We start from the raw sequence: 288358 nt of genomic DNA, 5'->3' as shown, positions 1-288358 counted from the left end.
TTGAATACCTAAAACCAATGCATCATTTTTATCTTTCCATAATTTTCTCTCTAATTTTCGACTCTTACGCTGTGTCCCAAAAGTGCTAAATTGTATCCTTTCCTTGATTCCTACATCCTTGCATGCCCTGTGACCCGGAAATCAATAACAGGTGGTGTTCCCGAAGGACGATTCCAATTCTGTAGGCGGCACATAAAGAGGGCAAGACATGTCCCCGTTTGCCTCCCTTGGCATAAGATGCATTGGTGTATCCTCATGCTAGACAGTTTTTCAGGGATCTGTGATGTAAACCGCCACACATGGCATATCATATGCACTTTTATATTGCTGAAATATCAGAAACAGTCACTACAGAAATATAAAGAATAATGCATAAAACATAAGCAGCCAAAGCACCATGACAAATCACAACGCAAACAAATTATATGTTGACAGCAACTGCATGCATCTTATGGATTTGTCACTCTGAATAGTTGAGAAAGAGGTGATTTTAAATCTACCTGCACTGAAGAGGGAAGGGATTCCTACTAAACATCAATGTTCAACTAAATGTTCCAAAGGACATTCCATTACCCTCAGTGCGATAGGTACCTGCTTACATCTCTTTCTCATCTCTTTGATGGGCATTACCAAAGAACTGAGGAAGAGAGGCAAGGATTCATCTCTGAAGTATTGAGATGCACCTCTACACTTGTCTACTTATAACACTAAAGGACTGTGGACCGGTCACCAACTGCACTGTATCTGAGTTTTGAGTCTTAGGAAGAGGCAGGGAATATAAACCAACCCATAAGATGGGTCCTAATGCTTATATGATGTCCCATACAATACTTCCAGGTATTATTATTCTTACATAGCCAGATCCAGAGACTATTACATATCTAAAAAAATTGGCATCTTTGTTGTATATCCCCAAACATACTTGCAGATCCAAGAGACTTGAATCATGGTACTAGGCTGTAGGTTGCAGGTCTTGTTTTGTGCGATTAGCTGTGATTATGACACATGTTATCTCAGTCCGACAAGCATCATGATTGGCTGCTGAACATCACATTTTGAGTACACGAGGGAGGCGAGCGAAATACGACAGCGAGCTGGTTTGGCTTGTTTTAATCTCCAGGGTTACGGTGTAAAACAAAGCAAGCAAGCCAGCTCGTTTCTCCACTGTCCGTGGCAACTGGAATGAATTTGTTAGCACTGATACAAAACAGAGAGCACATAAATCATGACCCTAATGGCACATCCTTCTTGGCACATCATCTTCTTAATGATCCACACTGTATCACTGCACGCCCTGTGGTAGCTGCCGAGCTAGTCGGCACTATACGGTAAATTGATTTTTTCTAACACGGTAACACATGGAGGGTTTTAATAATGGTGACTGTGATAGTCATTTGAATTATTAATTTTAATATACAGCGTTATCATATTCGCCCAGTTGAATCCATGTAATATTTTCTCAAAGCCTTTTAGAGGTAATAGTTATTGACTTAGAAAACTGTGATAAGAGTCCTTGCATCAAATTCAGAACAAAAAATCCCAAACATATAAGAGGCTTTCAAAAGAAAAAGAATAAATGATATGAATGATGAAAACGAAATGAAATGAAAAGATTCAAATGATAAAGGATCCATTCTGCACTCTTTTGTCATTATTTATCTTCTTAACGCACACAGTAATTCAGTGGGGTTTTCACAGCAAGAAACTATGGCCCTAGATTAGATCCTGCCAAAAGTCATAACAACATGCACTGATCGCTCCAGGTACCTCTTTTTCTATGTTCCAAGAAGATCAGGTGAACTGTCTGGGACTGACTTCCCATTCTTTTCAAAGGGCAGCATGTTGTATGAGTGAATGGCTTTTATTTCACTTTGCAGCTGTCTTTGGTATAATTTCTCCTGCATCTTTCCTCATTTCATTGTTGTTGAAGATCTAACTCCCTATCTCCCTATGCTATACATTCAGGCAATGGGATGCGGTATCTTCCTCTGGTTTTAAAATTTGTAAACATTTAAAATGCTCACTTGCTTGTCAGTGCTTAGCTTTAATGGATGAGATGAGGGGTGTTATTCAAATGTTGTTTTGTGCTTTGTACTTAAGCTGGAGCAATAATTTTAAGCAAGAGTTACGCTTGATATTTGTTTTGTCCTCAAACATTACAAGTTTGGTTGGTACTGAAATTGGAGAATAGCTTTTAAGTACTGTCAAAGCTAACATTCCAATAATCCTGTGGCTTTCCATACAAAGTGAATGGTGATTGGATTTAACCTTGGCCAGACTGAACAGAACTTTGCAAGCCTACAGGACCGGAACTTCACTTCATCACAAGACAGTGCTCAGAGAGAGCTGTTTATCTCATAAAGCTCATCTCTTAGAAGGCCACCAACGCACGGACTAAAAAAAAAAAAAAAAAATGTCTTCGATGGAGACAAATGCAGTACCGGATGGGCAGGTGGTGAGCAGGAATTAGTCATGGCACAGAGAGAAAGTCACCTTGTGTCCCCGTGTTGTGACACCGTACCCCTCCCTCCCCAGCGCTCTCTCACCAGCAGCTGCCTGGCTGCAGGAGGTGTGAACCGGATTAGGCCGGGGAGTTATTTTGGATGATGCACACTGCCCTTTCGGACCGTGCTCTGGCTTCGACACAGCGGAGTCGGACTCGAGGCGGGGCGAGGGGGAGAGGTGTAACTCCACATGCTTAATGAATACCGGGACCGCATTTGAGGGAAAAAAAAGGACATGCTGAAAGAAAAAAGCAAGTTTTTTCTGTCCGTTTTAGAGATGAATGAAATAACTTAACCGGATGATTGAACAGAATAACGATTTCTATCACACATAGTTTGAAAAGGACAATATCTGTAGGGGTTACTTTTAATATGCAGCAGCGTTTTAAACATTCAGTGTTGTAAATTGCGTCATTAAAAATTGACAAAAGTTTTAGGGAAGTGCTAATGCCTATCTTTACACTTCAGTAGGCTTCTCTGTTGTATAGACTGCATTTGGTAGCAAACATTTAATATTTGTTTGAGTACCACTTGGCCTCCTGTAGTCTTTAGCATGACTGGACATTCATTATTGCCAGCAGCCTTGCTACTCCTAGCCCTTCCCTGCCAGACAGCCAATTCTAAGCAGTGCTACAAGTAGTTGAAGGGCCTCCTGGGAAACTAGGATGCTGCTACAAATGATGTTTGTGGACCAGTAGGGGACAGTGTGCCATCTGGACCAAATAAATAAAATCAAAGCCCAAGAACAGTGATGGGGACACTGAGTGATCGGAGGTGCTGTTTTTCATGTGAGACATTAAACCAACATCCAGTAGCCATAAAACATCCCATGCTGTTTATTCCAAGAGTAGGGGAAAGAATTTGCTGTCCCGCTGTAAAATCACCCCCAGTTGAATTGGCTTAATCAATCTCTCCCGAACACTTCCTGATTCGGACAGTATTCTTTTTTGTTAGATTTGTTGTGTTTGATTTGTTTAGAGTTTTGTGTGAGCTGTTTTTTTGTCTTTACATGTATATTTATAAGCACGTTGTGCCCACACTGACTAGAAACAGTACTGCATGGTGAATAACAGGGTGGATAGAAGGAACACAGAATTATAGATAGTTTATAGCACATTTATAACAATAGCAGTTTTTCTTTAATGCAAGGTAGAGGTTTTAAAGTCAGCTCTGTAATTTGACTGTTGATTTGTCCTGGAAAGCTATGGACTGACCCTGCGACAGCTGTGTATGTGTGGAAGGTTCTGAGTCAACAGAAACTGCAGTGTAGGCCGGCTCTCTTGCCCGCAGTGGGTCAATAGTGGTAGTACACAATTTGAGATGGATAAATGTAAATTCAAATGAGCATTTAACGGAGAGAATTAAGCTGTTTTAATGCTTCTTATGCACCCATTTGGCCTGGAGTGCTGTGTTTTAATTGCACAGCTATTTCATTAATTTCTCCTTAATTGATATTTAATTGGAAATAAAAGTCTTCTCTCCTCTCTTTACAGCTACTGGAGCTCAAATTATATGCATAATTAGTGCCTCGAATATGGAATGTCTATTGAGATTGCCATCAAGCAACTTTTAATTGTCTGACCTCTTCTTTCCTGTGTTTTTGTTTGCCTGATTCCGGCAGCCGCTGCCAGGAGCAGTGTAAATTCCGCCACAATTAACAGTTAGCAAGCTGTGAGAAAAACAAGCTAATGAAAGGCCACTGACCTTCAGCGACCCACGAGGACAGCAACCTTGCCCAGTCTGTGACACAACCAGGATGTTCATACAGTGCACACAGTTATTTGCAATCATTAAAATTGTTGCTTAGCAAATATTTGATGGTAGCAATGATACTGATGATTATTAGTTTTGCACTACTACTAATACTATTACTAATAATAATATAGAGGCAGTAGGAGTAGTAGTGGTAGTTCTGTGATGTGCTTGCTTAGCAGACACATTAACCATGGCAACCTCCACAGTTAGCATCATACCATTTGTACAGCTGGATATTTATTGATGCAGTTCAGGCTATCTTGCTTAATGGCAGCAGCCCACCTGAGACTTGCCCCTGTGACCTTTCAGCTATAAGCCCTGTTTCTTAATCACTATTACCAAGGGCCATGCTACTACCCATACAACCATAAGCCCGGTTTCTTAAACATTATTACTAAAGCCCATGCCACTACCCATACGGCTATAAGCCCTGTTAATCACTGTTACTAAGGACCATACTACTATCCATACAGCTGTAAGCTGTTTCTTAATCACTATTACTAAAGGCCATGCTACTATCCATACAACCCTTATAAAAGAGTAAACAATACCACAAAAACCTCATAATTCATCAGAGAACAGTTGTAGGTGTCTTTCATGTAAGAATTACACATTAAGATTTAATGTGGATTAATCAAATATGCAAATAACAAATATTCAGCCCTCCAGAATTTACCGGTGTCATTGTCAAAGGGTCATAGCAAAAATGTTTTTAATAATATCATTGTAAATAATCGTAAGCCTCAAATGCAAACTGAAGTGCCACTGGGCATAACCGCTTGCTGTGAAAGAAAAGTATGTTGGCTTCAGCATGGTTTCAGCTGCGCTTAGACTCAGCGATTCTTTGACAAGCCAGTCAAAAGCAGTCAGAAGTGTCAAAGCAGATCGGTGCTGGGATTTCACCGTGTGTCAAAGTAAAAAAAAAAAAAGTTTCACAAAGATGGGGCGAGGCAGGCATTGAGAATAATTTCAGGGCTGCTGATTCAATGTTTTGATATCTGTCTTTTGGTACACAGGTCCAGGAAGTAAGTGTTCCCTCTTTGAGTACAAATTTAATGCTGAAATGCAGTCATTTCTGTCTTAGCTGTTGCATCATGGGGTGTCAGTCAGTCAGTGATGAAAGGATCATTGGAAAAAGTGATGTGTGGATTGTTCAGGCCTTGGCTCTGTCCTCTTTGTGTTCTGTTGTGTTGAGTTGAGTGTTTGACCTGGAGCTGTTGGGTAAAATGGTGTGCGCCCTCTCCTTTGCAACAGTATGTGAAACAAAAGTTTTTTTTTGCAAATGCAGACACAGTCTGCACTGGATCTGCCAGCAGTTTTGCTTTCCCCTGCATTTCCAGTCCAGTGTTCAGTTTGTCGAAACTTTAAAGTATGTCAAGTAGAAATGCTAAACCTGGAATCCACTGAGGGTCTGAAAGCTCTGTGAGGACTCATACATGAGTTATCTGACAAGGCTCAAAAACTTGAAGAAATTTTAGTTCTCGAGAGTCGCCGAACAGTGTAGCGGGGTGTTTGGCCTGCCGGGGGGGGGGGGGGTTGCCATCAGGTTCTTCAATTAGGTTTCAGGATTGCCCAGGATTCAGTGTGTTTGTGTGAATAAAGTTCGCAGTCTCCAGCAGAGGCTTCATGCCACAGGTTTCTGACTCAAGCTCTTTTTGACCAGCTGCTTTCCATGAATAATGCAATGAAATGTCTGAAATGTCTCATTCTGTGTCCCTCTTAGGCCTCGTACACCCCAGAAACCCAATCAGCAGTCCTAGGTTCCATGGAGCAACGTGACTGCTGCGAACATCTGTGAAGGTACTGTCACGGGTTTTTTGGTCTTAAAGTGACCTGATACATTGAAGAGACTTTGTCTCAGATGCACATGTGCATGTTATTTGTCTGTTCAATGGTGGCAGTGTCCTAGTTTCACTGTTTTATATACAGCAAACAAAACAGAGCAGAGATACTAATACTAAATGCAGTAGTGTGGGTCCTGTATGCAGCAGAAACCAAGCCGTAGATGTTATAGTGTTAAGTACATACGGAGGTTCGCTATCAATCCGCAAACTATATATGTGCACATATACACGTGCATAGACACTGTTATGAGACAGTCTGCATGAGAATCCAAGTCAAATCAAGAAAACGGCACTTATCTAGATTTTGTTTTTGAGGATAGAACAAACCTCGCTTGCTTGACGAGATGGTACTTGCCCATACCTAAAAACTCTGGCCTTTTGGAAGCAAGTTATGCAAAGTGATTTCTCCCTCTATTTCATGCCCATTTCAGGAGCCATGCGTTAAGCTATGAAAGACCACCAACAGCAGTTAGCTGGTACCCAAAGGAACAGTAAAGTTCCTCAATATCTTTGTCGCAATAAACATGAGCAGTCAGGCAAAGTCAAAATGATCTGCCATCTCGCAAATTGTCATATCCTTCAGTTCGCTAATTTGTGTAGGTTTTATCTGCGCTCTCCCGCTGCTCATTTCTCTCCCAGGAAGGACTGTGATTTATTGTGCCAGTCAAAGTGATTACCTGTCACGGCCTCGTGGTAATGTAAGCCTATGTTTGTGACAGCACCGGTGAAGGAAAGCGGCAACTGAAACGCTTTGATTTGGTAATGGATAGATTACATGTATAAATTTTGCTGTTGTTTATTGAGACCCCGAAATGGGTGTGGGCCATTTTGTACATGCATATGCCTGTAGCTGCTGGAGACAGGGAGGTAATTTTTTTTACATTCTCTTTTTTGCATCAGTCCTCACGATAGCCCCAGGGGTTAGACAGTCAGAATCTATCACTCTCAGTTCCATTAAAGTGGAAAAACATGGTGCTGTATGCATACTTCAATTAATAATGCGCACACTGGAATGCAAAGGTAGGCGACTGGTTACACCAATCTGTATCCTTTGTGTTAACTTTGAGTCACAAATTCAAGTATTTTTTTGACTTGTTTCAATTCTTTTGCAGGAGCATGAGTTTGCTATTCCCTGCCAGTAAAGAAACTCATATATCTCTGCAGTTGTCAAAGCCTTTGTGGCAAAATCCAGAGACAAAAATGTATATGATTATTGGGCTTTATTCATATGGTTTACTTTACTTTCATTTGTTTAATGATGAACCACATGAAGAGGAGGAAAACAATAACTGTGTGAATAATCAATGATTTCTCTCTGTTGCTGATGAAATGATGTGAAGCATAACAAAAAATGCTTGACTTCTACAGATGAAAAAATGAACTAATAAATCTTGAATCAACTACTCACACAGACAGTACTGCGTTTTGATCAGTATACGCTGTCTGAAGAAGACCTAAGTCAAAGTGTGTCATTAAAATTTGTAGGACTGGAGAAAGTTAATGTGGCCATAATAGGCAGTGATCTGCTACGTACCCTTGGTTCATTGCCTCCACAAGGACTTAACAGTCTCGGTCTGCGTCTTTTTTTGGCTGAATATGGTTGCATATGCTTGGTATCTCCCAGCAGATGAAACTGTTAGGAGTGATCAATCATGGATCTGAAAATGTGCCAATGTAATTGATTGCATTGTTGAATTCTCATGAGTTAACTGCTTGTTCATTGTTACTAATTAATGTTTAATTACCGTTTAAGAGTCACACAGGCTAATGTGAATTTTGTACTTACAATGGCTGTTGTGCTGAAACACACTGGCATGTAATAACTTAGCAAACTGAATGAAATGAAAAGTCAAATGATCTCAAAAGAGTGAGCTTTTTTTGAGCATCAATTTTTAAGCTTCTTCAGGGAGTTTCTTTTTGCGAAGCGATCTCTGCTAACTGCAGAGATAAATAGCAAACTTTCTTTGAGTCTCTCTATTTGAGTAGACTGTGGTCTGAGAAGACCACCCAATTTTACTTGATAAAAGAGAAAATTCTAAGGAAATAACATAAAAAATCAATAAACCCATTTATATTTATCTCTAAAAATCCATATAAATATATATATATATATGGTACTATGAAATCCCGGCTCCTGTCAAAACATGTAGAAGGTTTTGGACATGTGGTCATTTCACCTCTAAGACAGGAGCTATAAATGTACGTTACAGTGTTGAAGGGACGTTTACACTGAAAGAAAAAGGAAGGTCTAGGATTTTGGCCGGATTTTTGTGCGATGAAAAGAGGCTCCGGGCCAAGCAGCCCACAGCTTTTGTGATGCTGCCACATTCGATCTCACGCTCCTGCATCATACAGGGGCCGCCCCATAAAAACACACACACACATCCGCCATGCAATCTCCTTGTACTAATGCTTTTTCCTGGTCAAATCTCCTCATGGACATAGTCCTCTCATCCGAAGAGTTGGTCTCGATCAGGAAGGACTGAATAATTCATTTAAGCTTTTTCTCCCTCCCCAGAGCTGGAGTCAAAATCACAGGATGCGTTCTGGCAGTGGGTTTAGGTCTTTAAAATAAATGACAAACTCGTCTCCCATTTTTTTTATAATCGGGCGACTTTTTCATGTTTCAGTTTCAGCACACAAGTGATGTTCTGTAAACATAAAAAACTAAGCACGTACTTAAATTTGTTCCTTAAAGTTAAGCAATCTGAGCCTTACCCTCACATTCATAGATTATTCTGCTTATGGGCAGCCATTTGGAATATGTACAGCTAGATTAAATACTTCTAATATAGCACTGGAAGTAGGGCTGCACGATAGAGCCGTCGCAATTAATCGCATAGCTATTTTCAGCGCAATAACAGCTATCCCCGGTATGTGGAGTTAGGTTTCTCCCGTACGTTTTTTCCCTTTAGTCGTACCTGATGCGGGAGCACACCTCCAGTTTTCCGAGGCCACGTGAAATGCTTCCGGGGGAAAAAATGCCACTCGTATCTATTCAATGTTGATATCACAGCAACAGCGCTATGCTGCTTCCATGTGGTAGACAGAAACACATGGCCACAAAGATAAAGAGTGAAAACATATGCTATGTGTTTTTCAAAGTTAATACGTAAATTAACCAACATACAGATACAAGTGATATTCTTCTGCCCTGGAAGCATTTCACTGAACTTTGGAGGTGTGGTCCCGCACCAGGTATGAATAAAGGGAAAAAACATACGGGAGAAACCTAATGCCACATACCGGGGATAGCTGTTATTGCACTAAAAATAGCAATCCGATTAATCACAATGGCTATATCCTGCAGCCCAAACTGGAAGGCATCACCAGTAGCCGGCCTTTTGTAGACTGAAGTATTGGCAGCCAGATGACAGGGATTTTGCTGGAGCTCAATAGGTTTCTCCTCCGAAGAACTCACCGGGTCAAAGAACCACACCAGGGGGAATCTGACCCATGCATTTGCCTGCGATTCAGAAATCCTCCAGTTACAAATTAGCCAACTGTTTGGCTTAATGGGCTTAGGAAGGCGAGGAGATCTCATACACTCTGCATCCTGCAGAATTTTGCCAGATTTAGCCAAAGCAACACACAGTTTCAGTCTTTTTTAGCATACTTAATTAAATCATGGCTTAGCCCGGGCAGACGCAGAACAGTCTAAATGGTTAGCCGTTCATGTCCACTATTTAAAAGGCTCTGAGAGTTGTTCTGTGAGAAAATAAAACTCAAGGGAAGTGTTTGGTTGGGCATACTTAGCAATAATAAAAAAGACTCGTAAGGGCAATTGACTTAGTGTGTGCTTTGTTGGAGTACGTCCAACTAAACACTTTCCCTGGGACTCATTTTTAAAAGCTTATTGCTTTTAAAAAGAGGCAAAAAAATCACAAGCTCAGTTTAGATATACATGCTAACTGATTACTGTAAGATGGATGGAAGAATGGTTTTTTAGAGGACGGGACCTACGTGCCTTTTTAAAATGCTAGTTGCATGTCAGTGGCTTGTATGTCAGAGGATCTGAGGGATGTTTGAAGCCTTTCTTCAAAAAACCAAGAACAAAGCAGGATCCAGAGCTTCTCAGTCACATGTACATCAGGCTCTTTATCCAAGTACAGTGAGAGGAATTCCCAGAAGCAACACACCCCAAAATGTAAAAGGGGGGGGGGGGCTAATTCATTAACAGCCCCCCCCCCACCCGCCAGCAGCCCGGTCCCCTGGCTGCGTTGTGTGACGGGAGAGCAGATGCTTTGACGGTCTCAGGACGAGCGCGTGACCGGCCTCACCGCGGAAGAGACGGATCCGTAGCAGAATCCGCTCTGCTTCTGATTGCATCTCTCTGTCTCTCTCAGCGAGGGCGCGTTTCAGAGGGCTCATCCTCTCTCAGGCTCTCGCTGCCTTTATTTCCCGCGCCCAGCAGGCGTGCGGGAGTGTGAAATAAAGCACACGCGCGCCGCGTCTCCGGGCTGGAATGAGAGGGCCTTTTGACAGGTGCGGCGAGGCACGCTCCACAGCAGGCGCCCACATTTCTTAAAAGCAAAGACGCGGCTCGCAAACTCACTGAAGCAGATATTCCCGTGCAGCATTTCGGTGAGAGAAAGGAATCAGGCGCACCTGTACGGACACCAGTGCTCCCGTGCTGAATCCACACGCACGCTTTCTGTAACATTCTGTCCTTTCTGTTGGACCGCATTCCCTCGGCTGCGGTTTGACTTCCCGTGAGCCCGCGCGCTGGTACGCGAAACACTAATTATTGACCTGCACCAGACCATTAGTTAATCCTTTGCTTGTATAATTGGGGAGAGTTTTATGTAACCACATGTCGACTGCGGTCGATTTGACTGACTGCTTAAAAAAAGCTGTATTTATCACCACTCTCAATGTCTCTGGGTGCCACCAATGCACGGTGATGGCAAGCAGGCTCTTCTGACTTTTTTCTGACTATTTTTCTGCATTAATTTTCTATAAATTATACAATTCCAGTGTTAGCATGCACTGGAATTTCTATCATGCAAATGCCGTTGTCTACAGGATGAAGACACTTTTAAAATGCATTGGAAATCAATTCATTGACAACCCACTGAATACAAAATGGCAAGAGCGACAAAATGAATAAAACACCCTTATTGTGGGGAGAAAGCAATAACCCCTCTCCAAACAGCAACATCGAACTGGGTGTTTGAATACCAGTTTGCTGCTGCTGCTATTTAATTAGTGTGAGGCTGTAATTTCTGAAGAATCCACAAAAAGAATGATGAGCAGCACGGAGCGATTTTGGTGTCTGGCGGATCCGCAGTATTCTGCCTAAGCTGCAAAGTCACACAACATCCCCCTGTAATTGTACCTTTCTACTATAAAGTGCAAGCTGTGCTTTGGATAAATGAATGAACGCTTTGTAGTAAATCCCAGAAATGCTTTAAAGTTTCTGAAGATTTTCCGCACAGCTCCAAAAATGTGCAGGGACATAATGTTCTGAGAGAAGGTTCATTGGAAGAGACGTCACATGTTAAGTTTTTGCTCGCTTAGTTATGACAGTAACATGAATAATAGCAGTGATATAGACGAGTCAGCCGCAGGATCAAATATACAGTATGACAATCAATAAAAAAAGCACAAACACAAAGAACATGAGAAAGCAACCTGCAAATGTGTTGCTCATGGTTACTTTGGCCGGGGATTTCGGACCGGCTCCGCAGGATTGCGGACTAACACAGTGTGAAAGTGGAGTGATAGAGCGTATCTTTCTCTCTGACAATCCTCAGAAAATCCCCTCTTTTTTAACTCCACTGGCCAGGATTCGCAAAATGCAAAATTCACATTCTGTGGCTCCCAAATTGAAGCCATGAATTATTGAGGCTTGTTTGGCCGGCGCGGCTCTAAACTATAATTAGTGGCTCTGAACACCTCTTGTCACAGTATGTTTCCTGAGCCTTGTCTTGGGGGGGTGGGGGGTTGCTTTTTTAACTTTAAGATAGAAATCCGGAGAGCAAAGGAGGAAGAGGGGGAAGATAAAGAGAGGCAGAGCGCACAGAAAGAGTTACTGACACCTTGGCGCCGCACAGCCAGGCGAGAGAGAAGGAGGGAGAGAAAGAAAGCGAGGGAGCGAGGGAGGCGGGGGGGGGGGGGGGGGGGGAGGGAGAGAGAGAGGGAGAGCTGCTCGATTCAGTGGGGCGAGTGCCAGCGTGATGAATGTGCGCGGCACTTTTTCTGAGAGCCAGTTATCTGCTTCCGTGCGAATCATGGAGATTATTTAGGCTGGGAGCGTGCACGAAGCAGTGGCAGGGCTCTCTCTCTCTTGCTCACTCTGAGCAGCGGCGGCGGGGAAAGGGGAGCGCGGCTCGGCGCTTTATCGCGCACCATGCCTGCAGCCCCGTAGCTCCAGCCCGCATTCCCGGTCTGAGACACAGGGGCGAGCGGGGACCACCCGGCTCCCCCCCCCCAGCGTTACAGCCTGAGCTGTTCCGAGCCGTCCGAAGTTTCGACAGCGACAGCGTCAGCGACAGGACAGAAGGTGTCCCCCTCTCCTCCGCTGTTGAAGAAAGCCGGCGCGGGTGGGAGCGGGGAGCCGCGGAGATTGACGCTGACAGGTAAGCCGGGAGGACGTGCGGTGTGTGTGTGGAGCGCTGGCGCGGACCGGCCGCCGCTGGCACCGCTCGACGCCGCTCGCACTTTTTATTCTGATGACGCGTTTGTTTACCCGTTTGGCCCGGAGTGCTTTGGCTCGCAGGGGTTTTTCGACGCCGCTCCCGGAAACGGAGGCGAGGGCGAGAGCCCCCCGATGGGGATGAATCAAGTTTCGGCTGATCTCCCGTTCTGCCGTGCGAGATTTATGAGCAAAGTCTCGTTCTCTGCAGGGCTGCGAGCCATAAATCGGAGAGAATTAGGTCAGGCTGGGTCAGGCTCTTTTTAGTGATTGGCTAGTGTGCACGGAATACCGTTAATGGGGGGAAAAAAGATGATGATGTGGTTAAGTTAACTTTCTTTTCTGTTGTACAGACAGACCTCTTCAACTAAATACAGAACCAGGCGCTTGTTTGCTGTAGATATCAGCCAATACTGCTCTTTGTCTTAAGCTTACACAGCTAAACTTAACCATAAAACTTAAGTAGCATAGCAATGTGGTGATGACATTTCGAAACTGTCTGTGGGGCTTACCTGCAGTAAGCTGCATGGCATTATTTACAGTAAAAAGGGCAATATGACAGAACTTGACAACGAAGTAATACCTCTGAATGAATTAGGATATGATATATTAAACCCGAATTGCCACAGAAATGCTAATTAAAGCAGTTCCAGTGAAAAACATTCTGCAAAGCGCTGAAGGCCAGGGGAAAACTGCGCGTTATCGGGAGAAACAACGGCGAACTAAACTGAAGGCAACAAATGAGGCGTGAGAATTTGATGCATTAAGCGGCGGGGGGAAAGGAGACGTATGGCTGGCGTAGGTGCGCCTTCAGGAGACACCGAAAGGAGGTTACGCAAAGGACAAGTTCAAACCGTGTTGGTAAACGGTTCATCCCGTCTCCTGTGAACTATCAGTCTGGTGCTCAAAGGGTCTGATCTCCATCGTAAGTTTCATCCGTTTCTGACCAGAGCTGATACTGGGGGGATCCTGCCTTATTTTCAGCTATGATAACTATGCACACCAGAAACAGCCGTGTAGTAATTGTATGTAATCATGTATTACTTTAGGAATCCTACGGTGTGTGATGAGGTTGCATTCTAGGATAAATAAGCATTTTCCTGAATAAAATGGTAACACTGTTTCCTCCCACGAGATGACATTATGCAGCGTGGTTGCAGCTTTGTATTATTAAAGTGAGAATATCCTGCAACCTGAACATTCTGTTTGAGGTCTTTGCGTGAAAGCTGTTAAATACAGCTGCTCCATTAGCGTGTTTGATTATACAGTCACGTTACACGTGCTCATTCGCTCATTGAAGCCCTTACCGGGATGTGCTACGCTGAGGGCGATAAGGAGTGACCTTTTTAAAAACCGCAATTCGCAGCGGTGGGGAAGTCGCCTCTTATCGTCCCGAGATCAGACTCGCCTCGCCTTATCTCCTGGCCTTGTTGAGGAGGGAAGAGGCTTCCCGCAGCGCGGTGGTTGTGCATCGGCGATATTACTGTTGACTATTGTCTCCGGCTTGGGATAATATGATATTACCCGGGGGTCCCCTGGCCTCGTTCACACCGAGAACGCATGTGATAGCTATATCTCATAACGATAATGATCTGCTGTTTGCTAGCAGTGGTGCCGGAGAGAGTGCCTCCATTCAGCGCACCTGTCAGTCATCTCCTGTTGGGAGCTCTCTGTCTGTCACCGCCCCGGAGCCGAGCGTATAGCCCTGACTGTTTAATACATTTTGCTTTATTAGAAAAAACTCCGAAAGTCATCCCCAGGATACTTACCGTTGTCATTCGAGATCATTTTTATAGCTATTGTTGCATTGTGACCAGCTCCATTCATCTGAACCCATATATGAAATGAACCTGTTTTGTGGTATATATTTATTGTTATATCTAAAGCCATAGACGTAGTTACAGTAATAGTTATAGTTATGTTTTCGGTCATGGTTATAGATATAGTTGTAGTTATAGTCATAACTGTGGTTATAGCTATAGATATAATAACACTTATAGTTACAGTTGTAATTGTAGTTACAGTCTTAGCTGTAGTTACAGTTATAGTTTATCTCTATCAGTAGTTATAGTCATAGTTGTAGTTACAGTCATAGGTGTGGTTATATTTATAGTCATAGTTGTAATTATAGTTAGAGTTATAGTCATAGCTGTAGTTACAGTCGTAGTTATAGTTAATATGTGAGCAGGGCTTAGTGGAGTGTGATGACGCTCATGCTGGGAGGGGGGTGTCTGGGGGATGAGGGTTCTTAACTGTCTTTTCACTTCAGTACCCACAATCCCCTTCTGCTGCAATAAACTAAAAATTAGTGTCAAAAACAAGTCAAACAAAACACACACCCATACACAAACTGCAGGCAGCGCTTCAGTTCTTAATGAGCGATCACACCCGCAGTTAGAATGAATCTGGTCCTGAAACTGAAAAGAGCAATGACCTTTCTGAATTAAATGCCAATATATTTAATATACAAGGAGGGCCTCTGTGACTCCCGCAATAGTTATTTCTTGTTTGCTCGCTGATTACACAGGGTCCGGTGGACATTCAGAGTGGATATTCCTGTGCCAGATGAACATTCAGTGTTTATTTGTGGAACAAAGAATAAAAAGATGTTCTCGGGGGTCAGTTCTTATGACAAGTTAATATTTCTCTACCAGACACCATAGGGAGCTTATTTCTCCCCATTATTCAAAGTACATCCAGCTCCAGCAAGCTTTTTTTTTCTGTGCCATGAAAAGCACCAGAATAACAAGATTCTTTAGGCCAACGTGAATGGATCTCATTGCAATTTAACATGCTGAATACCAAATAAAGAATATCATAATAAACGTCTGAAGTGATAAAGTCTAAAATGATATAACCATAATACATTATAAAGCACTGGCTATATAACTGTTATCTCCAAATTCGTCTATGGGTTTGTCAGTTTCCGCTGGACTCAACCTTAATAATGTAGCACTTCCAAAAATCACTACACTGCAAAAGAAAACAGAAGAACTGCACCAGCTACCAGGCTGTGATCTTGCATCTTTTGAATGGACAGGATATCTGTGCCAAAAATAAAACAATGACGGTAATACAAAAATGCCCAAAATAAGAAATCATATTTTAAGAGCTAATTTGCCTGCAGCCAAGTAGAAGCCACAAGATATTACATTTTCATTTACACTGGTCCCAAGTGCTATTGAGATGCAATTTGACAAGCCCATACCATTTCTTAGTGTTGTGGCTTGTGAAGTGGCCTCTTCTTAGCAGCTGCGCAATGAACAGCGGGCTAATAGTACCCACATGGAATGGTTTGATTTTGAGACGCTGCGTCCCCAAGATGCCATGTTTTTCAGTAATTGCTCTTGGGGCTGTGCTGTACACGCGGTATGTTGAATGGTCTTGTAGGAAAAAGCCACACCCCTTCCAGTGGCCTTAGTCTTCTTATTAACGGGTACCGCAGAGGAAACTGGCAGGTTCCGTTTCATGCGAGCATTTTTATAGCCGCTGACTGACTTGAGGAGGTCGGCAACCCTGAAATTTGTCAAAATGGGCCTGAAATATTCAGACAGCTCTCTAATTTTAACCGTGGTGATGAATGCCGCTGGCGTACAGTTTCCGTGCATAACCCCCGTGTATTAACACAACAGCAGGAAGCGTCTGTTAAATTCCGAAACCCGCATGTGAATACGGAGACAACAGAATGTCGAGGCAGGTTTATTTTGTAGGATCCTGTTTGTAGACGTGACACTGCGTGCCGCGCGCGTCCGTTGTGTCCATTGTAAACAGTTGCTAACGTTGTGTTAAAAACAAGCCAAGTTATTTGAGCAGAAAAACACACTCCGTGCTGAAGAACGTTTTTTGTTGAAATTCAACAAGGGTGTGAATGAATATTTATATTGTTGGTGGACTGGTACAGAGAGAAGAATTGATATGCCGTGGCGAAATTGCACAGCATTTCTGCTGTCATAAGACTAACCCCATTCTGATAACTGAGGCGCCGGGCACCACTTTCCTCTGTGGAGCTCCTGTGTCAAGCCTTCCATCATAGCTGTTTTCTGATAAACGGCACTCTGCAGTTTACCACACAAATCCCCCCTGTCTCACACATCCTGACAATGGCCATAAAGGACCAGTATCCTGTGGGAGATTACTGTCTCTATCCTGCTCTGTTCTCTGGAGGCATTCAAGAGCTGCTGCCTTTGGCCATGGCTGAATGTCTGAAAATGGGGGAAAAGGAAGAGTCTTTTTCCATTTTGCATAACTGAAATTCCATGTCTGTGTGTGTCCCTCACCAAAAAGGGTGGATTTTTTCCGTTGCGCAAAAAGTGCAAACTGTCACCCCTGATGTCGTTTATCTTTCTATCCTGGATAACCACTGTGCTCCGGTGTCCCAGAAGGACGAGTGTTCTTTGAGGTTGAGAATGTCACTGAGAGATATTGATTTTTATGTGCCAGATTCCTCAACATGTGCAGAAGAACAGTGCTACCATTTAGGAGCTGTGTTGCACAGTAGGCCAGTATTCCAGTCCACCATGCAGTGAAATTTCAGCCAACCGGTGCTCCCCCGAACGCCATCGTTGCAGCTCAGCCAATGAGATAAGTGCGGTGTGACGTCAGAGCTCTAAGTGGATGATAGCACTTCTGGCGGATTGTTGCACCTGAGATCAGCCTCGGCCCTGACGCATTCCAGCACGCTTCTCCACGTTGGCGCTCTGAATGCTAAAACGGGAACCCTCCCCCCCCGCCCACCCCACTCAACCCTCCCACTCGACTGTATTAGTCCTGTCCATTGTATGCGTGGGGGTCAGGCAATCGGGACGCTTGCTTTAATTATTTCGTCAAATCGTTGCCCTTTTCCCCGAGCCGTGTGGCAGGAGAGGCCGCGCAGAATGAATGGGTGTGAGATAGGGGAGCTGATGTGGGCAAGAGAGATTAGCTGGAACATTGACACTGACAAATCTGATACATTAAGGCTTTGTTGGAGGCATCTAGAGGAGGATGAGGGAGGCAGCTCTCTGGATAAATGGCACTCTGCTTTCCCCTGGTGCTGCATTGCGCTGCCTTGGGGTATGGATTTGGCCTTTAAACCAGGGGGTTATAGGTTCAGTTCCCAGGCGGACGCTGCCATTCAACCCTACAGCAAGGTGCTTAACCCAAATCACTGCTGGAAATTTCCCGTTATGAATACATACAAAAGCTGTAACAATATAAAGGTTGCCCTTGGTAAGGGTGTCTGCTAAGCAAATTAATAAATAATAATCCTGTTTAATTACAGAAGCCAAAAATGTCTATGGAATGTTGAAGCATGCATTTTCCATTAGAAAAATATGTTTAAGGTAACAAAAGAATGTAATTAATTTGGGCCTTGCATGCTAAATAACAAAGATGAAATATTATCTGGCAAAACAGTTTCATTTCCCATTTGAATTTTTCCGCATCCGTTTTAATTAGGTAAACAACAAGCTAAACTTATGAAAAGACCAAGATATTTTATTTTAATTACAATTTAGGCCTTTGAAGGTTCTTTCAGCTGTGTGAAAAAATTTGAACTCACAAGTTATTTTCGGTTATAGTTGAAAATAATCATAAAATGAAATAAAGCAGAAAGAAACGCTCGTTGTTTCCAGTATGTGGCTTAGGCGTAAATCTACCGTGTTGCACCGGTGTTCCAAGAGTCAGTCGAACTGAACTGGAACCTTCATTGTGTACACCAAAGTTTTTTGGAAGATGTCCTATCTGAACGCTCTCCCGCAAGGTGGTGATGCCAGCTAAGGGAAGCGAGGTGCATCGGTTTTGAACAGAATCAGCCTGCTGTTGCTCACAGAATAGAGCTTTTCCGAGCCACGCCTAACTGCTGCTCCTTCACGGTTCCCAGTGCGGCTTTCTGATTAAGTTTGGAGTCCCGCAAAGCAGAAACACGATAATTAGCCACCCTACAGATAATGTTCCTCTGAGCTTCCGACTAAGTCAGACAGGAACTTAATAGCAGAAGGCGAAATTGCAATTACTGTTGAGCTGAAAGAAACATTTTTAGTGTATTGCCTTTAGAAGCAGCAGTGAAATCACAGCATAGTGAGGGGTTCCAAAAAATGATATTCACTGATGCCTTGAATATGTGAAACTGTGAACTTAACTAAATCGCAGTTTCGGTTTATTAAGTCCAACATCCTGTGCGCAGGCAGTTACAAAAATGCGTTCGTTCTGTTCTCAGTCTGCCAAAAATTGTCTGATGGTTTCAGTGCGTGATCTGACATGCATATCTATCCATACAGAGTTCTCAGAATGCCTATTAATGATGAAGGGCTTATGATTTAAGGTGCACCACACTTTAATCCATCTTGAAAAATATGCATCACTTTTTTTTTTTTCTTAGTATAGATTCCTGAAAAATCTCCGACGGTGTTCTTGCTGTTGCCTAGCAACCTAGTGAGAGGGAGTTGTAAATCTAACTGTAATTGAAGGTACCATTTTGATGTGGATCAAGTAAACACCAAGCATCTGATTCAGTTAAAATTAGTTTAAGACCTAAAATTGCATCTGTTAGTTAGATTGCACTATATTACGGCCTTTCGTGAGCAAAATATTGCGTTTCTCCCACTCAGGGCTGAAAGGTTTGGGGGGTAGAAGAAAACAAATTCCAATCAATAAACATACCGAGTGCATTATGGTACATTCATCCATCACTGCAATGACAGTTTGTCACTTGGAACATTTCATAACGTGTTGCGTTTGAGTCTCCCAGCCAAAGCTCATATATTTCAACCTGGGGTCTCATTCATCAGCCACACATATGCACAGATTTGCTGCTGAACTGTGAGGAGGATCACGAAACAGGGCTCCGTCAGATTGCTTTGTCTTTCAGTGTACAGTATTTTTCAGACCATGTGCAGGGACATTCCCTTGTGGCTGAATGTGGTGCTACAAGGAGAAGTGAGAGCTCTTATCCTGTTGGAAACTGATGCATGTGACTGTCAGAACATCTGGAGAGAATATAAGAGAATATCGGTAAAGTTATAATATATATATTTAAGTAATTTGTATAATGTATTTAACATAATAATTCTGATGCAAAAACTTCTACAAAATACATTTACATGTCAGGGGTTCAATGCTTTATGTAGTTATGTATGCCCTGTAGCAGAATGATTTTTTAGCAAATTGAGAAGTTGGACTGAAATAATTGCAAATAACATGAAAATATCCGATTTTTTGCGTTTGAAAAACTAGGGTAATGTGCCACTCAGGGGAAAGAGTCTTCAAAGACTCTTTACCGAGAGTTTGAAATGGTTGATAAATTACCGCTGATCACCAAGAGAAATGACTTTAAGTCTGAGCAGTGACTTAGCTCAGCTGCTAGGGAGACCGACTTGCCACAGGCATGCTGTCCCTGCGTATGTACAGGAGCTACGCTATCAGCTCTCATTTGCATAGGGCTGCTTGTGGCACGCCCACTCTGGGGGGAAAAAAACCCTGCCTACTCTCCGCCCACCACATCTACCCATGAGGGCAAAATTCGCACATACTTGATAAGTAGGAGTGAAACAAACATGGATGAAAAGAACACAGCGTTCAGGTTTTGTGTACTGGGCTGCTGTGAAAATCCTTGGCGCAAAAAAAAAAAAAAAAACGCTGTTGTTTTTGCAAACCGGTTGCACATAACAACGGGATTGTTGAATATGAATTTGAATAAATACATTTAGCATGAAAGGAGGCACCAGAAACCACTGTGTCACCAAGGCCAATTAACGCGGTGTGGACCGCCGTCAGGAATGTCACTGAGGAGGCAGCAAGTTGAAAATGTGACAGCTTTCGCAGCTTTGTGGAAGTGCATTTCAGGTCAGAGCTGGCGGGGTGAGGAAGTGAAATTAGCGGAAGGCTTTATTTTGTATTTACTGATGATCCTGAGACAAGCCCCTGAGTGCAGATGAATGTCTGCCTGTGATAGGGTGGAAATCTCAGAGCGACATGACAGAAACAAAACGCAAGCTGAGGTGTCGGGTGTTGGGGGAAAGTGGCGTGGTGGCAGCGGTGGGATGGAAGCCTCGGCTGTGATGAAATAAGGCTTAAACCTCCCACCTCCCCCCGCTGCCTCCCGCCCCCAGTGCAAATCGCCCGCTGCTGCAGGATCCCTGTAAGGTATCCAGCCACTCAGCCTCACTCTGACGTCGCCGAGGATACCAGGGCCGAGTTCACGCCAGGTCTGTCCCCCTCTGGCCATTACAGAATCCCTGAAAGCACCCAGGATCCCCCTGCCTGTCGGTAATGTACCGTGCCATCACCTGTCTGTCCTCCTGCACTGGCCGTCTGGGACAAGCCTACCAATAGGGGAGGACACACGGCCTATTATCTTCGAATAGGTGCAGGATAAATATTTCAGCACGCTTTCCAGAGTCCATCCGCATTACCCTCAGAAACTGAGCTTGTACTGTAACCCCACTGGACCGATGATACACTGCCATCAGTCTGAAAAGCTTGCCCGAAATACAGTACGCATCACGCTTTTTTTTTCCTTTTTTTTTTTCTTTACCCCCTGCTGGTGAATTAATCAAGTTTTATTTTAGGTGGTTCATCAGCAACTAGCAAGTAGCGCTGTTAAATATTCATGCGCGCCTCGTGCTCTTAAAATAAGGCTCATTATCACATGCTGCCTCGGCGAGGTTCTTCAAAGCTGTTTTCCGAAAGCGTCACATTTGTTCCTCGGCATTAACTAGCGTACAGTGCAGCTGTTTTTCACCGGGCTGATCTGATGCCAGGGTTATTTGCGTTAAATATTGAAGCATGCGAGCTGGTGAAGGAGGTGGAGGTGCTCGGAGGATACGCTCAGCCTGTGTGTTAGCCAATGGTGGAAAGACTGCATTTTATCTGCATTTTTAAAAAGATTTTTTTATCTTTCAGATTGAAACAAAGCATGATTTGTAAATTAGCAGAGATAATAATCTTTGATTCAAATTGTCACTAGCTGACCTCACAGGTATGGTGTAATGTGTAAAGTATTCTGGGATGAGGTTAACTAGTATTTGAAAGAGAATCCCAGAGAAAGTGTTTAGCGTTTATATTACAAAGATGGTGGCCCAAACAAGACTGATATGTATGTTCTTCCCACATTTCATCAAACACTTTCCTGGGTTTTGGTTTCATGTAGAACCACCACTATAAAAGGTTTCATCACTTCGCATTTTAATTGAATAATCCGCTGTAAGTACAGCATTCTGGCCTTAAAGGCTTGTTTCATGACCAGGCCCTCCCTGCTGTCTTCCACACTGTAAGCTCTCTAACACGTTACTGCATGACTGGCGCTGTACTGTAAGGGCCCGTGTTGTTAATGTGTAAAGTGCACTGACAGGCTGTGGCGGTGGCCCCGGCGTGGGACGTCCCCCGCAGGGCACGGACGAGAATAACGCCTTCCGTGACGAGACGGGGGTGTGACGTGCGTGTGGCGGGGACGGTGGCGGGTAGCCTGGGTGGAAGGGCTGCTCGCTGAGGCTGAACAGGCCAAGGGCGGCAGAATGTTGCCACGGTGTTGCATATACGTTTTGCGTGGCAGGCGGGGTACGTGACATGACTGACGGGATGATCACATCGTCAGGGCTGAGAAAAAGATGAGAACAAGGTCAACTGAGAGGGGGAGTCCGTGAGCACAAAGTGGGAACAAGACGGTATTTGAATCTGTCCAGATGGCACAGCATAGATGCGCTTCTCTGTCACACAAAGTGAGCAATTTTCCAAGGTGATTACACTAGTGTTGCACAAGGGGCTATATACAGTATATGTAAAAGAACATTATGAGCATGTGTGTTACAAATGGCTTGCAAATGGTCCACCACTGTTTCATTATTATATGAGTTGCACAAACATGTAAGAAGCCATTAATAATCCATCATTCTGTTCTGAAAACATTCATTGACAAGGATCTCAAGGATCTGTAGGATAGCAGTAGATATGAGGACATCATAGGAGTTCTGTCAAGAGATTGAAAGCTGTGTGAAAATACCCAGCCTCTGCCATGATCAGGTTTGAGATGAACTCAACAGCTGTAATTACAAACATGTAAAATATTTACATTCACATTTACATTTATTCATTTGGCAGACGCTTTTATCCAAAGCGACTTACATAAGTTACAGTTCTTTACAATGTTATCCATTTATACAGTTGGATATTTACTAAATATACATGTAAAATAACACAGTTGATTTATAACTGAACTATGCACTCCTCTAAGCTTGTGCAGTTAGACTAACTCAAAAGGGCTGATCAGAGAAGACAGAATGTATGCCCTTAAGTGGTTAAGGTCCTGTATATGATGTTTCATATTTTATGGTTCACATCATTAATATTTAAGGCAGACTTTACTCTACACTCACAGACTGAGAGCAGATCCCTGTCCAAATAAAAACTTGCCCATACTTTTCATGAAGTATAAAACTGGTTTATACTAGTCCTTCTAGTGGAAAGGAGACAATCACTTCTAGCTCACTGGATCTGTGGATCTTATTGTGTTGCTTCCCCCTCGTATGTAAATTGAAAGGTACTGTAGTTACAAAAGCATCCATATTGACCGTGGACGCTTACTGTGAGGAGTCCCCGTAGCTTGCGATGTGACATTCTCATATAATTTTCATGTTATTAACGCTATGGATGCTGCAGCAAACTCAGATTGCGTGGCATATCTTCCTGGTGTGAATTTCAGAGAATCGTATAATCTCTCAGGATACACCGACTGCGCATACACACATCAAATGTAATCTTTTTACATCACGCCATTTCCTCTTTCCAGATGCATTAAGTGTGAGAACTGTAAAAAAAGAAAGAAAAAAACCTGCTGGAATATTACTTGTCAGCTCCGCTTATTGCATATTTCACTCTGTATAAAGAGGATTAGCGGTCTGTGAAATGGCATCAGCATCAAAGGCCGTGTGTATGATGGGACGAACACAGGGGCCAGAGTGTCCGGCGGTAACGGGACGCCGGCGGACAGCGCCAGCGCCGTCTCTCCGCTGGCACGGTCCGAGGGCCTCTGACTGCCATGCTAAGTCCAGCATAATGCGGGCCCCCGGATCGCTGGCGTCGCACCAGGGGTCTGGGACGGTAGATTAGTCTGTGCCCGGGCTTGCTTCTGCTCCCGGGGTGACCCATCAAGGCCTCTGGCCAATGAGAGGGGGAGAGGGAGGGAGGGAGGGAGAGAAGGAGGGAGGGGGAAAGTCACAGGGACCGATGGAGAAAGAAGAGACGAGCGACATAAAGCTGAGCCGCGCACCCGCCTGGTTCTCCGTCACGCTGGGGAGTGAATTAAAACAGGCCGACAAATTGAGACGGGTGTTTGCGCGCCCGAGCGTAGCTTCGGGGGTTCTATTTAGATGCAGCACCCTGTGTGCAGGCCTGCCACAACGCACGTGTGCCCGTCAACTTTTTACCTACATCGGAACACCGCTCGGCATGATTTATGGGTTAGCTCGCCGCAAGCGTGGAGGGGAGCGGGGGGGACGTGTTTCGAGAGCTGAGAGCGGTGCGATCTCTGTCAGCTTTCGGCCCCTCCCCATCAGGGAGGGAGTGCAGCCGCACCCATCCTCCTTTGACTGACAGGCGCTCCTGACAGCCCTCACACGGACATCCCTGTGACATCATAAACAGAGAGGGGCCAGTTCCTCTCGGGCGACTTTCACTCTTGTCCACAGCAACGCTTGACCGTCCCGTTTCCTCAGAGCGGGAGGTGAATTTACTGTTTTCCCGGTGTCCCGGAGCGTCGCCTCCTAAAGAAATTAGGCCGGTTATGGAAGAGGACAGTCTTGAGGGAGCGTCCCGGGACGCCTGTCAAACGATTCGGCCCTCCCCAGGACAAAGGCCGGCCCCGTCTTCCAGCGCAGCGCGGCGCTGCCCCGGGGGGGACGCGGAGTCCGCATTATGACTTTGAAAAGGAGCGCCGCAATACTCAGCCTCCTTCATTCATATCCTCAGCTGCACTCATTAATTATCTATATATAGCCGGACCATGCTTAATTACTGCTATTCAAATGAAAGGGGATCTTAATTATCTCTGCACTCGCCTCGCTCCTCCTTTTGGATTCAGAAATCAGGAAGTCAAGGGAAGGAGTCTCAATAATTATGATGATACGCACGTGAGATATTATTTAAACACGCTGCTCCGTTTTTTCAGCTGCGGAGAGGTACTGTTAATGTTAAGCGAAGCCATTTGGAAAGCAACAATTAGCAAAAGTTACCTGTGTTAAACATGACACCTGAAATCTAAGCAAACTCTCATTCAGTTGAACGTCTTTTGTGAAGCACACTCCAGAACCATCACCCATGAGTGAGTGGCTGTGCATGGGGACCGTGTTTTTGGGGAGGGGTAACATCGGACACAAGCTGTCTGCGGTAGAGCGCAGTACGCTGTATGCAGTGAGGAACTGCAAGCCCAAATCATCTACAGGGGCAAACGGCTGATTGCACAGTTCCATAAATCTCTTTGGTTTTCATGTTGTTTTATTTAGGCCTGCGGTTGTTGCAATCAGGCCCACGAGAGCACTGCGCAGACAGCTGTGTTAATTCTCTGTGCTTTTCAGTCATTACTCAGGACGCCAGGGGCTCGGCAGGGTGGCGTACCTTGCTGTTTTTATCTCTCCGCCCTTTTTTCTTCCATACGAGCGCCTCACAGAGCACACATTTTAATCATAGGGCTGGGGTGTCGCGTTCTGTCACCCGGAGCAACTTCCACAACGCTGGCTTATGAGCGGTGCGGAAGTCATTTTTCTTAGGTTCGGTATCTGTTTGTTTGTACTGTGCCAGTGCACCCGCTTAAATGAGCTAGTTATGAAACAGCTGGGGAGTCGGAAGTGTAGATGGCAGAAATATTTTCGTCTGAGGCTGATCTTAAGCTCTTCTCCAGAATAATCTTTCCCTCATTCTGTTCGCTGCCCTCTCTTTGATGGCTGTGTTTATGTGAAGACCATAATAGGCTAGCTATCAAGGGATAAACATTTTCCCTGCACTTATGATGGTAAAAATATATTCCTGGTACATGGGTGTTAGCAGATGTTATCATAAATATACTCTAGATGGTATGTTTTTATGGTATGTTTTTAGCCCTGGAATCCAGCAGTTTGAGGTTGGTATGGTTAGTATGCTTTGGGAGAAGCAGTATGTCCACCTCCCCCAATCTCTGATGCCTCATTTGGAGCTGAGCAGGTTGTCATCCAGCCGAACCCCCATCTGTGTTTCTGGTTATCGTGTGTGCTAATGCTAATATGCGCTCTTTATGGCGTGTGGAGGGGTTTCAGAGCAAGGCCTGAGCGGGTGTGAGCATCAACACAGCAGGGAAGCATCAGAGCCCCCCAACGCAGGGGCTCCATCACCCTGAAAAGCACACAGTCAGAACTGCTACAGGCAGACACTTTAAACATGGAGTTACCGACACTACCCTGTCACAGACAGATTACCCAACACTGCTCAAATTACAAAAGATATTCAGTATTTTGCAATTCATGAAAAAAGAATCTTTATCACTTAAATATCTATATATTTTCAAGAAGCACATCTTATAATATATAGTATTAGATAATGGTATGATTACATTATATCAGAAATTTGGTACGACAATACAAGTGAGTTGACATAATAGCGAGTGCCATCAATCATTTTGATTTGTTTCATTTTGAATCAGTAATTTTAGCCCACACTCTTTTTAAAGCACAGCCAGGATAATTATGATTTGTAATGAAGCCAGTTTTATTTTGGGTAGATTTCCAACCCAAAAATGGCGCCATTCTTCTAACCCAGGAGGATAAGCACCCTCACATTTTCGACTGCCATCCCCCCTGCCCCGGAGGTCCGCGCCCTACCAGCAACATCAGTCTCTTCAGAGTCACTGCTGGTGTTCAGCAAATCAGTGTCACAGCGGCTCCCCGTGTCCCCAGGACAACAGAGACAAATCTGCTAATTGTGCTCCTCTCTCTGAACCTCCTCAGAGCCCCAAAGTGAGCGCAATTTAGCTCCATTCGGCGGGGCCCGAGCGTGGCGCGAGGGCCAGATTGAGGAAATCAAGGTGACAGCGTGACTCCTGCACTTTCGGCCGACTCCAGCAGACTCATCTGTCTCTGTGAACGGCTCATTGGTCTTTCGCGGCGCGGGCGAGGCAAGTTCAGTATTTGCCTTTTCTTTTTTTTTTTTTTTTTTTCCTCTCTTCCTTTTGCCTGTTAATATCTAGCTGTGGGGGCTGACGGAAACAAAAGTGAGTCCTTGTCAGGGCCCCAGCCAGCGTGTAATTGAATTCTTCCGTGTTTCAAGGAGAGCGCGGGAGCGTGGCGCCGGGGAGAGGATAAACACGCGCCCGCTTCGTTTCGGGAGACAATCCCCCGCGCCGCAAAAAAAAGAAAACAACCCGGCAGCTCAGGTGCGTCTGAAATGTACAACACTAATCCCTCCCATAAAGCGCCCGTTTGCCCTGCCAGGCCGAGGAGGAAAACTTCGAGACAGAAATCCCCTGCTATTGATCCGTGAATATGCTAGGGGTCGGTAAAGTGAGAGGACTTTGTTTTCGTCCCTGGGTCATTCTCATTGATCTTAGTTTGTGCGGGTCCAGATGTTGGATATTCTAGCAGGCGGTGCTAAAAAAGCGAAACGTTCGGGCTCCAATCCCTCCGCTGCCCTTGGTGATGGAGATGTGAGGCCAGATAGCTCCATTAAACGAGAGATTAGCATCAACTTATAAACGCTGTTTAAAATGCTGAATAATTGCCAGCGTGTCAGGGTCACTTTTTATAAACGTCTCGCCCGAATCAATACAAGCCTCGTTAAAAAAACCACGCACGCCTCGGCTCGGCCGTCAAATTTGCGCAGTGGATATTTTCGTATAATAATTATTTGCATAGAGATAGAATAACATGGAGGGGGAAAAAAACTGTCCTTCTGTGTTTACCTCAGAGACTGTTTGCTATTCAGAGGAATATTTTGATAGCATCAACATAATAAAGAGGGTTCTCTGTAGGCAAGAGAACGCTAGGCTAGTATCACTGGGGAGCAGCCTCATGTCCTTGTTACGTCAATGGCCTTTTTAATTGCGAAAAAATACCATTTGTTGCGATGCTAGTGACTGCGTGACAGATGTAGGAAGACGCCGCGCGCTGCTCAGATCTTTGGGAAGAGTCTTTGAGTGTATTGTTTTTCATGTTTTTTCGTCTCCGGCTACTTCATTTTCTCTGTATAATCCATCTAGTCTTATCGCAGTGGGGGCTTGTGATCCTGTCATTCCTATGGAACAAGTTTTCGCGTCCCCGGGGGGAGCCGGATACACAGTCAAAGGGAAAATGAGATTGTGCTTTCCAGGCTGGGTCTGGGCGTGACAAGCATCAGTCTACCCGAGGTGGCGATAACAGCCCGGCACACTGAAGGCGGTCCCGGGAGAGAGGTCATTTCTGTGCCCAACACGCAAGGGACACACCCTATTTTAATGAACCGTGGAATGACGCAAAGATGGTTTTTTTCCCACAATGCACAACTTACTGTGTTTGTCATAGGGGTGGCAGCATAGCAGAGTGGTAAGGAGCAGGGCTGTTGTCCGTTCGATTTCGCTGGGGCACTGCTGTTCCTAACCCTGGACTAGATACTTAAACCAGAATTGGCCAGCTGTATAAATGGACAACGTGTAAAAATTGTAACCTGTGTAAGTCACTCTGGATAAGAGCGTCTCCTAAATGACAATAATGTAACGTAATGTCATATGCATTAGCAAAGATATTGTGCAGGCGCTGAAAGAACCCAACCTTGGTTTCATTTTTTAGAGTTAAGGACAAACACTCTCTCCCTCTGCAGTTGGGCTCAGCGGAGGTTGGAGCGGCTGGTGTCTTTAAACAGGGGCGGGGGGGAGGGAGGGTGGAAATTATCTTAATAACAAATGAAAGGATTTGGCTTACCTTCAGCACACCTGCTGCTGAGTGAATTACACATAATGAAAGGCACGTATCCCGTGTAATCTCATTAAGCAGATCACCTTCCGATGGGCGAGGAGTCGGGCCGAGGCGTTCAGCCTAACCATCACGGCACTTACCTCCGAGGGATGAATTCAGGCAACACATTCAATCGTTTTCCCTTGCTTTCTCTTTTTCTCTGCATTTTTTTTTAAATTAATTTTAATTTTAGAGAAAACTGAACTTGATGATGTGATCTGATGATTAAATATCATCTCTGCTGCTAGCCTAACCTTTTCATACTCAGTTTTATATGTCCCTCTGGATAGGAGCATCTGCTAAATGACTCAATGTAAATGTAAGTGTCCAAAAAATGTCTCGGTTTCAAACTCTAAGTTATGGATAAAAAGGCACAGCTGTTATATTGGATTCTTCATGTGTTTTTAATGCAGTGCTTGTTGTACTATACAGTGCAATGTGTGTACCATCATTGCAACATTGGCTCATTTGATGTTGCCTTATGACTCAAGTCACTCTGGGTAAGAGCATCAGCTAAATGACTAGATGTAAATGTCTAGGATTTGTCCTTGCCTAATGAACAGGGATCAGGTTTTTTGGAACCCCCCCCCCCCCGTCCCGTGGAGCGGCACGCAGGGGGTCCCGGAACGCCGCCGCAGGATCACGCTTCAGTCCACTCCCGCCCGCCCGCTCCCGCCGCGTTAATTTCGGCAACTGTTGCTTGGCAACAGCATGCCACGGCACCCTGCCATGAGCTTTAACGTCTATACTGAGGTGAGGCCAGCCTCCCTGGCTGCAGATAGAAAGAAAGAAAAAAAAACAACAAAAACAAAAGCAGAAAAAGGCTCGGGGAAGAGGGCCCTGCTCAGAAAGTAGCCGCCTGTAATTTATCTAAGGTTTTGGTGATCCATATATTCTGTTCCAGGAGCAGCGAAGCATTAAATTGCTTTCCTCTGGGAGCGGGTCGCATTCGGGGGTCGGCAAAGCAGGACGATTTCAGCGGGGCCACTCTGGCTCCTCTCCGAGGACGTTTCTATGGGGATCTGTTTCTACGGGTACCGCCGCTAATTAGGGATGCTGGTTCACAGGCGGAGGATGCCTCGCCGAAACGTATTTCCGAGCTGTCGGGGGGTTAGGGGTCGTCAGGCAGAGTGGGGGGGGGGGAACGCTGTCTCTCAGCAGAACCAGCCTGTGTGTGTGTGTGTGTGTGTATGTGTGTTACTGAATGAAAACAGTTGTCTAAGTAATCTGGGATGCACTGCCCTCTCCGTGAAGAGCATCCACACAGTGACACAGAGGCAGGGGAACAGCTGGGCTGCGGCTAGAGGGGACAGCCAGATAAAGAGCAGCGACCCTCTCTCAGTCAGTGACTGACTGACTCATGCACACACTAAGGGACTCCTAGTACTAATGGCGCCAAAGGGTGAAAATGCCAGCAAAGTAATCACAGGCAATGAGAAAAGTGCCAGTTAAATTTTCCTTATTTATGTTTCTTGCTTTTTACTTTCCATTCTGTCAGATAAAATTACTGTATCAATTCATTTATTTATTTATCAGATTATAGTACAATATAGCACTTTCAAAATATATTAGTATAATAAATAAACTCATTGAAATAGATTTGATTAAACAGACACAATTTAAAAACAGACGAGTGGAATGCTGTATTACTGCACATCTTTTTATATAGCCAGTTATATATAATATATATATAGTTCTTCCAGTTAATAATAATACTATCAATGTACTGAATATACCCGGTGGCTTTTAACAATGCAAAGCCTATCCCGGCAAAGTAACTGCAGCTCCACCCAGCTCCAGCGCCCATCCGGGTGAACAGGGCTGCTTCCTTTCTCAGGTATGACACGCCCCTGTACACAAAGCACCAATCAGCTTCCATTCCTCATGCTAAGTGGGAGGACAGAAGGAGCCAACTGAGATGCAGTTTAATAGCATGTAGGTCATTGCACCCCATAATTAGCTGGACTGCCACAAATTCGCACAAGAGAACAAAGCAGTCATTAATAGATAAAATCTGGCTCCCATACAATGCCTCCTGTAATGGATTCAATCTGTAAACCCAATGTTCAATCTTCTGTTCACTGAGAGCCAGAGAGTGCGGTTCTCATTAATAACGCCATTACTATCTCTGTAATAACGCTGTTATATCTCATTAATTAGGCTGCAATATTCTCGATTACGCTATTATGGTAGGAGAAGCTATTTGGCTTCTTTTTTTTTCGGTTGTAATGAACAGGATCCGTATCTCGCACAAAGTCATTTCAAACCGACTGCCGTCAGCAGCAGCAGCAGCAGCGCCACAATCGCACAGATCTCATTTCCACTCGGGGCCGGAGAGCCCCCGGTCCTCTTTAAGCTAATTTAATTACACTTAAGAAGGATGGCAATCAAATAAGGAAACGCGGCGCTCAGCATACACAAAGTATCTTTGCATCGGAGTCAATTTGCGGGAATTAGCCGAGGTGAAAGGGGCCGCGATTAGCGGATAGAGGAGGGCCGAGGTTGCGCTTACAGGGCTCCCCCGAAGCCGTATTCTCCCTTGTGAGGCCTGCAGGCTCGCATCAAACGGTGGGCGGCTGGCCCTGAGTGAGCCCCAGGACAGCCCAGCCAGGCAGCTCCAAGCCCAGGGTGTCTCTCACTCACTGAGTGCACAGTACGAATTTATCGAAACTTACCTTGGACCCTACATCAAAAATGTTGTCATTAACAGCTCTAGAGATATTCACTTCCTCTTAATAGAGGCGATCTGCAAGAGAATGAGTTTATAAAGATGTCTTAAGGTAAAATTAAGATCCATGGATAAAATAGTATAAAATACATGGTTTAAAATAGACCCGGTGCTGTATCTTCGCTTTGTATCTTCTTGATTCCCCAGGGGCGGCACAGAAAATAATTGACGGGGGTCAGACTTGCTTGAACAAGAACTGCTCTGTTCCAGGCTAGATTTGTGGAAGACACTTGCTGTAATGCGTGTGTACAAGTATGGCTGCTGGCCACTTTTCTTTAGACTATACCGCAAGTAAAAGAACCTCAATTTGCTTACATGAAAAGTACTTATCCTTTGGCATTTTCCTTTGGTAATCTATTGCAGTTTTGTTGTTCTGTGTAAATTGTTCCTTTTCTATTAAGATTATGGACAGTGGGGTGTTGGTGCTGTTGTCTTCAAGGCTGTAATTTCACAGAAAATTCTAGTAGCTCTGAGCAGTGACACTCTCACAGTAGTTTTACTTCCTGTTTGAATTTCTTCCAATCAATGTGAGGGACGCAGGTGAAGGAGAGGTGAGACACTGTTGATGTTCCTTCTCTTGTTTCTGTGTCCCTTTGGGGATGAAGTCAAAGGTTACACGAAGGTAAATGTGATATGACATGGGTATGTGTCACGCACAATAGCATGATGTCTTTCCATGGAGGAAGGAATGACCTTGGCCTGTTGAGGGTAGCCAGCTAGATCCTCAAGGAATTTTTTTTTTTTTTTTGCAGAATGCCAAGCCACTATGATGCGCATGCAGTGATTTGTGTAAATATTATGTGAATAAAGTGTATTTAAGAGTTATATAAATAGTTCTGTCTCTGAATAGAGAATAATTTACCCGTACGAGGATGTGTGCACACATTTCATATCTGTAATTACCACAGTGTTTCAGTTGTAACCGTCTATGATTTAGATTTATAGCAGTGCCCTGTATGTATTTACTGCGCTTCTCCACAGAGAATTGGCCTATTTTTAAATCGAGTGTTTAGATTCCTTACATTAAATGTAAATGTGGTATGGTAATTTCCGCCCATATAACAATGAAGCAAATTTATTATTCCCCACTTATACTTGATATTCCTTTTGTGTGCAAAGCAACTGGTTCCCCAGCTTATAAATGGAGCCCACAACGGTTTTGTAAGGATTGCGGTTCCAGGACAAGGGTAGGCAATAGAATCTCATCCATTGTTTAACACAATATTATCAGCACGGCATTCCAGTGTTAACTCATATTATCTGACTATTGGGATTCTGGGGGATTGTGGCTGCCATTAACATTCTTTCTGTTTGTAGTGGCGATGAGTTTATCAGCGTGTTTGGGTCTGCTTTCCAAAGCCTCTGTTCAAACTCTTTTATCGCTAATCTTTTTAGGGGTTTTCTGCCAGCCTCTAACAAACGCCCACTCTTGCCAAAATATGTTGCTTTTGTAATCTTGTTTTTCCACCGGTTCTGACACCACAAGCACTGTTTTTTGGGTTGTTTTTTTTTTAAAAAAAATGTTATGAAATCATCATGTATTTCTCCTACAGTGGGGGGTTCTGAAATGAGTTCTATAAAGAGTGTATTTGGATTGAGATAATAATAATAAGAAGAAGAATATCCATAAATGTTTTATCAGTTTTACTCTGTCGGGGAAAAAACAGATAGCTAATTGGTGTTTTTTTTCCATGAATTATGGTTCATAAAACCATCTGTCTGTGGAAAACCACAGCAGCTGAAATAAAGGTGAGGGTAAAGGCAGGACAGAGAGAGAGAGAGAGATGTCTGAACCTTAAATGAATGTCGCCGCTGAAGACGGCGAGGTGACAGTCCCCCATGACTAACGATTCCGCTCAGCCGCTGTGGGCGTGTGGCAACCCGGAGCCCGGCTACACGGTGACACTCGGCGTTTCCGTGGGCCGCCGGGCGCTCGGAACTCGGCGAGAGCGTGGGGGGAACGGGGGAGGCAGTCGGGAGAATGTGCGCTTCTGTGAAATCTGTGCATTAGGTGTTGTCAGACATGTCTGGCACTTCAAGAGGCCTCGGCACTTAGGACTCAAAGCTAAGCCTCTGCCTCTCTCTCGTAGCCTGTAGTGCTTTCATTCTGCAGAAGAGACGTGTCTATTACTTTTCGAGGAGCTCTCCACAGACCAAATATACTGCAGCCGGAGAGGTGTAAACAGGAGCTCCAGAGGCTCATGCATACCAGTCTTCGGAAAGGAGCTCTCTTGGGTTTGCCTTTATGCAGTGACTATACATCTGACAGTGAACCCCAGTCCAGGCTTTCTGGCTGGATGATTTACACAACCCTTAAAAACAGAGTTATTTTTCTCTGGGTGCACCTGGTTTTGGCTCAATGCTTTGAGCTCAGATAGCTAGCTAACTACTGGACATCTTTGCAGGTAGCGTTCATGTGACATCCACGGTGCATTGCAAGCTGCTGAGACAGTGGCGAATCGCATTAATCATCCAGCTGTCAATCATGTAAATCATCCAATCAGCACAGGCACTAGGCGGGGGCCTATGGAGCTTGCCATCCATTGTCCCTGCTGCTGCTGAGGCGTTGCATGTAACATGACGGCTCTAATGGCAGGGCCAAAGTTTGACCACTGCCTGTGCTTTTAGAGAAAAATGCCAGGTTTTCTGAGAGCTATTTTCTAAGTGCTATTACATGTGTTTCAGCTGTTTTGCTTAAAACAGACACGGTGACTCGGTGTACCTCTGGTGTATCATTTGTGATCTGATTGCACTTCAAGTGCTTTGTTACAGCTCTGGAAATTGGTATCGCAGGACGTGCATTGTTTGCCCAATAGGTTAAGGCACTTTAAGCAGGAAAATGGTTTAGTTCGCTGTCACAGACGCCGCAGGGCTCAGAGAAGGTGCATTTTTTGAAGACGTTTTGAGGAGGGGGACGAAGCAGCGCCGTCTCAGCCGGGAGCACACCCACCATTGCCGAGCACCCTTTGGTCCTGCCAGTGATACGCATTCATTGGCTCGTTGTGAGCAGATTTTCATCGCCTTTCGCTCCCCTGGGAAATCCCCCAGCGTGCAATTTACCCTGTGGTGAACGTATAATTCATGAGTTGTTTCCTTTACTCCTCTTCAGTCCATAGATTCAGTTTCTGACTGTTTTCATCTCATCTTCTCTCATCTTTACACAATAAGGGAGAGATGGGTAGATCATATTTATATATATATATATATATATATATATATATATATATATATATATATATATATATATATATTTGTGTGTGTGCAAAAAGAGATAGACTATCATGGTCCTGGATGGAAGACAGACAGGTAATATTAGTGTTTTAATGGCTCACCTCTAAAGGTGGCAAACATATTTATCAGTGCTGAAGCAGCCAGCCGGCCTCTGTTACAGATGACCTTCACAGAGGGCTCCAAAGAGGATAGTGTTACAAAGCATCGACCCATCCTAGCTATGAGGTTTTCAGTGTGCGGGGACGGTCAACCCCCCTTCCCATTCTCTCTTTCTCACACATCAGGAGGCCGCCCGAGTTTTGCCACTGCGTGCTCCCTGTTCGGTTTTACTTTACTGGCAAAATAGCACAAGGATCAAATATATTACTGCTGTTATGATTGTTGTTGGTATTTTGATGATCATTTGTCTGACATCTCTGAGATAGCACATTAACTACCCAGAGTGCACACTTTGAGCAATTCTTGTCTGTGACATCTCTGAGATAGCACATTAACTACCCAGAGTGAACCATTTGAGTGATTCTCGTGTCTGACATTTTGAGATAATACATAACTACCTTGAGTGAACGTTTTGATTGATTTCTATCTGTGACATTTTTGAAATAAAACATTAACTATGTAGAGTGAACACTTTTCTTAGGCAGTCTCTACATAAAGCTATGCAAGCGTTTTACAAATGCTGGTCTGAAATGCCACGGCTGTGGCATTTCCTCCTTAACTTATAGTCACATACAGTATTTTAGCAAGTGTGACTTTTGCCTATACTTATACATCATCAGGAGGATCAACACAAAATGTCAGAATAAAGCAATAATTTGTAACCCTGTTTTAATTTTACAGTGAACACCTTTGCTAACTGCTGTTTTGAGGTATTACAGATATTTTCTGAAATATCCTTGCTTGTAATATCCCAGCTTGTATCCCTTTCTTCCTAAAATCAGACCAGAGTCATACCGGCCAAACATTTATTCTCCCTTATAGTTTCATGGACACTCCCCTTGTGAAGCTAGTGGTGCATCAGACACAAGCTGTTTCACAGTGATATTGGTCGTTTTGACAAAGGGTTGCTTTTAAGCCCACCTTAGACCCTGTATATTAGAATTTTCTACTACTTCTCAGTTCATGCTCCCAGACAAACTGGGTATGTGCCTTTAAGTTTAGCCCTCACAACTGCAGACTCTGTGTTTATATTTTGCGATGTACAGTATAAAGTCCACGACATTCAATAGCTGACTTCATGAATACTGTATTATGTTAAACTAGGTTGTACCGCCATGGTAGGAGAATTGCAGGATGCAGCAAAAAAATGACACCGCCGTGGTATCTTCTTTACAACGCTGCTCTGGCTTTTAACTGAGGTACAGTGATTTCCCCCACAGGTCCTTAAGCCAAACTACAAAGGCTGGTTCATTTGCAAAAATGTGATTATATCTCACATAAGTCAAACAGATCCCCTTTTAACAGCTTGACAGTTTCTTTGCCCTACAGAAGCTTAGAGTATTGATGCAGAGAACAAAAATTATTGTAAGCACTGACCCTTTTGTTCATGGCGCCAGCAAGAAAGTTGCTGAGTGAGTGCTTTACCCTGAACTCGTTTGGTTTGGAAATTTCAGCACATCAGTGACTGGCCAGCACAAAGGCGCTGTTTCTCTCTTTGCTCTTTCGCTGTTGACTGCTAAAACTACACGCTCTTCAAACCCACACTCAGCCTACTGTATGTCTGTCATACAAGCAAAATGACTTCATTATTAAACACACAGGACACATTATTTAGTCACTGTTGTAACATCAGCTATTGGTGCTCAGACAGAACAAATGTTAAAAGATGAACATTTGAGATGTACATTTTAGAACTGTATTTTAAAATATCATCACCTGTTTTCTTAACAGTTAACCCTGTAAGCCTTTAGATGGAATATTAGCCAGTGTGGCCTCGTTTGTAGTTGTCTTGTGTGTGTAGTGATTCTGTTTAAGTATTCGTCTTGTTTAAGGATTCCTGTTTGTGAAGAATATTCCCTAGCCACTGGCAACATACTACCTCTCAGCGATCAGTACACTGTTTATGAACGCACCTGCATCTATATTGTGAATGCTCTGTTTCAAAAGGCATATCCATTATTCTGTCAGTGTTGAATACTGGGTATAAATTGCTCTTCCAATGCAGTTCACGGTAGTCTGCAGAAACGGATTACGTTTCCCGTCGATACCCTCTCAGGTGTCAGGCACGGGAGACACGTTAAATCTGAAACGAAGCCCGGACCGTCGCAAATTTCAGAGTGCATCATCTGCTCTCCTCCGTCCCCCCGGTTGTTACGGTTTCACCGTAGGTTGTAAGGGTCCCCTCGAACGGAACCTGCAGTCGCGTGTCGCGCACGGGGAAACCGTTAAAAAGAAACACGCTCACCTTCTTCCGCCCGTCGGAAAACGAAAGGCGACAGCTGCTGAGCAGCACGGGGGACGAAAATACCCCCGCGTTTACGCGCGATGATGATCATTACGGCGATAAGCAGTGACACGGGGCGCTGCTGTCTGCTGCGCGCTGATTAAAGGTGCGCCCGCACCTCGCTTCGCCTCTCCACTCCGCACATTTGCATGCGGTGAGAGCCGCGCGGAACAGTGCGGAATGCGGGGACTCGACTTTTTAATCAGCGCTAGATTCAAAATGTGACTAATGAGATTTGGCTGTTAGCCTCTTAATTGTCAGCCGGGCTTTTTTTTTTGGCAATATTTGATGTTTTTTCTGCCAAAGCTGATATACATATTCCATCTTTTCCTCTGCATAATTAACACTTGGACTGTATGACTATGGCGTGATCATAGCTTTACCTCTGTATCTCTTCGTTCTGTTATTCACACATTTAGACTGTATGATCATGGTATTTTATGGAACCTTGTAGGTTTGCAGGTTCAAATCCTAAATAGTGTACTGCCCTGTTCAAAGTATTCAACCCAGATCGTTTCAGTGATTATTCAGCTGTATACATTACTAATATGCAAAAACGATCATGAAATTATCGATGGAAATGAATTTTATGCAGAAAAGGCTAAATTTGGGACTGCCTGCTGTGTGGATCATGTCTCTATTGCTGACTAATGGCATAATCTAAACTGTTGAGGAGGAGTCTGAAGTATGAGGTGCCATTTTTCAAGAGCTGGAAATGTAACAGTTCATCGCTGTTGTTCTTCCTGCTCTGGGTAACTGAACAAAACAACAGTGGCGGCCGCCAGAGCCCAGGTCACAATGGCTGTGTCTGCTGTTGCTCTTGTTGTTTTCTTGTAGTAAGAATGAATAAGTAAAATAAATCACATTTGACGGATGCTCCTTTTTCATTTTCGGTATCGAGACGGTATCGATCTTTAAAGAGATCGTGCGTCCCCGGGGGCAGCAATGAACTCAAAAGCAGAACGAGCGAAAGCAACGGAGTGCCCGAACAACGAATGTACGCTTTCTGAACCAGCAGCGTTAATGGTGTCTGCGGACAGACCGGGAGCAGGGAAACTGCGCCTCAGCTTCTGAGGTCACTTATTCTAAAACGCTGCTGCACAAAAACCAGAGCCGTCTTCCAGGTCCACGGTAATATTCCCGAAAACAAAGAACTCAGCACTTTCCCATCTTTGCAGCCATCAAGGGACGTGATGCAAGTACGATATTAATGGAACGAAAGCCATCTCCAGACACCGTCCAGAATGTCAGAGAAGAAAAGAGATTTGAAGATAATGTGACACGGCATACGTATATATTGTGTAGTTTAGCCGCTGCAAGCATACTTGCGTGACAAAGGCGATGACGGTCGCACATTTGCTTGAAGGAAACAACCTATTATATCTGTTTATGTCGCATGCTAACAGTGCCTTTCAGAATTATGTCGGCATCTGGTTTTCTGAGGCAATTTTCACATCCAGTGCCAAAAATCCTTCCATAATTTTGCCCGCACGTGTGAACCACACAGAGACGTGTCCCCAAAGATGGGAATCGTATTATTTGGTCAGATGAGAGCACCGTAATGGCTTCACAGAAACGGACGCACGAGCGGCTTCCCTGTGAAGTGTAATAATTGAACTGAGTGGTTTAAATGTCACAGTGCTGGGAGTAAGCACTCGTAGATAATAAAGGCTTTTGACAGAGGTTCTAGATTAATTGCTTTAATAAGTACCTCCTTGCTGGAACGGCGGCTCTTTTTGGGGGCCAAATGGCCAAATGGGAGCCCGGGCGCGCACGTGTGGGTGCAGGTGAAGCCGTTGCCCCTCCCCAGCCGTACACCACCCGGGCTCTGAGCAATGGCGGCACGAACTTATCAGCCCCCCCCCACCAGACAACACTTTGCAGTAACAGATTGGGGAGTGAGCGGTGAGAGCTCAGGATTAAAGATGCTATCGGCGAGCCTGGATAGGTGTTGCCTGTCTGCAAGGAACGATGGGGGAGATTAGGAGCGGAGCCCAGGTGCCGGGGACGCCGAGATGCGGTGCAGGCCGCTTGGTGATGCATCACAGAGTAAGGTGTGGGGGGGGGGGGGGGGGGGGATTGTATGATTGAGATGGCGATGAGGGCCCTGGCGGTGCACGGAGCCCCGCTCCGGCTGTTCGGAGACGCGGCGAAGGCCGGGGGAAAGTCCTAAACGCTCCGACGCCTTCGGCTTTTCGCGAGAGAGAAGTGGGGAGCGGCTCAGGCGAGCGTGTCAGCGGGACCGCGGAGGAGAATGCTAAGCAGCGCGGTGCTCCGTTCGTGGGCGCGCCGAGCACCTGCCGAAGACCTTTCTTTATTACACCTCTGCTTTATAACTCTCCCGTGCAGTGGAGCAGGAGGCAGTGTGCTCAGACTTAATAGCATGTTACATAACATGTGTTTTTGCACCTTGCTCCATGTGTTTGCCGCCACCCTATGCTAGCGATTGGGGAAATGCTCAGATTAATCTGTACTCATTGCTCTGTCAATGATTGGGCCATACATTTTAATGGCAGGAGCTGCACTGGAAGTCTCTGAATGTTCTCAACACATTCTATCATTTTACAGATTATAAAAATACATCCCCCTTAATCAGATGCGCTCAAAGATCATTTAGAGATGTTAAGATTAAGAGGACACATTTATCCCGAAGCGAGAGCAGTGTGGTAATACACACAACACTTTCATTACTTGCTCCTTGATGCAAAGTCTGCATATGGTTTGTAGGAGGTAATCTTCACTCTTAACCTTTTCCATATTCATATCTATTAGTGGTTGCTGATCACAGCATTACGCTCAACATCTAATAACTATTCAGCACATTAAATAAATCTGGTGAGGACACGGCATTAACTAATGGAGATGAGATGTTTGCATGTAATGGGCGATGGCAGCTTTTGCATCCCGGAGAGTCCCAGTCCTGCAGGGTTGCTGGGTCTCCCTGAATGGTGAGTACATCCTCACCCGCATTCACTGTGCCAGATAATTGATCCAATTAGGTAGTAGTAGTTTCAGGTGGAATAAACACCAGAAGCAGCTCCATGACTTCAGGAGCAGGCGAGTACTGCTGAATGGCTGCGTTTCCTCTCGGGGGTTGTGTTGCTGAAGATAAAGTATCCCTGAGGCTGCCAGCTCACTCAAAAATCATGCTGCTCATTTTGATCCATTGAGTTAAAAAACAGCATGAGGAGTTACATACATGTAACAACACTCTTTTGTGATAAGACAGATATATCAGAAACGTAAATATTCTTTTCTTTTGCCAGCCTGATAACCACTGGTAACCACTGGTGTACCACACAAACCTAACCCTAACCCTAGCCCGGACCTCAGAAACATGTAGCCTTTACTGTTTAGTAAGATGGTTTTTCACCATAAATATTCACTACCATCCTTTTCTGAATGCACTTCTATTTTACTTCATTTTAAATGATTTCATTTTTTATGACAATTGGGCCTACGTGGTGTCAGCCTTTGATAATGCATTTAAACACTTAAGATATTCACTGGATCTCTGGCAATGACTCCTAAAGCCTCCTCCGCGTAATGTTAAGTTGATCTTGTATTACACATGTAACGTACACACCCGACAGCAGGCATGAATAATGGATGAGCGCTATTCTATTCGAGTAGCACCGTCTGCGCAGTCTGTGAGGGAGAACGCTCCTTTTTTTAATATGGTTATAAAGCGATACTCAGAATAAACAGCTCTGCCATCGCCCGGGCCGCCGCCGCACTGCCTATGTGGTCCCTTGAGCGCGGGGGCCAGTGGCAACATGATGAATGCCGTTTCAAGCGGGGTTTCTCTCGACGCTGATAAAACGGCGTCATCAAAACTCCGGACAGCCCCGTGTAAACAGATAAAGATAGTAACAGATAATGAGAAGATTTGCGTCGCATTATTTCGGTGCCAGGAAAGCTTGGCTGATGAATCACTCAAACTGGCGCCGGAGAAATAAAGCTGGATTACAAATGCGGCTCGTAATGATGTTTTTATTTTCGGGCCTCGCTAATGAGGGAAGCCATTAGACCCAAAATGGTGTGTGAAAATAAGCTGGGGAATGGAAAGAGGATGCTAAAGCAAGAACGTACAAAATCATAACCTTCATCTCATAACAACTTTGTATAATAAAAGGTGAAAGGTATCATGCATATTTAGGAAAAAAGGGGTTTTAAAAAGAGATTCTGGGACATAGGGATAAAGAGAAGAGACCTGTGAGAAAACACACTGAGATTTTCTAATACTATTTGGTAGGAGCAACTGAGTTGAGTGCTCGAGCAACATAATCACCCTGATGTTCATTTTCAAATACGCGCTGATTTTTTTTCCGAGAAAATGGCAAATGAATTTGAAGTCCCCAATTAGACCGACGCATTGAATGATAATTGTGAGGTGAACCGCTGCTGATTTTTCGAGAGCGGGCTTGAACAGGTGGCACTTTTAGCAGCACTTGGGTGACGAAGCCGGGAGAGCAGAACCTCGCGGACCCGCGTTAGATGGAAAATCGACTCACCCTCTCGCTTAAAGCAAAACAAACAGGCGGGCAATTTAACAGATTTACGTGGGAAGGTTCGTCCCGCCTTGCCTGCCGCTCGCTATGAAAAGTCATTCCGGTACCGACGGAGAGTGATGAATGTGATCATTAAGTAAACGCTCATTTGATTGAAAATGACTTGCATTCACGCGGCGGCTAAACAGAGATGAGCCGCGGCCCGGGATGTAAATTCCCGTCTTTCTTCCCGCTCACTCGCGCGGTGGGTGTCACTTGAAACACCGTTGGGCTTTTTCTTTTTTAAACGCATAACGGGTCGCTTTAGAGATGCTACCAGTGTCTGGAGAGGCAGGATCAAGGCTATGGATGTAATGCTGTCTCGCTGAAAAAGGGACTCATGGGAAGATACCCTCCGGGCATCGAGAACTTCATTGTCTTTTTAACTGTGCACGCAAGGTCTGCTGGGAAGGAACTGCACAAGGATAGACAGGTGAAGCTGAAAATTATGAAGAGACAGCATTACCACAAATAAGAATATAAGTGCTGCAATTTGCTGATCTCCTGCGTGGTGTGGCGTGGTGTGATTATTTATGCGATCAATAAGGGTCATTTCCCACAGGGACATTTTCGGATATGTCAGCGGCTCTTTCTAAGCAAAAGCGTCAAGTGTAAAATTGCTAAATTAATTATCAGCTCAGTTTGACGAATATCCATCTGGAGACATTTAAAGCGTTTGGATGATCATTGTGGATGCTGTTGGCGTTAACTCAGGTGTTCTAATTTGTTTGAATGAAGGTAAAAGGCCCCCCCACTGTGCCGCTTCTTGTTGGTGAATACATTCGCACGGTTCCCTGTTTGCCAGCATCAGGCGGGTGTTCAGTGAGATCTGTCTCTGCGGCCAATTCCTAGGTAACAAAATTACAAATAAACTTAAAGGAGCGAGCGAGAGAGAAGAAAAATCAATAGAAAGCATCTCCGAGAATGATGGACTGGCACTTCAATGGAAAATCAATGGCTCCCCTGCACCAGGTCCCACACTGTATCTATGACTGATCCCCCCCCCCCCCCTCCCGCATTCACTGACCTTATCATTCTCGCGTTGGCTGCGCCGTAAAGAGCAGCATTGGATTTACTTCTCTCTGCTTGTAATGTAACGGCCGGTTGACCAAAGGTGCCCCTCCGCGGTCTTTCATTACGTCTATTTACGGTTGTGTTTCTTTCTTCTCTTCTCCTCCCTAAGACGGGAAGATGAGCGCGGGCCCGGCCTCTCCGGAGAACGCCCGCCGATAATGGCCCTTCGGATGACTGACGCGTGTAAGTGCTTCCGGACGCTTTTACATTCGCTGTGGTTTCCACCCTCCACAATGCATGTTTGTTTCCGTTAGTCACCGCAGAGCAGCTTACGTGTTGGGTTTACATTTACATTTGGCAGACGCTTTCATCCAAAGCGACTTACATAGGTTACAGTTCTTTACAATGTTATCCATTTATACAGCTGGACATTTACTGAGGCAACTGTGGGTTAAGTACCTTGCCCAAGGGTACAGCAGCAGTGTCCCAGCGGGGATTGAACCGGCAACCTTTCGGTTACGAGTCCTGCTCCTTAACCACTATACTACACTGGGTTTCTTTATGATGGACCGTGACTTGCACATTGGTAGGTGAGACATCTGTCAAGATTCCGGATGGCGAGGCATATCCCATACCTAAACAGTACAGGGAGTACAGCCCTTTCGGGGTGTCCCACAGAAATAACCACAGTGACCATTACATTACATCGTTGGCATTTTAGGTTACAGTTTTTTTTTATATGTTACCCATTTAGCATTCAGCTGGACTGAGACAATTCTGGGTTAAGTACCTTCCCCAAGGGTACAACAGCAGTGCCCCAGCGAGGAATCAAACCAGCAACATTTCGTTTTCACTGCCTGCTCCTTACCATTATGCTACTCTGCCACCCCGGTAATAAGATCTAAGTCCTGATAAACCTTTACTTCCCTGTCATCTAACTTCATTTCAGTGGCAACACATCACAAACCCAACAGTAATTTAGTCGCATTCAGTCTGTAGGTGCATCTTTTCACTTTAGCCACTTGCAAGTTTGCTGCCTCCTTAATCTTGCAAACTGTTATTGGCAGTATTACAGGTAATATTATCGCTGTGATAGAAAGGCCACAAATTGCTCTGCTGTGTGATTGGTAAAAACTGACGTAATAAAACATAAACTGTGCTCCATTAAAATTGTTTATATGGTTTTATAGGCTTGTCACTGTCAGGTGAAAATCAGGTGTTAATGCAGCACCTTTATCTGCAAACACAGATGTATTTTCTGTTGTTTGGAAACCTCAAAACAGTCTCTGCACAATTTCACTGCATGTCTCGTTCTACACATTTACCCATCATTCATTTCATTCAATGTGCGTATGCAGTCTGTGTATATATGCTTGGCTGGTGTTTCCCCCATTCATCTGCATATCATTTTAACACATAGTGTACACCGCAAAAATACAATATATCTGCAAGAAAAATGCTTTCAGCATACAAAATAGGCAGTTAATTAAGGTTTTATTTTGGACTGAATCAATGTTATGATTGCAGGGGTTACATTGTTTGTTGACTGCTTTCATTATTATGTATATTCATTTCATATTCATCATTATTCAGGATGGGAAATTGCAAGTTGCAAATTGCAAAAAACTGAGATGTATTGATATGTGCATTGTTGATTTGGCTATACACAGACTCATTATGACTCATGAACAATTCATATGCATGTGCAACAGCTTCAACAGAGATGCTATTTGGGAGTATACAGTCTGCCAGAGCTTCTTATTTTCCCATTCTTAACATTCACTTTAGACACCTAAGATGGGAACTGATAACTTGTCAGTCTGAATTTTTAAAGTTTATTTCATCTACATAAATGCGTTTTTATTTTTTTATTATTACATGTAGCCCTGCTTTTCTTTCTCTAAGAGCTGTATTTAGAACATTAACAGAGTGCATCAGCTGCACTAAAGTGATGTACTCAGTTGTGGTTTTCAGGAAGGCAGTGGCCAGCTGCTAATTGAATAGATGTTTCCACCTTTAAAATTTATTTTACGCCTTTCTGAAGTGCCACTCTGGATGCTGATGGTTTAAAACAAACCTGCCAGCTAGTCGGGCCCCGTCTAGTTCAACATTTCACTCTGCAGATAATTTTGCTGAAGGGTTGCTTTTTTAAAAGGATTGGATTCCGTTCATCAATAGCCACAGAAAACACTCATATTCAATTATTTTATCTAGGTATGCGCTAAACTTTGTCGAGGGCGCTCATAAAGATGTGCATTACGTTTCACAATCAGAAAATGTGTGTCACTCAAAGTGATCCCGCGGAGTGTTCTAGGGATGACGTTAGCGGGTTTCGCTGTGGCGCAGACTGTCAGATTTACGGCTCGTCTCGTCACGACCGCTCTGCCTCAGCCCATGACGGGGTAAATCTCTCACAGCTTCCTCCGCCGAGGCTCTGAGACGGCTGTCAGCTGCGGTCTGAAATAAAGTGCGCGCGATGACATCAGATGCTGGTACCCCCTGGGGGCTCTCCGAACTGGGATGCTGGTGACGGAAGAGGACTATTCACAAGCCCAAGTGCAGCTCTGACAGTCATAGTCCCATTCTCCTATTATCCTCCCCCAAGTGCTTGCCACTTTGCTTGCACTTAAAGCTAAAGGCCTGTTTAAAAATGTTAGAAGGGATTTAACGCATACATTACACGTAACACATAACACATACCACAGACTACTACTTAGTAGTGTAGGCTTGGGGTATAAAACAGTTAAAAGTGCAAATAAAGTGCGAACAGGCAATAAGATTATTAGTCGCGCACCACTTTTGTCAGGGGATGACTACACTTAATTTAACTGTAAATACAAATCTTATAGCTTGACATTCATTCAAAAAGAGAAATCTGAGGATAATAGGATCATTTCTAGATGATTTCACACTCTTGCATGAGAAGCTTGTGGTGATGGGATCACTGAAGGGCCAGTATTCTTTGATTCATGCAGTGTGGGAATGGGATAGTTTTAACGTTTTTAAAACTACTCCGCTCTGTAGAATCCCTTTATGCCCTTTATGGATCCCCGGTTTCGAATGTATGATTGTAGACTCCGTAACTAGACTCGACTCACTGCAACAACACACTGAGGTGAGACAAATGTAGTCCCCTGCATACATCCAACAGCTGTTTTTCACACGGCGGACAACAGCGGGGCGGGCGCTCATTGGAGGATAGGTGCTGTTCCACTGGCATCATCCGGGCCACTTGTAGGGGCCTGACAAATCACGGGGTGCCTGACGGGGGTGCGACAGGGGGACCCCGACCCACCTTCCAGCCTCATCCCCGGCAGAACGAAGTCACTTTGTTGTCACTGTCGGCAAACGACACAGCCGGTTTCAAATCCTAGCGGCAGGGCTCACATCAAACGCCAGCTGAGACACTCAATACCTGAGACGGAGCTTTATACTCATACTGGCACTAATGGTTCTGAATCAGGGAGGAATCTATGAGGCCATTGTGACAGGAGTGTGGAAACACCATGGAGTGTAACAGAAGGCAGTTTCTCTCCCATTGGGGTGGCAGCTCTATAACTGTGAAGCTGAGCTTTAATTTGAAATTTTCTCTCTAGTTCACGTCAGTCTGTTTCACTACCTTCAAGTAGCCATCCACATATCCCGTATAATATCAAAAAACTCGCACAGATAGTTCATCTCCATCAAACTGTTTTCAGTGGCGGTGCACCCAATAGCTAAATCGGCCAAATCGCACAAGAGCTATACAAATAACAAATAACGAAAAATAAGGATGCTTATATCACAGCATTTACTGTCGTAAATCGTTTGGAGCAGCACTTGACTGTGAGATGACAAAGGAATTTGCTGGTCACTTTGAGCCTGCTGTCCAATCTGTTACCTAAGACTGCATCCATCAATAGCTTACTGAACCCGGTTTAAAAGTTGACGAGAGTGCGTTTCAAAAAACACAGAGTTAGCAACTCATAGGTTTCCAACCTTTCACGCACCCTGAATGAGGCAACAATATAACATGCTCATTTCTCCCTTTTTTGAGTTCTTGGCCTCATATAGAACAAGGTTTGCCTGGGGAAAGAACAAACAGGGATGGCATGAAAAATGCATGGTGTCGATTCTTCACCCGTTCCCGCCGTTTCCGCCACGGCTCGTCACCGCGGCGGCACCACGTCTCCGCTCTCTCTGCAGAAATATCAATATGGATTTAGGAGCCTCCCAGAGGCAAGGTCTTCAGCTAATTAAATCTTTAATCACTTTATACTGTTAAAAAAAGAGCAGATGATGTATGTGCGAAAGGAGGGAGGGCAGAGTAATGTTATTTAATTATTCATCTTTTTTTTTTTTTCTTCAAACAGGCTAATTGGGTTGAAGCTGCGTTATCTGCGAGAAACAACGAGGTTTATACTCGGCGTAACATTTCGCTCCATTCAGACGGCGCTCGTATTTTACAGCTGTGACATTATTTCCCTTCAGAGGAAAGGTTAGCAGAAGGAACATGGCCGCATTAACGTGTAACGAGACGAGCCATAATTATCTACCATCAGGCCGCTTTGAATTAGGCTTCGGCTCTGTGTTGATGGCAGCGGGTTTCCGCAGTCGTTTAGTACGGGGTAAGGGGAGCAGAGAGTCTGTAAGGCATGAACTCCCATGATCCTGTGTGGGTGGGGTATATTTCACTCTGTCTGACCTCTGAGCATTATAACTGCTGGGAGCTCTGGTGTAGTGGATCTCCAGTTTAGAAAGGGCTTCATGCTTGTGTGTTCTACCACAGTTAGCACTGAGGATGCTTCACAGTGGCGAGGAGATCCTGGGAAAATCTTTGCTTATGATAAGTCAGCTTTGTTCCTCTGTCCTTTCAACTAGCTCTACAAAAACACTTACGCTACAGATATTATACAACTACAGAATATTTTCAATATTTTCTAAAACAAAAAGTTTGGTCAAATTGGATGCTGGTATGGCTGAGTATGATTGGATACTGGTATGGCTGAATATGGTTTGTTGTCCTTGAGTGGAATCTTGTACATGAAATCTGTGATATATCTATTATAATACTTGTAATGTAATATAATAACACATGGTAATGCAAGGTAATGCTTGTAATGCAAGAGAACTGTAATACATTGACCAAAATGGTGCAAAGCTTGTGGCTTTACTGAAAGCTAAAAAATGGCAGCAGCTGTCTATACCTGTAGCAATGTGAGTGGGACTAATCCTTAGAGGTCTAATGCTTGGGATACCACAGATTTTCTGTGGCCTTTCTGGAGCCTTTTTCTGCCTTTAACAGACAATGAAGAGTATACATCAAAGTGACATTCAGCACTGCCCACCCCCATGCTCCCGTGTGCCCACGGCTAATGACAGGCCTTGAAACGAGTCTGTAAAGTGGTGGAGCAAAGAGCCGTGTCTCCCTCTCTCTCTCTCTCTCTGGCGATACTGTAAATCAGCCCAAAGGGCGTCTCCATCAAGACATCACAGCCATAAAGTTCCTGCCGTTAACGTGTCTGAGCCGCCGCAGCTCGGAGAAGTTCCGTCCTGTGCAACGGGGCGAGGGAAAGTGTGATGGGCAAAGATCGGACCAACTGAGCTGTTAGATCTTATAGGCGGCCTTATTATACCAAAATGCCTGATAACTCCTGTTCATTCTGTGATTGTGGATTCAGAGTGTGGATTCCAGACAGTGGGGCCAAAGATTCATCGCAAGATTTCACACTCTAAGCCCTCATTCGGTTTAAGTGCATTGTGTTTGTTCTTTGAGTATTTTCATGTGGTTCTTTTTCAGTTCCTACAAATGCCGCATTAATTCCGTAGACCCTGTGAGCAGAATTAATGAAAGCATTACACGAGCCCGTAAACACTTGTTTCTGTTAAAAGAAGTTGTTGCTCAAAGTTAAGTACAAAGTGCGCGGTGGTTGGGCCGAACAGAGGGGCCTGTTTATCCCGGTGCCAGGTTCCTCTGTGCTGTTCGCGGCCCCGCCTCACATCCCCCGGTTTGAAATCCCAGGTCGATCTGCCAATTTGCATGTGCTGCTTTGAACGCGGAGCCGCGCAGGGCCCTTATCGGGCGGCTTTACCGCCGGGGTTATCGGCCCCCCTGAGGGGCAGTGCTTCTGACCTGATTTCCGAATGCGGTGGCCCACATTTCTCTGTCCGTGCTTTCAGGAAAGCCGCAGCGATACCCCTGCTTCAGGATCCTGTCAGGTGGGAGGGGTGAGCCAAGACAACAGTACTGTCTTATACTGCAGATATGAAGGCAGATTTTTATGTTGCTTTTTTTGCAGGATTCATATACTTCTGCTGTTAATCGTTTATGAAATTTGGATGTAATCTCAAGCCTCATACCCTGCTTTTTCTGTAATTTTCCATTTTTTCCCCCACAAACATTAATAACAAATAAACCTTAAAACTGTACAAAATACAGTCACTCCTTTATGGAACAAATGTATCTGAATGTAGATTCAAAAGCAGCATAAATAAAATGAAATATCAGAGCAAATCAGAGCACCTTCAAATATAAACGTTCAAGAAGATCAGCAAAGATATGCAGTGCACCTATAGAATGCCCATCATTTCATGCATAAAGACACAGCAACGTCATCGATCCGGTCAGTATCGGAATGTAGATCACTTTTAACAAGTATTAGCCTGCACTGACTTGATCTGTTTTCATTAAGGTCATCATTACTTCGCTAATGAACAACATAAATGATTGGTTGGGCTGTATAACGAATCTGCCATCCACAATTTCAGGGAAATGAGTTAGCTGAAAGTTGAGGACTCTGGAGTATTCCTAGTTAATAACTGCCACCGAGCCCCTGCGTGATGATGTGTCTCTCCCTCTCTCTGATGTGAGCTCTCCTCTCGGCACCGTTCATGAATCATTTAAAGAAAACGCTCGAGAAATGCAAAAAGCTGGAGCTCATCCAATTAGAGCAGCGCAGGAATAAGGTCAATGAACTGGTCTGTCAGGGGGGAAAAAAAAGAGAAAAAAACCAAAACAACTACTCAAGATGATCACCTGCAATGAAAAATAATTAGTCACGTTATTGACAGGTAGCTCATGCAGCAGTTTTTAATTGCCCATCAGCACCATATGCACCCCAGCCCGTGTCTGTAGATGTGCGCCTGTTTTAAATTCAGCTCACGGTGCGACTTTATAATGACGCTGAGGACGAGGAACGGTGGAGTGGAACATTAAATCACACCTGTACCCCTTCTAGTGCTCACACTTAGAGATAACGCTCTCCGCTTTGCCACCCATGCTCTTTCCTGAGTTACACAGCTCACGGTCTACACGCAGTGCAGAATTGCGCGCTTAAAGAGAGCTGGGAAAGCGTCGGTGCGTTTAGCTGGGAGGTCTCGCGGGGAATGCGCGATGTGGTGACCTTTGACCCCGGATGATGGGGAAGAGTGATGGTAAAAGGGGTGTTGGCCTTTCACTGTGTTTATGGAACGCACAGAATGGGGTTTAACCTGCCGCTGGTGAGCGCGCTCGGTCACGCTCCGTCCCCACGCACGGCTCTAAGCCAAGCGGCTCGCCGACACGTCAGAAACGAGTCAACTCCCCTGCGGGCCCCACTTTACTGTCGTCACGCGCGGCAGCCCGGCTCATGTGATCCTGGCCCTTTTTCAAACGTCCATAATTATTACCGCGGAACACGGTTTGTGTAAAAATGTAATAGATGTCAAGTTGAAATTACCTGTACCTATTAAGATAAGGGAAGTTTGATGAAAAGGGGTAGTGAGGTGTATAAAAGCTGCACTCAGTAATGTGGAGCTTGGCTCAGAGATTACTTCTAATTATATGTTGGAACTTTTCAAATTTTAGTTTTAAGTTCAAAAACACACTCTTGAGAAGTAAGGGCCTTCATTTGCATTGCTTCTCTCGAGCCAATCCAGCTCGGCTGCTGACGTCTAGTGTGAGACTTTCTGTGTGAATAAGTATGCTTGCCAATAGCCATTTTAATGGTAATTGTTAATGTGCATACAGTACAGTTACATGTCATGGATCAGAATTAATTGGAATTTGACCCCAAGCTCAAGCTCTCTGTCAAGTCAATGTTCAGTCATGTCTTGAAAATGCGCATACTTTACTATTTCACTCTTTAAAACACTTTTTTGTGTTCTTGGATTTTGTGGTCTCTGAATAAATCTCTGAATAAGCTTGTGAAAATCCACATATTATACACACAGAGGCATTCCACTGTTTTCATATAAGCAAGCACAGGGTGCAGTAGCCTAGCGTTAGTGGCTCTCCCAGCCAGCTTGTCCTCTGATAGCATATGCTTTGCACTTAGCTTCTGCCCCCCCACAGTGCAGACGCCCACTTCTGGGCATTTTAAGAGTGCTTGGGCATCCTACCCAGTATCATCCACTGTGGAGGATCACTCCATACACATCATTTTCCATTAGCTGACTCTCCCCATATCTTTTATTCTAACAGCTGTGCGTAATTGGTATGTGGCTGTAAAAAGCCCAGCTGTTCTGCTATTAACGCTATAAATTCCCCCCAATTATGAGGCAAACAAAGCTGGGTTTGACAAAACACAGCTACATTTGACTGGGATGGAGTGGTGGTGGGGGGGGGGGTTCAAAATACAGGCTATGCTACAGTACGTCTGCGTTTGAAATGGAAGTGAGCTGGAAGCTGATGCCTTACTGCCAACTCACAGAAGACTACGATTTATATCCTGGTGACAAAAAGGAAGAGGAAATGATGTCTGGTCAATGCGGCTGCATTTTCTTGTTGTCTGGTCACAATGGGAGGCCAGGGAGACCACACTGGTGAGGGCCAATGAGGTGCAAGAAAACCAAAACATCCTAAAACTGCACTCAGGTCTTAGTAGGGGGAACCTTTTTCCCTTTTCTTTTCACCACATCCCAAACCCCCCCCCCCCCTTCAGAGGATGACTTTATTCTGAATACAATAAATGCGGTTCTATTTATGGTTATAAGTATTACAATTATGAAAATATACTGTAATTTTCTCCTGTGGTGTCCACTATGTACTTGCTAATCTAATGTCCAGTCTTCAAGCTCCAGACATTTCTATCAGTGCCTCCTACTTCAATCCATTTTTCAAGCACACACACTCGAACCTGTATCCACCTTCATCACCTCAATAAAACCTAACTACTGTGTTTAATTGTTTCTCCCTTAACTGCTCTTTCACTCCATATCTATCTACTTCATCCATACCTCTGGTTTCCAGCCTTAACTGCCATTTTGCTATTAAGCTATCAAAAACTGTTTGCCAGACAACGTTCTTGAATTTGCATTGATCTGTATTGTCAATACACAAATTGTATTGCCAATATAAAGGTGTACCTTTTGAGTGCGGAACGCGTTTGTTTTGCTGCCTGTTTTACCTGTTGTATCATGCATTGCTTGCTTTCATGCTATAAACTCTCTTGGCTAGAACATTTTCTATGCATTGCTGTGCCACTGAAATCCTAATCCTAGGTGACAAATGGGAACGCAGTGATATTAAAACAGACATAAAGAACACAAATAAACCAAAGACTTGTATAAATCCCCCAAAGGCAAAAGGCGAGTAGCGCTGTGGTCAGGCTGACTGGCGGCCTCTGTGAAAGTGTCGTTAGCTGTGGAGTGTTTTGAGAGGGAAATAAGGGGGAGGTGCTTCTGGAGCCCTGGAGAGCCTCTCCGAATAACGAGCCGAACCCCCCCCCCCCCGCCCCGCCTCTGGGAGCGGGCCGGCTCCTGAATCCACCGCCTCCGGGACCGAGCCACGCGAGCCTGTCGGCTGGAATCTCCACCGGAGGAGGACTCCGAAGAGTAAATTGAATAAACGATGCTGGTTTTACTGAAACGCCGCTGCGCGGCCTGTGAATTCATGCTCTGCTCAGCACAATCAGTGGCAGTCTTGCAGGAATGCACAAATATCAGGCATTTTTAACCTTTCCTCTGGAGGGCTGGCGAGGCGTTGCACAGTCAGGGAAAGTAATGCATGGTGACAGCGCTGTTCTATTGGTGTCATTAAATACAGTACATGCACTACACCAATATCACAAAACCAAAGTGCATGTAAAATTATATGGACTGGACTGTCTTATCATATATACTGAACTGGTGAGGTATGACTTATGATTTGGATTGTTTATTTGTGCATTTACATGCAATGATGGAGGTAACCGGCTTTTATTGCATCTTTTGCCATTCACGTAGTTTTGAATTGAATCAATTATTTTGACAAGGGCAAAGAAGGTAAAAAGTGTTCAAAAATGAGATATCCTCCAGTACATTTTGGAAGGTCCAAGGGAGATTTTGAGCTTTTAATGACTGTTTGTGAATGTAGAGGCTTGGAAATCAATACACAGAGCATTAACAATCTGCATCTAGAAAGTGTCAGTTTAACAAAGGGGAACTATCAAATTGTGTGGTGTACAGAAATTAACTCAATGAATAAAACTTTGATTCGCCTCTGGGTTACAGTTCAGCCTCAAGGAGCTGAGAAGAATGGAAAGGTTAGCTGAAGCGTAACTAAAAAAGGCATCATCTCCAGCTCTGGAACATGGCTGTGGTGTCTGTGCAAGGTGCGTATGCCTCTCCCTGGCTCAGACTCTGTGCCAGGCCGGCCGGAGGAGCCCGCCCTTTCCTGAGGCAGGTTCATTGCGTGAGGGGGGCTGTCCAGTGTGCAGATGGCGTGAATTTCCAGGGAAACAGCAGCGGCGGGGGGGCGTCCCGCGCAACAGAGAGGTGGGCGCGGCTGAGCCGCTCCTCTCGCTCGCCCCTCTCGCTCGCCCCTCTCGCTCGCCCCTCTCGCTCGCTCCTCTCGCTCGCCCCTCTCGCTCGCTCCTCTCGCTCGCCCCTCTCGCTCGCCCCTCTCGCTCGCCCCTCTCGCTCGCTCCTCTCGCTCGCCCCTCTCGCTCGCCCCTCTCGCTCGCCCCTCTCGCTCGCCCCTCTCGCTCGCTCCTCTCGCTCGCCCTCTCGCTCGCTCCTCTCGCTCGCCCCTCTCGCTCGCCGCGCTCCGCTGCCTCCCTGATGCGTGTTTATGGGCTCTTATTGATGGCCCGTTACGCCAGCTTTCAGTGGGGTCCGCGGACCCCCTCCGCCCCTCCATCAGCATCTGCCCGGACAAATCACTGATGTGACTGATGCACGCAGGCACTCACACCTACCGGCTGCCAAGGAATTTTCGGAGCCGCGTTCCCAACTGTCAGGGACCGGTGACGCGTCTGAGGAAGTGAACGCGCACACACACATGCTCCTGCTGGGTCCACGCAGCGCGTAATAACCGCGCCGCTTCCCTTTGTGTGTTACAGGTGCAGCGAAAGGTCATGTGTTTCTGGAGTCCCTCTACGAGCGACGGGCGCCCTTCTTCAGAGACGTCCGAATCCTGAAGACAGGTACGAGCCGCCACACGTTTTACGCGTTGGGCTCACACTGCCGCACACTTCACTTTGGGTTCTTTCCTCTCGTTGCTGATTCAAATGCAGGTGCAGTCATCTGATAGGTAACCGCAGTGTCCAAATCCATTTGGACTCAGGTTCCTCGTTGGCTTTCGCATGCAAGGGAGCCAGCTGGAGGAACTTCTCTGGCTGTTAGCATGCCAGCACGTGTGGGACTCGCAGGTCCCTCTAAATCCAATCCGCTCGGGTTGGACTGATTGCGCGTCGCCACCGGGCCGGCGCAGAGCAGTCTGTTCCTCTCCCCTCGGCTTATTGCTTTAATAAATTGCAAACCGAGTAATGAATGTCCCGCGCACGCCTTCATGGAGCCATAAAACGGCTTCACAGACTGAACTGCCATCTTTATCGCCTCCGGAATATGTAAACGCAAAGCCTGAGCTGTGAATCCGCACGTGTGAGCGCAGGCGAGGCTGGAGGTCAAACGGTCTGCGCGTAATCTCAATAAAACATTACAAGTGCGTGGGCTATTCACCTTTCACTCTATAGACAAGCACATTACAATATTATTCTTAGAGATCATTCATTTCAGCTGAGGTGTTTCCAAATGACTACAACAAAAATGACACTAAAAGATGTAAATAATCATTAATTAATAATAATCTTCAGCGGAGTCACTGGGATGTTTCAACAAAGTTCAACTTTTATCCAACCAGTGGCTTCAATCATTTGTGGAAGTGTGGTTTTATGTATACTGATTTTTTGTTCTTAACTTCCAAAGTTATCAGCTCATTATGCAAAGATGAGATCTCCCTGTCAGGACTTTGAATTAAGAGAGAAATAAATATAAACTGACCTTGTGGATTTAAATCATTTAAATTTCTTTTTGACCCAGATTTAAGGAGCGGTAGGAGCGAGGGTTTGCATACAGTTTTAAATATAGCTTCCTACTACTGACAAGAGATGTAGCAAATTTATGCAAAAGTCACAGGGCCAGACTAGACCACACTTCTCTGATGAGCTGAATTAAATGCAGGAGAGCGCCGTGGAGCCGCTCACCGGTGGCTGTGTTTTAGGGTTGGTGCATGTTTGCTCATCCTAATGGCACGCGGATGGGATGATTTAGTGGGTAGAATGAATGGGATGAGTCAGGGTAGCGGGTCTCAGTTCTGAGCTGCGCATCTGAGCAGAGTGAGAGCCTAATACACAATGGGAGACTTAAAGGCCAAGGAGATCCACCCACGTCTTTCTCACCAGCCTGCAGTGCCCTTAGGGCTCTCACTTTAGGCCCCTTCAGCCTGAACTTCATGCGCTTCAGCCTTAACCTCTGCTGTTTAAATCGAAGACAGCATTATGTGTTCAGAGGTAACTAATTCATGAATGAATGTATATGAAATGTGACAGAGTTTGCTTAAATCTGCTAACTGCTGGCAAGATTGATAGAAGTAAGAGGCTCCTCTGTGGTTCAGTTGCCCTGCAGCTGAGAGGCGTTAGATGTTGTCATGAGTTCACAAAGTGCAACTGGCGGAACACATATGTGTGTGGCGTGTTGTATACTGTCACAGTGAACTTCATTACCCATGATGCATCGGGCCAGAATATTTTCAGATATTACACTGCGTCTTGACAGATGTGTCAGCGCATTTGTTGCCAAAACCCACACAGGTCTTCGCCTGCGTGATCCCTCAAGCCTTAGAGTCATGAAATGTAGCGTCTACAGCCCAATCCTGTTCAGTTTCCATGCCTGCTGTACCAAAGAATCAGTCCTGAACATCCTGAAAAGACAGGTACCTTAATATCCTAAACGATCGCAACTGTAAGAGCCAAAAGTGGAGCATGGGAGTTTCTCACAGCAGCTCCAGCTGGTAGAATGGGACTCTGACATTGACGTATATTAAAAATTCATGCAAGCAGCTGTTCATTTTACCGGGCAGCACGAACCGCTGTTTGAGCTCTGGATTCAAAAACCCCAACACATTAAAAGCAGGTTTCAGAAGCACGGGCACACCCAGTGTGTGTCGGACATTTTCTCCTTCTTCTTTCAGCTCCAGGACTGCAGAAGCAGCGGCCTTCTGGGCATTACTTCAAAGCTTTGTGTCATATACATCTACCTGTATCTCAGCTGTACACCCTGTGTCTGTTACTGTGTACAGAAACACCATATGGCCCGGCTGCCCAGACTCAGTGCTCGGCAGCCCCTTACTGTGCTGGTTTTCCTTCTAACCCAAAACGCAATTCCCTAAGTGTCACGAGCTGTCAGCGGATCTCTCATCTGAGTTATACTTGTATGCCCTCCGAGGCTGATTTTTTTATATATGTCTAAGTGTGTGTGCGTTGATTCACAGACTTGCTGAATAACTGGATCAGTTCATGTCATGCACTCTGTGGCAAGAGCTTACATCAGGCAAACAAATGGATTTATTAAGTAAATGATAGATTGGTCAGCAGAGGAAGTCACACAAAGTACAGTAAGTACGGTAGTGTAATCTCTCCTCATCCTACAGTAGATTACCGTAGTATACCTACAATATAACACAATAATTTGCACACAAAATCTAACAATGACAGATAATATTACACCAAGTGTAAGAAACGACTGTTCTAATCACTGTCTGTGAAATGTATTTACTCCCTCAGTTTATGCTTTGCTGAAGCCTTCTGTCATGGACGCAATGAGTAATTCAGTCCAAGCTGTGAGGCCATCAGAAACAATCAAAGTAACAGAGGATGTAACTTCTGGAAATCAGAGTAATAAGCAGATGACCCCCCCCCCCCCCCTTTCCAAGTAACAGCTGCTTATGTTTTTATAATGGCGCAGCCGCTTTCTCCAGTAGCTGCTCGGCAAGCTTCGCAGCAGTTTGTCCTTAACTTTGAATAACAGATGTAAAGCGTGTTTAACAGCATTTTGTGGCCGCTTCCCTTTTATGCGGTCCTCTTTTTGAATGGCATCTGTACTCGCAGAGGAGAACTGAGGTGAGATGAATGGTATCTTCAGGTAGCCCCACTTGCAGCCAACAGCCATTGGTTGCCGTGCAGTGCACTCCAGTGGGCTGGACACTCATTGTAAGATAGGTGCTACACTATAGGACAGGTGCTCCAATGACATCATCAAGCAACATGCACATGCCTGACGAATTGAGGGGTCCCTAAAAAGTGGTGGGATGAGGAAGTCCTGGCTGACCTGACCACCCCTGTCCCCAGCAGAACCAAGGCAATGTGATCCTCCACTGCGGGGTCTCTCTTATTGTTGGCTTATGACGTGACGGGGTTTGAACCCCGGCCGTAGTACTCAGCCTGCACTCAAAGCGAACGCCTCTCCAAGTCAGCAACCCAGGAGCCTCCACGCAGTATTTGTGAATGACTGGTAGTAACCAATGAACTGGTGCAGCTGTGCCAGTCATAACCACCCATCTAAGCACTCTGTGGTTAGATGGAGTGTGCCTGTTCAACAGTGCAATTTGTCCTTCTCTCTGTAAAGTAAAACAACAAGCCTGCTCACTTTTCGTCGAGTGTGTTTGAGAATTCATCAGTCATTCCTTTGATCTCAAGAAGAAAATAAATAAATTACCTCCTTTTGCACAGCGCTTAATAAAAGGTAATGCTGTTGATTTTTTTCCCCCCTTTGGGTTGGAAAGGTCAGAGGTGCATTGAGGTAATTTTATAACTCCACAAAAGGTGTGATTCAAATCTCTGCTCAAATACAAACTGCTCAGGAGGTTAAAAGAAGTCTCGTGTGTACTTTGCAGTGACTCAAAAAGCTTAATAAATGGGGATTTTCTGCTTTGTTGCACAGACGTTGCTATAATATTTCATATTCTATTTTATATTTAGGTTTAATTTCTGAAAGCCTTGAAAATATGGCAGAAAAAGTGCCTGTCACCTGGGTGTCACAGTAGCATGTACGACCTGAGGATGATTTATTTTCGACTGAAAACCAGCAGACAAGTATTCAAAAGAGCAAAGCTTAAAGCATTAACAGAACATCTGTTTTAATTTCAGATTCACAGATATGTCTGTGTGCCAGTTATCAGAGACATGGGTTGCTTTCCTCATTGAAAACAAGAGGTTATCAGATATGAAGGTAAATGGCTCCAAAAAACTGTTGGATCACGCATCAAATATTCATCTGGGTTTCACAGAAAAAGACAAAATAACAAAAATGACAAATATGACTGTTGCACAATAATGAGCAAAGGAAACTAGTTTTAAAGCTGGCCTTAGTAACATGGCAACACTGAGCCACCGCTGACAGGAGATTTCAAGGATTTGATTCATCTCTTTATTTCATGCTTAGAATCACAGCCTCAAACAATTTCACATTTACAAAAGAGTATGTCAGAGATCAGTAATCAGTAATAGATATGCTGCACTGCTAGCGATTTCACTGAAAAAGACAGTTTACTTCTGAGGGGGAAAAGACAGGCACAAGCAAGGAATTACCTTTTCATTTTTGTTTTTGCGGTAAGCCCATAAGCGACTAATAAAACTGTGGTGATAACTGCATCTTTCATACTGACAGCGCAAGGCTCACGGACATTGTGTGACACTTTTATAACCAATGGAGAAGAAAGGAAACTTTCTGACAATTATTGGACTAATGGAGGACAATGTCACTTTTTCCTTTGATTTATCTGCCATGATGTTTTCAAACTCAGTAAGAATGTTTCCCCGTTGCTCTCAGTTGGGTTCAGCAAAGACGTAGGTTCAGATTTTATGCAGCTACAATGCGTTTTGTTCTTAAGTGACAAATTTAAGAAAGTCAAATTACTTCATGGCACATTTTTGATTAATTCCTGCAAAGACTGAGCTCAGAATGTTCTGTAGAAAACCAAACTAACATCCTCATTGCATTAGGTTACAATCATTTAGCTCCTATCAAGAGTGACTTCCACCACAATAGATTAAATTGATTTTTAAATTAAGAACAAAGCCCTTCGGGTTAGATTCTGTCTGTAGTCCTATGTCTGTTCCAAACATAAACAAATTCAAGTCAAATCGTCCACAAACACAATCTACACAATCACATCAAAATGGCTGCAGTGTCTGACTAAGGTCCATCAGACACAGAGCCAGGATCGTGCATCTGATTAAAATAAACAGCTTTTGACTCCAGTCTGAACTTAACCTGGCCTTTTTGCTGAAATCTGAGCAACAGCTTTAAGCAAGAGCTCCATTTGTCCTTGTCTTTCCCATTTCTTTTTCAGATGTTGTGCAATAAACAAGCAGAAACACTCAAAGCAAGCTTCCCTCAGCATGTCCTCAGTGTTCAAGCCCAACCTTTAACCATTATGGTCTGATTATGTAAACAGAGGCAGCAGATTTTGTGGTTTATGCTTCAGGCTTTGCCCCTCTGGCCTCTAAAATGCTGAAAAACCATTGAAGCTTTTAGCTTTGTCAATAGGTGGGTGGTCCAACGTTCAGTTGGAAAACGGAGATACGAGTGTGCCATTATGACTGGCGGATTTTAATCCTGCCAAATCTCAGAGAGAACACTACCTACTTACTCACTGTAGCAACCACCAGTGTCTTTTGTCAAAACACAGAGTAATGTATCAGTTTAGCCCTGGTGACCAATCCTTCTATGCAGGAGAAAGCTCACTATTCTCAGTAAATCTCAGGCAGAATTTTTATTTTTTACACTCGTTTCTAATGAGAAAGGCAAACATGGGGAATAATCTATCAGTCTACCGATGCATGGTGCAGTTTGTATTTTGCCAGAAGAAAAACTTTCTGCTATTAGACCTTTTGTTCTTCTTGAATGTAATCTGAGCTGTGCTAGTCCTGGGAACCCCGTGGGTACGCTTCGATTCTTTCCTGCCAATATCAGTCGATCAGCGAGGCTGATTCACGGGACAGGTTAAGCATTTCCATGTTAAGTTTAGTGCATTAGTGCAACCCAGTGACTTCTCAGCTGGGTAAAATATGGGGCTAATACAGGCTGCCTCGCCCTAGGCTTCTCTGCAGCTTCACAATATTCATCAGAAATGTTTATTTATTCCATTGCAAAATGATGTGTTTATCATTGATAGTTGCTTAATTAAAACATTTTGTTCAAACAGTATGTTCTTATTTGTCAAACGAATCAGTGATGCATGGTGTTATTCACATGGTAATTATATCATACTGTTAGGATCCCAATGTGTCCCAATAAAAAATATTTTATGAGAAAGAAAAAACCAAGAAATTTGAACTGGGATGGAGTCCATAGAACATGACCTGAGATCCCCCTGTCACCTGAATAATGCTTGAAAATATTGCATCTGACATGAAAATGATATTTTTGGGAGGCCCACCTGGTCTAGCATGTGCTTTTTTTTACCAGAGCTAAAAATGAATACATGGTAGAAATTGCAAGATATCTCAGCTGAAACTTAGAATGATTTACTCTAAATGTGGTCTTGGAATAGCAGAAATACGGGACAGCACAACGGGTGTATTTCCTGTCCTCTAGTTTATGACAGGAGTCGAGCTCATCTTTTGACTGTGGCAGGTGAAAGCACTGTGATGTTTTTTTTTGTGATATCCAGGATAAACCAGTCTATTCCACTGCTGCTCCAATTATTTCATCTCTGTCACGCATCTGCCTCGATGCCGCAAAAGCCGCGCTGCAGCCAAAGACAAGAACACCAAGCTCCCTGCCCGCCCCGGGGAATCAATCAGTCACAGCCGGGCCTGGTCTGAGTGCTCCGCAGCCCTGGAAGGCCTGAGATAGAGAGGGCGAGAGAGAGAGAGAGAGCGCAGTGCCACAGACTCAGACAGCCCCTCTGGCCCCTCTCTCTCTCTCTCTCTCCTCTCCTCTCCTCTCCCCGCCTTTGCTTCCCTCCGAGGCTGCTCAGCCTCATGGGAAATCCCAAATAGATTCTGCAGCGGTGCGTTCAAGGGGGAAACAAAGTTGCTCATGACTCTCCCAGGAAGGTTCCAGAATAGATAAACAGGACCCCAAGAAGCTGTTTGGGAAAACATTGGTGAATGTCCACAGACAAATTCAGGCGGTGGAAGAATGGAATGTTTTTGATGGTGCGCAGTAGGTAATTAGCAGGTGCTGTTTCATGATTGTTTTGGAAGCTCTCATTATGCGAGACCAGCAAATAAGGTTGCGCTTATTAGCACAGTGCCGGCACATAAATGCAGTCGGGCGTGAAGCCTGGCAATTCAAGGGTGGATCGCAGGCAAGCGATCAAACCAGGGGCGTGCTCATCCATTTACATTACATTTACTCATTTGGCAGACGATTTTATCCAAAGCGACTTACAAGCCAGGCAGAGTATAACACAAGCAAAAAAAAAAAAAACATGAGGAGTCAAGCAAAAAACCATAAGGAGCCCCCGCCCAGTGACTGCCAAAACTAATGATTAAGATCGCTCTCCGGATTCAGGACTCGCCGAGCGGGGCGGATTCGCCGGCTCGAGGGCCCTCCGACCTTGTCCCCATCCCTCCGGCTCTCCTAATTCGAGTCCTGTGAGCCGGAGCGAGTTAGAGTTCCTCGATCATCCTTGCGGGGGGGGGTTGGGGGGGGGGGGGGGGGGGTTGGGGGGGGGGGGGGGGGAGCGATCCCACGCGGCACGATTTCACTTTCCGAGCCGATGAGCCTAGCGGCGCTGCCCTCCGAGCGGGCGAGGGAAGAAAAGCGAGAGATTAATGTAGATCATCTGTCATCACCTGGCGGGCGATCAAAGCGCCGCATTGGCAGGCACCGGGATTGGCCGGGGCCGCGCACCGGCTCGGGACGGGGGGGTGTGAGGGGGCTGCGTGCACATTGTCTGTCACGCGGCACAAACGGACACATTGAAATGTCACCGGGCGCACCTCCACGTCGAAACGCTTGCTCCTGCATCAGAGAGGTGGCGGCGCGGGACCCCGGAATTCAAGTCCTTTTTTTTTTCTCTCGGGCGAGGGCCTGACTGAGGGATGTGGGGCTCCGTTTTACTCCAGCTTCTCGCTGGCTGCCTGCAAGCTTGTCATGTTCGCTCGGTCCCTTTGTTTCGGCTTTACGCTCGGAGACTTGGTGCACGTCTTCTCCTGGAAATGTTGTCCCAGAGCGAATTAGATTTGTAGGCTGGTGTTCGGGAGTTCCTGGAAAGTGAACATAACAATCTCAAAGGAGATTTTTTTTTTGTTTTCCCTCTATGATTTTCTGCAGGCGGAATTAAAAGCTTTTCTGTTAACTCAGATCACGGCCTTTTAAGGCTGTAATTAAAATTCCAGTCGTTTCAGAGTGCACTCGTACAATGGCAAAATGAGATGATGTCATGATAACAGCCTTCGGACTGAATTAGACTCTGGTGATTGGCATGCGGGTCTGTCTCACTGGCAGACGAGAACAAGATCAACTCTGAAGATCAAGATGTCATTCCGGTTCACAGTACCAGTCTGCAAGCAAATGCATTTTGACCCAGGTGCCAAGCAGTACTGACTCACAGCTTGGCATTTGTGAGCAGCTTATAAACACACACCCCCTTAAACATGTAGCTGAAATGGTATTAATAACTATGTATGAAACACACCCTCGCTGATGCCTATTGGGATTCAGACCGTGCTTCACAAAGATTGCGTTTTATAAGGGCGTGTTAAAAATATAAAGATATAACACGTGAAATACATACAGGATATCAATACTCAGAGATTACTGTGACATTAGCCCTGCGCGCAGTGTCCGCAGGGGCCGGAATAGCAGGCTCCTAGTTTCATAATCTAATGCAAATGTACCTTCTCACCTCTATCTAGAAAAAGTAATTATGAGGAAATGGCTGTGTGATTTCTCAGGTTGTTTGAGAGACGCCTGTACCTAATAAAGGTCAGAGGAATAAATATGCACTGCACCCTGGGATGAGTAAGGAGGAGCCAGTTTCCTTTTTTCATTCGGGTGGGCTCTGGGAGGAAAAGGACCAGCAATTTCACAATTTCCCTGCCTGCCTTACCCCTGCTTTCAGCATGCTTCTTATGTGACAGGCAAAGGGGCATCCAATCTCACAGCTGTAGTGCCTGGTGCTTTGTCCTTGACTTTAAGCTTTCAGTTACATGCATCTATATGGAGACAGATAGATAGACAGAAAGATATATAGAGAGATAGACAGACAGAAAAAGACAAACAGATAGATAGACAGATAGACAGAAGTGTATCTACGCATGTGTGTGTGTGTGTTTTATATGGCCTTGTCATCATCATTCTTGTTCTTATTTGTCTATGAAAAATAACAGTGCCTATAAGACCTTTGTATCTTTCCCATTAAAACACCTTTTATGAAGCAGTTGTCCCAATCTCTTTTACCTACCAACAGAGCCACGTTATATGCTTCAGTTTCACCGCGTCTTAAGTCTTCACAATCCACAAAATGAGCTGAACGCATTTCCTTGGAGATGTTAAAATAATTTTCAAAGGAGAGTTTAAAAAAAAACCCTCACCGCTGTGCCCCACAGCAAGCTGGTTCCTGCAGCCTTCATGGAAAATTGGGCTTTGCATCCATAACGGTGTGCAGCACGGTGCAGTAATTGGTCCGCGCGTGCTCGCAGCCGCCCCCTTCCAGCCTGTGACCCCGGCTGTCAGCGCAGTCAGGTCCTGTACCTGGTCAAGCACCTGCTGTTTTTCCTCAGAGGAGGGGGGGGGGGGGGCGCTTTCACCCGGCTCCCGTTTCACCTGATGTGGCCTTTAATCCGTCTGGCCCAGTCCCAAGCCAGGGCGTCCGCCTCACCGCGTTCACCTTAGAGCTCCAAGGCGTCAAACCAGCCGTATGAAGCGTTACGCAAAGAGTCAGAACCGAGCTTCTGCTGTCTTTCCTGCCGCAAAAAGCCATTCTTGTGAAGTTTAGAGTGCCTTATCTAGAGTGCTTATTTTCACTTCATGGCCATCTTGTTTTGAAGGCTTTTGACTAGCTGGACACAAAATCTTTTTGGAAGTACAGAGTAATGTAATTGCCTGATCACCAGTATGGACTGACGGAATTGTCTGATCACCAATACAGAGTTATGGAATTACCTGATCATCAATACAGAGTAATGCGAATTGCCTGATCAAAACCTGTATTAATATTCAAGTTTTTTCTGTGTTTTTGGTTTTACGGTTCGTTACTTGTTGCCAGCCGCAGTTCTCTCAAACTTATTTTAAAAGGCGGAGTTTAAAATATCCTGTTTGAAATACAAGGTCGCTCCCTGCATGTACAAATAGAAACCTGGAACAGGTAAACAGGAAGCGCATGCTGATCCCCGAGATGAAGCATAGAATCTCATGAAAGAATGCCATTCCATTTAGATAGGTTTGAATAAGTTCAGGGTTATTCTGAATGCACCGTGCGGTATACTTCTCCGCATTGTGTACTCTGGTTTATTTTGGTTTCGGGTTTTGATGTAGATAACCCGCTGTTTAATATATTCATACTTTCAGCAGTGTCAGGAGAGAGCTGCACAGGTGTGCATTTAATGTGTGTGTGTGTGTGTGTGTGTGTGTGTGAGGGAGAGAAAGAGAGAGAGCAAGAGAGGGAGGGAGAGAGAGAAAGCGAGAGGGAGAGAGATGGCAGTTCTTTTATAGTCCTTAAATGCACAAAAATCAGTCAGGGGAGCAGGAAGCTGGATGGTTTTGAAGAATTAATAAGGCTGTCTCATTAGTATGCAGCCGGTGCGGCGGGCGGCCTCTGAAAAGGAAAGTTTTTACATTGTGTTGACAGGGCCTCTGATGATCAGTGATAACGCACAGCGGCTCCCAAGCACCCGACATCTGACAACAAGGAGCCTGTCTGTCACGGCGGGCCGCTGTGATCCAGGCTAGCGGTCCCGCGCTAGCAGCTCCACCGCGGAGCAAGCCGCATCATTACCTGCCTGGAAAAGGCCGCTTCTCTGAGAAAACAAAGCCCAAGGTGTTAAGTGTTAACCCTTTTGCGTGTACGGTCACACCGGTGTGATTAGCCCTTTTGCGCATGCGGTCACACCAGTGTGATTAGAACACTAGATTGGAAAAATGCTAGATAACGTTAGTTGTAAGGAAACAGTGATTTAACGTTACAAATTTAACAGCAAATGCAGCGGTGAAAACTATGAGAAGCTTAATTACTCTAGTGAAAACATAAGGAACCACGTAACGTAACATGTGCGCTACACAGCATAAAATAAGTTGCGCGTGTGCTTGGGACGGTCCAATCAAAATCTTCCCTGGGCTTAGTCATCAAATGACAAAATTTGTTGTTGCTGTTGTTGTTGTTGTTGCTGTTGCTTTTGTTGTCAGAATACATGATGTATTGCCAGTTCTGATTTCATATTAATGTTAATGGATGATTACAGTGTAAACAAAAAAAAAATTCTTTCACAGAACTCTGCTAGCTTCCATTTTTGCACTTCCAAGATTGCAGGCGATGTTGTAATTTTACGCCGCTCTTTCTCAAAGACTAAAGCACTTGAGACTCTTCTCGGAACGAGCTCGGTGCATCAATAATGCAGCGGTACTTCGCGCGCGGGGGGGGGCGCTAACCTGCGACCCGCTTGTAATGTGTTGCCTGGAGCCATCACCGCTCCCGCGCATACATAACACCCGCCGCTCGCTCCCGCTGTCCCTGCGTCGCCTGGGATACTGAGTCCGCGGACTCCCTCCCGCAGCCGACGCAATGTCTTCACGGTGAGGAAGGAGGAGGGGATTCATCTATTCCGCAGTCAGAGAAATGTCCGCTAAGGTAGCGCTGTGTGTCCATTGTGCTGTACATAAAGCTGCTCTGAGACTCTGATATGTAATGCCACCAAGCCTACAGTGGACCATGTTATTTTGTCCACCCAGGTGTTTCTAAGGTGAATTATCTGAGCCAGCAGGAAGATGGTGATGGGCTAATTAGTCTGTGCGCTTACATGAGGGAATATCTTTGTTTTCCTTAAATCTATGGTCTCTCTAATAACTAGCTTGTACCTGTGTCTGGAAAACATGGTCATGCAGCGCCTCTAATATTGTTGACTCCTTATGTGGCTTTTTGATTGTGTTGTACTCTGCCTCACTTGTAAGTCATTTTGGATAAATGCATCTGCCAAATGAGTAAATGTAGATGTAAGTGAATAGGGCCAGTGCGAGCTAATTCCATAATATAAATATCTTAGGTTTGTCTGTATCATGGACTGTTAAGTGTACAATATGGTTTGAGGTCAGAATCAAAGGGAGTACACCACTAGCACATAATAAAGTTTCATACCTTAGGCTGCCTATGCAACAGTTAACTTTAGCACAAATATTCAGGTGCAGATAAGACAGAAGACTGATTTAGGGATTGGAAGGTATCATATTTCCACAGAAGGTGCCTGTACACGGAGTTCAGGTGTCTTAGAAGAATTACCCCTGGAAATGTTAGTCCCTCATTACTTTCTCAGACAGGGCCTGCTGCTGCCGAGATTGCGGAGCAAACAGGCTCTGGCGAGATTAGAATTCATTCCTCCTGAGGAGCCCCGAACAGCTGTCAGGCTTAAATAAGTGGGCACTGCCTGTGGGCCGCGCCAGACCCAGCTCCACCAAGCAAACATCCGCAATGGGCTCTGACAGCACGAACGTACAGGGGCCGGATATGTAAGTTAGTGACTGGTTTGCTTCAGACACAAAAATGAGACCGCGGCTGTACAGCAACCGTATTTTGATTTGGAGCGTCAGAGAGTAAGGTACTGTGGTCATGGTGTCCCCATTCAATGAAAAAATTCTAATGTGCTAATAATGCTAATATTAATGTTAATGTGAATGCTAACAATAATAATAGTAAAAAGGAGAAAAGGAAAATGGCTACAGAAAAGCAAAGCATGGACTCTTGTCTTTATGTGGCTGTGTGAACATATGCTAGCAGAGGTGAAGGTTTTCGCTGGAGGCCAGTTTAAAAAGCTGACCCAGTTCATTATTATTTGTTTGCTCGGTAGATACCCTTGTCCAGGTGACTTCCAGAGTGTACTGTCTTTTTACATGTTATCCCTGTCCCCTGCTGGACACTCACAGAGGGCACTCTCATTAAGCACTCCGCTCAAAGGCAGAGCGGCTCACTTGGGATTCAAACCCGTGAGCCTCAGATTACAAGCCCAGCTCCTCAAGCAGCCGTCCCCCCCCTCTTCCCCTTTCCCAGGCCCTGTCAGCCGGGTGGAAGTTAATGAAATGGCAGGGCTCTGACACCAGTCCGAGAGGCTCGTCAGGAGACCCCGCGCAGGTTACGAGCCGTGGTGAAAACTAAAGCAAAGTGACACTTATAAAGTGGAGCAGGGGGAGAGAAAATGAGCTTTTCCAGGGGAAGGCAGCCCCTCTGAACGGGCTGATTGACAGGCCGAGCAGTCGGAGGAGATGAAAACAGCGCGTGTCTCTTTCGAGCTGGGGCGTGGGGTCAGGATTAGAGAGTGACAGCTGTGAAGGACTAGTGGGTTCAACACCGCTTAAGACTTAATGTTATATTGACTTTCCCTCATTTTTCTATAGGGCCATTATATCTTTCGGGGGAGACTTGTTATAAGCCTTTGTGCTTTTTATTCTCTCTGTGCGTGTGGGTTTTTTTTTAGTCTGCAGGATTACTTATTTTTATACTTGCCAACACAATGTGATTTAGCACTGAAGCGACATGATCTATTTTTTGCAAAGTCTTAGGCCTATTCAGCTTAGTGCATTTAGTATGTGATTGTTAAAAAAACATTGTCATTTTTGCTTTATGGGGCCTTAAAAATACAATTTCTTGTTGCAAAGAAGATGTCACGTGATTTGGCAAGGCACTAAATTGAGTCCTGCGGAACACGGGGAACATGCAAATACAGCCAAGCCGCCATCTTGACTGCCTTCACGGGCGTATCCCATAAATCTTTGCCACCAGCAGGGCAAAGAATCTTGTCTCAATGGTTGAGTCTAACAGAAAAATTTCCTTTTATTTTAATAGAATGTCAGACACTGTATGAGGTCACGAAATGTTCAGTAATTAGCACAAGCTAAACCACTGCTGAGACAGCAAGACATGTCAAAACTTTCTCCTACATGTTTAAAATAATACAAAAAAAAACATTTTTGTTCAGAATGTTCTGTTCTTGAAAAGTATATATGTTACACATACCACCTGTTCAGGTGCAGAGTTATTCCCTCTCAGAGTGCATATGCTTAAGCACAGTGGAGGGAAGGGGGGTGTGACACACTCCAAGCGCCTCAGACTTCAGGCACCAGTGGGTTTCTTCCCATTAGCTGCCATTGGCTTTGTGGTCCTAGTGGCACAGAATGTCAGAGGCGTGACTTTTTCAGCGGGGGCTGAGAGCTAATTACGACCCCTTCCAACTTGTGACTGATATGCCCGCAATTCTGGTGACCAGCACTTCAGCCACACACGGCTAACTGAAGTTGCGGGGGGAAACTGCTTCACAGAACAGTCCGCTCAGAATAGAATTACATTCATCACTCTGTGGCTGATCATACGCCACATGAAATTCTCCTACATGCAGGCTAAAATTTTTTGGCAGATCTTTCCACTCTATTTTTTAAAATGTAATCTGTATACATTACAATATTCTCATTTAGCAGTCGCTCTCACCCAGAGCGACTTACATATGTTACAATTTTTGCATGTTGTCCATTTACGCAGCTGTATATTTACTGAGGCAACTGTGGGTTAAGTACCTTGCCAAAGGGTGCAACAGCAGTGTCCTAGCAGGGAATCAAACTGGCAACTTTTTGGTTACAAGCCCTGTGCCTTACCACTATGCTACACTGCCCACAGTATGCCCCTTGCTTGCGTTTCTCCTCCACTGTGCAATGAAGGAATAAACCAAATGAAACAGAACTAGAGAGGATGTGCCCTGCGTCAACCTCGGAGGCCAGCAGTGAGTGTGGTCTCGCTCCGAGTGGCAGTAAGCCGATACATTTCGCAGAGTTCTTCAGGGCCGCGAGAGCACCCGTCTCCCTAACACCCTCAGCGGGGTGCCAACGTATGGGGAGCTAATTCCGGAAATCCACTCAAATTATTTTCGAGTGTTAATTGTGTTGGGATTGCATGTGTGACTCATCGCCAAATGGATATGGCAGATCAAAAAAAAAAAAAGAACTGACCGTTTTTAGACTTTGGATTTTTCAAATAAACAACTCCTACGCTGCTGTCACAAAGCAAGCTGTTGTCACACAGATCTTTGTCAGAGCGACTTGGCCCTTTAAAAATATTACTATGTGTCTATGTGACTACATGTTATGCATATCTAAAACAAATACATCTGCTGCTGGTCTACATGTAATTCTAGTGTTACAAAACCATTCCTACTACTGCAACTATAGCTGCCATTGGTAGTATTTTTTTTAATAAATGAATGGGGTTATGGGGATTTAGCAATTCATAGAGAGTTATTCATTTGGCCAGTCATGCATACAGTGTGTGTGCCTTCGGCGTGAAATGCACAAAGCCTGGGGATCCTAGATGCAGGAATTACAGCAAAGCACATTTGCTGGCTTCGATGATATCCTTCATATCTATTATTCATGACCTCATGGCTGTATGTCCAGTGTGTGTCATTTGCTAACAGATTGGACTCTCTTTAATGCAGTACATCTGAATGGCTCTTTGACCGCAGTGCAGTTTGCCTTTAACTCTGACAAAGGGATGTTATTTACTTATTTAAGCATTATAAGTCCCACTAACTAAAATGTCTGAAATCCTGTGTTAGTAACAAGCTAAGTAAAACCTGCTTAAATATGTTGTTCAAAGTGAGGCGCGAACTACATTGCAGTGAAATTGAGGGTAGCATCATCTTTATGGCATACAGTAACTAGTACGGACAGTCAGCAGTTTGCAAAGCAGTTTGCAGCCCTACTGGTAGCCAACAGTTGGACCCATATCTTAAACTCCTGCATGAATTATTAAGCCAGATATTATTGCATCTACCTTTGTAAGGGCATGAATAACCTTAACTTAATATGGTATAAACAACACTGTTAGCTGCCACAGTATAACATGCAGTCTGGGAAAAAAAAAACCGTAATGCAATTGGAAGTGTTATTGTGCATTAATCTCAAACGAGCCAAGCCTGAAAGCACTGCCGCTCCCTTTTAGAACAGTCACGCATTCCCAAAGTTGTTTATTTCGGCCATAAATCACTGTGCGCTCGCCGCTCCCCGATAGCATCTGACTCTCCCCTGGCAACATTACACCGTTCCTGATAGTGTCAAACAAACAGGTCAGGGACCAAGTGCAGGTATTAATGGGAGGTGTGGATCATTCACGCTCTGCGCTTTCTGCTCCAGCTCGGCTTCTGTGCCAGGGGCTCGGTGGCCCGGCTTACCAGTGACGTGTCTGGCTCACCCTGTTCGGCCAGCCTGCTGTTCCTCTGGTGACGACGTGTGCTTGGCGGAGATAAGCGCGCTCGGCGCGGCTTTACTCGCAGGAAGACGGGCTGTTAGGTACCTGCTTATCCGTTATGAAATGTGAAATGCATACCCCGGGGCCGGCTGAGAGGGTGCTCCGCCCCCCGTGTTTTTGATTGCTCTGCCTTTGCGCATACATTATCTCAGCTCAGAGCGCGAGCGGTCAGGCCTGACACATCACCGGTAAGCAGGTACATAAATCTGCCAGAGCCCCCACAATGAACGCTCTTGTTTGCTGAGGATGTGGGGCTGGTGTGTGTTCTCTGGGATTTTTTTTTGTTTTGCTAAGACATAGAGGAGATCTTGAGTAGCTCAGGTATGTAGCCGCACACCTTGAGTATAGGGTGAGCTCTATGGCCTGGGCTCGATCCCAGTCCTGTCATTAGCCCACAATGGCCCAACCCAGTTGCCCATTTGGTTAGCCCAACCAAATGGCCAATTTGTTAAGTCAGGGATGGGGTGGGTAGGTTGGCCAGGGCTTCATCACCTCACTGCCTTCAGGCATCCTGTGATTCATCAGACATCTGGGAGATGCTTGGATTACATAAGCAGAGTAGCACCTGCCCTCCAATGAGCACCCACTCCATTGTAATGTGCTGACTGACTTGCAGTCTGAAAAACAGCGGCCGGATGCGTACAGGTATGTTGGAGGATTGCATTTGTCTGGAGGGTGATTCCAAAAAAAGGGTAGCATGAAGGAGGAAGAGTGAGTAAAAACGGGGAGAGCTACAGAGCTGATTGCTTAACGCTGAGGTATTTCTTTGTCGCAGTGCATTTCGACTGAAGAGATACTCAGACTGCATTTGTATTCACACCGTAAAGATGCAGAGCCCGAGTCTGTTTAAAAACGATACCAGGAATTCTATGCTGTTTTGGCCTTGAGTCATAAATTTGAACAAGTGATGTTTTTCTGTTCTCGCACAGCCTCATGCTTTGACAGTCACTGCACATAATGAAAAATACTGTACGAGAATATAAAAAATGTAATGCTCAGATGTGTTACTCTAGGCAGAGGTCAATGCGCCGCAGTGGTTACATTGAATATCCTCTAACTCTCCCACGGGGCACTTTTGTCTGTAGTGCAAATTCCCCCTTGTGTAAACAGCAGTATTTTTGTGTCATTTTATGACAGGAGAAAGAGCTCTTCCAAACATGAAACAAAGAGCATTAGAAGCCTATGATGTGTGCTGTCTCCTCAAGCAGCTGAACAGCCTTGCTCTCCGGAGCTGGCCTGCCGCTTCCATGCTGTGTTGCTGTACTTACAGCCAGACAGGAATGAATGAGTTTTCATCCTCAGATTTGTCCAATGAGAGGCGGAGCCGAGTGAGTTTGTGCACATATCCAGTATGAGAGGAAGCAGAGACTGCTTTTATTTAATGGGACATACTGTATATGCAGAATCAAAGGATTTTACCAACTATTCCATTGGTTAAACTGCTCTGTCTACCTGTTCACATGAGCCTCTGTTCTCAAATACTCTCATACAGTCAATACCTTTTATTATTGTCACGACCATCATAACAGCTACTGTTACTACAAATTTTACCCCTACTACTAACAGTAATAACAATGAGCAGTAATTTATTTACTCATTTAGTAGTATACTTATTAGTAGCACAACTACTGAAAAGGCAACCCAGAGCTGTACTTCATTCCCTGGAACCATGAAAATAATGTGCAAAACGGCATTATCCATCATGCAAAGTCTGGTCTGGGCTTAAACGCAGCCATTTAAAAGAGCAATTAAATTCAAACAGCCTCACGCCTGCGAAGCAATTAACCTTCGGTAAAAAAAAAAAAAAAACCACGGCTCTTTAGAGGCTGATGACATAGGCAGACCCAGAGGAGACATATTCTTTTTAACGGCCCACACTTACAGGCAGCTAAAGGTGAAATTGCACAGTCACGGCAATGGCCCCATTTTCACACAACATAGTGAGGCATAAACGTTAACAAGCTTGCTGATATTATCAGTGCGTTTCTCCTTCCCTTGCATATTAATCTACTGAACCGAACTGTGCCGAGGGTCAGACCACCTTTGCAGGGAAGCACCAGTGATGCCCTTCTAGATTAAAAAAAAGAAAAATCCTAAAAAAGGATAGATGGGGACAGACCGACTTTTAGCACGACATAGTCGGGCATAAATGTTAACAGGATCACTGATATTATCACCGCTTTTCTCGTTCCCTTGCAAATTAATTTATTGAACTGAACTGCGCAGAGGGTCAGACCACCTTTGTAGGGAAGCACTCATGATGCCCTTCTAGAATAAAAAAGAGAAAACCTAGTAAAGGACAGAGGGACAGAAAGATGGGGACAGACAGGCAGAAAGTGGCAGCCTTATTAGGGCAGTATAAAAACAGCAGGAAGAGGACAGGGCTGCAGGTGTCACACGCAATGACTCAGTGAACAGAGTCCCCCCGGGTGCCTTTGATGTAGCCTAAAAGCACCGTCGTCTGCAAAAACATTATAGGTGCCATCACCTCGGTTGCCATGGCACCTGACATCATCCCCCCCCCCCGCCCCCAACCTTGTACACTGCATCTTGTCCTCCTGTCACTTGAAGTTACCCACCCGACACATTTCCCTGGCGGGGTGTGTGACGTCACCTCTACCGTGCCACTTAGCCACTTAATTCCCTGTCTTAGTGTATAGTACAGTCCGATGTGAGATAAGGCAGTCAAACAGGAATCTATCCACTTATTACACAGTGGCTCTGACTGTGCAGCATTACAGAGCAGTGTTAGCATCTCTCTCTTTAAAACGTGCTGTTATTCGAAACTAAGTCCCCACTCATGGGCCATGTTCATCCTGTTGAATAACACGTCCATAAATTCAGCGCGGCAGCACTCATTGTCATGCATGTGGCATAATGAATTACCGATATTGTGCTTCGGGTCATTTTTGACTTGTCACAAGAGGGTTGTTTGTCACTCACAATGTGACCCAGACTCGCTGGACGACTCCCAATTTCTCCCCTCCCCGAACGCCACCGACATAAATTTTATAAATTTTCCTTCAAGCCAGTCCCCCGCAATATCATTTTCCCCAGCCTGGCAGCGGCGAACGCAATAATGCAAAATTGATTATGTTTGCTGTGGAAGCGGGGGAGAGGTCTGAATGTGTTTTTCTCTTCCCCTGCTTTGTTGGAGAAATGAGTCCTGTGTGCCGGTGTTGACAGACGTGTCTGGCGACTGTAGAGAGCGGAGATGAAAGCCGCTCGGCTCCTCCAATGGGGCTCCCGATTGGATGACAGCTTACGGCGAGCGCCCCCTAAACGGAATTCCCAGAGCGCTGCTTTGTTTGTCCTCCTTTTCCTTTAAAAGTCCCCCCCTCCCCCCTCACACACATTCTCACTCTCACTGTCTGTCTCTCTCTCACACACACATTCTCACTCTCACTGTCTGTCTCTCTCTCACACACATTCTCACTCTCACTGTCTGTCTCTCTCTCACACACATTCTCACTCTCACTGTCTGTCTCTCTCTCTCACACACATTCTCACTCTCACTGTCTGTCTCTCTCTCTCACACACATTCTCACTCACTGTCTGTCTCTCTCTCTCACACACATTCTCACTCACTGTCTGTCTCTCTCTCTCACACACATTCTCACTCACTGTCTGTCTCTCTCTCTCACACACATTCTCACTCTCACTGTCTGTCTCTCTCTCACTCTCTTTCTCTCTCTCATACTCTCACACACTCTCTCTCACACACTCTCACTCTCTGTCTCTGTCTCATGCTCTTTCTCTCTTACTCTCACTCACTGTCTCTCTGTCTCATACTCTCTCTCACACACGCTCTCTCTGTCTCTGTCTCTCTCTCACTCTCTTTCTCTCTCTCACACTCTCACTCTCTGTCTCTCTCTTACGCTCTTTCTCTCTCTCCCTCACTCTCACTCTGTCTCTCTTTCTCTCACTCTCTCTCCACTCCTGCCAGTGGGAGTGCTTCAGAGCCTGGAGTGTCGTACGCAGCACCGGGGCCTTGAAAGTAGCCACTGAGATCTCCAGAAGACCAACCTGGTGATCAATAATGCATGCTGGGAGACATTCAGCAAACTCAATCCGCAGCTTAGCTGTAAACCGGGCGGGAAGCTTATTACGAGTATTGATATGATATTGAGTTTTTTAACGTCCTGTCTGCCGTTCACACGAATATGGTGCTGAAAAAAAATCAGTCCCTCCCTTGCATATCCATCCTTGCAAAGAAATATTGAGTTGAAAAACTCGCAAGCCCCATTTGTTTCAGCTGATCTCAACAGGAAAATCAGATCGGAGGAGTGTGAATAAATAGCCTTTCCTTACAGGTGGCGCTTGTTCCACATCATAATTTAAATGTAAATTTTGATGGAGCAGAGACACGGGACTGCTGCTCGCCTTAGGTCCTTTGACAGCTCTATTAGATAAAACATCTATGTTTTCTTTTCATCTGGGAACGTCTCCACAAAAGCGCCCATCACGGGTTAGGAAAATCACACTGTCAAAATCACCTGTCAGATGACACATTCTAGTGTAACCCTACATTTTCGGTACCACACGTCATATGAAATATAATGGATCACATAATTTGTCACTGTAATTTTAAACTTTTTATAGAATGTCTTAATCATATAAATGCCCTTTTGACACCAGAAGAGAAAATTTACTGATTTCTTATTAAAAAATTAGGACCTATAAATTAGAACCTATTAATTATCCTTTGCAAAATACTTAATTCACACAGATATTTTTCATGTGTGGACCATGAAAACAAGTTTTTCAGGACTAGTCCCAGTCCTAGCTCTAGGACTGCCTCAGTCAGGGCAATGATCAGTTAAATCAGGCTGTAAAGTTATGGTATGGAATGAATGAGTCAGGACCAGGGCTGTTTCCCAGACACACCACATTGTTTAAGTAGCTATATGAAGATATTACAGATGATTCTAGTTCAGAGAAAAGATGCATTCTCAGGAAAATCAACCTTTGGCAAGGTGCAGTACCATCACCTAATACACAAATATTTGCGTGTGCCTACTGGAGGATTTACACTGAAAGAAACCTGTCAATATGTAGTGTCTTGTCTTGTATATGAACAGGAATTTACTTATTATTATTCATTTCAAATTACAATAATTTATTATTCACTGTAGTTCATTACGTAGTTTATTATGTAACTATATAATAATGCTGTAAAACACACTTTTATGTTCCATTTTCATGTTAGTAGAGTTGTGTTCAGCCCTGTACCAGTGCCAAAAGACTACGGTACACTGGTAAATTGTATATTTTTAAAACACTTTCACAAATTTGGTAGCCACTGACATAAATGCAAAATAAAATGACTGTAAAGATCTGAAAGCAACGTAACGCTTGAAAAGGTATTATTTGCTTGAACGGCTCACTCAAAAGTTAAGGTCAAAGCGCTCTCGCAGTTAGATTGAATTCCCCCCCTCAAAGAGATGCCGAGCCAAAAACGTGCTTGCTGAGTTTGCACTGAGCCTACCATGGAGGAGATAACAAAGAGGGGCGCTCGAAACTCTGTGCTGTGTGGAAGTGTCGTCTGCGGCTGCCGCTCCCTCAAGGGAACGCAGCCCGGCCAGGAGGTAGCACAATCCAGCCCCTCTCTCTCCAATTATTGAGCTCAGTGCTGGGGATTCTTCCATCTCCTCTGCTGAACCCGCAATCGCAGGCATGACTCCTTCGACCTCCAGCCCCGGCTCTCAGACTGCAGCCCCCCCCCCCCCCCCCCGTTAACTAGCGCCAGACCGGGCTGCTGTTACCGCCCGCTCGTTTGTCCTTGTTAATATGTATTCATTTCAACATTTGCAGCGCCACTAATTAAGCCAAGGTCAAGGCAGCACGGAGAATGGGAAACGTATCACGCTGGAGCCCCTGCGAGGAGGGTTTTTAAAATTCCTCTAATTTCCCCAACATCGCTCTTAAACTTCTGTGTGGGATAAGCGCACAAAGGGATGTTTTGTTGCTAAGTAATAGCCTAATTTACTCTGAGACAGGAGTAATCCATATTTAGCAGGGTAAGTAGAGGTAATAAGAAAGAACTGATGCCATGCAATAATTGTCAGTGGTGTATCCTTTGTGACTGTGCAGTGGGATTCGCTGTCAGACTGACCTCAGAACACCTTTAATAGCTTGCTGGTTGGAAATGGGTTTATGGTTTAACCTCGTAAGGATGGGGCTTCATCTTGTCGGTTAAGAGGTTCTCCTTACGGCTAGGGAGCTGAGTGCTGGAGACTCCTTTTGCGTCCTGCTTTGTTTTTCTGGGAAGACGTGCAGACAAACACATTGCTCCCACTAACATATCGCATGGTCCCCTGCTTCACGGCTGGGACTGGTGCCGCCGCCTGCGTGGCGGGGGAGGGCTCCTGGCTGATCTCAGAACAGCGTGGGGCCGCCTCGGCCCTGACGCTCGCAGGCTTTCATTAGCGTTCGCCATCTGCGAGGAGGAGGTGGCTTCATCTGACTCCTCTTCTCTCGTCTCCTCGGCAGGCCCGGAACGAGCGCCATACCCCCTCCTCCCAACTCCTCTGCTGCCTACCGGCTCTGCGGGCGCCATTCTGCAAACCCCCGGGTTTTAGGCGCGCCCGGGTTCCGTGTTCCTGCGTCCACAGGCAGTCCGCGGGCCTGCGGCCCGCTCACGCAACTCTCTCACTAATAAACCTGACATGATGCTGGAAGACGTTTGCATGTTTCAACATCATCTCTATTGATTTGCTTGGCAGACGCCTTTATTCAAAGTGACGTACGGTACACACTCCCCATTTATACAGCTGGATATTTCCAAGTGCAATGAGCAAACCTCTAATGTGACTGCAGCTGAATAACCCTAATCCTGCATCTGTTTAACTTACTCACTTAAAGCCCAGCTGTTCACCATGCCAGCTTCAACTTTAAACCTAATCCAAGTAGTCACTGCACTCACAACCCCAACTGTATGGCTCGTATTATAATGATTGTTTAGTTAATAAATGTCAAAGGTCAAGAGCCTCCTTTAATAGGGGACAAACTTATGATTATAGTGGTTGGTTTTATCATGATTAATATCAGTTATTCTTTTGGTCAGACAGACAACACATTGGATGTGACTGCAGGGTAACTTGCACCTAGAAAGGCAACAAGTACTTGAGGCAGCAATGAGGGAAACAACTCGGATCTGTAAGGTTTTTTGGAAAGCATAATGAAGCTCAGCGACTCCACTTATTGAATCCTGTGCTGGGGCAGTCAACCAAGATAGTCCCTGCTACGTTCACTCCACAAGGGGTCATTTTAATTAGGAAAAGGTGGGGAGCAAAAACGTATTAAACCAACCCAAACATTCAACGTGAAGTGTGTCCAAAAATCTGTCCTAGCATTACACCAAACTTAAAACCATTTGTATAACTATGAAATGGTCTACTCAGAGCAGTTATGAAATTCTTCCTTGCCATGTTAAAATAGTTAGCATAATTAGTGTATTTGCACTTAATGTAGTCTAATGCAATTCAGATGTTTCCAGGTGACTAAAGGGGGACTGTGTGGAGGAATATCTCTACCCCAATCTAACTTTCACAGTTCAAAACTGTGTGTCTGATCGATAGCAGCCGAGTTCTCTGAAATCATTTACTGCTCGGTTTAAAAAATGAAAAAAGAGAAGACGGGCACTGACCTTCACAACCAGACTGCAGGGTTGAAGTCGAAGGTTTTAAAGAAATCGAAACATCTGCTCGGTCAGTCGAACGGCGGTTGGTAGAGCCCGGCATTAAGCCGGCCCAGCCCCGCCGCACAAGTTTCGAAGGTTGCCAGCTTGCCTGGGAAACAAAGGGCGACCGCTTTCGCTCCGCTCCCTGTTTCTGCCTCGGCCGCCTGCACGCGTAGATCACCTAAAGGGGGATTCCCTCTTAGCTGATAAGCAGGACTTACTGTGTGTCTGGGAAGCTGGGGATTTGGAGAACGGGCGCCGAGCGAATTCCGCTCGGAACCGGAGCCCCTGCGGTTTGGATCTCACGGCTCAGCTTTGACGCGCTGCGATGTCCTCGTGTCTCGAAACAGGATTCCAGGGCTGATGTCTCTTTTTGGCCAGTGGTCATTTTTTTGACCATTAGTTCCTACCGGAACAGGTTACTGAAACACAGGCAAGCACTGGAGTTTTCCCTGATCAGCTCCAGGTGAGACGCCCCCCCCCCCCCCCTCCCCCCAGCTTCAAACCTCTCCTTCTTTACGAGCCTCACCGCCAATGTTTGGATTGGCTTCTACTTGAAACTGGCTCGCAGTCTGGGGTCACTGGCTCAGACAACAATCACTGCTTCCCAGAAATCTGAGGAGCCAAGCGGCGCATCCCAATTTATAGCCACAAGCACCGGAATAAAACACATGGAACACGAGCTGCTGCAAGAGCTTCTGGGCCTGCGGCTCTGCGGTGACATATCTGTAGAAGCAGCCGTGATTAGAATAAATCCCTTTATTGTTACGACACAGAGGGAAGAGTCATTCACCTGAATACAATATGTATCGATTGGAGTGAGTCACTCTGCAGGCCGCCTCTGTGGAGCTGAATTAGTAAGAAAATCCTCTTTGTATGTATGGTGTGTACGCTGCTGTCACATACACTGTGTAACAAAGCAGAAGTAAACATCTTTCAGACTTGTCATTACAAACCAGGCACAGGGACTACTTTACATTTTATGAGCAGGAAGTAGTATAATATATACTGTATTGTGTATAATAACTTGCATAAAATAAATTACAAATGCCGTATACATGAGTATTAATCCAGCCTACCCAGAATCTGAAACAGTGTTTCTTTCTTTCTATTCAACATTTGGTTATTTTTCATTATTAATTATTTTCTTATTTGGTTTTATACGAACGGTTCACATGAGTGTGTTCAAAATTCACACCCGAGTACCCTCACGCCGAAATCGATTAAAATCTATTTCGGCTGCACTGAGATGGATCGGTCTTAATTAGATGGGCAGAGCTCGTTTCAGCCTCGGTGTGCGAGAGCGGTCTCGGAGCTTTTACTGTGCAGTCTGAAGGAGAACATCCATATGACATCACTGGGGAGGCAATGCACAGAGTGAAGGTTTGAGGAGTCTGTGAAGGAGCTGCAGAGCCCTCCTGCACAGAGCAAAGGGGGGGGGCGGGTGGGTGCACTCGGCCGTACCTTTCTCCCAGTCCTGCCCGGACCCTCGATCCGAATTGAATTCTAAAGCCGTAGGATTTGCACGGAGGCGAGAAATGAATCAGGCCCAGATGTCAAGGCGAGCGCGCTTGAATAATTAAATTGCCTTTGTGTGAAACGGCATCCATCTGATGTGGACTATCGGTGGCAAAGAGGGCAGTCTGGAAGTGAGAGAGAGTGAGAGGGAGAGAGAGCGCAGGCCCCCTGTAAATAATACAGGGGCACGGACAGCGTAAACAGAAGCGAGGAAAACAGCATGTGGGAAATGTGTGGGATAGCAGCTTATATAAGCCTCTCGCTTAACTGCATCACCAACAAGACTGCTTCTCTTGCCTGCTTCTCCATTTAATAGATTTCATATGAGGGTGATCATTTTTTTTTTCCTGTACGGTTTAAACATGAGCTGTGAGTGACAGGATGTGAAACTCGTGACTCCATTAAAACGAATAACAACATTTCCAATATGTTTTATCTGGGGGAAAAAAAGCACTTTAATGTCCCCAATCAGATTAGGCTTCAACCACTTCATTATTTCTATTGTATTATTATTCTATACAAACCCTATCAGGTTCTGTAGGAAAATGAGTTTCATTTAATTTTGATTTTGGTCAGGCTTTTTATTGGTTTTTACAGCAGGGCCCTCTCTTCAGCGACGTGTGCATGTTTGCGGCCCATTGGTGCTCTCCCGTCTCCTCTGATCCAAGCGGCTAAACGGACGACGGGTCTTCCGAGGCCTGCGTGTTCATCATTTGAATTTTCCAACCAAACTGAAAAGGTCTCCCACCCAAGCATGTGAACACTCTCTCTCTCTCCCTCTCTCTCTCTCTCTCTTTCCCTCTCTCTCTTTCTCCCTCTCTTTCCCTCTCTCTCTCTCTCTCTCTCCCTATCTCTCTCTCTCTCTCCCTCTCTCTCTCTCTCCCTCTCTCGCTCTCTCTCCCTCTCTCTCTCTCTCTCTCCCTCTCTCCCTCTCCCTCTCTCTCTCTCTCCCTCTCTTTTCCTCTCTCTCTCTCTCTCTCTCTCCCTATCTCTCTCTCTCTCTCCCTCTCTCTCTCTCTCCCTCTCTCGCTCTCTCTCCCTCTCTCTCTCTCTCTCTCCCTCTCTCCCTCTCCCTCTCTCTCTCTCTCCCTCTCTCTCTCAACACGCCCGGTGAATTGCAGATTGATTAGCGTGTATTTGCATTGTAATGGCATATGCACGCGTCCCACTTGATCTAACGCAGGGCCCCCCCGTTCCCTTTCTCCCCCCCACACACCGGCGGTGGAGTGCTTCATCATCGCTCCGTGGAAAGTGCCGGAAAAATTACATTACAAATGACATTTGCACATCAGAATAAAGGATTAAGGTCATCCTTTTTTTTTTCTCATCTTCTACCGTTCCTGTTCCATGGCAGTTTGCTTTTCTCTCCTGATTACAGCAGCGCACACATTACTACTGACACTTTTACGACCACCTTTTCCAATCCCCCTCATGTCATTATAGTCATAATAATACTCATAGTTTAATAATACCATTTATAATAATATGACAGCAATATAATAGTATTGTAATATAAAACAACATATTATTATTACACTGCATGTTTAATTATTTAATATCTAATGGAGTAATACAGATTAAATATATTGTTCAAGGGTAGCACAGTGGCATTCATCTAGGATTAGAATCTATAACCTCCCGGTAAGCACCCGGTCCGTCTAGTTTGGGATTTTGCCACACAGCATTGGATTCTATGTGCTGCAGTGCATCTGTCCTCTGTAAATTAGCCTTCCTTTCTACGATTTAAATGCAAAAAGACGCCAGGCCTACACAAACAGGCTACTGTTTGTGAGACTATCTGAGATGAAAAATAACATTGGAACAGCGGCGTGGCCATGCGTCTTCTCCCGTGGGGTCCCACGCTGTCTTCTGGTAAAGGCTGCGATGCTCGTTATTGTTTTTGCCTGTTCCGGACGACTCCCCGCGGTGCGGCGTTGAGACTGAAACGAAGGCGGCTTGCCCGCGTCGGGGTTCCAGCAGGGGCCAGGCTTATGACTGAAAAGGATATATTGGATTAACTGGGTAAAACCTTCGCTGTTCACAAGCCCCGTCCCCCGGGCTACGACGTTTAGGTTCTCCATGCCAAATCTGTCACATCAATCCAAAGTTATTGCACCTGCTATGCCCAGCGAGTGTGAAATGAGACGAGATGTTTTATTTTATTTATTTATTTTTTGTTCTTTTGCAATGAATTTCAAATTAGTTTTGATTCCAAATGAAAATATCACATTATGGCTGGAACGTCTCTGAGGAATGTAATGGTCTGAACCATCAGACCTTTACTACCTATTATTATTATTACACACGGATATGCACACTCATGAATGCATACGTGCACACGCAGGGGCACACATACACACAGATGCACATGCCCATTCATGAACACACGCACCCGCCCACACACACACACACACACACACACACATGCATACAAACACATAATCTTCATTTAGTACTTGCCTAACTACAACCATTTCTTTCTTTAAAACTGAGTCATTGCCATGAGACAACCACATTTTATCAGTGTGAGATTCAGAATACCTCAACACTCCTACAGTTTAAACAGCTTTTTAACAAAGCCTAGTCAGTAGTTTTGATTTTGTTTATTGTACATCCATCACTGCGTCTTATTACAGCCAGTGAACAGCAAACTCATTAAACTGTGAAAGAAAACAAAACAGAAACTACTGCTTAAGCCTGTCATAGTTAGGAGCCACATCTGTCGAAGGTAGAGACAAGCTTAACTGTGGTGTACTGTGGTTAGAGTCTGCCTTTGTAGTTATACAATACAGTAGAAAGGTAGTAATTCAAACACATGACACTCAAGTCACAGCCTACTGAATTTCATGATTCCAGTCACAGAAGTTCAAATACTGACACAACCAGAAGAAAACCTGTAGGTCCTGAAGATGTCTGACAATTGGTTATCCACTCAGTGGCTACAATTAAGTTGTTACGTAATCAAGACCTGATTTAGAGTGAAGTCAGAAACCCTGTGAATCTTGAAAGTATGACAGTAACACAGCTCATTAAAGGTACGCTCCAGTCAAAATCCCCTCATCTGACATGGCGTAATGTGCATGGGACCTAAATGACTGAGAACGCTGCTTCCAAAACACATTCAGCCCAGAGCCAAAGCTGAGCAGCTACTGTAAGTCAGCGGGAGGCGCAGTAAATGCCACATTAAATGCCATCAGCTTGAACCCATTCCTCCCATTTGCATAATAACCGCTGTTGACCGATGGCCCAGTATGCGCGGAGTTCGTTTTCTGCCTCCCTCTCTCCCCGTCTGGCGGAGAGGAAAGCAGACACGCGCCCCCGTTCCCCTCTGCCCCGCTCCGCTCATCCTGCAGAGGCGCGATAATCGCCAAATCCGCGAAGTCCACTGTTTCCCCCCGCTAAAAAACAACAGTGCATGCCGTGAGCGGTATCTGCAGCGGCCTCTGCAGGGGACGTCCAGTGCAGGAACCTTGGTACCATGGTAAGGGAATGGCAACTACATTTAGGCTTCTTGTTCTCCTTCCCCAAGATCGCTCTCCAGGGAGCTGTTTCCGAGCGAGTCCCCGCCTGCGTCGCATCTGGACCCCTCGCGGTGAATGGCTACGTTATCGTTCGTGAAGGCCGTGGTGGCTAAGTCGTTTATGTTTCAAAGGGCCTCTCGGATCAAGGAGCGGGGAGAGCCGATTCGCGGCTGTCATTATGTCAGGTGCTCTGCGCTATCGTTTTTGATAGGCATTTCGGAAATTCTGCCAGAATGACAAATTCGGTCCGGTGCTGCAACCCATCCGCAGTGAAGGAGCTTACGATGCTATTTTTAGGCTCCCTTTGAAGGATTAGCATCAGAACTCTAATTCCCAAACTCTCATAAACATATTCATTGCATAGATGAAGGACCAGGAATAAATTAATAGTCTTTATTATGTCAAGGCAACAAAGAGATTATTTTGGTAGCAATCTACAGCTCCACTCAAATATAGTGGGGAGGAATGTTTGATTCCATGTCAAGGCAGTGCTATATACAGCATTTGTTTTTCAACTATGCCTCTTTGAATTCATTGATCTGAATGTACTTCAGAGCTTTGAGGCCTTGGCCTATTTGCTTCATGATTTGCACAACAAATCATATTATTTTGGGGTCCATTTCCTGCAAATATATATATATATTTTGAGTATATTTTGACATCACCTGAATGTATCCCTCATTATGTAATATATAACCACCACCAGAGGGCTTCCAAGTGGCTCAGTTGACAAAATGGTCATCTCAAGCTCTGTGGCCCAGTTTAAATCCCAGCCATGTCAACGGCTGACAGTGACTGGGACCCCAGAGCAGCAGAATACATCAGCTTTGTTCTGCCAGGGTAGGATTGGGCACGTCGATGGGGTCTCCTTGTCTCAATGTTCTCAGACAGCCTGTTCATCAGGCACCTGCGAGTTGGTAGGATGATGTCAGTGAAAATGCCCTCCAATCAGCACCTACTTCACTGCAGTGCACTATGGGACTTGTAGTTTGAAGAACAGCCGTTGGCTGTGTGGGAGTGTGTATCAGAGGTTCGCATTCATCGTGCACGGCCGCTCCCACACAAGTGCAGAGCAGCTGCAAATGCCAGTTCCAAAAACTGTTGCGCAGAGAGGGAAAACCCATAAACATTAAATCAATAATGCCCCCTCCACTTTCATTTCTGTTGAGAACTTAGGTATTCAACCCTGGCAGCATTGGTTAAAAAAAGATACGTTACCTTGACGCGCTAAAGCCGCACGTACTTTGTAAATATTTTAAAGAGCCGGAACCATACAGTAACTCCGAATCCTGCTAACTGCCTTCATCTATCATTCATAGCATTTTTTCTCTCTTTTTCCACCACTCTGAACATGGTAACTGCTGGGCTCTCAGTTAGAGGACCACCAGGCCGACTCATTCAATATGTACGTCAAGGTCTTCGACAGCAAAAGTAGATGGAAAACAACTTTCAGTCAGTGAGCTCTAATGATGAGACGCTGAGTGCTCTCCTGAACGCATCAGAATTACAGCATTTCGGTCATCATTGCCTCTCTTGCTTCACATTTCCTATGAATTTGACCTTTACCGGTACTGTAGGAGCTCCATGTTATATTAATCAGGGTACATACTTCTATAGTGCAGCTGTGTGATTATAATGTATTCTCATATGTGGGCATACTGTAATCAGCTTTATTAGTAATTAATGCAGAACACATTACGGAGTTTATATAATTCCATAAGCAATATGAAACCCCTAGCGCTGCTCTGATGCTAACCCCTATCCCAGCTCCAGTTTATAACTTGACCCCAGCCCTATACTTAATGCTAAAAGCAACTGTAGCCTTTTATGGAATTACACAAGGTATGCTCAGGAGTCGTCTTGAAAATAATGTCCCGCTTTGAAAAAATAATGTCTGCAAGAAAATGAGCAAGTATTTGGAGACATGCAACCAACGAACCTGCAACTTCTAGGGGTAAACCTCACTTCTCTTTGGTTGATTTTGGCCTAGCAGTTACACAGTATGGGAAATTGCCTATTTAATACATTACGTTACCAATGTTTTTTCCGAGGAGCCGTCTTCAGCGAAAATGCACATCAGTATGCAAATAAGCTCATTTTCAACGTCCTGCTTGAAAAACCCTATACTGCAGCATAGAGTATGCATTACAAGCACCATATGCATCCCCCCTGTCATAAACAGGTGGATGTTATGTTTTCCAAAAAAAGGAGCACCTCTAGGTACATATAAGAATAGTGCTGTTCCTCCAGATTCATTTCTCAGTTAAATCCTTGATTAGGTTTATGGAGGAAAAAAAAACAAAGGGAAAGCAGATTACTTGCCTCCATGTCATCAAACAAATGAACAATAGTGTTTACCAAACAGCTTTGTTGTACAACATACCCAGTCATTAAAACGGCATATAATTAGAAGTGTAGATCAGCCCTTTTGCGTTAGATTAATTGCATTTATGAGCACGCTTCGTCTTCATTATCATTCTGTCTCGTAAATGGATCGGGTGGAGAAGCAATGCATATTCATTTTCCAGAAGCTTGGAGGTGGTAAAGAAGCCTGGCCGTGCTGGATCTGAAGCTGGTGCGCAGCCATCGGAGGGCGGTGTTTGGAGATGCCCTCCGCCTCAGCTGCCTGCTGAATCTGATTCATTGTCTGGATGTGGTGAACTGCGCGTATTCTACCCGGTTTTGACTGTCGACATTTTGCTGCATGGTTTCCGACACCGGCTTTATGTGTGACATTTGATTCTTGCCAGGTTTTTTTTTTTTCCAGAGAATGTCTGTGTGTGTGTGTGTGTGTGTGTGTGTGTGTGCGCGTGTGTGTGTGTTTGCATGAGCCACACACAGAACCGTCACGCAACACACAACGCGTCCACTCCTCCATCTCCTCCACCATACTCCTGGGTATTCAAATAACATTACCGGGCTGTTAATAAATTCGCCTTTTACAACATATTTCTGCCTGCTGTATTACTTTCCTCTGGCTTTGCTCTTGAATTTGAGAAAGACTACTGTAGGGTTATGCATTCTGTCTCCGGGAGCATTAATAATACAAGCCGAGGGGCTTTTATAGGTCCCTAATTCTGTATTCTCTCAGTTTAGGGAAGTGCACAATTCCCAGCCTGTTACATGGAGTGTATTGCCCAGAAAGTTTCTTCCAGTGTTTTTTTTTTTCTTTTTTTCTTTCAATAAATCATATCAGCTTGTATTCTTCGGAGAGCAACCGCAACTACAGCTCTTGCAGTGTCTGTCTGTATATTGCTGACTACACATCTTGGGCTGAAACGGCCAAATTAAATCTGAAGGAAATGAATGAATGCAGAGACTTGTCAAGTTTCGGCCTGTCTGTAGTTCAAAACCCCGTGTTTTGTGTTTTGTTTCACCCCAGGCATGTTGAAGCACTTCAAAGATGAAACTGGGGCCTCTTGGATGCAGCAGCCGGCAGCAATGTTGCTAGCTGCCACTGAATGGTTTTCTTGTGCGCAAATTCAGGACTGGAAAAAAAAACGGACAAGGCAACCCTTTTCCATCCATAGATGTAATTAGTTATGGCTGTGGCGTTTTTGAGAATTGTGCTTTAATTGTCTGAAAGGTGGAGAGGTGGGAATCATTAATGGCAAATTAGACAACGTTACTGATGCAGAAAAGTTGTAAGGCTGAGCTATTAGCATAAATGTCAGCAAGCAGAAAAGCGTTGGTTAATTAACAGTAATTGCATTACAGACGGGCGAGTCTTCCGTTCAATCACATAAACATAGTTTCATCAAACACTCAACTGTGAGAAAAAAACAAAGGAAGAACTTCAGTCTCTGTTATTGATTATTTCTACAGACAGTTACGACTGTGATAGAGAAATGAAATACATACAATCGAAATTGTTCCTATTAGGTACGCTCATGGTAGTCCCGTGATAGTCCTAGGGAGGTTCTGTGACATTTCTGTTAGGGATGTTTAATCCAGTTAAAAGTAGGATAATGAAAACTTGTAATTGTTAGGTTTGTAATTGCTGCAGCTGCACTGCAGATAAATAAACCTGAAGTCACTGAGCATTGCACTGTTTCAGCAGCACTTCACCTACACTGTGAAAATTCTAACACAACTTTTTTCCACTCAAAGACCCATTTGGCCTGACCACTCCTTGGAATCACGCCATTCTGTGTAGCCTATTTGCATGCTGGGAACTGTAGTTTCATACGCAATCTACTTCAAGACAGAATTCAGGTGCCATCTGTGAAGAGCCTCAAAACGACAGGGCCTGCCTCAGTTAGCCCGAAAGCAGCACGGGTGACAACCATGCTGTAAACTGAGATAATATACGCACAAAAGCCAGGCAATCGAATGCAGCGGGTGATTCACTCTGCCAGTCAGCACGCAGTAGGTGCTTCTCATTACAGAGGGGGCAAGAGGGTAACAGGCAATGTTCCTCCCTGCAAACAGGGAGTCCGTGCACACCATGCTTAAAAGCACAGCAGCCCCCGTACCTGTCTGAGACTGCACTCAGCTGGGAATACACTCTCACACGTAGCAATTAATACCTGGATCAAAGCCTGGCCTGAAGGCGGTCTCATAACCTTGCACTGCGTATGAATCTATATGCATGTAGGAAGCGTGTATAAAAAGACTGGGGTTACATTATAGCTTTGTCTCAAATAGAAAATGGCTGCCGCTGGCAGCATCCAGTTGCTCATTGTCTTATGTCTGACGGAAATCTGTAATTGTTTCCGATGACCGAAAGAGTGAAATCTGCCTGTTTTCTAGCAGCTGGCGCTGTAAGGAGGAGGTTTTCAAAGCCATACCCGAAACTGCAAAAGAAAGAGCAACACATCCCTCAGACAGAGAGAAAACAGCAGCTCATCATGTTCACTGCTGTCATAATTAGAGTCGAAGCAGTTCTTTGATGGCACTATTATACAGTCCCCCAAGATCTGTCCTCGTTTGTCTCAGACTCGTGCCTGGGCTGATAGTTACATTACACTTACATTTATTGCATGCCTCTACCCAATGCGACTTACAGGGCCATTATAGCGAGCAGCAAGTGCGAGTGGCAAGGGGTAACCATAGGCAACAGCACAGAGTTCAAAATTACACAGCTGAGGTACAGTGCTAGGCTAATACTCAATGCACATACATACATGTGAACACGGCTAAGCACAGGGTGTTAGTTACATACAGTTGATTAGTTATTGGGAAATTAATTAGTGGTAGACAGCGCAAGGCATTGATAAGCGTGCAAAATTGCTGAGCCAATAACTGTTTCCCCTATCGTGCAAATATGCTTGAGATTAAAGGGCATTTAATCAGTTAAAGTGTTGTCATGCAACCAGTCGGTCGCTTTTATTTCATCTCATTAGTGTACCCTAACCAGACGGTCTTTTTCCAAACAGCTGCACTGTGGCATAATTGCATTTCACAGTATCCGACCAACCTGGCTAAAGCAGCGGTCGCTCAGTGAAATGTAAAATAAATTGCTCTTTCAGATAGGTCAGCCAGCACCACCTTCATCAAATATTAACGACGACACACTGTAGAGACTTAGTGGATGCACAGCTATAGGATATTTGCAACAAATAAGGGCTTCGGAGGGGAGCTTCCTGCGAGGAGTCCTTGGCGGGCTCGGCTTTATTAAGAGATTTTTCAACTCTAAACTACGCATGTGTTTCCTTCCAAAGGTAATGATCATGCATCACGTCTTTCTTATATGTTATTTAATGCAGTTGCTGTGCCGTGGTGCTGGAGTTAGTTCAGTGTCAGCGGGGAGACTGTGCATTCTGAATTGCTTCCTGCCTTGGATGAGGAGCTGCTGTTTAACCTCAGGAGTCCTGGGCATGGAGCTTTCGGTTCAGCAGTGCAAGGACAGAACATTGGCTGTAGAGTATAGGGGAGCTGGCATCTTGGTGACTGCTTTTTGAATAAATTTGGTGAAATATGCTGGGCTCAAAATTCCATACAGGGGAGCTGAATTACTGGTAGTAAGAGTTACTGGAATTCGGACAGAGATAAATTTCTAATTTGCTACTATTTAGAAAGAGTAAATGTAAGGGAAAATAGTTATATTCTACCTCTAGACTACAATATGTGTTTATCTGTTCTTAAAAGCGTTATTTACATGAATTGCTAAAACTCTGTGGAGACATGGTTTTGCAGCCATGTTTTTAAATTCCTTCCATGCATTCTACTTTATGCTGTATCCAGTGTTGTGCTGTATAACATATTGGGACCACATAATGTTCTTCTCCAGATTTTGATTTGAAATAACTGATAGGGTGATAATACATGATGTGGTGGGTATTTGGGTCAAAGTTAATATTCCATGTATTATTCATTTTACATTCAGCTTGGATTTTTATTCAGTTTAGCCTTAACTCCATAAATTTAAAACCAAGAATTACGGTTAAAATTGACATAAAAATCAATAACAAATGGCATGTTAGTGACATGCAACATAGACATTTTGTCAGTCAGTGAATTGAGGCTATATATACTGTATGCATAGCCAAATAAATGATTCTGAATATTACCTATTTAATGAATCATCCTAGTTAATCACTCTGTCTGTTGATTAACGGTCACAAGGAATAAAAATCTGTAAATAAGCGTTGACAATAAGGATGAAGACAAAAAAACTGTAAGGGAAAGACAAAGGATGTGCATGAAGAACCCTGGACTGCCTTGTCTCTTTCCAAAGTGTTTGAGAAATTATGAGAGCTCAATTTTGAGAGTGGTCTCGGTGTATCTTTTGGGAATCAGCTCTTCAAGTGCGGTGATAATAGGCACGTTATCAGTACCGCTGGTCTACATTCGGAGTTCGAGCCCTGGGCCTGGATCCGCTTGAACCCGCCCCAGCCTGCCCAACTCCCAGCGCTAAATGTGCTCAGAGGAGATAGTGCTCTCTCCTGTTATCTGCAGCCACCCTCTGGCCCGAGGGCCATTTCCTCATTTTTGAGACGTGACCAAGGAGTGACCTTGGATTTTTTTTTCAGAGCTTTTAAGGAAGAGCTCTTTCTCTTGTTCCTCTTCCCTCAATCCTATCGCCTGCTTCTTTCATTTTTTTCCTCCCCTTTCTTTTCAGAACGGTTCTGGCTCGACTTACACAGAGAGGTTCATCACTATGCGGGTGCCGGAATATTCTTTTTTCCCCATCCCATCTGACAGACCGGCACCATCAGCCATTAATTCTCAATACAGTACATACAATCAAGCGTTGGCTGTCAATATCTTACTCCATATCTGATTCTCAACTTCTGTGTGTGGGTTTTTTTTTCCCCTCTGTGGAGTAACAACTGCATGCATTAATTATTTTGATGTAGTGGTTTTAATTTTGATTTCGCTATGGAAATGTGCAGGCAGTATTACGGCCCTAAATCTCCCCGCGCTCCCCTGTGAACTGGGTCAGAGGAGCTAACTGCTGAAAGAGGTCTGGGAGGGATTCTCACTCCGTGAGTAATTTCTCACCCTTTGCAGTCCTCATTACGCTCGGCGCCGTAAAACTGCCCCCCCCGCTGCACTCAGTTTTGGAGTGAATCCTTGGCTAAAACAGAGGGACCCATCAATGGGACTTTTCCATTGCTAGACGTTAGCATTGTTATAGAGCTGCCAGTTACAGAATCACCATCAGTGCGGTATTCATTATAGCTGTGCGGTGTCTTTTGTGGGTACTGAGCTGGTGCTGGCAGACATAGCTGTCTATTATGCAGGTGGCACACAGGCGTGATCGTTGTGGAATGGTTGATATTCAGCGGTCTCGTGATTCAGACTCCCACGCTGAAGCGCAAACCTGCTTTAATGCCCGCAGACTGGTTTCTTTAACACGGCGCGCCCCGCTGTGAAGGATGCAATGTGAAATTTCATCACTCCGTAGCGTGGCGGTTCTGCCTTCTGTGTTTTCTGCCTATTTTTTACCTTTTTCCTGGGGAGCAGATTCAGAAAAATTCATCTGTGCTGTCAGAACATTCATCATCCAAGAACTTCCTATCACTCCAACGGTGAAAATGTATCAGATGAAGCACTATGTTTTAACAGCCGAAATAAACAACTGGTTTCCTCGATTTTATCACCTACCCTTAAAACACGCGTGACCTTTGCTCTGTAGCCAATTACAGCTGTTTTTTTTCCGATTTGAAATTTGATTGCTTTGCATCTGACATCAAAGAGTAAATGTAGTGTCTAATCCACTATAGCCATACCACCTGCAAGCGAAAGTCTGTCTTGAGCTCAGTTTGGGGCTTGTGAGCACTAGCATCAAAGTAAGATCAAACAGCTTCAGTCCTATAGAACCTGTGGCATTACTGGTCAGCGCATACTGTAAAATGTGATCATCTTTGCAAGCATTTCATTTTCTGCATTCTTACACATTATAAAGAGTTTGATGGTGACTGAAATGAGCCAAAAAAACAGTGAATGAGAATCTACTGTAATGCTTTCTCATATTCCCTAATCCCAGCAAATGTAGACAGACAGAAAGCAAGCGAGAAGCAAGGCAGAAAACCCGCTCTGTCAGTGAGTAGGACTGCATTGGCGGTTGTGTTTGCACATCATGACTTGAATGAAATGTGTGGACAGTGACTGCTTCTCACTCTTAACAGGGAGGTATCAGCTCAACCAGAATTACCATTTCATCCAGGGCCCCATTTGTACTCCTTGCCTCTCTCAGTGATGGATATCCGCATGGAAAATAATGGACCTACTGATTTTTTTTTTGTGTATTTTTATGTCATAATTTAATCACAATACCACTGAGCAAATTCAGATTTTACTGCTCTTGCTTTCTCATTTTTTAAAGGACGTAAGACCAGTCACACCTTTATTACTTAGTCATTTTAGGTTTGAAAGACACTGGCTTAATTGCACTGGGTGTGAAGAGTAAAAACCCCATCAGAGGCTTATCTACAGCTGACCAAAGGGCAAACTGTTATAGCTGGAGACAGGTGAAAGAGCTATTCCCTTAATAATTCCCTCCGCCCCCACAGCCACACACACACACGCACACAGATACACATACACAGACATTCACACAGTTATACGCACGCATTCACACATGTGTACACACACACACACACACACACACACACACACACGGAAATTGATGGGCCCCAGAGTGACATGCTCATGTGCAGCCTCCAAGACGGCCACACCTATGGTACCCTCCGACTCTTAAAGCGCTGATGAAGGTTCAAGGAGCTGCCCACCTTTAAGTGGTTTCCACAGCGGCATGTTTCTCAAGCCACAATTCCAGACCACAATTCCAGAGGTCTTAAACCAGACCAACACATACAAGTGTAGATAGAAGAGATTGCGTTCATGCTTTGCAGTGGAGTTGCAGTACAAGCAAGATAATTATTCGGATAAGTATCATCCTACGATCCCACGTTAGCCACATCACATTAACACATTGAAGGCATGTGAAGTTTCACTGCAGAAACAGAGTGATTCCAACTGTTTGTGAAAACAGTTTGATAAAACTCCTTCCTGATTTGTTTTATCAAGGGTAATATATTGCAGGCACCTTAAGTCAGATTCACAGAAATGACGAGTAACTGCCATTCAAGTCCCTTGTTTTGCTTTTTTCAGTAAGCCAACAGTATCATCACAAACCATACAAAACATTAAATTAGTATGAAAAGCACATGACCATTTGCTGAGGAGTGCTGAGGAGTACCTCTTAAAACTGTTTGGAATAATCATAAGAATACACCAAAGACAACACAGGGACGATAGGTCAGGGGCCTTATTCATAAATATTCTCTTCAGGATGGGCTTAAGCCTTGAAATTCAGTCTTACCTCACAGCTGCAGTGGGTTTTTAAAGAGGTGCCGTGAATAACTTACAGCAAAGACCTGGGATGAACCGCTTGATGGAAGGAAAACTGTGACTTGCGTCATTGCCTGGAAAGCCGTGTGACACTATTAAATGTGCACACTGGCACCGCATTGCGGCTTCTCTCCAAATCCTCCAGAAGCCCAAGCAGAATCCCCGGTAATTCACAAAAATGTGGCATCCCGGATATGTGATGTCACAAAGGATACCACAGGGGACGCCCAATAATGTGGGTTCTCTCTCGTGTGGTGGGCGGGACAAGTGCACACTGGGATGTTTTTTTGCCTGAAATTGCACCTATATTTAGATGTTGGTCTACTGACTTCAGTTAGGTCTCTCTTTTGGACCTTGAATGCCAAGATTTTCAGACTTCTCCCCAGGTTTAAAAAAGCTCTGAAAATGGATACTGTGGATGCGTTGCATAATCCTGTGAAAGGAATAAAGATCTGATGGAGAAAAGATTTCTACGGCAATATGTAATGTACAATAGTTGTGGCTACCTGTCAGAATCAATTTTGCGAATGATTTGTTACTCTGTAATGATCTTTGTGGTTCATGCTGTCCTAATGGCCTTTTTGGCTCATTGTTAAAGAGAGCAGGGTTTTTCCCTGGGTCTTGCAAGGAGCTGTGCGCTGTGCATGTGGGTGTTGGTGGAGGCCTCAAAAGCAGGTAGTGTGCATTTGACTTCCACAGATATTTTGTTTATCAAAGAGGTACATAGTTAAACATTCTGTGAGTGAATTCTTGCACAACAGAATTAAATTGATTGCTCTTGTTGCTTAGCGCTGAGCAAGGACGTTTCTAGCTATTGAAAAGATCTGGGGCTCAGTCAAGTTGTAAGTTGTAAATGTAAGTTGGCTGGGGCTTTTTTTTTTTTTTTTTTGAAGGGAGGTTTGCATCGGTAGTTTGGGGAGGTTATATCTACCTTTATAATAAATAACTATTAGCACACCTTCGGACGCTGCAAGTCAAGTTCCGCTCTGTTACACAGGCTGTCTGTTGTTTTGCTATAAGCACCTCCTTTTTCAGGGCGAAAATATCCGGGACTAGTCCTAAAATAAGCGGGGCTAAAGCCCCGAATGATTGGACCTAACGACGCCACTGGCGCTGAGGAGTTACCAGTTTACATACTGTCCACATAAGAGCATAGAAGATGCAGTTCTTTTTATGTAACATGTATGTGTTGGGGGGGCGGCTTTTGCAAAGGTTACAATTATTCTTATATTTGAGAACCTAACATTTGGGCCTCTAAACTCTATGTATACACTTAGTTAGGCTGCAAGGTACTGAGTGGCATAAGTCTTAAAACTTCTGTTAACCAGCTTGTAAGCTGTCAGTAAGCTGCTACAGTGATTTTCCCTTTGGCCAACTCAGCATTCCTTTTCTGAATTGCACGGTTGCTGTGAAGTGAAAAGTGACTTCTCATTTGACTCGGTGGCAGCTTTTCTGTTGTGACTAAGCGAAACAATCGCGTAGTGCACCAGAAAACGCCCTGCTGATGTGGTCTACTCGCTCATGAGGTAAATCCAAATTAATGACGATTTGTAGGCACTGTGTCAGCAGGGCAGTGTGGGCTAAACCCCAGCGGACCGAGGACTCCCATTTCCAGCTAAACGCCTCGGTTTATGCCGGCTGGCGGTTCCCAGGCGATGCCCAAGAGGGCCGGTCTGACCGGGTCTCCCAGAGTGAAGACCCCTCTCCGTTACGCCGAGCGGGCGCTTTTCTGGAGGCCTGACAGGTCATGAATGCTGATGGCTGTTTTCGTCCACCTTGCCAAGACGCCAGGGCCTGCAGGTGTCATCCCCCTCCCACAGTGGTAAAGTGGATCCAGTGAAGCGAGAAGGAGCCTCTTAACGCTTCCTTTCCCCTTCCTTTCACAAACAATACACAAAACTTCTGCAAAAGGATGAGTGCATGGGTCTTATCTAAGATTAAGTTGGGCTGTCAAGAATACGCTCTTTCTATCGCTTTTTGTTTCGGTGATTTGGATTAGATCTACCTGCAAGCGTTAGCTTTATGCTGTAAATATTTGAAGAGCAACTTAAAGGCCATGGAGTTTAGGGAAACCCGCAATTTCTGTGTGTGGTTTCAGATTCACATCTTTGTAAATCATGGGACCTGCACTGAAATTACTAATTTCATTGCTGACATGCCAGAACTACAATCAGACTTTATCAGTGTGGGGTTGCACTGACAGTAGCATTTCCTCTCCATGTATGATGAATTTCTAAGAGCGGAAGATGCCTGTCTCCCTCATAGCAGCTAACTAAGTCCACTCTATGCTACGAGCTGTCAATAGAAGTCACATTTTAACCACTCTCATTTTCCCTTTCTTGTTGTGGAAAAAAAAATCTACTTAAGTAGCTGAGGCTCTGACACAAAGCAACTGCTGAATTCATCAGACTCTTCGGGCTTAATTGATTATTTGTGCGGAGCTATGCATCTGTTAGCTTCGGGGTACCGGGGGAAATAATGTAAAATAGGTAAGAAGATTAAACGTGGGAAAATGGCTTTTACTGGCTGCACTGGCTTGTGTTATTAATCTTTTTCTCTCCTCTCATTCAAAATGGGTTTTTCATTAAGGCTTCCCCATTAAAGGTGGCTCCCTATAGCTTCCTGATCATTAGAGAAAGCTTTACTAATAGAGATTTTATGAAGTGATACAGACGAGAGAGGCGAGCGATCATTAAGGTTCATATTGGCAGAGTTCGGAACGAGACGTTCAAAAAAACTCGGGGCCGTCTCTCGCCCCAGGCCCTGTTTTTGCCATCCCCGGAAGGCAGCAGCCTCTATTATCCTGTAGATTCTGGTCCACTTTCTCCCTTGTCCTCGCCCGCTTCGCGTTATTAAAGATAACGAATTGACAATGCGCGCGCCTGAGCCAGCGCGCATAATTTTCCACCTCTCTGTTGACGCCTGTTTAAAAGTCGGTTTCAAATGCCGCGCGCCCCATTCTGCAGAGCACATCTGCTCCCTTTGATGCCCTTAAGTCACAGAAATGCAGGCTTCAGTGAGAAAGCAGGAGCATAGGAATAGTTTCCCTTTTCAAGTAAAGACGCCCTGTACAATTTAAGTATGGAGGTTCCTCACAGTAAGGAAACTGTTCAATATCAAGTCAAAGTCATTTAGTGTAGTTGCCATATTGAAAATGTACATCTCTTTCCATTCTGTGTGTCTGTATGAATAAAGACTTTTAAAAAAAGGAAACTTAAGATGCAAGCATTATGGTGTACCATATGCCTGTATATCTTTTGATCAGAAGTCATGCACTTTTTTCCACCACAAAAAGATCTCATGAACAGATTCTACTTATAGTTATGGAAGTGAATTTAGCTTTTAGCTTCGTAATGAGGAATTCTGTGGGCAATTAAAAAAAAAGAGTAAGAAAAACAGGTTTAAATAAAAATTCATTTTACCTACACAACAGAATTCCATATGAAAATGCTTCATTGTCTTAATGGAACGTGTCAGTTTTACCACTTCAACAACCCTGCTTGAATACACCACTTGAATACAACTGATTGGGCAGACAGAAAATGAGCTTGTGTGCATTTTCTGTAACTGTTGTGCGTCATACTACTATTGTTAGTGTTGTAGTATTGATATTTCCAAGCTGTATTGTGTGGAAAGAAGCTCTCGCAACCTCAGATAAAATAAACGTTGTTATTTTTTTTTTCAGACGCTAATTCTCACATAAATGCACAAAGCCTGATGTTGCATTAATCAAAGCACACATTGTAAGGGTAGCGTACTTATTTGACTAAAGGACATAAAGGAATAGGATGCGTTTACCTATGGCTCCCATGTAATGTTTTTTTCTTTCCCCAGCTGTTATCCAACAGCACACCGTGTGAAGTGAGGGAAAACCGCAACAGTTTTCTTCCGGTGCCCGGAACGCAGGTATTAATTTAGCATTCGGGAAATGACCCCCCTTTCGGAAAAGGTCGCACGCCCCGGCCGTCATCAGCATTCCGTCCTATTCTTGTCAGTGAAGCACTTTTCTTCTTTTTTATCGATCCCGGTGTCTGGGTTTTTATTCACCTTTCGTGCTCTGCTGGCACGGCACTTTTCCCCGATCTGACACATCTTTTGTTTGAGATTGCAAACTACGTGTCGGAGGAGGGTGATTTGCTGGCACGGCCGCTTTTTACCTTATCACCCGGGGCGCCCCCCCCCCCCAGACTGAAGAGTTCCACTTGCCGCTCTCTCATCTCGCACCCCTCGGGCCACGCCTCCTGTAATCAGAAAGGTGTGATATTCATGAGACGGAGGACAGCATTTTTCCCATGCAACTCCCTCAATTATTTCCAACGTGCCGCAAACTTGATTTGCTCCTCTTCTTCTGCGGGTTCTCGGCACATCAGACATGACTGTAATTGCTTTTTTTCTCCCCCCCCCCAGCCTCTCTAGGGAAGCCCCTCATCCTCCGTTTTGAAGTGTGCCTGCTGTTTGTGTCACCTTGCGGTGCTAGACGGCACTTGGGGAGAAGTGACAGTTCCTGGATTATTATCACTGTTATTTATTTTCTCGGCAGGTGCCGTCATCCGGAATGACTTGCATAGCTTACATTTTTACCTATTAACCATTTTCGTACAGCTGGATGTTTACGGCATTGGAGCAGGATGTCTTCAGGGGTGAGAAACAGTCCCCCTGAAACTCTGTCTCTCTGCCCCCTGAATCACTACATCCCTCTCCCCTGAATCTTTATGTCACTCTCCACCCTGAATCACTACACCCCTCTGCTCCCCTTGAATCTCTAAGTACCACCACCTCTTCACATGAACATTTATCAGACAAATGGGTAAAGCATTTCATCCATAGGAAAAATCTGTACAGCTGCATAATGTATCACAGATACATTTATTTTGATGTTCAGTATATTCAAACATGTTAAATATGTTAAATATGCCACAATGAACAGCAAAAGTCAAGTACAAAGTGACCAAATAATAAACAAAATAGCCACTTTGCAAATACTTGCTAAATGTGTACTAATTTGTCATGCAGACAGGAGGAGGTTTATGCAAATTATGTGAGGTTTTAATAATGCCACTCTTGCCATGTTGGAAAATTTACGTTTGCTTTTGTGATTATATTTCAGACGAACTTTATCTGATGTGAAAATATGTGAGGTTACTCGGGACACAATATGAATGTGATAAAACTCCATCTACAGTTAATCCATTTCGCCCTTTGTGTACTAATTCTCTCTTAGAACAAGTGAAAGTAGTATTCACCCATTCTTTGAATGGATTTTTTTGTGTTCACAGTTTGAAATTGACTTCAAAACAATTTGTATTAGGAATAATTGGATACACAGGCAAACCTTTACTCTCTTTCGGCATTTTAAAACCGCCAAGATGCAATTTGGACTCTTGATTAGTGTGACCAAAACAGAGAGCTGAACGCATAACTTTCGTTTTTGTTTTTCAACCTTCATTTCTCCGCCGTTTTGGGAGAGTCAATGAAGCAGCCCTTTTCACTTCGGTACATTGATAATGGGCTTTTTAACAGCCTCTTATGAGAACGGATTTAATGCGTTCTGATATAAAAGGGGAAGATTTGATGAACCGCGGGCCCGGCCTGAGCACCGCTCCTGTTATAATGCACCACATATCAAGTTAAAAAGCATCAAAGGTGACTCTTACCTTTTTAAAAGGCCACCCGAGGCCATTCTCTCTCAAAAAAAAAAAACTCTCAGCAGTTTACCTTACAATTATTAAATAAAAAAACACATCCAAGCTGGAGGTTGAAATTCTTTTTGAGAGTTCTGGGGGAAAAAAAAGTCAGGGTGCACTTCAAAATTTAATGAATGCCAGGAAAGTGTCTAGCTGGTCATTAAAACGTCAGTCCCAGTCAGTGAAGCTGGTCGATTCATAAACCCTTGGTGCGTCCAACTGAACGCTTTCCCTGGGTTTTACTTTGGAAGAAGAAGAAGAACGCTGGTGTCAGTTGCGGTGTCTGCATGCTGCTGTGTGGATTACGCCATGCGGGAGGGTGCATGTTTGGGGGGCTTTCGGTGCATTCTCTGCAGTGACGTCTCCCCTGCGTGGGAGTGGCGGAGGCTTTAACAGGAGGGTCCGCTCTCCCCGCAGGCCGCAGTGAATTACTGAAATGTGCCAAGGACCCATAGCGGTGAAATAAACCCGGCGTTCTCGTGCGCAAAGTGTGGACCCAATCAAATCACTTTGGCGGCTTCCCATGGTGCACTTGCAATAGGCCTGGGGAATCATTTTGATTCATGAGTTTGAGTTTTTTTTTTTTTTGGGGGGGGGGGGTTTCCATTACCCAGTAGATTTTTTTCCAAATGGCAAAACAGAATATTGGGCATAAGGGTTTTGTGGGGGTTTTTTTTAAACAGGGTTTATTTAATTCCCTTCATCTTTTTTGAAATATGATACAACAGCTTTGAGGTCACCCTTGTGGAGTTCACTCGGTTATCTGAGATGTTAGAAAAACCAACACCGCATTAAATGAAAAACATTTTCTGCTCCTTTGTGTCAGTGCGCACTATGGCTGTCATTGTGTTTGCATTTGCACAAATTATGACCCTGAATCATAATTGGCCATCTTCACTGTCATTGTCACATTCATAATACCAAAAGAAAGACTTTTTTTCATTATGCAAACACATGAAAGGCCTTTTCTGAGGCCTTGCTGTTGGTGTAAGAATAAACATATGGATTGCTCAATACAGTTTTTGTGCCCTCTTACAAGCACATCAGTGGAAAAATAACAGATGTCAATATAGAACCGAAATCCAAAGAATAGGACCTCAATGACTATGCACTGGGAATATCATTTCTAATTACAGATGAATTTCAGATTTTCCTCCTGAAACAAACACCACAGTAAAGATGTTATAGATTAATCACAGTTAAAGTGTAATTTAACTCAGGTTGGCATGAATAAATATGAAGGAGGATTTGTCAGAACTTGATATTCCAGGCGGACCTGTCATATAGATTTTTGTATTCGGTGTATAAAGAGGCAAATGAGATATCCCCAGATAAAGCTGGGTCACGGTGAGGATGATCAATACGTGTCTGGTCAATTGAACCAAGTTATAGGCCATTTTGTATTCCATTAGCTGTCTTGGGGGACATCCACGGTATCAGCTGAAAAAGCAAAACTAATTCCATCTTCAGGGTAATAAAAATTCATTATCTCTTCCAAGCTGAGAGAAAATGAAACTTCTGGACATATTTAAATGATTCCACCATAAGACCAGAATAACTTCTGCGCCTGCTACTTAAAAAAAAGTAGATCCCACTGTATCCCATTGTTTTACACTATCAACTACACTGAACGGACAGAAAGAGAACTGGGGTAATTTGTGCTGTTTTTTTTTTGCCTCTTATTGTTTTAAGAATTTACCAAGACATCCTCTCGCATGAATGCACGCTCTATCCTCAGCTCACTGTATTCTCAAATATAACAGCCTAATCCTGCTTAGAGTTATATGTCAGACAGAATCGTGTAAGATCATCAGCAGAACTTGCTCTGTCCTGAGTAGACAGCAATAAACTACTGCCTCTCCATTGGCCACACTGTGTGCGCCTGCTTAACGCTGGACGGCTTGAGATGTGTCCTACTTTCCGCAAGCGAAAATATCCATAAACAAACAGAAATACCGGGTCAACACTACAGCTTACAGGCATCCAAAGCTACGGCTTACACTTCTGCCTCTAGTATTCTGGTGAATTGCTAATGCTGTCATTACAACATGCATATCTACTTGAATTTAAGTCGCACAAAATATCAGTAAGCATATCTGAATGACCCCCCCAGGTGAATGTGACTAGCTGATGATCCTGGCACACCTGAGTCGACGGACCTCACAGGGTTGAATTTATAAATGACTGGTGTGTCCAACTAAGTGCTTTCTCTGGGTTTTATTGTCTTATAGAACCACCAAAGTGCCTTTTGAATGTATGATGGTTTGATAAGGATATGAGGTGACCGGCTAAGCAGCCATATACCTCTCGAGTTGGAAAGGGTTGCTCTATTTTGGTTTGGCTCACTGTGTCATAAATTAGCTATTCATAGCTCAGCCCTGGGCCACTGCTTCACAATGATGGGATAACCTTTCTGAGCCATAGTTCAACCACAGTGGCTACATGTCAAGCACAATCCCGCCGAAGAAAAAAAAAGAGCACAGACCATAGACCTGTACACCTTTCCTCACCCTGCTGAGAGTGATGTGTGACTGACAGACCTATAAACAGTCAAACTGCGTAAAGGGAAAGGGCAGAGTGGGTAAGGCCAGTCATTAACAGCGTGAGACTGTCTAGATGGACACGTCTTTGGTACATGACATCAGCGGGGCAGGTTAGACAGAAGTGGCCTGGGTGGAAATAGAAGAATAATGATAAGAACGAGACAGTCAATGCAGGCATGACCTGAAACCGAAGTCTGGAGCCCCGTCAGTGGCAGACAGCTGCCAGCAGACAGAATGGTGGGTGTTGACTGTGTTACTGTGTCTGTATGATGGGCGTTCACTGTGTTCACTGTGTGTGCGCGGGCGTTCCCCCTCAGATCTCAGTGGATGCTTTGCCGCCATGAGGCTGGTCTGGAAGTACGTGGACAAGATGAGGTGTTTCCGGAAGCGCTCCGCCATCCCGCTCCTTGGCGTCCTGATCACCTGCCTCCTCTTCCTCAACCTGTTCATCGAGGACGGCTATGTACTGGTAAGCCATTCTGCTAATAGCACAACATTACGGACACACATAGCAGTGTGTAGTGGCAAGAATTGCACATAGCAGCAGGGGGCTACAGGTTTGAGTCCCAAGTCTGTGACATTTCCAGTCAAATGTTAAATGATATTTAAGTGCAAGATAGCAATAAGGAGAATTGATTGTGGTTAGCTTGTTAACAAGAGAAAAATGCATAATATGTGTCATCAAATTCAGCTCATTTGTAAGTAAGTAATCTGGTTCAGTCCTGGTTAATCTGTTGTTATTTGTTGCCCTATAATGCGCCGCCGTTAAAATTTGATGTGGACTTGGAACGTCTGTGGATTTCTTATTTATGAGGCCATCAGAACTTTGTGATCACAACATGTTTTCTGTATTTGTTGTTTAAATTATTAAAGAGTCCTGCACGTTTTAGACAAACTGACATTCACACCAAAGCAAATTGCATTTAAATGCAAATAGCTTCTGAGGCCAGAGATTCGGCATGCGCTGCAAGTGCTTGTGGGCTGATTCAGATACATTAAAACACATTCTTTTTAGAAAACCTCAGCCTGCTCTTGGGCTATGTAAGTAAACAAACATTTATTTCAGCACTGAAATAATTTAATATTAACATGATATTTCTTTCCAAAGTTTTACCTTTTCTTATTTTGAAACAGCATCAAAGACTGTGCCAACTCCCTGACTCCTAATATGTCCAAGTCCAATCCTAATTCTGAGCTATAATCACAATACTTCATTGCATATGGGTATTGTGAACATTTGTACAATGGAAGTTTTTAAAATAGTGATTTGTTTTCACTTATATGAGCTATTAATTTGTCATGTTTCCTCGTCAGTTTAACAATCAGTCTAATATCAGACCTAGAACTTCTTGGAACTCTTGGAATGACTTCTTGTCCTCTGTGTAGTTTTGTAACTTTTTTCTTGCAGAAAAAACCTTGCCAGTTAACCTTGAGAACTGTGTACACTGGGATTAGATTGAACAGAGGTCTAAATAAGGCAGATGCCCATGTATTTCATGTTTGTGTTTTCTTTGTCTGTTGAAAACTGATTTTAGGAGGAGGACAAAAGGCAGAGAGAGACGTCAATACATCAGCTGAACTCTGAGCGATACGTTCACACCTTCAAGGACATCTCAAATTTTTCAGGAACTATAAATGTGACTTATCGCTACCTGGCAGGATCTCCATTGCCAAGAAAGAGTGAGTACTGCTCTATTTATACCTGTCATTTCAATGACCTGCAATATTCCTGTGAAATTTGAGAACTGGCTCAAACTCTAATGAATTAAAAGCATGTCATCTTGACTAATTTACTTGTGTTGAACAGCCTAGTATTCACAAAGGTCAGTTCATATCAATGTGTTTAAAATGGAGGGAAAAAGCAATGCATCAGCTATAAAAACTTCACAGCTTTGGTTGGTGAAACTAGATCCCGGTAAATAAAAAGATCAAACACCAGCCACAAGAGGAAATGTGCTATTTGAGTAATGCCGCTTGTTCCTGTTTGTGCTTGCAGAATACCTGACCATCGGACTGTCTTCTGTCAAAAGGAAAAGGGGAAATTATCTCATGGAGACGATAAAGTCCATTTTTGACCAGTCCAGCTATGAGGAACTTAAAGAGATAGTGGTCGTGGTTCACCTGGCAGACTTTGACTTAGCTTGGTGTGAGAGCCTCGTGCAGGAAATCTCCAGAAAGTTCGCCCACCACATCATAGCCGGAAGGCTGCTGGTCATACACGCTCCCGAGGAGTACTACCCGTCTCTGGATGGGCTCAAAAGGAACTACAACGACCCCGAGGACCGGGTCAGGTTCCGGTCCAAACAGAACGTGGACTACGCCTTCCTCCTCAACTTCTGCACCAACCTCTCCGACTTCTACATGATGCTGGAGGACGACGTCCGCTGCTCCAGAAACTTCCTGACAGCTATGAAGAAAGTGGTCACCTCTCGGGAGGGATCCTACTGGGTGATGCTGGAATTTTCCAAGCTGGGCTACATCGGGAAGCTATATCACTCCAAGGACCTGCCTCGCCTGGCCCACTTCCTCCTCATGTTCTACCAGGAGATGCCCTGTGATTGGCTGCTGATCCACTTCAGAGGCCTGCTGGCGCAGAAAGACGTGATCCGATTTAAGCCCTCGCTGTTCCAGCACATAGGGTATTATTCGTCCTACAAGGGGTCGGAAAACAAACTGAAAGACGACGACTTCGAGGAGGACTCGTTCGACATCCCCGACAACCCGCCCGCGAGCCTGCACACGAACATCAACGTGTTCGAGAAGTACGACGCCACCAAAGCCTACAGCAACGTGGACGAGTACTTCTGGGGAAAGGCCCCCTCCACCGGAGACTTCTTCGTGATCGTCTTCGAAAAGTCGGCCAAGATCAGCAAAATCAAGATCGTCACGGGGACCGACGACCGGCAAAATGACGTGCTGCATCACGGAGCCTTGGAAGTGGGGGAGAAGCTAGTCGGGACCAAAAAGGGGAAACAGTGCACGTCGTACATAACCTTAGGAGAATTTAAAAATGGTAACATTGAAGTCCGTGATGTCAACCGGCAGATCGCATTTGACATTGATTGTGTTCGCATCGTGGTCACAGCCAGTCAAAAAGAGTGGCTGATAATAAGAAGCATAAGCATTTGGACTACACAGCCATCAGGTCAATAATTAACTCTATTATAATCATGCCGTTAGGACAGCATATTTATTTACTTATTTATTTATAATGTGTGATATTGATTGATGTTTTCATTTGGTTTTGTTGCAAATAACACTGTTAAGTTAACTGAATATATATATATAGACGAAAGTGAAACACAATGGAAATAATGACCTCAAAACCATCATAAATCTGAATTCAAAGTAATTCAGTTTTTTTATGATTTATCATATTACTTCACTTTCTGTCTTATACAAAACAAAAAAAGAGACCACTTCAGAAATTGAAGAACTACATAAAAAATAACTATAAAAAAGATTTATGTCATTAATTTTAGCCACGCAATTCCACCTTGTCTTGTGAGTGACACTAAAATTTGGGTCTTCTCCATCCTTGCGTGCCATGTGGCCCGACTGTAATACTTCACTCAGCACAATGGCTTCAGGAAAAGGTGTCACTCCTCATATTCTTAGACACAATCAGAGCAGTACATCACCAACCCAGACCTGGGCAGTATTTCAGCACTCCCTTGCACAAACTCTTCATGGCAGTACATACTGTAACGACATCTCTCTGGCGGGCAGACTGAACAAAATGTCTACTGCTGCATAACTATAAAGCAAGCCTGTTCAGACAAAAGCTTAATTTCTTTGTGTTGGCTACTGTTGGTTTCTGGAGGGATAAGCTATCACTAATCAGAGCCCAAGAACACAAATACTACAACACAGAGAGACTTGTAACGGCCACTGGAATGCACTGACTCAGCTGTAACTTTTTAATTTTTAACTTCAGTTTTCATTCCACCAACCAAACTTGAACATGGATTTTAATGTCTGCCATGCGCTGAACTGTGTGGGCAATAGCAGAAATTAGTGAGCCAAACAAAAAGGACTTACCCTAGGTGCAAGTGTTTGAGCAATGTTTATACACCCATCCTGATCACATGATTTCTAAAACATCAGAGTATGCTACTTGTTTAGAAAAAAGTGCAAAGGTAACAGCCAAATAGCTGTGTAGTTTACTGGATAGCTTTGTTATGTTACCTAAGTCAGCAAATTGTTGTGTACACCATGCCTTTTGTAACAAGCAGGTCATCAGTGATATTTTGAGAAAGCTTGCATAATATTTTTAGAGTTGGAGCAAGTGTTAGATGGCTAGCTAGCTACAATAAATCTAGAGTCCACATCATCATGGCAAGCAAACTTGTCACACCCCCATGGCTAATTAGCTAGCTGCATAGCTACAGTGCGTTATAAAAGCAAAAGTAAAGTTTGTATGGATCAAAAGAACATGGTCTACTGTATATATAAGACTGTAAAACTATAGTTTTCATAAAAACTGAGAACACTTGCAAAAAAAAAAACCCTTTTACCATATATCCCCATGTATTTACTGTATATATCTTGTCTGACAAAGTTTGTCCAACATAGAAATAGTAACCATGTAAGGTGTGGATAGTGTCCTTCTCTAGAAAACTGAGTTGGCTGCTTGATTTCAGAGGCATATATTAAGAACGTAGGTTAGGTTTATATCTGAAAATGATTTAAAGTTAATAAAGTTTAAAAAAATGCAAAAAGCTCACCTGGTTCGGTTACCACAGGTCTTGTCGTTATGAAAAGTATTTTTTCATGCAACGATAACTGACAGCCGCTCTTGCTAATCTTGCTAAACGGACTTTCACACTGCAATTGGCGGTGAGTTACCGAGCTACAGGCGTTAGGAGTTAGGGGTGAACACCGACACCTGTGGTGAACCTCCGTCTTGCCTCGCAGCTTCTATCTAAACTTGAGTAAAACTGAAACTCAAGTAAATATTATGTCACTTTTCCTCGGAAAATACTCAACGGACGCCGGCCAGCGGGCATTTTACTGGGCGGTCACCTTTCTGCGAGGTTATTTTGCTGCGTCCGTGATGAACGTAGCTACCTCATTCCCTGCCTTTCTGGGTTGTCACGAGAAGAAAACGTTGACGCGCATAAGGGAAATTTCGCAAGCCGCTGTCGTGATTGATTATAAATTCAATTTGTGAAAACGGGAATTAAAAAATATTATATATTTTAATGAGTGTTATATACTTTAATGAGTACTATAATTTATTAAATGGTATAAGTTACACTGTCATTAATGGTTAACCGAATACCTGGTTAATTGCATATTAAAGCAAAACCTATATCAAAGCAGCATCCATTAAAACACAGAAATGAAATGAGACATAGTATAACTACCTACGTTTTTAGTGCTTCAATTAATTTTCTTGAGAAAAATCAGCATCATTGTGGGCTATATAGTTTGGCAATTAGTTAGTCAATACCCAAAGTTCTTCGTCAGCAGCTATACAAGACATTCCCAATGAAGATAATTAAGATAAGAAAAACAAAAGAATTATCATTTCATAGTCATCACTTAAGCAACTGGTGAATTCTGTACTGCTTGTTACATATTACATACACTGTAGCGTGGGTTCACCGCTTCACCTGATAGTGCATGTCATGACCTTTGCGCTTACGCTACTTGCAGCTAGGGAAGGGTCGACATGTCGGCTCACATAAATGCATTAGACTGTAACGGACCAAGATAAACACAACTGCGTGCCACAGAGAATGCACGCAGAAACATTGTGTCAGATACTGAGAAGAGGCTTACATGTCAGACAAAGCAGACTGACCAAAACAGCCAAACATTGAGGAAAAACAGGACCTTAAAACCTATTCTTATTGTGGATATTTTTTATGTCGGTGTGACACTCGCACTGAAAACAGTGCCCACTAACACATTCTGTGATTCACCAGTTCATTGTGAGATCAGGAAAAGAGCATGTGTTGTTTCTTCTACACTCAACCATCTGCAATTAGCCTTTTCATGTTCATTACGACATCAACATGTTGCTTATTATTGTACAAACAACTTAAGCTCCACCAAGCAATAGAGAAAGCACTGTTTACAGTGCAATAGTGTGCTGTGCAAAGCTGTAGGCGGTAGCCCTGATATGTCTGTATTTGTAAGACGCGTTGGATTACAATTTTATTTATGTAGGAAGTTTGCCTGTATCATTACACTTTCACTACCATGTAAATGAGGCTTATTTAGTATATTTCAAATTATTAAATACAGAATCACTTGTGGCTTTTTGTAACTTCAGAAGAGATCCACAGTCCTACCCTCAACTCAGCTGTTTAATTAGTCTTATGCCAAACTGTATACTGGACTGACTCCAACCGCAAGTGAATCCTTTATATAATTGTTCAAGTTGTGTAATAGTGGGTCACTGAATCCCATGTACACATTAATAGCTTATTGAACAAGAGTGTGACTGCATATCAGATTTGTGTACTTATTAGTGTAACTGCACCTTTTTTAGATCTACTGTACAGTGTTCATTTTTATTCAAGGCCCAACTGATGTTATGAACCTCATCCACATACATTGGTTGTGTAGGCAGAACAACAGTGTTTAGTGTCCAGTGCAGATTGCTGGGAAGACTCCCAACATGGCAACCCACACAATCAGTTAAAATCATAGTGTGGGCCAAATGACCATTTGATGATGCGTTTCTCAAACATGTCAACCCAGACCCAGCAAACCCTTATGTAATTGTACATAGGACCATTCTGAGTTGTCATTATGAGCTCTGGTGAGGAATACAGTCCCTGAAAAGTTAATATTTACAGTGCAATTAAAAATGACCAAACTCATAATATAGGCATTGTCAAAGAAGCAATGTAATAGTTTAACAGGTATAATATGACATGGAGTTAAAAAGTAAGAGCTAAAATCACCTATAATGATATAGTTAGAGTCAAAGAGATATGTGCAGTGTCTGAGCTACAGTATGCTGCTTTGTAGAGATGCCCTTACACATATATCATATTAGGCAATACATACATACATATAGGCCGACAAAAATGCTGTCTCTCATGGTGATTGATCTTAGTTGCCAGCAAGTCATTAACAAATTATCAGTTACATTCCATGATGTTAAATCTTTTATGTTGGTGGGTGGAGGCAAAAACTGCTTATGTACAGTACATATAGACTAATTAGAACAGGGTGGCCAGTCTGCACCCGAGGGCTTCATGAAACCCTTCAGAGCTTCTCATGTGGCCCCCTGAAGTGAGTGTGAAGGAAAAAGATCACCCATTATGAAATGGATTATGACTGAAAATGTTACTGTTCGATCCTATGAAATACGTAAGGTGGTACTACAGTATAGACACGCATGGGGCCACTCCTGAGGAAGGTTATCCCTGTCATTTTACCAGATGCCTAAAACTTGGCAAACTGTACGTATGTTTGCCAAAACAGATTCGATCACCTCCTCTTCACGTGAAGTGTAATGGATGTCACATACAAATGGATGGATATTAAAAACAGTTGATAGTTGCCAAGTATTTTTAAGGTGGCTTGGAGAATAACACTAGCCAATTCTGTTGTCTACTGCGTGTAAGGTTTGTCACCCCTACATTAGAATTTGTTGAAGTCAAACTTCTAAAAGCAGATAAATAATCCATGATAAAGTCATTGGGGAGGGGAAAGTCTTTTTTTACTGTCTTCCAAAAGACCCACTGACTGATAAGTCCTAATCTGCATGTATTTTGAATATAAGATTGTGTATGGGTCATAGTCTGTGGTATTTTAGGAGTTGAAGCTTTGTCATTCGGTTCCTGTGTTTTAAACTATGGCCCACATTCAATTTCACCGCAGTGCACCAAAGCGTCTTTAACTCTGAATGACAATTGTATCATTTTTTAGATATGATTTTTAAAATGAATTCACAGCTGTTTCATAGCATCTTTTGTTAGGTTCAGAGAGAGGCAATTTCATGATGTCATGCACAAGCATGGAAAAGCCAAATGTTTGCTAAAATTGGACACTCAAAGATGAGGACAAAGTACATTGTGGGTAGATTGAATCTGGGCCTTTTTTGGCAAAGTGTTTTTTTTTACCTCTGTATATTTATTATGTATTGTACACTTCACTCAATATGGTGCATTGTGATTAAAGTGGAGAGTATGTGGAAAGCTGTCAACTTTTTCAGTGCATTTTTTTCTCACATTGTATGCTACACTGTACTGTATGTATATTGTAAAATGATAATGACTTATATTTTTTTAAATATGTATTAATATAGTTGTCGAACTGAATATATATAAATATATTCAACGAGAGTTTAGATTGTGTTTGAATTAAATGAATGCCATGACTCTTGTAAAAAGTACTTTAACTTCATGCAAGCCAGACTACCTGTACAATTACTTCGGTTTCTTGACAGATGTAGAACAATCTATTGATATCTCCAGATGTTTACAGACTCTTAACTTTCCAAGTGACATTTTGCATGACGTGTTCTTCATTGGGAAACAGTGAATCACATCATTAGGAATGTTAGGGAACAAGGTAATGAATGAGTTGGTGTGTCAATGTGTTAGCGAATATGTGACTGCTTCGTTGGTGGATGACTCAGTGTGTTTTTGAGTGAATGGCTGTGTCACTGGTTGGATGAGTGAGATTATTAATGAGTAAGTTTGTGTGTTAGTGAATGGGTGAATGTGTGTTTTGAGTAAGCAGGTGAGGGAGTAAGACTGAATGTCTGAACAGTCACGTCATTAAATAAGGACACATTGTAATAACAGATGTGAGGTAATGTTCTGCTTGTTAATCTACTTTATGTATTGATCTTCGATCTGTGTAAGACTTGCCATGTTTTCATATAAAAGAGTTTGAAAATGAGTAACAAAAAAAAGTATTAAAAACTGGAAAAACTCATTTACTTGGTGAAAATAAAAAAGAAACGAAGTTTGCAGTGGTATTCGCAACAGTTCATTGAGTCTGGTGCATTGATTACAAAGCACTACATTTAGTTGGCACTGAATCCGCTATAGCCAAAAGCAAAAACGCACCCCTATGCATTATTCATTTTATTCATACATCGGCTTTCTGCTATTTGAATAGATGAATAATAAATATACAGCATACATGCCTGTTTGCTGAGGGAATATTCTGCATTACTGGTCTTTATCTCGGTGTCCCTATTTGCTATCAGGAAAGGACAAACACCTTATTTCCTGACATTTTCCCAAGCATGACTACCTGCAGAAGTCTGTGAGTTGTTGCACCGAGACTTGATTATAAACTAATTTATTTAGAGATATAAATACGGAAGCTAGGAGATCTCAGACGTGCCTGTTAACGCAAGGAATACAATCAACTGGACTGACTACCTGTCAAAATTGTATTTACCCACTTGTATTTGTCTTACCTCGGTTCTTCCAGGAAGTTCATTTAAGAACAAGTTCTCCATAACAGTGATGGACTGACCAAGGGGGTTACAGCACCATAGCAACAGAATACATCATTACAGCATGTTCACAAACTCACTCATGTTCACATTAGCATCCATGTATAAATGTAACCACTTCAGTCACGGCTTTGGGTATCGTGATGTAAAATAAATTCAGATGAAGTTATCCTTAGTCTCATTTTACCAGCAATAATGAGCATTACTGAGTTGGCACCAAATCGCTGAATTATCAACAGAAGTGGTATGCAGTGAAAGCCAGTTTCCCAAGCACATCTCTGTCAAACCTTTCACTTTCACTCACTCTGGAATATGCCGTCTTTCCATCTCAAAGACTCCCAAATCACCGTGATGCTCCCAAACTTTCCAAAGCAAAGCAGAATGCACTGATTACTCTGCAGTAGCCCATTCCAGTGGCTGGTATTTACATGGAGTGATGGATCGTCTGTTTTACTGCAGTTTTGGTACAGCTGAATTGGATCAAAATGATTACGCTGAAAATGTGTACTGTGAAAGCAGAGGGTGTGGTCCTTCACAGCAGGTATTCACGCAATACTGTGACAATAGAAGAAAGGGCAAAATGTTGGTTAGAGGAATGTATTTTCAGATTTTTGGTAACAAAATATGCTGACCTATTTTCTGCTCAATTCCGTTCTGTTCTGTCCTGTTCATATGCTTGTCTCACCTTTCTTCTTTCAGGAAGTTCACTGAAGAGCAGTTCTGTTCAGACCTCTTTTCTGTTCTGTTCATATATTTGTCTTACCTCTGTTCTTCCAGGAACTTCATTTAAGAACAAACAGCAATAGCCTGACCAAGGGGATTACAGCTCCATAGAGACAGAACACATCAGTACACAATGTTCACAAAATCTGGTTCCTTTCTTATTAGAGTCAATGGATAAATGTGACCACTTTGGTCATGACTTTGGATATCATGGAGTGCAATAAGGTTAGACAGAGTTACTCCTTACTCTCATTTTAACAGCTATAATGAGCATTACTGAGTTGCCTTGGCACCAAATTGTTATATTATCAACAAAGTGGCATTTGAAAGACAGTTTCTCAAGCAAGGCTCTGTGAAGCCTTTCGCTTTCACTCACTATGAATATGCAGTCTTTCCAATATGAAGACTCAAAAGGGAGTCGCCCCCAAACTCTCCAGATCAAAGCAGAACGCATTGTGCATGGTATGTAATTTTCAGGGTTTTTTTGCAAACATGTTTTCTGTTCAGTTTAGCCGTCACTTTGGTTTAGTGCCTCTTGCGACCTTGCAGTGTGCAGTGCAGTGCAGATGGGACTATGTGCTCTGACACTCATCGAGTCTCATGCAAATCCAAGATTCTCCTCAGACAGACAAAGCATTTGTCATACAGCACTGTTTCCATGAAATTGCCAACATTGACATGGTAGTAGTTTTCATGTCCTAACTGGACAATGGGGATTGCAGCTTGACTGAATTTGTGCATGAATAGTTGTTCTTGTTCAGCAGAAACCCTTAGAGGCTGCCCTTTAACCATGTGAGAGGCCATGGCGTCACACAGACAGAAAGCAGTAACAGTGTTTGCTGGTAAAGGAGCTGGTCATTAGGGCAACATACTGGTAAGCAGCAGGGACCATAACTGAAAGGTTGCTGGTTCAGTTCCCCACCGGGGCACTGCTGCTGTACCCTTGCGCCAGGTACTTAACCTAGAATTGCCTCAGTAAATGTCCAGGTGTATAAATGGATAACATGTAAAAACTCTAAATGTAAGGGCCTCTGGATAAGACCATCTACTAAATGGCAACAATGTAATGTAATGTCATCACACAAAGGTACAGGTAGGCCTTCCGGTATTGCACTGCTGCAGTTCTCAAGGGTTAGGTTGTGAGAACGCAGGTCCCTGGCACTTTCTGTTTTGGCCCCATAGGGTTAACATTTCGCACGTGTCCGTCTCACGGCCACAGCGCACTTCAAAGAGAGCCGGACCCCGTGCGAGGTGTGTCCGCACCGCCGCAGACACGTTATCGGCGGAACCATTCCTCATGCGCATTTTTAAGGTGTCAAAGCGGTCAGAAAACCAATACTTCATAATAATTACGGCGGGGGGGGGGTCGTATGCCACGTCAATCGATTCCCGGTTGCTGGGGCAACGGCGGGGACCACAAACAGGAGAGTAACAGGGGCGATAAGAAACACGTCCACCTGGCAGGGCACGAGACACAAGGTAGTCTTTCGCTTTTCTGACGCCGTGTTCGATCGGGCCGCACCGTCGATATGTCGAGAGCCCTCTCTCCACGGAGATGGCAACTGCCGCTATTGTCATGAGAATAATTGGAAAATCCCGAATGTGATGAGAGAAAACAAATCAATAGTTCTCACTTTCAAGGTAATGCCGGTTTGGGTAACAAATCAATCCATATATTAATGCAGCCAGTAGCCTTGGAAATTTTTATAAATCAACTTATTTGAATGCCTTTTTACCGTGGAAATATTGAGCCCTTTACTGCCACGGTAAAGCAATGTTCTGCCAGGATGATATGCTGTGAGGGTAATTTTATGGGGTTTTTTAACACCTCAGTGTAATAAGGCGACGGGAGGAGAAGAGAGACAGAGGGAGAGGGAAAAGAGGTGAAAGGGAGGGGTGGGGAAAGAGGCGCATGGCGACGAGAGACGCTCGGAAACACACTGTAAAATTCTGTTAGCAAGCCTTGGCTACCCACAATGCACTCTGTTCCTCAAGGTAACACATTCACACAAGTTTTACAGGTTTGGTTTTTTGTTTTGTTTTGCTTTTTTACATTTCTCACAGAACTTTTTTTTTGTTGTTAATTTCAGGGACTACTGGTCTGTACCGTTATGGAAAAAAAGAAACAATTGCCATCTGTTCTTTTAATGTAGGGGCAAAACACATCGTTCCTGGACTGAATAAATGTATTCAAAGAAAAGCCAAGCACATGTACTGCACAAGTGAAAGGAAGCTATGTAACATTTGCACAATATAAATTAGAGAGAGAGCCTAGCTCTCCCGGTGGTTTATGTTATTTATTTTAGTGGCATCAGCAAGATTCACCCAATCTAACCTGACTAAAAATGCAAGGATCGAAAAAGGATGTTTCTTTGTAAACCTGTCCTTATCGACACTCTAGGTAGCCTAGGTAGCCTAAATTATTAGCCTGAATTGGAACAGTTTTTTGAGCATCAAGCCCATTTCAACAGGGGGTGAAATCTTAAGTATGACGGTTTGCAAAAAAAATTAAAATCCACATCTGCTGAGCAATTTCAACGTTTTTAAATAGCGCCGTTGGGACACTGAGATACCTTTATTAATCCTACCGCTACTGCTAGCCCCTTAGTATTCTGCACGGGGGTCTCCCATGAGGGAACACAGATTAATGAGTCTAAACAATAGTAAAAGATGGAATGCTTCCTTGGAGTGTTAAATATTTCAGCAGAATGTGTGCCCCCATTACAACTGAATCAAGCGCAGGTTGGAAATCTTTGAGGACCAGATTGTTTCACTGAGGAATATCGAATGGGAACCACAGCCAAGCACTAAGTAATATCACTGCAGATTCTGTAGCATGTTTTTTGCAGGTCTAATCAGCAGAGTATTCCTTTAAGGACTTTCTTGATTGGGCGTTTTATAATTGCTGCAAAGGGATCCACCTGTTACTTTACAACCCTTTTTGTGATTAGACATTTATGCAGTCTAAACATGCACTTTCATCATCACCTTCAGTGCCATTTTATAGTGGTTAGCGGATGCTGTTGTATTTACCAGTTAACATCATTAGCAAATAAAATAACATAAATGTATTTATTGGATAGCTAATTTCCAGGTACCTGTTAATAAAACTGAATGTTATCAGGTAAAAATATCAGAATCCATGAATATTCTCAGCAATTGAGAAAAAGAATTAACTTGTAACCCTGCGCTTGTGTTTGATACTGACACGTTTGAATATGGCTGGCTGTGTCCTTGTTTGTACAGCATGTACACCTGTTTTGTCAGATGCACTTTGTACGAGCGCTTTGTAAGTCACTCTGTATAAGAACGTCACCTAAATGATAAAACGTAATACGATGCAAAGTCAACACCATTTTGTCTCTGTTGAAGCTGGGGCCATTTTTCACAGGCTAACCCCATGCGTTGCTGCATGCTATTAGGGAGGAGATGATGATTTATTATATCTGTTAGGAAATTCCTGTGTGTCATACATCCTTCAGACCCCATAACATACAGCACATGATGCATGCATACAGACAAGAGCAGACAATAATAGCCATCACCAATATTTCCATTAATACATCACACTGATATCATTATAAGGCACATTAAACCCCTACAGGGGGCCTCTGCAGGTATGTCACAGTTTGTTTAGTAGGATGCTGGGTGGTACAAATGATCTGCAAGCCCAGCTGGTCTTGAATAGTGGAACTCTGTACCTTCTGCCTGATGGCGTTAGTTCATATTGACGGACAGGGAATGGGCTATACCATTAATATTGGAGAAGCAGTGTAGCACAGTGGTAAGGAGCGGGGCTCATAAGCAAAAGGTTGCTGGTTCAATTCCCCAGTAGGGCACTGTTGCTGTACCATTTGGCAAGGTAGTTAACCCAGAGTTGCCTTAGTAAATATCCAGCCATATAAATGGATAACATGCAAAAATTGTAATCTGTATAAACCGGTCTGGATAAAAGTGTCTGCTAAATGACATTAATGTAATAATATTATTTTTCTTGACCACCAGGGACTTGTCATGTTTTGCAAGTTCAGTGGGTTCTCAGTGGTGAAAACTCCACCCTGAGGTTCCAACCCCCCCCCAAGCTCCCATTATCCTAAATGATCGCATTATCTTAAGTTCTCTGATTACAGAGTCATTTTTTTTCTGCAGAGTCAAGTCATTCATTAAAGATTAATGCCAGATTCCCCGTGTAAGGAATTAAGATAATTAATTTCCCCTGGATGAGACATTAGCCAGCCCCCTTAAGAGGCCGGAAGAGCGCCGCTTTCACAACAAAGCCGTCCCGGCCATTTCACTTAAGGACATGCATTAACCACACAGTAGGGGGCGCAATCATGTCAATTACCGCACGCCAAAAAGGCACAATCGGCAATTAACACTTTTTTTAGGGCTGTGAGTGGCTCCTGCCCCCCCCTCATCGACGTCCTCATTACCCACAGAATTCTTTTTTGCAGTCAGCACGTATTGCGACACTGACTCTTATCTTCTTGCGTTAGGAGCTGACGGACCTGTAGGAACAACACCATGTCATCATGTCATTTGTGTACGTCTCCTCCTTTCAAATGCCTGTTCAGTGTAATTGCAATGCTCTCTAACCAGAACCTTGAGCAACAAATTTCAAACAGTGTTTTAAAATGGATACACAAAATGTTTCTGCCTAAAGGTAAGGCCTGCTTCACCCTAACAAGTTTTCACTCCCTCATGTTTTCTATTACAGAATACAGAACAGAATACAGAACTATTGCAAAATTTCCTGTTACAGTAATATAGTACTGTTACAAAAGTGACTTGCACAGTGCATCTAATAAAGTGATATGAAAAATTGCTCAAACAGGACACGACAAACCACATATGAACATATGAGCGCTGGTGCTAAACATAGTTCTGAGATCAAAAAATACATGCCTAGATTGATGTGTGAGTGTAAATAAATATGTACAACTTCATGGACTATACATTCCAAATATAATGCTAGCACATACCACATATAGGCAAGTAAATCTCTGCATCCTGGATTTCATAACTCTCTGAGTTTCACTGGAGTATATTGAAAAATACAATATTCAACAAAAAAAAATCAGAATGACAAGAATGTGGGTGCACAATATTGTGGTGGTAAGAGAATATTTCCGTTTTATATTACCCTGCAAAAAAAAAAAAAAAAAACATTTTAAAATAGAATGATGGAGCCTGCACAGCATCTGTGTTGGAAGCAAAGAGAAAGCTGTCATTAAAGCCTATAACACAACACTGTATGCCCAAGGGGGAGACACAACCCTGAACACCCTGCAGGAGGTGACAGCTACACAGAGGACTCCGACGTATGTAGAACTCAAAGAGGTCACACTTGTTTGGTAAAAGCCACACGGGTGCAGGGCAGAGCCACTGAAGTTTAAAGGAATCGACAGCCCGTCCCGCTCGGCAAGTCTATAAGAAGGTGTGAGTGCAAGCGCAGCACTGCCCAAAAAATAACTAACAACTGGAAAAAAATTAGCCCACTCACTCGAAGAGTCATGCAGACTGTGACACAGAAAGACACCAGCTCATACCCGCCAGGGTGAAGAACACAGGATACAGACAGCAGTAAAAGACCGTCACCCAGAGCAGACCTTTCTAGGCTGTTGTGCAATACATATTTGCATGATTGGTTACAAACATTTATGAAACATTGGGGGCTAATTTATAATGATTTTAGCAGGGTTCACAATGATCTTATGAGGATTTAACCATTGTTCATTCCTTTGCAGCTAGCTATATGTTTCAGTCCTTACAACAGTAAAATATGCACCTGAATGGACAACACTGACTATAAGGGTTTCTTTTTTTTTCAACAAATGTAACGAGTTACAGGACAAGACAATAATAAACCTCAATTTCATGTCAATATGATGGTCAATATGGTGATAAGAATGTCTATAAAACATCCTTAAAAATATTTTTCATGCTATTGCCATTTTGTGTGGATGTCGACCATTGTTTGGATTGGTGTTGGTGAAAAAACGATCCCCCAGTGACATCACAGAAAGGTAGTTTATATCCTATATCAGCACCCAAGTCTCCAACTCTGACTCCATTCCTTACTTCACAGATCAGATGCACAATTAATGCTCCACAAAACAGCTGTTGGCAAGGTGAACATGCTATAGTGTACACGTCAATACTATACATAGTAGGCGTGATCTCCCATATGAACTCCAGAGCAGATATGTGTTTTCTTTAATACCTTATCTCCAGGTGATTTGCCCCCAGTCACTCCTACCTATTTTCTCTTCCGCGTTATGCCTTTATGCGTAATGCACTCTCTGAAGCGCTCTGTGTTCATCATTGCTATTCCCATTGATTCGCTCGACTGGTGCTCTCTAGGATGACTTACAGGCCTTGAATCTGACATCCATTTATACAGGTGGATATTCACAAAAGCGCTTGGCGGCTGACCTGGAAATCTTAACAGCAGCTCTTTCACTACGCTATTGTGTTGTTACATCATGACATAATAAAATTTGATTAATTGAGTCATGGATTGGATCGTTGGTTGGTGGGTTGGTTGCCTGCTTGGTTGATTCATTGTTTGATTACTTAATTCGTTGATTGCTTGATTATTGGTTAATTGGTTGATTTAGTGTCTAATTACTTGCTTGCGTCATTGGTTGATTAGTTGGTTCGTTAATTAGTTGATTGCTTGTTTGGTTCATTAGTCGATGGGTTGACTGTTTAATTGATTGATTAGTTTATTGGTTAATTTGATTTGCTGGTTGATTACTCGCTCGGGTCATTGGTTGATTACTTGATTTCTTAATTACTTGATTGCTTGGAAGGGTGATCAGTTGATTGGTTAATAGACTGATTCCTGGATGGGTAGACGGGTGGACTGATTTGATTGAGCGTCGTTCTGAAGACGTCCGGGCGCGCACACATCTGGTCGTGTTCGGAGCTTGCTTGCCCCATCGCCCACAGTGTGAGGGGCCCAGCTGCGCGCGTCTGTACCGAGCAGCCCTGGAGTGAAATCTCCCTCTCTCAGCAAACTCGGAGACCTGGCACAGCAGGTTTTTCCGTGCCGCGCGCAAGATTTAATGATCTGCCATAAAGCACCTTTTGTTCCGTCTCCAGCAACCCACCTTACCCCAGCGAGGAAGACATGCTGACACCCGGCCTATCTGCGGTTGTTAAAAGTTGTTCCAGGGCGAAATCCAAACAAGCTGCACTTTCGCTTCCTCATCCAAGAAAAAAAAAGTGCTTTGTTGTGGTTATTGCCTCAACCAGTGTCGCTGCATTTATCGTGTTTGTTTTGCCGCTCATCGTTTTATTATAACTCATGCTGTTGCCGTTTATGATACTGCAGCTGTTGTTGCTGCTGCTCTTATTTTTGTTGCTTTCGTTGCTTCTGTTGTTTTTGTTGCCGTTCTTGTTGTTATTTTTGTTGCTGTGGCTATCGCGTCATTGCCAAGGACTGAAGTAGGTGAACGGGCTATTCTCGGGGATGCTAACTCTGGTCCATTAAGACCGCGCATGGAACCCGGTGTTTCATTTCGCTGTGAACGGTGATTATCCAATTAATGTCCACATCTGAGCTGCTGGTTAAGTCAGATGTGATTGGATGTGTTAACACGTTGCTATTAAATCCAGAACCACTTTGGGGCCCCCGAGGACAGAGCGAGTCTATCGACTTGCACCTCGCTGGGGGAGCGGAGCGAATTTCATCGCGAAAAAACCACAAATCTCAGCGTGCCGCTCATTTCTGAACAATGAAAAGCCATTCCGTTTGAAGTCCTCTTTAATTAGCCGAGGCCTTATTTGGTGCACACAGCCACTGCGCTCCCAGTGACAGAAGGAAATAGCTGAAAAACTCCCAGAGCATTTTTCGCAAGATAATCTGCATACCCCCGATTCTATACCATTTACGGAGCGTATTTGCACTGCTTCAGAGAAATTGCGATCATATTTAATTCCATCGTTACCCGACACGGGGAATCCTTATGAATATTTTTGAGGAGGGTTTTCGCTTCACCGTAGGAAAGCAGATATTGTATTGTTTAGAATGGAAACGGACCTCCATACCTGCGAAGAGAAGGATTAGGCAAATATTCCGGGAGGTTCTATTGTCTCTGCCAGATAATTGCAGCCATATGCAGCCTAATTGTTTGTTTCTCAGACGCCGAACAAGGCTGGTCTTGTTATATCGTCGTCTAATTCGCGGGAATCAGGTTTCTCACAAAGGGCCTAATCTCATTCCTTCGCATGCAATTACCGTGATCTGAGTGGCGCGTACACAATTTGCGGCGCGGCTCAGACCCGCACGTCACTTTCATTTAGCGTGACCGGAGACGCTCCGGGATCCCGCTGAGGAAAGCAAACTTATCAATCTGTTCTCCGAGGTGAAATTTCACCTGAAATAAGACACCGGGGCCCGAGCTCAAAGTAACTGCGGTGCAGCTTCTGAAATGAGAGAATCATACTCCGTGTCACCAATTCGGGACTTGGCAGCGGTTTAAGAGCCGCGCGATGATGCTGGTCGGTGCCCTACAAAGTTTACAAGTTCAAGGAAGTGCGTTGTGCCGTTACATTGTTCAACAGAGTCTGGCAATATTTTGAATAAAAGAATGATTTCAAACGTGAAGGACTTAGTAATTTAACTTTTCATTCATTTAGTTAGAGACATGAACAAAATGTACCCGGGGCTCAGGAATTGCAAAGGAAGACAACACAGTTGCATCAGGGTTACTACTGGTGCAAAATACAAGGAGAGATTTTATACAGACTGAGAGCAGTGACTTATGTACTGTATATGTCATCTGAGTTGAACAATGAGCATTAATGAATTCCATTAAAAAATAAAGTAGGCATTTGTTTCAGGTATTGTTTAATTGCCTTTGAGGTCCATGTTAATTAGACAAATTATGCTATCTGCATAATTTGGCACAGAGGGCAGTACAGAGATAGTAAATTTATGTAAAATTATGATAATGGCCATTTGTACAGTGAAATTAAAACGTAACAAGAAGAAAGATTTCTGACCTTATGGCCCGCAAAGCGGATCCATTACTTATGGTCACATCTCCCTCTAGTGGCCGATTGTATAAAACTAAAATGGTAGCTCAGTCTGTCTGTCCGTAACACAATTTACCATAAAATATTTGCATTTCATTTTACAACTGGTTGGAAGAATTTGGCTACACTCTAAATAAGAAGCAGGCAATTGTTTACGTCACATTTGGTTAAAGTACCGGCAGATGAGCAAATCCGTCTTTCCCATTATGTAATTTAGAGGATAATTACCTGCAAGATGTCTACTCTACCCTTCTGCAAAGAACTTTAATTGGGTTATTGATTCATTTAATGAATGTATAAAGAACAGAATAGGCCTCTGTTTGTCCTGGCAGTTTGTCTGGTTTGACTCCTCAATGAAACATTACTGACTGCATTTAAATTCTTGAAGCAAACTTAAATCTCCAGCTTATTTGCCTGGAGAAAAACTATGCGTTTGAAGTGTGGAGGAAATGTCCCAGGCTGCATGCATTGACACGAGTCTGACCACGAGATGGCGCTAAAACAAAAAACTTTTTATTTTGACGGGGCCCTTGAACGTCTTCAAAGGTCCTCAAAAATGAAGACGGATTATTTCATTTTACTTCAGTTTCAGATGAATTCAGTCACCCTGTTTTGTGTAAAGCATGGATCCTAACACACACCCACACCCACACAATACGCACACACAAAACATTTTGACAACCTGAGAAAAAAATTATCTAAAAGAACTGTGTGATTCTTAATAATCTCTACATCTCTACTAAAATCTAAATTGAAGAAGTGAGTGAATTCAAACATTACTTTATCATTCAGGAAGGTTACAGTTACTATAAGCATGGAAAATGAACCTACCTCAAGTGGCATAGTGGACATTTGGGCACTGAATACTGTTCATGCACTGTTCATGAGTTTTACGAATGTCGTGATGATTAGGAAGAGCTGACCCCTTGTTAATTGTCAAAGGTGCTGCTTCTGGAGCAATTAAGATGCACCTATGTGTGGCAGGTCTGCCTCATATTGCAAGGTTGTGGTTGCTTTGTACCAGCGAATCCTGCCATTTCTTCAGCTGCATTTAGGATCTTGCATGGAGTAAGAAAACTCATCTGCAGGTTTTAAGGAAACATTCAGATATTGTGTAGGCCCTGCCAACTTCATTCTGTTTTGATAGCCTTGGGGAGAGTGTGATGGGTGACAATACTTTTACCCTGTCACTAGGGGGGGAATATGTAATGGCTTTAGAGTGCCATCTAGTGGTTGTTATTGGTGGTTAACATAAGAAGAGATATGTTTCATTTGGAATCAAAGGCTTGAGGTGGAGATCCTCCACACTTAAAACGGGGACCCCATGATCCTTTAACGTAGAAAATAACGTAGCAATATTCATCACATATGTCATCACCACAGATGCAGTCAAATGTTCCGATCTGATTTAATAATGAGATTAAGAGGGAGAAAATAATATAGAAATTCAGTATAGGAGCGTACTGTACTGTACTGCATATTGTACTTCATCTTTCACAATTACTTAACAAAATGAGTGTGGAATTTGATTAATATCAGAAAACAGACAAATACAGAATTCAAGGAACAGAGAGGCTTGTGTCTGATTACCCTCTCTTCTCTGTTGAAATCTGCCATTTTTCCGGTGACAAAATAATCGCGCTGTCCGCAATTGCAGATGCCCTGTTTGCACTCGAAATCAGCACATTTGTTTGGTTCCGACAGACCCCAAACATTCCACGGGGAGAGAGCCGAGAGCAGATGATGGGAACTCGTGAAACGTGTTTGGCCTCGGCTGATGAATGGTGCGAAATGGCTCTCAGCGAGCCAGCCTTCGGCGAATCAGCAAATCAGAGCTGATTAGGCCTTTTTCGAGGGGGATCTCGCTCAGAGAGGAGTATGCTGATCGACTGCTCCTATTAGCCAGAAAATTAAGGGAAGCGCTGATTGAATCCTGGGGTCACGCCGCCGTCTGTAAGAAGATGCAGTGCAGCACTTTAAATCTGCATGAACTAAATGAGAGGTTCCTAAAAGCTATGTATTTCTCCTGTGGAAAAATGAAGCTTGTTCCTCCTTAGTACATTCAATGTAAGGACCATCATTGCTAGTTAAAAACTGTTACCTGCTAGGACCCATTGTACTCCATCACTGACAATCAGATCCATTTGTGCACATATGCCACTTTTCTTCAGTTATGGTTGTTTAGACCCCCGATTTAGTGCCTTGCTTTGGTGGTGCTGATTGCTGGGTTCAATTATTTATTTGTGTGGGCAGACTTCCTCATTCAGAACACTCTACATTCGTTTCCATTTTATACCATCCGTTTGTACATTTAGTGAGGCAATTCAGGTTAGGAACCCTTCATCTGCAACGCCCCCAACTTTAGATTCAAACTTGCAAGTCTCTTAAGATCAGTGCCACTGCCATCACACTCTGATGGATCAACATTGATATATCACCCTGCTATTGTGAATCCCTATTATATCATATTGATAAATTTACATGCTAGTAGACTGTGGTGCATAACATATGGATAACTTAGTAGCTGCATGTCTTTTAAAGGGTTTTGGTTCCTAACCCTCAGGGATGGTACATTTGTGAAAAGAACATTTGAATTATGATGTCTGCAGGCTGTAGACTTCACAAGATTTATGAATTCAGGGAATTCTGAAAATACGAATTCAGAGACTCATCTTGTTCATTTGAAATCTCAACCGTTTAATTTCGCTGGAATAGAAACAACATGTTTACCGATGTCAAGCGGGAACCGGCATGACGCAAAACCCCTCCACCATGGGCTTCCCAGTCCGGTCTTCCCTGCGCCGTCACCGTTGGCCAGGGCCGGGCAAGGGAAGAGGATGCTCGAGGGACGACTGAGACACCCACATGCGCAAACACGAGAAGAATGGTAACATTTGACAGAGTTAGCACGTCTGCGTACATTCACAGCGCGGAAAATGTCTCTCCTGGGAGCCGCCTTGGGGGGGAGGGGGGGGCTGGGTCATTGAACGGTTCCTCTCTTAAGAAGATACGGCCTCCTCGCCTTGTCCAAGTGAAGCTGCCTCTTCAGTATGTAGGGCGATTTCCGCTTGGCCTTGATGTCCTTGCTCTCCGCTTGATTCAGGCCCTCGTACCCGCGTGCCTTCTGGAGAGGCTGGAACGACATCGCAGGCACTGCTAAATCCTGTCAATCTTCATCTAAAATGGATGCAGTTGGTATTCGCCTGCTCATTGAGGTGAGAGAGAGGATGTAGCCCCATGTCATTATGGGACAGCTAAATGAGACGTGTGGGTGTGTTACCAAAGTAGTCCTTTGTCTCCCTTGCCTAAGTGGCTACCGATCTGCTTATTATCCTCCCTGAGCTCGATATATTCACATGACATCTAAATCAGTGCAGAAACACAACTTTCAGAGGTGCTTTGCAAAGTAATCAAAAAATGGGCTGGGGCTGGAACGTAAAATACGGTCATTTATGTCAATGTTTTAATCTAATTGTAGGTTGTGATAATGAAGGCCGGAGCCTGTATGGATGATTATAATAGCCTTGGTAATGTCTGAACAAGTGCATGCGTATGTGCTCGTGCAGGTGTGTATGTATGTCAGTGTGTGTGTGTATGTGTTTGTGTGTGTCTGTCTGCGTGTGTGTATGTGTGTGTGTGTGTGTGTGTGTGTCTGTCTGCGTGTGTGTGTATGTGTCTGTGTGTGTGTCTGTCTGCGTGTGTGTGTGTGTGTCTGTCTGCGTGTGTGTGTCTGTGTGTGTATGTGTGTGTGTGTTTCTCACCTCCTCAGCCTGCAGTATTCGGCACAGGCTCTGCAGGTGGTGCAGCCCCTCCAGCGTCTGGAGCAAGGAGGGGGGGCTCCCCCCGGCCAGCTGGCGCTCCCAGCCCCCCAGCCACGCCTCCCACCCCTGGCGGTCCAGGCTGTGTATCTCCCCGCACCCCCTCCAGAGGGCGTGGCTCTCACCGCCCACCTGCTCGGGAGGTGCAACCTTCCATAAACACCTCACTCAATCAGAATGTGCTTTACAGCAGCCCAGGGGACCACACAGAGGAGCGCTGCACTACTCAGCATTCTCAAAGACTGAATAAGATCCATTTTTCCCATCATGCATTGAGTTCAGTGCCTTAGAGAGAATCACCTTGACAGCTGAGCTCAGTCAGTAAAACACCTTAATAATAAGTAAAACATAAAAATGATCTTTTTGTAATGTCAGAATTAGATGAGAGCTTTGCAAATGGATATTCCAGTAAAGCCTTTGACCCTTGAGTATGAAACTATTCTTGGTAGTTATTTGTGTCAGGTAGTGCTGTTGTACCCTTGATTGAGGCACTTACCCTGACTTTCCTCTATATACAATGTGCTGTGTGAATAGATACAGTAATATGTTCAAAAATGATTTGAGGGCACCTTGGAAACAGACATCTGCCAAGCTAATAAGAAATGCTTATTCTCCCATAGGATCTCATACAGCAAACACCTGACACAACTACAGGGGCTAAACCTCACTGGAGGAGGAGTAGGAGAAGGTGTTTACTTGACAGACTCTGTATCTGTGAGCAACATTTCTGTATGAAGTATTTCTACACATATGTGGCCAAGCCATATCCAGATATGAAGAGGACGGCTCAGACAGCCATCCACAGCATTCTTATCCATGGATGTGACATCCCTCGCCCTTATACTAACCCAGACTGAAATTGTTCAGACGATAATGTTTAATCAAACGGAGATATGTTGCTCCGGGCTGCGTTTCAGTCTTGCGCCTGGCGTAATTGATTACGACAACTGCCGCAAACGATACTTGACTCCTTTCACCTTGCCGACGTTGTGACAGCTACCCGCATATGTTAGCGCAGAGACTACAGTAGCCGGAGGGGTGTCTGCAGACATCTGTAGAAGGGGCCGCTTGTCAAAGGTTGCCTTTTTGGACAGATCTGCTTCTAGCCTGCTGCTGAAGAGCAGAGGGCCCCCTGTGGTCTATGACTGCTGTGATAAAAATATTTTGGTGGATAGGAATCGCGTTTGATGTGGGTTTAGCGGTACTTTTACTTGGCTTTGAGTCCGACGAAGGGATTGCACCTGGTTGTTGACCCTCCGTTTGGACATCATAAACAGGGAAAAGAAAGGGGGTGATGGGGTGGAGGAGGGATACTGTGAACAGAAAACTCGTAGTAGGATTTTTATGGTCATGGATGGGACTGGTTTCAGCTTTCAATCTTTCAATATTCACCGAGAAAATAAAGCGTTTTCAAAATGCTAAAGCAGCTGCAGATCCACTTTTAAGATACGCATGCAAGATATCCACCGTTGTGAAGTCCATGCAAACTGAAATCCTCATTTTATTTGCTGTTAGTATAAAATGAACTACTAAGAATCATGTGTGGAAATAAATAAAAATATAAATAAAAAAACAATGATATGAGGGATAATCACTAATCAGTCAAAAATATTACAGCAGTTTTTAAAACTATGTTGACATTTTCATGGCATGCGTGCAAAAATTGAGAATTGTTTGTTATTTCAACAAGCAAATGCCTGTCTCGCTCTTTTACAGTACTACAATAGGCAGTATTTGTTAAGCAGAAAATGTTGTGCACTAATATGTAACATGCACTGATGGAAGGCAATATACAGTAGTTTGAGCCTCCAAGAGAGTCAGAGCTGACAAGCAAGAGAGTGTGACATGCTTAGGACATTGGTTCCAGCAGTGGAACCAAGAACCATATAACCACAAAAGAACATACAGCATGGTTCTGTACCTTGGAACTGAGGAGTCCACTCTCTAAGTCTTCCTCTCTTTCCTGTTTCTGGTTTTCATCTATCCAAGAAGACCAAAACAAACAAAGATGCACTATTTATGTTCCGAGTCCTCCACTCATGCAACATCAGAATCAACCCATTTCCGATCAAACTTTAAACTCCAATAAAGATTAGGCTGGCAGGAGGGGTGCTTATGGAAGAAAGCTTCTTACCTGGTGTTTGCAAGTTTGAATCCTGGGGGTACACCACTGTGCCCCTCAGAAAGGGACTTATCCTGAATTGCTCCAGTGAATTTCCATCTGTAAAAATGGATCAAAAAGTCCATACATGGCTATATAAGATACAGGTTTCCAGGATATAAGCATCTGCCAAGCAAATAATATATTAAAAACAGATTTAAGTCAGAGGATCAAAACAAACCAAACTGCCAAAGACAGGACAATTGTGGTCTAACGAGGCAGAACAATGCCTGTTTCATTTTCTGAATCCCCAGTACACAAATTTTTCACATCAATGCACAAATACATTCCTTTGCCAACCCCCCCCCCCCCCCCCCCTTTCTCACTTTCTCTCAGGTAACATAATTCTCAGTGGCCTTTGGGGACATGCCTTCTAATCAATGAACCAAATGCCATACAGAAGGAAGGGCAAACCTATAACAGATTTATCCTGAATTGTCAAAAAATAGAGAAATTACATGATTACATGCTTTAATACTAAATGATAGCATTAAAATGACCGTATATAATCTATATTTGAGCTATGTTGGTTTGTACAGAATGATGACAAGCCTCACAACCTTATAAATGTACTCTATTTTTTCTCCAAGGGAGAAAATTCTGAACAACCATAAATTTAACTATTTAACTATTTAAATTTTTAAATGAAATAATTGAGCTATTTAGCTTCTTGCTAACAAGTCATATCTACATCGAGAGTTGCTGGGACAGCATTGATTAGGTATAGAGGTGACAAGTGAACTCTAACCCACCAATAACTGCATTTACACAGTGTCCAAGGATACAACTACTTTATGCACTTCAAATCCTCCTCAAAACCCACCTGCTTGCAACCTTTAATTTAATCTAATTAAGTTACAGTCACTATCCCAATACTGATCCAGATACCACGTTCTAATCAGGTCACACAGTCAAATCCGTCCAAAAGGTGACGTGTCAATCCTAAAACTGTCAATCCTAAAACTCATAGGTTACGCATCCCTGGAGGCTTCTTACGGCACAATACGGCAGACATTCCTGGGAAGAGCTGCACGTTACTCTAGTTTCAGGCCTCATTGTCTCCAAAGGCTGAGGCATTGACAACAATAAGGGTCCAGCTTGTGTGGGAAAAGATGGAATTAAGTGCATCAGGGAGCTGGGATTTCAAAACACTCCACGCGTCGTCATGGGAAATGATGAATTCCTATTTCTGCATCAATTTTTTTTTTAATTGTAAATTTCTTCCAATTTCTTGAAAACTGAATCAGAAGTGCCCATGTATATCTTGGTTAAACCAATACAGATGCATTATTTTCGTATTTTAAATTTTCATTTGGATGGTCTTTTTTTAATAAATTCTGGTCTTCCCTGTGAAGACTGAGTGCAGGAGAGCACTGACAGTTCAACTGCAGGCTCCACAGGGGAAAGGAAGCAGCTACTGCCTCCTGGCAATCAGGGCAATCGATTAGAAAGACCTGTGTCTTGTGTACTGTGACTGCTCCCTGCTGTTTGAAAATTATTATTATTGACTTTCCGAGTACAGTGTTCCAACATAAATAGTCGGTTTCATGCTCCAAACAAATATACACACACATGTTTAACGACGACTTAGAGGCAAACTAACTACTTTTTAGACAACGGTGTGAGGTGAACATTAAGCACAAGACTCAATGCAGCTGTGAGTGGTGGCACTCAACAGAACAGCACTAGTATGCTGTGACCATCTGAGTCAGCTATGCCTTTCTGTTCTGTAAAGTGCCCCGCATGAGGTGAATGTTTCACTAAGCATAATGCCATGACCTTACAACCAAATGTTTCCCGTTAGCAAGTGAAAGGTAAACAGATGTCTGGTGTCTGATATAGCTGTTTGAAAGAAGTGATTGACCTGAATTTTGGTGAGACGCGCCGACTGAAAAATGTTTTCAACAGCATTAAGAATAAAAATGGTTTGCATAAATCTCGCAGAATTGCCTCAGATGTATTTGAGTTCCTGCTCGCTATTTCACAACAACATTGAACACATTCTGTTTTACTCTAGTTCTAGCCTGGGGTTCAACAGTTTTGTACCGCTATGAATTATTAACAAACATACTAAAAAACACCCGCCTGGTCTACACTGTATGCCCAGTCCGGCAACGCCTCGCCTGCGTACGACAACACCCCCAAATCAATAAGTCTGAGAGCTGTGGTCAGGCATTAGAGCCACATGCGGCACGTACCTGAGCATATTCCATCTGAAGCCAGGAAGAGGAAGACGGCACAGGCCAACTGCAGCTTCATGTTGGGAGCGGATGTGTGTCTAGGCAGCGTGTCTAGGGTCCATAGGGCGCAGGTGAGAGGACGGGGCTGGGATCTTGCTCCTTTTCCCCGCCCGGCCGTGCTGGTGGCTTGGGACAGAGTGAGGGCTGAGAGTCCCCATTCGCTCTGTATATAGGCAGCAGCCTGGTGACAGGAGGACTCTACCTCCCTCCTCCAGCCCACAATTCCCACCTTCCAGCCATGTCACGGTGACATCACTGCTCTCGCATCTTGAGATGAGCATCCAGAGACCTGTGTGACTGTGTGTGTGTGTGTGTGTGTGTGTGTGTGTGTGTGTGTCTGTCTGTCTATCTGTCTGTCTGTGCGCATGTGCATGCATGCATGTATGTGTGCAAATATTTCTGTGCATGTGTGCATATGAGTGCTTGTGTGTGTGTATGTGTGCATGCATACACATGTGTGTGTTTCTGTATTTGTGTGTGCATGCATCTGGGTATGTGTATGCATGCGTGCACATGTGCACGTGTGTGTGTTTGTGTGTGTGTGTGTGTGTGCATGCACGTATTTTTATGCACTTGCCTACAAGTGGGTTTGTGCTACTAACCTTTAGTAGTAGGTGAAATTGTACAATGCATACAAAGATTTCATAAAAAAGGGAGGCTTGTTTATTGTAAAGCTGATTAGCTGCCAGCATCTATAGAATTTCCTGTGAATTATTCTATGAATTATTATTATCTTTTAGGTGTTGTGCATACATGTTAAGAAACATTAATACAGCACAACAACTATATAGGAGTTATTTTACCCATCAAATAATAATAGTAATAATAACGGTAGTTTGAAAGTCGTATTCAGTGCACCCACTGATACCAATAAAGCAAAAACAAAGAACAAATAAGACCAAAACCTCCACTCGGGATAGTTTATTCTCCATGTGCTGACGAGGTGCGATCATCCCAGGGCCCACATTTTACACACCTGCACTGTACTGCTGAGTATTTACAGCTTTCATTACCGCTTCAGATGTTTTATTGAAAATGTATTTAATTATTCATTCGTCGAGTCGAGTGCTCTAAGAGCAAAACAATCAGATTAATCTAAAAAAAAATACACTTGTTTTACGACAGCCTATTACAGAAAGCTGTACTCAAAGGTACTCGCATGTCCTGTTCTAGCTTCATTTAAAAGCAGTCTTTTTTTGATATATGATACCAAAAGATCAGGTTGAACGAGGACGTTCGGGGGCAGTGCTGTAACAATTAGATTTGTGGAGCTCAGTGATTTGTTAACGCCACCTCCTGAGTATGGGACGGGCTCCAAAGCCAAGGAGGCAAGACTGCCGGGAGACTTCATAGTTAAAGAGTTGCTCAACTTTTTTTATCTGTTCACAATGGTCCGGGACGATGCAGGCTGCGCTGTCGCCATGCCGCAGGTTTGACTTACAGTATCTACAGTACGCGCTTTCTCGTTGAGGTTCATGAGTTGCCATGGCTCCGTTCGGAAGAAACTTTCTCAAAGCTCGCTTGAAAAACAGGTACAATCCACATTCGCAGCTATTCTCTTACACAGCGAACGACTATACAATATGACAATATAATATAGTTTCCAGTGGCTCTGAAAGTAATTGTGTTTGTCAGATTCAGTGGGGGTTGTCTTGTAACTTGAGCACTGTCCCATCACAGGTAATACTTAACCCATTGGAAAACATGAGATGGCTATGGTATTTATATATTTTCTTTTTGTTTGATACTTATAAATGAATGCTTCTTGTTTTGTCCTGTAGACGTTTACATTGGGTAGTCAGGCATTTTCTAAGTAAAACCATCCTAGCGCGACAACTAAAATGTGACAGTTTATCACAATATTATTAAGCAACTGCTTAACACAAACACCAACTCATACACTACTGATTTTACAGCAGATTTAGTTAACTTTGTCATGTATAACTAATGTTGTTTTTGGTACTGTGTGTTCTGCGCCAGACAATCGCCACCACTCTTTAGAAATTAACATGCATGTGAATTACGGTATCCTTGTTGGTAAGATGTATTCGATGTACACGGTACATGTGCTTGATTTACCAGCAACGTTTCGAAGTTCAAATATACCGTGTTAGGAAAACATACCGCCTGCCAGCGTTGTCGCTAGCTTCTCAAGTTGCTGCGACGCTGAAAGTAACAATGCCGCAAAGTTTGGTGCACAGGAACTTAAAATCGGATAAACTGGTCTGTAAAACATTTATTGTGATACTTAAATGTTGTTTACACTGGAAGATCCATAAAATTGTACTTGATTAACGGTGTACAAGAATATAATGTTATTGCCTATTGTACAATTGTACAGCCAGACAAGTCTGAACTCATGGAGGTGAGAGATGGGTGATAAAGAGCTGGTGATTAATTTTTGCTGACCTGTGTATTTATTGCAAGATATCTACAAGGGATTTATAATTTGCAAATGAGTTTCAAGCTTGCGTCTTCGGGTCAGTTTCAGCGGTTCGATATGGCTCTACGCAGCCGACACAAAGTCTCGTTTCATCTTTGGTCCGCAAGGTGTGTAATCGGAGATCAAAAGTTCTGTACAACTGCATTGTTTCAGTGCGTTCGAGTTTCGAAACTCCTATCCAACTGTCCCTGTTAACTTCTAATTGCTAATAGCTTGCCTGTAATATTGCCTAAACGTTGACAATACACTGCTTACTTGAGCGATTCGGTTTTGCGGTTGCCGTGAGACGTTACGTAAAACAGACTATTAGGTACTTGTGTTGGCTTAGCCGGTGAACAAAATGTCCTTGGATTGTGATAGCTCTGAAGTGTTTCACTAGCTGATCAAAGATGACATCTCTTCTCTCCTTAATGGAGGGTTCTTCTCGTAATGGTTCTGAGCCCTTCCGTTGATTTTTTTTTATTATTATTGTTTACCATGTTGAACTCACCTTGTCGTGGTTAAAAGAAATATGAATACTGTGCAAATGACTGTTGTGTTACAATGGCATCTGATGGAGGGTGATGCGGTTGAATACGCTCACCCTATTAGCTGCTGAAATCTATTTGGATAAACGCAAGTTCGCCAAGATCAGTAAAATTGCTGGTTAAGTGCAGGTCCCTAGACGAGCCCACACAGGGGCAGAAAGTATTTTTGTTTCATGTTGCATGAAAATTACGTCAACATTATGTACAGCGACACGGTGGCTTTGATGGTGTGATCTGCACAACTGTCAAAAGTAACAACCACACTGCCTCAACAAATTCAGACTTGTTCCGAAGAGGCCATATTGTATGCATTTGTGTCAAACTGTTCATAAACATGATTGATTTATCGTGACTGTGGAGTTACGATGGGAATTGGATATTTATTTGGGTGTTGGCTGCACTTAAGAAATTATAAGGACTCACCGTTTCTCCGTCTTTCAAATTCATCTTTTACAGAATGAAGTGAAAAGATACAAATATACTGTTTACATTACAAGTACTTGAAAGAGGATAACACCAGTGCCTTGCTATATCTGTAAAAGTGCCATGGTAGCCACAATAAATAACATGGACGTCTTAGGAGCTGTTTAGCAATTTTTTTTTGTTATCTATCCCATCCTACATCACCGCTTCATCTTCAGAAAGGAAGAGCATGTTTTGCCTCTTTGGTTTTCTTCTAAGAGATCACCAAGTTCTGATAAAAGGAAGTTATATTTTTGTTATAGGAGAGGTTCCACATCTTACAAACGCCCCAATACAGACCGTATATTCAAGCTATTGGTGCTGCATGTGATGTATTTGTATTATTTGAGAAACTGATGTATAGTGTGGAAAATTATGCATTGTAATGCTTGCACACATGTTCAAAGTGAGATTGCATTATTTTGCGATGAAGGCTCAAACGTCCATCCAGACCAGAACAATGCACTTCTGGTTGACAGCCACATTTTAAATTCTTTTTTTTTTTTTTGAAGGCAATTTACTTTTGAGGATCTGTTGTTTCCCAAATGCAAATACTGAACTTTAAAATTACCCAGGTGGGCTGTTCACTCTAACTACTTAGGGCTTATCCTTAAATTTGAGCAACAAATTTAGACATGTTTTATTCTTAGTAATGGCAGTAGGTGTTTACTGACATTACTGAACAATACAGTGTAAGAATATCAAACATCTAATAGTTACATATTGCTCACTCAAAGGAGAGCAGCTTCCTGTCAAGTATACTCTTCCAGTATTCTTAGCTATAGGAACCAGTAGGCATTTGGGTGGCCATTGTGTGGGGCCATGGCGCTGTTTAATGTTATTAGCCAGATATTTACCAACCATGATGCAATACTATTCAATACATGACTCAGTCACTATCTGTGTTTGTGTTTTTGCTTTCAACCATGCCAGAGGGACAACAGTGGCTGGAATTAGTTTTAAGTGCTGCTTCTCTTGGAATCCTCCAGCAGGTGTGTGTCATACAGTGTCTTTCCCACTAATACACCCATTAGAATGTGACCCTCAAATGGTACAATTAACTGCATGTTGCAGATGTCATGGTAAGCTTCCTCGTTCAAGCAGTTTGGGTGGCCCCGTGGTGTCGCCGTAGGGGATCTGTACGTGTAGGCTCTAGATCCAGTTGGGCCACCGCTGTCGTACTGTTGAGCAACGAACTTTCCCTGAGCTCCTTCAATAAATGCCCAGCTATTTAAATGTTCATAAGTAAATTGCAATCTATGAGTGAGTAAGCCGCCATTGTAAATGGTGCCTGCAAAGCAAAAATTCCATTTAGCTCTTGATTCTTGAAATGAAGAATGACAAAAATGAAAAACAAGTAGTGTGTTTCAGAAATAGCAAGCAAAACACATTCCATTCTCTTTGTGCAGGGAGCTGGACTTGTAACTTTGAATTGTTTGAAATCCCCTGACTGTTTCCTGGACAGATTGACAGTGAGCACACATTTGAAGAGAGCTGAGGTTTTGTAACAGTTCGTTCACAGTGCAATGCTGGTATCTGGAAGTGCATCTCCGTCTAACAAACTGCAATACTGTGTTAAACACTCGTTCCATGGGAACATGCCTGTGAAGCTTAGAGGCCAAATAGCTGCCTGTTAGAGGATTCAATCTTCCACAGAGCATTTGCCCAGAGGCTTGCCTGAATTGATGTGCGTTTTTATCACTTGCATACAATTATTCTTTTTATTGCAGTTCTAGAAACATAAACCGCATGTGAGTTATGAAAAATACTGCCCTTCAAAGCAGTTCTGACATAGAATAAAACCCAGGGAAAATATTTAGTTGGACACAAGCACTTACAAATAAACTTAGACACTCTCCTGGAGCAATTCATGTGCAAATGTTTATCAGCTCTTTCGAGATAACATAAAATTCATTTCAAATTCCAGTGAAACGTACATGCAAATTGAGGCTTCTTGGGTAAAGCACTGACAGTTTTTCTGAGAACAGCCTGAGATGTCCTTTAAGTTTATTATTAATATGTTAGGTATTGCTATGGCTAAGAACTTTGCATTAGTTTAAATTGCCCCCGTTTCCTGATAAAAGCTGTCAATCAAAGGATAACCTTTTCTTATCTGTAGTGTAGTGTTGTTATAGGCACTAATCAGCTGTCTGTAGTTTTCCTGTGTAACTGTCAACAAACTATACTCATTTATGTTTCTGTGCTCTACCCCATCCATATTATATTCTATTGCTACTAGGTGCTGTAATGAGTATCTAAGCATAAGGAGGTCAGACTGAAAATTACCAACAGTAAAACCTTTGCTCAGTGCTTTTCTATGCTTTTCTCTTTAATTTCCTTCTTGTATGATATACTGTAAGACAGAATATTGATTATTTTTAAGCTTTCAGGATATAGCCCTAGGCCAGTAAATTTTGAGCGCATAACTCAGGGGTGTCCAAACCTCTCCTGGAGGGCCACTTGTCCTGCATGTTTTAGATCTCTCCCTGCTCCAACACAGCTGATTCAAGTGATCAGTTTGTTATTCAGCAGCTTCAGGAGTTCATAACGAGTTGATCATTTGAATCAGCTGTGTTGGAGCAGGGAGAGATCTAAAACATGCAGGACAAGTGGCCCTCCAGGAGAGGTTTGGACACCCCTGGCATAAGTGATTGCATTATAAAAGTGCACAGTGATGGCGTATGCCGATGCCAATCCAGAAAATGACTGCCAGCGTCAAGAAGAATAAACACTGTGTTCTGTTTTTACTCAGTAATTTTCATTTATTTCGGTGACCGCCAAACTTGTTATGTGTTACCATAATAAAAGAAAAAAGCACCACTTGCGTACTCATATACACAGAATGAAGAAATTGCAATTGCGGTGAGACAGAATACACCCGCTTCCTTCCTGCTGTTTTTTTGGATCTCAGTCGAGAAAACTCACTCAGAGTTTGGGTGGCTTAACTGCTTCTAACACATCGATTTGGGTTAATCAAACAGCTGAACACACACGGCACAGTGCCAGACGCAAGGGAAGGAAAAACCATCCTGAAATTAGCTCCACTTGTTTCTCCTGTTGCACTGCAGACTGTCGATCCATACACATTTATTTTAGATCAATCGTGATCAATATCTGATACATCTTGGCTAGCGCTTGCATGCTTAAGAGGGGGTGGCATTGATCAAAAGTTATTTCGGCATAATTACTCAAGAATGTTTTCTGCCTCGAGTGTAGCACACTGGTGTTTTCAATAATGTAGCTGATTTTAAGACAAATTTCTGATATACATAATGACTTTCCTATTGAATTTGTCAAGGTTGTACTCTCTCATCATTGGTAACTGGTGATTTAAAGAATCGATTTGTCCCAGACTAAAAGCACTGTCTTTTTAAGCAAGAACTACTATTTTTGCTATTTCAGCATTGTTTGATTTGACTTGTTAATTCTCCATTTACTATTTTAACAAAGCCATAATGAGAGTTGTTGTATTTACAAATAGGCCTGAAGATGAAGTGTGGCTGGTGTTGTTTTTAGACTGCCACACCTTTCAGTTGGTAAGACTCATAATTCACACAGAGCAGTGGATATGGAAACACAGTACATTAGTGGAGTGTGACAGGATGGAGCCACTGTTCCATTAGTTACTGTTCAAGACAAACACAGGTGCTTCCCACATTGATCTGTTGATTTCCTGGACAGCTGGAGGAGAGAGGCAGGGGTTTCTGGGATTGATGTGTCTCTTTTCTCCTTGGACCCAGCATGGATGAGAGTTGCATTGTGGGCGGTAGTTTCACATGGGGAGTGTCAACCAATCGGAGCGTACACGCTCAATGAAAACACTTGTCATAAAGCTAGCACATTAGCAGTACTACATGAACTAGAAATGATGCCATCAATCGACAGGGTTCATTCACAAAGAGGAGGGATAGGAGTGATTACTGCTGAGGGCACCGCTGTCAGGACTCAACGTATTACATTAAGAAACATGTATCAAATTCAGGAAAGAATGCCTTAATGGTACCTCACTGAAACTCATATCTGTACACGAATGACTCAGAAATGGATTTAAAGGCGGGTGGCACGCCGGGCTTGTTTGCCTTGCGCATTACTCTGTTATTTGCTGCGCGGTGCTTGGTGCTGGGAACCCCCATAAACATTAACCAGCCTGGTACATTGTTGTATGCGCATTCCATTCCTAAGAGGTCATGCGTCGTTTCGGAAAACCGCTCTTTCACAATGCGCGTCTTGTGTTTTTTTATCCTCTGCGGTGTCAGACGATAAAACAACTGTAAAACAGCGGCGTTAACGCTTTTTACCCACTGAGGTTTTCGGATTGTCCTTCTTTACACTAACGCGTAATCGGCAAAAGTTTATCTCGGGGTCTCTAATTGCCGGACGCGCACATTCCAGCGGCTGCATAGTCGAGGAATGACACACAAAGCCAAGTGTTTTGCTGCCTTCGAGGTTTTCTTTGAAGTGGAAGCATTGACCTTGGTTTAAAAGCACTGAGCAGCACAGCGATACCCAAAAGGGACTTACACATTCAAAGCTGTGCTTTCATGTTGCAATAAAACAGAGAGGGGCACATTTTTCAGTGGCTGGATATTACAGTGTGTTGAGAGGTATCTTGATTTCCTAAGGTTTTATTTCTGTATTGCAGTTTCAGTAATATTAGAGACTGACTGGATATGAATTATATATATTTTTTAATATTTTGTGTCGTAAAACAGAAACATACTGCAATCGCCGACCGTGCTGTCCATTCTGCAGTAAAAACATCATTCAGAAATGGATTATTGAGAAATGTAATGGGTGGAATTAAAAACGTATTTAGAAGAGAATTCAATTCAGTGTTCATAGTCCAGGGATAAGGGGATGAGCACCTAATTGTAAAAGTAATTATATAAATGGCTGTGTCTGATGAGTAACACAGATTGCATTGGAAGATTGTAGTTAGCCTGGCAAAAGTGTGCAAGTGGTAAATGGAAATGGTCATTGATTAGATTGATTAAATGTATGAAAGCTGAATTTCTCTATACAGTGTATGTATTTTGTTGGCAGCATATTTATATCTTAGACAGGATGTATTGCCCAGTTGAAAATGTAATTATACAGGGGGCTGACAGAAGTTATAATCTATAAAAGATGAATGTGATTCTGGGTTAGGTCTGTGTGTGTCTATGTGTGTGTGTGTGTGCATATTTCTAAATATGTAGAGAATATACATATTTATTAATATGTTCAGGGAGATGCGAAAGTGTGCTGTTATTCCTTAAGTCAGATTCACAATGTCATGGAAGCTGTGATCCAGCCACAACGTTTACAGAAGCCCCGACCCGCCCTGTATCATACCGACTGTAGGGAGAAGGAGGCTTCTGCGTTTCCTCTGAGATTCCAGTGCCCTTTGATCATAAACATTTACCTTTCATAGGCATCTCCTCTCACAGTGTGACACCCACTCACTTTCTACATACTGATTAAAAGCGCATGACATTGAAGCCCCCGGTTGTTGCTGTCTGTTGGTTTGAATTTGTTTGCAGATATTAAAATATATTACAATAAGCTTATCATATTGCAGTTTACAAGAAACAGACTTGTTGTGGGTGTGTAAGAAGGAAGTATATGTAATGATACCTGAAATGAAAATTATACTTTGACTTCCCGGGGTCTATGAGCTGGTAACACTTTTCTGATAACGATTTTTAGTCATATATAAGTATTGAAGTATTCCCATTTTTGTATTTGTTGTTCGCAGGTCTGAGAACAAAGAGCCGCTACCGGGGAAGGAGGTACAGGTGTGGGTGTGCCAGGAGGAGAAGGTGGTGTGTGGGGTGACGAAGCACAGCACGTGTGCGGATGTGGTGCAAGCCTTGCTGGAGGACCATCAGAGTTCAGCAGAGGGCAAGGTTCTGTTGGGTGAGCCCTCGGAGTACTGCCTCCTGGAGAGGTGGAAGGGTTTTGAGCGTGCCCTCCCGCCTCTCACTCGGATTCTCCGGCTGTGGAACGCTTGGGGGGATGAGAAGCCCTTCGTGCAGTTCATCCTGGTCAAGGCCGGCGAGTCCCGGCCCCCGCCCTGCAAGGGGTCCTCCAGGCCAAAGGGGGCGCCGTCCAAGCCGAGGTCAGCGGCAAAGCGGCGCGACCAGGCCCCAGCACAGTACGTGCGGTCCCTGCCGGTGGAGAGGCAGAGGAGGATGGTGAAGAAGGCCTTCCGGAAGCTGGAGAGGTTCAGGGAGCGGGAGAGGAGGCCGGTGGAGGAGGGGAGGATCGGCGGGCTGGTGCAGCTGATCATCGAGCAGGACCACACCATCAGGGAGCAGGTGCACAGGATGAGGGAGCTGGATGTGGAGATTGAGCGCATCGAGCGGGGTCTAGGGCTGGGCGGCGGGGCATCTGCGCCCGAACGGGACGGCGCCCTCTGCCCCGACCTCAGCGAGCCAGCGGAGATCTGGCTCCAGGAGGACCTGTACGGCGCCGACGGAGTCGAGCGCTTGGAGGCGCAGCTGGAGCGGCACAGGGACCTCATTGAAAGGCTGTCCCATGACATTGACGCGGAATTAAAAAGCGTGTGGCACTCAACGGGCGCTGACGAGCTGCGGGGGGCGACGGCGAGCGCCGGCCCAGACCCCGAGGACCCGGCGGGCGTGGCCGAGCTGGAGACGCTCAGGAAGGACCTGGAACACAGCATGCAGAGGGGCCTGAGCCTGCACGCACAGGTGACGGACCTGGAGAAGGAGCTGCAGCGAAACGATGCGGCGCTCTCCTCCAAAAGCCGGGAGTGCGAGCAGCTGGCCGCGCAGCTCAGCTCTCTGCAAGTCTCCGGCACCACAGAGCGGGTGGGGCCCCCGAGCCCCACGGACCAATCACAGATCTGCGGCTCGCAGGGAAAGCTGTGCCAGATCCTGTCCCGTCTGGATGGGACAGACACGGACTCGGACACCGGAATAAGCTCCACCCACAGCCAGGACTCGCTGTCCCCCTGCAGGGACATCCTTCCGCCTCTGGACACAGATGTGTGATCGCTGCAAACGCTGAATTATTGATCTGCGTGGTTTTAAAAATCAACCGAAAAGCTAAACTCAGTGCCTAGTATTTGAGTGCCTGCTTTAATCCAGGTTTCAATTGCTGCCCTCTCTCTCTCTCTCTGCCCAAGGGTGTTGAGTTTGACACACCCCTCCATCAGAAAGGAGCGCGTTCCGGAAGTTTTATCACGCTGAATCACTGGAGGAAGGGTCTGTGATCTGTGATTGCATTTGTTTTGACTTGTTGCACTGTCATGCATTTTGTACAGTTGAAAACAAATGTCCCTTTGCTTTTTATAAAGCCTCTCTTGTTTTTTCTGTTACTTGATTTACTTGATTTTGTCATGTTTTTATATTGATTTCTTAATATGTTACTATTATTTCCCCTTTCCATGACTTCAAACATGAAGTTAAGAAGCATGTAATATGAAGCATTTATATCTAAAAAAATTCAGTTTATTTTTTGATAAGTGTTGTATAAAGGCAAAAATGTAGGTTATGTTTTATATTAAAACATACAGCATTGCCTGGTAGATGGAACTCTAACTCCCTTCATACATGCATTCAGCCAATACTGTATAACACTCATAATCTAAAAATTCTTTAGCTGTTACATTATGTGACATGAATAGGTCCTTGTGCTTGCTCTGGGGTTGGATGAAAATGACGTGTAGCCTGATTGTCAAATCTGGGATATGTGTTAAGAGAAGAGAAAAATGTCTTGAGTCCACATACAGTACCAGTCAAAGGTTTGGAAACAACTTTTATTCTTTGTTTTCACTTTTTTCCACATTGTAGAATAACAGTGAAGACATCAAAATATGAAATAACACAAATGGAATTATACAGTGACCAAAAACAAAACAAAAAAATCAAATTAGATGCTTCAAAGTAGCCAAAAAATATTTCTAAAAAAAAAAAAAACATTTTGTTTTGGAAAGAAATTCATATATAGGCATCAACGTCGCTGTTTATATTTGTCTTAAGTAAAAAAAAAAATCAAGAATTTAATCATTTAAATTCTTTCGGTTAATATGTCTTTGAATGCATGTTTCCCAGTATCTTAATCAGATGTGTCCAAACTTTTCACTGGTATTGTACTTCATAAGGCAATCTTTTAATTGTCCATTATACAATATCGCCTACACAGTTGTTAGTTTTCTGTAGTTGATTGTAAAGTCCTTTTAGGGCAATGGATAACATCTATCCATATATTGCCATGGCTGTAATTTTGTTGTTGGTAATTACAGGAATTGATCTGATTCCTTTGTGGGCTATTTATTTTGGCATACTCTGTAGCCATATATTTACCCCTAGGCTTGTCATATTTACTGGAGGTGAAGTGGTTCCAATGAATCTGATGTGTGACGTCAAAACTGATGCAAGAAATGAAGTTACACAATAGTTGAGTCCATTGATCTGAACATAACAGTAACTAATACTTTCTGATCCAAGGGGTGCTTGGACTACTTGGTAAATGCTAATAAACTGGGATTGTATTAAATGTAAAAGACTCAAACTTCGTATTATGTCTTCTGATGTAATGTTGATGTAATAGTATTTGTGATATGAAACCTTCTCTTTAGGAAGAAACCTGAAGGAACTGCTATATCCATTTTTGTGATAGACTTAATCATAAACTTTAACATTAATTTTACAAAATGTCATTTATTTCATGTACCTGCAGTGATATAAGTGTAAGAAAGCATCATGTAACCACTTTGCAATCACATAACTCGTGGAAATGCAGATATTTAACATAAACGTTAATAAGCTTGTTCTCTGTTCTCCTGGTCTTGTCTATTGGCTTAGAGTCAGATGCCCCACTTTTATTAATTAGCTCAGAATCAGTACTCCCAATTTAGCAAATTAAGTTGGAGTTATATTAGAACCCTAAAATCAAGAGATACCGCGACCGTTCTAACCCTGCAGAGTACAGTTGGGGGAGGGTTTGATGTCTACCCCTTTTGTCAGCAGAAGGGGGGAGGCTTGGTCACCTTCAGAATAAGCACGGCATCTGCAGGCCTTAACCAGTTTGTGTAACGGCAGTAATTACGGTTTAAAAAACATATCAATTATTGCCTCTTTTGCTCCTCTGGTGCCATCATCAGTGCCGGTAATTGCTTGTGGTCCACGCGGCTTAATAACCGAGTCTGCTTATGATGAGGTGTGATTGAGCAGCTGTCAGTTAAAAGGGTTTCAGCCAAAGACATCTTTTGTCGGCTTTGCTTGGGCAAATGGTACAAGATGTACGCGATTATAGGGTAACACACGTGACGCAGCGCGACTGTTCTGTTCGTTCTCGTCTCACGGGGGTCCTGTTGCTACGACGACTGCCCCCCCCCCATATCTCCGCTTTGCCTCCTGTCACTTGAACACAAAAGGCGGCCGTTTGAAGTGTCTCATTGCATTCCCGCTGACCTGGGTTGAAATGATGGTCCCCGACGCAAAATCAACCCTATTCAACAGAGACGTGTTTCAAAAGCGCAAACAGCACTCTCTTTCATTCCAGCAAAAAAATACAATTAAATGGCATTATGTTTTCATACCAATACTTAATTTTTCAGTTAGTCAATTTGTTCAGCTTTCAGCTGATTATATGTTCTTACATTATCCTTTTCAAAATACTGATGAATTCATTTAAGATGTGGGAACCTTAGACCTTTATAAGCTGAACTCTCTGAAAATAAAGTTGTGTTTTTTTCTCCAAGATCAAAAAACTTAAGAGGCAGACAATATTCTGATGCAGGCAGAAATCTTGTTGACACATTCAATAGAAATGTTTTTTTTTCAGATCACATTATTGATTTTGCTGGGAGTTTGGCTGAAACAGTAAGTGCAGAAAAAGGCAGACATATCTGTAAGTGCTGGTGCAGTCACTCAGCAAAACATAATTATTGAAAAAGCATAGCACTGCTTCCAGTGAGCAACTGGGAGAAGTAATTGATGAATATCACCTTTTGCATTACACAGTAAATTCCACTAAATGCACTCCATATCTCTGTGCATTTACCAAAAGGTATATTTATTGTTTTTTAATGACAGAAGTGCTTAGCAGGTGGCCTTTGTTAGGGCTTCATAGCTCTCTCTCTCCTCACATTTCATCCATATATAGAGCTGGATATTCACTGAAGCCATTCAGTCAAATACCATGAGCCAATGTGATACAGCAATGCCAAACCCAGAATCCAAACCTGTGTAGTTAGAAGCTCAGGTATAAAAATGCTACACCCTGCATTCAGGACCCCCCCATGCCAAAGTGTTAAGACCTTTTCTAACCCTTACATCCACCCCTGGCTCTTCTGTCCCTAACCTCTACCCCTTCATTCCTAAAAACTCCCTGTTCTATAGCACTTCCTGCTCCAACTTCCTGCTTCCTGTCCCATCCCCCTTCCCACCACACCTCCGCCATCCACCCATCTCCCATGAGACCACATTCCAGCTCCCTGTAATACGCTGGGCTAAATACGTACCTTAGAGAAGCGCCCGCCCTTTGAAAACATCCAACCCGATGCGTAATGTTGTACCGATTAAGATCTCGCTCAATGGGCCTGCGTCAAACGTGGAGTGGAAAGTACCCTGGCAACAGGATCCATTGTGTCATTCGGTGCTCAAAATGTGCCGTTGTTGATGAGGTCTCATTACGGGCCTCTGCATCCCGTGTATAATCACCTATCTGTGATGTAACACGCTCCAGCTGGCTCAGAACCTCTCCAGATGGGACAGATGGTTATTTCATTTTGTTGCGTTATTATGGCGGCGTGCTCATAGCATGCTCTGTCATGCTAATATGCAAAGACTGGCAGCACACAACAGGCAAAACAGGCAAACAGATTCACTGCCAGTTAAACGGGCCATACAGGAAATGCAGCTGACCTCTCATCTGAGGTGCTAGCTGATGATGTGTTGGGCTAAGCAATGTGTACCTTCCGGTGATGAAATTTAGACAAGGATATTGTTTAAAAAGCATTCAGCTCACTATGGTCTCAGTGACAGAGGATACTCTGTTGTGTTGCCAGGGATCGAAAGGCACTTGGAGCTGCTCTACAAGAGAAAGAAACCCAGGCAAAGTGTTTGGTTGGACGTGCCAAGCATCTATAAATCAGGTTCATAATGGCCGCAGGCTTGGTATGTCCAACACGAATCCCTGGATTCCCTATTCATATATCTATTATGATCCATGTCAAGCTGCCCAGTTTATGAGATGTACATGGTTTTGTACATGGTTCATGATGTACAATTCCAGTACATGTTTCAGGCTGATTGTAAGGTGAAAAACTTGGCTCATTTTCAGAGAGCTAACCTCAGTGTTTGTGCCTGCATGAACATGAGTTTGGGTTTGGTTGTGTTTCTAGGTGTTTCAAGAGTAAATGGACTGTCTGCTAAGTCTTAGAGAGGAGATGACTATGTTAGAGCTAGCTGCTCTGACACTAGAATTCATACTATGTTATTTTGTTGACTTACTCTGACTTATTCTCAGAACGTTTAAACCTCTGGTCTCTTTATTCCAAACACGTAAATGGCTCTCTCATCCTGGGGCTGATTAGCTCATTAGCAGTCTATACACACGTCTCATGCTGGACAATTAGTTGTAGTAGTAATAGGAAGTCACTTAGAATTAACCAGTTTTAAAAGGGTCACGACTGCTTCAGCCAAACACCCAAGTCCCACATCAAACTAATGGGTTCAAATGTCTTATTTGTGTCATGGCAGGCATTCACCTTTAATGAGCTCTTATTGCCTAGTTACTGGCTGTCAATCACCAGAATGTAAGGGGTTAATTATAGTGTGATTAAACATGAGATGAAACGAGAGTTGAAAAAGATATAATTATGGTTCATAAAAAACACATTTAATTGAACACCTCTTTTGTTGACAGATGGATAAAAGCAGCTATTTATCCACTTGAGTCCTAAAGGGAATATTTTTCTTTGGTTTAACCTATCAGATAGATTTACAGGAGATGAAAGGTCACATTAGGGTTTTTTGAAAGACAAAACCAAATAATTAATTATGTAGGCCTTTAATATTTCTTTTGTTTGAACTGCATATTTGCTCATTTTTAATTGTAATGTCTGTCAAACCATCTACACATTGCATAACATGGAAATATTTAATGTTTTCTGCTGCAAGGAAGAAGTTCAGTGGTGACAGTTATGTAACAGTTTGCACTGAATGCGTTTCTAAGGAAGGAATGACAAAACCCATGTCAGGCCAGCTGTACTAGGCCTTTGTCATTCAGATAAAACTATTACTTACAGTACATTCAAGCCCCTTCCAGCCCCAAACAGAATTAAGGATCATCTTAAATCTAAACCTAACACAATCCATAAATGGTAGACAGTTTAACTGATTGAGGATCAGTGCTTGAGAGTAGAATATATTAGCATCAATGTGGACGTATGGCATGGAAATTGCATGTATGTGACTTTAGCTGTGTCCCCATAATCCAGCCCCTTCATAACAAAATATGTTTGTAGAGAAGCTGGCTGATACGTCTCCAATAAATGAGTCAAAAGAACAAAAGTTAAGAAACCAATAATTTATTTTAAAACCTGCAGCCACACCTGTATTTAATCAGGCCTCAATCAGCAAGGTGTGGCTCGTTATCCACTAGGCTGGCTCCCCTAACAAACTGCCAACATGTGCACATAATTAACCAATCATTACTACGCAATTGACAATTAGCACTCAGGGAGAGGTGGTGAAGGCTCTCCTTCACAATGTTTCAGACAGAAACATCCAGGGTGCCCTTCAAAAGATTAATTACCCTTTCATGCATCTGGGTGTGTAGTAAAGCAGGTCAGATAAAGTGCCCTATGCAAGTCAATCAGCAGGGTGCTAACAGGGAATCAAACCTGCATCCCTCTCATGACAAACCAAATTCCAAAAACCATGGCTCCTCGCTGCAGTGTACCGTGGGAAATAAATTGCATCCGCATTGCAGCTCTTTGTTGCCTGACACTTTTTGGTACTTGTCGGCCACAGTTTTATTTTTTTGTTTGTATGTTTCTGCACACACTTGACTCCGAATAGGAAAGATTTTTCAGTGGATCTGTAGGTCCTGTTCCAGTGTCTTCCATATATGTAATTTCTTTCCACAGCTGGTTTCATTGATAAAAGTGCATCTGAACAGTCATTATGGATTTCAGCCAAAAATGCCATCTGACATGAGAGAGAACACTCAGAAAGGAAAGTTGATGAAAGGCTTTAATGTAATGGGTTCATATTCATTTTTCATATTTCGTTTGATGTTTCATTTTATTGCAGTGCATGATTCATGACTGTGACGATCAAGTCAGAAATGCTGCAGGAGGAATGAAAAATGTCATAATATCAGGAGAATGTGAATATTTGCCACCAAATATGGGACAACGTGTGCCAAATGTATGTGTGTCTTTGCTTGAGTGTGTGCTTGTGCGTGTGAACGTGTGTGTGTGCATGCAAACTTGGCAATGTGCCAAATCATTTTCTGCAGTTGGCATCTATAATTTTATTGTTTGCTCAAGTAAAGCAATAGCAATCCATTTCTTCAAATCATGTGCACTTGCGCATACGTCTGGGCAAGTTTTATGACTTTAATTGACTAAATCAAAACAGTAGCTGAGTGCCATTCTTGCAGATCCAAATGCCATAAATTGTGTGATATCAAATTAAAGATAAAAGAACATCTAATGTTAAGTAGAAAGAAGTGACTTGAGAGCAGCTCATTAAAGGTAATTCCAGTGCAACTAGAATGTTCTACAGTGTGATGAATACCCATCTTAATCCAAGATGATCAGTCATGTTTTCTTTTTATGATGAAATAGTTATGATTTTACATGAAGCATGTCCACACATTGAAATCATCTTGTCATTCACAAATTAATTATTTGTTTATCTTATGTTTTAATGTGAAATGTAGACTACACTCATGAGTATTGGGGAAAAGTACCTATAAAATATGATTTGACCACAATTACACAATTTCCCTTGAGGTTCTCTCTGAATATGTATTACTGCATACAACTTATTTCTGTAGTCGTAACTGTAGTCCTGTAGTCTCAGGTATTGGGATGTTTTTTTTTTCTGGTTGTTGTTGTATGTGTAATATTAGTCTTTGTTTGGGTGATGAAAACTCAGTGTAAATTGTACAGCAGTTTTTAACAAAGAGGCATCACTCTACGGTGGATACTGTCATATCACCCTTCATCTCCCTTACACACACACACACACACACACACACACTCACGCAAACAGCAAAGGGTGTCCAACTCTCACAGTCCAAACTTCACACAGCGGCTTCCACCTGCTCCCCCCCGACATTAAAGATGGACGCCTTCTTTCTGAAGCTGTTTGCTTCGCCGCGGGAGCTCAGCGGTGTTCTCGGGCCTCAGCCACGACAAACCTTTCATTAGAGCAGAAATGACTGGGGCCGCCGCACCAGGGAGGGAGCGGGATCTCCCCGAGCACCTCACTGAAATAGCATCCCCCCTTTTATGCATGTGCCTGAAATAGCATCCCCTTTCATGTGTTTTGACTGAAACTGCCTCCCCTTTTATGTGTGTGATAAGCGGCTTGCTATGGCAAACACAGGTGTCAAGTCCACTAACAGTCGTACTGTGGGTCTATGTTTTTGTCTCCTTGTCCACAACAAACTTTACGTGGTGCCCTCCATATTTATTCATACCGCTGAGAAAAGAGGACCAAAAAAATGCTTACAAAAGAAAAAACCCTAATCCTAACCCTGTGAATATTTGATATTCAACCTGCTTTTTTAAAGTTAGACTTGAATTTTATTATGATTGCACAGTGTAAAGTCGTGCCGTTCGTAATTATTACAGTTTATTCCATAAAACACGAGAGTCACAATTCTTCACATGCCTGTAGTTTTCAAATCCAAATCCAAATCCAAATCCTCCACTTGTATGGATTTTGCCTTCAGTGTGCTTCCTGTAGAGCTATATGAAGTTCTGTCACTCCTGGGGGAGGAGTTTGTAGTGAGGTCTTCGCACCTTTTGGTTTATTTGTGAGCTGCTTTCTTGCGTGAACTGAGCTCACCCCTCAGAAATCCCGAGTAAAACAAAAGAGCTCAAGCAGTCTCTAGGAGAAGTGTATCAAAACACTTCTTCGTCTCCCAGTAAACCCACACCGCAAGAGGAGCGGGGAGGCGACTGGGAAGCGCAGGGCCGCTGTGTGAAGTAGGCCCGCGTGTTTTTTTTTTTTACCAAAACGCCTCTTGATCTTGAAAGGAGAGGCTCCGCTCGGAGAGAGATTGCGGCTCTCCGTCTCGGCGCCGGGCCTTCGCCTTTGATCATGCTCAGAACTTCATTTTCCCGCTCGAGGAGCGCGTGTTTGTTTTGTCGCTAATCTCGACGCTCTTCCCCCTCGAGTGTGAGTCTTTGAAGACCCTGGATGTCATTAATCTGATGTGATAATAATTTCCTGAACGCCCCCAACCCCTCTACGACCCCCCCCCCTCCCCCAAACTCCCCCCCCACACACACACAAACCCTGCGTTGACTTCATGCGTTGCCATGGTAGCGGACTGTACCTACCTTTTGGCAGTCATTAGTGCACCCCCTTAGTGATGGAAAGTTAAAAACCACTTGATCAAGCTGGCAAGGGATGCCAAGGATAACATCTTGAGACTCACTTCCTCAGACTGATTGAAATTGCAGCCTTTGAACCTGTGGTTTGTGTCATTTTCTCCTCCTGCTCTTATTTTTTAAATATTACTTATTCACTGGCCGTGAATTGGACTTTATTAAGTACTCTTCATTATTACAATTATTCAGGGTTATAATATTTTTAACAATGCAATAACATAAAAATATTTTTAAAGAGATATTATTATGAGTCATTTTTGAGGTGAGTAAATGTTTACTTTGCCCAACTTAGCTGAGTAAAAACTCCTTTTACACTGAAAGTTAATCTGGTTATTTTGAGAATTCCTTTTTTGCCTCTCCTTTCTCTGGAATGAAGTGAAAGCAGACAGTTGGCACAGCAAAATGAACTAGTGTTTGCTTAACTTCCACATTGGCAAGACCCCTCCCATTTGCCACCCCACCATCCCAAATGCCAAGGCACCCTCGTCAGGAAAGTGTTGTGGTGTGAACATTTGGAACATTTTGGAACAATGACTATCTAGTCTAAACCATGAATAATTTATGACATGGTAAGACAAACTGAAGTAGGGCCATCTTTGCCTGTGTGTGTGTGTGTTTGCATGTCTGTGTCTATGTGTCTGTGTGTATATGTATGTGTGAGTGTGCATGTGTGTGTGTGTGTGTGTGTGTGTGTGTGTCTGTGTCTGTGTCTGTGTGTATATGTTTGTGTGAGTGTGCGTGTGTGTGTGTGTGCGTCTATCTGCATGTGTGTCTGTGTATATGTGTGTGCTTGCGTGTGTGCGCGTATGTATGTGCATATGTGTGTGTGCGGGCACACGTGTGTGTGTGTATGTTTTGGAGAGGGTGGGCTCCATCTGATATGAAAGGCACAGAGGTCATGGATAGAGAGTAACAGGATATGTGGGAAGTGACGTGTCTGTGCTGGAACGGGGTCATGCCTTACACCTCATTATGGGTGTGATCGCCAATAAATCGCACCGCCTGACATCTCAGATGAGGGACTTTGTCACTCACCTGCACGTTATAGCCTGCTGAGCGGTAGCTCAAAGCGCTCCCATTAACCACCAGGAATGATGACGAAAGACAAATATGTTTAACAGAGCAGCGGATCCCTCCTCTAAGGAAGGAGACATCTCATTTAATGCTTCACACACTGAAAGAGTCAATATCCCACTGTTGACATGAAGAGACAGTCACATACTTAGAGTGAGTTAGTCTAGATAGTCACATGATTTCTTTTCCAGTGTGTTTTGTAGTTATTACTGAGAGCTCTAACCCAGGGTTGTGGTAGCTTAGTCGTGCAGTGGTTAGGACAGAAAGCATGTCTCCTAACCAGAGGATGCTAGCTTGAATCGTATGCCGGTCTGTGCTATTGTGCCTTTGAGCGAGGTTAGTGACAGACTAATCCTCAGTAAATACCAGCTGGCTACAGAATGGAGAAAGTATACATTTTAAGACACTTAAGTGAACTTGGATAAAGGTGCTATAAGGAAATAATATTTTGAATGGTCAAGGTACCTATTATTTAAGCATACAGCATGCTTTAGAAAACATACAGTCTGCTAATGTGTTGTATTCAAAACACACTTTAAAGCTTTAAGTTAAAAGAAAACAGACGTTTAGTGAATGGAATGGTGAATGGAAGCAAGGAGAGAAACTGCTCACAAGCTGTGCTTTTAAACCTTTATGAGGCAAGGCCAGTTTTAAAGAGCACCCAGAGGTGTGAAAATGATTAGTACTTATAATGTACCCTGCATGTTTAATTGGAGCTTGGTATTAGTCTGAGTGTTTCTTTAGAGTAAAAAAAGTATGGTTAATGTCTCTGAAATGAAAGGAAAAATTGAAAATGAAACCTAAGAAAAGGTTCAGGTGGCCTTGCCAAGCATACACCACCACAACAGACCTAACAAAGTCATACATTTAAACATACCTGGTACTGTATGTCCAAATAAATACTTTCCCTGGGTTTTATCCTCTTAACTCTGGGGCCTATTTAAGGCACTTCTTTAGATTTTCTGTCAGTGCAGTGATTTTGATTGACTTTCTAAATAACGAAAGGGAAAATATCTATGCCAGCAGATAGAATATGGTTTATACTGTATGTATTCTTGCGGGCTCTGTTCTAAAAGTGATTAAATGCACCAGTTTCCTGAGACAGCAGTGAACACATGCTTGTAGAACATTCAGGTTGTGAGCTACAAGGCTTTCTTCTGCAATGTGTTTGACAGTTTGACAGGTAATTAGTGTGGTTTACTTACCAGGCAGACTGCGCACTGCGTAGTATACAGTTTGCTGTTCTATTGAGCATTTTTTGCAAGAATGTTGCAGCTGCAAACTTTGAGGGTGCAGCAGAGAGCTAACATTCTGGGGTGGGGCACAGCAAGCGTAACGCACTAAAGCAAAGATGATGTTTTCTTTTCCACTGAGCGTGAGTGAAGGAGAAATCTAAGACAATCAAAGTCCCATAATCATGGAACATTCTCTGTAGGTGTCCATTAAACGGCTGCATTAATTCTTCCCTTGGGGAAGGAGCGGGAGGTAAAGACAACTTAGCCGCGCGGCACTTAGAGTCTTAGCGCTGCACTTAGCATCTTAGCGCTGCCTACATTGTCCGCCTCCTCCCAGTTTCGCTTTACTTTAGCCTCCATTGTAATTATGGTCTCTCTGCATAATCCCCTCCCCAGTCCTTTTCACATGTGAAAACATGTGTGCGCACACAGATACACACACACACCCAAAAGGACCTCAGTGCTCTGCCCCCCATGGAGCGTGCTCTCAAAATGACGGAAGCCATGTTTGCTGTGTATGACCAGACAGGATACTAACGCAAATCCCAGGAAACAAAAGGCCAGAGAATGGAAGGAAACAAAACATTCCCCCCCGAAAAAAACCCATCACAATGGGACATAAAGGAGGAATTTTCTGCGTTAGGTGTGTGAAAGGAAGACGATATCTCCCAGCTGGTTTGTGTTATCGGTGTTCCAAAAGTACAATTTCAGAATCTGATTTAGTCTAAAATGCATGATTTCAGTGATAGTGTGGAAATGATGCCTCCAGTTGACAATGGTGCCATCATATGTGTTCAGGATGCTACAGAACTGTAAAATGATGGCAGTCTCACTCACTATAAACACAAAGCAGCATTCTCTTGACACCCATTACAGAGCAGGTAATCTGTAGTATTGTATGCTCATACATTTCTCACCAAAACAGATTTTTATGAAAATGAATCAGAGACAGTGTCATGCCAACTTTGTACTTTTGAGACAGTGTGGGTTGAGAGCGATTTGGAGGAAAATCAGAGCGGAGAGGTTGCCACAAATGCCAGGTCTGTTTTGTTCAACGGGAACTGCCACAATTCAGCATTGTTCATTGTGGCTGACAATAGCCAGAAGCAGTTTTTCTGATGTTACATGCCCAATTATACAAAATGGTCTGGTTACAACTGTCCAACCAGAGAGCAGGGGGCCAAAAAAAACCCACACTGGGGAATGTCACCTGTGTCACTCATTCAACCCACTCAAGTGATTAGATTTTGTGATTGTTATCTTATCCAAGAACCATAATCAGGACTAGCTTTCTGATGAAACACTGGCATTTTCTCTTCTGTCGGCATTGCTGATGTTAAGATTTACCATCAGTGTTGGTTGAATTGCACTTTGTTCTGACATCCATTTGCCATTTATTACGTGTTTGCCTGCTGAAATGTGGGGTTGCTCAGTGCATGTATCGGCTCAGGATGCATCTGTGAGATTTGGCACAATGCTGTTTCGCATTATCATAATTACATCTTGTGATGAGGGCTTCTCAACTTTCCTGACAATAGATCATGTCACATCAAGCTCTTTTGTTGCGTGGGTCTCCGAGCCCTTAAACTCGGGCCAGTGAAAAACAAGCAGATTCTGTGCGCCAGCTCCTATTAATGGACGCAGTGCTGCTCAGGCCAAAGTGCACCACGCGCATTCCTGACCGTTCCGTCTGCTTTGCTTTCTTTGGCCGGAGCCGAGGCTGATGCCGGGAGGTGATGTCACTCAGAACATCGGGAACACCTGTAGATTGACGCACGGCGGGGTGGCAGGGCCGGCACGCGGTCAGGACCTCTGCTCGCCACGATCGGGGCTCAGGAAGCAGGCGCGTATCTGAGTGACGTCCCTGTCACTGGGAGCGCTAATCCGGTGCTTCCATGCAGCAGGGAAACACACACAAACACACACACACACACACAGATTCTCCCTCTCTCTCACACACATACACACACAAACACATTCTCTCTCTCTCACACACACGTACACAAACACGATTAAATAAATTAGTGGAGAGAATAGAAGCTTTGATTTCAACAGGAAACACCCTCCATTGTTCCTACCCATCAGCCCCCCCCCAGCGAAGCTTCAGCGGCGAATACCAGCGCAGCTTTAATTAGGCCCAGCACTTAGCTCTTCCTGTCCTGCAGGAAGCTCTGGGCCATTCGCTAACCCTGATGTTCCCTTTCCCAAGGATAGTGTTCCACGCTACATTCACTCCTCACCAGAATAAAGGGGCTGTTATCATATTGTACACTGCTCTCTGAAACATGAAACCTGCTGTTACATCAGTTCGAGGAGCGGAGTTAAATTTGAACACTGAGGGAAGAGCTTTGTGGAAATTTTGGCTACACGTGAAATTTTCTGTGGCCTTGAGCAGACGTGAACTTGAGTAAACATTCAGCTTATTGCTATTTTTGGACATGGAGTAGAACATTTCTTGGTGAGGTTAGATCATTTTTATCATTTTTATTTCTTTGTTTGTGCACATATTTGAGATAAAGGCATAGTTTATACACACAGGCATAAAGTGTGAAATATACACAGATGAGTAGACAGACATTCTAGGGCTTGTACTGACCTCTCTATTCAACATTCAGTTTCACTTAGGATTGACAGTAAAACATATGAAAGAAGACGCATACATTACAAAATTCTTTACATTAATAAATGGAAGCTGTTCATAAATGTATCAATGTACTGCAGACTTTTTAGAAGCCGCATAAAGCAGTGAATATACAGTATAGTCTTGTATGTGGTGTGCAAGTAAATTGAAACATTGATCAAATGAATAACATATTGACTCATGTTCTACTTATGAAATATGTGTCTAAAAGTTATCATGACTCTGTTGTTCCTATCCGGAGCAGAGACATAAGTCTAATCACCAGCCCTTGATCACACTCCTGCACTGTACCCATGGGGGTGTTTTGGAGGGGTGTGGGATAGGTGAGGCTTCTTAGTCATTCCAAACACCTCACCCAATCTCCCCTTCAGATCTTATTGTGTCTCCTGGAGCAGACAGCCACAGGGGTAGAGAGGGCTTATGCAGGGACCTCTCTGATTCATGGTTAATTGGAAACTCCTGGCGAGAGTTATTAAGCCAGTATTAAGCCAAGCGTGCTGTATGAGTCTTCAGTCTTGCTTAGTGTGATATCACTCAACGGACTACTGTCATTGATTTTAGCCAATCGGTGACGTTCTCAGCATTTACATTGCGTATTCGCATTTGTGTATTTGAATTTTTATCTATTATGATATCATTGAGAAATAACATTTTGACATGAAGCTGGGACAGACTGAATTGACAAATCTGTGTTCTGACAGTTAAAAGTATGACGAGTTTTGCTTATGGCAGACGTGGAGCTTGGTAAACTTCCTAACATGGATTGACCTGTCAATTAAGACTCTTCCAAGATGGTGACTATGAAGGACATGGTGACACAATAGTAGAGGGAATATGGCAGTGGGTGGCAGGGTAGCATAGCGGTAAGGAGCAGGACTAGTAACTGAAAGTTTGCTGGTTTGATTCCCCACTGGGGCACTAGTGCTGTACCCTTTGACAAGGTACTTAGAATTGCTTTAGTAAATATCCAACTATAAGTGGATAACAGGTAAAAATTGTAAACTATGTAGTTTGCTCTGGATTAGAGTGTCTGCTAAATGCCAGCATTTTAAAAAATTAATATGTCACCTTCACCAGCCTTGACAATAAATTGAATAGTTTCTTCCTATTTTTCCATATAAGAACGTTTATTCCTCTACCAGGAAACCCAATGAACTGGGCAGAATGGTTGAAATGTGTTTTGGGCAGTATTTGCTGGTTTGTAAACTCATCCATTGTCATATGCTGTAGAATATAGCAAGGCTTGTATCTTTCCATTTCAACGAGCATCTCCTTTGCGTGCGTTATCCTGCGCTTCTCTGATCGGTGATTTGGCTCCTTACCGATGGACGTAACGGGGAGAACGTCTCGTAGTCGTTGCCCCAAATTCCCAGGATGCATCTGAATCTGGGAGACGGGAGGAGTGCGGTCGGTTATCATTGTTATGTCTGGCGCGGATTCCCTGTGCCACGTATAATCTTTCACCGGGCTGCGGTGTCTCCGGGATCCATGTCAGGGCTTCTAAGCCCGAGAGTGGCATCTGAAGCGAATGTTTTGACAGTCGGCAAAGCCCGACTTTATTCTCGTTTATCTCTCCTTTCGCCTGTTACTTCCGACTGAGGGGAGGTGGGGAGGGTGCGGGAACGCGTTTTGAGCCTTTCTTGCGCTTCAATTAACCGTGAGGCAAGGTTCTGTCTGCTCCCCTTTGAAAAGACCTCTAGGTGAATGTGGGCCGATCGTGTAACCGATCTAATGTGTATCGCGTTACACGTGGAACAGACTTTTCAGTAGCGAGATTCCAGGTTGTATCATCGCAAGGGTTATCGGAATAATCTTAGAATTTGACTGCCACCGACTACTCGAACCTCGAACCTCACGTGTACCCGCAGAATTAATCCCAAACCTTCAAGCAATTACACAGTCCTGTACTCACACAGCTGTTACATAGTGCGTGTTTATAGTTACACAGTAATTATTGTGTATTTTCAGTGCCTGGATGGTAAATATGTAATGGGACCACTAAGTTAAATACGGCATTCTCAACTGGTAATGTTGGTTGGTTGATGTGTATTTAATTTGCTTTTAAAACCCCTGTGAGAGGAATCAAAGGCCAGGAGTTGGCTGACTGGCTGTTGAGATTTAGAGACACCCGCTGCGGTGTTCACACATGACCATGCTTGTACTGAGAGCTTTTTTTCCCTCTTATTTCTACTACCTGCATTACTTAGCAGGCAAAACTGATTTAAACTTAAACGCACATCTAGAATCCTTAATACTAATGCACTCCGGGCACGTGTTTAGGCAGGTTGATTTTGACTCCAAAACTTCGGATAGACATCTTACAAACGGATCCTTTCTTCGTTGTTTTAGTTGCGAGCCTTATAAATGTCTATTATCCCGGTTAATAAAGCTCTTTTAATGAAGCAGCAACACCCAGAGGTGAGTATTATAGCACGGTGAATGCTCTAATGAAACAGACAATCCTCGAAATCAAATTTAAACATTAAGTAGGCTTAGGGTGAGATTTTGTTTGGATCGCACTGTTCCTTGTAACAGCTCTTGCAGTTACGTTGAGAGAGGGCGTACTTCTGATTCCATTACAGGCGATCGCACCGCTGCTGTTGCGCCTGCAGCCAGACTTTTTTTGTTGACGTCCAACAGCAAGCTTATATGCGAGTGCATGTATGCGTGTTTGTTTGGATAGCTGATCCAATTTCCTGCTTTAATGCACGAATGAATAGCTAAGAATGGTTTCCAGGGGTGTTTCACAACTTTTAGCAACCTTAGAAAACATCTATGGTTTCCTAAATGGGTAAACTGATCTTTCATAGCATGATTACCGGAAACAAAGCATCAGAGATTAAAAAAAAAATACCAGCCGTCCCACAGCAAGGACTTCCAGTACCTCAGTAAGGAGAAGCTCGTCTCTGCGGTGCACTGTTTTAAAACAATTTTTAAAACGCATTGCTGCATGCTGTGAGTTGATGCGTGAGTTTGTTTTCTTGATTTTAACAGGTGCATCTGATCTCTTCATCTCCTTACATTAAAAGTACTTGTATTTTCCCTCTAGGGATCTGATGTTCTCATTTATGACTAATACCAGGGACTTTGAACAAGCAAAGACAAGATTGAATTACCCTTGTTTTTTGTTGTTTTTTTAACGACCAAGCATTTGAATGCTGGCTGATTGAGAGACAGTAACCTCATTGCCAAGGTTAAACCCACAAATCAAAATGTGAGCTTTTCAAGTGGGCTCGCTCCTCTGCAAATTTCTTCGTCCATTTAAAGACAGTGACCTGATGGGTCAATTATGAGAGAAGAAAACCTGACAGATACACAGTCCTCCATCGTGGGCAAGACGCATTTCAAATCACACTTAAAGAAACTTTGGGCTTGCCATTAGGAGATCTTCTTTGTACTCAACAGCTGCTGTCCTAATTTATGTTCATCTTTCAGTTGTCTTACCTGAGCAATATGCATCTTCCGCCATTTTGGTTTCAGCATGGCTATGGGGCAGTAGTGGCTTGAGACCCAGGCGCCCAACCAGAAGGTTGTAGGATTGATTCCTGACTGAAATACTGGAGGTAACCCTGTACAAGGACCTGACATCTGCAAATACATTTAGCAGCTTAAATAAATAAATAAATAAATAAATACTGTTTAAAATTCCGTGAGCTATCCAAGATGCCTCAAGTGAGGGCGTCTGCTAAGCAAACAGGTAATGGGTGAAACTGTGACTATATTTCATGACAGTCATTTGATGCTCAAAGATTACATTGTCAGCCTGGTGTGGCAACCACTTATGGCATCGCACTGAAAGGTCACAAATGAAACAGCTGTAATAGTTCTTTCATCTGTATGTGAACACAACACAGTCAAGGCAATCAGACAAGCACAAAATCGTGACAGTCCATTCGATAGGAAGGCAATATAACTTTAAAGTAAGTGTGTGTGTGTGTGTGTGTGTGTGTGTGTATATATATATATATATATATGTGTGTGTGTGTGTGTGTGTGCGCGCGCGCACACATGCATATACCACATGCATTGGCCATTTATGTATTATCGAACTAGACAGCAAGTTACACATGGGCCAATCCATTTCCATTTTTTGGGTTTATTTGAATGTGTGTTCCTGTGCCAAGGCAGTTGCATGGAGGGTCCAGACCATGTTTCGGATGGAGTTTGTTCTGTCTGTAATGTTTAATCTGAGATGGCCTTTCCCATGCAGCCAGGCTGTTGTGTTGTGGCATAATGTGTTTACTGAGCCGGACGTGCATCAAATGTGAACGCACGTGAACAAAAAGCTTTTCGTCATGATTAATCCACAACACCCTTGTCAAGTGAAAAATATGTCAAAAGTGCAAGATGCGTCAATGACTCATCACAACGGAAACCCAATCTGCTCCTGCTGACTCACACTAACAATTAGGCCTGATTGGCTCGTCTCGCACCCCTAATGAGGTCATCAAGTCAGGCGGCGGAAATCAGAGTTCGCCTGCCAGGCGGGGATATTAAAATCGTACATCAGCCGAGTCCGAGGCCTGGTCCCGAAGATCCATAGATGAGGTGTTTCTGTGTGAGTTCAGGTCACTGTAGAATTATTCTGCTAATTTTTTACAATATTGTACAATGGCTTTACCTTACATTCTAAGGCCTTTGGGAAGACTATTTATGCTCTCTGATGCACAAATCGGTGTAGATAAAGAGGAGGCAGTAACCGTTCATCCAGGACAGTGTGATATAAGATCAATCCATGAATTACTGACCAGAGCTAAGTAACCAGCAGTGATTTTTAAGCAGCGGAAGTCAAGAGCTTGTTTGACTCTTCCTGAAACTTTTTTTTTTAAATGAACGCGCTTGCTACCCTGAGTTGTCATGACCTATAAGCAACTGGTTCCTTTCTGTAGAATTATGTCCAACATGGTAGTTCTGACACAATAATCAGTTTAAATTATAACACAGGGGTTGGGTTTATGAATTTTGATCAGAATGAAAAGGTCAGAGATCTGTTTTTAACTTAAAAACTTCTGTTCTGTTTTGGGGTTTTTGTCATGATTAAAAGGATTTAATGGGAAATTCACAAGGGGATGGCTACCACATTAGATGTGTGAAAGTAACAAGGAACCAGCTGCTAATGGATAGTCCTTATGCAAAGTGGCATATGAAGTAAATCATGCTAAAATAGCAGGGTTCAGGCTACCTTGTAAACTGGTTTCTGGATGGAACCAATGGAACAAAGACAATCAATAGAATAAAGATGTGTCCTTTCCTTTCCGATTTGCAGCTCAGCTGGTGCTGCTGGCAAATAGCAAGGGTTCAAAGTTCATCCTACCGTGCAGATATCCCAGACAAAACAGTGATGACAAATGACACGTACTGGCCTTCGACAATGCAAATGCGATCGTTCCAACACACATTATTCAAGATAGACAATAATCCCTCTGCTGACACACCGTTTTAATGTCATTAAGCAGTAAAGTGCTACCAGCCTCATTTAATGCACTTAGCTTTATAGAGGGTTAGGTCAAGAACAAATGGGGCATGCCAGAACAGAGCTGTTTGATTTGATATGCATGACCCTGATCGATACATGACTTCCGTATGTCAACCAAAGGGTAATATTCAATAATGCACAAATAGTTTTGACAGATGTGCACAGAACAGAAGGCCAAAGCCTCTGGGTCAGTTGTGCCAACCTTAGAAGTACTTTAAACCTCAGGTTTAAACCATTAGACCACTGAACACTATGAGGCTTGGAATGGCTGGTCTGTATGCCATTTAGTAGGAACACACCTGTTCCAGTTCAGTTACAGTGCAGTGGCGTCGTCGTTTAAAACTGAGGTTTAAACAATTGTTAAGGTCGTTGCGTTTGGCGCTCCATGTTCATATTGTCCTGCACAATACTACAGAGACTAAAGAAGTACAAAAACAAATCTCATGCAACGGGCGAACACAAACACTATCAGCTCTTTCATCAGTGGCGTAATTCTGGGGGCGATTTCGTTCGCCGCTGTCGGGAGACGTCAGGCCTCCGGCTCGAAATGTGGAAATGATCCTGCGTGTAAATGCCTCCCGTGTTAGCAGAGCTCTCGGGGCCGGCCTCATTCGTTTTTCCTGCCCCATTAATAATGCAGCCCAAAACCAGAGGATGGAGCCAAGCAGCTTGCCACAGGCAATGCCTCTGTGAAATTGCTTCGACCATCCACCCAAGGTTTTATTTAATTTGGCCCAAGGCATTGTGTAGAAAGTCGTATATATGCCCACAGTGTGGTGTAATGGGTGCTAGTGGGTTTGAAGCTCATCGATTGAGTTAATTCACTTTTATGTCTCTCTGTGGGAATCCACAATGCTACTGGTTTGAGTTTCCTTCCTTATCCTTGGCCATTTCAGGTCTCTTTCCCCATGTAAAAATAATAGTTATAGTTAAATAATAATTAAAATAAAAATAACATGTCATTATACTCATGCCCTTCAAGAGTGCAAACCGGAAAGCATTAGATAATCATAGTACAACAGCAACACCAACACAGTACAAGATTTAGAACAAATGTACGTTACTGTATGTGCATGCAATTATATGCAGTTCAATTCAGTACACAAGGAATCTGATACAGTTCAGACTGAGAATAATCCACTGAAAAATAGCAGCAATTACAAAGTCAAAAACAGCAAGTAGTACAAATGCTCATAATCAAGTAGTAATTTCCAAGAACACAGCTGTATGTAGCTACCGTTGTTTAGGAAATCATAAAATAAGTTTGAAAAGGTTCAGAGTGTGAAAAAAATAAATGCATTTAACTCAGTTGGAATTCACTTGACAATGTCAATGTAATATGTACTGTGCTTTAGCAAACGGTTGGTGAAAAACAAGCCTACATTCATGGAAATGACTTTTTTATTTCCAGCCCAAAGTACTCTTAATGTGTTGGGGTCGTCTGTTTGTAACTGAAGCCCCTTAATAAGTGTTTATGTCTCCAACATGGAGGACTCTATGGTTGGTAAATGTGTGATGGGGGGTGGGCTTTGTGAACTGTGTTTTTGCTTGGTGTACTGCTGAAGCATTAAACTTCATCCCTTAAAACGACAGTGGGAACATTTGACAGGCACTTCTCCGGCAACTACAACAGCCTTAAAGCTGCCAAAGCGGAATTAAGGTCTAAAAGGCCACCTAATTCAATCCGCTGCCGGGGCGTGATACTCGGGGAGCAATTTAGCGCGTGTTTCCTTGAGACCAACATGAACCGTTGTACAGGTGGAACCTACTTAAGGCAAATGAAGCCTTTCGCTCGGAAGACATTGCCCGTTTTGGTGGGAAGCCACACGCTGGAGTTTAATTGCATTTAGGCTTGTGTACAATTTGAGTGATCGGCTTAATTAAACAGCCCAGCTGTGCCTTATGCGGAAAGTTGGACTAATTCAAAGAATTATCATTGGTGAAGTGTGATGGCTAATGAATGTGAAACACGGTGCGGTTATTGTAATTTTTCTGAGTGCGCGGAGATTAAAGCAATATTTATCGATGCAGCTGTTTGAATAACAGGAGGGAGTCCTGTGTTTAATTTCTCCCCACCCCACATCACAACCACATTGTACAAGGCATTAAAGCTGTTTTTGTGTGCCACGTATAAAATAGCCTTGGCCTAGATCCAAACCAACCCCCATGGCTTTATTCCGTTACCTTGCATTACATTACATTACATTACATTTATTTAGCAGACACTCTTACCCAGAGTGACTTCCAGCACAATAGAACAGAGGTGTATCCATTCAAGCTGAATGAGCAACAGTGTCAGACCAGGCTAACAACACTCCCAGACCAGTGAGTGTGAACATAACACTATTCAAGCTCTACCCCAAGTTAAATTGTGCAACCTGACTAGACAAGGGAAGCTAAATATACTACCATGTGTCAGTCTCTAGATAGACAGATTCCAAAGCACTTCACAATACTATATGTGAAATAAACAGCAAGTACTATAAGTAGCAGGTGTTAGGGGGCAGGGATTGCCTGCTACACCTGCCTAATAAATGTGAAGTGTTTTTGTTTATTTGACAGATGACATCATACACGAAATCATATGTTTCGTGGTAAGGTAGCATTAACAGAAATGCTGAGCTGAGCATATACTTATAGTGGTTGTTCAGACTTAAGGATAAAGAGCATTGTGGTAAGGATTCATCTGGGCCTCATTCTCTCATCCCTTACCTCAAGTCTCACATTGACATCAAGCCATTTGCCTAAAGAGGGTAGGCTAATTTAAAAAACATCAGTACCAGGTATGCTTGCCTCTAATATTGCTGCCTCTCTGATAGCTAAATTACCACCCTGATAAAATTTTGCTGGCACAATGTCTTTAATTTCTGATCTATCTCCCTTCTTGGCAGTTTGACTGGGCTGAACTAGAATGACAGAATCACCTAAGGTGTGTAATGATCCCAAAGCCACTGTCAAATGCATACTGATCTATCAAAAGACAATTAAAAAATGAGCAAAACTGTCCTCCTGCCCATTCATGACGATATTCCTGGCAGCTTCCTTGAGGCCAACATTATGTATTATGATGTTAAAGCCACTGAAAAGGCTAAGAAGTATGCTGCGTTCATTTCCTTTTATAAGCATCTGTCATCTGCATTTATTTATTTATTAAATGGTAAAAACGTTGGCGTATGAATCATTCAGCTCTGCCTCCACTTGCCACTCTCTGTTGGCATTTTTATAGTTCCCGGGAGCCATTGAGGCTACCGAGAAGGGGATGCCTGCATTTGCTATCCTATACATTGTGTTTTAGTTGTAGACCATATTTTGTCTCCAGTCTCATTCATATTTTGTTTCATTGACGTGCGGTGTCAGGTTTCACAGGTTGCTTGCTGTCTTTTGTTGTGTGTTTGTTCTCATGGGCTGACCAAAGGTCAACAGGCAATCGAATTGCACTCAGATTCCTTCTCTGCGCTGTCATTGGCCAACCTGTTGGCCACGAAGAGCACGGTCTTGGATCTACAGGGATAGAGGCCGTATTTGAAGTCTGTATATTCGCTGTGTTGTTTTGGCCAGTCATTGGGGGGGGCTTCTCAGAACCACAGAACCAAAAAAAAAGCAAACCTCTTTTCTCATCATGAGTGCATTCCTGTTGGGTTTCCTGTGATTGGGCGGCTCCGGCGTGGGGTCAGCGCACTTGGTCGCTGCGTGACGTCACTGGCAGCCGTGAGGAGCGGCGGAGCGTGACCCGCTCTCGGCTCCGAGACGCACCCGCATCTCCACTCTCTCTCGCTGCGGCTCTCCACTGTCCGCCCCATTGTTATTTATAGCTTTAAAATAGGTCAGCGTGCTGCACGGCCTGGGATTTTCATCTTCCTGAAATAACACAGAAAAATGGAAATATCAGGTGCACAATTACCACTGAACTGGCAGGCTTTACTTTGTAGAATATTCATATAGATTGCTGCTTTGTGAATAATTTTTCAAGACCACAATACAGTAGGGATGCATATGCATGACAGAAAAGCATAACCATATTACATCAAATCACTGTATATGTATATACAGTGCATTTATTAGCATACATATGCTGGAGGTCAACACAGAAGGGAGAAAAGAGCATGCCATTGTCACTGATCACAGCAAGCAGCCAGAGGTACATGGTAACATGGAGTCTATTTTTTGGACCATCTTAGGACTGTGCACAGACTCAAGGCAGTCGTTTCTACCTGGGCATTCAGTGTGGTGCCATGTGCTTCAGCTCTGGTTGCTGGTAAAACAGTGAAAGGGCAAAGGTGCCTTGTTTAGCTAACTTTGGAAGGCTCTGCCAGCCAACATGGGAGAGCATCCCGTTAAGCCGGCATCGACACGCTGCAAAGACAGACGAGTCAGCCCGAACCTCCGTAAACAACGGCAAGACAAGAGGCGCATTCATCCCTCACCTTAGGCTACGGAGCTCACCCGATAATTTAAAAGCCACCTCTAAAAATCCCTATAAATCTATCAGCGGGTGAGCCACGGCTAAGCCTGCAAATATTCAGGTCGAGAGCACTGTGAGCTTCACCAGAGCCAGCAAAAACACAGCAGACGTGCAGAGAGAAACAGCTGGGCCTTCCTCTGTCCTGCCTATGTTGGGGAATGGCGAAAAACGGCATCTCTTTCCACCTCCCAGATGGCCGGTCGATGCCGTAATGCGCTGTTTTGTGCTTTTGCAGGGGTTGCGCACCGCAGCACGTCGAAGCACGCTCCCCCGAAAGGTGTGGTTCGAACAGAGGGTCAGAATTTGGGGCGCAGAAAGGAGAATGAGTCATTTTGTGAAGCAAAGTTAAAGAAATAGCAGCTTGGCGATTAGGCTAAACGGCTCCCTCAGATTTCAATCTGTTTTCACCTATAGGACAGCCGGGTTTACTGTAGGATTAGTTCAATTCACTGAAGGATTTACAGCAGCCGTATACAGTGAGGCGGTTTTGTTAGGGGGTGTCGTGCACCTTCTTAAGGTGAACCTTTATGTGGATTATGTCTGTTTTGATTTGTCAGTCCACGTCACTGCTCCCAAGCTCACTTGGTTTTCACCTCTATTCACCCAATAAGACTGACAGGACAAAAACACATTATCTACTGGCAAGATAAGGTATTTGTTACCCCTTTTTAAGAAATGGGGTTATGAGTCATTTATAATTCTTACATGGCCAACAGCTGAACTTAGCAACGAACCACAGAGCTTGGGAACAGTAAAGAGAGACTGGAGGGGGGTGGGGCCACTTGAGCTTGCTTCCATGGTGAAAGAATGGGTATGATTGACAGGGAATGCACACTGTGAAACTCTGGGCACAGTCTCTTACCCACAATGCTTTGAGCAGATAAGGTTAATGCTCTGGTGGGAGGGAGAAGCAGGCTTCTTTCATGAGACTTACTAAAGGTCAGAACAAAGGACTGTCTCTTCTGTTATTTTACTCAGAAACCCTCTTGTTTGATGCTGCTGTGGCTGTGCTGACAATGATAGGAAATTTCATCTGGCAAAAATAAATAGATAAACCACCCAAACCAACGTCAGAAAAATATAATGTATTCGTCTCAGCTCCCACCAAATGTCCAAAATCCTTTCAAATGTGTTAAATGATAACCAGGTGAATGTGCTGTGAATATTGAGTGTGTGCATACAACACCACAAAAGGTCTTTAGCTTCAAGGCTATTGGTGCTGCAAGTGGTTCGGTCTTGACAACGGTGGTGCCAATTAAAGGTGCATTAGTTCTCACTGCAAAGTTTGAAAAGCGTAACTTTTAATTGCCTAGTTTTTGTGGAACAAGTGTCCGAGCCCAAGACCGCTGCAATCATTAACCTTGTGCGTGTTATCAGTGAAACCCATGGGCAAATACGACAAGCCTGAGTAGTTCCAAAAATGTCAGGAATGCGAAAGCACTCAAAACAAAGTCTGACGCTGGTAGTCCCCGAAATTGAGAAAAATCTGTTTGGAACGATGGCATGTCCTTAACACCCTAAAATAAAGAATACATCACATTGAGAGAAGATGATTTTAGGCCTTCCTCTCCACCCAATCTGCAGGGCCTAGTCTAATACAATACCCAAGCCAGACCCCTCTACAGTAATTGGCTGTGTCGAATTCCCTCTGGCAGTGTGACGGTGAACCTGTTTTTAGACAACAATGCCTGTGAATTATGGCAGGATTTGGTGGTATGCTGTAAAAGACAGCATAATGTAAGAGGTATTGTACACTTTGGCATCCTCTGTTGCCTTTGGCCTTGACTTCCTTGAATAAACATGAATGAAGACGGTGATGTACTGATGCTAATGAGATAATATTGATGTGAAAAAAATTTGCACTGAAATACAGCCTGGCGAAATGAATAGGGGATTGTGTCTACATGTTCCTCTCTACAAGTACAGCTCTGTACAAGTACATGAAGGTCGTACTTCTTTGTTTTTTTGTTTTGTTTTTTTTTGACTGCAAAAGGTGTCTTGATAATTTCGACTATTTAGTTTTCATGCACCCCCTTGTGGTGACAATATGCAATTCAGTTTTTATTTGTATTATTATTGTATTATTGTAGCCTATTATTTGTTTTACCCAGCCCCATTTTTAGGCCGTGCAAATGTGCGTTATGGAGAAAAATGGTATATATTATGGTATATTAGGTTCCTTGGTATATTAAGCTCCTAAACAATTAGAAAAATTTCCATTAAGAATATTTTGCGGAATTATAGCCACTTAATCCCAGGTTATCATGATGTACTTGGTAGTCCGTTATGTAACCATTTGATAGTGACAGATACTGTACAGTAAGAATCCTATACATAGAGGAGCTCCATGAAACCTTTATAATTCTGCCCTCTGTGCCGAATTCTATGGCAGTTCTATGCAAAAATGTTTTCATGCCACCGCTAAATACTGAAGCGACAATGTGAAAATTAATATGCACCGAAGAATGTCTTGAATATATTTCGCGGCTTTTAAACTTTGTGTCCTAAGTTTCAGCATTAAGACACAAAGTTCAAAAGCGTTGATGTATTCTATTTTTAAAAGATGTTCTTGGGTGCAGATTTGGGTTCGATTCTGATAATGCACTGTCGTTGCTCTACGTTTTGCCATACTCTTCTGTTCTTCTCTTAATGCAGTGATTTATCCGGCTGCTAAATATTCATCAGAATCTTGATTATCCTTTAAAAAGTGGTTTGATGAATTTGTGAATACTGAGAAAAACTATTTGACAACGAGGCCACCTAGTGGCCATGTCTGCAAACAACAGCAGAATATATAAAAATTTTTTCCTGCAGTTCAGATTTAAGAGAACCTTTCATGTTATCAAGTCAATGTATAAAGCGTATGCATCAACCATTAAAAGGCATTTGTACGGACCATTGGATTGTCATGTGCTAATTTCACCTTGATTTTATTTCCAAATATTTATAGCCTTTTGCAAGCCCGCTTCAGTTTATTACCATCTACATAGTCATATGTAGAACATATGTCCGCTCACTGATAAGTATGAAATAAACAACTACGCAATCTTGTGCCCTTAGAGGCTTTGATTTATTTTTGTATTTATTTTTGCAGATTCTTAATGTCGCATGATCTTGTTCAACATTGTTACTCGATTTTGAATATGTCAATACAGGCATATTCATTGGCTGATTGGTTGATTTTGCCAATGCACTGATTTCAGGGCAGACCTGGTGCCAGGAGAAAATACAAAGGGGTGAAATTGCAATCCACAGGGGAGCACAAAAAGTCATAAATACTATATAGAGATCCAGGTATATGGAGACAACTGGGGGTGCACTGAGGTCCGTCCGGGGGACCTCCATAGCACCGGGCCTGTTTCAGGGTGACACATCTGCTTCAGTCTGAAACCCTTTTTTACCCACAGGTATTAATGATAATCCATGCTGATCGTGTGTTGCAAAGACAGAAGCACAAACCCTGTCACACCTTTGCTTGCTGCATGCTCTGTACAAGATGCGATCTGGGCATCTGCTTTGTCCATACTCAGTATTGCTCCTCAGTTTCGAAGATGATCTTAGCGAAAGGATATTTACTCAAGCTAAACAGCAGTCTCACTGTGATTGTTCATTAATAATTATCCTAAATCCCCTTTATTCCTCATAACACGCAACCTCATCACCTGAATTCAAAGATGAACTCTGGTAGACTTTGAAAGAAAGGCTACACAATAAGCTCATACATACAAATCTACAAAAGTTGGCATTTTTTAGCACTACAATTAATGGCATCCGTGGAATCTGTTCTCTGTTAATGTAACAATGAATGAGTCACATGAATCTCTGGTGATGTATCTCTGTTAATACTCCAAAATGCTCCGAAGCCACCTTTCTTCTGTTGCAGATTAAAACTTGTAAATCTCCTTTTATCAAATGGTAAATATCACACAACCAGGAGGCTGTAAGTGAAAGTGAGCACAAAGTCTTCACTAAAAGCAATACTTGTGGTTGTCCTCTGGCCATCTTTTCAGAATGTGGCATCTCATACTTTGATACCTCAAAACTTTGTATAGTATTCAGGACAAATAAGCAGGCTGGAAGCACAGGTAAGCTTCTGACAAAGGAGGAAAGGCTACTTTGCGAAATTTACGGCATGTACAATTAGTTAACTATTAGAGAGCAATAAGGAAGCGGGGGACTGCACTTTGTTACCGCGCTCTGTGAACTTTGCGGCGTTTCCTCTTAGCATCGTAAAGTATTCCTGCAGAAAACCCCGAGCCACAAGACACAGCAAGAAAACAAGCACATCCACGGAGACATCAATTGTACGGGATTTAATTAGAGATAGATTTCTGTCTGAGGAATTGCCTGCACTTTCAGTAAGTAATGGTCACCATTCTATATTCTGCACGGTTTGACTTCTCTCTCTCTCTTTCTGTCTCTCTCCCTATCTTTCTTTCATGTAACAGTATCTAATCTAAAATAAGTGTTCCCATTACATATATCTGGTCATAATATATCAATGGTTGTCCGCATTACATATAACACTGCAAGTGCTATTTGTCTGAATGGACAATGAGCTGCTGTGTAGCAGTGTGGGGTGTTATGTGGTTGCTCCGAAGTGTAACCAGGATGTAATACAGAAGTCGTGTTCAAACACGGCTCTTGTTTGTAGTGTTTTCTATAGGCACTGTGGGAACCGGAGAAGAAGAATGAAGGCAGAGGACAAAATACAAATACTGAAATTCTTCTTAATGGTTTTCAATGGGGTTTTTGTGGTAAGGCTTCAAATGTTTCCTTTGAAACACTTTTGTTCGTCTCTGTCAAGACTTCAGAGCACAAAGTCCTTTGGGTTACTGGTATCAGTGCTTCATCAGGAAGCTCAGAGGACTCATTTTCTGTTGTTTGACTGTGTTAAATGTAAAAGGTATTCAGAATGGCTACCTATACAAATAAATGTTGGTACATTTAGATGTTGATTTATTTTTGCATTTACGGATTACATTGTCAGAACATACTAAAACCAAACAAACTTTAAGTGTTCTGTTTTCCACTTGGTGTAAAGTAATTTTTCCCCATGTAGATACTTGGACTGGCCATCTTCGGATGTGGGGTCTGGATCCTGTTTGACAAGAGCAGTTTCATTGTGACTCTTAGTGGGGGTGAGTGCTGTGCATCTGTTCTGTGATTCAGTGGGGGTGAGTGTTGTGATTCAGTAGGGATGGAGTACCATGCGTCCATACTGTGATTCAGTGGGGGTGAGTATTGTGATTCAGTAGGGATGGAGTACCGTGCATCCATGCTGTGATTCAGTTGGGGTGAGTGTTGTGATTCAGTAGGGATGGAATACCTTGCGTCCATACTGTGATTCAGTGGGGGTGAGTATTGTTATTCAGTGGGGATGGAATACCGTGTGTCCATACTGTGATTCAGTAGGGATGGAGTACTGTGTGTCCATACTGTAATTCAGTGGGGGTGAGTGCTGTGATTCAGTAGGGTGAGTTCTGTGCATCTGTGCTGACCTGTTGGTGTCCTCACATCCATTACAAACATTTCAGCTCCATTGTTTAATTATTACAGGCATTGTTTAGTACAGGACTACATGAGTAGCAAAGCTTCAAACTATAAGCATACAGTGGAAACTTTAAGCATACATATAGTGTGAAAAAACTATAAACAGGACATCCCTTTGTTATAACATAGCCATAGTTCCTGACATGATTTGTAAGGGCTATATTTCCTTACATAATATTAATGCAGTTATAATGCCTACCAATGATCTATAACACAGGCACAATATTATCTTACATGATATTAACATAATCATGGTGTCTAACAGTGTCTAAATGGTCTGTAAGAGCTCTATTACAGTAGGTCAGGTCTCACTCAGGTTGTGGGATGATTGGGTGCTGGTAACTAAGCATAACACACATTCTGATTCTGAGAACCAATGTTCAGTCTGAAGGCAAACTGCTATGTGGTCATTTCCTTAAAACTGCATTGTTTGCCAAGTGCAAAACGATATGAAATTCATTCTTGGAAATGAGATTACACTTTGGAGTGTAAGTATGCATTTGGATTGTAACTGCAAAAAAAGCAGGCAGGTCAACGTCTTGATTAAAGAGAACCACTCAAAATTCCATGTGGGGCCATTTGCAATTAAGTGGGGTTCATGCCCAGAGAGGGGGGGAGCAATTTCAACTTCAATTTTAAGTCTTCAACCACGAGAGCTGTTGTCCCATTCACACGCAAAATGGAGATATCAAAATTCATCTTGAAATGAATGCTTATACCCCAAGATTGTATCATCTAGTATAAAGGATATTTATAAGATTCTCTGCAGTATGGTTGGAGGGAAAGAGAAAAAAAACTGTGGTCATTTGGCATTAGTACCAATGCGGCTTCATTTTGGCAGGGTCATCCATGAAAACTGTCGCCGGCGGCCTTTTTGTGATTGGCCTGGTTGTGTTTGGCGTCAGTTGCCTTGGATATGTGGGCGCATACAAAGAAATACGGTTTCTCCTCATGCTGGTGAGTATCACATCAACTACCATAATCCAGAAATAGAAATACCTGCGTGGAATGGATACACGTGTCAGCATTGCATTCTGATCACTACAGCTGATGGGTTATTGGTTAAATCTACAAGAACTATAAGCATGTAAATATTATCCATGTTTTTAAGGGGTTTGTTTTCTTCCCCATAAGGATGGGCCAATTTTAGTGGCCCAATATTAATGGATCTAACCATTTTGGAAGGCAAAAATCCTTTCAATGTTGCTGGAATTGATATGTTGTCCATTGGTCCATCATATGAAACCAAGAGCTTTTGTATATACATGTGTTTGTGTGACCCTTGCAATGACAATGAGGTGCACGACTGTAGTGAACAGAATTTAATTTGTATTTCACATGTGTCTTATATTTTTAGTATATGGGCTTCTTAATAGTCATATTCCTGGGGCAGCTTTTTGTCACATTCGTACTGCTGATAAAGAGGAAGGAGGTAAGAAAAAGGTTCTTCTTCTTACTCTTATTATTATTATTATAATTATTTATTATTATACAGAAATCTTCTTTACAAAAAACCTGTCAGGGCCTTGTAAGTTTTTTCTTGAAAAAGACAGCTTGACAATTCATTTAAACACATTTTGTTTGTACATAAACACCTTGTATTGTCCATGTGAACATTCCACGTGAAGCCTTTAAAAAGGGGGACAGTGGCAGTCATTTTTCAGATGGCCTTTTTATGTTACATTATTGTCATTTAGCAGACACTCTCATCCAGGGTGACTTATATAGGTTTCAACTTTTTATATAGCTGGATATTTACTGAGGCAATTGTGGGGTACAACAGCAGTGCCCCAGCAGGGAATCAAACCAGCAACCTTTTTGCTCCTCATCACTATGCCACACTTTTTCAGGCACTTTGGCTAAACTCTCAGGACATGGCTGAAATGTCCCTCAACAGACACGGTACATAAATGGTGATGGTGATCCATAACTAATCGTCCTTGATATTGTAGATCACAAATTTCTTAATAGAAGAGGTGGATCAAATCATTGTGACCTATGGGACAATGGGGAACGGCTCATCAGAACAGTGGAGGGTCCTTGACGCTGTGCAACATCATGTGCGTACACGACAACGCTTCTGACTGAGTGATAATATATCACAGTCAATCAAATCTTTCAGACTGGCTCATAAACCCTGACAATTGTGTGTTAATTTCTTATATCCAGAGTAACTGCTGTGGGAGAACTGGCTACACCCAGTGGAGGAATAACACCTTCATTTCCTCACTCTCCAATGGTGAGGATGTGTATCCATGCTCCTGCTTCAACACCTCCTGCCCCTTCCTCTCCGGCGATACCTCACTGAGGTTCGGCAACGGGTCATCTGTCTTCCAGAAGGTAGCAAATAAACCAGGGCATAGCACCAAAACTCACTTACAATGCGTTATTCTATTGAAATAACAACTTGATTGCTTTCCTTGCTTCATGTCCCTTATAATGCAATGTGAATGGTTCTCCGTACAGGGTTGTCAGGAGAGTATAGAGGTCTGGCTCTCAGGGAATGGCCTCGCAATACTAGGCATGGACGCAGGGCTTGTTCTCATACAGGTAACGTATTGAATAGGAGTGCAACTACAAAGCTGGCTGGTGTGCAGCACATCAATAGGAAATTTTCACAGTCACACCCTACCAATCACCCAAGGAGCTGTGTCCATAGCTCTGAGTGTCTAGTTTAAGCAAGCATTTCACTTTTTTTCAGTTCTAACACATCATCGCAAATTAGACAGTCATGAAAACCATTGTTAAACATTGCGTATGAACACAAATATATAACTGTGATACTTCTACAAAGTGCCTGTGCAGTCAAAAGGAAAATTTCCTATGTTCTTCCTTAACAAGATATGAAATGATAGTCTGTCTGTTTATTATCTACTGCATCATTATAATTTATTTTATTACTAATAGCTGGCTTTTAAAAACAGACCATAATGGATTATTTTATGATGCATAGAATTTGTGAGGGTGCAGTCCATATCACTCTTTATTCCCTGTCCATCAGATGCAGTAACTGTAAAAATAACATATAGCCTTTGTTAATGACATTAAGCGTGCTCACTTTCATTCCAGATCCTGCAGTTCGTTCTCAGTTTGTACTTGATCCGGAATATCAGGAGGAAAGCCAAGCAAAAAAGACTGCTCAACAATCAAGAGGATAATTCAGCTGTCAATGATGGCTACCAACACTTGGACTGACAGAAGCTTGTGTGTTATTTATGAGACCAATCATTTAGACCACTGATTCTCAATCCTGCTCCTGGGGCCCCCCTGCTCCGCATGTTTTACATCTTTCCCTGCTCTGCCTACCTGACTGAACTCATCAGTGGCACGTTTGACTAGCTGAGCACACCTGATTTAATCTGATCAAGCAGCAAGGATAGATAGAAGATATGCAGGACAGGGGGGCTCCAGGAGTAGGACTGAGAAACACTGATTTAGACTATTATTCAGGAATATTTGAAATGTGAGAGCACAACCTCTAGATAGCAATAATTTTCCCACCATTTAATGTGGATATAGCAAATGTTCAGCTAGTTCAGCTACATTATCTTCAAACTGTCTTTTTAAAATGACAGAAAAGAGTTCTGCCTGTTTTATGGGTCATACAATCAGAAATGGGCACTACAAATGGAATAAGTGTTTATTTGCTATATCAGCTATTAATGACATCTGGGATAGGAGCTTTTGGTCTTTCTTTATAAAAAATGCTTCTTCTATTGCTCCTGTTTAATTAGCTGTCATATCAGAGACAATATGGACTGTTAATGATATCAAACATATAATTCAGGCCGCTACAACGAATGCTCAGAGCACAGGAGGACATTTAGCGTTTAGGACATTTAAGGACATTTCACCTGGGGGAGTCATGTTCATGCAGGCAAAAAATATGGATCATGTAATCAGAAAAGAAAGTAAAAGGTAAAAGGTAGAAAAGTCTATCCCCATGTGTGTAAACTTTAATACCTGATTTATTTCCTATACAGCTCAGTATGTTCAACTGCCTGTAAGTTCTGCTTGTGAAATAATGCTAAATGCAAATTGACTACAAAGAAAGAGAAAGAGTAAGCCACAGCTGTATTTACATATATATTTGGTTAATAAGATGACCTTCTATGAAACTCAACAAAAGCTTCATTGTGTGGAAGGATAAATGATTCATAGCTGGTATCAAAAAAAATGTTGAAGTGTATCGCCCTCTTGTGGGAATATCAGGTAATGCAGAAAAGTGCTGTTAATAGCCAGACAGATCACCTGTATATAGTAAATCGTTAAAAAACATATTCACGTGTGCTATTTCAATGACAGCTGGAACATTTTGCATGCAAAGAACTCGCATGGACTGAAAATCCTCTAAGCAGCCCTTTTCACTCACAGCACAGCAGTAACTCCCACTAACATGCCTGTCCAGTAAACTTTAACCTTGACGCTACTCAGCACAGTCCGGTAAACACAGAAACAGCATGCTGGTTAATTTTTGTTTGCTGAACTGTTTAACTGCCTGGCATTTCATTCTGTTCTCCTTGGTTTCCTGCAGAGTGGTCTGGGGTTGTTTCATTTTGCCTTTTTGTTCAGCGTTTGGAAAAATGCATTACAAGAGACAGATGAAATGAGACTGTTCTTTCACTGATGGAAACTATGCTTCCAACCGCGCATGTACTGCTGATCTGTTACAATTAGATGCCTCGTTGCCCGTGTGGCAATGGAAGTTTGTAATCATGCCCTCTCTCACCCAGCACACATACACACGCAGACACACACACACACACACACATACACACATACAAAATCCAGCCTCCAAAGAATTTCTCATTTCCCATTTCTCATTCTCTGTGGTTCACTGATGCAAAGTCGTTCACTTACTTCTTCTTAGATACTGGCTTGGGTTTATCAATAGGCTCTTGTGCTTGAGAGGCAATCAGCCTGTTACAAACAGAGTAATTCAACTGAATTCAGTGGTGTGCCGCTTCTTTCACTAGATAATGGTGCACATATGCTAACCTAAGGTTGGAAAAAAATGGAACCAATTAGAAAAGTATACTCATACACTGATTGGGTGTTAGCAAGTGAATTTTCATACAGGAGAAACAATATTTCCACTGTGGTCATTTCAGGGTAAGGACAATGTTTGTTTTAGACCTGTACAAATATTCACATCATCATCTGAGCTGAAAGAGACGATGAGCATTAACCTTTAATACGGGTCAGATGCAATTAGCTGCAGCGACCTGTCGAAGACCGTCGCAGTTGGGTAATGTTTTTTCCTGCGGTTCACATCTCTCTGTGGAGGCTCAAGGAATTTTGACCTCTGTCTGGCTTTCTTTGACACACAAAAAAAATTCCTCGAAATAACAATAATGGAAAAAAATGCATGAATACACGGGTTATCTTGGGTCATTCTGTGTCACTGCGCAGCCAAAAAGCAGTCGGAGGGGCGGTGGAGGCGGTGGCGTCCACAGAAGTCAAACGGGACAGGCCCATTCTCTCAACCTCGCATATAGCATCACGCCTCGTCTGCTCCGGTTAGTGGCGTGTTGATTCTGTCCCAAAATCAAAAGCATTCTCATCTGTGTTAAATAAATAAACGTAACCAGGCTCACTGAGGTTGTATTCATAAACTTCATACGGGCCATATTTGGTTCTTTCCTTGTGATATCTAGGTCAATCCCCCCTCTTGGCCAATGAAGCGAGCTAAAATTAGTGGAATTCACCTAAAGCTCAAGGTGATCTGATTTATATTACAACGTTATATTCATTAATGAAACGAAAATCCCCAGGTGGGAAGTCCCTTGTGTAAAAAAATGGACCGCTGTTCAGTTCTTTGACTGAGGTGCATTATGATTAACTATTATGAAGCTGTTTTCAATTACTGTGGGATTACGTTGGTTCAGGAATTCTCTGCTAATGAGCATGGCTTTAGGGTATTTATTTCAGAAGGAAATGCATTTTGTTGTGCTTTGCATTTTGATGTTGGTGGAAAGCATTCCCTTTTTTGTGGGGAGGGGGGTGTCTCAGATTGGCACCCTCTTTAAGTGAGAAAGTCAGTTCTTTTGAGGTGCAGCACAGCCTCATGGGTCAGAGGTCAGTGATGCATATTGACACAACATCACATTATTTGTTTCCCGTCCTGACTACCTCATCCAGTGCAACTTACATAGCTTGCATCTTACATATGAAATGGTAGTACAGCCACGCAAAATATGCTCACCCATATTCAGTTCAACCTAGCATAGCAGTAAGCTCACTATCCGTCTCCTCTACAGTCTTGAATTAAATGTCTGTGGTGACTGCTTGGAGCTCTCCAAACACTTTGATGAACCGCACGGTCCTGTACTCTGGAGGTCTCATGATTCACCAAAAAAAAAAAAAAAAAAACTCGTGACACAGTCCACTTCCAGCAAAAGGGTTTAAGCCCACATAGTAATTAATCCTCTTTAAATCAAAGGAATTTCAGAAAGGAGTTAAGAGTGAACCATAAATTCCATATTAGCTTCATTATCTTTTGACATCTGCTATTTGGGGGCAGTTGTTCAATTTTAAAAGAACTGGAGCAAAAAAGGTACAAGAAAGAAAACCTTCAAGGGATTGCTTCAGATTTCTCCGGTTGCTAATGCTAGGCTAAGCAGGTGCCACTGAGAAAGCTTGCTTCTGTGAGAGGGACTTTATCTGTCGGATCAGATTATGTGATGGCTCATTTGTGTGACATCACAGCGGATATATTAAGTATGCAGCTTTCTCCTTTCAAAGTCAACATGGCGCCTGCCCAAATGAGTAATTATAGCCTTCTTGTTCACTCGTTTTGCTCTGGTCACACTACATTCAGGTCTTGTGTAAGAACATAGAAAACAATTGATACTTACATCATTAATTGTGCCCTTGAGGAATAGCCTCCAAGCAAAACAGCACACAGGTTGTAAATGCATCATGAACAGATGATCGAACAGATTGGAAGGAATTATCAATAGCTAAGAAGTTAAGTAAGTCACTCTTCATACGATCACATTTGTTGGTTTGCACTTCTGTTGAAGTTTAGCGTAAACATCTCCTTAATGCTGGTGGTTTGGAATCAGTTTTGTTTGAAGAGCTCAGTTGCACTGACCTAATCAGCAGTGGTGTATGTTGCAACTCTCTCAAAATAAAACGCAAGGATGTGAATGAATGACTATTCTGTGCATGCATCAAAGCAAAATCACAGGACGGTCACACATACAGCCCTCTCATACTGCACACTTCAGCGCGGTGCTGGTGTGCAACTCATGACCAGTGAAATATCAGGGCAAATGTCTCCCTTGTGCTTATTCTAAGAAACTTACATTCTTGCAGAAGGGCGTGTTTAAATAAAACATCTGTCAAGGTGGGAAGCTAATTGCTTTTTGTTCTAGTTTCGGCGGAGCTGAGCTGCCCCTCGTTAGTATGGTCTCTGCTTATACTCACAGAGGAGCAATTAATCTGTCATTTTTCATTTATTTTTACTACTATCCTCAAGAAATGAGCGTGCCAAGCGGGACAGTCAGACCAGAGTATCAGAAAGGTTTTTTTTATTAATAGATCAAAGACTATTGATCTGAGCTGTTCTATTGTTGACAGGATTCAGAAGCAGTAAAAATTTCCTCCTGGGTGCTATTTCTTCGTTATTACTGATTTGTACCTGACATGCGTGTTTACAGGAAATGCTCTCTCTCTGCGTGGCCCACTAGCACATAAGCTGTCAATCATTGGTGTGGAGGCGGGGAAATGGCAGCTGAGTGGGCGGGTCAGCCTGCGCGGCAAAAAAGATCATGGTGAATTAAGTGGCCTACAGCTGGATGTATTAGAGGCTCAGAGGAGGGTCGGCATCATGAAAGTGTCTCATTGGGAGAAAAGGGTGGCTTTAAATGGCACCTTAGGCTGCTCTCTGATTACACGAGCGTCAGACCGAGGCGTGAAATGAATTAGATTTTTCGAACACCATGTACCCCAGGAAAAGCATTTGTTTATATGCAGCATGCCTATAATGATTGAAAATGACCAATTTGGTCCACAGGTGATTTTGGACTTTCACAGCAAATCATCTGGCTGGGTTTTATCTGCTCATGCAGTAGATTTGCAAAATGAATTTTTTTTTTTTTTTTTTTTTTAAAGAATAAAAGGTCACTCAACCAACATTTCATCCAATATAATGAAAGACTTATATTTGGAAGTCTGCAGTCTGGCTCCTTACAATAACTTTTATATTTCAATTCCCAATATTAAATTATATTAAAATACTAGGTGAACTGTTTATGATTATGGAAGGCCTGATATTTCCATACAATATCTGATATTTTTATCATAAAACAAATTATGTGATCAGCTGCTGTATGGGTGCACTGACATGTGCCAGCAGAGATCACGTAAATGTCACTTCTTTCCTTTGACATGTGATATGTGCTTTTTTCCCCCTGACTGCGATGTGCACTCGTGACAGACTTCGGTGGCCTCAGGTTACCTGAGTTAGAATTATCCCATGAACTATTCAACAGGTAGACTAGGTCTGCTTGCAATCTATGTTCACAGCAGGCCAGGTTCAGCAAGAAAACCTAGCCTGTCAATCACCATGATTATAAGAAGAAGAACAAGAAGGAGAATGTTATTCTCTATATTCTAATTCCATTTCATCTGAACTGTGTAAAAGCCTATTGTATTTCCATTTTAACATATACAGCACATGCTTGGTTTGTTAAAGAGTGTTTGACTCTCGACTTTGTTCAAGGTTGCGGTCTGATTGAATCATGAATTGTAAGGTTCTCTGGACTGGACTGGACTGTCTGCTACATGACAGTAAGAAAAGAAAGTAGACGGAGAGAGAGAAGGAGAAAGAGGAGGAATTGGAAGGATTTCCCTTCCTTGTGGTCAGAATTTATAAGAGTGGACATCAAACTATCATAACAGGTTATGCAAAAAAGCAGTCCTTTTTAATGATTACTAGAACATTGCAAACGGTGGTTACACTTCACCCATCTAAACCTTTCCAGTTACACAAAGTCCCCTCTTGTTATATTCTAGACTCAGAGACAGACCTAATGCTTAGATGTAGATGTAGATACAGATGTAGGAGTTCTTAGTCAACAGCTGACCCCTTTACCACTTTCGCAATGTAGACAGACAGAAGCTGTTTGTCGCTTGATCGCTTCTCCCTTGGGTGATGACCACGCCAAGGAGAGTGTGTCACAGTACATTACACCAAATTATGTTGTACAGTAAATTATGTGCAGTATGTTTTTAGGGGCTAGGATATGGGCTATATATGTCTGAGGTGATCTAACCGTAGAGTCACAGACCACCGAAGACACCCCATAAACAATGTACATTAATTCTGCTGGTGACATCACTCATGTCTGGCGAAGATCGATGACATCAGATCAGTTATGTTTACGGTAGCATATCCCCTATTGCTCTGTGTCATAATCTAAAAGTCTGATGAACCATGAAACAAGTGTTTATATTTTCATTTGTCAGTGAACTCCAAGCACCGTTTTATAATAATAATTTTCATCATAATCTATGTTGTGAAACTGTGACCCTGAAATCAAATGTGCCATTACGTCAGATGTGGGGGGGGTACACCAATGTATGATGCAATTCTTTTTTTTTTTATTTTTATATAAGATTTGCTTTTATTTGGAGCTCATTCTAGTCCCCTTTAAACAGCGATGACCCTGAAGACTGCAACCTTTAAGCAAAGGAGTAATTGTTACTGTCTGCAAATGTGCTTCAGTGCTTCCCTTTGTCATGTGACAAGCTGCCCAGAGCCTGTCACATGACAACCCGCGGGAGAGAACGCAGTGTCCTTGAGCCGTCTTGACACTGTGCGGGCATCACATGGGGCGCCGTGGCAACGTCACCCCGGGTGATGGGAATAGCCTTGGATTCTGAGTAACAGACGCAAAAGGCAAAGGGTGAGCCATTTCTGTGGAGCCTGACTTGATCTCTGAAGGATAATATTCCACTCACTCAGCTTGATCAAAGTGGAGAGTAATGGTCTCCTTGGATAGCTGGGTCTCCAGATTAATCTCCAAACCTCCATTATGTGTATTCCTGACATGGGATTAGTAGTAAACACTAGATAATCTCGGCAATATAAACTAATTAGGGGAAGAGTAAAAGCCAGAACAAGATGTAATTGTGTGTCTTTACTTACTGAAGGCATATCTCTATGTTACCCCTGTGCAATCTAATAATCAAATGATGCTGTGCAATTATACGTTTTATATCAAAAGGGACTTTGGGTGGGTCTGTGAGAAAACTGAACACATAGAACACACGGAAACATTCCAAATGAATGGCCCATGGCAGGCTGATTTTTATTGCTTGGTCCAAAAAAGCATTTTCCTTGGGGGTTCCTTTTTATATACATAATTGTTTCCAAAAGAAACATATTGTTATTGTTATGAGTGCAGTTAGAACACTATTGTTAGGGAACAACAGTTTTTTTGTGTGTCTTTTTGAAGGGCCACAGGTACCTCTGACGTTTTGGAACTTTTGGACGTTTTGGATGTTGTCACCATGAAAGGAAATATGAGGGGGCAGACACGGGGCTTTGTCAGTTTGCAGAGGTATTGCATCAGTCAAGGACGGATAATACATTCGTCCCTAGGGGGCAGTCACGAGCACTGCCTGGAAGGACTACTTACGGCTAACTATTGAGCCCCGGCATTACGACGCTCATTACCTTTAACCTTGCGTTTCGCATGTTGCAAATAGCACCTCATTATACAGCCAGAAGCCAGACAAAATATAATATCTTCTTTTTGCACAGGAAGTTAAGGGCCTATCTTGTGATCATCTGTCTGTTCTGTCTTAAACTCACAGGATGTAGTCGGGACAGTTAAACATAACTTCTCTTCATCCTTCCCTTTCTGAAGTTTCTGTTCATGGTGTCTCAGACAACATATAATGTTATATATTATAATATATAATATAATATGCATAATTTAATATGTTTGAATTCACCCAACTTAAGTATGAGTAGAATGTGTGCGAAGGACTTTTGGATAAATGATAGACTGTACTGTATACACAAACACAAAATCCGCATGCCTTTTCCCTACACTATTAAAATTTTCATAAGTAAACTATAGATTGATTTAGGTATTATTATTCAGCAGCGGATTTGTTTGGTAACTGCAGTGGGAGAAATGAGAACAGTATCTCCGCGTGGAACAAAACTGGAACAAGTGGCAAGTCAAAAGGGTGAAATTAATAATGCATTGAATGTGCCGTACATTGTAAGGTGCAATTTAAACATGCTTTGTGGATACACGGCTGCGTCCGGTTTACTACAAAAAGGATACAGGTGGCTGTCGTTGTCATGTAATTTAAGGATGGTATGGCGGAATAACGGTTGATATCATAATATTTGTTGCAATGTATACGTCCGGTAGTTGTTTATAACTCTCTGAGACAATTACCAGTTTTAACTGTAAATAAAATTAAAAACTAAATGTGTTAAGTAATTGTTTTACAGAGTACACATCCGCCACTTTCAGGGTTTAGAATCTGATGTTTTCGCTCTCCTGTGAGTTACCTTGTTTCTTGCATGAGGTGTGAAGCAAAATATCCTATATGCTTGCTATTTCATTTTTACACCTCTCATTTCTACATCTGTTTTAATTTCTGTCCTTTTGCTGTTCGTTTAAATATTACAATCCTTAATACTTTGGAGCTCTTCGAATTAGGTTTAGAGGAGTGAAGATTGTGACATTTTCTTATCTGATTAATTAGAAAATTCTCAACTAATTATATACATTATTGAAAACGGTAGACCAAACTAAATGTCCTATAAAATTAGCAGGCTACGTAGTCATCTACAGGTACACATACATGCACTAAAAATGTTGGACTTTGAGACAGTAGCAGCATTACAGTCAAATCGCCCACTTGTCGTTACTTACCTTACAATCACCATAGCATAGCCGTAGTGGAATAGACCAAACCGCATAGGGGTGTTACGAGCACAGCAAACCCACAAAGAATGATAAAAGGGATGCTATTTTGACACGAGTTTGTATTTCTTGTGGTGATATTTAGTGTAAAACCTAAAACAGTCAGCGTATTAAGAAAAATCGTTTTGAATTAATTGTGGGTGTACAATCCTGACGACTTGTCACCCCTGCCATGCGGCAAAATGTCCTCTCTGTTGCCAAACCCAATACATTGCTGCTTCGCATAGCACCGGCGAAACTGATTCAGTGCCTCAAATGATGGTATCAGACGTGTACATGTGCTTTTGCCGCATTTTGATACCTTAAAATACTTCATTTTGGAAGAGGAACACGTTTATTGACCAAGACTGCAAGCTTCAACCATATACTGTCTGCTGGTATGTAATACTTGTATGGATATATATTTTTTCCACGAATTTGGTGACGCTACAGTAAGGATGTAGAGGGTATGATGAAACACCGCACATGCATGTACGGAAGACTGGGCGGGGAAATGGTTTTATATTCATTCTGTGGCCTAAATGATATACTTATTTGAATATCAAAATACATATAGATGCGTCCATTCCTTTATTTTTAATAATGTAGTCGTCCACAAATGAATGTATTTTAAATTAATTCAAAGGCAATGCGTACAAATGTATATTGGAACAAAAAAAAAATCTGTGACTGTGTTGTACAGCGGCTTTTAATAACCACGCATTACAGTCGCGGTCTTTGTCACTTATAGACAGTGGCCTGCAATTATGTGAATTGGTCCCCTTGTCTGTAATGGCGTTTTGTGTGGTGTATTAGCATTTCTTCTGCCGAAATTTGCATTCATTGCCGTAATATGTTCAACTTTGCAGGAGGCAGCAGCCATGCGACAGGCGCATCTTAAACGAGGCTTAATCTTGCAGGCATAAAAGACAAATCTAATAATCACTTAAGCCGCGTAGGTGAAAGAGGGTCGGTCGGTTGTATTATGCTTTATCGCAACATTAATCTTGTCTTTTTAAGGGGGGTGAAAAAGACAGTGTACTTGTTTGATGTCTTTTCGTCAGTGGGTCATGTTGGTACCGTAACAATTTACGGCGGAAAATACCACTCGCGGGTTTTTTCCTCGGGTTTTTTTTTCCGAGCAATGTCAGCGCGGATGGAACCGTGTGTTTGGGTTCGTATGCAAATGAGCCTCGGAAAGGTGTAGGATCGCGCATTGCGCAGGGGTTCAATTATTAAAATAGTTGGAAGAATTTGCACGATGAACACAACTTCTCCAGGTTGATTGAATTATACTTTTAAGCGTAAGAAACGCAGTACCTTTCAGCAAGGTTAAAGTAACCAAATAAGGATCACGAGGTTAGTTACTGCTAGTTACATGTTGATACATTGTAACTTAATATATCGAGTCAATGATCGCAGTCGTTTCAGTTTGGGTAACAGGTTAATAAAATAACGTTACGTTTCGCTTAATTGCTGCGGGTGGGGAAATGTTGATTTATGTACCCTCTTAAAGCAACGCGCCAGCCATAACGCAGAATCATTGTTGACGGAACAGGTCCTCCACGTCGGATGAATAAAACATTAGATCGTGGTGCTGCATGTGACTGCTTGTAATGTATACTCTACCAGTTAAATGCACACCGGAAGCGGTTTCTTCCACAGCCGTAGAGATGCTGCTGACACTGCGATGGGCACGCTCAAAGAAGCGGAGGCGTTTTTATCTGAAATCAACCACACGGAATTGAGACCTTTGGCTTTCTAAGTGTGCCCAGTAGCCCACGGACAATAAAACGCTCGAGTGTGGGGAGGGAGTTTTCGTGAAACGAGTGGTACATCTTATACCAGCGAAGAAGCCCTTTCCTTTAATGTCGCATGTTCGTATATTCAGTGTGCGCTTATTTGATTGCGGTTAAGGGTGCTGAACGCTTAGTCATTTCACAGAACGCAAGGAAATGAGTGTTGTATGTAAAAGGTGCTTGCGGTCCCGATTTCGGTCCTCAATGAGCGCCTCATGTCCAGAAATTACTCATTGAGCTGCGCTGTGCACCCTGCGGCTTTTCGTAGTCTCCGAATGGAGACGCTAAAAAAGGTCCTGTGTCACAGATCGGGGTGGGGCTGTTGAGCTGGAGAATCCTCAGTTGGCAGTCGCTGCCAAGCTGGCACACACACACACACACACACGCACACACACGCCTGGTGCATAAAGCCATTTTTGGCGGTTTCCACCCAAGCGACAAAGGAATACGGTTCCGTTCAAAATCTAAAGCAAATAAATCCGTTGGCAAGGCTGACGGCTCATGCCACAACTAGCCACAAAGAAGCACCTGCTTTATTCCAACAGTTTACAGAAGCCTGCAGTATACCATAAAACAGCCGCAAACATATATCGTCTGTACAAATATATAATTTCCATTAGGATCTGAGAACTGATAGTAATGGAGCATTGGAAAACAGGCCTGTATCTCTTTGAAAAAGATACATGATGCAGAAACACATTTGTTGGAGAGATTAGCCAGATCCCCGTGTCCGCAGGCAGTTTTATCGGGTATTTTATCTCCCTGGGCACCAGAGGGCCTCTTGACCTTTTCTGCGCCTTTGTTTATTGTGATGTTCTGCTTGAAGGGTTTCAGGCCACGTTGATAAGAAGACCACCAGCTCCCAGTGACACTGTTGTGTATATGTGTTTATCACACTCTCTGAGACATGCTCTTTTTTGACTGCCTAGCTTCATGACAGTCAGATTATAGAGGTGCTTTTTTCCATCCCCCGCCACCAATGGGAAACATGAATTTACAGAATTATTATTATGAAAATCAGATTCAGGGTAATAATCAGTCTAGAGTAGACATCTCCACCTCCCCAATTTGCTTGTTATCAGCTGCTCCTGTTTGATTTCTAAAAGCAGCACTAATACGTGTATGTTCATGCTGGCAGTGCTGAGTTAAATGATATAACATTAGATTCGTATCTGAAATGAATGAGGGTGTCGCAAAATGTGAGGGTCTTATTCTCTCCTCTTGTTTTACAGATCTGTTGTAATAATGAGGAGATAAACGTATCGTCACATCTCTCCATTTCACACACCAAACTGACTTTTTGCTACGCAGGTGTCTGACTGCATTGCCTGCCTGCTGTAGACTGTCAACTGGGCCTGTCACAAACTTTTCCCCTCTCCCACCCCCCCCCCAAAAAAAAAAAACAGAGAGACATTTTCGCCCTTTGCTGCCGTTTAGTAATCCAATGCCCAAAAACGGCAAGGTCGTCAAGAGAGAGCTTGACGATGACGTCACGGAGTCTGTCAAAGATCTTCTTTCCAACGAGGACACCTGCGACGACTCGTTCAAGAAGAGCTCGCTGATCGTCAACGATGTCCGCGAGGACAAGGACCGGGACATCGAGGAGGGATCGGACTCTGAGGAGGAGCGGCCGGCGTGGAACAGCAAGCTCCAGTACATCCTGGCCCAGGTCGGCTTCTCTGTGGGCCTAGGCAACGTGTGGAGGTTCCCCTATCTCTGTCAGAAAAATGGCGGGGGTAAGTCTTCCTCTCCCAAACAGTCCTTGCCCCCCCTGTCCTGCTTATCCTTACCCCTGAGTCCCGTGTCAGCCCCTATTACATGGTGCTTCCCTGAAGCGGAGCACCCTTTTCAATGAACTAGAGCTAGTCCAACTCCCTGCTCCATTATGGGAGAGGCCGAGCCTGGATTTGGAAAAAAAAAATCAATGTGAAATGGTAGTTAATGCTAAAACTCTTCATTGTGGGGGCTACAGAAGGAATTTAGAGGCTCCCCCCCCCCCCCCCCCCCCGCAGATTAAAATTCTTGTGGTTGTTCAGTCAGGTGCATTCTGGGAAGGCATGCGTGCGCTTTGAGAAGTCAGCGGGACACAAACTATGTGTTTATTTAGCGGCAAATGGGAGATAGCTTGTATTGACGGAAAAACGCGCACCCCGAAGACTCGGAGTGGCTGTTTGACTCCGTTTCCCACAGGTTCGCGAGAGTCGCGGCTTTCCCATGGAGGAGTTGTCTGTTCCTCCGCTAACCCCGCCATTCAGTCTTCCATAATTTTGACTCGAACGCAGCTGTTTCTCCCCTCAGAAGCGCGGTGTCGCAAGTTTAGCGGTCCCCTAACCGAGTGAGAAAAACTGTGTTCCTATTGCAAAAAAGGAAAAGCATTTGTTTGTAAGTCAAAGTTAAGGACATGTGTTGATTGAATGCATGAGGGGGAGCGTGCCCTCTGTACTGTAATTATCCTCAGAACCAGCAGTTAGGCCTAAGTGTTGTTCATTACTGAGTTAATGAAACACAGAGTCTCCCTTGTAATTTGATTGGGACGCTGAGGATTAGGCCTGTTTGAAGTTACCAGTTTCTCCGGTGGAGTCAGGATTGGCTTCTCTCAAATGAGGGCACGCTTGTCATTTTGTCACCTGCCAAACGCAGACATTTTCAAGAGAATCGGTGGAGTGTCGCACACGCTCAGAGTACGGTCTGTGTCACCTCCCCCCGTAGCACAATTTAACAACTGATCACCCTGCTCAGTTTCCTTGTTTTTCCTATGATAGAAACTGCTGTCCTATCCTGTGTGAGGTTTTCTGGGGTGAGGCTGAGAGTAGTTGTGATAATGTATTTGTTTTCTTGTTATTGTGCAGGATTTCCATTGTCTGGTAGTGTTCAGAAGGCATTGTGCAGCCTACCAGAGATGACTCATTTAATTTCTCTTTATACTGCGTATAAGAATGAAAAAAGCTGATGTAGTTCACCTAATATTCTTTCATTATAAAAGAGACTATATTTAACAAACTGGGGAGTCACACAAAAGGTAGTAGAATAATATGTGTTTTATGAGTAGGTTGGTTTTATCAGTGAAAGTGGATGTGTGTGTGTGTGCGTGTGTGTGTTCATGTGTTGTGCATGTGCATGTTTGTGCACATGTGTGCATATGCATTTCTGTGTGTGTGTGTGGTGTTTGTGTGTGTGTGTGTGTGTGCAAGTGTGTGTGTGTGCATGTGTGTGTGAGAGAGAGAGAGTGTGTGTGTGTGTGTGTGAGAGAGAGAGAGAGTGTGTGTGTGTGTGTGTGTGAAAGAGAGAGAGAGTGTGTGTGTGTGTGTGTGTGTGTGTGTGTGTGTGTGTGTGAAAGAGAGAGAGTGTGTGTGTGTGTGTGTGTGTGTGTGTGTGTGTGTGTGTGTGTGTGTGTGTGTGAAAGAGAGAGAGAGAGTGTGTGTGTGTGTGTGTGTGCGTGTGTCCTCTGAAGCCCGCGGGCTCCTGCACCTCTCTGGCCACAGCGTCACCCGCACTCACACCATGTCCCGGTCACTTTTTCCAGGTAGGTTTAAGTGACACCTGCTGCCTGTTGGGCTGTGCTGTAATCGAATTAAGGACAGCTCTCAGATGGCCTGGCTTGTGTTGTGTCTTTCCTCTGTCTGTGCAGAGCTCCAGTCACAACACGCACCTGCCACGTGCTGCCAAACAGCTCACTGCAAAGCAGCTGACTGGGTTAGGTGCACCGCACCCTTTTTTCTGTGTAATACGCTTGATGTACAGTACCAGTCATAAGTTTGGAAACACTTCTCTTTCTTTATTTTTGCCATTTCCCCAATTTTAGAATAATAGTAAAGATGTCAAAACTACGAAACAACACAAATGGAATTATGCAGTGACCAACATAGTGGTCAAAAATATCTTTTATTTTAGATTCTTCAAAATAGCTCAAAAATATTTATTAAAATTTTTTTTTAAATGCCATATGTAGGCATCAACTTCACCATTTATATGTGTCGAAGAAAAAATTCAAGCATTCAAGCGTAAGTCTTCAGTTCAAAATGTCTTTGATTGCATGTTTGCCATTATCTTATTCAGGTATGTTCAAACCTTTGACTGGCACTGTAGCATTCTTAAAAAGATGGAATCTTGTGTTGGTAGCATCCGTCAGACAATTCAAAATTGGCTAACAACTGAGAGTATAATGATGAGAAAGAAGTGTTCTTATGCCGGACTTACATTAAATATTACATGTTAAAGTCATTATTGTTGTGCATTAAACATTATAATAACATATCATTAATACAGTACTAGTGTGGTACGAACACAGCAAGTAATACAGAAGAGGAGTAGTTTTGGCTTGGATGGGACAAGAAAAACCAGCCGTGGTGAAACCGTAGAAAGGAATGTACCCGTGCAGCTGGAATGCACACTAGCCTCCCACGCTGGCACAGTGAAGAAGTACGAGACGTTATCGTCTCTTCTTCACCGCAAGGAATGAAGCCGGGCAGGTGGATGGAGTTAAGGATGCCAGGCTGATTTCCGATGCCACGGGTGACTGAGCACCGTGTTCATCGCCACAGGTGGAAACACCCTGGTTTTGTTGCGGGCGGACGAGCGTAAATCGCCCACGCCTTGTTGGGTCTGCGTTGGCCACGGAGGGGTGGGAAGGGACCTGCTGTTCCGCCGACCGTGGGAGGAGGCTCGGGAGGTCCCTGTGAGGGCCATCGTCCCACGGTGTGGGGTCCCGTGTGCCCCCCCCCCAGCTCAAAGACCACCCCCAAGCCCCCACCGTGCACAGCTACGGGGGGGGGTCACGAGCTCTTCCCAACGGTCTCCAACAAGCGCTCCCCGCCTTGAGGAACTCCCCTTTTAACGCCACCCTGTTTACACAATAGCCTCCTTTTAAGAAAGGCATTTTAAAATGAAGGAGTGCCCCTGAAAAACGGTGGGTGGTTTTCAGCTGGTAATTTCAGAGCTGTCTCCTCGTTTCCTCAGGAGCCTTTTAAAAGCAATCTCTGTTTCTCATGTGGACCCGGGCTGAGCAGTGTAATTTCAATAATGTCAGCCCTGTCCGTGTTTTTTAACAACGTCACATTACACCTAAGCTTAGCATAGCCTCAGGCACCATGGGATACTACACGTACTGTACCCAGGGTGCAGTCTGCACACGACTTGAAGTTTCCGTTTTTAGAAGTTTCCTGCCTCAGTGCTCTGTTTTGCGTGCCATGGCATAAGGATTATTAGGAATTTTGCTGCTAGCAAACTGTGCCATTCGATATTAATTCAGGCTTTTAACACCGGGACTAGTAAAAACCGAACGGGGCAGAGAAACGGAGCCAACAAAGGTCACGTTGTCAGAAAGTTGCAGTGGGGTGCCTGTGATCAGGGTAATTACAAACTTGCGCTGACACAAGCGTTTGGTTCTCCTCAGCACTTAATATAACCTAGCAACACAAAGCGTCTCGCGTGATATAATCGACAGTTAATTGCTGTTGTAGATGTTAGCGTCGGGTTTGATCTAATTAAAACACGCCAGGCGGTTAAATGAACTTTGACCCCTCCCGGGTGAACCAGTTACTGCTTGACTAAACTTGCACAAGAGCCTTTTCGAAAGAGTGTCGGCGGAAAGCTATGCCTTGTTACATCCTTGTAGGAGGCGTTTTCTGTTTTGTTTAGACGTCATCTCAAATGATTGCATGGCGGGTACTTAATATGCCTTTGCATGTTGGCGGGGGAATATCTTGCCTTTTGCAGGGGTGGGTTGATGCATTTGAGAAAACTGTAAAAAATGGTCAGTGTAAACAAGAGAGACACAAATTTTTAATTATGTTAAATGAACCGTGAGGGAGAAGGACTGGCCTTAGACTGTGTTTTCCTGGTCTGACCAAAACAAAATGGCCATTCTGACCATTTGTTGTCATATATTTTCAGTGCCCAGCATGTGAAAGCTTATGCATTCTGCCAGTGAAATATTGTTGATGTGTGAATGATCATCACACAAGAGAGAGCTCCCATTCTTAACAGTGGCAGTCACAATGATATCACTTTCGTTCTTAAAACAAGAAAGGGTTAATTGGGTTAATAACATGACAATGTGAATCTCTTTCCCTGTGTCAAGACCCTGCGTGTGACCTTGAGGCAGGTGATGTGATGTCATGTGACTTTGCTTTGGGCAGGAGCGTACCTGGTGCCCTACCTGGTCCTGCTGGTGCTGATTGGGATCCCGCTGTTCTTTCTGGAGCTGGCCGTGGGCCAGCGGATTCGGCGGGGCAGCATCGGGGTGTGGAACTACATCAGCCCTCGCCTGGGCGGCATCGGCTTCGCCAGCTGTGTGGTGAGTCAGGGGCCACATTACAGGAGTCACTGGGGTTGAGGGGCTACATTACAGGAGTCAATGTGAGTGGGGGCCACATTACAGGGGTCACTGGAGATGGGGGCCACATTACAGGGGTCACTGTGAGTCAGGGACCACATTACAGGGGTCACTGTGAGTCAGGGACCACATTACAGGAGTCGCTGTGAGTGAGGGCCACATTACAGGAGTCACTCTGAGTGAGATGCCACATTACAGGAGTCACTGTGAGTGAGAGGCCACATTACCGGAATCCCAATGAGTAAAGGGCCTCATTGCAGGAGTCACTTTATAGGAGTCACTTTGATTGAGGATATTATTGTGGAAAAAAAGATATCAAGAAGAAATTAAATTAACCACTCAGCACCGGGGACTCATCACACACTCTTGGTTAACAAACACACATAAAATTGCATTTTATTATTTGGCAGTATTTTTATCTTTCTGTGCAAGTGTCGGTGGTATATGTAATGCCTCCTTAATGGTTCTGTTCTGCTGATATGAGCAGAACTGTTTCTGGTGTAGATCTGAATCAGAGATGAAGCAGGTAGCAGCGTTCATAAATACAAAGCTAGCTAATCAAGCAGGCCAGGCCTTTCCTTTTCATGTCAAACAGATCGCCCTTTGTTCCTGCATGATTGCCTCTGTCTTGTGTCACGCAGATAGCTGTTTGCAGCCCGTTTGGTCTTTTATGCTATTTCCAGCCTCTGTTTAAGTAAATGCAATCACCCCTGATAGGTCCGTCCCTCCCTCCCCTCCCCTGCACTGTAAACAAAACACTCTGCGTCCTTTTGTGTGTAAGTCCACGGATAATTTACATATATGCAAATCCCGGTCTCGAGGAAAGATCAAGAAGCGCCGTGATTGCTAAAGGCTGAAAGAAGAAGCGTGCGTGTTTGTGTTTATGGATGAAACCGCGGCGAGCGATCCTAACAGCGTCGGGGTTTAAACCTCAGCTGGACCGCAGCTCTGTTTGAGCTGGAAGGCGGCGAGGAACAGGTGTCCCACAGACGCCGGCGGCCCGGGCGGAGTCCAGCTGGCGGGATCGTGCCCGGCGGTTCTGCCCGCGCCGGCGGCGGCTCCCGGCTGCCGCCGCCGCACCTGCGCACCGCCGCAGGGCATGCGCTGATGCGTTGCCGTCTGCTCCCGCAGGTGTGCTTCTTCGTGGCCCTCTACTACAACGTCATCATCGGCTGGAGCCTCTTCTACTTCTCCCAGTCCTTCCAGCACCCGCTGCCCTGGCACGAGTGCCCGCTGGTCAAGAACAAAACGACCACATGTAAGGCTGCTGACGGATGCTTGTCGGCGTAATGTCATTGTCACTGCTGATGTTATTGGCTTTGTCATCAGTGTATTTAGGGCTTTCTGATCTTAGCCATCAGAGGTGAACTGGGGGTGTGAATGTTTATGAATAATTAGGAGTGTTGCTCAATGAGTGCTTAATGAATTATGAGTGCCACTACAGTATGTCTTATGCAGTATTTAAGACATTAGGCATTTCCATATGAGACCCCCGAATGTAAAATGGCTAATTTTGATGAATTTCAATTTCATTTAACAACCATTGGTAATTCCAATGCTTGATTTCAATAAAATGGTTAATTTTCTTGCCCTGGAGCAGGGCTCATGACCCAGGAGTTACTGGTTCGATTCCACTATGGGGCACTGCTTAGCAAGGGACACTTAACCCAAATCACCTCAGTAAATATCCAGCTGTAAAAATAGATAACATGTAAGAACTGTAAGCTATGTAAGTTGCTCCAGAGTGTCTGCTATGTGTAACATGGTGTAATGTAACGTAATGTGCTGTGCTGTAATGCAGATGTGGAGCCAGAGTGCGAGAAGAGCTCGGCCACCACCTTCTACTGGTACAGGGAGGCCCTGGACATCTCCGACTCCATCTCCGAGAGCGGGGGCCTCAACTGGAAGATGACCGTCTGCCTGCTGGCTGCCTGGACGCTGGTCTGCCTGGCCATGATCAAAGGGATCCAGTCCTCAGGAAAGGTGAGCGGCCCCTCCGGTCAGAGCAGGACACAACCAAACCGCCCTCTTAATTTGGCTGAGTGTTACTATTGATTTGATTGAAAAGGACCCTCTCCCAGAGAGGTGTACAGTTATAGCTCACATTTTACTCATCATCCATTAATGTGTCAAGATGCTTACCACAGGCACTCTGATTAACTACCTCAAGAGTGTACTAGCTGTGCCTCACCTGTGAGAAGAACCTGCAACCCCTCAGGAGATCAGAATCCAAGCAGCTGCACCAGCCCAGAGTGTCACCTTATTGGTGGGAGCTTAGGGGAGCCCCACCCATATTTTCCGCTGAGTTTTTCAGGGCATGGTAAGACCACAGGTGAGCCTAGCAGGGGGACACTTAGCAGTGCTCACGGTCGCACTCATGTGCCTGAGCGAAAGCAGGGCCAGTTCCTTTCAGCTTTACAGGCTCACAGGGTTCACGTCGACGCAATCAGCAGACCCGTGCCAACAGGCTGCGGCACATCAGTCAGGAGTCAGAAGTTTCCCCACCAAGAGCGCTTTCTTTGAGGCTTAATGAGATGAAATTTCCCAGCTCCCCGCAGGTGCGTGAGAGAGATTATGAAAAAAGTGTGACACACACACACGCACACACACACTCACTCACTCACTCGCTAATCCTTCATTCACAGACCTGGATGTGGAAGAGAGGAGGATGGGGATTATGTCTGACTGTCTGTTTCTTGCCAAGGATGTGTGAATCGGTTTGCGAAAACGAGGTCACATCAGAGGAGGGCTGCTTGCACAGCAATACAGGAGACAGCATCGCACGGGAAAATGCACATAGCTAAAGGCATTACCATACCATGATCAGAGATAAGTCTCGCTTTTTCTGTTCCGTACATTAACACAAGAGGTTTCTCTGACCTATAATTTCTTAAAAAAAAAACCTTAAGCATTCGGATTATGAGCTTGTCCGCTTCATGTGATGTTGCACTTGACTAAGCTTAGCCAACATTAGGAAGACTACCGCTCAAATGGATTACTGCATAGGCCACTGATATCTCTGCCTACCTGGGATTCCAGTAAGCGGTTGTCATAAGCAGTTATTTTAGCTGTCTACAAATCATATCATGAGGTAAGTATTAGCCGGCCTCGATACGATCATAGTTAAGGCACTGCTATTCAGCGAAGTCCTTCAGAATTTTCAGATATCAGATGACAGCAAAATTGTTAATGAAGGATCATGAAAGAGAGGTCCGTTTAAGGTCGAGAGATTCGAGGTTACGGTCCAAAGAATTCCTGTGAATTGCTGGGTTTTGACACCTCATCATGTTTTGCTACCTTTGCAATGTAACATGGTCCAACATTATTATAAATGACAGGGATTCCGGTGGGCAGTTTGTACATCTCATAGTCGATGGTGTTGTTCATACTGCTCTCGCTGTTGTTGCTTGACTCTCTTTCCACTGCGTGATCACCCATCTTGGTTTGACATTTGGTACATCATTTGCCAGCTTATACATGACTACCACAGAGATACATCAGTACTCCTCGATCCACCTGCAGACCCCTTCACATGGCTCAGCTCTGCACACTTTAGAATTAGAATTAGAATTAAAATGATTTTATTGTCGTTGCACATATTGTTGTTGTACAACAAAATTTGCTGTGCAGCCCCTGAGATGGTACAGTAACATTTCACGCATGTACACACACACAAACACACAGGATAATAAATATAAAAAGATAATGTAATAAATATAATAAAAAGAATAAAAGAATAAAAAAAAGAATATATCAAAAGACTGGATACAGAACTGCAGCTTGCACAAACCAGATCTTGCTGGCCGTTCGGGAACTGGATGGAATTCATTCATTTAATATCAAATTGTTGCAGCAAAATGTAAACAGGTGGGGCTGTTTATCACCATTCTGTCTCACACATGCTGAAAATGCTTCCAGGCTCACTTTGAGCTTTGTGCTTATAGGGAACCGAGAACTGTTCACCGACAAATAACTATTGTTATTTCTGCTGTTAGCGGAAAATTTGTATTTTATGAAATTGTAATTGAACATGCGTCTTTGACAAAATGGAGAGTTTTTTGGGAAGTTTTCTGGAAGAAGTTCATGTATAACTGCTTTGAATGGTCAACACAACACTTTTGCTGGGTTATACCAGCTCACAGACCAGCTCATTGAGTGCATTTTAATGACCTCTCCATGTCAACCCGATATGAATTTGTCTCTGCAAGGTATCTTTTCTGCTCAGCTTCATTCCAGGCAGGCTCCTATGGTAACAGTTGTTCTGCTGTCTTTTGAACGCGTAGCAGCTGTCGTGTGGGAGAGAGGAAGAGCAGAGAATGCAGGGGGACAGAGGGATCTTTCGCTGCCGTTTTTGATCTCCCGGTGTGCGGATGTGGTTTTGGGCTTTGAAGTGCGGCCTGTTTTCCCAAGGGGTCTCACCACTGCGGTGTCACAGCTGCAGGCACCCCAGACACTGACACAGAGTCGGTGCTCCGGCTTCCTGTTCTACAAGCGTGTCCCATGCCCTCGGCCCCTAGCTGTCAGTCACACAGGCTGGCAGTGCTGGGGAGAAAAAAAAACCCAGGGCAAGAGTTTGGTTGGACATGGTCAGAATTTACACTTCACTCAGGAAGGCAGTGTACTTTGTATGCCTAGCTAAATAGTTTACCTAGGATTCACTCTCACTTTCAGCTGAAAACCTGTGTTGGAGCTGAAGTGCTTATTAAATCCAGTTGTTAAAAGATGATTGTAATATGAACTGCTAGACCAGTAGGATTAGTGTCCCTTAAGCTAGAATCTGCATGTCTGGTGCAGGAGATGTCTGCATGCTGCCACATGTTGTGTGTGTCTGTTCTGGTCCTTCTCTGGGCAGCTCGTTTGTGGCCTCCATCTCTCTGCTGGGCAGCCCCTCCTTTGGTTTAGAGTGGCATGCGCTCGTCAAATCCAGGAAACAGCTGTTTACTGCTGCCCCCAGGCAACGGGAAAGGATCTCCGCCCAGCCACGGTTGACCAATCGCTTCGCTTCGTGTCTACAGGTTGCTGCTGCAGCAATGGCCTGCCGTTGTTGCATCATCTATGAAGTGCGGCTGTATTGTGAAGTCTTGTCTAGACAATCGCCTCGCTTGTCTGTGATGTCACTAATGGGGCTTTCCCTTGCCTGGGGGGGCTTCCCCAGTCTCAGTTCGCTGAATCGAACAGCTCTCTTAATGGGGTTGATGGTGTCTGTGGGTTGGTGTTAAAATCGACAGGAATACAAGCTGCTGATTAGGGGAGCTTGGATGAGGTGTATCTGCACCAAACGTTCTTAAGAGGCTTCTCTTAAAACCTCTTATACATTTGTGCATAGATGGGAGAGTCTAATTTTTAAAATCTTTTCCACCTTTTTAATTGCTGTGTTCCGTCATTGCTTTCTTCACGAAATAACGTATTTGCTGGTACAATGTTTGATGAGTCATACCGCTTCCAGATTGTGTAACTGAAGTGACAAATTTCCGACAATTTTAAAAGCCAAGGTGTTACTTTCTACATCAGCGAAAGGCAATTCATTTTGAATGAAATCAATGGCTCGTTAAAGTGTCTTATGCCTGCGTGTTTTTGCTCTATTATAGCTGTAGGTTTCAAAATGAATAACCTAAGTTATGCACATTGCAAATAAGTACTTTTGAATGTGTCTGAAACAATTGTGTCCAAGTAAATATGTACAAAATATGCAACGTAACTGAATTTATTTGAGCTTTTAAACAAGCCCAAGAGTACTTTATATCTAATCAACAAACTTAATGTTGTCACTGGTATTTTAAATTTATCCAATGACTCCAGGGAAGCCTTCAGTGCTGGGGACTTTGTTGCTAGAAATGAAAGCAGCATGAACTGTCCATTCAACATTTTAGTAGATTTGTGATTTGAAAAATTTCCTCCTCAGGGCAGAGTAGTTGTTTTTTGTTGTTATTTTTTCGTGTCAGTTTCTGCATTCCTCATTCAGCAGAATGAACAGCCAGCAGCCCTGTTTGTGCGGGTCTAGTAATTGTGACTGGGGTGGTGTGAGTCAGCTGACACCCGATAAGGAAGAACACCCCTCGGGCTTACACCGAGACTATAGTGAGCCTACTGTGAGCCCACACTGAGCTTACTCAGAGCTTACAGAGAGCCTACACCAAGGCTTCATTGTGCATATACCCTGCCTGCATTGAGCTGAGGTATTGAGCTGACATAGTGTTCAGCCTGCTCTGACCCTGCACACTTAGATTTCATTGAGTTTGCACTGAGCCCACACACAGCCTGCTTTGATCCTTTTCCGAGGCTATGTCCAGCTTGCCTTGCACCTATATCACCTCTCATGGGCCCATTCTGTCTCTGTTGGCAGACAGAGAGCGCTCTGGCTCCTCACAGAAGGTACACATGTCTGTTGTTCATCGGGAACACGGAGATGTTTATCCAGAGAAGGGCACTTTATCGATTTACACTCGGAACAGTGGGTGAGGTGATTTCCTGTCCAGATATCTGAGGTAAACAGTCACCTCAGCTAAATGCTCAAATGAGGGGCTGGAATGGAGGTTACCTCATGAACTAGAGCTGCTGTGGGGTGCAGTACTTTGTGATGGATAGCTGTCAGATTCTCAGCATATAGTTCAGTTTTACTAATATTGTGATGCATATGTCTCTCTCCTTCACAGACAGCTTTTTGCATTCTGCCAAGAAGTAGTGAACAGTTGTTAGAAGCATGTGTTTATTTTACAACTGCTCTCTGGCACATACTCTTTTTAGTATTCAACACCAAAGTGAGGCTTCACACCATACCAGTTTTATTGTACAGCAAATATCATTTCAGAAGCTTCAAATGAAATCAGTAAGAAGAACTGAGTAATGTTCTGTCAGCTTCTTCAGCCATGTCTGGTTTATGTCAGTGCAAAGATAAATGATTATATCTCTTGGCAACCCTGTATATGTTACTCAATCTGAATCTATCAGCACCTCATTGGCTTTATATTTTACAAAATAGCTTGTTGTTGTGCCGGGTAGTAGAAAATCCTTGGCTGTTGATGAATGAGTGTTGTGATTGCCAACAGATGTTATGGATCACAAGGAGCCTGGTGTGAGAACGTATTCTTACACAGAGCGCTTAAATCTGCCACATTTACCGGGCACGGCATCTTTTCTGAAAGGCAGTATCCCTGAAAGCTGGGAAGGTGACCTTGGCAGCTGGGGCTCTGATAACACACAGTCGGATTGACGTACGGCTACGTCAAACTTCTGATTTGATTAGTTCGAAAGCGCACGTGTTTGGCCTCCTGGAGCCTGGTCAGGATAGCCTGGGGGCATCCGAGTGTGGACCTCGAGTCCCATAGACACTACACAGAACAACCTCGTGTCTTTATAAATAAAGCCCTTCCACAAATGCTATTTCCACTGGGCCACGAACACAGGACAAAGACAGGTGACCTCGCGAATTTGGGCAGGCTGACTCCTTTATTGTCAGTTTGCTTTTGTGTTTTATGAATAGAAGCAGAGTCCAAATGCAAACCTATTTATGGAATTGCTTTCTGCCGCATGTGTTGAATTGGAACAAAATAAACTAGGACTCTTAGCGGCTAGATTGTAAAGAAGCTATTCCTGGGTTGTGACATTTTGAAAGTCAGTGTGCAGTTTTACGTGGAGTGGGCTGATATGGGGACCTAGATACAATGTGTTAGTAGTCTTTCCAAGAGCTGCGCCACCCTTTTCTTCTGTAATGCTTATGAAGACCTGCCCTTCTGTCTGTAACAGAACATGGCAGTCTAGTGCTGGACCCTCAAGCATTACGAAGTCTTCGCCCTGTTAGTCATCGCCACGTGACCGGAGAAGGCGTGTCGACACCGCTTGCAAAACGTAGCCAGACACCGCTGTGTAATCCTCAAACCAGGAGGGGCTGTGTTTAAGACCCAGAGGCGCGTTCCACGCGTGTGGGCCGGGGGGGGGAGGGCCGCCGGTGACTAACACCCCAAATGCGCCCGTGCCAAAAAGAGCCCCTCCCACCGTGGGACGGGTCCGTCTCCAGATGTGTGGGACAATTAAACCAGAAGCAGAGCTTTTAGATGAGACCCCATGCTGTTGTGTGGAGTGTAATGTGCATTCTCGTGTAATTACACCCGAGGAGTCCTTAACTGTGGGGTAGGCATGGTGCATGGCGAGTCCCTCATTCAGGAAACGAGCACTTTCTGGGCAGAGACATTCCCTGGCTTTAACACTTCTAGCCTCAACATTCATTTGAAATCTGTGGTGAAGTTTTTGTGGTGAAGAATTTACATTATTTTACATTACATTTTTGTCATTTAGCAGACACTTTTATCCAGAGCATCTTACATACATGTCGGCTACAGTTTTATTCCTGCAGCTGCATATTTACTGAGGCAGTTGTGGGTTAAGTACCTTGCCCAAGGGTACAGCGGCAGGGAATCGAACCAGCAACCTTATGAGCCCTGCTCCTTACCATACCACACTGCTCCCCTGTAATATGTATTATTTTGACTATATAACCGGTCCCCCTCTAAAAATTCAGCTCCTTAATATTTGAAAGCACTAATTCATCTGGAGCCCTTGCCATAGGTTGCTGTCGACTAGATTTTTATATCTCTGTGTCTGTCATCATTAATATCACATTATTCATAAATGAGTGAGTGAGCTGCATTCGACGGTAGGCATTTGCCTTGCTTGTTTGATTTGAATGCACCGCTGTCAGAGTCAAAATTAAATTCTCCTTAATGTGTGTTTTGTGTCGTTATTTATTTATATATTGTCGTTAGTCAAATTGTGGGTAGTGCCTCTTCCAAAATGTTCATTTGCGAGCACTAACGAGCGTTGCCGTGGCAACCGCAAAAGTAAAAAGCCCTCTTGCGCTTTTGCGCCTCATTAAATTTCATCATTCGGGGCTCTTTATGCGGAGGTCGCAAAAAATTTGGAGCATGGTGGCCAGTTGAAAGTTGAGGTGTTGAGGTGCTGAGCTTGAAACCAGTACGCTACATGTTCACACCAGCAGGGTGTGGCACTGCTGCTGTGGTCTAGACTAGAATAAGGTGCCGGTTCCAAGCGGCCTCATTACCAGGAGAGGTGTGAAATCTTGTGTGACGGCCATCCAGGCTGAGGGCACAGCCCCAAACACACAGCACATCATTACTGAGTCCCTGAAATCTTTGTCATCTGTGATTGTGTTGTGCTTATTTCTAGGCTAAATCTTTGAAATCTTGCTTTCTGTGAACGTGTTGTGTTTTTTTCTGGGCTAAGTCTCTGAAGTATTTCTCATCTGTGATTGTGTTGTGCTTATTTCTAGGCTAAATCTTTGAAATCTTGCTTTCTGTAAATGTGTTGTGTTTATTTCTGGGCTAAGTCTCTGAAGTATTTCTCATCTGTGATTGTGAGGTGCTTATTTCTGATTTAAGTCTTTAAATCTTTCTAGTCTTTGATTGTGTTATGCTTATTTCTTGGATAAGTTTTTGAATTATTTTTTGTTGCTGGATGTGTTTTGCTTACTTCTGGGATAAATCTCTGAAATCTTTCTCATCTGTGATTGTGTTGTGCTTACTATTGAGCCAAGTCTCTGAAATTTTGTTTGTCAGTGATTGTGTTGTGCTTATATCCGAGCTAAGTCTCTGAAATCTTTCTTGTTGGTGATTGTGCTGTGCTTATTTCTGAGCTAAGTCTGAAATTTTTCTTGTTCCTGATTGTGTTTGTGCTTATTTTTGTGGTAAATCAGAAATCTTTCTTGATTCTGATTGTGTTATGCGTTTTTCTGAACCAAGTCTCTGAAATATCTCGTCTCGTCTGATTGTGTTGTAGTTTTTTGGACTAAGTCTGTAATTTTTCTCCTTGGTTATTGTGTTGTGCTTTTTTTGTGCATTGTCTGAAATCTTTCTCTTTGGTTATTGTATTGTGCTTATTTTTGCACTTAGTCTGAAATCTTTCTCATTGGTTACCATGCAGTTCATATTTTTTTCCACTTAGTCTGAAATAATTTCTCATTGGTTATTGTGTTGTGCTTATTTTTGCGCTTAGTCCGAGCTTTCTCATTGGTTACTATGCTTTGCTTATTTTTGGCTCCGTGCAGGTGATGTACTTCAGCTCCCTGTTCCCCTACGTGGTTCTCATCTGTTTCCTGGTGAGGGCCCTGCTCCTGACCGGATCCGTTGACGGCATCCGTCACATGTTCACCCCCAAGGTAAGCAGCGGCCGGCGTCACTCCTTTCACGTCACAGGGGACATGACCAAACACCACGCAAGGGCTAACCTAGTACAGCTACACAGAAACCGTAGTAAAGGTCTACTTAGCCTGAAGTCTGGCCTGATTTTATTCTGTCTGCAATGAATGTGCTTGTGCTTTCACTCTGAGCCACACATTTAAGCAAAACGATTAACTGAAAATTAACGAAATATTCTTATGAAAGAACTGGAAAAAAGAAAACTGCAGTGTTCATTTGCCTTAATTCTATGCAACACATTTGAACAAAAAAGGAAAAATGTTGTAAAAGAACTGGAAAAAGATACATTTATAAAACAGGCTTAAGTGCAGTGAAGACTTTTTTGTTGTGGTAGTTGCAGTCGCACCCACATTTGCAATACCTGAGTTATAGGCAGACATTTGGATGTTCGTCCATTGAATTTGACTGCTTTGCGTCACTTCCCATTTTCTTGGCAGTTCTTGTGTTCATGGGACGACGTGGTGGCTGAGCATTTAGGAAAGCTGACTTGCAACCAGAAGTTTGTCTGTTCATATCCTGAACACAGTGAAATCCTGGGTTGTACCCTCAAACGAAGCTCTCGACCTGAGCATCTTCAGAGAAACGAGCAGCCGCGTGATTGGCTAACGGGTAAAGAGGAAGCCGCGCGAGCTGAGCAATCGTGTGACGCACCAAAGGGCCTCTCTGGGAGCGCAGGGATCCCCAGGTGTGCAGGTAGCCGGCAGCGCGAGGCGGCTCTCCGCTCTCAGAGGGGAAAGGCCACCGTTCAACCCCCCCTGCTTTCCCCTCCCCCCCCCCCTGCTGCCAGTTCCAGCAACAAATTAATTACCCCGGCGTGCTCTGCGGATTCCGCGAGAAGGATTGCCCGTTATATAAGGCATATTACAGATTCACAGAAGGGAGTGGAATACGCAGCTGGTGTGTTTCTAAATGACGAAAGCGGGTATAGACATCAAAGCCATTGCGTGCAGTTTGTGCGCGTCCGCAGGGGGGGCTGTGGCTAATTAACTTTTTCCTTTTTAAAAAAGGAAGCGAAAAAGCTTGTCGCGTTTAGGAGAAGTGGCAACGAGCGCGGGCGTGGTAAGATAAACGGAGGCTCCAGCGACACTTTCGGTGACCTGTAGGGCCATATAAATGTCACAGGATGTCACACTGATATCGTGGCACTCTCTCTGTGGAGTCGTAGGCATGGGGCAGTAGCCAATTAGATCTCCTTGGACTTTGTAAATGTCTGCACAGACTTCCAGCAGATGAGACAAATAGGTCGGCAGCCCTAAGCAGAGGCCTGAAATTCATCAGAACCTAATGTCTTTAGATTGTATCTGTACAGCAGTTGGAATATATGTAGAATTTTCCTGTAATTACATTATTAGGTTATGTGGCACACATAGATATTTACATGTTACCTGTTTATACAGATACATATGTATAGACGTGAAAACAGCAGGGAGACTGGAAAACTGTCTTAACCTTTTTATTATTCTTTTCTGTATTTGCTTTCTGTCAGCACATACATATTACCTGAATCTCGTCTAACCTCTTCCTTACCTCTTCACCAGATGTTCATATAGATAAAAATATGAAGAGATATACACAAATGCTACGCATAAATCCTGGGGTGAAGTTTCTCCCTCTCAGCCCCATGCAGGATTCAAACCAGCAACCCCTTCTGGTTATAATTCCATATAGAGTTTTGTGCTGATCTCTCTTTTTTGCTGTGCTTTTCCGTGGGCAGCTGGAGATCATGCTGGAGGCCAAGGTGTGGCGGGAGGCGGCCACGCAGGTGTTCTTCGCCCTGGGTCTGGGCTTCGGCGGCGTCATCGCCTTCTCCAGCTACAACAAGCGCGACAACAACTGCCACTTCGACGCCGTGCTGGTCTCCTTCATCAACTTCTTCACCTCGGTGCTGGCCACGCTGGTGGTGTTTGCCGTGCTCGGCTTCAAGGCCAACATCATGAACGCCAAGTGTGTCGCGCTGTAAGTGTCCCCCCCAGAAACACAGGATGAGCACCATGTGTAACCCCTTATTGTACTTCCATCACTGTCGGTTATATTTTCAAAAATATTCTTATCTGTAGTCCTAAGCCCTAGTCTCACTTGAAAGCTTGCTATTAAATGTCTTCCGCTGTTTACCAAAGAGATACCCTTGCGTGCTGTTAACTCTGAATGTTTTCGCAACATTACCTGAACATTAATACTGATTTGTTTTGTTTGTGGGAGGACAGATGTTAGAATGACATAAATACAGCAGATTTCCAAATAATATTTAAATTCAGTGTTGTTACTTGACAATGATGTATAAATATTCAGAGCATTGTTCAGCATTTGTTGATTTAACAAAATAAAAATCAGTTTAATTCTGCTCAGTGTGGCTGGAGTTAAATTTGAACACCACCTTGTGTAGAAAACTGTAAAAAAAAAAGGTTTGACAGAACACAGAATTGGTCATTGTTCTCCCTGAAACAGCATTCAGTGTTCATTAGATTGTGTTAATTCCATACATTAAACAAATTTACACCAGTACTTGAATTGTAAAAGAAAGGAATGTTTATGCATTAATGTTTCTCTGTCACGGTCCAGAAACACCAAGAGGATTGTGGGATTCCTGGGCACTGAGATCAGCCGCGACCTTATCCCCCAGCACATCAACTTCAGTCACGTGACTCCGGAGGACTACCAGCAGATGACGGACATCATCCGCAGGGTGAAGGAGGACGACTATCCCCGCCTCGGCCTGGACCCCTGCAATATCGAGGATGAACTGAACAAGGTACCAAAGGATCTAGAACCTTCTCACCCACATTACAGCTGTCAGAAAAGATGTGTGTTATTATTTGTTTATTTGTTAGTATACATGATGTATCATTCCAACTCACATTTTGATCAAAGTAACTCACTTTACCAAACAAAAAATTACTTTTTTTTTCTTATTATAGTGTTTACTTGAATTGACTTTGTTGTGAACAAAAAAATCATTTCTGGGTGGTGATTTTTCCACTTTATTTGGTCTCTTTGTTTGCAAGAGCTGCACCTCCAGATCAATTGCAATCTCATCTTTTTTTTTTTTAAAGAAATTGAAATAAGCATTTTCCCCACACACAGGCTTTCTGTTGTTATTAAACTCCACGCATGGGTTTAACATCCATTCTCTTTGCTGGAGAATATCTATTTTTAGTGTGTTTGCCTTGGAGCACAAATCACTTTGCTCTGGCTTCAAACCGCATGAATAATTGACAATTGATGAAACTAAAGGAAGATGCGGCACTGAATATAGAAACCAGGGACAATTTGTTCATGTTTTGCACATGGGCTTATATGCAATATCGCTGCAATGCTAAATTTTTTCCAGTGTGAAGAATAGTGTTTGCACAACATTTTGTGGACAGGCAGTTTAAGGGAACATCAATATTGACCTTCGTTTCTAAAAAGGCATAGACCGTTACTGAGAATGAGAGGCGGGTGATGTTGGCAGAAACATCCATTTTTCCAAACCTTAATATGGATTAATCCAGTTTGACCTCATTGACATCAAACGTTTGGCATTACAGGGCAGTGTAGCACGTGACATTGTAGTTCCACCAGGGGGCGACAAATACACATTGTGGGTGAGTGAATGAGTGAGTGAGCCTTATTGTCCTTCTACAGGCGGTCCAGGGGACAGGCTTGGCCTTCATCGCCTTCACAGAGGCCATGACCCACTTTCCGGCCTCTCCCTTCTGGTCGGTCATGTTCTTCCTCATGCTGGTCAACCTGGGCCTGGGCAGCATGTTTGGCACCATCGAGGGAATCATCACGCCCCTCGTGGACACCTTCAAAGTGCGCAAGGAGTTCCTCACAGGTGGGCGTGCCCACGGCAAAATTCGCGCCACACACAGCCCTAGTATAAATGGGGAATCAGAATCAGAATCAGACTTTACTTGCCAAGTGTGCTTCTACACATACAAGGAATTTGACTCTGGTTCCGGTGTCTCTCGTAGTGCTTTCGTAAAACGTCAAGGTGACAACAACGAATACCAGACAACAGCAGCGATACAAAAAACAACAGCAGTACTGCAGAACACATACATGGGAAAATGAATGATGTTTATATGAAGAGCAATTGCACAATGACCATGAGTCAAAGTATACATGAGTGCAGGCTATGGATATCTGCAGCTGTTTTACAAATTATTGCAGTGTGGACACGCAGTAACACAGGAGCAGAGTAACATAAAAACTAACCTACGTAAGTCTCTCTGGATACATGACTGTAATGTAATGTAATGTAGTCCCATTGAAGTCGTTAATTTAAGACTAGCATTTGGAATGTGACCACTGCATCACATGTTCTTGTTATCATACCCAGCCACAGAGCCACTCATTAGTCATTTAGTCCTTTGAGGCAATAATTAATCTGATTTGATGTTATCAAATTTAATCCGGATGACATACCAGCTGTTAGGGTTTTAGCGGCTGACCTGTGGGATTATGACCCTCCAGCTCTGTCCGTAAGGACTCAAACTTCAGCTATGATCCGTACGGATGTGTAAACGGTGATTGCCATGTCCAGAAATACAGCAGGCCTTCCTTGTGAAAGAATTCACACCAAACCGCAGCAGGGAGCAGGGAAGGCATGTGCCGTACGGAACAGAGAGAGAACAGCTCAGGACCGTAGTGTTTGTTAGACGCGGCTGTGGCGTTCTCTGCCGTTTGGCGCCGTGCGGTTAGCCGAAATCTGGGTCACAGCTGCAGACGCGGCGGATCCCGCCATAACAGCGATTACATAACGGGCGCTGTCCTATTTTCGGTTCCCTCTGCACATTTTTGCCTTTGTTTAGACCCGTACAGTTCCGATAAATGGGGACTGTTCCGTCTCATCACCTTTTTGCTTTGGCGGAACGTTTCTGTAGGAGCCACTCGTGAGTGAATGAGTGAATAAGTGAATGAACGGGAGAGTGAGTTACCGAGTGAATGAGGAAAGCTCAATAGCAGGACTGTATTCAGGTGGTTATTGTCGAGTCTATGGTCACTTAAACACAAAAATAAACAGGCATGTCACGTATACAGTAAGTATATATCATTGATGTGCTTTTACCTTGCTACTCCTGGCCACAGTGGGGTGCTGTTGCCTGGCCTTTGGCATCGGCCTGATCTTCGTCCAGCGCTCCGGGAACTACTTCGTAGCCATGTTCGACGACTACTCTGCCACCCTGCCGCTGCTGATCGTGGTGATCCTGGAGAACATCGCGGTGGCCTGGGTCTACGGCACTGACAAGTATGTACTGGCAGTAAGCCCAGTGAAACTTGGGCTGAATCTGCTAAGCATTTACCTGTCGGTAGTAATATAGTAAAACCCTAGAATAAAGAAGGAACGATTCATTTCCACTCAGGGAAGGGTCATTGACTTATTATGTGCTTAGTATGGCCAGTTAAAACTTATATATACTAAATACCTGTGGTTCATTTTCAAATGTTCACTGACTTTTTCTGTACTTAAAATTTAATTCATTTTAAGCTCCATTTACATGTATTTGAAAAATTCTGAGTGCAAATATTGTATTATTATTTATTGTAAATAGTCATTTTTCAACGAAAATCTCTACATGACCTTGAGGTGTTGTGTGATGGGTGGCTCATCTGATGTCATCGTATTTATGTGACGTCCGCTTAAATTGGAGCTAAGATGTACCTCAGGGCTCTGAGGTTAAGGTCATTGGAATGTTTTTGCACAGGCATGCAACGGAAGACTAAATGTTTTTCAGGAAATTCGGATGGCTCATCAAATTTTAACGTTCATCCGCGTCATGGAAGTGAGATAAGAGGCGGTTGCCGAGCGACGGCCCGAACGCGTGCGCGATTCTGTGACCGGCGCTATGCCGTCACAACATTTCCCTCATGCGCTGGCAGTTCTGAGAGCAAGCCATCCCATAATGAAGCCTTGTCTTCCCTCTCGACAGGTTCTTCGAGGATCTGAAAGACATGCTGGGGTTCTCGCCTTTCCGGTTCTACTACTACATGTGGAAGTACATCACGCCCCTGGTGCTGCTGGTCCTACTGGCGGCCAGCGCCATTCAGCTGGGAATGACGCCCCCTAGCTACAGCGCCTGGATACAGGACCTGGTATGTGACGATAAGGGCTGCGTTTTTTGGAAACGTCAAATGTTTGTTCTATCACAACAGCATGGCTTTACAGATATCCCCCCTCAGCCTGAAAAGCTTTCCAAAAAGTCAAGTATTAGAACTGGCTGGTGGTTTTGTGAGTAGATAAAAGCCAGGGACTGTGTATGAATGGATGTGCCAAGCATCCACAAGCCTGCATTGTGAGGGCCTCTGACTTGATGTGCCCTTGGCATGTTCAGTCACCCTCCCTCTCAAGCAGTCTTTTACGTTTTATTATTTTACATTACATAACATTATTGTCATTTAGCAGACATGCTTATCCAGAGTGACTGAGGTTACAATTTTACACGTATCCAATTTATACAGCTGGATATTTAGTGAGGCAATTCTGGGTTAAGTACCTTGCCCAAGGGTACAGCAGCAGTGCCCCAGCAGGGAATTGAACCAGCAGCCTTTCAATTATGAACTCTGCTCCTTACCACTATGCTACATTTCCTCCACCGTGTATCTGCAAATGAATTAAAATCCCTAAAGGGTAGGAGTGTTACATGATACACCTATTGAACTACCAATCGGTGCTCAGAGAGCTGTCTTAGCTGATGTTGATTGGCTGTTTGAGGAGCGTAAAAGCCCCTAACTCTCTCTGTCCCCTTTGTATTGCAGGCTCAGGAGAAATCTCTGAGCTACCCCGGCTGGGGCCTGGCCATGTGCATCTCCCTTGTCGTCATGGCAATCCTCCCTGTACCCGTGGTCTTCGCGCTGCGCTTCCTCAACCTCCTGGACGAGGGCGCCGGCGGGCTCTCGGCAGTCTCCTACCGGAAAGGCCGCATCATCAAGGAGGTGGTGAGCCCGGACGACGCTGACGACGACGACGCCAGCCTGATCCGGGGCAAGTCACCCAGCGAGGCGCCCTCCCCGATGCCCGGCGGCAGCATCTACCGCAAGCAGAGCGGCGCCGGCGACGGCGACACCGCCCCCAACGGCCGCTACGGCATCGGCTACCTGATGGCCGACGCGCCCGACACGCCCGAGTCGGACTTGTAGCCCCACAGGCTAACCGCGCGACCGCGAGCTGCCCGCTCAATCAAACAGAAACCATCTGCATATGTCACCCTGTACATCTTGTAGATAACTTAGCTCCTGTGATGCGTGCACGCTACCTTCCTTCATATTCCTTAAAAGACAAAAAAAATCCGCAGAACGGCTGTATATACTTAGCGCTCCAGGCACAATCCAGGCTAATACCCGCCCCTACGGAAAGCCGGAGGGGACGGTTAGGGAGAACCAGGTAGATAACTGCAAGTTGCACAGCGCCAAATTAAAAAGCGAGACAAAGTCTCGGGGGTTCAACATTTCTCCGCTGTAGTTACGTTATGGTGCAACTACAAAAAATGTATGGCATTTCAACTTAAAAGATTGTTCCCAAACAATGTGCCTAATAACCTGATATTTTATTTATAGAATACTCTGTGGACTTCATATATTTATATGGTATTCTGTAAATATATAATATATATTTGTCTGCACAGTTTGGAATTCAGAATGTTTGCTGACAGTCAGAGCATCTTCATGGCTTACCTTTTTGTTTATTGATGTGCTGTCATTGTAAAAAAAAAAAGTCTTAACACTTCCAACTGTTGTAAATATTTCTTTTTTTCCATGGAATTGCTTAAAAGCGCAATGTCTTTTTTTCAAGTGAGATTAAAGATCAGACATGATCGAAAACAGCGTTTTGTTGTGTCTATTCAGTTTATTTCCCAGGAGTTTCAGAGTGAATTCAGACTCTGTTGTTTCAAGAATGCAAACGGTATCTAATCAAATAGAGTGTCACACGTGGCTCATTTCTGCATCCTTTTGAAAACTACCTATGCGTGTTTCTGTGTACTGTCAAAATGTCATTGATATCTCCACTTCATGGGCACAGGAATGAGAATATTAACAGGTTTTTCTCTACTAAAGATTTCCAGTCACACAACTAGTCACATTGGCTAGCTTGTGTTGTTTTACATTACGTTACATTACATTCATTTAGACATTCTTATCCATAGTGACTTTGAGTACAAAAGAACAGAAGTGTATCCATTCAAGATGGATGAGCAACAGTGTCAGAACAGACTAGTAACACTCACAGACCAGTGAGCGTGAGCATAACACTATTGAAGCCCTTCCATAAATTAACTTATGCAACCTGATGAGAGAGGGGAAGCCAAGTACGCTACCATATCACAGCCGCTATATCACAGAATCCAAAACACATTGTGATACTTGAGTTCTAACATAACACAAGACACCATGTGACATTGCTGAGAGAAGGTAAAAAAATGATCTGTATAAATGTTAAATCTCAGAACTACTCCACATGCAAAGCTTTAATGTTAACAGGTGTTAGAGCTGCAGGAGAAGAAAAAACGGTATGAGGCTTAAGCCTGATGTCATTTACAGCAAATTTCAGTAATAATTTTTAACAATGAGGTACTCTAGCATGAACATCCTCTCCATAACACACAAACACAGGGCCATATCCTGAATTTCACTGCTGCCTCATTGCTGACCATTTTTAAGATATTTTGTGATGTCCTATTACAATATAGTTTGCAACAAGAAAATTCTGTTTAGCAGATAGCAGTGAGTGGGGGAATTCAATTATTACAGCAAAAATAGCGCTATTTTACACTATTTTGACAGTGACAAAGTGGGGTAAAATAACTTCTAAAAAATATATATCTGAAAAAACGTGCCTTAATGCCACGATAAAGCCTCCAAGTGACCGATGATTCACTTTTGTTGAGATTACTGATGAAGCCTCTTTAGGTCAGTAAGTTAATCTCTTTCAGAAACTTTTTGGAAGCCACTAGCGTACATTTCGTTCCTGGCTGTTAACTGGAATTAGGATGATCATTCACCTGTTGGTTCTGAAACAGTCCCAACAGGAAACATCCTCCTCTTATTTCCATTCATTTTGTCCAGAATCACAGTCACCTGAGTGTGGGGGTCGATCGTCCCTCTTGGACTGAAGGTTATGTTCACATTTTCAACATTAAGTCAAGAATTGGTTGTTAATTCTCTGGAAGGAGATGGACCTCAGTGCACTTCAGAGCACCCCCAGTTGTCTCCTTATATCTCGATGTCTATATAGTATTTATGACTTTTTTGTGCACCCCCATGGATTGCAGTTGCACCCCTCTGTATGTTCTACTCGAGCCTGTGTGTACAGCACGTGTTGTGAAGAGTAAAACTGTTTGTTCTCACTCTCCAGGTGAAAGCTTCTTCCTTTGAATCTCCACCGACGGACCCAGCCCTCATACTGGATTCACAGCGACCCTTCGTTCACTTGTAGCCTTTTGCGTAACTGATGCGCAGGAGATGCCGGCTTTGAATCGCTGGTGGAGTAACCATTATCGAGTGTTTCTTGCTCGAGGTGACTTTTATAAGAAAAGAGTAGCGAGTTTTTTAGACGAAGAAAATTGTACGCACGTGTAATTATCTCGACGACGGACGGTTTGTAGGAGACAGAAGACATGAAAGATGTCATAAACGTACACCTGTCTTTGACTGACTAATGTCCGAACAAGCCATCCTGGGTATGGTGGTACTCGCAGGATATTTTTAAGGCAAGTGGTAAAAGTCTGGTGAAAGGTGTCTTTCTGTGGCATGAACAAAGGTATAGCGCTGTTCAGGTTATATCACAACGGCGTGGTCTAAACTCGATGTTCTGAGCCTGTCTAAGGTCGGTACATGTGATTTACTGCACCTTAGGGACACAGCGACAGGCTTCAATATGGATCAATAAATTACACAACGCTGCCCTCTAGTGTTCAAGTGCGGAGCTCACCTCGCATAAATCAAAGTTTTGACTTGTCAAGGAGGTGTACTAAATAAATCTCCTTAGACCCGGCTATTCGTGTTAGTAAACAGCTTACTAATAAACGGAATGACGATACATCCATTATTAAAGTTGTTGTGCAGTTTTTAGGAATATTATTCATAAGATATAGACTATATGGCACAAGAGAACGAGGTTTTGTTCATATTTTTCCTGTTCTTCCGCTTTGAGTGCTTGAGTGTACTTTTTCAAAATGTTTTCCTGAAGTTGTCATCCCAGTCTGCAGCTTTTATGTGACGGGTTTCTTTGTTTTGTTTCCCATGTGCGCGCAACTTTCGATTTTAGTTCCTCTGTAGGAAAACTTCTCCTCCCACTTCGGTTAGTTCATGTGACTTTGTCACGGTGCGTGCGCAAGCCATCTGATTCTGTTGTCCGCTGCGTTTGCGAAATTAAGAAAACTGGTAAGTAAAATAACGTCTTCCGGCAGCATCTTATTCTTATCATATTATTATTATACACGTTTTATTGGATATCATAAGAACGTTTGTATTTGCAGCCATTGATTTAACATTGTATGCGGTTGTTTGCTTTGAAACGTGATACTGGGAAAACTCAGGAAGCTTTGCAGTGAATGAAATTGATTCACGGCAGGTTTGAAGTGGAGCGCCGCTCTCCTTCGAAAAACATTACGTGACAGGATTATTTAGCAGTATTAAGAATGTGGCACCAATCACACATAGCCAGTTTTCTCGTTTGATCGAAAAGGAATTCTCTTCAAACTGACATACAAAAGTCGTGTGTTTTTGACCTATGCTTTCCTGCTGAGTGCTTATGAATGCATCGAAAACAAATGAGCACTTATTTCGGCCTGTGGAGGGCGCACGAAGAACGGGATTAGAAGAACGGAATAGACTAGAAGTTGTTACAGACAGTACAGTACGGGGTGCAGTTGGTCGGCATTTGTTAGCGCTGCGTTCCAGCTTTCAGAATTGGCTTCAAGTTTGAAATCACCAATTAGCTCTGTTTAATATAATTAACAAAGGAATTGTGGCAGATTGCTTTGGGTGCGGACGGCAGAGAAACCTCATTAGAATTACACGGGGAAATGTCATCTAGCTAATCCTGATCAGCAGTGGGCAAACGAAATCGAACATTGCGTTCTAAAAATAGGGACGAACAAGACATCCACAGAAATTATTCCTGGATTTGACAGTACCGCAGTGTACAGGCACAAAAAGGTCTCGGTATTCCTTCTGAACGGTATTGTTATGTTGGCCGAGGTCCTCACCTGTTCCTAATTGCATAGTGTACATGTCTAGTCTTGCTACTTAACTACACTTTGGTTTGTACAGGTTCATGGCTTTTCGTGGAGATTTCTGAAGCAAATTCCATGTACAAAAGTTTCCATAGCAGTGCTGAAGCGTTGATTTGACCCTTTTAACCCCTGAGTTATTTTATATTCATGTGTAATTCGTTGTCGCCCAAATTCAGAGAAATGTTAAGAATGCTTAAATGAAATATTACCCCCACAGCTTCAGTCGACTCAGCGTTACTGGGAGAAAGCTTGTCCACAGCAACATTTTATGACCTCACAATAAACATCACCCTTTTACTCATTATGGATACATAAAAGGGCGACCATAACTGCATTATAAGCTATTAGCTAGCTTTAATAACTAACACTTGTTATGCATATTATGCAGCCATTCTACGTGATTTTACGGACGCACCCGACGCAGCCCGAAAATGCCCGATGCATGCCAACCATGTTGAATTTTGAATATGATAATTGCCAGAAAGGCAGGGCGCGTGAAATTTATTTACGTCACACTCGCATACACACACGAGCGCCCGATGACGAACAAAAAGTGGCTCCTCCTCAGTCCTACCTTCGCCTCTGTTTGTGCGTGCATCTCAATCACCGCTCAACTCGCTCGCTTCGACTAGTGGGATGACGCCAGCGTGTAATAGGTTTAAACGCAACTTTTAGTTCTGCGAAGCCATACAGACATATCAACAACCACTTCACCTGGACTTTGGGGAAAACGCCGACATTTATTAGAAAACTTGATGTAGCTTACACTTTTTTTTGTTTTTGCACAATTAACACTTCCCTCTCTTAATACAAGTCTGCTGTGAACATTTTTGGGTTTATTGCTTTTTCTTCCTTATGTCCCGAAAATCCAGCGATAATGACTATAACCTTCGGAGCATGAGCAACCTGATGGGCGAGAGGAGGAAGAAAGTGAGCGACGATGGAGAGCGGAGTCTCATCAAGGCTCCCTCCAACGCGAGCATCGCCAGCCAGGCGAACGCCGCCACGGCCGCCACCGCCACCGCCACCGCCGCCGCCTCCGCCTCCTCCACCGGGGACTTGGAGCGAGCGGCGCGCAAGCAGTTCCAGCAGGATGTCACGCCCGCCTTCGTCTACGTCCTGGCGGTCTTCTCCGCCCTGGGGGGCTTCCTGTTCGGCTACGACACCGGCGTGGTGTCCGGAGCCATGCTCCTGCTCAAGAAGGAGATGAATCTGAGCGCGCTCTGGCAGGAGGTGCTGGTCTCGAGTACTGTGGGCGCCGCGGCGCTCTCCGCCCTGGCCGGCGGCTTTCTCAACGGGCTCTTCGGGCGCCGGGTGTGCATCTTGCTGGCGAGCTTCATCTTCACTGTCGGGGGTGTGGTGCTGAGCACGGCCCCGAATAAGGAGGTTCTCCTGGTCGGACGCATTATAGTTGGACTCGGATTAGGTAAGTAGTTTTTTTTTTTTTTTGTAGGGTAATATTTAGTTTCTGAATAACTGTCTTCCCAGATTTCTGATGCTTGTTTGAGGTGAGCTTTGTGATAAATGTCTTAATTATGAATGCGTGTTTTTGACTGGATTTACGTTTACCTCGGACGATAACAATTATGTGTGTTTTGTGTATTTATCGCAAACTAAGTGTTGTTTCCAAACGAGTACAAACGCCTTTCTCCGTGCGCAACGCGCACCCACCTCCGAGTGGTCCAGGAGCCCCTCATCGGGCATCTTAGCCAATCACACTCTAGTGCGCGTTGTGTGCAAGGAAAAAAATTGGCTGGGTTAGAACATTGGCTGTTGACTCAAAAGGCAGCTCTTTTCTAGAACAACAGTGAAAACCATCATACTCGAACACAGTCATAATTTTACGCAATAACTGAACTGACACGCATACGTGGTTTCGAAGGAAATTATTTCACATTTGAGTTCCCATTGATTGCTGTTATTAGAGCTATCGCCCAAATTGCTCGATGTATTGTACCAACAAATATGTTAATACTGACTGCAAACAAGTGAATACTAACTACAAACATTTTTCATTACACATTTGCTTGACTGACACCTCTCATTATGTCAATTTGCACTGTCAGTGTGTGTTTACACTTCATCAATATGTACTGCTGGATATTTATTGAGGCACTTGAGGTTAAGTACTTAGCTCAAGTATGCAAGTCCCGTTCCTTAAGCGATATATCTCGCTGGCCGCTCCCGAGGCTCCTGTAATTTGCAAACAGTTTTTCCTTATTTTGGTTATGCAAATGGTGAAAACTACAGCGCTCGAGACATTGGGTCACTGATGAAGGACAGAGGAATGTATTGGAAAACTAAAAATTCAACTGGTGTTTTAAAGACTATCACAGAGCCTTACTGACTCGTTAACGTGCGCCGTCTGACAATATTTACATAGCCCAGCTGCCAGATGGAGCCGGCGCAGTTTGGGTTTGGTATCAGGGATGCAGCCATGTACAAAGAGATGTTTATTATTAACCAGGATCATTTAAGATCCGGTTAACATAATGCTATTCTCGAAATTGTCTCCCTAGAATATTCAATTATCTTTGATAATTGCTTTCAAGGGTGTTGTAAGCTTCTTAAACGAGATTCAACCTAAATGAAGAACATTTTCATGATGGTTTTTAGAAGGGAGAAACTCCAGTATTCCATTATTTGAATATCAGACCATGAGATCACTAATTGGTTTCTTGGACCAGCATTTAGATGGACATCAGATAAGGTAAAATAAACATTCAGAGATTCCAGCCTTCATCAGTATTGGAAGTAAGGCTGAGAACCCAGAGTAAAAGTCATTGCTAGCCCATTGATATCATTTTACTGATTGAATAATTATGTCGAGATAACTGTTCTTATACATTGTCTGGTGGGGTGAGAGGCTCGTTTGTTAAAATGCACATACCTGTTGTTTGATCAGCAGTTATGATGAATCAGGGATAGAATAAAGTGCTCCCTCTTTATTCAATGTATGCACATAAGGTGTAGTAGACGAGACACAGACTATAAGTGTCGAACAGCTTGGAAGTCACCTTCCCTCATGACAGCAGTGGCTTAGGTGTAAGACTGCACACATGGTTAAGTATTCACAGAAATGACAGATGTTTATCTGAGGAAATCTGTCAGTGATTCTTCAGTCAAATTGTTCAAAAAAAAAAATTCAAGATGCCTCGTTATTTGAGCTGAATGATTGTTGTGTCAAAGAACATTTGAGAGAGATTTAAAGACAGGCAATCAGTAGGTATTTTGAATACCTGTCCTCAGTCCTTAGTTCTAGAACCCCCTTTTCTCTCTGTCAGCTTTCCTCTCAAAAAGGATTTACACAAAATAAGACCCTATGGGTATGTGTTGGCCTTTCGGGTGGCACGCCTAGAAAGCATTTCCCTCACTCAAACAGGTTTTCTTCTTAGCAGTGAGCAATTGATCTGCTATCTTAAATGACTGAAGATGCAGAGGAAATTGCTATGGCCTTTTTAGTGGAAACTGCTGGAGAAGGAATGACTTCATGATCATGATTAGTTTGTTTGTTCATAGCAGATGTCTTGGCCTGTGAGTGTAGTCTTTGATTCACTGCATTGATGAGGACATTATTCCTGTGAATTTGAGCGTGTACCTGCATGAACCAAGAGAAATGTGCATTTTAGTCGTAGCTTTTACTCGGGTTGAACGGTTTTGAAATGTTACCTGTGCTACTGAAGCGTGTTCAGCTGGACCTCAGCACAGCAGCAGATTGAATCCTTTCTGTAGTATAAAGGAGGAGGCTCTCTCTGAGCCTCTCTCCGAGCCTGAGAAAAGATGTGCTGAATCATTTCCAATACAACGGAAAGTAGACACGAGAAACCAGAGAGGCAGACGCACGCGAAATGTAGGGACACATAGCGTCGAGGGGGTTCGGGAGAACCGGCCTTAGGAACAGGTGTTCGGACTGACATCCCGGCAGTCTGCTCTTAAAACGGATCTCATTACCTGCTAATACTCTGCGTAACCACCTTTCTGTTTTCAGTCATCGGGAGCAAGCATAAAGGTTTCGCGTTCCCGTGGGCTTCATGCTGTGTTCTGACAAGCGCGCCTTCCAGTCTAAAGATTCACAGACTCCTTTGTAGCGCCCCCCCCGTTAGGCGAACGGCAGTGGTTTAAATATTAAAGGGAGTTTCAGGTAAGCAGCATTCCTCTGATGTGGAATAGTAAGGATGCGCGTGTCACAGCACCTTGTGCTTTGTTATTCAGCGATGTCCTCCAAGTCAGTCTCATTAGGTCTGCTTCTTATTTGGAATAAGAGCGAGGTTTCGTGGCTGGAGTCTTTCCAGCCGACCAATGGGAATACCCGTTGTCCCTTTAAGCGTCTTTATCTCCACAATGTTAACCAATAGAACAATGGCAGCCTGCTCTCTGACCACGCCCCCACTGCTTTGAAGCCTCCAAACTGCCACACAAGAGGAGTACTGTAACCCAGCTCACTGGAAAACAGAATACACATTTGCCATGCCCGTTAGGCACTGTTTGAATTTGAATTTCTACTGCTTGCTAACTGTCAAACATCTCAAGTCTGTGTATCTCCCTACTCAGTGCTAATTACAATGTTACCTTGTGGTCTTTCAACGCTCCAGAAGCAGAGCTTTGATTTATTTTCCACTTGAAAGAAGATAATTGATGAATATTTTGAGAGAGAGTAGTAATCATGAACGCAAAGTCCGTGTATGGTAATCTGTTTCATAAATGCATGTAATCTGGAAGCCTCTCTCTCTCTCTCTCTCTCCCTCTCTCTCATATTATGATTAATTACTGACCTCTGACCTCTCCATGTTCTTGAACTGTACACCATGGCTGTTTGTTGACGTTCCTATAACCTGAGAGAGCATAAAAGATATTGGCACTCCATTACTGCCTGTGACAGCTTGTCTAAACGTCAAACTCCTGCAGTCAGGAGGCAGATAGGCTGTCAGAATTCCCAGCAATGTGGCTGGAATGTTTTAATGTCATCGTACATAACCACCAATGACTGCATACAACAGAAACGACAACATGCAGCGCTGGGTAACAGTGTGACATAGCAGCCAAAGGAGCCAAACATGTAATGAGTAAGTTGCAGGTTTGAATCCGAGGTGTGGCACTGCTGTCCCCTCTAGCACTGTAGCATTTAGAGAAGGTGACAGCCACCAGACGGAGATGCTGATAGCATTAATGTCATGGGCGAACGGTGTCGTGACCTGGTGGATGCGCGGCTTTGCACATAGGCTTTGCGTCATAGGTGGGGTGCTTCACTGTAGTGCTGCGGGTTTGAATCCTCCATCAGAGTGCTTTGCCTCAAGCGGTCTGGGGAAAAAAAAGGAAGAAAGCACCTGAATGCATGTTATACTAAACCATCCACACGCACCACTGAAAATCACAACTGAGATAGGAGAGGCAAAACAGAGGACAGTTTCATCCTAGTTGAGCTGGAAGATAAAACCACACAGACCAGACAGAGAGCATGGATGAACGGCCAAGATGTAAAATGCAAGCACTGCCCGAGTAAACAGATCACACAACATAATGCGTTTTTCCCCATCAGAGGGCCGGATTGTTGTGCAATAAAAAGGAGCTATCAGGGAGCCCCTGTTGTAAGGAAATGATTGTGTGCCTGTTCGTGCGTGTGCCTGCCCTATGCAGATGATCTCAGTCTGGCAATGTAAACAAACTTGACCTGGTCTGACTATCCATCACTATGGTGATAATCTCCGCTGTGATCGCCAGGGGCAACCAGCGGTACCTGGAGCTGACAGAAGTTTAGCTGTGTTCTCAGAGCTGTAGACAGGGGACATAGCTCAGTTTTGTTAGTAGAATTTTTTTATTACAATGCCAAAATCAAATGTTTTGAATTAAATTTGTCTTTCGAGTGGTAACAGCTCAGTTTAACATGAAGTCATTCTGTGTGAAGCCCATGTGCTTGGTGGATGATGGTGGTAGTTGTATAAGGAAATGCTTCTCTCTATAATTGCCTTAATGGGCAGTAAGACATGAACATGTGATCATTTTAATATTTTTATAATGGCAGTTCAGCGCCTTAAAGCAGACAGATCTCTCATATGGCTGAATTCCTCTGATACTATCGTAAGAGCTCACTGCACGTCAGAGTTTATATCCTTAATAATTTCAGTGCTTTTCATGACTGTCGTCATGGAGAATTTGGGCTTTGATTACATTTCATGGTTTCTGAGTTTTAATTTAGCAATCAACAAGACTCTCTTTAGTAGCTGCGTTTCAGTTAAAGGCACCTATGGATGGTATCAGAGGCTTATCTTACAATTCTCATCTACAGGACATTTATCCAGCAAAATCGGCAAAATCCTGGTCCTTATCGTCAGAATGATTGGTGTGCTTTCTTTGAAATGACAAATCCTTTATCTTAACAGAACAAAAGCATGTAGCTGGCTACCTGTCTCTGTGACACTCCATCTGTGGGTCATTGTTATATGAGAGCGACAATAAAGTAAAGTTTTTTGTGGCCCATTCAGCTTTTATGTAAAAAAAAATATATATATTTTTGCCCAGACTTCCATTATTTCACCAATGTAACACTTCTGCTAAACACCGGAAGCCAAAGTCTTGCATCAGCTCCACCTTCCGTGGGTTGGGCTGCGTTTCTATAATCGTTTTAAGTACCGAGGTGGGAGTCAGCCCACAGCAGCTAGCTGGAAAGTGACAGCGTCATGATGCTCCTTGCCAGCTACAGCATGTTCACAGCCTGCTTTTCCTGCAGGAAAATAGAAATATTTGTAATTAAAGGCTACCTATTGTGTCACATTCCCACACAACAGGAGCCCTGAATGCTGCAAACACCGATTCTCCGCGGCATGGCTCTGGGCGTGGCCACCGTGATTGAAGAGCAGAGGCAGACAAAAGATCCATTAATAGGCCAATACCTGATTATATACCTCAGCAGAGGAAGAAAATTATAATAATTAAAGAAAAAAAATGAACCAAAGAAATGTCCCAAAGAGATTCCTCCCTTAGTGGTTGGGGGGAGAAGCTTGTAGCAGACAATGCAGCGTCTGTATGGTGTCCATTCAGGTCTCTCCCGATTGGATCAATGGGATGTGACTTCATTCAGGGCCCGTGAAGGTAGCGAGGAACACTATCATTCTCTTAATGCAGCAGTGAGCATTGCAGTGTTTCTCAATCCTACTCCTGGGGGCCCTCTGTCCTGCATATCTTCTATCTATCCTTGCTCCAAACACACCTGATTAGTGTGATTAACATGCTCTTGATTAAATCAGGTGTGCTCAGCTAATCAAAAGTGCCACTGATGAGTTCAGTCAGGTAGGTAGAGCAAGGATAGATAGAAGATGTGCAGGACAGTGGGCCCCCATGAGCAGGACTGAGAATCAGTGGAGCATTGTGTCCATGTCTCTGTGAGGCCGCTGCTGTCCAAGGTCCTGATGCTCTTCTCTGGCTTTTGTAGACACTATACAAGTGTGACCATGGTATTAGCCTTGGTGGTCTAACACCACCCATCCTGGAGGCACTGGCTTCACTGAGAGTGAGTGGGCTAATTTTGTCAGTGATTGCTTGAGAAATGCATGAATAAAATGTTCTAAAGGCTCCCAGGTGGTCAGAATTGCCAAGGTTCTTGCTCCAATTGCAGGTTGAGGCCTCCAGCCCCAAGTTGGAGTCCCTGCTGTGTCATTACTCGGCGGTGACCGGGAGTCCGCTTCGCTGGGACGTCATCGGGTCGGTCCTCCTACGTTCGGGCAGTGTCTCCTCTGGCAGCGATACTTACAGACATCGACGTAACATCGGCTTACATTCCTGCCATGTAAACAGGCGTCCATTGTGGCAGATAATCTCCTTATTGTGTTAGGAAGATTTCTCTTTTCTGTAATTGACTTCCAGGATCCGGTTTTCTTTATCTGAGTCCGCTGTTCGCTCCATCGACCGACCTCATCTCCGACGATCAGACGAGCAGGGGCTGTCCATCCCTGTGTTTCAGCAGCCCACTCTATTGACTGCTTATTGTCCCCGGGCAGCAATCATCCATAATGCTGCGAAATATGCGCCGTTATAGGAATTTCACAGCAGAGCTTCTGCGGTTAACCGTTTCCTGCCCGCTTCTTGTGCACTCAGAAGGTCGCTCGCCAGTGAGGCAGGAAGCGGGTCGCGTACAAATGATAGAGGCTGAGCCCTATTCAATCCGGCAAGCCTAATGTTTTTCTCGCGGAGGAGAATGAATGCAATTCTACTCCATGGCAATATCATTCAGCTCTATCAGGTATAGATGATTGCTGCCATTATTTTATGTGCGGTAACGGGGGCTGCTGCCTTCAAATGGGTGCTCTCAATAGCACCACCACAAACAAAATAACAGCGGTGTCTCTCATTCCGGAAAGATCCGCAGTGTTTTTCCAGGGCCCGACGGTTTTCAAGTTATGCGGCAAAAGTTACACCAGCACGACCCGAATTATCAGCACCGCCCGTCTGGTCCGTGAAAAAGCAGATCACAGCCGTTGAGCCTGGCTTGGAAGGTTTCCTCTCACACCTAGCTCTGCAGCTCGTTCATAGCTCTCAGAGCCTTGATTGCTCCTGGAGGCAGCCTTTTAGCAGAGGGGGTTGGGTGCTGGAGGCGAACGCAACCTTTCCCCCGTGAGGAGCTCCGATGGTTAATGATCCGCAGTCTAGGGGCGTCGTCGCGGAGACCCGCGGCCCTTATTAAGATTTCACACCGCGCGGCGCTTCCGACAGACGTCAGCACTCAAGAGTAATTTTAGGAGCAGCAATTAGGCACAGATGCGGACGTGTCAGTGGCTTTTTGATCGGGCGTTTAAAGAGATGAAAAGCAGCAAGTAGGAAGCAGCCAGGCCGGCAAGCTTTTTCTTCCTTGATATGAAATGATTTGGTTATTGGTGGCATGATGGTGATCTGCTAAAGCTGTACCTGTGACACAGTGCTAGCAGTTCTACTGTGACACCGAACCTCAGTAGAGCTAAGAAGGGCAAGTCATTTTAGCATTCTTACTTTAGGTCAGTTGTCAGTTTTACCATTAGTAACTGCTTATGTGCCACTGCAGAGGCGTCTTTTAAGGCTATGTTGTTTAAGCCAGTCATTGAGGCAAGACATTGTAAGTGGTATTGCTACATGTGCTCATTCATGGTTAGCCATTCCATCACAAAATGTCTCAGTCAGGTGAAAATCAATGGCAAGGAAAGCCTCTGGAGTCCACATCCCAGACTGGTGGATAGGAAGGAACGCTGCTAGAATGTTCTTTCAGCGTTACAACAGATTTTGGGTCAATTAAGTCTGCCTCCGGAGGATGAAGCCTTCTGGGAGCATTAATGTGAATAGCTTAAGTTTACAGAACAAGAGAAACCTGAAAGGGAGTCGATCGTGTTGAGTGAACAGGATTTTGCCAGATGAGGACTGTGATACACGCACAGTAGTTTCTAATAAGATAATGTCACTGTGAGGAATCAGTGCAAGGAGGGTTGCTGTTACAGCATACTCTCTCTGACATCTCTCATTCAGTGCCTGTGTTGTGATATTCTCACTAGTTTATATGTAGCCTGGCAAGCATGCACCCAGTGCACCCACACACAGTATATTTAAAATTGATACTGAATATAATTGTTTTTTATGCCTGAGGCAAAAGGAGATGTACCATTAACTTAATTGCAGACCTCTACATGCCTTTTTCATGGGAGAAAATTCCGCCTTGAGTCAGGATGACCTCCAGCTCAGGGGCTGTTAATAATTAAGCATCGCCCTCACTCCAGTTAGCCAACAGGTCAGTGAATGAAGAAGCTTTTCCGTGGTTTAGGCATAATTATTCCAAACATGAAAAGAGCAAATCCATATCTATTTACATGGTGCCTAAAAAAATAAAAAAATAAATAACCCGCCAAACATTTTGGAGGCATTAAAGACCGTTTTCGGAGTCTGTCAGCGGTACAAATGCCATAACGTGCTGTGAAATTTAAACGGGAGCCGGAGATTTGTGTATTTTTGTCCAATTATTTGTGAAGTGACCTTTATGGGAGCATGTGAGTTGGCTGGACAGAAGGGTACCCAGTGTTCCTGGTCTTTACCGGGGGACAGAGGAGGGCTGTCTGCAGCCTAGCAGCCCTTGGCGTAGACCCCTGAGGACACTGCATTAGCCTAGCATGACGAAAAACGGCAAATAGGATTCAGAAGTGCTGTTAGTGTACAGGTTAACTAAGCATTATCCGGTTGCTCTAAATCTCGAATCACCCCTGTGAATGAGGTCACTCACTCATGAATGTCTTTTGTTGTTTGACCCATGAAGGACTCAGCATTGCAAAGTTTGGAAATGTGCAGTGAAGTAGTCTGGTCAGGACTGTGGAATTGTGGAAGATGGAATCGTTACATTAAATTACATTATATTACGTTACATGCATTTAGCAGATGGTCTTAACCAGAGCGACAGCCAGTACAATTCCACACTTCCACACTTACAGGACATAAGTGTATCCATTCAAGTTAAATGAGCAACACTGTCAGACCAGGCTAACAACATTCCCAGACCAGTGAGTGTGGGCTTAAAACCATTCAGTCCCTGCCACAGGTTAACCTGTGCAACCTGATTAGGCAACGGGAGCCAAGTATACTACAATACATCAGTCACTCGAACACAGAATCCCAAATACATCACAATACTACATGTAAAATATTAGCTCTGTACAGGTCTGCCTGTAATGGAGGTGAAGGTATGGCAGACTGGATTATGTTGTTCAGTCTGAAGGGAAGAAAGAAGCTGTTCAAATTTACACTAAATATGATGAATGTCGACATGCAGGGGATTGGATTACCTATGCCGTTCAATTTTATTAGCTCTTCATTTTACCAGATGGTGGGTGGACAAATGTGATGGGAATTAACGTTTGATTCTGCAGGGTCTTCAGCAGATTTGTGTGCGATATGAATAAGCTGTCAAACTTCGGTCTGATGATGTAATTGAGTTTTCAGCTGAGGATACCACGTGGAGAATTTGGGAGGAATCGACTTAATTGTTGTTAATTTAATGTTCTTTCCTCCTGGTGCGAATGAAAGTTGAACATTAGGGAGCGAGGTTTTTGGAAGTGACATTTTTGGATCTTTTTTCTTTGTGTGTGTGTGTGTGTGTGTGTGTGTGTGTGTGTGTGTGTGTGTGTGTGTGTGTGTGTGTGTGTGTGTGTGTGTGTGTGTGTGTCTCTCCGAGTGTATCCAGGTGCTGTTGGGTGAAATGGTTAGCTCTGGAGCCTCATTGGTCCAGTCTAGTGTTAGATTGCTCCACATAACCCACACCAGGACTCTGTGAGCTTGAATGTGAGCGCAAACTTGGAAACTGGGAGTTTCTCTCAGCCAGTTGGCACAGCACTTTATGTTGAGCTGCACCAGGTGTGCTCCTGGCTCAGACAATGCATATCACGAGTGAATGTGTATATATGCTAAAGTGTGTCTAAAGCTGTGTTCCTCTAAAGCCATGGCTGGTAGTGCAACAGACATGAAGACCAGCAGGACGTGTGAACCTGTGTAGATGTTGGCTCATACAAACCTGCCCCTGACCGTCGACCCCATCAGTTAGAAACAGACAGCTGCTTCGCCGGAGCATCCTAGATTAGTGTCCTGTTAGTGGGGGTAGGGGTGGGGGACTAGACCCTCCTTCCCGCACACACACACACACACACACACACACACACACACACACACACACACACACACAATGTTCTTTGGACATATGCCCGCTCTGGGAGGTTATCAAGTACACCCCTATCCCTCCTCCCAACAGGCACTCCACTCTTGTCTCTTGTCAAGAAGACGGCAAAAAAAAAAAAAAAACAGACAAGATTTGAGAGTCTTTGTCGCTGCTCCAAGACAGTTTATTGCTCTGGCTGACCTCCAATCAAAGTAGCTGTTCTCTTCAAAGACAGCTTTTTATTTATTTATTTTTTTTCCCCAGGGCAGGCCTGCTGTCTGTGATGTCACAGACACAGTCAGGTGGTTGGCAGGTGTAGTCCTCTGTGTTCCTTCAGGCAGAGGTCATTAGGCTGAAGGACAGGAGCTGCAGAGCTCCTGATTGGTGCAGATCGGTGAGCTGGAGAGCTCCAGCCAGGGAAGTGCTGGGAGATGCCGATAACGGGAGGACAGGCACGGAACAATACGTTAGAGGTCTGAAACCAAAGCAATCAGCATGTGACCACTGCCTGTCTCTGCCTGTTTACTCTGGAATAGGATGCCTCTCCTGCCTCCTACAGTCCTCTGGATAGGTGTCATGGGACCTAGAAATGATTACTTCCTGCCTGATTCGAATTGATAACGTTCTTATCGTGGAGTAATGCCTTAAATAATGTCAATCATGAAAGCATACTACTACCCATAATAATAAAAACAATACTAAATATTGCATTATATTACATTACATTCATTTAGCAGATGCTCTTACGCGGAGCAACTTCCAGCACAATAGAACATAAATGGATCCATTCAAGTTGAATGAGCAACAGTGTCACAACACCAGTGAAGCTCACAACACCAGTGAGTGTGAACATACCACTACTGAAGCCCTACCCTAAATTAACTTGTGCCACCTGACTTGACAAGAGAAGCCTACTATACTACCATTCATCAGTCACTAGAACACGGAATGCAAAATGCATCGTAATACCACACATAAAATATTCAGCTGTGAGACAAACCCTTGCAAAATCTTTTTAGGAGGCAGAAAAAAAATAGCAAGTTAGCTCAGTAAATGTGCAGAGAGAAAGGGTTATGCTAATCAACAGCAAAAATGAATTAGCTAGCGAGCTGGAGAACCATTGAAGAGTTGAATGATGAATGATAACTCCTTTCATAGAAGAAGGGAGTAGTGAACCTGTGTTGCTGTAACATCATGTGCTGTAACTCAATGCTAAATTTCACTTTATTCCATCACTTTTCATTGATTTGAAAAGTAATAGACTTATAGACTACTATTTAGCTGACTGCTTTTGAAAAGGAGTTGTTAGAAGTGTTTTGTGACAACTGCTGTTCACAGCTCTTGAAAGTCAAGGTGGGGGAGCAATTCCAAAGACTTAAATGACCAGCAGTGTTAGCATGAACACTGTACAGGGGCTCCGTTCTTACACAAACTCGCCACCCCCAGGAGTGACGGCGGAGCCGCTTCAGGCCCCTGGGATTAAGAGGAGTGTGACATTCAGAGTATACGCTGAATCTCGCCTATAATGCTGCATATTTATCACTGCCAGCCCTTAGCAGACAATGTGAGAAAGCGGCTACAGAGCCATTCCCCTCCCCCTCAGCCCCCTTCCTCTACTCAAAACCACTCGGACCATTCCGGCTTTAACCTGTGCACCATTGAGCTAAAACTGTACGGCCATGGCTTCACTGTCTGGGGCCATGGCAGAACTTGGGCTGAAATAAGTAAACCCTGAGACTCCAGTGTAGCAGGACAAGTCAAAGCACTTCCTTCCCCTTTAAAGAAGCCTAGATCAGTGTTCTGGAGTTCTGGAGCTGGGAGTTTGCCTTAGGATAATCATTTAACATGCACCAGATGCCTTATGATTATTTGAAAATGAACACCAGGGGAAGTGTTCAGTTGCATGTTCCAAGCTCACAAAAAATTAGATGGGCCTCATGAGATGGATTTACTTGCCACGCACAACTGAACTCTTCGTATATGCATGTATAGTAGGTATGTATGTCCTAGGAGCCTGTTAAATGAATGAGGCAGACCATGGGGATTATCCCAAGACTTTAATTAGGACATAGAGGATAGGTCACATTGTTACAGCTGTAATTGCATCCTTAGTCGGTTATCTGTGGTTCCGCCCACAATGCACTGCTTGCAGCAGGGTTAAGACTTCGTCTAATTGGGGGTTGAATAATTACTTAACTGTTACGTATATTAATTGAAGCGTATATCCATTCCTCGGAATAATAATTGCTTTCATTGTCTCCTTGAAAATAATACAATGGCTGTAGTCTGGTAATTATCCTTTAGCATCTGTGCTGTGCGAGTCTGCCAGAAAGCGCACCCCCTCTTTCCTGTGTGATCAAGATCAGCGGCAGTGATGAAAAAAAGTGATACGTATCTAACCAACCATATATACATGGGGCAGCAGTGTAGCATAGTGGCAAGGACCAGGGCTTATAGCCGAAAGGTTGCTGGTTCAGTTCCCCACTGGGTCACAGCTTAGCCAGACCTTGGTCTTTAGCCCAGCCGGCTAATCAGGTTTCCTGTGCCATGTAGATAGCAAGTACAGCGGTTTGAAGTCCAACCACAGTACACACATGCAGGCATGAACACACACCTGTCTGCTTCCATACATGGGGCACACGCTCGCAATACTGCTGGGAGAATATTATATAACGCTGAGGGAGGATACTGATATGATTACTGTATTAGAATTGATTTGTTGGCAAACAGATGGTGCTTTTACCAAAGTGGCATTAGTCAGAGGGGCATTATGGACTGTTATCTCTCATTAGCTTTGTGGTGATGTGTTCCAGCCCTAATCGTGGGCAGATCCTCTCCGGGCAGGGCCCCGGTGAGAGAGGGGCGGGCTGCCGGAGGAATCCAACAGGGCTGTGCATCACTGTCCGCATCTGTTAGAAGTGATGTACTGGCATAAAGGGCTTTTGTCCCGCAATAAAGCATCACAGAAGGGCTTTTCATCTGATGGCAATCACACTTGCTCGCTCTCCGCAAACTTTCTGAATTGTTTTATTATGGATTGTACACAAAGGATATTGGCACTGGAGAGAAATGTATCATTAAGTGTAGCTGTCCGTACTGTCATTTTTGTGCTCAAAGGTTTCTTGAATTCTCCCCTGTCATCATTGGTAATGCTTGTGTATTTGATTCAGAATACCAATCTTTTGATTCTGAATGCCGAGCTCTTGCAGAAAGACCTGCTAGAGACAGCCACTCGAAAGAGCATGTTTTAAATGGCCTTTAGAAAAAATTATTTCCTGTGTCCGAGGCACGCCTGTCTCAGTGCTGCGGAGCTCGGAGAGCGTCCGCATCCCCCGTCCCCCGAGACGGACAGCGGGCCCCCCCCCCCCCCCCCCCCCGCGCTTCCAAAGTCCAGCGCCACGCCGATCGGGCTCCTCGATTATTGATTAACCTCCACGCGAGTCACGCTGCCGGGGATGTTCCCATGGCAACGGGTGCGTCGTCAGCCGGGCGGCCGAGAGCTACGGGAAGCGGCACACGGAAAGGCTATTAATAGCCGCCACGTCGCTAGCGACACTGCGTCGCTCCCGTCGTCTGATGGGTCCTGATAAACATGTGCTGTCTGTTTACTTGCGTCAGGGTTTTGTAGGCAGCTGGATCGTTACTGCTCTTGAGCTGTTCCCCCTTGTTTTGAGTTACAATCCCAAGACACGCTCTTGTGGTCTTGGTTTTTTAGACCTATTATTCAATGCCTTGCATCATCATAATGTGCCACTACTAGAGTCTTACTGCTAGAAAGTGAGGGAGAGAGAGGGAGAGAGAGGGAGGGAAAGAGAAAGATGGGGGAGAGAGAGAGAGAGAGAGGGTGAGAGGGAGAGAAAAAGATTTCGATTGGTCCATTTCCCTGCGGTTTGCATGCTGATTGCATCCCTGCAATCAGGAGCCTCTCCTGTGGAAGTCAGAGAAGCGTGAACGCACCCGGTGGTTTCACATCATCCTCAGAATGAGCCCTGAATCCCGGAGCAGCACTTTCCCCGACAAACCCACGTTTATCAAGAGGAGCTCGAAAGGAAAATCATCAGAGGGCCTTTCAGACACGGGCGCGTCTGTGTCATTTCGTTATAAATACTGTAACACTTAGTTCCTCCTGTTTAATCATAACTAAAGTTTGGCTGAATGCAAGGTATTATTTCAGTTGCAAATTGTTGGTGTCCACTCTGTGAAGGTGGCAGTAGCTGAATATTTGCAAACGCAGCATAAAACTACATTCAGTGATGGGTTTTTAACTATGTTTGGGAAGATATTCAGAGATGTTCCTCACCGTGCCAGTTCACCTCTGGTGCAAAACCACTCTACAGTTTTGGCCTACATAAGCAGTTGATAAACCAGAGATTCCCCCTCATTAACACAGTTAGTTTGGGGAAGGCCCTTGAGATAAATCCTAGAGGATCCTGGAGGAGATAAATTCTAGAGGCAGTGCTCTGCTCCTTTTGTAGTTGCATATCTGTTGGTTGGCATATGCATAAATGGGTCGTATGTTAAATCAAGGAACACATATAAAAATATGTGGATTATATGTTAAGATATAACAAAAAATGCAACAATAAATACATAATACATAAATAATAATTCTGCATCGTGCTCAGATACAAGTACAGATATAGATACATCTCTACATCTGTGTATTATTCAGAGCCTCATGACTTAACTCTGAACTGTGTTCTCTCCACTGCCCCCACTTGGCCCTTTCAGGTATTGCCTCGATGACGGTGCCGGTCTACATCGCCGAGTCTTCTCCCCCCCAGCTGAGGGGTCAGCTGGTCACCATCAACACCCTGTTCATCACGGGCGGCCAGTTCATCGCCAGCCTGGTGGACGGCGCCTTCAGCTACCTGCGGCACGACGGCTGGAGGTAACTTGACATGGATTGGAAACCACGACCAGCGCTTCACCTGGGCGTTACATTGCGTCCCGTTACATTCTGTTGCGTGCATTTTAGCGGACGCTCTTATCCGGAGCAGCTTCCGGCACAATAGGACGTGAGCGTATCCATTCGAGTTAAATGAGCATGCGAGGGAAACCGCTGTTACTCCGCGTTCTGTTTTCACGTGTGTGAATATCCTCCGGCGCCCAGACGCGGCACAGCCGCTCCTCGCTGCTCAAGTGTGAAAGAGCAGCAGCTGCCCGGGCACGCCTGGTCCCATGATGCCGTTCACCTACGTAACGCCGGCGGCAGCAGCCGTGCACGCCTCTCGGGGTTGTGGGGGGGTCTTGTTGGAATGGATTTAGTTATTATTGTGCATTAAAGATTTCCTTTTGTAATGATCTTTTACAAAGCCACGCCGTTAATTAATGTCAGGGTTTGTGAGTGTGGAAAGTTGCGTATAATTTTCTTTGTCGTGCGAAGGAATAAATGAGTGCTCCACAAAGGGAAGGGGGAATGATTGCTCTGAGCGATGTTCCGTACACAGGAATTCACAAGAGCGCATTATGACCATGTAACTAACTGATGTGCTGGTCTTAATCTCTCAGTCAGATATTGGGAATCCTCGCGCCGTATGCTTTATTTATTTTGCCTGGGGCACGCCGTGCACTCTCGGACTGCTCCGAACGAGGACGTTGGGGAGTTTAGTTTTCGTGCGTTCGTGAGCAAACGCAGCGTTAGGACGGGGGGAGGGGGGACGGAGGGGGACGACAGGAGAGGAAGCGGAAAGAGAGAAGCAGAAAGACGCTGAAGGTGAGAGACAGATATAGATGCAGCAGCCAGCGTGGAGTAAAGAGAGAGCCGGAGATGGAGTGGGAGGTAAAGGGGGAGAAGTGGAGAAGGAATGAAAGCGTAGAACGAGAGACTGATTCATTCTTTATTACATTCTGACAGCTGAGTGTACTGAACAGAGCCGCTGAGACTCACTAAAGCAATGTGCCTTATTGAAAGATGCCCATTAGTTAACAGGTGATTAAAAAAATCTATGTAGGGATCTAGTTTTAATATATTAATCATAGCATTCATGTAATATACAGTAGCACTAAAAGACTAAATGTAATGCTAAAATGTTGTAGTAGTATACTAGAACAGTGCTACAGAAATGTTCAATGTGCAGTTGTACATTATGTAACTTTAGGGACCGGTAGATTAGCATAGCATAGCGCACCTCGCCCATCAGATTAATTCAGATTCCATTCATTATGAAGCACTGCAGTCTGTTAGCCACCATTACATTTCACTGCACCTCTGTGTGTCGTGAGAATCCAGCACACAATTGGTACATTATGCATCTGAAAGGGTAAGAGCAACCTGCTCTGCCACGGTGGTAAAGAGAGTTCAGCTCAGGATAAAGCCAGTTTGAAGCTCCATCTAACACAGCAGCCAGCACAGTGAAGTCTATGATGTACAGCATAATTTGTCTTGAGTAGGGTCACCTCAGGTCTCTGAGGTTGATGTATGACAGAATTAATTGCATGTAACTGATACTGTTAGGAAACCAGTGCTAACTGGCAAATGTTACATGTCATGTACATTAGCCACTCTTTTACAGTTCAAAACATGTATTTGTTGCCATGACATGAGTAATTGTACAGTACATGGCTGTTACAGTGTGGCAAAGACACAATATCCATGGGGTTCCCAGTAGTTCAGCTGACAAATTGTAGAGCAGAGGTGGCTTGACATGGTTTCTACCCATGGACTTTCAACCTATATGTACAATTTTATATATCGGTATATACGTTTTCAAAAGCTTTTAAATCAAAAAATACACAGGTTATCAAGAAACGTGTACAGAGTCCTCCAAATTGTATATAGCCAGTTTGAGAAAAATATATGTAGATTAAAAGCTCTAGGGGGAGGTATTGTGTAAATTTTGTGTAGGAAACCAAAACAATCAGGCATATAGATCCTGGGAGTAGTTTCTTTCGTTGTGTGTTTCATGTAGATCGGTACAACACACAATGTGTTGAACAGCGTTAACGAGATGAAGCATTGAGGGGACAGGTCAAAACAAGCCATCCGTCAGCGGGCGGAGACTCGCAGGCGGAAGTGTGAAGTCACGCGACATGTCATAATTAGCGGCGGTAAATCCCCCCGCCCAGACAGCAGCTTCGCTTGGGAAATCAGCGCGGTATGTAAGGGGGAGAACGTCGGGCCCTGTGCCGTTCCGGCGAACAGCTCAATTAAGGGACGCGCTCTCTCGCCCGCGGCCCCCCTGCCGGCTTCACAGATTCAGCACCTATCAGTGGGGGCCTGGTGATATGGAGAGGAATTTAACTGTGGGTTTTTTTTTTTGGGGGGGGGGGGGGTGTGTGGATGCCATAGTAATGACCTTTCCACAATCCCCCTTCCGATTCAGTGATAACTGGAGGATGTGAGGCTTCTGTCAAGGAGGTTTTGGCCATAGCTGTAGCAGCTCAGATTCAGAGATACAATTCTACACCTACACGATGTATGGAGGCAAATGTTGTCTCTTCTCAAACCTTACCGCAAATCTATATTTACATTAAATTTATTCATTTGGCAGACGTCTTTATCCAAAGCGACTTACAAGCGAGGCAGAGTACAGCACAAGCGACGGCCATCTCAGTTTTTCCGTTCTCAGTGTTTGGCAGGAATCCACCTCTGTCCTTGCGCCACGAGACTCTAACACCATGTCCAGTTTTCATCTGTTCCTCTCGCTTTTAGCCGTCTGTCTTAATTCTAAAATATCGCCTGTGTTGCCTGCAGATATCGGTTAAATCAGCCATAAAATGCGCAGCCTCTGCGCCTGTGTTTGATAGCTGCCTCTGTCAATTTAAAGCCATCGGGCTGACGTTACACTTCAGCGCATTGGGGGCGGCGAGGGGTTTAGCTCAGGTCGGGACAATTCAATTGGAAACACTTTATTGGGTCGACGTACGGTGGGCACGTCTAGAAGAAGTACGAGCAGCAATCGCTTAAAATACAAATCAGTACATCATAGTCATGGCTTAAAAATATAATACACTAGCAACGGGGGTGTAGGGTAACTCTAGGGCATCTCTCTCCTTCTTGTCTCTCATACTCGTCTTAAACTCCTTTTTCCTCCTCTCTTTCTCCACCCCTTGTTGTATTTCTCTCTCCACCCCCCTGCTCTGTCTGTCTCAGGTACATGCTGGGTCTGTCTGTGGTTCCGGCAGTTCTGCAGTTCCTGGGGTTCCTCTTCCTGCCGGAGAGCCCGCGCTGGCTGATCCAGAGGGGCCTGACCCAGAAGGCCCGGCGGGTTCTGAGCCAGATCCGAGGGAACCAGAACATCGACGAGGAGTACGACAGCATCAAGAGCAGCATCGAGGAGGAGGAGAAGGACTGCGTAGGAGGTGAGAGACCTGTGGGCACCCAAATTCACATTTTATGTATACACACACACACACAGACATACACTGCACAGCAAATTACATTACATTATTGGCATTTAGCAGATGCTCTTATCCAGAGCAGCTTACATCAGTTACAGCTTTTTACAATGTCATCCATTTTATACAGCTGGATATTTACTGAGACACTTGTGGGTTAAATATCTTGCCCAAAGGTACAACAGCAGTGCCCCAATGGGGGATCGAACTGGCAACCTTTTGGTTATGAGTCCTGCTTCTTTACCACTATGCTACACTATGCACATACACACACATACAGGCACAGACATACACATAGGCACACACAGCACAGCACTTACAGATACACATCACACACTAGACTATGCTACACTACAGTACACTATGCAACAGTACACTACACACACATGCACGCGCGCACACACACACACACACACCAACATGTGACAGTGTACCACACAGCCACATAGAAGCATCTTATGTCCAGGCCATCTTATTGCTGCTAATGGCTTATGTGACACCCCCCCCCCATAGACTCTAAATGCTCAGCCTTACGCCCGTCGCTAACCGCCTCCTTCAGCTCGAGCGCCTCCGAGGTTGTATCCTGAGGTCAGAATAAATTCAGTCTGCTCTACAGGGACGCTGGTAAGAGCAGTGCTTTATGGGTCAGGGGGAGAGCAGCGCGGCACAGGCGGGAAGAGCCGGATGAGAGGTGAGGAGCTGGGGAAATTGCTTCTGTCCCTGCCTCTAATTAACCTCCGCAGAGAGAGTGCTCCGGCCCCCCGGCCGCCACTGTCGCTACATTACGCTCCGTCTCCAGCACCAGGGGAAAGTCAAGTGGCACTCTGCTTCTTAGGGTCAAAGCAGCATTACAGTTTCATCTCGGCTCATACCCTCCGCTGTATTACATAATTCCAGATTCCCACCAATCAGCTTCTGCACGGCACGCGTGAACGCCGATCACCCCAAGGTCATGTCGGTGGAACATTTGCTGTGGCGTGGCAGAAATCACTGGTGATTAAATAAGAAATCATTAAGAAGCTGTAATTGAGCTTTCTGTGCTGTTATTACAGGGAGACGTTGCGGGAAATGAAATCTGTAATAACGAGCCGTCCAAGCGCTGCGGGTCACTTCGTCTAAGGGGCCGTGCAAAGTGTGTGGATAACCCAGTGTAATTTCTGTTTTCTGTTCTGTAATTGGCTGTCCATGGTTTTGAATGGATAGCCAATGCAAGCCTGGGAGTAAGAGCTAGCCGCGATGCTAACGTGCGCCGTGCTCATTGCTCATGGCCCTGGGGAATCTTTGGGGAGATGTTCTTGGTGTTGTTCGCACTTGCCACACGGACACTATTTTTAGGCCCCAGTTGCGACCGTGACTGTGCCGGTATCTCTTGCCCCTAGCTGTGAGGAGAAAATACCCAGCTAGTTTCCTCCTTCCGAGAGCAGCGAGCTGTATGGGAAGCGCACACAAGAGCACAGATAAACACTGAGGGGAAAGCGCGCGAGCGTAGCAGCTTAGCGCTGAGAGAAAACAGAAACGCACTGCGCTTCCTGTCGCTGTTCCTCATCCGTGGCAGCTGCGGAGTCATTAGACGCATTCATCCTGCGTTCTGGCGTCAGTGTTGGGTGGGGTGTGGTGGTGGTGGTGGTGGTGGTGGGGGGGGGGGTCTCCTCTCCTCTCCTCTCCTCTCCTCTCCTCCAAGCACAGTTTTTTTCCACCATTAGCTGCAGAGAGGCACATCTGCAGAGAAAGACTCCCCTCCTGCTTTTCTGGCATGTTTTACAGGTTGGGGCTGTGGAGGTAGCCCTGTTGATGTAACATGTAAAGAGACCTCTGCCTGGAAAAGGTCACACTGTAAACATTTGTCCCACCAGAATCTGTACCTATATTTTACCTATAAATACCATTTTACTTACTATCTGAGTGGCTTTTCTCCTGTCAAACTTATACATCTCTCGAAAAGGGGCAGGGAAAGGCAGAAAGTAGTCTTTTGTAGTTACCTTGCAAACATGTGGAAAACATGGACCATAGCTATGAATGGTGACCTTATCATTAGAAAGCAACACCTCGGGGCAGAACCTTGATGATCTTATTTGCGATGTAGCAGGCCACACCAAAACAGAACAAGAAGAGAGTATCCTATACTACTTACCTAGGTCACGCATGACCCTGCATGACACAACCCAAGTGGTCAGGGCACAGTCACTGCATCCAAACCGTGCCTCTTATTCTATGCAAGATCAATGTGTGACACATCTTACCTGCTCTTTTCTGCCTCAGTGCACTGTGACCCCACATAAGTGCATGAGACAGGCTTCTTAAAGGTCCCAAGGTCCCTGTCCACTGACAAATGATTAGTAGTTCACTTTAGAATAATAATTTGACTCAAATGCATAAGTTGGAGCTGGTACATAATGTAGTTTAAGTTGTCAGGAAACACTCAATAAACATTTCAAAGGCAAAGAGCTCAGTTGTAGTAGTAGCAGTTACGAGTGCTCGGTACATCCACGCGAATGCCTCCTCTGGGTTTCAATTTCTCGTTGAACCACTCTATGTGACTTTTAAAGCCCTCTTATTTGGGATAACGAGCTCGTGTTTGTCCGCCACACTGAAAACGGGGGGGCTTTTTTGGCGTTGTGATTATCCTGCATTGCGTGTGCATCCCGCAGAGGACTGAGCGGAGTGGCTGTTACGAGCCCTCAGAAGCTCACTCGCGGCTTGTCACTCGCGGGGTCGCCATGGCGATGCGCCGTCATTGTCTCTCTCTCTCTCTCTCTCTCTCTCTCTCTCTCTCTCTCGGCCGCCGCCGCCGCCACTCTGGTGTTTGTCGGTTTGGAGTAGCCGGGTGAGGAGGCCTGTGATTAAGGTGTTTCGGTCTGGAGTGACTTGAAGAGGGCCATAATGAGTGTGTTCCTTGATGACGGAAAGGTGACACCAGAGCCGTAAACAGCCCGTGATTGCGGCGTCGGGGATGGTGGGGCCCGACGCCCCGCCCGAGCAAAACTAATGAGAGCGAGAGAGAGGAGAAGCCGATGGAGAGAGAGAAAGAGAGAAACAAAAAAAGGGAGAAAGCGAGAGGTGGAGAGAGGATGAGCAGAATGGAGGAGGTGCTGAAAGAGGGAGAAAGAACGGAGAGACATATATGAAACAGGAAGAGGAGAGCATGGTGTGGAGAGAGAGAGAGAAGCCGAAGGAAAGAGGAAAATAAAGGAAAGAATTAGTACAGATAGAAATACGAATGGGAGAAGGAGGGAGAGGACGATGAAGAGAGGGAGAGGGAGTGGTAGGGCAGCAGACGTTTGATAAAAGCAGAAACACTAGAATTCCCTACATTTGACTGCTACAAGCACACTCCACATCAGCGGGGTCAGTTCCAGAACAGCATCAGCATGATCACCGCAGCCTTCAAAGTGACTGCATGCTTGCGATGCTGGGCGTAACCTTCAGGCGGAACAAAATACTCTCTTCACGGTTCCCGAGTAGCTCAGTGGCTAAGGCGCTCCCCTTGAACACAAGCTGAGCCCTGCAGCCCGGTTTTGATCCCAGCTGCGTCATCACCTGACACGGACCAGGAACCCACAAAGTGGGAACAAACTGGCCTCATTCCGCCAGGCATAGGAGAGGGTATTATGGCAGGAGTTGGTTGTCTCACCGCTTTCACACACACTGACTGCAGACAGGGGCTTGTAGTGTGAGAAACAGTGGTGGCTGCCATGTAAGTGTATGGGAGGATTCCATTCACTAGCACAGTGGCTTTTGTATTGAGACAAGAATAAAGTATCCAACTGACAATTACAAAGTAGGGCTCATAAACGGAGAAAAGCATAAGAAATGATACATTTTTCATTTTATTATCTTTGTTTTTGGATGGAATTATTTACAGGGAGTTGTTGAAGTATCCTCGGTTTGATTTGTTTATTTACTGCCGCCCATGCCTATTTTGAAATTAATTCACCGCATATCACGTATTTGAATGAAGCGGAACCATGTTCAGGGAAACTAGGGCAGTGTTTTTTTCATAGCATTTCCTAATGAAAAGATATGTAGACATTTATTTTTGTGTGAAATTTTGCCTGATAGGTCGTCTGGAGCAGAGCGTTCCATCAGAAGAGAAGCGGTTGGGTGTGATTTGTAAGTGATTCATGCATTGGTACATTTGATTGTCTAGTGGCCCTGAGCTCAACTTTTTCCATGGCATCACATCACGGAGCGGGTTCAGGAGCAACATATATATTCTACCGCTTGATTGCAATCTGTCTGACCACATTTAGGACACCATTTTTTCTGCTCTTTTTTTCTTATCTTCTAGTTTTTGGTTCAGTGGAATTTTTCGATAATATGCACAAGGCACAGCTTTGTCTGATATCAGCTTTTTGCAGGCTGCGCTTTCTAAGTTTTGTCTCAGTGCCTTTTGTAGATCATATATAATTAAACCCGCGTCACGTGACGAGTGACACAGAGGTATGTTAAGCGGCGTTAATTACTTTGGCTCCGGCGTATGAATAATTGAATCTTTTTAATCTAAATAAGTGCGTGACACCCCCATGGTGCCCGAGCGGGGCTAATCCTAAGAGTGTCCCGCCCACAGAGAGCTGATTAAGAACCATAGTGTTTACTCCGTGAGCGAAAACAAATGCCGTCCTCAGAATCAGTGTTAAAGCACTGCCTCAGATACCATTACAGGGCTCTCTGTATTCCTAAGGGTTGCCTTTTCAAAAAGTGTTGCAAGTATTACATTGTCTGCAAATAATGATGTTCCTTGGTAAGGTTAAATGCTTACAACCTCTGATAATATGGATATCACCATGGCCAGATGGGCTGCTGTGTAGAGTAAAATGGCAGCTCCAGGAGGGAGCATTGGAATTGACCGTATGCATGTCTGCGTGGTACTGAAAAAAATAGACTTCTGTAGCACAGCTGTGTGGCATAGTGGTAAGGAACAGGAATCATAACTGAAAGGTTGCTGGCTCGATTCCCCGCCGGGACGCTGCTGTTCCACCCTTAACCCCCAACTGCCTCAGTAAATGTCCAGCTGTGTAAATGGATACAATAGTAACTTACTGTATGTAAGTTTCTCTGGATAAGAGCGTCTGCCAAATGACAATAATATGTAATGTCTGGGCAGGCACACATTCCAGTAAAAACAAGCACAGACTGTCACAGGGTGGTGTTCAGACAGGGGTTCACTCTGCGTCATTAGGACACCATCCACACTGCCTTTACACAAGCCTGTTCAGAGACTTATGATGTGGTATGGATGGAGATCACATGTTCATTGGTGGCCCCCTTGACTGTTCAGCGCTATGGAAACTGTTCTGTTCCTGTTCAGTCTGTTTGGTAGATTTCTGCGAAATCTGTGACTCTTTTCCTGATAGGCAGAGCATAGAAACACAATTATGCCAGATGACGTTTTTTTTCCTCGTATCTGTGCTTTAAATGTGCACCAGATGAACTGTGAATGATATCCTGATGATTCATGCTTTCCCACTGAAGAACCCTTTTATTTCATTTGAAAAAATCCTTTGTGGTGCCTTATTACGCTCGTGAGCGGTAGCAGAGATTAGCGGCAGCGTAAATTTCTCTGTGCTCTCGCATCATTTAAAAGGGGCCTACATCTTACTAACCATTTAAAATCGATCCTAATTTCCATTCAATTAGTCTGCTAATTTTGAGAACCTTGTGGTTTTTTTCCGTTCTATGTTTAATCAAAGATCGGCAATGTTCCCGTTCTGAGCCCATGCCATTTTCAGTGGCATTTAGAAAGAGAAGTCTTTATGTACAACAGCAGGCAATATCATTCACAAAGGTCGCCGGGAGATTATTACAGTCTGATTCACCCACTTGGGCCTGTGGGCAGGTGTACAGCTGAAGGCTGGAGAGTTCCAGCAATTTATTACATTTGTCATTATGGTACTTATGAGACTTGTTCTTTCAGGGCAGAGTGCCATGTGTTTGGAGTGAGGCGATTGGCGGGAACGCGGTCAGGTGACTAAAGGGGCGACGACGATTGGTTGAGAATGTTGTCAGCTGTGCATAGGTCGGTTGACATGTTTCTTGAGGAGTGTTAAGGTGTGTCGTGGGATTGATTGGTGTCTTCACTGCTCTTTGGTAGGTGGGGTTCCGCTCAGCCATAAGCCATTCCTCTCGCTATCACTCCCCAATTAAACATTAACCACCACAGATGAGGCCTGCTGCTATATTTAGCCCTAGCTGTCTCCGACACAGAGCCGTGCCCATGGAGAGCTGCATGTATACCGCTGCTCGGCTGAGCCCCTTCTGTCGGGAGAAGTCTCTCTGTCTGTCTGTCTCTCCAGCTCTCGGCCCTTTGCAGGCAGTCCTGAGCTCAAACGCAGCGCACACGGCAGTGTTGTGCTGCAGGAGGGATCTTATCTGTGATGTGCTGGGTGCTCTGATCTCGCCCTGTGTGCTGCAGGCTCTGTTTCAGTGATGTACAGAGCCGGGACTGTCTGCCTCTCCGGGATGCAGGCCGACGAAGGGGCCGCTGTCTGAGAGCGGGGCTCTGAAGCTACTCTGCTGGCCACACGCACACATACATACACGTACCATCATACACATACACACACAGGCATCATCACACACATACATACGCCCAAACATACACACAAACACACGCGCGCACACACACACGCACGCACACACACATCACACACACGCACACATACATGCTCTCACGTGCATACACAGTATATACACACACACGTTTACACACACACATGCACAGACACACTCACACATAGATACACTCAATACTTCTGGATGGAGTGCAGAGGGTTAGATGGGGCATAATGTTGACTTTGTTTTGTCCTCATCATAAACTTGATCACTTAGACCAGCTGATGTGTCTATCGTGTGCACACTACAAACAAGGATAACAGGGTCTTTCTTTAGGGTAGTTGCAGTTAACTGCTTTCCATGATGGTTTTACTATATTGATTGTTAATGTCACATGGCCTGCGGCCACAAAGAGCACACGTGTCTATCTGAATTTATCTGAAGTGTTCATGCAGTAGCATGTCAAAACTGTAATAATTGAATTTATTTCATTTTGCATGTGGCTTTGAGTTTCTCTAATACCATAACATAATAATACTGCTTTGGCCTTCCTTTTATGAATGCAATGGTAGATCTCTAGAGGTGTTTTTATTTTTTTTTTTTAATTAAATTTTACGAAATGTTGGTTTGCAGCTAATTCTACATGGGCTTGATACAGAATAGCATAGATTAGGAGAATATGACTGCCGTGCTGCCTTCCTATGTATTGAGGAGAGACTGTGTGTGAGGATCAGGGAAGTTTGAGTTGGGAAAGTTGGGTTTGTAACAGGAAGTGAGCTGCAGCGCCTCAGGGGGCAGCAGTCACCCTGCCCCCCGCCTGCTCCCCTCTCCTCAGCCTCCTCCACCGCCCCCACTTCCGCCCCCTTCCCCTGGAAGACGGAAACATCAGTCTCTTTCCCCAGAGCCCCACCTGTGTGCTCTCCCAAAGCTATTTCGCAGGAACAGCCAAGCTCCCGTATGCTCAGAGACTTTTCCTTCACCGCTCGCCAAAACTTTGGCTTGTTTTCTACATGCAAGAACACGATCACTTCCGAGTTTGAGTTTTGCCTTGTCGCGTCACAGCCACAGACTTTTGGTGTCTCAGTGTTGAGTGGGTCTGACGGCTTGTTCACACCGAGTGCCCTTTACCACTCGTACAATGTGTCAGCACTGTTTTTTTTTTGGTAGGGGTCTTCAGAGAGGACAGTGGGCACTTGGGGTTAGATTATGTTCCCAAGTGCTTGCAGGGCAACAGCTTTGGTGTGAAAGACTGATCCTCTGAAATGTGTAATAAGCTGAAGCTGGGAGCTTTTCTCGATGAGTCTGTATTCCCAGAATCCTGCTCTTCACGGGTGTTTGTGGAGGGATGACTGTTGCCCTGTCCTCAAGGAGGGAGAGACGCTGTGGTGTTTGTTTCGACCGCCTGGGTTATTCTCTCCCTTGCAAATTAGACAATTTCTCATCCTCAGCACAGCCAAATTCCTCCTTGAAATTACATTACATTACATTATTGGCATTTAGCAGATGCTCTTCTTCAGAGGTTACAATTTCATCCAGTTATACAACTGAATATATACTGAGGTTATTGTGGGTTAAGTACCTTTCCCAAAGGTACAGCAGCAGTGCCACGGTGGGGAATTGAACCAGCAACCTTTGGTTACTAGCCTTGCCTTGCTCTCTCTCTCTCTTTTTCTTTCTCTCTCTCTGTTGTCATGGTACTCCAGCACAGAGCCCTGCCCACTGGTCCGAGGGTTCTGAGCCTGGAAGGTCATGGCAGCATTCTGTCAGTCAAGGCTTCGGAGAACCGGGAGGATTTCACTCCAGACTAGAGCTAGTGCAGTTCAGTAAGGCCCTGTAGCACCGCATGTCTGTTGTCGGGCAGAAAGGATGCAAACACTCAAAAGAAAGAGATGATAGTGAGCTGCAGGGAATATGTAGTGGAGGATGTCTGATTGATATTGTATCAGTCATTCATTAAGTGTCTTATGGAGGTGTGAGGCATTCAAGGCCTAATTAAAGCAGTCTCCAATGGTAAAGACAGCTGTGACGAGGAAGACCTCCTGTCTGTCACTGTGCCTGGTGCCTTGTCTCTCATAATAACTTCAGATTAGCAACTGTGCCATTCCCGTTTACCTTATAGTGTTGTCTCCATGTTTAATACATTCATTTAAGTCTTACATTTCATTGAACTGAAAAGCATATCCACTTCAAATTTGGACAAAAATGCTCTTCGTCACTCTACTTTTGCAATGTTTTTTTTTGTAAAAAGTTTCACCAATAAACGCATTTCAGTTGAAAAAGGAGCACTCCTCAATGGAATTAAATCAGTATTCAGCTCTGACCACGTAGGTGATTTCAAAGTCCATTTTAGGAATTGTAGAAATCTCACAACTCTACCAAGCAGTGGATTGGGGATCCTCACAGTTCCATTTGAAGGTTAAAGATCTTTTATCAGCTGTCAATGTAAGATTAACAAAATCTAAACTTCATTCGGACAGAAGTTTCAATTCTTACACATTGCCCAATACTGCTGACATTGGAGAGAAATGTGCATCTTTATAAAGACAGCTGATAGTTCTGTAGTTAGTCACCACTGTTTCGATGTTGTGGCATACCCACAACATGTGGGAGAGACTGCCTGTCTCTCTGCTATAGTGAGAGTAGTATGGGAATGACTCATTCTTTCAGGTTTAAAGTACATGCTGAGCAGAAAATTGAAATGTCAAAGTTTATATCCAATGGTATTATGCACTTTCTGAGATCATGAAGATTAAACCATTGTACGTCCTGAATTTGCAGGCCTAGGTCACTGTCCCACTTCTTTGTGGATTGGATGCCATTGAATTCTCCAGTCGCAAGCTGTATACCTGTGATATGTTTCTCCAGTGATGAGCATTTGTGTGTGTCCAGGGAGCCTCTTGTGGGGATTTTGCATAATGTCAGTCTCTTTTGTCAGTGTATACTGCAGTGGCTGGTATTTGATAAGCAGGTCTCAGATCCTCAAATGACAGCATAACGCGGTCCTGTTACGAATTCTTAATCTTCTGTAGATCATTTGGTGCCCAGATGGCAAAAGTTAAATGTCTCAAAGCAGATGGCAGATTATTGTTTTGAGTAATTGGTGTCTGAGGAGAAAGAGGCACCCTTTCCTTTAAGTAATGATGTCATACCCTTAGCAACAGATGAAGAATGGGACTTCCTGTTTGAAGAATTAGAGCAGTGTGAACTACAAGAAAGATATATTTTGAAATTAACAGAACTGTTTGAAACCAGTCTGGTCCTGTGAACCAAAGTGGGGAGACTTTTGCAGGAACCTTTAATTCTGTGTTTATCAAGAAGTACGCCAAAAAGGGGTAACCATGGTGGAGTATTTGTCTGGTTTGCAAATTAAATAGACCGATAGAAGCTTCCTGAAGTGTTGCAGGTAGCCCTCCCTAATGTTGTGGTGCATTAGTGGATCAGTTAATTATTTGTGTAATATTTTTGAAAAATTAATTTGTCGATCCATCAAGGCCTGGGGCCTTTCCTGACTAGAGGGATGACAAGACTCCTAATTCTTCCTCCCCCTGCTTATTGGAATGAATGCAGTCCTTTCATTTTCTGATAACATTGGTAATTGTAATGAGCTACAAGATGCACCTCTTGTTTAGCATTATCGCTGTCTGAAGTAGGCCTATAAAAATATGCCTGGAAAATTGCCTATAAAAAATAATTTATCTCCTGTGCTTTACAAGTCAAAGCACAGCCTGGTCTGTTAATCTGTTGGACGCTGGTGTGCAACACCTTTTTTTTTAATTGCCCTGAGAGGAGCTTGTCACTCCTATCTCCAGATTGCTATGCCTTGTTCTCAACTGGGCTTTATTTTTAGTTTGTAGATGTGTGATGTCATATTGATTCGTTTTTCACAGTTCTGTGTGCAGGTCTGCTGATCTTGTTCTAAAATGCCCCCTTCCCATTTCTTAAATCTCAGCGTCAGGTTCTTCCAAGAGCTTCCTAGATTCCTTTTTTTTTTTACTGTAGAAGCGAAAGACATGAATGGACCTTTGAGGACTCCCATATTATAGAATGGGATTCTGCCGTTGGGGCTTTGAGCTCTATGAAGTCTTTAATCTCGAAGGTGAGAATGTATTAAATTCTGAATTTTGTGCCAGACTGGGGCTGACACTCTATCTGTAAAAATGGTGAAAGTGCTCTTTCCAGAAAGTAATGAGCGAGACAGGCAAGCGGTCAGAGGTGACGTGGGGTAAATAATCACGGCAATTTACTGCGTGTGATTCTGAGGCAGAGAAAATACATTTCTTTTATGAGGCCTCAATAGCTTTCCCAGAGGCCCTGGACCCAGAGTCAGTGGTCTCTGTTTTTTTCTGTGTTTGTCCTACTACTGTACATATTTAGTATGTCTCTTACCCAACAGGGTCTGTTTGTAGATCCTCCTCATGCAATAAAGCATAAAATTTTCATTCATGTTTCTGTCATTGTTGCTGTAGTACGAGAAATTGAAGTGCACACTGATCCGTGCCACTTTAGATATGTGTTTTCCCCGGGCGACCTGTGTCTCATGTATAAATTGAAAGGTACTGATTCATAACTATACGGTGGTGATTCATAATAAATAATAATGATAAATTAATAAAACGATGCTCAGCTAGAACAGCCCCGGGGCTGTCTCGGAGGGCTGATGTGGTGCAGTGCACCAGTCTCTGTGTGTGTTTCTTTCTGAAGTTTGCTCACGTTGCTCTGTGCTTTTGTGTCCCTCGGTAAGCAGCCTGTTTATACACCACCAATGAGAGTTCATTCCTACCCCTCGTTTCCCCAATGGAAGCGGTGCCGCGGAGTGATTATGAGAAATTCTGCGTAAATTGGGCTGTCGAAAAAAAAAAAACGGCGTGGGCGGAAACAAGCCTGTTGGAGCCGCGCGCCACATGTTTCAGAAGAAAAAAAAACGAACTGCAGCGCAGGTTATCTGGGTTTAGAGAAAAGAAGGGAAGAAGGAAGGGAAGGCGAGAGACGCAAAGCGAGAGAGAGAGAGAGAGACAGACAGAGAAAGAGAGAGAGAGAGAGAGAGAGAGACAGACAGAGAAAGAGAGAGAGAGAGAGAGAGAGAGAGAGCAAAGGAGATCTTTTCTCCCTGCACCGCCTGTGCCTCGAAGGTTTGGCAGCGTATTAATTTTGAATAGAGCTCATAAATATTGCAGAGGCTACTTTATCATGATCGCTGTCCCCCCCCCCCCCCCCCCCCCCCGGTCCTCAGGATAGCGGGCCGCGTGCGTGGAGCTTGAGGTGAGAGTGTGTAGGGGAGCTGACTGGGGCGTGAGGGCTGGAGGGAGACAGCTCCTCCATCAGATGGAGAGTGAGGTGGTGCCCCCACATCATAGCTGCATCTGTAGAGCTGCAGTAGGAGGCTGACACAGTGGGATCCACTCAAACACGTCTCTGCGCACCAGCTACAGCACCTTACAAGAGTCTGGACTTTTTTTTATTTGCTTGTCTTAAGATAAGAGAGCTTTGTCATTGAGCAGGGCAAAGAAATTTCAGTTGCTACCCCATGTCAGAACAACATACAACACAGCTAATCAGATTATAGATTACACATCTGAAATTGAATTAACATCAAAACTTAAAATCACATTTACATAATAAACATATACAAACTATATATAATATGAAATGTATAAAAAATGAGGAGTGTATAAAAAGGGGGATATCCATGAAGTGTACGTAAAAAAATTGTCTGTGATTGCTTTGTCAGGAACAATCAGCAAGAGTATGTAGGAATGACCGTGTAATACACTTGAAATTGTAATATAGTTGTAATTTACTCCACATTGTAACTGTGTGTGCTTGAAAGGAAGATTTAATGGATTTGTTAATTCATGAAATTTCACAGAATCTCTCAGCAGGCGATAATTATCAGTGTTCAGTGTTTTCAGTGATTGAAGATGCCATTGCAGAACAGTTGTTGGTTTTGCATATTTAAAATTTGACATGAATTGCATTGAGCAAGAGTATTTAGAATATTTTGTGCTGGTTCAGTTCCTGCCTGCATGGTACCTCTGTGCTCTAATGTACTCTACTTGCATCTGTCTGGACCAGGTCCTGTGCTCCAGGACTCTTCCACCTTCAATACCCATTATATTACATTACATTAATGGCATTTAGCAGATGCTCTTATCCAGAGCGACTTGCAGAGGTTACAGTTTTTACATGTTATCCATTTGTGCAGCTGGATATTTACTGAGGCAATTGTGGGTTAAGTATATTGCCCAAGGGTACAGCAGCAGTACCCTAGCAGGGAATCAAACCAGTAGCCTTTCGGTTACGAGCCCTGCTCCTTAACATTATGGTACACTGCCACCCCTCCTACAAGGCCACACCTCCTGGGAACCTATACCTCAAACCACTCCCTCCCCACTACCTTCCGTAACAGCCTATGCCTGTATTCTTTTCCCTCCCAGTCTATTCTCCCGCCCTGATTGGTTGGTATTCATGCCCCCTTGCCTCTTATTCCCAGTTGGCCCTCTCCTCTCCCTCAGGAGAGACGCCCTCCCATCCACTTCCTCTCGGTATGCCTCCTCGTCTAGCGGCGTCACCTCCGCTGGGAGCGGTGTGCTTTTGTTGAATGTGTCACCCTCGCCTCCCTGTCCGCGTGTCCTCCTGGCTTCTAAATGTCATGGTCCATTTATTCACACCTCGGCTCTCTTCAGAGACGGGTGTCAGAGACCCGGCGTGATGTCCGGCTCTCTTTATACCGGGCGGGCCACGCGCTATTGGCATGTGCTACCGCTTACCTAAAGCTGACCTTCAAAGGTGACGATTTCACTGTGTGAAAGGAAGGCTCGCCTCGTGAAAAGTGTCAAAAGAATCTACTCGCGCTGTTTTCAGTGTGAATGTTTATTAGAAAAGAAATTTTATTTCTGGGTTGTGGTGAAAGGTTTCGGGGTCAGTTTGTTTTAACCGTTTATGTTAACATTCACGTCCAACCGTGAGGTGCTTATGACACGATTTGCCATGTATAAGGCATTTGGACTGGCAGTTCAAGATGGAGCAGTGTGGCCTCTCCATATTGAGATGTTGTGACTCATGCAGTCACAGATGGTCACCTGGCAGGTTATGATTGGCTGTGACATCTTTTCAGGTTCAAAACCATTGGCCGTGAACACCCCAGATACAAAATTGCAGTCTGCTGATTGGGTTCCAACCAGGTTCGAACCTTCTGATGGCATAAAGTGTAAGTGGTATTAGATTGTTGATCAAGCAAGTATTCCTGTAATGGGCTCACAGCAGGATAGCCATATTGTTTTACACAGCAACATACATGGTCAGGAGCAGCTCAGTGGTCATTCTTGCCCCAAATCTCATGTCCAACGGTCTAGTGTTCCTCAGAAGAGGATTTTTGAGGAAGAGCAATGTTGAAAAATAAGAGGAGAGGAGCTTGCAGGAAGATTTTATGACTCTACTTCAAAGAGTTCTGTGCGTTAAAATACCAAAAGTTCAATCCTATGTCGCCCCTTAAGTCATGTGACCAAAGGCCACCAGAAAAAGAAAGATAGTAAATCTCACAAAACCAGTAGGGTTCTACCTGCAGTGCTTGCCTCATTAATACTGTGGAACTTCATTCAAGCAGGTTTCAAGCAAATGCTACGCTTTCCCAGTTATTATGCAACATATTTGGTTTATTCAGAAAATGTTGAAATCATGATGTTTGGAAAGGATTGCTTGGAAAAAAATAAGACTTTAATTCAGAGGCACTTTCAGTTATGGACAGAGCCCGACAGCGAATTCAGTGTGTGGGCCAGGTCTTCAGTAAAGATGTCTGTTCTGTCCTTGTGTAATGTAAAAGAGTTGTTAAAGAATAAAGTAAGAGCGAGAAAACTCATATCGACATTTCACTGCATCTGAGTCAGGGCTGAGAGATGGCCTGCATGATTTTTATAAGTAGAGGGCATTCCTGTAGGCAGCGTCAACTTCAAAAAGAGAACAAAGACCCGGAGAGAAGACAAGAGTCTCTCCTGGGGAACAAAGAGCGGCGTTAGAAGATAAGAGCCCTCTCCTCGGCACGCCCGGTCTCCTGGAGCATGCTGGGTCACCCGCGGCAGCCTAGCAACCAGAGGCCCCTCTGGGACGTCGGGGAGAGCGAGATCTGCGGCCGCCCGTCTGCGGGGCCGGTTTGCCGGCGCGGAGAGACCCGGATTAGAGAGCAGAGGGATACTGGGATGCGGTGCTGAGGAAGGCCGGGCTGGGAGTCTGTCCAGCAGGGGCCCACGCACACACATGCACGCAAAAAGCTCTGCCAGCTCCCATTTATTTGGATGTGCCTTGGTCTTCCTCGGAGACATCGTTTTATTTTTAATATTGTTTGAAAGACAGCTTGTTTTTATTCATTTGCCAAAGAAACATCAGCAGTTTGTCACATTCTGCCCTGGCGGAGGAGGGGGGCTTCGGTTCGAACCCAGTAAGAGCACGCTTGGCAAAATGAAGCGTGAAGTTGGGCATCTGTTTATGTCTTCTGTGCTATAGTCATTACTTCACAAGGAAACTCAAACGGTCCTCAAGACACACCCTGCCTCTCTCTGATTGGCTTGCTGGTTAAAAGGCTGTTTACCAATGGCTGACAAATTCTGCATGTATAGCCAGGGACTACAGGGGATTTGATGGACAGGCTAGGTAACAACTCTCCTTTTGTCCTTGCACGAACTGCCACTCAGTGGCTGACAACAGGTGGTGGCCTTTCAAGGAGTTATCATCCAATAAGTCTGAACCTGTATTAATGTGTATTGATTTCCGAGGCCACTGCTGTAAAAGCTATAGCTGCAGGGTGAGAGGACAGTGCACCTCGGCATACAGTATTTCACACAATCCACCTCATTAAATTTGATTTTTGTCTGGTAATTATTGCTGAAGCTTAAAAAGAATTTCATGAGTTCATGAGTTCATTCGATCCACAAATGATGACAATCCTTGTCATCAACTTAGAGTAGCAAATTTAAATGTTCCGATGCTCCCACAACACTGTGAGCTACGCAGTCACAGAAATGAGCCGGAACATCGCGTGAGAAGTGGAAGAATCCTCACCCCTGCCTAAAAACTTGTTACTCAGCCCGTTGCAGTTTTAACAGAGGGTGTACGCAGTCAGAACAGCCAGGGGCGAGAGGGGAGGGGGGCAGAGCTGTTGTTTTTAAATCGGCGTCGACGTTCTGATTGTAATTATCGCCTGGCGGCTTTTGGATCCCGGCAAATGGGCTCCCGTGGAGCGTGCCCACGGAGCCGTCGCCTGTAAAGGAGCAGAGCTGTTCAGAGGGCCGTGGGTGTGACTCCAAAGCAAAGCAGTGTCACTGCGTTCCTGAGAACTGCTTAACCTGAGCAGAGCCATTTTCACCCGGCCGTGTAAATGTGAAAGGTCGATTATTTCACCTGAAGATAAGCGTGTCTTCGGATCAGATGCTCGGTAACGCTGTGACGGAGTGGACACGTTGCTCATTTCTCACAACGGGGGAGACGTGTCTTAGTGGAAGGCACTCACCAGCCATGACTAAGCCAGCTCCGTGCTGCTCGGCTTAGTGCAGCCGCTGATTACATCTGCGCTGAAACGAGTCAAAGCGGGCTGTGAAGTACCGACCCGCCCCGACCTTCAGTGGTACTCGGCGGTCTAAAAATAATAGAAGCGGAAACTCAGAATGCCTGTGATGTCAATACTTCCATATCAGGCGGAATCTATGCGGCAGTGTAGCATAGTGGTAAGGAGCAGGACTTGCAACCGAAAGGTTGCCGGTTTGATTCCCTGCTAGGGCGCTGCTGTTGTACCCTTGGGCAAAGTACGTAACCCACAATTGCCTCAGTAAATATCCAGCTGAATAAATGGATAACATATAAAAACTGTAGCCTATGTAAGTCACTCTGGATATGAGCGTCTGCTAAATGCAAATAATGTTTTAAAAAAAAAAAAGAATCTTTACTGTTACTGGCCATAAGGAAGACTGACAGCACTGCTGGGTTTCTGTAAACCACACCGGCTGTCATGCTGCCTCCTGCAGTGTCTATTAAGGAAAATAAGTGTGACTGCTACGCTTTGCACGACTAGCTTTTTCACAATTGAGTGCTCCCTTATATTTCTCACGAGCAGCATGAACTCAGGCATATAAAATTCGGGGTTTGAGCCGACGCTGGTCCGCTGTTAGCTTTCGTCTCGGTTTTACAGTTCGCAGCGTTTTTCCTGTGTTGTTCTCGGTTGGGATGACTTGCACGTTCGAGGCGGGCTCTGCTCTGGGCGTCCTCATTCTGGCGAATCCCCTCCCCGGGGGGACCGGGGGGGCCTTTGATGTGAGCGTTTCTTCAGAAAACAAGCCATCTGTCTGAGGGGGTTAAGCAACGTCCCCTTAACGAGGCTGGCAGTCCCTTGGTACGCGGAGGAGAGAGGGCCTTAATTGGAGGGAGGGTCGTTAACGAGGCCCGCCGATGGTCCCCCTCATTGGTGTCGCTGCCAAATTAGGCGATCGAGGATCCCACCGCTGAATATGTAACAAGGGAGAGAAAATACCTTTCTCAATAAAACTCTACTACGTTGTTAAATGATGGATTCTCCTGTGCCAATTAAAGGAGCCATGGGGCACATGTCTCCTAGTGAACAGAATGCACTCCTCTCTGATTGGCCTAGACTTGTCACATGGTCTCTTTGCACCAGTCAATGGAGAGTAGGGATTGTTTGTGAGAAGAGTAAATGAACAAGCTTCTGAAGTAATCTGATGCTACGTTCAGACTACAGGCTTTAACGCTCAATTCAGAAATATTGCTCAGATCTGACTTTTCTTTGTCTGACTGCTCATATTTTCAAAATGGCCCATATCTGTTGTCTGGCATGCGCATGTAAACAAAAACGGAAGACGTCATATTTGTCTGGTGCGTCCCCCCACAGGTGACATGGAGGTCACATGGTTAGATATCCAGTTTATTTCCACATGTTCATGTGGCCCAAATCGGAATAGAAAAGATGCACCTTCTTGTCTTTTTTGGCTATTCACACTGTTCTAAAAACATTTGAACTTGGGTCGCGTATGAGCTCCAGCTAGCTCATCCCAGTGGTGACTGCTACCCAGAGCCCAGGGTCCACTCCACGCTGTCTACCATCGGGAACGACAGAGAGAGGGTCTTCTCAGGTGAAGGACACGAATGAAGGGAAAGAATAAATATGAAAAGGAATGTGAGCCAGTGAGGTACCTCTGATTGAGGCAGCATTTCTGTAGCCTTAAAAGCACCAATTATGGGAGGCACTCAGGACTCTCAAATGCCAATCAAATCGTTATTGTATCTTTGAATGTAGTGAAGGACACTGACTGCGCTGTGGCATCCTAGCTTACACAACAGCAGCAATTTGCATGACATTCAAATAATTAACCAGTCATTTTAATTCATTGAAACATTTGCGAGAAATATTTTGTTCTGTGTTTTTAGAACTTAGCTGAAGATATTTTGCAATTGAATAAAAAAAAGAGATTAAAAAAGCATACATTTCCTGTTGATGGGTAATTCCGCTGTGAAGAGTCAACTGCTTATAAGAAACGAGTCCTGGGTGGATGGGATCCCAAGCACAGTGCTGCTTCAGATGCGTCAGATGTCTGTGAGTGCCTGTCATGTTGTGCCGGAGCCTCTGAGTTACGAGCTTCCCAATAAAATATGTGCAAGAAAAGTGTCCTCGGCGCAGTAAATTGCCTCGACCTTGTGCCGGGGGCTCGGCGAGGTTGTCTGTAATACGGTTTTATGGTGGCGTCCTGATTGATGGCGTGGCATGGTGAACCTGTGCCGCGGCGGAACAGCAGGGGACTGCCGTCTCTCACCGCGAGTGACCCCGGTGTTGGGCGGGCCCTGGCCCTGCGTGTAGAGGCAGAGGGCCAGGCCTGAGGGTCGGCCTCCGGGTCAGGCACTCCTGACCGGCTGCTCCCGGATACATCCGCCACGCATCACATTAGGAAATGTGCTGCGCCTGTGTTACCGCGGAGATCAGGGCCTGGCGGCCGAAACGCGGTGGTAATGGCTCTTTCTGTATCTGCGTCCGTGGTGCCGAATACGAACCAAGCCCGCGACCCCGCCTCAGTGTGAATGAAATAAATAGAAGTGTTACTGTCATCTCCTGTCCTGTGTGATCGGAATAGCAATGAGGCCCTTCTCCTGCCCCACAGGTTGGATCAAGCAATAACGCTGCCCCCCCCCCCCCCCCCCTGAATGGAATTATTATCTCTGTCTTTGTGCTTTGTGTTCCCCTGCAATGTGAGCGGAATTACAGCTCTGTGTCCGTGCTGCCTCCCTGTCCCCCTCGACCCGAATGAGCCCTGGGTTGTCTCTGCCCCCCCCCCCCCCCCCCCCCCCCAACTGGGCGACGTCCTAACAAGTGTTTTCTCTGCCCAAACAGGAGGACCTGTGATCTGGCACATGCTCACCTACCCCCCCGCCCGGCGGGCGCTCATCGTGGGCTGCGGCCTCCAGATGTTCCAGCAGCTGTCCGGGATCAACACAGTCATGTAGGTCCTCGCAGCGCCCGGGCCCGGCCCGAGCGCGGGCGTCCGACCCGCTGCCCGACTCCGCTCTGCCTGCCTGAACGGACGTGCTGTAGACCTGCGTCTTTTCAGCACGCGGTGACAGACGTGTCCTTGCTTTTGAGAATCATTTGTAATTAAAACAGAGGTAACTTGTTGCTGGCACATCTTCTTGATGGAAGTGTCTGTGAATGAATACACTGCTCAAAGGCAGACTTGTCACGATGCGTTTGGATATGGTGGTTGTCACACACAAAAACAGACCAGACGGCTGTCTGTGAATTCTTATGTACCTTTTAAATAATTGATATCAGAAGCCATGCAGATGTGCATGTTTAGTGATTATAGTAAGATGAACTACTAATCACAGGCTTCAGTGCCTTGAACTGTTTATTGCCTTTCAAACATGGCCCTCTATGCCATTTCCAAGGAAATAAATTATAGGTATAAGTATGAAACAGAAACAGAATACAAAATGAGATTAAGAGGATTTTACAAAGAGATGAAAGCATGTTCAAAAATTACGCCTTTAGAAAGAACTTCGTTAAAAGCAAGGACATGCTCAGTGTGTTCACAGGAAAAGCAAAATTTTTCTTTGTTTTAATCAGGTTTTATAAACGCACAGCACAAACCTGAGGTTTCTGTGACGCGTACCTTAAAACTTCAATTAAACACTGAGGCTCTAATCAGCACCAGCCAGGGATAAAACCGCATTTATGGTTGAATCAACTCCAGCCGTAATTATAGGCAGGTATCCCATTTTAATGTTAACTTGAAAATTTCAATAAAATTATCAACAATAGAGCCTATCGAATGTAGAAGGGCATATTAGACAAAAGACTTTACAACATCTTTTCTGTAAAACATCAAATTATGGGAAAGTCAAAGTAAAATGATGGGGTCCTCATGCTCTCTCTCTCCTTGTCTCTCTCTCTCTCGCTCGCTCAATAGACTATGATTAGAATACATAGATAAAAAACTATACAACAGTTTAAATCCTTACTTGACCCATTGGTAACCGAACAGTATTGGGCGAGTCTGTGCCAAAACAACTGAAGCACGTTGGCATTTTAAAAGAAGTGATACGACAAAGCTCAGCACTCGCACTGAAGAGAGAACATGATGTTTCGGCTATCGAATGAGCTGAGGCTACTCTAATGACCGAAACGTCATGCTTTTATTTCCAATAAAAGACCAGGCCTACCAGTATTGTACTCGTCATGATCACTCTTTTCTGTTAATGATCCGCCACCCTGCTTTAATGTGAGACATTGAAACACCTGTCTCCAACAGTAACCATTTTCTTACAGACAATGGGGCTAATATGTGTTCTAAGTGAATAAATGTCCAGACTATTAACAGAAGCTTTATGGTATATGGAGCCAGGTGTATTTAGATACTGTGCAGTTGAAGGTCTTTTCAATGAACGTTCGCTAGCTCAAGCAGGGGCCCAGAAAGAGAATGGAGAAAGCATGTACCGCAGTGACTCACTCCTCAGAGCGGAACAGCTGAACTCATTAGCACAACCTTTGGGACAAACGGCAAGCGAGGACAGATCTGTGACATCACCTCCCTCCTCCTCTCGGCTGACCAATGGGGGCCCTCGGTGGGCGCCGGGCGCCCGGCGACGTCCGAAAGGGCAGGTGTCAGGGAGGGAAGATTGGTGAATCCTCAGCAGCAGTTTGTGTTTCTGTCAGATGGGCCCGAGGCATTATGGGTAATCTGGGTGCCTGGTGGGGATTGGGCTGGTGAGTCATCTGAACCAATGGCAGCAAGAGCTTTCAGTATTAAACATGACTGGTGCTGGGAGCGGGGATTTAATGGTTTAATATCACATAAAGGGGAACCTGGAGACAGAGAGACTCTGTCTCTGGCTGGGATACCGTCGGCTGTGATTGCCACAATTTATAACAGAGTTTATAGTCTGTCCCCGCACACAGGAGTTTCTCCCATTGCGTTGCGAAGCTGTGCTTTGTCTTTGTCACGGAGAATCAAACCAGCACAAACAATGTCTGTGTCTATATCGGCTTTGAGCTCTCACAGAATTGGGCTTTCAGAGATTTAGCTCTTAAATTGGTTTGGCCTGTCCACAGGTTGTCCTTGGATGGCATATCGCTGTGTAAAGACCCACTGTGTCCGTTTGGGTTTTAAACGTTCCAGCTATGCCACCCGGGCTTCGGGTGCGGAATCGTTTGATAGCCGGTCGTCTAATTGCAGTTTGTGTTTGATCTAATCTCTCAGCCCTTTAAACGTGGGCCAGCGGCAGCGAGGTTGAAAATGCCAAATGGAAGATGATTTTGTGGAAAGAGCGTTTCAGGAAGCTGTGGCTGTATCTAGATCAGTATCTGTGATGTGAATCATAGTGAACACAGGGCTGTAGCGGTGGTCTTCTCAAAGACAACCATGGCGTGTATTTGCTGGGTTGCCAGTGCTCCTTAGTACCTAAGATGTGTAAATGTTACAGGGAGGTCTCAATACCATAGCCTTGAAGGAGCCCGCTTTATGGTTGGCAGTCAGAAGCTCTGACTCGGGTCCAGATTCATCATGCTCAACCATATGTGGTCACCATTACCGAATTGCATGCACGCCCCGCTCGGAGATTGCCCCACTGAATCTCAAATGTCATCATGAATAAAACACCAGCATAAATCTCTTTTTACTGTTTGCTGTAATTGCCCTCTCCCACCACCATTATTGTGTCTGTAATGCGTTTTGCCATTAATTTATCCCCAACCTGTGGAAGTTGAAATATTATTTTAAGCATCGTAAACAATTTTCTTTGGCTGTGTGCTGTTGCTAGGCAACCGCTCAAGAAGGAGAAAATGTGTTTTTTTTTAAGGCTGCGAGTGTTAGAGGGAGTGTGTGAGTGTGTGTGTGTGTGTGTGTGTGTGTATTTGTATGTGTGTGTGTGTGTGGGTGTATTTGTATGTGTGTGTGTGTGTGTGTGTGTGTGTGCGCGCATTTGTACGTGTGTGTGTGTGTGTGTGTGTGTGTGTGCATTTGTACGTGTGTGTGTGTGTGTGTGTGTGTGTGCGTGCATTTGTACGTGCGTGTGTGTGTGTGTGCGTGCATTTGTACGTGTGTGTGTGTGTGTGTGTGTGTGTGTGTGTGTGTGTGTGTGCCGCCGCGTGCATTTGTACGTGTGTGTGTGTGAGTGTGCCGCCGCGTGCGTGTGCACATATGTGTCTGCACGTTTTCGCATCATGTGAGAGATGTGCAGGAATACAGATGGGACCTAATTTATTCCACGCTGTCAGACATCTGTCTGAATCAGTGACAGCTCTGTCAGAGCCAGCCGAAATGACAGCATGCTGGACCAGATCTGTCAAACCCGGATAAACTGCTCCTGAGGAAACCAGCCTTCCTCTATCTGTGCTGTGGGGTCAGATGGCACTGAGAAACCGTGTTATTACCACCAGGAAGCAGGAGATGCTGATACCGGTATAAAAAAGCTCTCTGTTCACATCTCTGTTAATTACCCTGGCATTTCAGAGCAAAGAACCCTGCATGGTACTGAACCTTAATTACTTGTTGGTATTTGTCCTTTTCAGCAGACAATGCAAAAGTATGTTACAATAAAATATTCAACAAGAGTACAGCACGAACCCGTCAGTGCCAGCGGAGCTGCCAGGCCAGAAGAGGAGAGGTGTGAGACGCATTAGTCAATACCCATCACGGGCTAAAGGTGTCTTGGGCCCCGTGCAGATTTAATGCCCCTTTGAGATATTGATCGCTTCGACGTGCTGCACGGCATCAGGTCCCTCTCAGATCCGAGTAGCGCTCCCCTCATCTTTCTCCTTTGTCCGCCGCATGAGGACATGAATGTCGAACCCCTCACGTCTGCGTGAGGTGACTCAGACCAATCCCAGAATGCACTGTCCGCAAACCGGTCACAGAATGTCTAATCGGAAGCTGTGTAATGGCAGGATGAGTCTAATCGCCGCTGAAGACGATTTCCTTCCATTTCTAATCTGTGAAGCATTCATTTGCTTTGTTCTATTTTTTTCCCCCATAATGCAATTGCAAGGGGGCGCGAGGGTGACTGTGCCGTGCTGTCCTTCGCGGGCAATAACAACAGGCGGCAGGGACGACGAGATTTGCAGGGTGACGAGGTCGGAACGGGCGTGTATAAAATTTGTAAGGTGAACGCAGTTTATTAAGCGGCGGCCCTCAGTCCACAGGGTGTGTGATAGCAAGACAAGCGTCACCGCTGTTTTTTTTAATGAGTATTACATAGTTTAGACGCACCTCCTGACCCCCCTGGCAGGTCTGAGCTCATAAGCCCTGGCCATTTTGGTATGCTAATGTTATTTCTAATCAGAGGCTAACGAGATTCTCCCATCCCCTTGCACTTTCATTTAATCCTCCGAGCTTCTTGTATGTCGCGCTATTATTTTCTCTCATTGCTTTTGCAAAAACGGGATAAGCAACGACGGCTGAATATTTTACAATAATGTCACAACAGTGTCACCTTCTGTTTTGCCAGACGCACACAAAATACAGCAGATGATTCAGGTTTACACTGTGTATGTACTGTAATTACACTGTATATGTTCTGTAATTGTTTTGGCATGTTAGCAAGTGGTTTGCTTGAATTGAAAAAATGCACCAAGGCTCAGTTTGTACCCTTGCGTGAACCATTTGGAGTTGAAGACATGATACGTAATGTTGGAGGGAACCTGAATGAACCTATGGTTTAGTAATTATAAAGGTAATACTCATTAAGTCTAGGGTACCCCGTTTGTTGGACACTTCTGAGTGCAGGAATTAGTAATACAAGGTTAAAGTTTATTATGCTGATGATGTGGATTAATGAGAAAAAAAGTCAACTCAGTACTGACCTCTTATCCACCAAGCTCCCAAACATATCTTTGTTTATTAATCATATTTTATGAAAATAAGCAGTAATTATTGTCTGTTTTTCCTTTTCCTCCAAGGCCACATGCTCGTAATCGCGCCGATGAAGGAATGTTGATACTGTTTCGTGTTTATTTGGTTAGTTGTGACCCCCTCGGTGTGAATCACGGAGCTTACATTTCACACTTGATCCATAATACAGCTGGATGTTTACTGAACCAACTCCGGCTGACTGACAAGCTATTGACGCTCACATTCGTTAATGAATGCTAACCAATGCTAACCGCATTGCGCTTAGACTGAAAGCGGACTGCGGCGTGCGCTGTTCTCTCTGTGCCAGCGCTGAGAGCAGACTTGTGCCCGCCGTGCCAGAAGACCCAGGGCAGGAAACGCGCAGCCAATTAATTTGACTTTCACCCTCCTGCTGCAAGGCGCAGAATGTATTCGCTTGTTTTGGCATGTCTTGTCTAATTAGACCCCGAATTACAGTTCTAAACTGAAATGACTGCATTGGGCTTTTCGGGTTAGTGTTTTTGGTGTGGTCCCTTTGGAGACGCTGACGGCGGTGTATCTGGTTCTGGTGGGTTATGCTGACTCATGTTGGTGCTGCTGAAAGAATCGGCATGGAGCATGGGTTTCAGCGTGGGTTTCAGCTTCTCAGGACCTTCTGACCCAACGCCTTCCGTCTTTCTGTACTGTACTGCAAGCAGCTCATTGGCTCTGCGGGGGAAACGGCACTGAACAGCGATTCGTCAATCAGAGCTGTGTTTGATGCTTTCACTGAACATTGTGCTGTCACTGGTTAACAATGCTGTGACAGCATGTTTGTTTGAGCTGTTATTTCTTCAGTCTATTACCATCTCTCTTCCTCTCTTCTTGTGGCTGTCTCTCACTGTCCCCCCCCTGTCCCCGTCCCTGTAATCTGAGATAATTCATGTGGATGGATCTCGGATGGGGGGAAGCTTTGATCAGACATTGTTTCTGCGTCGTCTGAGGGGATTGATTTGCTGTCTGATGTGTATGATTAGGAGACTGCACAGAGAGACAGAAATCATTGCTTTCAGCAGGAGGGAGGGAGAGGACTGGTCAGAAGTTTGTGTGTGTGTGTGTGTGTGTGTGTGTGTGTGTGTGTGTGTGTGTGTGTGTGTCTGTGTCTGTGTCTGTGTGTTTGCGCGTGCACTTGAGAGAACAAGAGTGTATTCTGTGTGAGCGTGTATTTGTGTGAATGTGTGAAAGTGTGTGTGAGAGCAAGTATGGCTTGATATAGCCGTTGCGATACATTGAATAGCAATTTTACTGCAATAACAGCTATCCCCGGCATGTGGTGTTAGGTTTCTTCCCATATTTATTTCTCCTTTAGTCGAACCTGATGCGGGAGCACACCTCCAGTTTTGCGAGGCCACGTGAAATGCTTCCGGGGGAAAAAATGCCACTCGTATCTATTCAATGTTGATATCACAGCAACAGCACTATGCTGCTTCCATGTGGTAGATAGAAACATATGGCTACAAAGATAAAGAGTGAAAACATATGCTATGTGTTTTTCAAAGCTAATATGTAAGTTAACCAACATATAGATACAAGTGATATTTTTCTGCCCCGGACGTTTTTCAGTGAACTTTGGAGGTGTGCTCCCGCATCAGGTAGGCTATGACTAAAGGGAAAAAAATACGGGAAGAAACCTAACTCCACATGCCGGGGATAGCTGTTATTGCGCTAAAAACAGCTATTCGATGTATCGCGAAATACATCGGCCAGCCCTAAGAGCAAGTATACAGCAGTGTTACTGTGAGTATGTGTGGTGTCTTTGCTCATGCAGCAGGCTATACTGTGTCAGTACAGTAGCAGTGCGCACTGCCTGTACAGTGTGAAATGATTAGTCTCCAGCAGCAGAGGGTGAACTGTTCTCTCTAATGAAGATGGATGTTCGCCGGCATCGGTGTCTGTGACACAGGGTCGCAGAAACACAATTACCGCACTCAGTCCCTCCTGTGCTTCCTCTGTGCTGGCTGTGCTTTCCTGTCTTCCCCCTTCTCTCTCCCTCCTTCTCCTTTACCTGGGCCAGGAGGCTAATGGCTCTGAGGGTGTGGTGGTGTCAGAGGCCCAGCCAATAAAGGCTCTCTCTCGGAAGGTAGTAAACATGGGGTGCTTTAGGACCCTGCAGCAACACTGTCCACTGGCGGATTCTTCAGCATTCAGACCCATATTACCCACCACACCCTCAACCCCCCCCCCCCCCCCCCCCCCCCACAACGCTGATCTCAGATCAGCGCTGAGCAATTGAGGCCCACGCACGACTCCCGCCGAGCCCTGATTACAGATCAGCGGTGCCGGAGGGAGCGTGGGAGCGTTCTCTGCCGTTCGCCTGGAGTGAGTGACATTCTCTGTGTCATCAGAGAAGAGCTCACAATCATGTCACCGGAGGTTGTGCCTCCATCTCTCAGACTGTGATTAGGTGGGATCAGAGATGTGCATTGCTTTTGCTTACTGGTAAATAAAGAAAAATGGCACTCACGGGCTTGGGTGTTGGCTGCACAGACACATTCGCCCAGCCAAACCCAGATGTGCCTATCACTGAAAGCCGCCTGTCCCCAGGTGAGCCGAGCCATCTTTAACCCCCATCCGGTACCTGGACAAACGTTGAAATGTCACGGGCAGCTCCGGGAAGGCAGAGGCAGACCCAGACTAAATGCTAATTTATGCACTTTACCTCACTTTGCTTTTTGCTCTCTGCCTGTGCTGAAATTCTGCCCGCGTATCTGCGGAGATCGCGCTTCTCGTTCCTAACAGGGCCTTCGGTGGACAGAGAGCGGCCGAGAGCCGTCATTGGCCGGCCTGATCAACCTCGGCGCTTAAATGTCAGAGCCAGGCGTTTGAGGAATAAGGCCGTTTTGTGCAGGAGATCTGCATGCTCAGATCTAATAGGGAGGTTCTTCTCCTCTGTGGTTAGGCAGCCTCGTTTGTGTGTTGAACTGTATCTCGGGCTTTGTAGAGTGTGTTGTGTCTGTTGAGTTGCATCTGTGTAATGCGGTGTTCAGTGAATCTGCATTAGTCTTTTTCGGTGATGTTAGTGTAATGTTCTCTGTGCCACAGCCAACCCTAAGCACGTAGACTCAGTGTTCTGAGTGGCACAGCGTTCAGTGAGTCTCTGAATTTAGTTTTTGTGACTGTGTGCCTGTTCAGTGTTTTGTGAACAACTTATTGATTCCTTTTTTTCCTCTGTGATCTGTGCGACTCAGATCTGTGCGACTTCACATGTCTGTGTTCAGGTGTATTTCTGCAGTGCAGCGTTCAGTGTGTCTGTGTTGAGGTGTATTTGTGCGGTGCAGCGTTTGGTGTGTCTCTGTATTGAAGTGTATTTGTGTGGTGCAGTGTTCAGTCTGTCTGGGCTGAGATGTATTTGTGTGGTGCAGTGCTCAGTGTGTATCTATGCTGAGGTGTATTTGCGTGGTACAGTGCTCAGTGTGTCTGGGCTGAGATGTATTTGCGTGGTGCAGTGCTCAGTGTGTATCTATGCTGAGGTGTATTTGCGTGGTACAGTGCTCAGTGTGTCTGGGTTGAGATGTATTTGTGTGGTGCAGTGCTCAGTGTGTATCTATGCTGAGGTGTATTTGCGTGGTACAGTGCTCAGTGTGTCTGGGCTGAGATGTATTTGCGTGGTGCAGTGCTCAGTGTGTATCTATGCTGAGGTGTATTTGCGTGGTACAGTGCTCAGTGTGTCTGGGTTGAGATGTATTTGCGTGGTACAGTGCTCAGTGTGTCTGGGTTGAGATGTATTTGTGTGGTGCAGTGCTCAGTGTGTATCTATGCTGAGGTGTATTTGCGTGGTGCAGTGCTCAGTGTGTATCTATGCTGAGGTGTATTTGCGTGGTACAGTGCTCAGTGTGTCTGGGTTGAGATGTATTTGCGTGGTACAGTGCTCAGTGTGTCTGGGTTGAGATGTATTTGCGTGGTACAGTGCTCAGTGTGTCTGGGTTGAGATGTATTTGTGTGGTGCAGTGCTCAGTGTGTCTGGGTTGAGATGTATTTGCGTGGTACAGTGCTCAGTGTGTCTGGGTTGAGATGTATTTGTGTGGTGCAGTGCTCAGTGTGTCTGGGTTGAGATGTATTTGTGTGGTGCAGTGCTCAGTGTGTATCTATGCTGAGGTGTATTTGCGTGGTACAGTGCTCAGTGTGTCTGGGTTGAGATGTATTTGTGTGGTGCAGTGCTCAGTGTGTATCTATGCTGAGGTGTATTTGCGTGGTACAGTGCTCAGTGTGTCTGGGTTGAGATGTATTTGTGTGGTGCAGTGCTCAGTGTGTATCTATGCTGAGGTGTATTTGCGTGGTACAGTGCTCAGTGTGTCTGGGTTGAGATGTATTTGTGTGGTGCAGTGCTCAGTGTGTATCTATGCTGAGGTGTATTTGCGTGGTGCAGCGTTTGGTGTGTCTCTGTATTGAGGTGTATCTGCGCAGTTCACAGTGTCACCCACTCCCTCCTCTCCATGGAAGTCTCGCAGGTGTTCCTCTGTTGATTACAGCCCTCCTCTTCCCCAAACCCTGCTGTGCCTGTGGTGTTGAACAGTGGTGTTAATTCTCTGTGCGCCAGTGTCTTAGTCTGTGGCATTTCATATGTTCAGGGCCCCCCCCCCCCCCCCCCCTCCCCTGTGCCACTCCAGGCAGACATTGTTATGTAATGTTCATTTTAATGTTATATAAATACATAAGGCAGTCCCCAAGGATCGCTTGTTCATGCTGAGCTTTGGTGTCTGTACTCAGATGAAATTCATTGCATTTTCATTTTTGTTTTCATTATTTGGGTAAAATAATAGCATTTTTTTTTGTCAGACTGGGCGAGACTGCAGAACCAACTCCTAAAATTAGCTAAAGCACTATTTAGTATAAGTTAGAAATAACTTTAAAAACAGAAAGTAGATAGATTGTTTTTATTGTAAGTAAAAATCTGAGTTATGTATGTGTTAAATGTATTGGTTATGAAGACATTCAGCCACAGAGTAGGTAATAGCATGTTGTACAAGACATTTTACCATAGAAGCTATTTTACTGTATGAGCTAAAAAATACAGCCCATAGTTATGGCACATGACTGCATTATTACATGTGCAGAGGTAAAGAGTGATGTGGATATTGCTTTTGACACATTTTGTCACAGAAAAAGGAAACGCTTTATATTTTTGACATATGAAAAAGAAGCAGGCTTTGACAATGTGAAGAGATTTGAATGTACTGCCTGCCACTGTGAGAGAGTGCGTGTCACTGGCAGCTCGCTTTTGGGTGCGGCTGTGCAGGCTTGTGCCTGCATGTGACACACGGCGAGACCCTCACACGGCCACAGGCGGTGCCGCAGCCCTCACGCCCGCTCCCCTTTTTGCACTTTCGGGTTTTTTATGCGCTTAATTGCCATGACAACGACAAACAACATATTAATTGCACGAAGAAGCGGGGGACGCCCGCCCTCTCTTTCTCTCTTTCTGGCCCTCTTCCTCTTCCTCTCTCTCCCTCCCTCTCTCTCTCCTTCTCTCCATCGTTCTCCCTCTCCTCCCTCTCTCTCTCTCCCTCGACCTCTTCCTCTCCCTCCATCTTGACCTCTTCCTCTTTCTTTCTCTTTCTCACCCTCTCTCCAATATTCTCTCCCTCTCTCTCTCTGTATCGCTCCCTCTCTCTTTCTTTCTCTGTCTACCTCTCCCTCTCCCTCTCTCTCTCTCTCTCCTTTCCTTATTTCTCTCTCTCTCTCTCTCTCTCTCCGCATGTGCGCGATAGCCATTAGCACGGTCGGACAGCAGGATTCCCCAGGGATGTATAGAGCCCTAACCCCGCCCTCAGACTCTCCGCACTCTCCCATAGGCCGTAGCGTGTAAACCAGCTGCTCAGAGAAACGGGACACGTCCGCCCGGACCCCGACCCCGCTGCCAGGCGCGCCGCACCGAAACCGGTTGCCATGGTGAAGAGGCGACCAGTAAGAGCTCCTCGGCGTTAGAATACCCCCGTGCTGAGAAGTCTGCCTCGCCAGCCTTTAGAAGGAGCTTGGCCTTCTCCGCACTGCAACCAGTGGACGGCTTCTTTGTGCTTACACAAATGCTGCTCCATTGAGCCCAGGGAATTAAGCAGTCATCTCAGCCACACTTTTATCCAAAGCGTCTTAACAAATTCTGGACGCAGCGTGAACATGAGCTCTTTAAATTAATCACAGCGTGCTCACTTCAGCACAAAGCAACAGGGTCTGTCCAGGTTTCGAACCTGCAACTCCTTGCATTCAAAGTCCAGAACGCTAACCTCTGCCTCTGACATGGACACTGCAGCCTGCATGCAGACCCTATTTATTAACTAAATTCTTCAGTTCTAGACTTCTGTTTTCCAGCAATGGCAAGTACATTTATGACAATGGCGATAAATATGTCACTTATCACTATCCATGAATTCATGCTACTAGGCATTCTATTAATGCTCACACAGACGATTGCCTGTACTGTCAGGCTGTCACCACACCAGCAACCGCTCTTCATATTGTGCTGTGATATAATACAAGGTTAAGTATCTGGCAATGTGATGTTGGACTACGTCCGACTCTGCTGTGTTACAGTGGTAGCCAGATTTGTCGAGGTAGCTTGAATGGAAGGTTCAGCTGTATTTGTGTTCATAGTTTAGTGTATGCTCACATGGGTACGGTGAGAGAGGTCTTGGTGTGTTTGAGAGTGTGGGGCCAGGGCAGGCTGAGAATGTGTGTGAGAGTGTGTGCATGGATGCATGCGCGTGTGTGTGTGTGTGTGTGTGTGTGTCTGTGTGCGTGTGTGTGAGAGAGAGTGTGCGTGTTGTAGAGTGTGCGTGCATGCATAAGAGAGTGTGGGTCATGCAGGGCCATCAGAGGGGCAGGGCCCACAGTCTCCTTGTGCATGTGCACATTAACAGCAATTAGCACTGTGCGGTTTAATGACCCAGTAAAAGCAAATCAAATGCACGGCAACTGAGATCTGCTCTGGCTTTTCAGATCACTGCATACGCACTCTGGTGCCTGCAGCTGAAGGCTTTGTGCATGTAAACTCTGGCAATGTTGTAACAGCAAGGTGAATATTTGGGACTGGGCATCATTAATGTAACAGAAATGTTCCCCTCTTCCTAAATGGCCAGCATTTTGGTCCATTCCTCCTCCTCGCATGGACTTCTTCCTCCCTCCCAGAGACCCGCTGTAGCTCTTTGTGAAATACTAGGGACTAAACTCAGACATAAGGACATAGAGTAAATGAATAAATGTAAATGAATAAATGTAAATGAATAAATGTAAATGTAAATGTAAATGTAAATGTAGCAGGAATAAACAACGGCTCCCATCCCCAAACAGCTTCTCACCTGCGGGCTGAAGCAACCGAAAGCTCTGCCAAACCCGCAGTCCAATTTCTGAGACACTTTATTGCTAGGGAGATGTGCACTCTGCTTTCTCTCCTGGCTCTGTTAAGGAGTTCCTGCCGCCATTGCCGTCTAGGAGATAAGGAGATTGAACATTCAGTCCTACAATGGCAGAGACGGAGATTTCAATGTGAAGTTAAGGTTATCTTTGGCTTGGAGTGTGACGATATCGCACCTGGCTGTCAGGATAAGGTTGCAGTCTGGAAGTGACTGACAGATGAAGGGACATTTTGGAAAAAAACAGTTTCTGGTGATTGCATGTGGATTGCCTGAAAATACTTCTTCCAAATTCCAACAACTTGTTTCGTAAATACCTCTTTCCACAGAAAGGGAATAAAATAAAATCTATCTGGAACACTCTCTGAAATCTGAAATCTTACTTTTAGGTTAGTCCGGTCCTAGGGGCGTTGTTTTTACACAGGCCCCTCCCGGTTGTACTCCTGGGGGCGGTCGAGTCTTCCAACCCCCGGAGTGAGAGTGGATGGCTCTGGGTGATAGACTGAGTGCATTAACACTCCCTCCGTGGCTCCTGTCCTGGAGAGGAAGGTGGGGGGTGGAGGGGCGTTAATGACCAGGGTCATCGGCGGTGCCATCAAGCAGCAGAGTGGAGCAGCTGCCTGGGGACCGGCTCTCCCAGAGCCTCTTCCCCCTCAACCCTTCAATCTGCCTTAATGGGCGGCCATTATCCTCAGGGCGGCTGCCACCACACTAATCATCCTATTTACTGCCGGGAGCGCCTCCAGACCCTGCCGCCTCCCGCCGCATCTCCGCTTCCCTCCCCGCGGGAGGGCACGGGAGGCACCGGCAGCCAGCCGCTCGCTAATGCGGGGGGACGGCGGCGCTGTGGTTAGGCTCCCGGGCCTGCAGCAATATCATTAACCTGAGCTGCGATATCCAGCTGAGTCAGCAGACATGTAAAAATGTGTGCTTTGTAATTCTACACGTTTCCCTGCATAGGGGGCATGTGCTAAGCAGTGGTGATCATAACAGTAAAAAGAGATTGAGGAAAAAGGAGCTGTTGGTTTAAACAGGGTGCTTGTGATGTGGTATATGTGGCTCTCATTGGGATCTGTCTCCTATAAGCTGTGTCTTCTATATGCTCCTATATGTGTCTCCATGTCTCTACTCTTGTGCATCTACTCTTGCCTGTTCCATCAGTCACAGTTTTGTTATTTGAATGTGCGGTTTGCCTTTGCGCATGCCAGAATCGCACAAAGCAGGCGGTTTCAGAGCAGGCCATGGGGGTTTGTCCAAGAGCACTAATGTACCACTGCCCTAATAGAAACCCATAAGAGGAAAGCACAATTGGTCACACCGATGTGGCTTTTTTCGTAACCCGGAGAAAATGGCTCCTTGGTGTGGCCATGCGAGCCCCGGCGCTAAGCTGATGGGCTACAGCGGAGTGGCTTAGGGGCTCGGAGGGGCCGGATTTGTCAGGCCTCGGCACTTGAGCGGTCCCATTTGGCTGGCTAAAAGGAGTCCCAGCGTGGGCTCGGGAGGGGAAAAAGAGCAGAGGTGCATTAAACCTGCTGTTCCCAGCGGCGTAGTGGGCAGGACTGCCCTGCTCTGCAGAAAATAACACAGCTTTGTTCACATCAAAATCAACAGCTCTCTGGCCACCCTCAACCAACCGTGTTAGCTTGCCGTGTATTCAAAGAGCTGCATCCCACTGTGGTAATGTGATACGGGTGTGCTTTTTTGGAAAGAGCAGTCTTTCTCATTCAAGCACCACGTGCGCGCACACACACACACACACACACACACACACAGTCTGTGAAGAAAAGGTGTCCAGAATTCATGAGCAACAAGTCCTCACTGGCAGTTACATTATGTTACATTGTTGTCATTTAGCAGACGATCTTTTCCAGAGGAAATTATATAGGTTACAATTTGTGCACGTTATCCATTTGTACAGCTGCAGATTTACTGAGGCAAACTCTGGATTCAGTGCCTTGCCCAAGAGTACAACAAGGGTACAGCAGCAGTGCCCCAGTAGGGAATTGAACCAGCAACCTTGTGGTTACAAGCCCTGCTCCTTGCTGCTATGCTATACTGTTGCCATCACTGACAAGAGTTGTATTTTATTCTTCAATGTTGCCTCAGCAGATGACATACAGAGTGGCCCATTGGCATTGTTCTCCCACACACAGTGACACTTGGTGACCGATCGCAAACTCCAAATTCCAACCCTGACCAAACACCCAACGCTGTGGACTGAGTAGTGTCACAGCTGGGATTTTATCACCTCACCTTTGATTCTATGGCTTTTGTAATACTCCATGTTCCTAAAATGATATAAGAAAACAGTATACACCAGTTGCAACATATTATTTAGGGTGGTTATTCAGAATTTCTTCACAGTGCTGTACAGGTAAGAAGGGAGAAAGAATTTTCAACATGCTTTTACCAGAGGCATTCGATTACCTGCATGATCTTTGACCCTGTGACCTCTGCTTTTGATCCATTCATTGTGTCTTCCAACCACGTATTTCTGAGGTATAAACTGAACCGGCGTTGATGAGAAGATGCCTGTAATCTTTGCAAGGAGTTTGCTTCCCTCTCAGGAGACTTCATTTGACAGTTGCCTTATTTTGAGAGAGATCAGACACGCAGTGCTGAGGCAGCCTGTCTCCCTGCGCTGTCTGACGTGGAGCGCAGATTCCCCGCAGAGAGAGAGAGCAGGCTTCACTCTGCCGCTCTTAATGAACGCTGTCCTTTTCTTACCCTCTCCATCGGCGGAGGACCGCTGCTCTCGAGTGCCTGTCTCCCACTTAACCGGAAAGCCGCTTCAGTCTGCGCCCGGGAGCGTCGGCGTCTCTGATTAGCCGAGGGTGGACCGTCGATCTCCGGGCACGCCTCGGGCGGCGGGTGTTTTGCGGGACCCGTCTGGGGACCTTCTCTGAGATGTCGTGCCCTGTTCCGTGACCGGTGTTGGGATGGGGTCCCTCTCTCAGTGACGAGCAGGAGATTCTCAGCTCTGTGCAAGATCTGCCAAGGTGGCATGGGCAAAGCTGGAACTTTGGTTAAAAATGTAGATGGCACCGCCGAGGAGGAGGGCGGTGCTGTGCCCAGGAGAGTGCTGTGGTTGGGCTTTGATTGGCCGGGACTGACAGAAGGGGATTTCAGTGTGAAATGGAACAACAAGGCAGGGTGTGTCTCTCTGTCATCACTGGAGAGGAGAGGTTTAAGACCTGGAGCGTCCCTCTCTGCCCTTGAGTCCTGTTAGTGCTGCGGTGCTCTGAACACACACGCTTACACACAAACTCACGCACGTGCGCAAACTTATACGTACACACACAAAATCACATTGTAAGGGGAACAAACTGTGTTCTCTGTGATCTGATCGGGTAAAAACTACCACTGTTTTCACAGCTAAGGAGCAAAGACATTGATGTCTCTTTTTCAGAGAGGGATCCTGTTTGAAAACAAAGCCCAGGGAAAATATTGATTGTACATTTCAATATCAGGCTTGTAAGGGGATGGGCCCTTGGTATGCATTTTGCATGTCCAGGGTCCAGCTTAACGTTTTTTGCAGGGTTTGATTGACTTCTTTGTACAAAAGTCTTCTCCAGTCTGAATTATGTGTCAAATGTATTCACTCATAAACCATCAACATTTTATATAAATTATAATTTTTTCCAGGAGGACATTAGGCTCCTTTTAAAGGGTCCACAGGTTACCGAAGGGCTGACGTTGCAGTCAGTCTCACATCCTTTCCCCCTTCTCTCTGCCTTGCAGGTATTACAGCGCCACCATCCTGCAGATGTCGGGAGTGCGGGACGACAAGCTGGCCATCTGGCTGGCGTCGGCCACAGCCTTCACCAACTTCCTGTTCACGCTGCTGGGGGTGTGGCTGGTGGAGCGGGTGGGCCGCAGGAAGTTGACGCTGGGCAGCATCGTGGGTGAGGACGCGGACGGGGGGGCAGGGTGCGGTCAGGGGAGGGGCAGCGAGTTCAAATCCTGGGCGGGGCATAGCCGCTGCGCCCGTCCGTCTCGAACCAGGCACTTATCCCACACTGCCGCTGCCATTAAAGATGTAAAGCAATCAAAGTGACCTGGGTGAGGCGTCTGCTGTGCGACAATGTAGCATAACAAACGCACTTAGAGCCAACACATCAACAGAAGCGCTCATAAATTGTTAAAGTGCAGTTGATTCACAAGCTCGCGGGGAAACTGTGGGTAAACAAGCTTGCATGGAAACTGATGACATAATTATCTCCCAGTAGGGGATCTTAGTGGGCAGCCAGCCTAACCACCAAGGCACTTTGTTCTTAACTTTGGGAAGTGAAGTTGAGCAAGTCTATATTTTCAATTCATATGCATTTTCTACTGTCCAAATTTCCATTAATATACACTTTCTACCACAAAATACACTAAAAGCCACAGACAATCCAAAATGCAATAAAGATGTGTTTGTCAGATTGAAGATTGTGGTTATGATCATGGTAGTGTGTTTATAAATGTCAGTGTAGCATAGTGGCAAGGAGCAGGGCTTGTAACCACAAAGTTGCTGGTTCAAGTCCCCATAGGGGCAATGCTGCTGTACCCCTGGGCTAGGTACTTAAGCCACAATTGTGTCAGTAAATATCCAGCTGTGTAAATGGATAACATGTAAAAGTTGTAACCAATATAAGTCTGTAAGAGCATCTGCTAAATGACTGTAATGTAATATAATGTTTGAGCTCTGCACCGTGGGGGATAGGTGGTGGTTTGTGGCTTACATTAGAGGCTGAGCTGTGCTTTCTCTCAGGTACCGGACTGAGTCTGACCCTCCTGGCCGTCGGGTTCCTTCTGTCTGCCCAGCACACGCCTCCCGTGACCCTCCACCCAAGTGACCCATCCACACCCAACTCCACCTGCTCCCGATACGGGTGAGAGTCTCATACCCCCCCACTATGTCACATTCATACAGGCACCATCAGCGTAGGATGGTTCTTTTCATAACGTCCTGTTTTTTTTGTACGTAACTTTAAAATGGTCACCTTTAAAAGCTGCACAGGTGTTTGAGGAATTTGAAATTTTATGTGAAGAAAAGTGCATCTTTGTGCTAGTGCGTCACCTGACCCCCCCCACCCCTCCCCCCCCTCCCCTGACCCATGTCTCCGCCCACCTCCAGGTCATGTGAGCCCTGCATGCTGGACCCGGCCTGCGGGTTCTGTTACCGTGAGAACAGCAGCTCTGTGTTCGCCACCTCCTGCGTCCCCATCAGCCCGGCCTACACGGGGCAGGCGGCCTGGGGGAGGTGAGGGGCCGCGTCCTCTTCTCTCTCTGCCTGTTCCCTTTGCCCTGTTCCGCTGCCCTCCTCTGCAAGCTTCCTTCTCCTTCATCCTGTCTTATGTTCTCCCTCTTTCCTCTAGCCTCTCTTCTCCTGTTCTCCTGTTCTCTCTCTCTCATTCAAACTCTGTTCTCCAGTTCTCTCCTGTTCTCCTGTTCTCTCTCTCTCTGTCAAACTCTGTTCTCCAGTTCTCTCCTGTTCTCCTGTTCTCTCTCTCTCATCCAAACTCTGTTCTCCAGCTCTCTCCTGTTCTCCTGTTCTCTCTCTCTCATCCCAACTCTGTTCTCCAGCTCTCTCCTGTTCTCCCTCTCTGTCCTCTTCAGTCTCTGTTCTCTGTACACCTTTGTACTCCTCCTTCCTTTATCCCTTTTTTACTCTTCTCTATTTTTCCTCCCTCTTTCCACCTCTGGTCTCTCTTTCACTCCTCTGTTCTTCCTCTCACCTTCATGCTCTGTTTTCCTGATCTCCTCTGATCCCCCTCTCTTTCTCCTTCAGACTCTGTTTTCCTGATCTCCTCTGATCCCCCTCTCTCTGTCAGCCTCTGTTCCCGTATACCTCTGTTCTTCCTCTCTCTCTCCTCCAGCCTCTGTTCTCCTGTACTCCTCTCCCACTTCATCTTCTCCTCCTTTAATCTCTTCTGCTCGGCTGTTCTGCGCGCGCTCGGGGGGGTGGTTGCAGTGTCTGCTCGGTGGCACCGGCTCTGTTCCGACCGCTTCTCACTGAAGTCTCATTATCACTGTGTCCCGGAGGCGGTCGCTTCGCTGAGCGCGGGCAGCGGAGAGGTCGCCTCTCAACGCGGAGAGAGAGAGACGAGCCGCAGCCCGGAACACGACACTTCTAATACACGTCCATACCGCTGAGCACGGGACATTGCCCAGACACCGCGAGCGCAAAGAAAGATACTAATCCATCACTGAAAACAGGCAGGGCATTAATAAACACATAACACCTCGCTTAGACTGGACAGCTGCAATCACTCATTCATATCACTGTTCCACTTTATCCTTGCTCAGTTTCAGGCTAGTTTCATGTTTATTATTATATCGTTTTTTCTTTTAGATACTTAAAAATGGTTGTTACAGCGTTGAAACATACTTATATTCTGAGTATAGTCATTAAATAGCCTAGTCAGTCCATGCAATGCATGTAATAAGTTCAGCTCTGACATGTTGTGGCCCCCGGCAGGTGCTCCAACGCCACCCAGACCAAAGACGGAACATACTGGGCCTACAACTACTGCCCCACCTCCTACTCCTGGATCGTCCTCCTGGGGCTCATTCTCTACCTGGCCTTCTTCGCCCCAGGTGAGTGGCCCTGAGCTGTGCCAGAGTGAAAGCGTTCAAGTCAGTTCAGACGCTGTGTAAGTCAGTTTGGATGAAGGCTTCTGCTGTTGACATAAATGTCATGTGCTTGATCTTAGAGGTGCTTATTGTTATTGCCTATCTCCTGTGATGCCTGCCTTTCTTTAGGGATGGGGCCCATGCCTTGGACGGTTAATTCGGAGATCTACCCCTTGTGGGCCCGGAGCACAGGGAACGCCTGCTCGGCGGGGGTCAACTGGACCTTCAACGTCCTGGTCTCCCTCACCTTCCTGCACGTGGCGCAGTACCTCACCTATTATGGTATGGCGCCCGTCAGTCCCGCTAGTGCCGTCACCATGGAGACCCCAATCAGGCGGCCCGAACAACAGGCTGGCGGCTCGTTAGCAGCCTCGGTCACCTCAGCATGCTCACTGGGGTGACTGTCAGTCCAGGCGTCTCCAGACATCAATAAGATCACTTCAGTTTAAAGGCTTGCTGAAAGTAAACTCGGGGATTTCCTATTGACTCAGGCCTGCTTGATAGTGTTTATGGAAGTAAACACTTTCCCTGTGGCTCATTTTCAAATACTTAATGTTGCTTTGTTTTATTTGTCTTGTTCGTTTCTTTCTGAAGACCACTTAAGCTCCAATTGTTGAATGGTATTTCTATGGGAAAGTATAGAGGAATATGGAGTATAGTCCTTGGTGGCCTTTAATTCTTCTGTGAAATTAATTTAAGTGTTTAACATGGGTTGAGTTAGTTTCAGTATATAATGCAGATATATATATATGTATGCATTATATATACATATAAGTCATACACAGAGCACACTGAATGGAGGAGTAAGTGAATTCAGTGATTTAAACTGACCAAAAGGAAATCAGTTACAGACTATGCGGTGAAACAGATCATGCACGTAGCCAATATGCAATAAAAGGGGGTTAACTCGAAATAACCAGTCACAGTACAGTATATGTGCAACAGTACCATTCATACTGAAGTGAGTGCTGTGCCTGACCCGGCAGCGGTCTCTGTCTCCTCGCAGGTGCGTTCTTCCTCTACTCCGGCCTGGCCCTGCTGGGCTTCCTCTTCATCTACGGCTGCCTGCCGGAGACCAAGGGCCGGCGGCTGGAGGAGATCGAGTCGCTGTTCGAGAGCCGGCTGTGCTCCTGCGGCGCCTCCGACGCCGACGAGGGCCGGCAGATCGAGTACATCCGCGTCAAGGGGAGCAACTACCACCTGTCCGACAACGACGCCTCCGACGTGGAGTGACGCCGCCCCCCTCTCCCCCCCTCTCCTCCCCACCCCCCCTACCATCCCGCCCCCACCGTGGCCTCTCTGCCTCAGCCCAAGGCCTTCTGGGAGCAGGCAGCGACCTTCTGGTGACCTCGCACAACACCTCTCTACTGTTCGCCTCACAATCGGGTTACCCTTGATCATATTCCAGAGGGCTCTCACACTCCCCCCCCCCACCCCCCCCACCCCACAAGCCACGGTAATCGGAACGCCCTCGCCCAGCCAGCTAACACATAACATTCTCACAACGCTTACGTTACACTGTAGCAACATTTTAAATCGACGGGGTCTTCATCCCCCAGGGACGTCACTGGGCAAGCATTATGCACGCCATAATGTGATCACTCAGCCTCCTCAGTGTTACATCCAGTCAGTTACTGTTCAATATTTCATCAGATTATCCAGCTGGGTATTTACCAAAGCAGCTCAGGTTAAGTACCCCACTTCAAGGGTAGAACAGGGATTCAAACCTGTACCCTACTGTGCCACACTGCCATGTTGATACGGGATTAGAAATGCACAACACAAAAAAGGACCTAAAGTGGGATTTGATCCTTTTACATCCTGGTAAATCTACATAAAGAAGCCCACGTTGAACAATTCATCCATGACATGCAGAAGTATCTTGTGTTTTCCATGCAATGTAATATTGCTGTATAATACGCTCTCTGGAATATGACATCTCAATGATTTCTTGTGTCATGTGGTGAAAAGCGTCTGTATTTTATTAATGTGGATTAGAACTAATCGGGGGGGACTCACACAGTACACATTAGCGGTGACACGGCTCTGCCTTTGGTCCACACAGCAGAGCTCTGAGTCCTTGGAGCTCCTTACATCACTGGGAGAATGCTGTCACTCACAGTGTTTGGTGGAAGGGAGGGAGAGTTTTCTCACAGGCCTGCTGAACTGGTCAGGCAGCTCCTGTATACTTTTCCAAAGCCGGACATTTTAAACCAGTTTCATCCGACTCGTTTCCTGGAGGGCCGTGCATGCTGGGTATTTTTTTTTTCCCTGTTAATTACATTTACATTACATTATGGTCATTTAGCAGTCCCTCTTACCCAGAACAGCTTACATAGGTGACAATTTTTACATGTCCGTTTGTTTTTTTACAGCTGGATATTTACTGAGGCAATTCTGGGTTAAGCACCTCGCCGAAGGGTACAGCAACAGTGCTCGGTTACAAGCCCTGCTCCTTGCCACTATGCTACACTGCACAACTACTGGCCCAATCTTCTACACAGTGATTGTTTTTTATTGTTCTTTTTTACGTATCCACAGATAATAAATCGCAGCCCGACGCTGTTTGCATGTACTTTGGGAAATTCTCTGGTGTAAGTGCATGCTGCTAATTAAGTCATTTTAGTGAGTCCAGTCCAGTCGGGGGTTTGAAGCTGAGCCCAGCATCCGTGCAGCCCTCCAGGAACAGAGCCCGGTGGCCCTGACCTTTGACCTCTGCCTTGATATAAACGACACACACACGCGAACCGGGCACTCAGCTACGACGAAACGCTTTCCCATCTCACTGAGACGGGGCCTGTTCCGCAGCAGGGAGAGAGCACTAGGGGGCAGCCGGGAGCCAGGGGTCCCAGTGCGAGCTCTGTGTAAGTATGGAGCCAACAGGCAGGGCTCATTAAACAGCTTTTAATTACTGCCTGCTTCCCGAGGTCAGACCATGAGAACAAAGGGAAAAACACTCTTTGAATGTTCAGTCTAACAGAGTAAACATCACATTCACTTTATAAGTTTAAGCAAAATATCATTTACCAGCTGCCCCCCCCAGCCAGAGTTGCACTAGTTGTATAGCTATACCTCACCGTGACAGCGCATTTGTGTTCAGGGCTGTGACTTTTCAGCAGAGCACAGGCCCAGAAGGCGTTTTTGAACACAGCGCACTTGATTAAGACTCCATTTTGAAGTCCCAGCTTCTCTCCTTTCAATATGTTTACAAATTAGCCGCGCACCGGTGTTGCATGTGTAATCACATGCTGAAAGATTTTCTCTCTTTTCATGAAAAAAAGCCTAATTTCTTGTTTTTTTTTTTCCAGGTTTATTTTGTCTGTCTTCCGCGGTAGCCTTGCGTACAAATCAAACCGTGTACTTACAGTATACTTCAAATGGCCAAGTGGGATACACGTGTATTTAAATGTTAAAGAAATACTGTGCTTTAAAATGTCCTGTTTAAATATTTGGTAATGAGGTGAGACTGTAGTTGGTGTCATATTGTGCCGGTTAACACCTCGGTAAGTACGCGTAGTCTAGGGTCTAGCCGGTGTGTAAGTGGTCGGTGACACGATAAGGCCGAGGTGAAATTATGCGCATTATCTTTGGTGACCCGTGTGAATAGACGCTGCCGAGTCGGTAGTTAACCTCGTCGTATAACCCGCCCAATGACTCATGTCGCCTCGCTGTTTTCAGACCCCTCTCTCAAGGACCGGGATATCACGCTGTCAAAGTGTCTGTTTAAACTTCTGTTAAAGGCAGTGAATTACGGAGCTTTCGACCATGAAATGTGATGTATAATTCAGGTGGAAATTAATGTAGCCTTTGTTATGGGAAGGGGGGGGATGGGTGGGTGGGGGAGTGGCAGATTCAAATAAAATGTGTCTTATATTTCTGAAATTGTTCAGGAAGGATATTTATAGTTATGGGTTGCCAGTTTACAGAATGGGTAGTTAATTGTATTAGTTGAGAGGATTTAACTCAGTATGTATGGGGGGTTTCAAGGGCGGGGGGTTACCCATTATGTGTTGTCCTCAGAATATTTCAAAATATTAGAGATCAGCACAGAGAAGGGTTTAAATGAAATATTTTCTTTGTTGACAAGACATGCTGTTATGTAACAGAGCATTCCGTATTAAATATTGTTCAAGTGTAACTTATTGTAGTCTTGGTTACAGGAGGAAACAAAGAATGTCTTACATTTCTGGAAAAAAAGGAAATATATTTAATTATCAATTTCCAGTTTACATATAGGGTAAATATAGCCAGTGGTTGAAGAGTTAACCTTGTTAGGGAACTGGGTTATGCTATCAGAAATGTGTTGTCTCAAAATTGTGTCATTTCTAAATCTGAGAGATTTGTTTTAACTAAGAGATTGGTTTTAAAGGGAAGGGTTTTTGCTGAAATCACATGCAGCTATGTAACAAAGCATTCCATATGAAATATTGTGTTTGGCAAGTCTTTAAATGTATTGTGATTTTAGGATGCACTTTGATAAGGGGAAGACTTTTCACTCCATGGCAACCCGTAGTGTCGTTTTTGTCTTTCCTTCGATGACTGATGGGGACATGTTTATTTGTGGTGGACAGGTGCAATTTTTCCAATGTGAAACGATTGTATTCGCAAATACAAAGTGTTTGTACAGTTTGACAAACTAGTGGAGAAAAAAAATCTAAGAAATATCAGTGCTGTATAGTAATTTTGATTCTTGTTGCTATGTATGTTTTACTAGAATTTATCTTTATATAAAACTACATATATTCATGAGATTTGATCACTTGAATATGTAAATGGACAAAATAAAGACCTGTTATCTTGCAGGATCTGGGTGTGTTGTATGATAAGTTGAGTCCATAGTAAGCATATCGCTTCATGCCTGATTTGTGATGTGATTAACACATACCGGATGTGTAAAATTTGGGCCGTGTTCCCTCTAATATTTACTTAAACTTACACTGATTTCCAGTGTCATGGGGCTGTCTGAATGTACCTTCTCACTCTACTCCCCTTCTCTGACTTTCCTTTATTTCCCACAGGGGCTTGCGTCATTCTTTTGCTGATCTCAGCTCAGCGTACCTGTCTCTCTTTGTTCTTCTGCCAGATCTTTCGTCATGCTTTCCCTGATCTCAGCTCAGTGTATCCATCTCTCTGTGTTCTTCTTCCAGATTACCTCTGCTCTGGAGGAAAAGCCTCATCTTACACTTACAACTTTTGTATCTGCGAAATGTTGGTGTTGTAATCTCGTCATAGCAAAAGCGAGTCAATTCACACCAGTGGACTTGTGTACAATGGTTACTGACGTATTCACACAGTCATTTCGAAAGTGTCAAAGCAGTGAATCTTTGCTTCAGCTCACAGCCAGGTCTAGTGTCAAAGACCGCAAGCTCGGCCACAAAGCTCTCATTGAAAACCGTCTATTTCCAGTAAAACCTCAGAATCTTCAAGGTAGAGTGCGAGCATAATTCAGTGTGTCTCATCCAGTAATAGTTTTCTGTATTAGGACAGTCGTATATTGTGCAATAGTTTTAATGACGCAAACGGTGCTCATACAAACTTTGTGTTCTTGGTCTGCTGACAGTACTGTTCCACAAGTGACATAATGAGCCATAGGGTGACCTCAGCGCTCATGTTCAGACCACTTCACCGCTGAATTCAATTACAATTGGAATGTCTGTTCTTCCTCTGTGAAATTGGGAACTGCCATTCCGGTTCTAATAGAACTCAGTGGTCCAATGATCGGAACTCAGGGTTTGAATCCCTGCAAAGGTCAGTGCAATAGCAAAATCCTCATGTGTACATTAAGTGTTTAAACAGATACATTTGTAAGTCTGCTGTGGTGACTGTTAGCCTATTGCTAGATTTGTGTGAGAAGCGTTTGTTTCCTCTTGAGAGAAGCCGGCTTCCTCTCAGCCCAGCCCTGCCAGTGCTCTGCTCCCACTTCAGACTGACTTCAGGGCAGGTGACTGTTCTCCGCGGCTGTCTGGTGTCGCTGCACGTGAACTGGGTTTCCAGAAGCGCGTCTGTTGGACCAGGCTGCCCCCTGGTGGTAAGGCTCGGTATCTCAGGTATTTGAACTGAGGTAAAAGGTGTTCGGGTGTATGAACTGACCACAACTGAGGATTTTTCCGCGCTGCGCCAAAGCAGGGGGTATTGTGTGCGTTGTCATCCTGCCGCTGACTAGACTCTGTACGGGACGTCTGTATGAACAGAGCCTGCAATGCCATTGGCCCCCCTCTTCCCTCTCTTCCATTTCCAGTGCCCTATGCGTTTCTGTCACTCCTCCTCACCGTACCCCCCCTGTGAGGTTCCACCGCAGTCCCTTTCAATCCTCAACTCTGTGGAAGGAATTGCTTCTCACCATGCCTCTCTAGATGCGCCTCTGTATAGTGAAGAGGACACTAACATTGGGGATGGTAACTTCCTCTCTGCAGGGGTTTCCTAAACCCGGGAAACATCCCTGCAGTACCTGGTAATCTTCCACTGCCCCACATGCCATATGCAGGAAGCAATCACACCTCACAACAGCACCTGCGGTTCGATTTTGTGCACAGGACATTATAGTGGGTGAAGACAGGTATTTTTTAAATGTGTTAGAAGCAGGCACCTTATGGTGACAGGAGGTATTTCAGAGATGTTCCATCTTATTCATTGTAATTAGAATAGAAGTGATAACATATGGCAGATCCGGTGGATCAGACTCTGAGCTGCAGCGGGCTGCTCTGGGAGAATAACAGAGACCCACAGCTCCACTGCCTGCTGTAAAATGTGTCTCCACAGAAGATGACAAAGTAGCTTCTGTATATTGCACAATTTCTACAGTCCATTCTTAGTGTTTGGCATCACACAGGTACTGTGGGTGGAGTAGTCACAGGATTTCTTTTGGCCAGCAGGGGGCAATATGTCCACATTGATTATTTTAGAATTAAAACTTGACAAGGTTCGGTGGAGACAGATTGCAATTTCAAAAGCTCAGAAGCTCTGATGATCAAACGCACTTTCCAGAACTCATATTTCTTTTATGATGGCTACATTATTTATTGACCCATTACAGGAGATAAGCCCAAGAGGACAAACCCAGAATTCACACACCAGGGTAAAAGTCTGGATTTATGTTTTGTATGGTTGATATCACTCTTGGAGATTCTCCTCAGAGACAATTTATCCAATTTGGTTAACACTGATAAATTGTTGCAAAACATCAATATCTGTCCAAGTAACACGCTTGTTACTAAGAAAAAACTCCAATCATTCTTGTCATCTTCACCATCTCCCTAGTAGATGTTGCAGACAACATAGCTAATTCAAATAAGTAGCTTTCCTAAAGCCCCTAATGCAATATCATAGGTGGTCATGCCAGACTTTTGACTTGATTATGAAGTGGCGTGGAAAGCAAACTTTATTTAACAGTTTTTATTTACGATTTGTTGACTTGGGTCAAGAGGAATTCTAACCATGAGAACTACCAGCACAAGGTCAGAGGTGACAAAAAGCAGCACAGCCTATGTGTTGTTTAAGTGTCCTTATAAGGGAGAGCTGAAGAGACAATAGATGCTCTAAGATTACTAGTTAAGATATAGTAAGCGTGCATGGGTTTGACTTGTGAATGGAGGACATGGCCTACTCTAAGTATCAGTGACTATCTTGGACTCACTTCTGAAAATCAGAGTGCTGTTACTTAGCAAGTCTTTATTTTTTAAGTGACTGAAAAACCTCACAGACCGATTGAGTCAGATCAGTAGTGTTTATTGAGATTGTCTGGAAAAAAAAAAAAAAAACACATTACACTTTCTTTTCAAATGTGTATTTACAAAACATACAGTAACACAAAGTAGCTTCATTTGTTACACTTTTTTTCCTCTCCCCAGTCTGTCAGTACTTTACACATGTAAAAGTTTCGTATATTTTAAAAATGCAGAATGCAGTCATACCTTTTGCACTGAGCTCATGGTACAGGAGTGTCTGTGTGCGGTTTTGTTTCAAGCAACCGAAGGGACTCCCGGTGCCACATTGGGAACTCAAATATTCAGCCAAACTAGTGACCCATGTCGTGTCAGTATGCAATTACAGAAATGTAACTGTCTCCAAATCAATAGGGAATGACAAGCACAACCACAGATAAGTATGACCACAGTAACAGCATCCAGACCCCTCCCACATGTCCAGTGACCAATTGGAGCCTTTCCCGTTCCAGGCTCATCCAATAGAAATCCCGACACCTGGAAGATTTGGCCTGGTTCGTCTTGCCCATTCGGTCCCACATCCCTCTGTGGGCAGTGTGTACATGTGTGTGCGTGTGCGAAGCTTCACTGAACGTACGCCTCGGCCCTCGGCTCACAGTTCATTCGTCCAGACGTCCCCATGGCAACCAGTCATGGTCCCTCCTCGCTACGGAAGCAGCTGCCGCGGCGCAAAAATGAAAAGAAATAAATAGAAGCAAAAGTCTTCCTTCCAACGGAAAAGAGGTCCGAGTGAAGTTCTGACAGCGGAGGCCTCGGGATCAAGGGAGACCCCCCCCCCAAGCGGGGACATGACTGTTTCAGGAAACCCAATATAAATAATATAAAGAGATCTTCTCATAACAAAACTGAAAAAATGTGGTCACTGTTATACCATGTTGTTGCTCTCTCCGACTTTATCCACAATCTGAGGAAGAGGAAATCGGAGACAGAGTATGAGATGAAGATTTACCTTTCACTTCCCTGCAAGGATCATCTGGAGTCAGAACAAGTTAAAAAACAAATAACAAAAAACAAAGGAGAACTGGAGACAGTCAAAACTACTGACTAACAATGATTCTTTTGCAACTTCAATTAAATTGTAAATTGTTAATTGTTCATAAACTGTTAAACGTTTGTTTGAGGATCCTCCATTCTCTTTCCAACTTTGCATATTAACACTAGACAGATCTGTGTTTCATCACCTTCATTTCAAATAGGTTAACTGTGACTGGAAGTGCTGTCAGCGTTGGTAGCTTGCAGTTACTTAATAAGCCACATGTGACTTCATCGCTAGCACTGCGGCTGCCCGGGGAGTTTGTGTGCGTTTGAGCAGCTCGCTTGGCTCTGGCTTTACTCAGACTGGCTTCCTGTTGCGTTTTTTAAATAAGTTTAAATAAAGTTTGATTTTTTTTTTTTTTCCATTGTTTTCCCCTCTTTGAGGGTTATGCACGGTGCATCAGCGAGCACTCACAGCTTTGTGGTTTTACGATGTAACAGCAAAATCATCTAATGACACCGTGACCTTTGCTGGCGAGGAACATTTTGACAGGAGCTCATGAGCTAAGTGAAGTTTTTTCTATTTCTGAGGGGACAGTCGGCAGGCTTTCTAATCAGCAGATGGACTGTGACCAGCGTGACACATGGACCAGTGTGACCGAGGAGGACTGGTGTGACACAGAGAGATGGCGTGACTCAGATCGCGAGTAGAGGAGTGGGGGGGGGAATGAACTGCATGCTCTCTGGACACACAAAGCACAATGAAGAACATGCAATGGGAAGACCTGGGGAGAAAAGACCACTGTTTGGCTGTGACTTCCGGAGGAGTGACAGGAGCATAATTCAGCTAAGGCGCAGATGGTGGTGCTGGGAAACAGCTCAAGCAAGCAGCCCCGCAGGCTCAGATAAGGCCCAGAGGCACCAGTGACAAAGGAAAAACACCAGGGGGCGTCTGGTCTCCGTTCACTTTGCTTTCACCTACTTAAAGTCAATACCAGGGACCACAGCTTTGTGTGGTGCAATGATTGGCAATCTCTTGATAAGAAGTGTCAAGAAGATGCACAGATGTACCTTTGTACATCACCTGCACATCAGGGATGTTAAAGTCCCAGGTGGATAGACAGTGTATTGCAGAAATGTAGCAGTGCACTTTAGCAGCACGACTCCATCGTGTCAAACTGGAAATTCTGTTTTCTCATATCAAGCAGGAAGTTCTGCATTTTTAGCGATTTTCTGTTGTTTATCTGCTTGAGGCAGACTCCTGTGATCGCTGGCGATCACGCGGGCGAACCCATCCGGACTGACACGTGAGCGCTGTACGTTTTGAAGCCCCGGGGGCACAGCTGTTACTCTGGAGTGTTCAGAGCAGGGAAGGGGGGAGAATTTGCGCTCCAGTACACCCACTTCGGTCCACACACTTACCCCACTGATTCCTGGGAGATTTAACAGGTACCCAAGAATGGGCACCCTTCTGATGAAGCCCACGACCACTGGAAAGAAACCCCTGAAACAGAGAGAGAGCGAGATAAAGTGAGACGGGAGGGACAGAACAGGCTTGCACCCATTCCAGTCCCCCTCCGACAACTTCCCATGTAAAATCCATGAGATACTATGTGCTCACTGTACAGGTTTAAACAGAGCTAATGTAACCTTGTAGGCAAAGTGAGGGAGCTACAGCCTAACTGTTGATTCCAACATCCGCTCTGTAAAGCCCTCATAGGAAGGAGAGAGAAATGCATTCTATACAATAGCTCTAAACCTGAAGGTACGGCTGTTTAAGCAGCAGTCAACACACAAAATCGATCACAGCAACCCAAAAAGAAGACAAAAAGACCACGGCAACCAGACGGCAACATGACGTGGGAAATGGTGGAGTTTACAGCAATGTGCTATCAGCTACATGTGGTTTAGGCTTCCCCCACCTCACTGGATACTGCACACAACAGCAGGCAGTTTCTCTCAGACGGTTAGCTTTCAAAAAAGCATGCTGTCATTTCAACACCGTTCCAGACGCATTTCAAAACGTCTGACCCTTTGAAACTTTGGAACTGCTTCACCATGTAAGCTTATTTAACAAGAACTAACCACTAAATAAGAGAATGACACTTTTATGGATCTGACATCTTCTGTCTCTGTTTTTTGGAATCCAGGAAAAAGAAACTTTAGAATTTAGAATCTTTTGGTAACTCTGTAAATGACATTGCAGTCCCAATATTTAAAAGCTGCTCCTATCATATACCCTGCCTGATTCTGGCCTAAAGCTCAAACCTCAGCATTAGAAGAGATGGCTCTGACTTGCTAAATTACATTACTTACTCAACCACACACCCCATGATTCCCATTTAAATCTCCCATGAATATTTGCTCTCACGAGCCTCCGGTCACCTGAACAAGAGGAAGAATCCATAAATCTCCAGGACCATCCCCACCATGGGCCAGCCAATCAGCACCACGAACACGCCCCCCAGGAAGAAGCTGGTGGCCTTGATCTTGTGCTTCTGGAAGAAAAACCTGAATGTGCGCTCCAGCCCGATGACAAAGGACAGGCCTGCCACGAACAGAATCTGCACACGCATGCGCAGACATGCAAACACACACACACACACACACACACACACACACACACACACACACACACGCACGCACATGTAGAGGGGGAGAAAGAGAGCGAGAGAGCCATCAGCATCCCGGGCCGGTCAGAGGGCGTGACCGTTCCGGAAAACACGACAATACTCACGTTTCCTATGGCGAGGAGCGCTTTGTCGAAGAACAGGATCATTCCGAAGAACAGGAAAAACACGCCGAAGCCTGTTATCCCCATCCCGATTTCTGAGGTACAAAACCAAACGGCGTTACTGTAACACATCGAAGTCATCTCCACTCCCACTATACGGTGTTCAGCGACATACACCTTCGCTTAGACGATTCATTTTGAATACCTTCAATGCACATGTTAGGTCTAGTGAAGAAGCATTAAGAATTTTTGCACTGCTTTTAACAATGTAAGACTTTCTGCTCACATATGCAATATCATGTAATGACAAGCACCAAACCCCTCTATCTGTGCTAACAATGTTGCAGACACTGACCCACCTTAGCCAAAGCAAAATTCAGCCGTAGATCACCTATACCTGAGATGAGCAGGTGGTGCTTCTATAGCAAAGTGACTGCACTCAGCAGAAGGTTGTCCAGTTACAGATATGACAGCAGGTTTGCCCAAAGCCCAAGTGACTCAGGTGAAAGCACGCATGTTAACCTTTAAAACACCATCGCCAAAGAGCACCTTTTAACACTGCCTACTTCTAACAAGGTAGCACGATCAGGTGCACGAATCACCTGTAGCCAACGCAAGGGCTGTGCGCTCAATCTGCATAGTGTCATCATCATTTACCACAGTGTTTTGTGGACTCTCCAGTTCAAAGTAACAAAAGACTAAGAGTCGGCACATCTCCCTCAGTCACAGGATAATGAGTTAACGCACAGATCTGGTGAGCGACCTCACTTAAAAAAAAAAACAAAAAAAAAACAAGCACATTAGAAGTGGCTGTAGCTAGTTCCAAAGATGATCAATGATTCAATGGGAGACTTCAAACTCAAACTGGGTTGCCTCACACACTGGCACATACACGAAAAGGCAGGCGAGTGGAAGCGCTTCAAGCAGCACTAACACCTTTGGCTGCAAGTGTCTGACTGGCTTTTTCCACATCACTTGCTCTTTATCCTTGTTCTTATTTTAGGAATAGCACCTGAAGTACATAAAAAAGGACTTCAGCATTTCACGATCTTTTTTTTTTCTTGGCACTGTAAATGTGTGTGTACTGTGAGCCTCACAGAAGCCCTTTCCTTTGACAGAATGGTGCTGAACTGGGCTGAGCCAAACCGAGCCGGACGATGGCACTCTGGTGCTTTTCCATTGTAGCACTCGCATCCCAGTATGTCACAGCAATAAATTCATGCCACCAAATAATCATGAGCAGCAAAAAAAATGTACGTATGTTAGTTCTTAAGCTTATGCTTCACTAACAAAAGTCAACAAATAGTCACTTATAGCACAGTGTTAACACTTGCAAGGTTAGTGCAACTTAATCGTGCCTCCTGACATGTAAAGCTAGTGTTGCTATTGACAGCTATCAAATACCTGTATTTTCAGAGAGGACAAGAATGAATGCCTGACAAAACATACCAATTTACAACAGCTGAGGTGTCAGACGCACAAGGTAATGCAACATTTAGACAAAAACCTGTAACACTCTATCCTCAACAGCCTTATGGTAACTGATGCCTGCAACCAGCTGTAAGCAGGCCAGCAGCAGACAGCTGGCGGGGCACGACTGACACTGTTAGCGCTGGCTTCGCTCCACGTAATGGAAAGTCAGCGGGGACCTGAGTCACCCTGGTTCTGGCTGTACAGTGGGAGAGAGGTTACAACGATTTCAGCGGCAGCCTCTGCTTTTTACTCATTGTTCAAAGAACTGCCTTAGAAGTTAAAAAAGTTAAAACTATTTGGCCGCCAGGCATAGCTATATCACACAGTGCCGAACACCCAACCACGCCCATTGCTCGACATGTGCTTAACACTGGAAGCGCCGTGCTGGTCTGACCCACTGTAGGGTGTCTGATAAAAAAAAATGTACGTACACCTGTCAATTCCTAGGGCACAACTTTCCCAGGTACTCCAAATCAAACGTCTGAAATTGCTTAACAGCGTTTTCCCTCTTTGTTTAATCACACTGTGGAAACGTAACCATACATTACTGAACGATCCACAGCACCATCACCTGGCCTGGGAATCTTTGTTATCGTTTGCTAATGTTCGCCAAGCGTTTATTAGTAAGGCTGTGAGGGAAGCTATTGCGATTATGCGATACATCTGGTAGATTAATACCTTGATGATTTCGGCAGCCTTGGATAAGATGACCCCAAGGTGTAGATACTTATGTAGCGATACTAATTTAGCAGCACAGGTTTAATCTGCTGATTTTTGTAAGAATTGATATGCCAAATTGCGTGTATAACAGATGTTGCTTTGTGTTTTATTTTGCAAGTATGTAGGCTACGTATAAAAACATCAAAAAGCAATTACACATTGGCAGCGTGCTGATGTAGAGTAATGAACTACAAATCCACTTTGACAGCCTGTAAAATGATGAATACTCATCACTCATCATGATGTAATGTCGGGAACATTTCTACAATGCTATGGGTTAATGCATGTCTTAAATTAAAATGTTTCCTTAGATTTTAATGGTCTGTAACGTACAGTATCTTGCAAGCATATGTTTGCTGATATCCGTCCGGAGCCATTCAACAATCTAGACTACTCTTATGACAGACTTTCATTCTGTGGGGCTTGAATAACATTTGTTGCCAGGAAATACAGCAAGCAGCAACCTGCGATGCCGGTTACCTATACCGAAATGAATTTTAGCTCTGGCTAACTAAGGAACACCACAGCATAATTAGCTAGCGGGCCATCAAATATCATACTCGGCAAAAGATGAATATTTCCAGAATAACTGACATCAATCAACCCTGGCTTTAAATCGGCAAAAAGCCGAGGTTGCTCGCCTAACTACTTCATTGCTAGCCACAGGCCTTGCTACTTGTAAATAGCTTGTCACTTATCGCGCTGTTCGTGTCATTGCGGCCATACCACACTGAAGGAAATCGCGGCAAGACCTGAGAACATTTATTGAATAAAATCGGGAGGTCTTACTCTGTGAATCCGTTAGAGAGATCATTCTTGCGGCGGATCAACAGCTAGCTAGTTGCACTGAAAGTTTCCATTCACTCCGTTCTGTCTACTTCAGTTGCAGCTTCGCGCTGGGGCCGCCACGTCTTCCGCAAACCACTGTAAAATAACGCTGGCAAGCATTGGTCTTCTGAAAAATACCCAATCAGAGGAGGGTTCGTAGATGTTTTGCGTGTGATGTCTCTCTCTAATCCACTGGATGTAAATAGCAAGACTGCATTGGGTGGATGTGAATAGCAAGCCGGCATTGGGTGGAACTGTGCGCGGTCATCGCTATGCTAGAGCCCGCTGAAGCCCCGCCCACCTCCGCTTCCTCACCCAATGAACGACAAGACTCCGTTCGTCCAATGAACGATGACACCGCTACGACGGCGCTGACTTTGTATTTCTGAGTTGAAGCTCAGATAGATTCACCTTGGATAAAACATTCAGCTTTTCCACCTCGGGACAAGAGTTTATTGTTATGCTGAAGGTAAAAATAATGAAATGGAAATTATGAAAAAAAAAAACAAACATTTGAAGCTAAAGGTAAGCACTCATTTTTTTAAATTATTTTTCTTCAGATGTCAGAGGTAACTTACCTATTAAGCTAACATTACACATCATATACACTATGTCAATAGTATATCAGCTAACATCATTATCTTTTTAATATATTATAGTGTTTTGCGATGACTAGTTAAGATGACTCCATCTTTAAAAATGTATTTAAATGTGCATACAATCAGATGTGCTGTGTATTGTTCGTTATTGCGTCCTCACGTGCCCATAATGGAGGGAAATTTGTTATGGCGCCTTTTAAGAGTTAAGAATCAAAGTTCCTGACGTATCAGGGTAACCTTTTTAAACCAGTATTTTGTAGATGATATGTTATCTTTGGGTATTTTGTATTTTGCTGTGTATTTTTAATACCTGTCACACTTGAGTATTTCATTTTCAGTGTAGTCATTCAGCAGGCGCTCTTATCCAAAGCAACTTAAAAAGTTAGCACATGAGCGCTAACAAGTACCGCAATCAAATTCAAAAGTCCACGCAGCGCTCCGATACAGCTGCAACAAATGTGTTGCCACGTATAAGATTATATTTTCCATTGTTCTGATTACATAGATTTCTGCATTGTTTAGCATTATTTCTTGATTTGGCAATAAACCTAACTTAATTTTAGCGTCTGAACCAATCAAGGGTGAGTCCGTCTTCTCTACGAAAAAGAATGGGTGCTCCGGCATGCCCCAGCTGAAGGTAGTTATTTGTCATTGCAGGAATACTGCACTAAGAGTTATTTATATTGTAATATTATGCTTAATGCTGATGCTAAGAGATGTTAGGAGAGAAAAAAAAAATCAATGTTACTGCTTTGACAGATTTTCGACAGTTGAACAGTTCCAAACATTGTAATTAAAGTAGTACTTTTATCGATTTCTTTGTTGCTGAAGACAATGGAACTATTTAAAAATTGTTTAAATTACTTGCAGGTTTAAATATTTCTTTCTGTGTCTTTCCTCTGAACCAAAATCGTACACCCGTCAATCGAGGCGCTAATGTATCTTAATCTTGTGTTCTCTTAATTTCATTGCAAGCTCTGTGTATGCGTATTTCAGTAAAACCATTTCGCATCTTTCACATGGAAAAAATACAGGTACAGCACGTGTTCTTGAGGCACGAAACACCATTCAACGTTCCTTTGCACCTTCTCCAAGATGACAGATAAGATAAGAGGAACAGATAAAGAACATGCAGACATGGGATAGGAGCCGGGTCGAATGAGCATTTTCTATGTGGAACACCCCGATGTGTGTGTAGACCCTCACCTCATCTCGCGTTCTGAGTGGTTAACACGGGGAATGATGTAAACCTGCCGCAATTTCTGCCAAAGCATCAGATCTCACTCATCATTTGTGGTCGTGTGGAGCTTTTAAGTCCAGACGGACGCGCAGCGAAAGTTCGGCGTGCGCGCTTTTTGACTGTGCAGCCAACCGTAGCACCAGCGGTGCTACGCTGAATGTAACCAAGCAACAGGCATTCGCAAACTAAGGAGGATCAAAGCTGTGTTTTGATAATGGATAAAGTTGGTCATACGAAATCTGATGAGGAGGGAAATTGTCGGTCTGCTTCTCTTCAACGAAAAAAGCGGTCCTGAGCTCCGGGTAAGACAAAAATGAAAGCGCGCCTGAAACCATCTCTGTTTGAGAAATACAATAATTACCTCGGAAATACTGCGTTAAAGTTATGTGTTTATTTGTAGGGCGGTCATATTGAATTCAACATTTACTGGACATGGGAGATACCCTGAGATCCGGACCAATTTATTTTTTCGATCAGGTAAATATTGGGGCATATCGACATTGACAGTAAGATAATCGACCTAGGTAAATAATCACTAATCCGCCTCAAATCCTTGAATGTTTAGCCATCAGGAAGACGTTGTCAGCGTTCAAGAAAGTTAGACTACAGATCACCTTGTTTGAACATCTTTGCCATCAACCCGTTCTTGGAATCAGCTAACAAAAGGTACGGATTTGAACATTTTTTTTTACAAGTTAGGCTACCCAGTTTCGCAATTAAGCAGTAGATGGGTACATTTGTGGTCTAAATGTATGTTTCCTTATCCATGCGGAGCAGCACGGGCAAAAAGCCGCTGTCCGAGGGCGAATCGGCACGTAATGACGATGCGTTGCCCGAAGAAGGGATGGGGAAAAGTGAAAAGAGGGAAAAGCGCGACACTTTCCTCGATGACCAAGGTGCCGAGAACGACGGCGAGAAATACGCAGAGGCTCCACCTGCTGCCCCGCAGGACGAGCTGTCAGAAGAAATCAGCCTGCTGGAGGAGTACAAGCAGGCGGCTCCCCGGCTCCTCCTTGAACTGGGACAGGTGCTTCAAGAGTGCCAGGGGTGCGAGGAAGGTTCTTTCCCACGTGGGCTGGGAAACGTCCTGAATTACACCTGGAAGGAGCTGACGGAAGGGGCTGCGTACTTCAAACGGCAGGGGCTCAAAGGCGCGAAGCAGCGCAAAGCGAAAGGCTCAGTGACTTCTGACAAGCGTTCTGTCGACACTCCCCAAGAGAAAACATCACTTGCAAAGAAGAAACTGAGAAAGAAAAGCAGTGTCGATGAGAAGGGTGTTGAAAAGATCCCTCATGACTCCAGCAATTTGCGAATCAAGCCAAATGCTACTAACGGGCAAAAACGTGAGTGTTGTGCACTTGGGTACAGCGTGGACCTCATACCCTTGTTATGATTCTTACATGTCTTATTAAAGAAGAACACAAGGACAACAGACATACCTATAAATAACGTGCTTCTGTTGTCTCAGATTCATAATTGGACACTTAACTTCCATCAGTATTAATTAAAGAACCACTCTACGGGCACTTAAAACCAGAGTCTAAACCACAAGTAATGAGACCTAGCGTTAAACATTTATTACCCATTCAGTCACTGCTGGTGACCTTTTCAAAACTATATAGAGGCCCGCTCTGGTTACCATCTGTTCCCAGCTGTGGATTGAGACGGTAAGCAGGAGGGGTCAGGTTGGTTTACTGCAGTCAAACAAGAAGGGCTTCTGTCCTGATGAGACACAGCCCTGGTTATACAATGGCAATCATTTCCCGCCCTATGGTTTCATCATTCAATTATTCAATACCACGGTCTGGGAAACCAGACCATTTGATATTGCCAGTTGGTCTCTTTTATCTTGTCACTAAACTTAAACTTGTTGGGATTTTCTAAATTTTATGTTAAAGCATGCAAATACACACTGAGCTTATTCAAATCTTCAAATGTTTCCAAAAAATGACAACAGTAGTTAAGTGAAAAAAAAAAAATCACAATTATCTTTAACCCTGTAAATTGCATATCTTAAAAAGCTTTACCTTCCTTACATAGACCAAAGGCACACCAGGGTGACTTTTTCCCAAACTGTCTTTCAGCTCCTGTGTCCCATTTGCCCACAACTATAAGCTTTTCCATATCCTCAAAGATCTGCCAGGAGCAGGGTAAGATACCAGCCCTTTCCCTCATCCTTTCTGTGTCTCTCTCGTTCACTCGTGATGTCAGTGTGCCTTTTTGACTGTGGATTCGGATGTACGGTTTTCTTGATATGGACTCTGTGTATCCGTTTTCCTGTCTGTCTGTCTGTCTGTCTGTCTGACGTATCCAGGTTGGATTGTTCAGCAAGAGGAGGGGCCCCTCGGTGACCCTCAGTGGGAGAGCTTGTGTCGCTGGATTGTGGAGAGGCTTGGGCAGGCCCAGATGACCATGTGTGTATTTGCCTCTCCCTGTGCCATTCCACACACTTCTCTCTGTTTCTGCCACCTCCCTGTATTACTGCGCGGTGATTATGCCTGCCAGCCAATGTACACTGCCAAGATATACAGCTTAGCAACAGTGCATATTCAGGCATTGTGTGGAACCTGGAAACCCTGGTCTTGTGTGTGTCAACATAATTTTTAAACGTTAATGTTAGAGTAAACATCAGCAGTGCAATTTTAATGATGTATGTATACAATATAGGATACAATGCATGCATAGTTCTGTTAGTAATGCTGTATTAAGCATTCATACCTGTGCCATATGCTAAAGTATTACCAAAAATGGCCAAATATTCTGGTTACAAAAAATCAGTACATGTTGCCTACTGTCTTGTTTAACAACGCACTTTTCAAACCAGAAAAGAGCAAAACGCCAAGCTCGCTGAGCGTGGACTGGCCTATCCGCTGCTGTCCCGTCACTATGGAGATGCCAAAAAAGGTGCTGCGGACAAGCACAGAAAGCAGCGAGGCGGGGCTTGCTCCTTCGCCCTGTACCCCGGCAGGCCTCTGATCCCCGAGCCTAAGCAGGAGGAGCCGCCTCTGCAGAAGCTGCACTACAGGACCAATGATGGCACCTCCTTCGTTTAGTATCCTTCCTGGTGTTCAGATGGAGAACACTAACAGGGAGTTAGCCTTTAGCCACTCTGATTCTGTCACGCTAGCTTTTGGCGATATGATTCAGTGGGTTAACTGCCTTGTCTGGTGAAGTGAGCTAAACGAGTTGGTTTCCTTTTTCATATTGTTAAAAATTGGAAAAGTCAAAAAGGCAATTGGCCAGTAGTATTAAGTCCCTGTACTGGGGGTTAAGCGAGGTTCATGAAAGGAGCAGAATGGAGCAGAGTGAAGTGGAGACCACGCTTTTTGACATCTTGTTGAGATCCACACTCAACAGAGAGCAACAGCTGATTAAGACCATTCCTGCGAGGGCTCCTGAGTGGCTCAGTCGGTAAAAGCACTCATTCCGAGTGTAGACTGAACGCTAGGGGTGGAAGGATAGGGGTGAGTACGTTGGCAGGGGCTTCAGTCCCAATAGCAACAGCGACCCCTGCTGGTCGATCGGGCGCCTGTGGTCCACGTGCCAAAGCTGCATATGAAATGTCTTCCTCCGACTCATCTCTGTGCTAGCTTAACTTGTGGACCGCAGCGTGAAAAGAAGCAGCAGCTGACATCACGTGTCTCGGAGGAGGGCACGTGCTTGTCCACGCTCTCCTGGATTGACAGTGGGATTTGTGCAATGGGATCGAACATCGATGACAAATTGGGCATTCCAAAAAATTTGGGGAACTGGCCATTCCAAACTGGGGAGAAAATGGGAAAAATGAAAAAGAAAAAAAAAGACCATTCGTGTGAAACACAAAAAAGATGCCAGACCCAGTGTCTGGACCCTCCTTGACCCAGCCCTGCCAGCTACCCGTCCGGCCATATCGCCGTGTGCCACAGCAGGTCCGGCCTGCCCTGCGGAGCCTTCTACACCAACGTGTTCGGCGACGCGCCCGCCGCCCCCATCCTCGCCACCTTCACCGCATTCGGGCATGGCACCGTCACCCATCCGCTGAGGTGCGGCCCCTTCCGGAACGTTCTGCCGGTGAAAGAGCGCAGAGAGGGGCCCCCGGAGGTTCAGTGCCATGCATAGGTTTACGCTGGGCTCCTGCAAGTGGAACTGTGGCACAGCTCTGTGAAAAAGGGGGTCTATTTCGTTAATAAACGCAGTAATGCTCCTTTGTGTTCAGCCATGGGGTACCTTTCTACCTGCTTCAGTGAAATATCTCGCAAAATGCAGCCTTTGTAGACCCACTGAGCTCCCATGCTGTGCGCAGGCTCAGTATTATGCAGTACATTTACCTCAAGGGAGGAAGGAGCTGGGATTTTGTCATAAAAAATAACATCACCACAGAACACCCACAAGGAGAGTTTCAGGTTCATGTTTTTTAGTTTCATGTCTAGTAACATGGTGTATTAAGTTGACTGCATAGAAGTCCATCCCTGTTGTAGTTACCTGAGAAATGAGTGTGTGACGCATATATACATACATAGTAATGAATGGGAAACAGTTTGCAGTTTATGTCATTAATTACACTTACTATGTGGGCATTACATAATGATGCGTAATACACTTATTCCTGAAGTAAGGGTAGTTCATTTGTGATGTACTGAACAACAACTAAGGTCAATTTAAATAAATGGTAGCGCTTTACATTACTTTTGCATACTTAATGATTGTATTTGTCTATTATGTTCAGCTCTATGTATTTGGA

The 288358-nt window shown here is 44.3% G+C and overlaps 6 protein-coding genes and 1 long non-coding RNA gene across 9 annotated transcripts in view; 5 read left to right on the top strand and 2 right to left on the bottom strand.

Moving 5' to 3' along the window:
* Positions 1-104213, top strand: part of LOC118772061 (alpha-1,3-mannosyl-glycoprotein 4-beta-N-acetylglucosaminyltransferase C-like) — a 112538-nt gene extending 8325 nt beyond the window's left edge. The window contains exons 2-6 of one of the 2 annotated variants that reach the window (XM_036520306.1): positions 5983-6059; positions 53909-53992; positions 101365-101516; positions 102583-102727; positions 103044-104213. In XM_036520306.1, the coding sequence (XP_036376199.1) occupies positions 101388-101516; positions 102583-102727; positions 103044-104200 (1431 nt within the window). In that variant the 5' untranslated portion in view covers positions 5983-6059; positions 53909-53992; positions 101365-101387 and the 3' untranslated portion in view covers positions 104201-104213. Of the gene's footprint in view, positions 1-5982; positions 6060-42816; positions 42873-53908; positions 53993-101364; positions 101517-102582; positions 102728-103043 lie in introns of those variants that run through there. The other variant, XM_036520304.1, reaches the window with a different exon arrangement.
* Positions 104214-122963: 18750 nt separating this feature from the next.
* On the bottom strand, positions 122964-126054 carry LOC118771623. The gene is made up of 3 exons (XR_005004618.1): positions 125994-126054; positions 124016-124204; positions 122964-123387 (listed from the first exon to the last, which is right to left on the bottom strand). It is a non-coding gene; the product is annotated as an uncharacterized LOC118771623 (long non-coding RNA).
* Positions 126055-129875: 3821 nt separating this feature from the next.
* Positions 129876-139164, top strand: LOC118772158 (ras association domain-containing protein 9-like). The gene is made up of 2 exons (XM_036520447.1): positions 129876-130005; positions 137643-139164. Exons 1-2 carry the CDS (start codon positions 129959-129961, stop codon positions 138901-138903), a joined length of 1308 nt encoding a protein of 435 aa, XP_036376340.1. The 5' UTR covers positions 129876-129958; the 3' UTR covers positions 138904-139164.
* A 27544-nt stretch (positions 139165-166708) lies between these two features.
* si:ch73-139j3.4 (CD82 antigen) lies at positions 166709-171130 on the top strand. The gene is made up of 9 exons (XM_036519738.1): positions 166709-166740; positions 167037-167139; positions 167445-167523; positions 168777-168892; positions 169293-169367; positions 169888-169995; positions 170105-170275; positions 170402-170485; positions 171005-171130. Exons 2-9 carry the CDS (start codon positions 167074-167076, stop codon positions 171128-171130), a joined length of 825 nt encoding a protein of 274 aa, XP_036375631.1. The 5' UTR covers positions 166709-166740; positions 167037-167073.
* Positions 171131-180233: 9103 nt separating this feature from the next.
* On the top strand, positions 180234-205727 carry LOC118771848 (sodium-dependent neutral amino acid transporter B(0)AT2-like). The gene is made up of 12 exons (XM_036519961.1): positions 180234-180272; positions 182985-183409; positions 187811-187968; positions 189139-189265; positions 189809-189990; positions 198065-198175; positions 199930-200171; positions 200775-200964; positions 201840-202032; positions 203289-203448; positions 204131-204293; positions 204957-205727. Exons 2-12 carry the CDS (start codon positions 183118-183120, stop codon positions 205335-205337), a joined length of 2199 nt encoding a protein of 732 aa, XP_036375854.1. The 5' UTR covers positions 180234-180272; positions 182985-183117; the 3' UTR covers positions 205338-205727.
* Positions 205728-208520: 2793 nt separating this feature from the next.
* Positions 208521-268606, top strand: LOC118772052 (proton myo-inositol cotransporter-like). Of its 2 annotated transcripts, XM_036520294.1 has the most exons (11): positions 208521-208577; positions 210304-210857; positions 225813-225972; positions 229177-229385; positions 248353-248461; positions 264472-264635; positions 265484-265604; positions 265850-265975; positions 267194-267312; positions 267478-267630; positions 268355-268606. In XM_036520294.1, exons 2-11 carry the CDS (start codon positions 210329-210331, stop codon positions 268579-268581), a joined length of 1917 nt encoding a protein of 638 aa, XP_036376187.1. In that variant the 5' UTR covers positions 208521-208577; positions 210304-210328; the 3' UTR covers positions 268582-268606. The 2 variants fall into 2 exon arrangements, with proteins under 2 accessions (XP_036376187.1, XP_036376184.1); XM_036520291.1 differs by lacking the exon at positions 208521-208577 and having other exon boundaries at positions 209978-210857.
* A 6584-nt stretch (positions 268607-275190) lies between these two features.
* On the bottom strand, positions 275191-281952 carry LOC118771965 (vesicle transport protein GOT1B-like). The gene is made up of 5 exons (XM_036520165.1): positions 281761-281952; positions 278782-278873; positions 278430-278608; positions 277467-277548; positions 275191-275973 (listed from the first exon to the last, which is right to left on the bottom strand). Exons 1-5 carry the CDS (start codon positions 281783-281785, stop codon positions 275935-275937), a joined length of 417 nt encoding a protein of 138 aa, XP_036376058.1. The 5' UTR covers positions 281786-281952; the 3' UTR covers positions 275191-275934.
* Between the last annotated feature and the right edge of the window lie 6406 nt (positions 281953-288358).

This window comes from Megalops cyprinoides, chromosome 25 (assembly GCF_013368585.1).
Source record: "Megalops cyprinoides isolate fMegCyp1 chromosome 25, fMegCyp1.pri, whole genome shotgun sequence".
Taxonomy (NCBI): Eukaryota; Metazoa; Chordata; class Actinopteri; order Elopiformes; family Megalopidae; genus Megalops; species Megalops cyprinoides.
This window is presented reverse-complemented; position numbering and strand designations above follow the sequence as displayed.

Coding starts and splice junctions, on each gene's coding strand:
- LOC118771848 (XM_036519961.1), top strand. CDS start 183,118: ATGCCCAAAAACGGCAAGGTCGTCAAGAGAGAGCTTGACGATGACGTC. Junction 200,172..200,774: donor AACGCCAAGTGTGTCGCGCT/GTAAGTGTCCCC, acceptor GTCACGGTCCAG/AAACACCAAGAGGATTGTGG. Junction 204,294..204,956: donor GCGCCTGGATACAGGACCTG/GTATGTGACGAT, acceptor TTTGTATTGCAG/GCTCAGGAGAAATCTCTGAG.
- si:ch73-139j3.4 (XM_036519738.1), top strand. CDS start 167,074: ATGAAGGCAGAGGACAAAATACAAATACTGAAATTCTTCTTAATGGTT. Junction 169,368..169,887: donor TGCTGATAAAGAGGAAGGAG/GTAAGAAAAAGG, acceptor TTGATATTGTAG/ATCACAAATTTCTTAATAGA. Junction 170,276..170,401: donor GGTCATCTGTCTTCCAGAAG/GTAGCAAATAAA, acceptor TTCTCCGTACAG/GGTTGTCAGGAGAGTATAGA.
- LOC118771965 (XM_036520165.1), bottom strand. CDS start 281,785: ATGATCTCTCTAACGGATTCACAGA. Junction 277,549..278,429: donor GGATTCTTCCTCTTGTTCAG/GTGACCGGAGGC, acceptor TCTCTGTTTCAG/GGGTTTCTTTCCAGTGGTCG. Junction 275,974..277,466: donor ATCTCCCAGGAATCAGTGGG/GTAAGTGTGTGG, acceptor CCTCTTCCTCAG/ATTGTGGATAAAGTCGGAGA.
- LOC118772052 (XM_036520291.1), top strand. CDS start 210,287: ATGTCCCGAAAATCCAGCGATAATGACTATAACCTTCGGAGCATGAGC. Junction 265,605..265,849: donor TCCACCTGCTCCCGATACGG/GTGAGAGTCTCA, acceptor GCCCACCTCCAG/GTCATGTGAGCCCTGCATGC. Junction 267,313..267,477: donor CCTGGCCTTCTTCGCCCCAG/GTGAGTGGCCCT, acceptor GCCTTTCTTTAG/GGATGGGGCCCATGCCTTGG.
- LOC118772158 (XM_036520447.1), top strand. CDS start 129,959: ATGGCTCCGTTCGGAAGAAACTTTCTCAAAGCTCGCTTGAAAAACAG. Junction 130,006..137,642: donor AAAGCTCGCTTGAAAAACAG/GTACAATCCACA, acceptor TGTTGTTCGCAG/GTCTGAGAACAAAGAGCCGC.